Source organism: Chroicocephalus ridibundus, chromosome 1 (genome assembly GCF_963924245.1).
Source record: "Chroicocephalus ridibundus chromosome 1, bChrRid1.1, whole genome shotgun sequence".
Classification (NCBI taxonomy): domain Eukaryota; kingdom Metazoa; phylum Chordata; class Aves; order Charadriiformes; family Laridae; genus Chroicocephalus; species Chroicocephalus ridibundus.
The window spans coordinates 155,219,047-155,466,831 of NC_086284.1; the positions used below are offsets into that span (position 1 = coordinate 155,219,047).

The following is a 247,785-nucleotide window of genomic DNA, read 5'->3' on the forward strand; positions in this document are numbered from 1 at the left end:
TTATCTAAGCCAAATGCAAAGTAGCTCTTTTTATCTTCAGAGCACTCTATGCATATTAATTTGCTCCTGAAACTTCTTTGCAAAATGGGTACTGTTATCTCTCACCTACAGATAGACAAATCGAGACTGTGCAATGGGAAAACATCAATACTGAACAAAGTGAGCCAAGTTTCTCTACATGTAACCCTTCACCTCTCCACGTATGTCCACCCTGCACACACTGGAACACCAAAGTAGCCAGGCAGTCTCACCAAGGTGAGTTATTTAGTCCATGCGGTTCATACCCTGCTCCAGAACCTGCATTGCTCGAGTGCTTGAGTTGGTTCAGAGGCCATTCCCTATTTCTGCGGTGCTAATAGATCTTTGCTATAAATAGCAGAGGTTTAACATCCGCTTTCTGGTTTTAATTTCCTTAGACCTATGCCCTCCTTCTAACTGTCTGCCAGGCCTGTAAACCAAAAAGGCTATTTGACTCACTAGGCCCAAGATAAAAACACTGCCTAAACATGGGAAAACTTTTCTTCCCCAAACAATGTTACCTCAGTAAAATATAGATGTTCTTTTTTTGGTAGAGAACTTGGATTTCCTTTAAAGTGACTGCATCCTTTTAAAGACTGTGTTCAAAATTGTGAATATAAATCTGTGACAGAGCCAAAATTAAGATTCTGGAGTTTCTGAAGTTTCAGACTCCTCATCTATACAGTTATGCTTAGTGCTATTTATGTTTGAATATAAAAGCACGGCACATTTCAGTATGGTAAAGTTACAGCCATTTGCAGAGCATAAGGCCATGGATGTATACTGTAAATCTTGCTTGAAGTACTGAATTCTAAAATTAGACAATGTTACATCTCTGGAGGTAAAAATACACTTTAAAAATTATAAATATGAATGGAATGCTATTTTTGAGATTCAGGATCCAAGAAAGAGTTTAAGTAAGTGGAACGGGAGAAGCATTTATATCCTTTTCACAGCCTTTGCTCCAAATAATCACATTTCAGCCCCAAAAGATCCAAGGGAGTCTGTGGAATGCAGAACAGAATGAAGGCAAACAAGGGCGGATAAAGCTAACTGTCTGCAAATGCAGCAACAGCTTTGAAGTCTCTGTGTTTAAAGTCACTATAAATTATTGAGAAGCATGCTGAAACCCCTGTGCATGTACCATACGCCTCATTAGGAGAAATCTTAAGTACCTGACAGCTTGCTTTTTACAGTAAGGAAAAGAAACAAAGTTAAGGGAGTATTGCAATATTGAGACCAGTATATTCTCCTCCACAGAGCTGGAAGTAATAACTACATCTTTCTTCTCACAACATGTTTTATCAGCCAATTGCTCTGCAGGTGTTGATTTGTTAAGGAGAGAACCAAAACATTTTGCTTTACTGTTTAGGTAAGCATTCATAGAGAGACAATGGTTAATATTTAATGTATATATACAGCACTTAAGCAGTACGCAGCTCTTGAAACAAAGTACGATCCCATACATCATAGCACTGAAGAAGAGAGGTTGGCATTGGGAATAACTGCAAAGCAATGGCAAAAGATCACTTCAGTTCATGGTCACACATTTCCATGCAGACAGAGCCCCTTCTGCAGCCCTCCCTGGTGCTTGTGCACAGGGAGCACGCCAGAAGAACAGCTCATGGCAGCCACCAGCTCCTTCCACACAAGCTGTCATCTTTTCCCCAGGAGTCACCACCAACTGTCCCAGCACCTCACCGGGCGCAGGCCCGTCTGAGAAAATGGAGAAGCTGCAGGGCCCAGAAGAGCTGGTGGCTAGGAGCTGGCTGCTGCCACCATCAGCAGGTTAGCACAGACCACCTGCAGCTCCCCACCGACCCCTTGGAAAAGCCCACCGACGATCTTGCTGGCACATGTTTTCCTGTCAGACCACAAGGAACTCGTGGGCCATACCAGTAGCAGCTTTGCCTAATTTAAACAATTTTCAACAGTGAATTTAACTTGATCTGGCAAAAAGTTAGAGAGGCTATTGATTTTGGATGTTGGATGCACCTAAAAGAGTTGTCCCTCCTAAGATGTCTCAAATGGGGAGTTTAGACCATGGTTTTTTAACTTTTTTTCATAGTGGCTGTTGGCTGTCACTGCAGAAGGAAAGAAGGAACAGGAGGAGAATAGAACATTTTCTCAAGCGTAGCTTGCTTTCTGTCTCCTTTTTACTAGCATGACTTTATGGAAGTTTGTTTTCACCTGTAGTTAATCCAAATCAAAGCTAAAGCATTGTTGCTAATGGTATCTAAATGTCTGACAGAAATTGCATAGTGGGAAACATATTTCATTAATGTTTGATGGTGATAATGAAGAATAGTCTGACTTCTAAAAGCAATCAGTCTTTGTTAAATTAATGCCATTCTGCAAGACTTATCTAACAAAACTGATTAAATAGCAATTACTCCCTCTGAGCAGCAATCCTTCAGCAAAACTAAGGGATATGTGTGATAGCTTTATCTCCACATGATTTCCATAAATTCCTAGAATTTGCTTGCAATAGACAAAATGCTACTATGCAGCAAAGAAGGGACAAGACAAAATTAACATGGAGGTCGTACATAGCAGGAATGTTTCCTCCTTTGATTATCGTAGTGCTGTTCTTGCAGAGCTACATGTTAGCATTCACTGAGAGGGGATCTCATCAGTGCTTATAAATATCTAAAGGTTGGGTGTCAAGAGGATGGGGACAGAATCTTTTCAGCAGTGCCCAGTGACAGGACAACGGACAACGGGCACAAACTGGAACACAGGAAATTCCATCTCAACATGACGAAAAAATTCTTTACTTTGAGGGTGACAGAGCACTGGAATGGGCTGCCCAGATTGGTTCTGGAGTCTCCTTCTGGAGATATTCAAAACCTGCCTGGATGCATTCCTGTCCAACCTGCTCTAGGTGACCCTGCTTTGGCACAGGGGTTGGACCAGATGATCTCCGAAGGTCCCTTCTGACCCCTACCATTCTGTGATTCTGTGATCTGTGTGGTAGAGAAATAATCCCTGACTGTAGGTAGTATAAATAAGTCTTTATTACAGTGGCTGGAACTGGACAAAACCTGCTGCTTGGTAGCTCCCATAACTACTTTTGACAGGGCCCAAAATGACAACGGGGGAAACAGATCAAACGCAGCAATGTTCCCTCTTAGACAGTCAAGCAAAACGGAACGAAGATCTACATTAGAAGCATTTCCTGGGTGAAAAGAAACTGTCACGGATTTTCCTCCATGGGCCACCTACCTAAACTTTTTTTGTTCCAGCAGTTAATACCTAGGATTTGTCTAACCCCCCTGGACTGTTTGTCATGGGTTACTTCTGATGTTTGACTCATAATTCACACTGTTGGCCCTGCAGCTCCTTCTCATGGGGAAGTAAAGCCATTTCTAAGATACGGTCAATTGAAGGCTTCTCGATGGGGAGTAAGTAACAAAATAACTGGGTGCATTTTTTCATGTAAGCCAGCATAATGCTATAAATGCAGAGTCCACACCCTGTTCTGACACACGCACTGGGTGCTGCAGAAGGAACAAGCATCAGGCTTGAGTCCCTCTCATCTTTGTGAGCCACTCCCCAGGTTAAGAAGCCAGAGTCTGCAGCCTCGGGCTGAAAGTAACATTATGCCTTTGAACGCTGCCTTCTGTGTTTGCCTGCTGATTTAACCGAGGTTAAGTATCTGCCTCGCGTCTGGTTGCTTAGTCTGGGTATCTCTGTTGCACACACTGCAGTTGCTTTGTGCATTGTAACTGCTGCTGCCATTGGAAGAGACTTTTCATCTGGAATGTGCATGAGGGCCTGAGATAAGTGAGATTCTTCTCTAATTAGTATCCTACTCTATCGTTTGCTATATCAGTTCCTGTTCTTCATTATACTTCCCTACTGGCAGAACTGGTTTGTGGGTTATACAATATGCAGTTCACGGAAGATTCAAAATGTATGACGAGCTGTACCCTAACTTAGGCAGGACTTGGCTTGGTTAGCTATGGATTTAAGTATGGATTTTCTACCCTACAAACTGCATTTTAATTTTAGTTTTTATTTAGAGTTTTGTATCTAACAGAGAATGGCATTTTTCTGTCAGACCTCAGAGAAAGTACCGTCCAAAGTAGCTGTAAATAAGCTAATGTTTAGAAACATTATGCATGCATTTTTGTTAGGTGATGAGTTCGTGCATCTTCTCTCCAGGGTCCTGTATGCTCTAAAAATATGTCACTACACAGACTTCTGTGGGGTACAGCACAAGGTGGTACTCAAAGAAACCAAAGCTAAAGGCATAAACTGAATCCAGGAACAGATTTATTGTGTAACTGAGAAGAAAGTAAAGCTAAACTCCAGCAGAAATAAAGAAACTTGACCAGAGGCAACAACAGAAACAGTCTCACTCAAGGAGTTAGTTAAAAATGAATTTTCTGAAGGCTGTTTCCATTAGAAGAAGAAAAGGTTAATACAAAGAGGTTTACTGGGGGAACAATGGTTTACATAAAAAGTGAAGCATTTGTTTTCTCACAAACTAAACAAAGATTGCCTATAAAGTCCTGTTTCCCTGAATGCTTTGGGGCTCCAGCAGTATGAGATTAGTGCTTGCAAGCCTTTCACATGCCAGAAGCGCTCTTTCGACTTTTTCTTGAGGCTAAACCTTGCCAGCTGTCCTTGCCTTCCTTCTACACCTCTGTGTGCCTCCATAGTGTTCCTGTTGTTCCTCCCGCATGCAAATAGGTATCATTAAACCAAGTCTCCACCACTGCATTTCTCACCACCCCCACAGAAAGTTTTGGAGCCAGATGGCCCAGCAAGTGCCCACACTCGAATGGATTAGCTGTGGCTTACTGCTTGCCTCAGTTACCATACAACAGAGGGGTACGTAACTCTTCCCACGTCGCCTAGGGTGGGAGGTATGCTGCAAGGCTTTTATTCAAGTAGTGTCATTTTCTGACCTTCGTATATTTTAAGCAGAATTGGCAGCACTGTCTAAATTTAAGCTTATGCAGTATTTTCTGTTCTCGGATACCATCTCCAATTATTACACAAAATTTTTAATCATTTAGAGTGACGTTTTCCAAGATAATATCTATCTCAGATTGACTTTTGCACTTAAAAAAAAATGTTTTTCCTCTTGCTGATGTTGCCAAAAGACTCTCTGTCTTTCCCCAGAGATGGAGAACAAGAGAGATTGAGAGCCGTGTATAAAAAAAGGAGGAAGGGCATGCCAGAAGGGGCGGCTGGTTGTTACCCTGTTAAAGCAGGCAGAACGGACCCATTGCTGGCGTACGGCAGTTCAGAACCAGCTTGAACCAGCTGCTCCAGGTCTGTGCTGTAACTTACTGAAAAGAAAAGAGACAATAAACTGCTATGAGAAGCCTGTACTGCACTGCAGCCTACACATGCTCTGCCATGAATTTACTGCCTGCGTGAATTTCTTCTATCACAGGCTGCCACCTCACTGCTTTAAATAGATCAGTGTGCTTCAGGAGGATTTTCTCAAGAAAATGAGCTTTTGTTACTGCTTTCCTGAGGCCACAGAGTTGTCACGATTCTCTTTTCTGAGGTGACCTTTATTTTCCAGAGTGACATTGTAATAAGTTGCTGCTTACTGATAACATCGCAGAAAACAAAATTAACATAGTTGCTACTATTTGGTTGGGATTTATGGGGTGTGCGCCTTTGCCCTTGCTTCCTTAGCTGTTTTCCTTCCAGGAGCAGAGCTCTGTGTTTAAAGAAGCAAGTACAAAGTTCAATAATAAGTGATAATTATGCCTGGCTAAAGATTGGCCGTTGTGCAATCGGTTAATATTTGGGTTAATCTCAGTTCAGTTAGATAGAAACAGAGAAAGCTCAATCTTACTTTCTTTCAACCTTACTTTCATGCCCATAAGCTAACATTTGCATTTTACAACTGTATTGACATCTTGAACAACTTTGAACAAATCACCTCCCATAATACCTCATTTTCCTCCCCTGTCAAGAGAGGCTGATACTTCCTCCTTGGTGAAGTGCTGTGAGAATTATTAATGAGAGGTTCTCTTCCTCTCTTGCTCTCTCCTTGTTTAAATGAGTAATACTAAAGATTACCCAGTACCTGAATTGGTCTGAGTCCAGAGGAAGATTTAAATGCACAGCAGCGTTCCGGAATAAGATTTTTATCTCAATGAGTTAATGATTGATCCTTGTTACACATCCATGAACTGTACGTAGCTAAAGTTTACAAGAACCTCTAGCTCCTTGCAACAAAGTCAGCAGGTATTAGTGCTCTTCATAAGATAAGTATATTCATCTCCGTATGCCCAGCCCAGGTCAGGTGAATAAAGTCAGGAAATAAATCAGTCTTTTACCTCTGAGTCACTGCTTTTCTTGTATGTTTGCAAAAGTAAAAGCCAATGCTTGCAATTGCAAGCACGCAAATAAAATCCAGGAGGTGACCTGACTGCCACATTTTTAGTGGGAAATGAAAGGCGTGGCTGTAAGATATCAACTCTCTTCCAGAACAGTACGATTTCACAGAGAGACCAAAAGAGTGAGATCCCTGGCATGTGGTGGCAGATGTCCCAGCTACACCAGTTCCCCCTGTGCTTGTTGCTGACCTGCTGTCTAACATTGAAAGCAGAAGACCCACTCATTCAACTTCCGCCTCGTGGTGCTTTGCTGCTGCATGTGTGGTACGGGTAGCACCACCACGGCCTCTCTCTGCTGCCGTGCCTCCCGTGGGTCAGACATGCCTGGTGCCTCACACAGGTGCTCCCCTGACATCAGAAGAAAATGTGTTACCATCTGGTCCTGCATGCCAAGCCCGCTAGAAAGGACTCAGCAGAAGCCTCGCACTCTAGCACAGGGCTCTGGAGGAAGCTGAAGACCCCATCACGTGATTCCCCCGTGCAGATGTAGCCATGTTGCATGGGTGCTGTGGGTGCTGACAAAAGGTTTCCTCGTGCCTTGGGAGACAGGGAGTTGCAAAGTCAGCAGTTTGCCTGAGCAGTCCGTAAAGTCTTATTGCTGAAGATGTAAGACTGGCTGCATAGGTCAAATGAAAGGTTTCTCTTGCCCACTTCCCGGCTCTGACAGTGGCCAAAAGAAGATGTAAGAGCAGGGCAAGTGCAGAGAGGTACTTCCCCAGAATATTCTTCCAGGCTCCAGCAATTCATGGGCTTCCTGGCAACTAAAGGTTGTCTTGGACCATCACCAGAGAGAGAACATCCCTGGATTGCAGCTGTGAGCCCTCTCTTTTGTGAGGAAATAGTCCAAGTTTTGCTGATGGCAAATGAGGCAGCATTTATGAAACAGGAGGCCACCTTTTAAAGAAGCCCTAAAACCTGGTATTTCCAAACCCCAGGAAGTCCCCACATAGCAGAAGAACCACTTTGCAACTGGTTTACCTCTAACTGCACATCACGCTCCCTGACAGACTCAAGAGCTCTCACCCTGCGTACCACAGGCCGCTGCTACCCACCCTCATGGTGGCACAGGTGGAGATGTTCTGCCTCCAAACATCATGTCCCAGTTAAGCAGGTAAATAGCAGCTATAATAATGAACCTAATCCTAGGTCTCACAGCAGCATAGTCTTCTGGTTGCCTTTCTGAGTAAAATTGAGTAAAATTTAGGGAGGGAGGCAATTGCTTTGGCCCGAATGAACCATTTTAGCTGGAATTGTTATTGATGCAAGTATTGCAGCTCCATCCCTGGCATCAAACCTCACTTTTAAGTGCTAGGACTCAGATGTCTTTGACAATTTTTTTGTCGGAAAAGGAGGGACGGGGAACTGCATTATGGCCAACTTCTTTTACGTACACCAATAAACCTCACAGGAATATGGTCTCCCCCGCCAGGGAGGGCATTTCGGAGGTGAACGGTGGGAGAAGGCAGCACAGGAAGACGGTGGGGCTGGGCGTGAGGGGGGGCGCGGCGGGGTTAGCCACGGACCCCCCCGCAGGGCCAGGCCGGGGCCCGGCGAGGCTCAGCTCCGGCCGGCGGGAAGCAGAGCAGGTGCAGCGCCCGCGGCACCCACTTCCCTGCTCCGGCCGCGGGAGGAACTTGCGCGGCGGGACCCCGGCTCGGGGAAGTTACCGCTCAGCCCCGGGACGGGCGGCGGAGGGCTGGGGTTCGCCATGTCGGCGGGGGGTCGCGCCCGGGGCCTGCGGCCGCTGTGCAGGTAGCGCCGGGGCAGGGCGGCGGGAGGAGGCGCCCGGGCAGGTGCTGGCGGGGAAAGGGAAGGGGCGGGGAGCGGCGGGCAGGTGAGGGGCCGGCGCGGGGAGGGCGGGGAAGGAGGCGCTGCCCTCGGGGCTATGCCGGCTCCGTCTTCCCCGGGGCGGGAAGGGCGCTGAGGACCCCGCGGCTTTTCTCTCGCCCCCCCCCCCCCCGACCCTCACTCTGCTTCTCTCCGTGTCTCCCCCGCCCCGAGGATGAGCGCAGCCGAGGGCACGCACTTCAGGCGGACGGCCATCCGCAGGAAATCCAACCCCACCGCTGCCGCTAACGAAGCAGCGCCCACCTGCCCTGCCGGACCCCCGCCGCTGGCGGCCGCCCGCAGGACGCCCGCAGGTAACGGTCCTAACGGTTCCTTCAGCCCCGGCTTCCCCCCTGTCAGCGCCGGCACCGCAGCACGGAGGGGGCGTGCGGAACCCCACCGCTGCCGGGGCGGACGCGGGGGGGGGGCGTCCCGACACGGGGGGAGCGGGGGAGGCGGCGGCGCCGTCCTGCCCGGGTGGCTGCGCCGAGCGCGTTGGGCGTGTGGCGAGCCCCCGCGGGAGCCTGTGCGGCGGGCGGTTTGCGCACAGAACAGCTTGCGTTTCCTCGTCAAAGGCAGGGAGGAGGCTTTATTTTTATTTAAGTAAACTTTTCCCGGGCGTGCCGGTGCGGTGAAGGTAAGGCAAGAGCGGCCCGGCGGGGGCGGCGGCAGAGCCGCTCCTCGGGGAGGGAGCGGGGGGAGCCCGGCCGGTCCCTCGGAGCCGGCGGCTCGTACCCTCAGCCCCCGTCTCGGCACGAAACGTTCCGAAGTTGTGCTTTTAACAGCTCTTGGGCTGGCAGTAAGGCAGTCTCCCTCCTCTGACCGACCCACGCCTGCCCCTCCCCGGTGCCGCTTTCTTTGCCCCCTTCGGCAACAAACCTGCGTTAGACTTGTTCGACGCGTTATGCTTCGGGAGGCAGCTGCGACGGCATTAACGCAGAGCTATTAAAAGGGGAGGTCAGCTTGGGCTGGTTATCTGCCTTACCTTGGCCGTGTTGTAAAAATAAGCCACCATAAAATCCAAACTTCAGAAAGTTGTCGCTTGTGAGCAGGCTAACACGCGCACTCATTCATCTCTCTTAAACCCTGCGATTCGGTGATGTGACAGCAGGTGTGACACGCCGTGCTCATGCCTGCGGTGTCACAGCAGCATGGTTTTATGGATGTGGAAGGGCAAAGCTGATAAAATAAGCTTGAAACCTCTGACATGCGCTTGTTATACTCTTATACATGACAACATGTCAAATAGAAGGACGGGATGTTTTGCTCAGGGACTGTCTTTTCACAAATTCCCAGGCAAGAGGTCTGCTTAATTTGAGTACGTACAGGTAAGAATGGACTATTGTGATGCCGTTCGTAGTGTGCTTTATTTTAGCTTTAATGTGTAGTGACTTCGGATATGTGCCTGAACCCACAATTTTTTACTGGTGGTGGGATGTTTTTTCCCAAGGCTTTACTTGCATGTTTACATCAGGAAGGAGGAATTGGCAGCTGTATTTGTAGATTTAATGGATTTCACACTCCTCTAATAGAGGTATGCTTACAGCAGTGACCCATGTTTTCTGTCAGTTTCTACTTCAGTTTCATTAGGCTCCTGCACTTGCTCACTGTTACCTTAGGCTCCTGGGTAACAGTTTCACACTCATCTACAATCTTCTGTTGTTGCTTTTTTCATCTGTGCACACACCAGCTCCACTGGCTGTGGAGTAATATGTGGAGTAAACTTTTATTTACTATACGCATGTGCAATGTGTAGTTTTCCAGTGTGAGCATTCTTCTTGTGGCTTTTGGATGGTGGGAGGGTTGTGAGGGCCACGACAAGAGCAACATGCTGCTTATCATATGTCCCTGCTCTGGAATAACCAACTTAATACTACTTTCTTGCATCATGATTGCTAAATATGATTGCAATATTGAAAAAGTCACAAAATTTAGATAGGAGATGAAACCTGAAGATGTAGTAAATAAAAGGGAGACTCGGTGGTGATTTTTAGCATTTCTCACGTGGGTGCGTAAATCCTCCTTTTTTAATTTGTAATCCATTTCTCTGAGAAACTGAGGTGAAGAAACCTTGTGCATACAAACAATTTCTTTTCTCATAGTGGGACTTTGGCTCCCTTTCCGCTCCTCCTGTTGGCAGCAGCCACTGCGGCATGTCCTGCAGCTTCATAGCCTCCCTCTCTGCTCTTTGCAGTCAGGATGCTACTGCGCTTGCTTCTGTTGCTGATAAAAGGTGATCAGACTGCCTTGATTCTGCAAGTATAAACTTTAATCCCCAGGTGCAACATAAAGCTGTGTGTGTTCTTTTGCCTATCAAAAGAAAAAAATAAATGCAGATGTTTACACTTTTCTGCCTTGCAAAATGCTAACTGGATTTTAAAGTTTGGTGGGTTTTTTTTGTTTGGTTGGTTTTTTGTTTGGTTGTTTTTTTTTTTCATGCAGAAGTATGCCTTTGACCTGCTTGAAAACCTTAGGGGGAAGGAGGAGTTAGTGTAGCCCATACCTCTCCAATTCTCTGCCAAGTTTTGTGAAATACGCTAGTTAGTTACATTACTGCTTGGGGACAGGACCCTGGCAATTGGCTCAAATCTGTATCTGGAAAGCAACTGGAGAAACTAGATGTATTACCTGAGCCATATTTGCCTATAAATGCATTGAAGAAAAATCTGGAATATGTATATGGCAGGCATATCAGAACTCCTCTCACACTAGTAAATTATATGTTAATTAGTGAGAAGACTTAGTAAGACCTATTATAACTCCTGTACACTCAACAGTTTTCTCAGAGCCTTTGACATGGGCCTCATGAAGTATCACAGACTTTCTGTGCTGGGAGACAGAAGATCTGGAAGTATTTCCATTCTTAGTGGTGGTTGAAAAATTTCTAATGCTGAAGTGAGCTACCTTCCATTACAGCATCAGACTTGTGTTGCCCATTACAACCTAAGTGTCTGACTTCTAACAGAAAAATCTTTCTCCTCTTCAACATACTATTGTCAAAGTCATCCAGGTTCATTGTTATATGCAAAATAGCAGTTGACTTTTGTTAATATTTCAGTTCAAAAAAGCTTGGTGTGTTTACCTACCTACAGGACAAAGGAAAAATTACTTCCTATTAGAAGTTGACATTAATTTAAAGGTTTGGACAAAAGAGTACTTGATTCTTTGGGGATGCTTTGAAATGGCTGGAAAATGTCAAGGCTGGTATCTGGAGACAGTTTAGAGAAGAGCCTTCAGTGGAGTAGCATGATTAATAATCTGTTTTTGAAGGGAATAACTAATGTGGACTTGGTGTCTTTTTTTGTGCTAAATTAGAATTCAGAGTTGATACTAACTCAGATCTTTAGTTCAAATGCATGTTAACTCAAAGTCTGGCAAGAAGCAGGTGTAGGCTGGTGCTTGCTTGTTCAGCACCTTTCACAAGCCAAGAGCTCTGCAAAGTGTGAGCACGGCAAGTACTTTGATTCTGCATCGGATTAAGCTATCTGAGAATGCTGTATCTCCACTTAGTTGCCTTGATTTAGCCGTGTAGTGGAGACATAGCTCAGAACACAAGGACACAGTGGCTTGCTTTCATAGCAAGAAATAGCTTCTTCCAGCTATCAGTGCAGTCACCTCTGTCCTTGGCTGCACGTAGACTAGGTTAACTTTTTGTGCAGTTCAAATCTTGCACTGGTTCCTTGTCTTTGTTCGCGTAAGTGCAAATTTACACCCTTTCTGGACTGTTCTCTTCTGTTCCTTTTTTCCTAAATATATGTCGTCTGGCACGATACTGTATATTGGCGGTCTCGGATGTTGCAGTGTGCCTCTTAGGGAGCCAAGGTAATTTGCATTCAGGACAGCATTCACTGCAGCAAGGTGTCTGCAAACACTGACAGGAAAAAAATAGTTTCCTGCTGCTACTGTTCTATCTCTGCCTGTTAAATGGATGTGATTTTATGGGATTATGTTTGCAAAATTTCAGTAGTATTTTGGGTTTCCATCTTGCAGTGGGAGATAACTAAATGAGACTCTAATAGCACGCTGCTCTAGTGTATGAAAAATGTCTATATTGTTCAGGAGTTTAGTCTTCAAAAGCTTGAACAACTATGCCTTGCCCGATAGTTTTTCATTGTTGTTGGGTTTTGTTTTATTTTTGAAAATAAAATAATGAACTTTGGGCTATCGTTCTCCTTGCTCCTGGCTTTGTGTTACCCGCTGCATTTTGTTGACTGGTTTGCAGTGATTGAAAATCTGATTCCTATGCAGTGCATTCAGGGAAAACCTATACGATCATTAGGGCTAATCTAAGCAGCGATTGGAATCCATAGATGCATTAGAGACCACCATGAAAGAGAACTAGTTGCCTTGCATGATTTCCTGATAAATGCAGGGTTTTTGAAAATTTTCTGAAGTTGAGATTTACCAAGGAGTGCTGATACTTGAAAATACTGGGAGAGGAAGGTGAGCGTATAGGAAGTTGCTTCTAAATATTCCTCTCCCCTCAAAAATGAGGGAAAGTAAAGTATAAGAAATTGCTTTATGCAGAACTTGCATGGAAGTACATTTTCCTGTCTGTTATTAGAGAGCTTCCTCTTTCTGTGGGCCAAATTAATCCCATGTGCCTCCTACTGAAGCAAATGTGTTGTGTGAAAAGTGCCAGGAAATGGAACTTAGCTTCCTGAATATAATTTTACTGTTTTCTTATTCCTTTCCTCCCCTGCTTCTCCTCCAGATATTTAGGATCAAAATAAGCCCTTTAAAGCCAGTAAGTGTACTCTTTGCTTCATAGACTATCCAGGAAAGTCACTTATCTGTATATCTTGGGCTGGTTTGGCGAGGCCCTTCCCAAACAACGTCTGCTTTACCCAATAATTGTTGTTGGTTGTATAATACTGGCTTCCTGGTGGTCAGGATGGTGATTTCCTTAAATAGATTAGAATTTGTATTCACAACTGCTTGACTTGCCACTGACGATACCCAAAGGGTTTCAAAGAAGAGTTAGAATTTGATGTGAATTTGCTGAAAATAACGTAAGTCTGCTCTTTGCTGGAGAGACTTCTTTAGAATATACCGCGAGAGGGCAAAATTGTGGAGGTGCTGGTAAATGCCATTGCTGAAGTGCTTTTAGGCATTGTTGAAAGTAACAGCTTGCACACACAAAGCAAGTTAGTTTGTTGTGCAAAATCACAGGAGCAAGTTGCTTTTGCAGATTAATGATTAAATATGGTTGGGAGATTTTTTGATTGGAAAAGGAAAGCTTGCATGAGGAATGTGTTACTTTTGGGCGACCAGTAAAACACAAACATTGAGACTCTTCATAAAAAAAAAAAAAAAAAGTAATGATTTGCCCTTGGCTATTATTTTTTCCCTTGTCTGTCAATACCTGTGCTGCTTTAAATTGCAGTTGTCAGACTTTTCACCTGCTCCTTAAGTCATGGTGAGGGACTACCTCATCTCCCAGCATTTCAGTCAAAATCCCATTCATAGCTGGGCAGTATTTGTTTCTGTTTGCCAGTGTGTCTTGGGTACAGTGTGATCTGTGATAAAGCATTCCAACTGATGTATTTTGCACTGTTATGTCTTAAAGTAGCATTATGCATTTGCTTATAAGACAAATTATCTTCCCAGGGTGAAGGATTTGTCATCAGGAAAGGAAAAATACGAAGTAAGCAAATTTTAAAATAAGGTACCTGTGGGATTTTTCCTCCAGTTCTGTTGATGCTGGGTAGATTTTCTTCAAAACGTTATTGTCAATTCAATATTTTAATCAAATTACTGACTGCGAATCTTGTAGCTGAGGCTCCTTTTTCTACGAGGGAAAAAACGGCTTTCCAATATGGAATATTGTATGTAATATCTCTCCTGAACATAAGGCGATCCAGGATGAATAGTTACGCTTAGATGATCAGAATGATCCATTCCATTGTGTTAAATCTATAAATAAACTTTGCCTCCAGCTCTTGATGGTCAAAACACTTTAATCAAATGCGTAGCTGTGGACAGCTCGATATGTTCAGGCAAACTGTATCAACAGAGTCCTGTACTTCTGACAAGGGGAGAGAGAATTCTGTGTAGAAAGGGTATCCCCAGAACAGTAGTTTTGTCAATAACCCAAGCAAGTAAAAGGAAAAAATAAAAGAGAAAATTTTAATGATTTCTTGAACTCAGTGCCTTGGAAGAGGCATTTTAACAGAGAAGGCTTTAGCAGAAGAAACGACTTTTGATATTAATGTAGGAAGGGAAGGATGGGGCTTTGCTGAAATGTTGATGAACCAAGTAAAAATCAGAGATGTGGTCCCAGCACGCAAATACATAACAGTAAGGCAGTATCAGAAGATAAGGAGAAATGAGTAAAAGCAGAAGAGGAGAAAAACTAAACTGCTACACTAGTCTTCAAAGCCAGACATGTAAAGAAATGTATTTTTAACGAGTTTCAGAGTGATTTGACACCTCTGATTACATTGAAACTTGGCAAAATGGAGCATAAAATGGATTAAAATTGGAGGCAGAAGACACGGAGTTGAACATAGGGCAGAGCAATGAAATAGTGTTAGTTACTAAGTATTAACGCTAACCGTGTCACAGATGTTAATATAAAATATGTTAAATAGCCTGGAAAGAAGAAAGAGCGTGGTGGAACCGTAATGTGAGATGTGAAATCCTGCGATTTATTCCTGACTTCTGAACAAATGTTGTCTTGCAGGAGAGATGATAAAGCAGCTGATTTACAGGTCTTGCCTTGCCCTTGTGAGTAACTGCAGGCAGACGCCCTCCCTCTCAAATAGATGCTGGTGCGCCCAGATGTAGATGAGGAGTGGGGAGAGATGATGGTGACCAATGATTAAAAATAATCATGACTGATTTAGTGGCTGGATTTCTTCTGGCTGCCTCAAAGATTTGGCTTTTTATTAGTTGAACGTATGACGTTTCCATGCTAGGTTTTTGGTCCTGGCGGTCGCTGTTGTGACCTAGTCCTCACGATAAGGACTTCTAGCCTTGTAGCTGTATAATTATCTTGTATCTCTGTCCAGCTCCTGCATACTTGAAACCTGCGGGGTCAGAGTTGCCCCTGAGCACTAGTCCTGCGGTACCAGGGTTGCTGGTGGCCCCGCTGTGGGTGGCTGTCTTGGGCCCTGGTTTAGTGCCACATGCTTTCTCTGGACCGTCTGGATTCTTGATGGGGCTTCTGTGTGATATCTCTTTGGGCACCTCACAGGACTTGAAGGAGAAGTCAATAGAGAGGTTTCTAATGTCATCTTTGGACATATCTTCTATTTCTGTGAAGCACGAGAGGCCTCAATCTGGAAAACTTGAGAGCAGATCCTCCTGCACGTACCTGGTGGCTTTTGGAGGTAGAAGAGGAAGGGAGGGGAGGAGCTCCCTGCCGCTGCTCCTGGTTCTGGCTGAGGATCCTGATGCAACCGGTCTCTGTTCTTTGCAGAGACTGTTTAGTGTTTAAGCTCCAGCTAGTGTGCCAGGGTAGGGCAACTTTTTATTACTTTGCTTAAGGGTTATATTGGTAGCTTTTATCTTCCTAGTAGGCTGAGGCATTCAGTTGGTTAAGCTGCTTCAGAATCCTAGGTTCTCTTCTGCCATGAAACAGGTATTTTAAATCAAAAATCAAAGTTACGGTCTACAGCAGACTTAAAGAAAACCCCTGTAAAATACCCAAACTGTAAAATTTTTAAAGCAAATAATATTTGAAGATAAATTTCTTTTTAGTGTTTTGCCTTGTATCAGAAGGGCTTGATGACAACTTCTTGCAGTGAGTAATCAGAATGTTTTTCCTCTTTGCTGTCATATATCACCATTCACTGTCTTGGCTGTGACACTTCAGTTTCTTAATTGAATATTAATACATGCATTATTTTTATTAACATCAGTAATTGAATTAGGAAATGAAACTTACTGGCTAATTACATTTGTCTTCAGAACTGGTGATTTAAGAATCAAAAGGAAGTTACTGATAGAGAAAAAATAAATTAGTTTTCATAGAACTGAAACTTCTTTTCAGTTTTATGCCATTACACTGATAGCCTTTTCTTCAGTTGACTCTTGCCAAAATGTCCCTACCTTAATACAAGCATACTGCACGTTCCTGTTCACTCAGTCTGACATTAACTTCCATCATTAAGAAATTACATTTCACCTGGAAGGTAGAATCCTTTTGTACTTCAGCTATTCTCCTAAGGGCTATGAGTAGTATAGGATTCAAGAAAGTTATACAGGATTACAGGCACCTGGAGATGGTTTTCAAGAGTTCTTGGGGATCCTTTTTATTTGCCCTTTGAGTGCCTATTATTTCTTAATTCTTAAAAAAGAGAGAGGACTTTTATGTCTTTAAAACAAAAGCGTTCTTTGGTGAAAATGTGATTCTAGGGGAGGTTTTGCAAAACACTTGTTTTTTGTGATACATACAATAAAATGAGAGTTGCTCTCGGTCCTTAAAAGTATTTATCATTTGTGTTTTGGCTTATTTTAATTCTAAATACAGAACTGTGAGTTTTATTAAGATACATCTTAAATTTGAAAGCAAGTTGCATCTATTTCCTACTAAAAATAATTGTCTATTTTAGAAAATAGAGTTGTTAATGCCAAAGTTTGACTTGACTTTCATCAAGTTCTGGTAATCTGACCCAACTGTTGCTCTGTAATTACCGTCACACTCTCTTGAGTTATGGGCGATAATGCAGTAAACAGTGTTCTTTATAATTTATTAACCTATATCTGATACAGTGGACTCCGAATAGGCTCACCAGGCTTACAAATAAAGGGCATGCTAATGCCTGAGCTGGCTGTTAACATGTTGTTCAGGGACTGCCAAGCTAGCTCAGGTAGCAGAAAGTAATTGCCGTAGCGCTCTGTGGTGGCTTTTGTGGTTAGGTTGAATGGAAGGGTGTAAGCAAGTGAAAACACAACAACCCAAGCGGTTGGTTGTGCATGTAATCTGTTTCTAAACTTCCTTATATCCTTTCCCTGTCCTGTATCAAGCATAGAGGGTATTTTCAGAATAATGTTCCTGATATGCAGTCAAAGAGGGAGAAAAAAAAGTCCATCCCAACTGCTGCGTGTAGCCAGCAAGAGACCTGGCTACTGTTGGAGTGGGCTGCCCTTGGTGTTTGACTTCAGTGTGGAGAATTGCCCCTTTAAGTGTTTATCTTATTCTTTTTTCCTATATAAGGACTTCACTGCTTGTGCACAGGATATAGGAAAAGCCTTTTGCTCATAGAAATGAGAATAATATTAGCATTGTGTGTATTAATAAGGAATTTAACGGGACTTCAAAACCTAAATGAGTTACCTCTTCCAAGGGCTTTGAGAGAGCTTAAACAAACAAGTGTCTGTTCGTCCTGACTGTGGAGAATTATTACTTCCTGGTTTTAACAACTGTTAACTTTTAACAGTATAATCTCTGCTCTTCTTATGTGGCTGATAAAACAGTGTATTTAACTAGTTTTATATGGGTGTTTTTGGTAGTTTTCAGCAAACGCAGTTGAGCTGCAACAGAAAAGTAGGCTTGCCTTTTCACAATCTGAGTACTATTGGGATGTTGGAATGTGGTACATAACAGGTGAATCTTATCACTGTGAATATGGTGTCCTCTTTATTTCCTAAATGCCATTCAGCACTCATGTCAGACTGGATCCTGATTAAAACTAATCTTTATTGGGTTTTTGTGCCTCATGTAACTTACAGAAAATGTTGAGATAGAAAGGTGATATTTTCTAAATGTAAAAGGGAATAAAAAGGGATTAAGGAGTTTCACTGTGCATGTCTTATGGTTTTCTGATTTAAATATTTACATCACTTAGAAAACTGAGGAGTATTTCTAGGGATGTCTTGCCCATCTTGAATTGCTACATTACTTTTTTCCCCCCAGAGTTCAACAGAGATGTTTAAAGGTATTTGCCAAGCCTGTATTAATTGCATGTGTTCTGCTGAGGTCAAGGCGTACATGTTCAGCATTCATCTGAAATAGCACGAGATACTTAACAACTGTGAGCAGGACCATGATCCTCTTATTTGAGACATCAGAAAGCCTTCATGGTAGTCTTAAAATTTCTTTGATACAAATAATTCAGACTCTTATTCTCTAAAATTCATTACTTTCACTGTGGTTTTCTGAGAGAATATTAACATAGTCCTTTCAAAAAGGAAAGTGTTTTTAAAGCTGACAGAGAGAAAAGGCCAGTGTCAGGAAGACTGTGGTGGTAATGCTGCTGAAGTATCTCTGTGGGGCAGATCTGGGGCACAGCAGTTTAACATAACTCTTTTTCACTTAATGTGTCTAGGCATGATGTAATGAATACTCAAATTTGGTGAAGGTATTGAATCCAAACCCTCACTTGAGTTGCAGTGCTGTATAGTCACTTCTCTACAAGTTATGTTGTTCAGGTCCAGTAAGTGCCATAAATACCCCTTTGCAGCGCCAAGCTTTTCAATTGTTTGGTTTTGTTTGTTTTTGGTTTTTTTTGTTTGTTTGTTTGGTTGGTTGGTTTTTTTCCCAGAGGTGCTTGGGAGGTATTCTACAGATCCGGAAAAAAATTACAGAAATTTTCTATTAGAGTAACATTTTGGAGAAAGTTTCCTGCAGGAAAAAAAAAATCAGATTCCCTCTGCTGCCCTGTGGTGTAGAATGCCATTGCTCACACCAAATACTGGCTTAAAAAAAAAAAAAAGTACATCTTTCACCATTTGCTTCCTCTGGTCCCAGGGAAGGAGATTAACGACCTGAGGAGAAGTAGGTGACATGCTCTGTGAAGACCATGGGAGTGCATATATTTAGTAGTCTTCTATTTTCCACAGAGCTCTGCTGAGCTCTGTTTGCTAGTACAAAAGTACACATAAGAAGGAAAAAAAAGAACCACCACACTCCATCCCCCTGTGCTTCCCATATGTTCATTCAAAGGTAATACTTCGTGTCACTAATATTTGGGCTGCCTTTGTGTCTATGCACCACCCTGAATCTACAGCTTGGGATGGAAATGGAGGAATTTCTCCAAGTATTTTTCCGCCTTCAAGAAATCAAACAAAGCAGCTGTATGCTGTCAAATGTTAGCTTCAGTTTCAGGAAGGAAAAATGCTTTTTAAATATGAAAAGTGAGAATGTATCATCCTTGCTAAGACTGACAAGGACTGCATGCTTATTATAGTCAGTGAGATAATAAGGAACACTAACTGCGGATAAGGCTAGCAGCGCTGGAAACTGTAAATACACAGAGCTGAGGTATCTCAAGTACTACCATTGGATTTTTTTTTTTTTTTTTTGGGGGGGTACATGTGGAAGGGCAGGTTGTTTGAAGTTAAAATACAATGTTTACAGTGGCTCAGGGTGTAGAAGCAGGATCAGCTTTCTGATAAGGGTTTTTCCTAGGTACGGTACACAAGGTGTTAGAAAAGCAGAAGCTGTTTAGTAACTGGAAGTAAGGAGAGAGGACTGCAAGCTGACTGCATGGTGCTGAAAGGACTCTTTATCCTAAGGATTCTTCCGTTTTTATTTTATTGGTGTGGCTTACATTGAGAGAAGGCAGAAGATTTCTGATAGCTGGTAAGTAAGCGTGTTAAACTTTGAAAATTTCTGAAATGCTGAACAGCAGCTGCCAACAAGCCACACAATAAAACTAGGTAATCCTGTGCTAATGAAGAACTTCCATTTTTACCTTAAGGTCTTGAATGACGTATATTCAAGAAAATAGAAGCAAATCATCTATGTTTTTGTGTAGAATGTATACTGTTGTCTTCCCCTGTCTTTTTTTTCTATATGTGGATGTCATATCATTGAAAAATGTGCTGCTTAAATTATGATTATATAATTAATTATTTGGGGAGTGTGGTCCTTAGCTGTCGCATGGTTCCTGTTAATGTGGGCTGGTTGGTTGCTTTTTAATCCTGTTGTGGAAAACATGATTTTTTTTTTTTTTTAAAGTAAGGTGTGTTAAAATCTTTTAGCAAATCGGAAGTAAATTTGAGAGACTGTAACCTTGACCTTGCAGGTCAATTGAGAGACTTCAGTATTATGTAAAATAAATGGGTCTGATATCCATATTTTGGGGTGGTTGTTGTTTTTGTTCAAAAGGTTATAGGTGGCTTGCCACAGACAGAAACTACTGTAGGGGGAAAAAGAAAGGGATTTTTTTTAATTTTCTTTTTATTATTATTATTTTTACAAACAGCATTGGGTCAGTGTTTAACCATTTGGGACATAATGGCAATCTACACAAATATTACCTACAGGTTGCTGGAAAATTAGGAACACCTTCAAAAGCTAAAGTAGAAAATAATGAACTAAAAATTGTGATTAAGAAAATATAAAGGTCTCTGAGGAGAATGTGTCTAATGCTAGGTTTCTGCCAGCTCACAGTGCTTGTACTGCACAGGCTGCTTCAGCCAGCTGCGGTGCTGCAATTTTGTACCTAAGGGACTGATTTCTCAATGCATTGGCTTTGTCACAGGCATTGCAGTATAAGTAGTTCTTCCAAGATGCTTTTATTGGTAATCTAAAAATATTCCCTGCGTATAAAACAGCAGGGGGGCAATCTAATCCCTAATGTAATTTGGTAGACTGTACTGCACCTAAGCATTAGGATATGGTTGGACTTGGATACGGTTTGGATGTAAGCATTTGGGTATGCGTAATACCTTCAAGTATTAAACCTTCAATTGTATAATGCGATTTTTTTTTATTTTTTTTTTTTTTTTCACCCTGACATTAAGCCTGACGTACTGTTCTTCATTTTAGCAACTAAAGGTCGGGAGCAATGCCTCTTAGTCATATCTCATTTGGTTTTTTGTAACTCCAGTTCTTTCACAGGCTTTCGGTTAATGCTTTTTTGTCTTGTATGGGAAATAACCATGTCTGCCATATGCCTATGGAGTAACAGGGAAAAGGGCTACACAAACCGAGGTTGTTCTTCAGGATTATCTGCCCGCATACATATTTAAGTAAAGCTGTCTACCTGTCCTGTTAGCACAATGGCTACTGTAAGCACAAGGCCAAAGACGGTAGACTGACACAATCAAGTTACCAATTCTTAGTATTTGCTTTGGAATAAAATCATTATGGTTGGAAGAGACCTTTAGCATTATCAAGTCCAACCCTTAACCTAGCACTGCCAATTTACTACTAAACCATGTCCCTCAGCACTACATCTGCACATCTTCTAAATACCTCCAGGGATGGTGACACAACCACTTCCCTGGGCAGCCTATGCCAATGTTTGATAACCCTTTTGGTGAAGAATTTTTTCCTGATGTCCAGTCTAAACCTCCTCTAGCGCAACTTGAGGCTGTTTACTCTTGTCCTATCGCCTGTTACTTGGGAGAAGAGACCGACCCCCACCTCACTACAACCCCAGCTCCCTCAGCTGCTCCTCATAAGACTTGTGCTTTAGACCCTTCACCAGCTTTGTTGCCCTTCTCTGAATACGCATCAATTTTCTATTGATGACAAGGCTAGTTTTTTCTTTTAAATACCATACTGAATTTGTGTAGAAAATGTAAACTGAGTGAATTTTGTACGTTGAAGTTAGTAGTTAATGCACATCTGATATTGTAAGAGAACGTAATAGATTATAGACAAGTTTCTAGTAGTCAGAAATCTTCATTAAAATCTTTGTAATAACTCAGTAGTGACTTGCATTTGTCTATTACTGCAGCAGTCAAACCAGAAATATTTCAAGGCCTCAAATATTATCTAAAGTTGAAGTTTTCCCTTTTCAAATGGTCACTTCAGCCATGCTTTTATCAGTGGTGTGCAGCAGCAGCGTGCTCTCTGGCTGATTTTTCTGCAGGCGATCTGAAGGACAGTGTCTGCCACAATTGCTGCCTTCTGCAGGGTCTCGGGGCACCGACACGTGAAGCCAGCAGCTCACGTGGCATTGGGGCCATGTCCACCGAGGTTCTCCTGTTCCTGCATTCTTCCCAACCTCCTCAGCATGGTGTAGAAAGAAACAAACTCTTTCTGTTCTGAACAAATGGAATCAAAATACAGTAGTCACTTCTGCAGGATGATCATCTCTTATTTTGCTTATAGGTTATATAGCACGATGAGATCAAGATCCATCTGGGTACAATAACAAATTATCAAAGAATTTGCTACCAAGAATTTAATTTAGCACCAAACTGTATAGACTGCCTTTTTTTTTGATTCTGCTATTGTGGTTTCTACAATGATTATACTGTAAGAGAAATAACCTGAAGATCCTTTTTTCACAGCATATTGAATCAATGAGAGGTTTTTCTTGATGTGACCTTAGACTGATTGGTTTGTTCCTTCAACTGATTGCTCCCTGTGGTTACTTATCCTTAGCAAAAACACCCTAAGAAGAATAAAGCGAACTCTCTTACTGTTTTCTCCCTATTTACTTGAAATTTTGGGGGGGGGTTTGGTTGTGTTGTTTTGTTTTATTATTATCCTGTTCCCTAATTAGGACTTAGCAGAGACATCTAGGAATATACGGAAAAAATAACTTTCTGAAAAGATGCATAATGTTTGTTTCCTGATTAGTGGATTGTGGAGAAATGTCTGTATGTCCTCTCTGATTCGCTTATCTGATATTAAATACAAGGCAGGTTTGTACTTGTTCTGTTAATTCTAATTTAGGTGTTTGAATTTAAAAAAGAAATAAATACACACCTGTGTTTTTCATCTCCTCAGAGGCTAAAATGAAGGTAATTTTATATTCTAACCCTATACGTATGACAAGAATCTGATTTTTGAAATCTAAAACTGAATTTATTCAACTTCAATTAAGGTAATTTTAATATAATAGGGCTAATAAGGTAATTTATAGTTAAATAATTTTCTTCAACTTCAGTATCTTTCAAAACTTCCACCATTTTGGTTTACAGACAGAACTATGCCTTGCTGTGTTGAAAATGTGGAAATTCAATATTAGTACATGGTACCTATGGAAACTTAAAATATGAGCAGCTGCATATTGCTCGTAATTGAGAAATATCAATAAAACATTGTATGAGATCCAACAATATCTAGGAAATCTTGACAGATAAATATTTAACTCGGTGTCAGTACATAGGTAGGAGTCCTGCACAGGCAGGCACAGTCAACGCAGTATTTTCTTTGACTTCATATTTGAATTTAAAACAACCTTATTTCCCTGCTCCACACCACCTCACTGAATTCTTCACCAGCCTCTATTATAAAAAAAAAAAAAAAACAAAACAACAAAAAAACACCAACCTCCCTAAATCGCTTCCTTGCTGGAACCAGAATGCAAAGGCTGCAGCCTGGTTTATTCTCTCCAGTATGTTCAGCACAGCAGCTGTACACACGCAGCAATGGGGAAGGTGAGCTTTCCACGTCGGACTCTTGCATCTTTCCAACTCTTGCTGCAATTCTTTGGGCCGGAGCTAGTGGGGTGGCTGCCGTCACCGCCGCAGTAGTGCCGTGCTCCGACGGCAGGGGCTACTGCTGTATTTCTAGCTGGCTCTGATTCAGCGAAGTTGGTCTGGTTTTTCCTTCCTGCTAGCGATTATGGGCCTGGCCTGCAGGTTGTTTTTTGATTTAGCAGTTGCTAGGGGCATAATTTTAAAAGCCGGAGAAACTCCTTAGGGGTTCTGAGCTCTTCATATCCGGTGAAAAAGGTGAACTGGTAACAGTATTGGTTGTATATGGTGTGCTTGTGACTGTATGGAGGAATGTACTCCATGGATTACAACACGGCTATGGATTATAACAGGTCCATGTGTTTTCTGCGTAGCGTAATTGTCCCAGCTGTCTGTTATCAAACTGTTTTGCATTCTTCCCTCTATCTTCTTTAATATGTATGTTCAAATAAAGCTCCTCACTGGGCATAGTTTTTAATAAAACAGAAAACTGGCTGACATGGAAAAGAAGTGCGTTCAAGTTGAATGTTCATATGTTGAACTTCTTTGGACTCTTCAAAACACTTCAGTACTGACCTACAGCCAGTAACCAGGTTGCATTTCTCTAAGGTTTAGTTTAACTGTGGATCATTTGCAAATATTCTGTGCCTGGTAATACTGTGATTCAATAGAAATGGTTGTGCTGAGTAAATTGGCCATGTGATATAACAGGTAAGGGGATTTCTACCCTATCAACTCTGTATTTGTATCTAATCAGGCCTGGTCTTTTATATGGTCAAGGTGAAAGAAATATGACCAGGTAGGACATAAGATTGTTTCCCACAGACTTCATTCAAAAGATCTCTCTTTCACAGATTAATCTGTGATTAATCATAAAATGGTTACATTTAGCAGTAGCTTAGCATGTTGGTCTTCTATCGTTAGTTCAAAGTCTGGAATGAAATCAGAGCGATTTACCTGCATATTTCTTGCTTTGTGAGTGGCTGTCTTGGAGCTGGAGATCAGTAGCAAAAATTTGGAATTGAGGATAAACTGCCTGTGGAAAAGGATATAGATGATTATTGCTAGTGAAAGACCCTTAACCTTTACTGTTCAGAATTCTTTTTTGTATCTGGAATGCAGTTACTTATGCTGAATAGTGAAACCTTTCTAAAATTCAGTTTTGCCTTCTGCTTCCAATGGTAATAGATGCCCTTACAAAAAAGCAAGTGCAAATGCAACCTTCTCATTTTCCCAGGCTCTAAGTAACTTAGCACTTCACAGGTGCCTTCAGAGACTGCTCTGAAAGCTTAGTGAATCCTGCTCTGAATCCATCAGTGAATCTGCTGACGGTTGGCAAACAAAATTTGCCTCAGCAGCTTTCTCTCTGTCCCTCCTTCTTACGACTGAGCAGCATAACAAGGAATGATGTACAAGTTAATGGCTATATTTTTTTGGATGTAAGAAGCAGATGGATTTGTAAGTGCGCTTCCATCTAAATAAGAACAAATGATCCCTAGGACTGTTTTGTCAAATGATAGGCCAAAGCACTGGGTCCTATGCTATATACCATGTCCAAAATTAGTAAAAATATCTGACCCATGGTTTCGAATTAAGCGTTCTGCTATACTGAAGCCATGTAAGAATCATACTTCGTCTATCCTAAGTATATCTCGTTGCCCTCTTCAAGTCATTGACCTGACTGGGAAAGTCAGTCCTGGTTTTACTAAATTATCATGCTGAGCGATCAGTAGTAGCCCTCAGAACGGTGACCGTAATTCTCAAGGTGACATGGAGCAATCGGAGATTAATGGCACCATGGGCTGACCATTTCACAAGACTGAAATCTTCTATTTGTCTGCAGCTGGAGATTGTCTGACTGCTCGTAGATTTCTGGGATTTTAAGGGAGAACTGTGGGATGGTTTTCAAGTGAAATGAAAGCCCAGTATTTTTTTGTCTCATTAAAATAAAAGTCTTGATAGTCCATACAGAAAATTTTCCATGGCTTAATTTTTTAAAAAACAAAACAAACTATTGTAGCTATCCAAGATTTTGATCAGATACTGGGTCTGTGTTGGTAATATAATACCTAAATTTTGATTTTATTTTCAAGCAGCTCTGTATAGGAGGTAATACAGTTTTGAAAGGATTTAGGCTCTTTGCAAGTTATTTCTTCACAACCAGCATGCTTTCCTTGTAATGTTCCCATTTGTATTATGTATTTTTATCTCGGAAGCAAATCATCAGCCTTCAAAGGTTTTGCAAATATTTCCTTGGGTAAAGTATTTTTGGCCTATTTATTATCCTCTGTATGATGGGTATAGTTTCACCTCCAGAATTGTCTTTTAAGCAAAAGAAACCTTAAAGGATCAGTAGCCCTCTCTCTCCTTACAAAAAACAGGAGGCAGCTACTATGTTTTTATTGGATTGATCTCTCTATCTTATTGGACAAATAAGTATTAAAGCTTTATGTTGCTGTATAAACCACTTGAAAAGAGTATGGTGCACAAGGCTGAAGGTGATATTTTGATGTGTATTTTAGGGTGTGTTCACATCACAGGCTATGAAGTTAGAGAAACCAAAACTACATAGCTGGTTATCACTTTTGGACTGCTCTGCTGATACAGAGACTGCTTTGACAGCATCGTGGTGAAGAGACATCCTTCAAAACATTCACCTAGTATACAATCAATGCAAGATGTTTCAGCTGCAGGGCTATTCCAAAACTGTTTGATATGATCTCTTGAATACTTGTGAAACTGAGAGGAGATGACTGGAAGCTATGATCTCTTTTGTGTCCTGGATCTCCTAAGAAAATGACTTTTTTCTTCAGCCAAATAACTGGAGTAAGATGAAGCATATGTACAACAATCTCAGAAGTATTTTCAGTGTGGATGCCTTCTTTTAAAGATAAACTAGTAAGGAGCAGGTGTCTTTAAAAAGACATGGCCCTCAAGTGTGGGTGGTAAAAATCCCACTTGTTACGGAGGTAAACTCAGGCTTTCCTATAGAAACGATAAGCAACGCTCAGCAGGCAACGACATTGCTCTGTAAGGAATGGCGAAGTGCAGGCTAACAATATATTCTCCTGGTAGCTACAGTAGTGGGTTTTCCATTCATCCAGGCAGACTTTTAATGTTCACTTAAGTATCTGCTTTCTGGAGTATGTGTTGTGCATGTAGAGTGCAACAGTAAGAATGAAGGGGAGGTGTTCTGAGTTTGTGATGGGTCTTGCCATCTTCCTGTGCATCCCTAATAGGAGCAAATTAGTCTTAGAGGATATATCAGAAGGTAGGAGTAAAGCTGTCACTTTCAAAAACCAGCATATTCATAAAGTAGCTAAAAAGGGCAATATTCTGGGTGAACAAAAGCTCTCCCTCTCATTTTGGCCTTGAAAGCCACAAAAGGAAGTGAAAGACAGTGAGCCCTTCAGTGTGTAGGCTGTGCAGCCGCCTTGAGTGTTGGTGTTGAGGATGTGAGCAGAAAGTCAGCGTGGTGTAGACAGAAATGTCTTTTGACATACGTAGAAGAAACGAAGTCATAAATTCTTAACAAATGCACTTATATGTCTTCACCGGTAAGTTAATAAATTCCTGTGATTAGACAAAACTGCTTCAGAATAGCAAGGGTATGGTATGGGTTCCACCATTTTCTAGGGAGCTTTTTTTCTTAAGGCAGAAATTTAATGTAGTGGATATTTAATGGAAAAAGTAGTTGGGGATTTGTTTACCTAGGAATGTTAAAGGGCAAAAAGGAAAAAGAAATAACATTTAAACTGTATTCAATTCTGCTGACAATGTTATTCAGAATTAAAATAGCCTTTTAAATTCCAACCTGTAGTTAATTAGGATTGATTGTCTGTTTCTAAATCACACATAGGGAAAGCAGAAGTACTGCTCAGTGCGGTTAATCAGAGAGTTGCAAGAGCAAGGCTGAAAGCATTCCGTTCTACAGCCGGGATTTTCTGTACAAATGTAACAGATAAATAGCCTGTTTTTCTCAGGTACTGAGTTTGAGCTCTTCTGAAAAACAGTTCACTAATTTACAAGTCTAAATACTAGATTTGTATTTTCTAACTTTAGGCATGCAAACCAACAGATTCAAGTGCATAATTTCAAAGATTAGTACCAGTAAGTACATTCTTAGGTGTTGTGGCTATTTTTAGAAATCCGATAAATACATACCATATATTAAAAAAAGTTTTCCTGCCGCTTTTCTGAGTGTTAAATTATCAGTAAGTAAATCTAACCTCAGCAAATAGCATCTGCAGACAGCGGAGGTTTGTGCTGCCGTGAAAATGGCAGGTCTAGAATGCAGTAATTAGAGAGGGTAGTCAATACTTGTTAATGAAGGCAGTGCTTGTCATCTGTCTTTGAAGGGGGAGCAAAGCAGCGCTGCCCTTCCTGCAGCGCCTTATTGACCTGCTACAGCAACCGCTCTCTGCTTGCATGGCTAACCCATGGAATAATTGGCATGCTTTCTTTAAAAATAAATAACCTATTTTCCAAAAAATTCTGGAAGCAGTTCAAGAAAAATGGAAGACACTTAGGACTGCAAGGGGTACGTCTGGGTACATTATGTGTGTGGGCAATTACAAAGGTGTGTTTTTATTCTGGTGGGATTTACAAGCTCCAATAGCTGCCTTTTGAGAACAATTTTCACGTCTTTTTTCAATGTAACTTTGATTTTTGTTAAATAAATCAGTCTAGCAGGGTTTTACACCTCATATGTTGAAGGAGGGGCATTTAGTCTGTGAACTGCTTGCTGCTGTGGTAGGATAAATGAAATACGAGATGTTGGCAGACAAGCTTTTAGACATTCTTCTTTGAGTGATTTAAAAACCTCTTTGAGAAAGATTGCTGCAGTGTAATTCCATTAACTGTATGGGATGCCTATGCAGTAGCCAGGCATGTTACTGCCCTTGAATTTGCATTTTGTCCACTCCTTTATTTGTGCTGTTCCCATGAACGTTTTTTCTGCTTTTTTCCTGGGATGCCAACTTCTAGGAGGTGATCAGAATAGCCGGCTTGTGTCAGTAACCTCTTCTTTATTGTAGCTGTCAGAGCAAGTTTGCCAGGATCAAAGATGGAGAAAGAGTTTCTATTAGAAAATGAGTCTTTGCGTGGCATTTCTTTTAAGGCTATTCTAAATCTGGCTTCAGATGAAGAACATGGCACTAAGGTCTCTGTTACGCTATTTAGTTCCGCGATTACAGAAGAAAGTACCAAAGATGGAGAGCTGTTCATTTTCCCATGAAAGAGGAAAGCTGCTACTTTTCTCCTTTTAGAGCAAGGTAAATGAAAGAGAAAACTTTGCGGAATTCCTCTACGAAACATTATTAAATCATTTTAACCAGTTTTATTCAAGGTAGGTGCACTGCCATGAGCAAGAAAAACTAGTAAAAGAACCAAATTCTGCTTCTTCACATTATCCTGCTTGTTATGCTTATTAGTGTAATTTGGTAGTGACCAAGGCTGTTCTCAAGCTCTTAGAGCAGCCTATAAACATGCCAGGAAAGGTCATGATACAGTGCAGTACTCCCAGAGCAACCCCACATAAAGCAAAATGTCCCTTCCTTCTGCTGATTCCTGGGCTTCCCATGTTTGTGATTCCTGAGTCTATCGCTTGCAAGCCTACGTTGAAGTATATGGATTCACCTTTTTTTTAATTCTTCAAAAAAGGTTCAGATATTTAAAATATTTTCTTACTCAATTAATACTGAGAACTATGATAATTTAAAATCTTGCTAGTATTTTAATGGAAAAAACTTTTTGGAAATGACTTCTGTCAGGACTGCTCTAACTTGATAGTTGCAAGATGGTGCAGTTACAGACCGCTGGTGCTAATGGTGGGCTTTAGATGGCCAGCCTAAGCCTACAGATATTTAAAACTTATTTGCCGTGATGTTTACAAGATGCCCACGTAAACTTTAGTGGAGTTGACCTGCTGGTATGTTGATATGAGTTCTAAACCTGTATTTGTCAATGGCTTGCTTTGTAGATGGTTTGTGTTCTGATGTTCACAGTCCTTTACATTTTCTGCACTAAACTTAGTGTGTTGGTCTCTTGATCTTAATGTGGAGGCTACGCCAACAGAAGCGGTTGCTTCTGTGCTCATAGAGGGTTATGAATTCAGCCAGGCGGGGGCCCTAGGAGAGGTAGTGTCTTTTATACTGGTACAACTGGGGAGAGAAAAAAGGGTAGGAAGTCAAGCTTTTGAGTACACTGAACCTCACCAAAATTGAATGTTGCATTTCAGGCTTATTTTTCCCTCTTCTCTCTCTGGTAAATCTGCTCACAGTTGAAGTGCAGCTGGGGCCTTGTTTGGGAAAGCGTAACCTCAAAGCACAACTCTTGTATGACTAAAGAATGAGCTATATTGGGTCTATCTGTTTGTACTGTTTGACAGATGAAAGGCCTTATTTAGAATTAGATGCTTCCTCTCTGCTGCCTTGATGGAAGCATGAAATCCTTCTCGTTTGACCGGGCTGTGTGTGCTTTGAAGTCAGGAGGGAAGAAAATGATGCTTTAAACAAGGCATTTGAGTTCTTGTAAGAGTTCTGGGAACAACACGAAAAGAACGGATGTTCTGAGTATGAAATACCATTTTTCAAGGGAAAAATGTTTTCTTAAAAGAAAGTATATTAAAATTATATTGCTAATTCCAGTTCTGTAAATTTTACAGAAGCCAGGCATAGGGGGAGGAGAGGGAGTTCAGTTTTGTTTTTGTAAATACAAAGAACAAAGCATAGTTGACTGATAGACTTATTGTTTCTAGATGAAGTGTTTTCTGTCACCCATAAAAAAATCCTTTCCATCTTCATAAACTTCTGCTTGTGTGGCTAAACTAACCAGGACAAACCAAGCCACCTAAATTCAGAAAATTGTAAAAATGTCCACTTGTCTCAATCCTATACTCACTTCTTTTGTAAACTTTATCAACTGGGAACTTCAAAATTCTTAGTAATAAGCACGTATTTACCTCTGTATTAACTTTGAGAAAGAATACAAAAATACTCAATTTCAGCATTAGTCAGGTATATGACCCCAGGGCCTGCAATGGTCTCAGGTAAAACTGTAACCACCACAGTTGTTAACTGAAGTTTCCAGCCGTAATGTGCTTTAAGAAGGAAAAAGGGAGGGAAAGGGAAAATGCAAGCTCTTTCCAAACACAGAGTGCAGGCTTTAAGCAGGTTGTAAATTTAGGGTCCTATGTTGCATCAGGGGTGGTGCTATCTGCAATTTGCTAAACAAGGCCTTTGCATGAGGTTTAAGCATTGATTTTGCCATACTTCTTCCATGGGCTGCAGGCTGCGGAGCAAGAAGTGTGGGAGGTCACAGAGCAAGTGGCATATAATATCTATGTGTGTGTCCGTGTATGTGAAGGAGTTTGCTGGTACTCATACAGACATGCAGCAAGGGAAACGAGTGTGTTGAGGTAGAGCAGATTCATAGAATCATAAAATGTGTTGGGTTGGAAGGGACCTTTAAAGGTCATCTAGTCCAACCCTGCAGCAATAAGCAGGGACATCTTCAACTAGATCAGGCTGCTCAGAGCCTCATCAAGCCTGGCCTTGAATGTCTCCAGGGATGGGGCCTCCACCACCTCTCTGGGCAACCTGTGCCAGTGTCTGACCACCCTCATTGTAAAGAACTTCTTCCTAATGTCTAATCTAAACCTACCCTGCTCTAGTTTAAAACCATTGCCCTTGTCCTATCGCTACATACCCTTGCAAACAGCCCCTCCCCAGCTTTCTTCTAGACCCCTTCAGATTGGAACAACAGATAAGAGAACAGAAAAGGTCATGTGTGAGGAGGCAGGGTGAATGGAGTAGGTAAGAAGGTAGACAATCTATCAGTTGTCCTTTCTGTATAGGATGAGTTTTCTCCTTTGAAGTTTGGTTTGGAAGCGGACATATGTGTGTTCTGCTTTGAGTTCAGCAGCTAAGTGTGCTTGCACACTATTTATTACCAGAACCCAAATGAACCGTGTGGAGCTCTCGCATTCTTGTCTTTCTAGCTGATCTACGCACAATTGGAAGGAAATAGTCCAAGCTTGTTTGGTTTTCAAATGTACAGCTCAATAACGTACTTGGTATTTCAGTTTCCGTACTCAGCCTGAGCTACTGCTGAGCCCTTCCCCAGGCTGCTGTAGAAGGTGTGAAGGCAGCCACCCTGCTTCTTTTGTGCAACTGGTGGCACTCGATCCTACCAGTGGCATCCTTTCCAGAAAGGTCAGTCTACTAAGGTGGTTCTGTCACAAGCTCTTTATTTATTTTTTTTCTTTCCTTCTTATTTCTTTAATGATCTGGTTCAGGGCTTGCCAGACATTGCTTTGTGTAAGGCTGGCTTAAAAGTTACTGTTCTCTCCTGGCCTCCTAGACTACCAGAAGTCCTTTTGTCTGAGTTGTCTGCCATAGTTCAGGAAGTCCTAGCCCTGTACTCTTTTGCTTACTGTCATGTTATGTGATCTTCCTGTGAATTTTTGTCCTTGGCTTTAGGATCCTGACATTGCCTAGAAATAGCTCATAGCCGTTTTTTTGCATCAGGCTGTACTGTAACTATGAGACTTGTAGAGCAGAAAGACTGTGGTACGCAACACTAACTGCAATGCAAATCAGTTCTTATGAAGTACCGTCTTTATGTAGTGGAGGTTCCCAGTGATCACCTAGGTATCTCAGAGAACAGCTTGTTCCTTTCTGGAACTTGACTTGTGTCCAGTTTTAAAAAATAAAAAAAGTGTAACTGTTTCTCTATAATACTTGATCTTCCTGTAATAGTCACAGTGAAACTGGTGAGCCAATGTCAGTGTGTGAAATTAAGTTTATTTTTTAAAACTTCCTTCTTTGTCTTAAATATATTCCAGGTACGTATTATCATCATACCTATGAAGCTCCATACAGTGAGTGTCTGATAGATAACTCTAATCTTGTTAAATTTTCTTTGAACTTTTACTCCTCTTGACACTTGAACTTCTAAATACCATTGTTGTATAAGTATGTGTACCACAGGAAAGGATTGGCTAAGATACACATCTTTTGTTAAGAAGGTGTTTTTAAACTGACTTGTACAGTGTGAATGTTAATTTTTTTTTATTATTTATTTTTTAAAATTGCTCTTAAACGTAGTCAAGCCGCTTTGTACTTACGAGTTCCGTCTTCAGTTTTTCTCTCTCATTATGTGTCCCTAGATAAGATTCTTGAGGCTGAAGTAGGATTTTGAGGTTCCTGTTTTGTGGGCCAGTTTGTTCCGTAAATAGAAAAGTAAATGGCTGGCTGGCTGCTTTTTCAACAGGAAGTCTATACTGCCTTAGAGATTTGTCTGACCGTCACTGAAAGTAACAGCTATACTGATCGCTCTGAAGCAGCAGTGAAATACAATAACCATGATTGAACTGCTTCACCATGTGATTATGGTGGAGGAGAATGCTATAAAATAATGAACTGTTGGGTAGCAGTAGAATTCTGCCCTTTTTTTAGTATGTTTGTGGCTTCCAGTGGCTTCTACTTTTTGTCATGCTTGTTACCTAGATATTTAAGCCTTTACAACAACACGTGATGATAGCATCTAGTCTTCTGCCAAATAATCATCTTCAGTGTGGAGTAGCTCCCCACACACATTGGGTACTGGTCACCCTTGTAACTACAGAGGAACAAAATTATACCTGCCGGTTCCCTCAAAACTGGTAAATTTTATATCATTCAGTTGCTTCTGATTGAAGAGAATGGGTAGCAGAACTTCTGGCTAAAAGTTTATAGGCTGGAATAAATGTTTCCTGATTGTTTCGAGTGGCTAAAGTAAGTGTCAGCTGGTTCTGGGGGTGTTAAAGGACATGACAGTGTGCTTCTGGATCTAGGTTTCTTTCTGCACCTGTCTTTGACATGCTTTTTCCAGCTAATGCAGTATGTGATATATAACATCTGTACTTAGGTTTCAAATATAATGAATTGCTTTTTATGTTGGTTTGGGCACTTTTACATCTCTTCCTCCAACATCTGTTTGAGGGGGTTCCTGTTAAACTCTTAGAAATATCACATGGGCAATTTGATCATCCTTCGCATCGCTTTTGATGTCAATGCTATGCCATACAGACAGACTTTTCTGTTAAAAAAAAAAAAAAAAAAAACCTGAAAAAAATTCCTACTTTATAGCTTAGTTGCAAGCACACTCTTATGTGGGGAAAACCTTGATACTTTTTCTTGGGTTAGTTTTTACTAGATTTATCCCTTTTAAGTCCTAAAATACTTGGAAGTATGCTCATCTCCATGCTTCTCTAAAAAAATCTTGAGAGTGTTGCTGAGAGCCCTGTATATGAATAATCTTAAAATACTGAGAGAAATGTTATATCTGCTGTCTTCCCAGAAGCACCATGCATCACCGAGTAAAAATAGATTTGTGATGATATAGTAGTAGCAACATTCTCAGTCTAGAAGTTGTTCCCTTTGGAGTGGGATGTGCAGAACTGAATTCAGATGGGCACATGGGAGACTGGCAGCTCTGCGGGTAGGGATGTGAGCAGGAGAAAAGCCACACTGGTTGCATTTTTGGAATAGCTGTTTCGATGCTGCACCTGGGAAATCGTGAGCTGACTTCTAACCAAATCGCTGGTATCCTGGAAATTTGCTTTCTTCTCCATGGAATTTTTCCTTACAAGGTCAGTACTTAAATTCCCTAGTGGCATTTTTCAAATACACTTTTAGAACAGCTAACTCTTTAAAACTTGGCAGAGACAAGCAGCTGCAGCCCTAAAATGATCCTTGGCAATTGACTACTGCTTTCCCCAGCTGGCAAGTTTTCCTGTTGTTTTCCTCTTCCCTTTTGTGTCAGGCAGTTGATGATATTTATTTGTCCTGTAATGGGAAAGCAGTTTCCGCCATCCCATATTAGAACAAAGTCTGATTTTTATTTTGATTCCTGGGTGCTTTTTTTATATTCCTCTTTCATGTAGCTACTTAAAAACACCATGGGTGCCATCCAGGACAGTGTCTTTGTTTTACTTGTTTTATAAATATCTGCACAGCCTCAAGTAATTAATGATTGTTTCCTCCTTGTACATTCATAGTCAGTGGGATTATTAATGCTGTGGTTACCTGCAGAGAAGACTGCATGGAGAATTAAGGAATACGTTGAGGGCAACAAAATTCGTTATAGAGCCAGAGAATTTGAATTTATATTTCTTAAAGTAAGTCAGTAGTTTACCATCAGATTTGTTCTCTCTTGTCATGGAATTTTTGACATTTTAAATTATCTGTGTAGGATATAATGTAGTAATTCCTTCATTGATTCCTGTTTGGATTAGTGTTTCCCAGGTTTTATCATGGATAGCTTTCTGTTGTGTTGGTTCAAAGCATCTCTAAGACAAATGCAGATTTTTGTAAACTGTGTATTTGAATGTGAAGAGGGGACAGTGGTGTGGTGAGCTTCGTGCTTTGAAAAGGGTTAAGGTGCCCTGTGCTCCATTCTAGTTTTTAATGGAGCTCATTTATCTGGGAAGGTGAAGCCACTTTTCTGAACTGAAGGGTTTATTAAACTAATTCTTACATGTTTTCTATGGTATGGTCTTGATAATCTATTCTCTCTTTCTAATCTTAATCTCTCTATTGTCCCAGAGTATTCCTGTAAATTATTCCTCTCTACCCTAAATAAACTATTTAGGAATTAATAGTTAGACATAAGTAAAACGGAGTCATGAGTGAAAAAGAGTCCAAATTAGGGTTTTTTTCTGAGGTATGAACTCCATTGCTCTATGGGATATTTTAGCAGCTGTGAGTATTGTTAGTTTCCAAATTGATGACACATGTGGTGTTCCAGGGAATTTGCTTATGACTTAGCTAAGGGTCCAAGGTGGTGATGTGCTTCATCCATGGAAATTGTCTGCAAACCTATTTTCTGTGAATAATGATAAATTGATATTGTTATTAATTCTGCTTTCCTGCTTCTTCCTAATCCCAACCCCTCAATTTGAATAAAAGCCAAAGAACCCAAACCTAACATGTTACTCTGACATTTAGTATGTCCATTTATTTTTATACAAATAGTTGTGCCATGCCTTCATACACCAAAATGTAAAAATTCTTTCCCTTCTACGGAGTTACTGAACTCTTCAAAGGACCTTTTAGGAAAGAAACCCACCAAAACAGTTTTACAAAGTTCTTCTTGGCTCTTTCTTGTTTATGTTGTCTTTCTGTCACGTACGCAAACAGTTCAGGGCAGGGCAAAACTTAAAGCACTTGAAATTTAGCAGATGAATAAAGATAATGACTAACAGTTACTGATGACGTTCTTGTGGTACTTTAAATTATTCTCAGAGCAAAGCAATCCACACAGCGTTAAATTGTTGTATTTGAGCTTGGAGGAGGAGCCACCTCATCCTGTTGTACTTACATTTTTGGAATGCTGCCCTTTTGGTAGGGACAAGATGGTCAGACAGTGATTCTGGGGATGGCTCTGGCTCCCAAAGCAATTTTGGTAGTCCTCTGAAGGACACTGGTCAATTGATATGTCAGCCAAATAGTAGTTATTGCCTGAAAGACAGGGAAAGAAGAGGAATTCCTTTTTCCTGGGTTAATACCAGGGTTGATACTGTTCCATATTGTCATTAAGTACATGGACTATGGAAAGAAGGGCATTTTCAGCCATTTTGTGGCTGATGCTAAACAGGGTGGGAAGCGGTTGATAGGGGTAGGTTGGGGATGCTTTTCAGAGGGACTTTATCAGGGTGGAAAAATGGATTGAGAGAAACCTCATGTAGTTCATCATGGGCAACTGAAAGTTTTAGTATCTGGGCTGGAAAATCTCTATGCAATAGTATAAGCTGGAGGTTGGAGAGCAGCGCTACAGAAAAGGACATGAAAAGCTGATGAAGAAGCGGAATGTGAGTCGGCAGTGTGCCCTTGTGGTGAAACAGGACCAACTGCAGCAGGTCAAGAAAGCAAGTCTTTCAGTGACAGTTCTGCAGCTGCCAAACCACGTCTGGAGTATTGTGTCCAGTGCTGGGCTCCCTGGAAGGAAGATGCTGATGAACCGGAGCAAGTCCAGTTGACTAAGGTGATTGGGGCTGACGCATATGACATAAGAGCCTGATGGTACAGGGTTTGTCCAGAAGAGACATCTACGGAGTAACTTACTACTATTTTCTGTCACCTATTGGTGGGGACAGGGAATGGAGATGACAGACTCTCTGCAGAGAACCACAATGTCAGCACAAGAGGCAACAGATGCAACTGCAACAAAGGAAATTCCGTCAGGGGAAGAAAAATTTGGCATCAGGGTAGTCAAACAGTTGGAGAGGTGCCCAGAGGGCCTATGGGATCTCCACCCTCGGAGGCACTTGCAGCTCAAATGCCAAGGTCTAGACCACCTTGATCTCAGCTGGCCCTACTCTGAGCAGGGCACTGGACCAGGTGACCTTAGAGGCTCCTTCAAAAATAGGTTACTGTCTGAACGGAGGTAGGGAGGAGAGTGACTTAAACCAGTTGGGGTCTGACAACATATGTTGGATCAGCTGTTGTGACCTGCAGATGTTCCTGTAAGAGTGTAGATGCTCGAATGCTTAACTGGAAATACAAATGTCCCAAAGCATACAGAAGTTTTCCTTCTCTTTTCCTTACTTTATTCAATAATATGCACTAACACTTAGGAGAGTGACGTCTTACAGCTGTAAGACAATAAGAATATGTATTATGGGAGGGGCTGCACTGAAGAAGCCCTTACTGAGATAGTCTTTGTCATTGTCTGCTGTTTTATCTAAGACGGGTGAAGTAGTTGTGTTTGCCTCCTACAGAAAAGAACGCAGCACAGACTTCTGGATCTTGGATAGCAAAAGAAACCATGCAGAGCATGGTCATGGTTTGTGCTCTCTCTAGTCCAGCACCATAGCTGCAAGAACTCTTCTCTTGTGGAAGATTTTATTCCCTCTCCTCTGCTTTCCACATCTTCATTTTTTTAAGGAAGTTATTCAATTATGTACTCACTGAATATATCATGTAATATACAATATTATATCTTGAGACATCTTCCTTGGTCTTTTAGTTACTGTGATCATCAGTCCTGAAGGAACAATAGACTTAATTTTTTTCTTGTACAGTCATTTTTCCTTCTAGGTGTCCAGGTACATAATAGAATGCCAGATAAGATGATAATACACGCTATGATCCAGATCTTGCAAAAGCGGATTCCTCAAATGGGAGCAGCAAATTCAAGCCTGTTCTGACTGGGTATTTAGTGGCTTGTTTTTTGAATTGATTGCCTAACTTCAGGCATCTGCTTTGAAAGTCTTTTATGAGAATTTCATCCATCATACAGACAAATAGTTTCAGTTCTGGAAGAGGTAAAAAGTAATAATTTCCACCCCCCAACCTCCAGTCAGTCATGGTGGTTGATGGAAATGCTCAACAATCTCTTCTGACAGATGCCTCAGACATACTGCAGTACCATAGATATGTTTGAGTCCTGTACAGTAAAGATCAAAGGAATCCTTGGAAAAGGCAAAGCTGACCTGTTTTGGGTTGTTTTTTTTTTTTTTTGATGTTTGTAAAGGCTTTTTTTTATTATTTTTTAAAGGTGTGAGTGTAGAACATGGAGCTCTTCTGGCTGCAGTATGTCTTTCCATGTGCAACTGATTTCAAAGTCATGATGAAGATGTCCTAAACCATAAAAAGATTAGGAAGCAGCTAAAAGAATAAGTAGCAATGTTTGCACTGTGAAATGGTGAGTCAGAGTCATGGGTGTATGTGGCCATGGACTTGGCAAAATGCAGGGCAGCTGTTCAGAATCTGCAGTAAAGGGAGAGGGAACCAAATGAAAGTAGTTGTTCCTTTTTTTAAAAAAAAAAACCCAAAACTTAAGGGCATTGATCATCTAAACATTTCTGTATTTAAAAACAAATTTAAAAAAAATTTTCCAGTGTGTATTTGCTGAATAGTAATGTAGTTATCATGAAGGTTTTGGCATGAAGTAAGCTTAGAGTAAAGAGCTTTTGTGTTTGTTTAGCTCTGTGAGCTATTTCCAGTTTACTTGGCTCTTGCTGCATGAAAAAGCCTGCCACTGCTGATGAATATAATTTACCACTTTAATTCAGGGGGACATGTATTGAACGTACAAGTGTAAGGACAATCAGATGTTGGCAACCTGATGTGATCTGAACATGATTAATAATAGCTCTGCAGGGCCTGGCTTGTTTATAGTCCAAACAAACAAACACCACCACCCCCTTCTCTGAAATGGAAGCAAACTTCTGTGCTTATGTGCATGTCAGCGTTCTTGAGCAGCTCCTCTTTTCCTTTAGCTTTCTTGCTTGCAAACTTGTGAGCCAAGTGATGGACTGGATGAGTTTCAGGTTTTGTTATAAACAATTTTCTGTTTCAAGAAGTTTGCCTTTTTTTTTCCTTCTTATTGGCTATTCTACTGAAATTGGATGTTGAGTGGGTGAGTCTAAAATTGTACAAAGCCACTGTTTCAGAATACCTGAGGCTTTGTCCCTTGGTCGTGACATAGTGTATGAGCAACAAAATCTAAGAAGGGAGTACTTGTTTATCTTGGTTGTCTATAAAAAGAAAAAAGCTAACTGAATATAACCAGAGCTATGGTTTTGTTAGTCCGCTGGAAATGGAGTAGACTGTGGTGTGAACATGGAAAAATTCCTCTGAACACGCATAACATTTTTGCTTATTTTGGGTTAGAGGTTGGTAATCTTAATATGGGTCCTTGGCAGACTTTGGTTTTTCAATATTCAGTGAAGGTATATGTTGTCAAAGGAGGAAGGGAAAATAGCAAGAACATTTGCTGTCATGTAGTGTACTTATGTAGGCTTCCTGTGTATCCCAAGGGAACTTCTCAGATCTTTCTGCTCTCAAACCTAAACAACATAATCTCTCAAATCTCCAGAGAGATTGTTGAGGAAGACAGTAAGGCTTCTTGTGGTTTACAGTGTCCTCATAGTCTAAATAACTGTGACTGGAGTCTCTTTCAGCTATTTCTTCAGTGTTTCCTGAGCTCTTGGTGAAAACAAAATGGTTGAATTTTCCTTTTTGAAATAAAATGTTGAGCAGTCTCTGCCGGCATTCAATAAGCAACATAGGTGTTTCTAGCTGCCAGCTGCTGCTTTAGAGGGAGGTGGTAAATCTACAGGATGTATATTGTGTTCAGAGGAATACACTGTGGTCAGTTTGGCAGTCTTCCACTGCTGGTGTGTTGTATTGAGTCAGCTGAAGTATTTCTATCCATTTTTAGCATTGCTTTTGATAAATCACAAATGTCGATGCCTTTGGTTTGACAAGTGAGTGTCTTAAATTTGGACGTGCTAACTTCTCAGAGTTAAGGAGTAGTTGAGCATTTTGGAGATTATTTGTTTTGGATCATGTAGGACTGAGTTAAAAATCTCTTCCGGGGTGCTCTGTCTCCATTCTGTAGCTTCCAGGTATGAATGTCACAAGTTATTAAAATCTCTACTTGTTATGGAATAGAGTGACTCGTTAGTAGCTGACTCTGAAACCTGTTAGAATACAGATTTTGCTATATTGTGTCCCACCATAATATGGGACTACCTTAAAATTAGATTGCAATATACCAAAGCAATAGAAATAGATTATTTGAAGAGACAGAAGAAAAAAAAATCACTGTCTTACAGTGCAGCCTTAGCTATTTGTCATAAAAGGCTTGATGTTAGTTTAAATAAAAGGCAGTGTAATACATGATACAGTGGTACGGTATTCTAGGTAATTGTAGTCCAGATGACTAAGTGCTCTTTGTAGACTGTCGGATGCAGGTGTCTTCCTGTTGATGACAGCAATCACTCCTAATGGTTATAGTGCCGAAATCAAATGTAACTCTGCAAAATGAAAAGCAGAATTTTTGTTTCATTAATTTCTATTCAGCTATCACTTCCTCCTATAACCTGACATTGCAGGAAGAACGAGTGTGAAAATTAAGTGTGTCTGCTGTTAAAGTTGCTGGAGGTTGGTAGAAGTAACATGACCAAAAGATCATTATAATTCATACTGAGAGCTTTCAAATACTACCTTCATGGCTTGAAGGAAAGGGTGAGGAGGGTTTCTGGGTGAGATAGTGGACAGCGTTAGAGATGATGATGTTTAAACTCCATTTTCTCTGAGAATACTGAGGATCTCAGTGCAGCTAATAGGAGAAAATGAGAGTTCTTGACTTATGCTAGTAGCATCACATGGGTTTCTGGTGAAGAACCATTAAAATCCAATTCATAAATTCATCAGCTGAACTGCCTGACTGCACTGTATTTTTCTTTCTCTTCTATTAGGCTGAAGTAGGTGTAGTGCATGCATTTGATGATGTATTCTTCTCGCAGCCATCTTCGCAGGACGGACTAGGCATACCAATTATGCCTCACGGCTCAGCATTGGACTACACAGTCTCCTTAATATTTCTTCCATTCATGTATTTCTAGAACTGTCTTATTGATCACTAAATGACAGTTACCTAAAATAAAAATTTTCATACTTGATTAAGCAATAGTGCAGTAGATACATACTCCACACTTTGTTTTAGCTCACAGCGCCTCCTGTTTTTAAAAACAAATCAGTTTGAGGAAGGGGTACTCCAGTGGGTGTCACTGGAGTCTTGCTAGCGTAGCTGTTTACGAAAGGCCCTGTTTTGCATGTATGGGGCAATTCATCTTGACTTTGCAAGCATTTATCCATTTGTTTTTCTGCTTTGCATTGTGATTGTATCTTACTATCATGGAAGTCAATAAAGTCTTCAATTGTTTCTCAAACTAAAAGAACACCAAAAAAACCCAAACCCCCAAAAGATTTTGTCTTTTTATTTGCTTAATTTTGTCACTTCTTTTATGATTTCAAACTTTTCCCAATATGAGGGCTGCGAAATGCTTTCATGTGGCACCTCAGATTTGCTATAATTATTCTTCTGTTGCCAGCAGTTGGGACTTCTAATACATTGAGAGATAATGATACTACCTGTTTTTTCAAGTAATCCTTTTCTACAGCTGATGCCTAAAAGTTCTGTTTATAAAGGGATACACACATTACAACTTCAAAGGAAAAAGAGTGTCTGAAAGAGGCAGTTAGTTACACACAGTGGTTTGTATGACATAGCTTACACCTCATGTCTTTGGAAATCTGTTGAAATAGGCACTTCCTCCCCCCCCCCGGCCCCGCATGTAATGTACCTAAAATGAGCAATGGAGTATTTAATGAACTTTTAAAGAAGCTGCGTGGAGGGGGTGGTGTGTCAGATGAGTATCTGGCTGTCTAAAAAACTTTCTAAAAAAAGCTGCTGGCATTATGTCTGCCTGACGCCACAGGATTTTGTCATAAGGGCTCATTATTGTGGTGTGCCGGAAAATGTAAAGTCTTTTATTCTGCCTGAAAATTCTCTAATACCCCTTCAGTAATGTAATAGTCAATGCAGTAAAGAGTCAGAAGGTTTTGGCAGTCACTGCTTACATCCTTCTTATGCTGAATTTTGTATGGCTCAAACATGTAGCAGTAGAAGGACTGGAGGCCTTCTGCTGAAGTTGGGTTTAAAGACCACAAAGATGAGAAGAAAAATGGAAGAGCATCAAACGCAAATTATAAGATTGTTATGTTTATGAGTTTCCTAGTACTAGAAGTTAACAAATAACTCACTACTAGACAGTTAATACTATGAAAAGAGTAGTGAGACTGCAAGTGGAAGCAACTTACACAAATCCTTTCTCTGAATTTATTCGTATGTTTCTAGTTCTTCACAAAATAAAACGCAGAACTGCTTTTCTACATTGAGTGACAGTCATTCTGCATTGCCAGAGCTGCCCATTATTATCTTAAGAAGTGAGGGTTCTCAAAAGGTCTTAAAGATGTGACTGGAATATAGCTTATATAATGTGGAATAGAACATAGCTATAGAGTTCTCCTTATTGATGGCACTGAGTCAAGTGAATCTTGACCTGTAAGGATTTTTTTTCTTTTTAAAGAAACGTTTTCTTTGACTTAAGTACCCACTCGCACAATCTGTTGTTAGTATGTGTTGAAATATTTCTTGTTGCTTATTTCCTGAGCTATGTCAGTTAGTGATGAAATTCAGAACTTCCTTTTTCATATAATGAGTTCTTAATGTTAATTCTATCCCCAGTTTAAGGAGGACTGTCTCCTAGATGGGTACAGTTACTTGCACAAAACCATTGGAATGTAAGGATTTCTGCTCGCGGTAATGACATTCCTATATACGGCATGGGTAGCTGTAAGTAGACTTTTTTTTTTTGCCTATTTTTTTAACAGTTCACTGTTTTTGAAGTAAATTTATTACCTGTGGGAGAGTCTCAGAAATATTTGAAAATAAAGATATACGTAGTTTTCTCATCCTGGCCTGTAGCTGATAGATCTCTTTTAAAGAATGAGAAGACAGTGGGAGTCAAGTTAGTTCTCTAGTAGCCTGTGATCAAACTTGTCTATGCAGACTTCTAGATCTATTTTTTTTCTGCTAATATCAACAAGAAAACATCTTTCTTGCTGTTGTTGAGGAAAGGAGAAGTCATCTGTCAGTGTCCAAGGGCAATTGCACTGAACTGAATTCTCATTGCTTGGATGAGCAGCAGCAGCAGAACAGAGTGTGTTGATCCAAGGCAGCTATCCCTGCAATGAGAAGTTGAATCTTGTGACCTTCCTCGCAGCACACGATGGATTTGTGTTCAAATTTGAACTTATTTTCTGACACTTTCCTAACCTTTCCTTCCTATTTTTCTGTCACATGCATTCTGAGAATAGTGATGATCTTTGAGACTATGGATGGGAGGGAAGTGGTACGTGTCACTATAGCCCACCCACATTATTAGCTATCAGTGCATCGCCAAATCTATTTTCTTGAAAGTGAAGTTTAGATAATACTTACATCTACTAGCGTGCCTATTGTTCTAGCCATTTAAAATGTAGGTACAGGCAGACTGGTTGGAGAGTATTTCCCTGTAGTGTATATATACACTATATATACACATTTGCACTATACTGTATTACTTGAGGGACGCAGAAATGCTGTTAAATATTCATCCCTGTTTGTACTGTTTAGTGTTGACTCAATGAGCTCACCAGTGCTATAGCAAAGACAATCACAACTTCAAAAGCATTTCCAAAATTTTTTTTTGGTGAGTGAGGTCAGTTTATTAGTTCCACTTTGTATGTTCATATGTCAGTCATTACTCATTTCTCAGACTGTGTAGGAGTCTTTCTTTGTAGGTACGTATTGATTTATGCTGTTTATTTTTTTCTTTTTCCTTATGTGTGGTAAGCACTTCTGCAATTAAAGGCAAAATATGAAAAGTCTCGATCATTCAAGGTATTGAAGTGACCCACGTGGTAATATCCTTCCCTGGCCCCTTGTAGAAAAGAATAAAGTCCTTGAAAGATATGGCTCCTCCTTTGTTGTATTGTATGTTAATAATAATAATACAAGCCTCCATGATATTCTTACTGCAAGCAAAATGCTGTACAGTAATAGGTTATACTGGGCCTGTTACTTATATTGAAAATACTCTGAAAAAGTGATAACCTGTGATTTTGTACTGTATGCCATTAATGCCATGTATCTGTCATGGGTCCACCTGGAAGCCCTAACTGTGACCAAGACCCCCAGTACTCATCAGATTTTTCTAAATTGTCTCTGCCAAAACCTTCATTATGGTTTTTTTTTTTTTTTGCAGTTGCCCATCCTTGTGGGAGGAGGTAGACTGCAGAGAGAACTTTGAGACATTGAAATACATACAAAATAAAAACATTTTGGGTGACTCCAGTGGAACACATAGTTACTGTTGGCCTAAGTGGTACTGTAAATTTGGGTTGTAAAAAAAGTGAGCTCACTTCTGTGAGCTGGCACGGGAGGTAGATGGAATTCGTAACTTTTGTTGGTGTGGCTTTGGCAGCTCCTAGTAAATCCTGCGATACTGCTTTTCCTTCCGCTTGGCAGTGGAGCTGTCAGCTATGGGCATGGATGGGGCATGCTCCACAACTGCCCGATCAAGTACCTGAGCCTGGTTTCTTTAGGCGGCTTACTGCTGGCTGATCCATCAACCTGCTGAAGGAGCTTCAGGCTAGGGCAAAGCAAGGTGTTTTGTAAAATCAATCTGTTGCTTCATCAGAAAACTGTTACAGACTGCTCAGAAAAGTATTTGTGTTGGATCTAACGCAGGTGTTTCTAGATCTTAGAAATCTGTGGCAAAGCGGTGCCTGCCGAGTTTGGAGAGGAATTTAAATCAAATCAATGTGAATTATGTGAATGTGTCTGCTAAATGCATTTTGAGACTCACTCTGGATTCTTTGCCACTAATATGTTAGCCACCTGCAGTGGGCTAAAGCACAAGGATGCTGATGTAATATTTACAGTTCAAATACCACTGTTCCTTCTGTACCTCAGATTACCCCTATGAAGCATAAATTACAGCTCTGGAGTTGTAACAACTCTTTTTTATTCCCAAGTTTAATTGATGAAGTATGAGAACTTCCCATATCTGCATGGAGGAGACTAGCACACTGAATACCCATAACGTCTTGAATTATTTTATGGTAGCATGGTTTCTCTACATTTCCTTACTTTCCTACTGTGCGTGGTTTTTACTGAAGGATACTTTATAGAAGAGGGAATGCACAGGCTATTCTTCCAGAGACACCATTTCTGTCTTTGTTTACAAGTTCTGGTAGGAGTCGTCTAAGCCAGAGTAGAAGAGCCGTCCTGCGGTTCCCATCCAGACTTCTCAGAAACTCTTTACTAAAGCCTAAAGAGAAAGGAAAGCCCCATGGCCACAGATCCCACCCATGTGCCACCCTGATGTCTATTCTGCTTTCATTGGGATCTAAACTGGCAAATAAAGAGCAGAGGGTAGAGCCCCTGGGGTTAGGCTCTCCCCCAGAACTGGATTTACTATTGCGTTGCTCAGAACCACATCCAAAGAGCTGTCTGTGATCTCTCTTTGAGCCTTGCGTGTCTGAGCTTTGGCTGGCTCCGCTGTCAGACGCTGAATGTCAAACCTAGGAGGCTGCTGCTTTTCCATGGAAACGCTCTGTGCGATTGCAGAAATAATCAGGCATGAGACATGTCTGGTGGTTGCTGTGCCCTACTGTTGGATGCTTCCAGACACTGAACTGAAATGTGCTACCTTGACAAACTGAGTTTTCAGCTAAAATCCTTCTTGCCTTTTTTTTTTTTTTTGAATGCGGGTGGATTGAAAAGCATTAGTGTCACTGCTTGTTCTGCTGTTGTTGGAATGTAAATGGATGTTAGCTCTCTCTTTCTCTCTGTTCACACACATATTGCAAAAGCAGCTCCAAACCTCTTGCTTCTGGGTAGGTACCACCAATATGAGCTGTCTCATGCCTTGTATGTGCAAGGCCTGGGCTGCAGTATCCTCTTCAGGGGCAATGTACTATCGTACATTCACCTTAACAGCTCTTCCGGGCACTATGTTTTACTATTGACATAAAAATAATTCAATGTTTACAATAAATCCTGTTAACTAACTGTTTCTTTGTGATCAGCAATTTCCACGAGGATTTTCTTTACTAGAGAAAGGAGTTCTAATCTAGGGCCTTTGGATTGATGGTTTGTTTCAAAACTTAGATTTTACATAATTTACTTTCTATAATACTTTAAAATTATGTTAACCAATGTGTCTGAGTAACTCTAGATATGCTTTGGCGTTGACTTTAAAGAAAAACAATGTGCTCTTCTACAGGTGTTACTAACTTGGAGACACTACTGATACAGCTTCGTGAGAAAGGTGCTGTAAAGTATTTGGAAACCAGAGTCATTCCAGTTTATGGAATAAGCGTTTCAGTGTATTGGGCTGGTGCTCTTCCTGATTTGAATATAACTATCTTTGGAGACATGAAAGTAGAAGTCTTGTTTTTTCTACTTCTGTAAGGAATTTAATTTCATAACTTGAAAGTTTTTCTGGAGGGTTGCCTATGAAGGAAGGATGGATAACTTTCAGACGTGTACACCAAATAGGTCACTAAGATGGTCTAGTTTGAGCTCTGTCCATGTTTCTTTGTTGTCCTTTAATGATAATAGCCAAAAATAAACATCCACAGAAACAGCTGTTGTAACACTGGAAGAATGATTGCTGCAGTGGATGGAGACAGTCCATGTCATTGAACTGGTGAGAAGGAGATAGCTCGTCTTCCTGCTGCGAATCCCGCTTTTGTAAGCAGTAACAGTTTGGAAGGGAAAGGTTTATCACTCAAAACATGGGCATCACTTAATCAAACAGCGGCCGTAAGAACAAGAGCAAAACAGTTGCTGCGCCTTTTCCCACGCCTGGCACGCACGTGCCCCCAGCCTATGGGGCACCTTGTGAAAGAAGAAGAAACTCCATAGTCTTGTTTCTTGTGACATTGAGGAAGCATGTGCTGATGCAAAACCGTGGGGCCTGAAAACACTTGGGAAATAAGGGGAGTGCAACTCACCCAGGCGTGAGGTCCCCATTTGTTTTATATCTGCGGAGGTGCTGCTGAGGAAGCTCTTGCTGTTTGCAGGGTTTTAATTCATTGCTTTCCCTGTGCAAAGTACAGTGTTTTTTAATGTAGGAAGACAGCCAATTGAGATAAGACTGGAAGAGCATCTCTGTCATACAGATGGATCTTAAAGGACCAGTATGGAAGCCTTATTCCTTCTGTACTTATCAAAAAAATGTTAAATCTTGAATTCTGGACAAGTAAGAGGAAATTTTACAAGTTTCAGCCCTTACAACTGCTTATAGAATATTTTTAATACTCTTAAAAATTTAGACATCCTGTTTCCCTTGAAGTAAACTTCCTCAATGCCAGATGGTATCAAGTTGAAATACATACATACATATTATATTGAAGCTGCTTTTCTTGTTAGAAACAAAGGTGATACTATAATAGAGCAGATCAATGGCCTATTGTATTGCTTTATCTTTGGCAGTAAGGTACAGTTGGTACAACTGTCAGGAATTACAAGGTTGTTTTAGTAGAAGTCTAAAAGCCAGTATGAGAAATGGGCAAAAGTTCAAAACCATGCATGTGTGAGGCCCGGTGTCAGTGACTTAGGTGCTGTGGTTGACTTTATTTATAAAGCTTTCAAACTTTACGTGGAGAATTGAGAGTAACTTATTTTGAGAGTGACTTATTTTAAACTCACATAACTTGTTTTGGGTGAACAGATTTTAAGTGGTCATGGTCCGTCCCCCCCCCCCCCACCAAAAAAAAACCCATCAAGTTTGAAAAAGACACACTTCTAAAGTCCAGTTTGACTCCCCATCAATTTGTGTAAAATACCAAAGTCTTGGTTTATCAGATAGCAGCTGGGACTGGAAAAAGCTGAAGTCCATGATGTCATTGTTGTAAAAGACAATCTCTTCAATGGAATCAATTCAGGAGTCAGGATGTCAATATGTTGTTTATTTTTCATTAATATCTTCCAGCTAAAACCAATTTAGTCCTAAACTCCTATCTGGCTCAAGCTGGGCCAAAGAATAAGGGGAGCTTGCTAAGTGTTCTTTCTCTTCTCCAGCCCGCTTCAAAAGCATTTTGGATGTGTTGCTTTCCTCTCTCCTTTTCATGTAGTTTGAATAAAACGTTTGTCACATATACAGAGGATATTTGTTTAGTGTTGCTCCATGTAACTTACCTATTGCTTCTGCCAAAATTTGTAGTGCATCCCATTGCCCCTTTGTGTGATGGCTGCTCCATGTAGTTTATTCAAATTTTTGCATTGTATCTGTGTAAAATCAGACTTAAGAATTAAAGAAATTTCAAGTCAGAAGCTGAAATTGATTCCGACTGCTGTTGCCCTTTATTTTGCTAGCAATCCTCCTATAATGAGTACAGCTAGTACTTGTTCAAAAACAGACAGTCTAAGAATTTTTGTCACTGTCTGGAACAGGTTTTCTAATGCCAAAATTGCTTATAATATATCAGTAAACAACATACTTATTTTTTTTATACAAAGTTAGAATTAACATAAATCTAGAAGATGACTTTATAGGAGGCCTTTTTTATGAACAGAAAAAAAAAAGACTGAAACTGAACTTGAATCCCTGTAATTTTGAAGTCAGTCTGTTTGCCAAGAATTGTAGTTGCTACAGTTTTTTCCAGGAGTGCATAAATACATAAAATCTGTTGGTATATTAAAACTAATTTCTGAGTCATGTTCTTTATTTTTAAGATGCAAAATAAGAAATGCTATCGGCGTGTTTCATAATGCTTAAACACTGAAAAGTTTTCATTATTAACAATTGGCAAGTTAAATAGGAAATTGGCTTCCTTCCTTACATTATTTTACCCTTGTTGCTGGTGGATGATTAGGTTTGGTGTCCGTGGTTGCTTAAGAAATTTTTTGTGATGTAAAGACTGCTTATTTAGAGGAAGAAAGCGGGTTGAAATTAGTGGCATGACTCAGAATGATCTACTAGCCCCGCAGGGGAAGTTGGCAGACCTGGGTTTGGTCCAGTGCCTGTCACTGGTACCCACAGCGCCCCTGTGAGCTGGGCACGTCCCCTCCAAAGTCTGGGCCCTCTCCAGCTGCCACGCTTTTCACGGTGGGGACTCTTCTACAGCTTGTGGGTACTCAAACCCTGTCAGCAGCGATCTGAGGGGCTTCCAGTGTTAATGCACTAGCAGTTTAATAGTGGTGTCTCTTACCAATGTAAGAAAAGCTTGACTGTGCTTGATGTGAAAGAAAACTAACTTCCTTATGCAGTGAGGATGAGGGAAACTGAAAATTTGGTGGGGGAAGAAAAATACTGAGCTCTATACCTCGATCACATAGAGGAAAAAATGAACGTTTTTGTGATGATGGGTTCCAGCACAGGGATTTTCAGTCTTTTACAGGAGCAAACGCTGCCCTGCAGGACCAGCTACAGGATCAAAGGTGCCACTAAGGGAGAAAGGAAACCATTTTCCCTTCCTCAAAAGAATAATTCAGCAGACCTAAGTTAGCATGTAGGAACTTGAAGTCCAAATTTGGCTCAGCTTTAAGTAAAAATTACCCATGGTTTTTTGATGCGCTGTTAGTCATAAGTGCTGCATGGTTTTGAGAGTGAGGGAGAGAAAGTTTGAATGCGTCAACAGAGTCAGTCCATGGGCTACTGTGCTGCGCGCTTTTTCGCATCCGGTGGTTCGAACCTTAAATATTTTGAGACCACGGTGCTGTGCAACTCAACAGTACTTAAAGCCTTAATAAAGGAGCTTTCAAAGCTCTTTTTATTTGCAGGCAAGATTGTTATTGGTTGGTCTTGAAAAGTTACTTCCTCTTTCCCCTCCAGATAGCGTCAGTGGGAATTCTCACTGAGCTGGTGCACGCCATCGGTGTAGGTGCGTGGCTGCGCGGCTTCTGGCTCTGGTGAGAGCAGTGGTTTCAGGCACAGCTTTGATGCAAGGAAAAAAAAAAAGAAAGAGGCTTTTCCAGACACGCCTCCACGGTCATGCAGGAGAGAGGCACAGTGGTTTTGCCTGCTGCTGAATCAGCGTTGGGCTCGGCAGATGCGGAGCAGATAAGCCTGGCAGAGAAGCCGTGAGACCAAAAGCAAGGGTCTGCGGAGTTCTTATTGACTAAAACCCCAGGTTGGGAGATTATAGTGTTCTTGGGGGGAGCGATTTCAAGGTGCGGGAGATAGAGATCATGCGGCAAAGGTTCCCATCACATTGAAATCAAACCCATTCAGAGGAAATAAGCCTGCCTTCAGAAAATCATTTTGTCAGGGGGAAAACCAGTCCTCAGCTAATTTCTCCAAATCCTCTGTTTTCGTAGTAAATGAAAGCTCTCAGTAGCTTCACCTCCATCTTAGCCTGTGTTTTACCCTTCTTCCCCCCCCACCCCACCCCAGGCGAGGCGGGAATTGGCAGCGTCAAGGTTAAACCTGGCTGCAAGCTTTTGTTAAGGTGTTGTGCCTGCTTGCGAAGGCAAGGCACCTGCTAGGCATGCCCAGTGCGCGCTGGGAGCCGGCTCTGCCTTCACCGCGGCTTTGCGAGGCTGAAGCACAAAGAGCGCTTGTTGCCCAGTCCCCGGGAGTCTCCCAGTGCTACCACTAGCTGGGGAGGACTGGTTACCATGGAGGCTGCCATCTGTTCGCTCCCCGCTGGAATGTGATTATCCTTGCTGGGTTGGGAACCAGCGAAAGCAGGGGAGCGTGTGCTGTCGGCAATTATCTGCAATGGAGTGCGTTAATGGAAGGCTGGAATTAGCTAGCTGGAGGAGAACATAAAAGATTTTTACCAAAACTATTAATGATTTCCAGCCAAGAGGAGTAAGCTTTTTGCAAGGTCAGTACTAAATTCATTGTGGATGTTGGTAATTTTTAATTGGTGCAGTGGCTTTATGATTTAAGCATGGTAGCACCATGGAAATAATGCTTATTGTTAAGAGGCTGCGTGGGGGAAATGTATTTTAAAGATCTTTGTCTATTTCAGTTCAAGCAGTTTAATTTGGGGCCGTTAAAGTAGTAAGTCAGAACAATAACTGGCCAAACTGACACAAATGGAGCAATTCATATCTCTTGTCTTTATGAAATGCTGTTCGCTGCCAAATCTATTTGATTTACATGCCTTTTCACGCTGATTGCTTTTTGTCTGAGTGATTTTTTTTTTTTTTTTTTGGATGTGATACGTGTTTGGTTTTCGTACTGGTGTGAAGGGTGAGACGAGGGGGGAAATGTTCAAACAGAGCTGGCGATACAATGGATATTTGGGTTGTTTTATGCAGTTTGCTCAGAGGAAGCAGCATAAGGGAGGCAGAACGCAGGAGCAGGTTTCCCCTCTTCGTTCCACCCTCTGCCCCTCTTTCCAACTCACCAACTGACCAAATATTTTGGACTCTTTCTCTTACAGAGCTTAATTGTACAGAGACTTGACACAAGTTTTCAGGATACTCTGCAAATATCGTGACTGTTTTGATGGCAGGATTTGATTTAAAGGGGAAAATAAAATCAGTAATACATGCTTATAAGGCTTTGATGTCCTACAAAAGACATTTTTTGTTGTGCTGTAGGAACTAGGAGTTTTAAATTTTTTCATAAAAAATGCATGATGAACGTTTGTGTGCTCTTCAAACTACCGACTTAAACGAGGGGCATTAAAATTAATTTCTTAAAGCGCTATTGTACCCCAAATAGACAACATGTTACTTCAGCAGATATTTTTAGTCACGTATGGGCTTTCCCTTTTCAAATAAAGCTCTTACGCTGCATCCCTCTTGCCAGGACTGCCATTTTTATTTGGTACAGGGGAGAACACCACTAGAGGTTTTTAATTAAAATTGTGTCAGTCCTAATTCTACTGATCTGCCCTCTGCTTTCCTGCGCTTAAAATGTGGGTGCATTGGAGTTTGGGAGGAAAGTTACCAATGGGGTTAATAAGTCACAATTGCAACATATTTGACTAGGATAAATTTTTAACCTACCAGATGCTTTCCAAGTCTTGGTGTTTCACAAAGTGTGTGTGGGAGGTTGAGGGGGTTTTTGTTTCTTTGAGTACTTTAACTGTTTGTGCTATGTGAGGTTTTTCTTGTGCTTGTGGGAGCCTGGTATACGTGCCTGAAGTCCTTTCAGATGTCATGTCACACTTGCATGTTGGTGGAAATGGGTGAGCGCTCTTAAATGAAGCTGCATCATCTTGTAATTAAAAAGACTTTTTTTTTTTTTTAACCCCTTCCATCTCCAGAATTTAAGTATTGCCTTGCCATTGAAGTGGGTGGTTTATGCAAAACTTGCTTTTTATGGGCTGCAGTAGACTTGTTCGCACGTGCAAGTTGTAGGTCTGTAATTGCGTTGTTTAAAAGAGCGCAGGAGGCAGATTGGCTTTTGTGCTTGAAAAGGGATTAGACTTTCACCCTTCAGATGCTACGCTGAACCTAGCTGGAGGGAAGGGCAACCACCCCAAGGTTATTCTGTAGCTGGTATGGGATGTGTTTCTGTTCACTGGTCTGTTTCTAGTAAGGTAGCTGCTGGCTCCAGGATTCGCTGTCGCTGTGGATGTGAATTACTGTCTCATTGGCATATCTTCACAGACAGCAACAATCATATTGACGTAAAGGTAATGGCTTGTATACCCTTTCCGGAGGTGATTTCTCCTGGTTGCTAGCTGGTGGTGTGCTGAGAAGCTTGCTTTTCCACTGCCTTTGCTAAACCTGTTTCAAGGATAAATAGGGGACTTTACATTTGGCATTCTCCAGTTCTTATTATATTCTCTGATGAGTACGGTGTAAGTGTCCACATAGTCTTGAGCAAATATTTTTTTTTATTTCCTTCTTGAATGGTCTATATATGGCTGTTGAATACTTTTTTTTTTCCATATTAAATTTTGCTTTAGGTCACTAGGTCAGCGTTGATTTGTGGATGTGGGATTTAAAGGCTAGACACTCTTTAATCCATTTGAGCATCTGGCCTTTTGTAGTAGACATCCCATTTCCATGTAACAGAGGAACTGTTAAATGTCTGTTTGAAATTAACGAATTTTTTTTAAGATTTTTTTTTTTTTAAATCTTTGGTAGATTATTACAAGCAGCTGTGATGTTTATGCTTAATGAAAACAAATGAGGGTCAATGTAATCTGCTACGTGATCTCTTGAAGGAGACTTATTCTAAAATACAGGCTTTGGGGGGCAGCAGAGGTGATGGATCGTACTGAGTAGTGGCTTTTTCTAAGAGGGTAAGGTCAATTTAGGTGCATCATCTCACAAAAAAAGACACTTTGAATGAACTCTCAACTAAATAGTGTCCAGAAATACAACCAAGTATACAGTGGGCTCAACATAATCTTGTTTATAATGTCTCTACATACTATGCTTTCAGGACACTTGTCATTAAATGGTAAAATCCTGAGTCAATATATAGGAAGCTGGGTTGCATATAAACGATCACAATTGTTTTCTTCAAACAGACAAGTCTTTCTGCTTTTTGCTTGACACATGACTGTGGAATGCTGTTTGACATGACTTGGATTTATTTATGCATTGTGTTCGGGCTGCTACTTGGCAGAGCTTTAAAACATGCTTAGTTCTCAATGCACTTTTTTCTTGCCATTTACTCATGTATTCTGAACATTAAAACAAACAAAAAAGCCCAGGCTCTGTTTCCTCTCCTTATAGCAGCATGGCTATTTCAAGGTTAAAGCCTGCAGCTCCCTCTGAAGGCCCAACTGTTTTGGAAAGTCCTTTTGTCTGTTTACAAACTGTTCTCTGTGCAGCTCCCATGCAATAATGGAGTCCTCGGGATGCTGGATGTGGGAGGATAAACCCGCTGACACAGGCACTGCTGCTGTTGGTCTGTTCGCCGGGCCTTAGTCATGTAAAATGGCTTGCGTCTTTTATGCTTTGTAAGGGTGGGGACAAAACACAGGCATTAACACTTTTTTCACGATGCTAGAAATTGCTGTAGCAGATTTTAGAAAACATCAGATTTGTTGAATTTGTTCTAAAGCAGATGATCGTACTAAACTGGTGCAGAGAGGCTATGAGTAACTAAATGTGAGAGACTGGCAACGTGCAGATTAATGACATATCCGTGAATTGTGGCAGAGTTTTTTAGTCTTTTCCAGAGGGGCTTGCATTTAGTACAAAAGTACTTTCGTCCTTCCTTGTTGAGATGTCTAGTTGAAGAACCTGAAGACTCAGAGGTGTTCTGCAAATGATTGCAGAAAGCATTCCTCCCAGGTAATCCTTGTTCACAGTTGAGAGAAGAACAGGGCGAGGATGAATTACTGCATGCCAGTAATAAATGTCTTAAAGTGGGATTATTTCTACGGGGTTTTTTCAGTTCATCAGTTTGCCCTTACTGTATGCAATAATTAGCTGTTCATTTTAAGTATAAAAATACTACTTGGACTGATGGAGACATGGGAATTGTTTACTTTTTGATGGATATCTGAGCAAAGTGAGTATTTGAGTACATTTGGGAATGTGGAGCTCAGGACCGGAAAGAGCCATTTGGTCACTGAGGGGGGTTTTGTGTGGGGTTTCCCCCAGCCCCCCTCAGTCACAGGCAGCCATATAACTTACCTCTCATTTAGATGTTCAGTAGACTTTTCTTATGGCACGCTGAGAATCAGAAGCTGTTAGTGGCTGTGGGAAACAAACTCTAAACAAAACTTTGGCTCTTGGTCATTTAGTACGGTTTAACGTTACACTATACTTGAGAAACTAAGCAAGAAAGATTGAAGTCATTGCCAATGTTATGAGACTCCTATTAGCAGAAAACTTAAGCAGGCACTTGAGTAATGAACTCTACTAGCAGCATGATGTTTACCTGGACTCAATAGCCACAGCCAGTCTTCAGGGCTTCAGAGGAAAGGGAACCCAAAGCAGACAAATTTTGAACCAGAGGGAAGAACAGTCTTCTAGTCCTGACAGATGGCTAGTAGAAGTGTTTTTCCAAATAGAAGTGCTTTTTGAACTGATGATCTTTGGAGGATCCTTCATTGCAGCTTTTTTTATGCTTTTTCTTGACTATCTCCAGACATCTGTTGGCTTGTGTATCCTTTGGACTGTACCTTGATGCTGTGGTTTTCCCGTCACCATAGAAGCACTTTACCTTCATGAGGATCGTATAGATGCAGCTAACCCTGGTATTAAACAATTGTCTGTTCCGCTTATACTTGTAGTAACATTCATTGAAAAAAAAATATAAATATTTAAAGTCCATGTTCAGCTGTCCAATTAAGTAGTATTGTTGTTATAGTTCTGAGTATCTCGTTTAGATTTGATAGCTAAGATTGACATGAAGTACCATGCAAGCCTTTTTAGCAAAGGCTCATGAACTAGGGATTGAGGCTTCAGAAGACCTGAATTCCAGTCTCTTCTACAGTTAATGGTTTTGTTTTGCAGGCATTGAGTAGTGCCATGGGTGGTGTGGTGTATTCCCTGGAGTAGTGTTGAACATAGCTGCTGTTTGAATAGTAGAGGGAAAATTAGCTCAACTTGAAAGAACAAGTTGATTCTGTAATGAGTTATTCCTGCAGGGCACAACCTGAACTTCTCGCTTGGAGTTTTCTTCCTAGTACCTCCTTCTCAGTCCCAGCATCTCTTTTGTGTTCCTAAAGCCCTTTACCATTTCCTATGTGAGTTAATATTTATTTTTTTTTCCTCTTCCCTTTCTTAAGGAGGTCATTGATTCTCAGGAACATGAGTGAAAACATGAAGTGTCTTTTCTGTAATTAAAAATAGTTTGATGTCTTCCTATATCATGCTTGCAGCAGTTACATTGAGACTGAGATCTGTGACCTAGAATAAATAATTGGATGCTATTTTTACTTGCAGTTGACATGGTTGAGTATTGTATACCTGTTGTTAAGCTCCCCGAAATATCGAAAGGGTTCATACGCTATATAAGATTATCTGTTGCCTTTCTTTAAAAGATCCTGTGTCACTTTTCTTTAGAGCTGTAGTACTTCTCTGGCAGCTCTGTGTGCCAAGGCACTTTCCATGACTAATTTTGATGTCTGTTTTCTTCAGTAGCTCTTGTTCGTGCCATTGCTTGGAGCCCTGTGTTGCTGTTATTACTTGGCCACCCACTGTAATGCAACTGGCAAGTGGTTTTGTCCCTTGGCTTGTCAAGATTTTTGTGTGTAAGTCAGTTTTAACTGAGGAAGCTGCTACAAACAAACTGTTAAAAATAACTGCTATAAGCCAAAATAAAATGAAAGTCTTGGTGGTGAAATTAGAGCTTTACTCAAGAATTGAAACACAACAGTTAAAATCTGATACGATGAAACTTTCACGGTTAGCAGTGTGAGCCCTGTTTGCCCTTAGTAAAGTCGGCAACACTGCACCCCTCTGTTGTCTGTTAGCATTCTGTTATTTCGGGTAAATGCTCTTTCTAAAATCTTAGTCTAGAACACTGTAGTTAAAGCATCTTGCTGTCGCATTTTTCCCCATTGTATCACTTGTTCTGCAAGCTGTGGCCTGGTTTCTACTATAACAGGATAATTACTGCGTTCGATTTTTTTAGTTTTGTGTGTACGTGTTTATAAAGCTGACTTTATTGATTGTAAAATACAGTCTTTCTAAACAATTGACTTAACTTTTGCAGACTTGTCTTAACGTTGATGTTACTTATTGCTGATGTTTCTCTGGTTTGATTGAGAATATTCCAAAATTTTCCTTCTGTTGAAAAACTCTGAAAGCTGTAGAATGCTTTTTTGCTTACAGGAGTAAAACTTCAGTTGGTAGCTGAGGGTGTTTTGTGTGTGTGTGTGTGTTCAATGGAACGTCCTCAACTTGTGTGAGTGATTCATGAAGCTAAAAGGTGTGGTATTCCTGCAATCTGATACTAGACATTTTCAGTGCAAAACAATGCACAGGACACAGTCAGGATGAGAGTGAAAAGCCGCTCGATCCAACGTGATCTACTTGCGGTCCTTTGATACTGCAGTCTATTTGTTATGTTTTGATGGATTAAGATTTTCTTTGTACATCACTGAAACGGCTGTAATCCCATTTATTGCAAAATCAGGTGGCATTTTAGAATATCTTTCCATAAGAAAGACAACAATGAAACTTGACCATGTCTGTTTTATAGCTGGCGTCTGCTCTGATTCTGTGTTTTTAGAGTTCATAGATAGCAGTGAAAGAACTGTGGGGAAAAGCTTATTGATTGCTTTGGTGTTAAAATAAATGATGAAAAGCTATTACTGTCTGGTTGATGAGGTCTGGGGTGTGCATAGCAATCATTTAAAGGAAATTATAGTTTCATTAGTGCTGATGTGGTCTCTGTGAAGGCTGTGTTTAACTATCAGCACAACTTCACTATATAAAATGGAGTCACAACTGTCTCTGATCTTGGACCTTTATTGCGCCAAAAGCTAAAATACACTTCTACGTTCTCTTATTTGTCACCACTGTCTGTATTGTTACCTTCCTTTTTTTGAAAGGAATTGATTTGAGGAATTCCTTTTGGTCACTTTAGATGCTTGAGATACGCAAGGCTGGATGTACTAGGAAAAAGCAGTACTACGTCTCAGTGGTAGGGGAGAAAAAGCTCTGTAAAGAAGGTCCCGATTTGCTGAGTATCGTGTAAGTACTAGATTAAATTGGCCCTAACAGGGCAAAGTGGGGAGACTAAAGCTGTTTATATAAAAGGGAAATAGTTTATTTAAAAGCAAATAGTTTATATAAAAGGAAACAGTCATGAACAGATAGTAGAATTTTTTTGTCCGCAGACCTGAAAGATACTGTTGCCCATGACAGGGGGGCTGGACTTCACGCTCATTAAGGTCCCTTCCCACCCAAACCATTCTGTGGTTCTATGATTTTTAGGAACTGATGTGTTCTGGAGAAAGTTAGTCTGATGCTTTCTGTAAAGTGACAGGGAGGACAAAGAAAAGCTGGAAGGGGAAGGGCAAATGTGTTGTGCCATCAAGTTTCTCCTCCCCAGAAAGCATGGAGTCAGGTAAAATAGGTTGAAAATGCCTATACTGTCACATATTCTGTGCAAGAAATATAAATGGGATTCAGGAAAAGGTTAAACAAATTCATGGTGAATATGTCTTCCAGTAGCTGGTGAAATACAGTTGCACAAATGCATCTGCTGACATGGGTGATCCCTAAACAACCGATGCTGGAAGCCATGGGGATTGAGGAAAGATCATTGTGTGTTTGCTGCCTTCTGCTGTAGGTTACCCAAACATTTGCTACTGCTTCTTTTCAGACACAGAATATTTGACTGAATTATTTTTTTTATTTTTTTTTCCTGACCACAATTTGCATGCTCTTATCTACTCCAGAAATGTACTGATTTATTGCACTCTAGTGCTTACTGTGAATTTTCCATGCTGTTTTTTATTAACTCGAACCAAAAATAATTTGTGCTTTATTTTTAGTATCTGTCACTGCCCAAACTTTTTTTTTTTTTTTTTAATATGGAAGCAAAATCACTGTCACTGCATTCTGACCTGTTTCACTTACAAGTCTTTGTACTATTTGAATTTCTAATATGGCAGGGATAATTTTGAAGTTGTGGATTCAGCCTTTCATTGTACTGATGAATCGAGGGAAAATCCTGCGTGGTGGTCTTCCTGGCTTGGTGGTTTGGGTTTTTTTTGAGGGGAACGTGTGTGCATTTTGTGTGTGTGTAACCAAAAGCTAAATTAAGTGGAAAATGGGAGTCTGTGCTCTTGAGCTGTTTTGCAAAGAGGTTAAAAGAGTGTTATGTTTAATCTGTGAAGATGAATAAAGACAGGTGGCACAACACCACTAGGGTAGGTCACAAGCTTTTTCCTCTTCCCTTTTTTCCACCCTTCCTTAAAGAAGGGTATGGGTTTCTGTGGTAACAGCTACGACATGGTCCCCAACTGATGGGGCACCAGAGCTGCCCTCCTGGCCTAGCGCCACCCAGCTCTGCTGGTCTAGCTGCACGGCTTGGCTGGCAGGAGAGCGCAGTGGTAAGCAGGAACATCACCCTCGGAGGTATTACTGTCGCTGGGGAAGAGGCAGCAGCTGCGGTGGAGGCAGGAGGCCTGAAGAAGCAGCCTTCTCAAGGGGGAAGGCATGGGAAGGAGTAAGCAATGCAGATGACATGAGACAAGGCAGAGCTACAGGGCCAAAGGGGGGGGTCTTGTCTTTGAATTTATTTGCTAACTGTATATTAGTGTAATAGAACAGATAGCACTATAAATAGTCATTTCCTTTTCCCTAAATCTTGACATGAAGCTTTCTCTCAATTTTGTAATATATATGTGTATATATATATATAAAGGAGGTATAAGAAATAGTGAACTGTTAAGCCATTTTCTTTTTTGAACAGGAAAATTGGCAAATAAAACCCAATTGATAAAGACAAAGCCTTTGACCACTTCCCACATCTAAAACCAAAAACCCTTTAACAATTGCTGATCTTTCTTTGCTAGAGAAGATTAGGCGAAAAATGAATCATGGATTCCTGGATTATTCTTTCTTTTTTTTTTTTTTTTTTAAGTATGGGAAATACTTTACGCTACGGAAGAACAGCTTTATATGGTTAGTGTAAAACATACAGTTGCCATAGTAAAAGCATTCCTTTTGTAAATGCTAATAGAATAGGTGTCAGTGATGTGGTGCGCAACTTTTTTTTAATATAGTTCTTTGATTTTGTAGAACTACAACCGTTTAATTATTTGTTTGGAGAGTTTTGTAGTTGCTTGTATTACTTCTATGCGTGGACTAAATTGCAGAGACCAAGGTGCTACGATGACAAATGCTGTACAAACGTAGGACAAAAAAGGCAGGCTTTTCCCTTAAGAACTCTTACCGCGTGTCCTTTGGGTTTTTGTACAGCCACAGGCTTCCCCTTTGGGGCATATGATACAGCTGAGCTGGAAAAAACTTAAAGATGGAAAAAAACTTGTTATTTACTTTCTAATTATGGCATGGTAGTTGTTCATCACACCTGCCTTGGAATTGCTTGTCTTAAATCCAAATCCTTGCATGTGAACACAGAGATGAGGGGAGGGGGTGATGGAAGGGTTTTTGATTTCAGAACTGGGAGGGAAAGTGTCCTTACAACAAACTTGTTTCTGTTTTGCTGCAGATCCAGAGTGTACCGTATTGTTTCTCACCTTGTTGGGGGCTAGTTACCCATCTTTTTAAGGTGCTGTTGTTACTTTTCCATGTTGCAGCAATCATGAATACCCATTCCTAAACTCCGTCCCTGCCCAGCCCGCTTCTGTCTGGACTTTCTGCCTCCCTCCTTTTCCTGGTGGTCACTTGTTTCTGTAGGTCATTTCCTTAATCTAGAAATCTTTCTCCATCTTTTTATTCAAATCTTGAGTTGTCATGCAGCTGTTTCTTCTTTCCTCGTATGCCTGTGTGGCAAAGCTTGAAGGATGCAGCTTAACAAGACAGCAAATAATCAGTTCTGCTTCCTGGATGGATTTTGTTCTTCTCTCCCACTTTCTCCTTCTGTTGACACAGATGCTCGTCTGACCCCATGGGCCACCTCAGCCTGCTAAGCTAACAGAACAATCCAAAAGAAAATGAATATGTTTCTGGCAGAACAGTGAGCTGAACTGGCTTGCTGCAGTGCCAGACAAGACCCTATGCAAGGAGAGGAAGAGCAGGATGTTCCTCTGCCAGCAACCAGTCCCTGGCTTGGCATAAGGGAGCTCTTGGGCTGCACATGGACTGTCTTGCCTTGTCTCCTCTGAGGATATCGGGCAACCATGCATGAATGTCATCCTTTGTGTACCCATTCAAGGGTCCTTGTCAATGCTTCACAGCTACTGCATTCAGTCATCATTAGCCTCTGCAGTCCGTGGGCTGACCGATGTTGCTGTCCCTGGATGAGATGTCGGAGATGAGTTAATGTGACAGCCTGGTGTTGGGAAGGACCATCATGTCCCATCCCTCTGCACTGTGATCACCACACACCTCCTGGAGCTTGTCACGTTGTACAAAACACTGATTTCAACTTGCTCACCTGGAACAAAAGTTTGCTTTGCCTGCTCGGTTGCTTTGGCTTGTCACGGGCTGGACATTTTTGTAAGGGAGGAATGTGATAGAGCCACAAGGGGGAATGATGGGAGTGGGATATGTGCATCTTTGTGGTAGAAACATTAAACTGAAATACAAATCTAACATTAACCAGATCCTTGTGAGCTTCATCTCTTCCTTGGCAGAGAGGGGAGGCTCCTGAACATCCATGTGGTGGCTTCTCTTACTTGTAGCTCTTGAGAGTTGGCTGTTTGACTTTTTAAGCCATTTACTTTGGTGCCACGCTTAGGCTCTGCAGTTTTACTATCCGCCCTTGGTGATTAGAGGCAGGAAGTCCCCATCGTGGCCCCTGTTACAATAAAAAGAAACCACAAAGCACCAGTGGTAGGCCTTGCTTGAGCTCTTGCACAGTGCTCAGAAATAAAGTAGGGGGTAGTCATTGCTTCAGTACAGCAAGAAGGCGCAGGTAAGAGTGGCAGATGGTCACCTTCTGTTTAGCATGCCTGGGGCATTGCATCTCTCTCCCAGATTTTGACCTAGGCCAGTGTACGCTTCTGCATATCTGCAGTTCCAAAGGTGTCCTTGGTTTTCTGTGCCTACACCGTAAGTAGTTTTCAGACTTTTTTTTTTTTTTGCCTTGCTATAGAAGTGTCTGTTCAAAACTATGGTAAATAGTAGTTAGCAAGTTGTGTGCTTTGGATTTGGTTGGTTTGTTTGTTTGTTTTAAGGTATGGTTTATATCCAGCCACCTTCATAAAATCACTTGTTACTGATTTTAGACTATCCCAAGGATCATGAGAAGGGCAGCATATGGAAGGTCTGACAGAAGTGGAGGTCAGTTTGGGACAAGGGTGTGTGGTGTCTCGGTTGCTAATTCCATTGCCCTAAGAATAGCTGGGAGCCAAGTTGAACCCCTTTTCAGACTGCTGGGCTTTTGAGAGAGGCTTTTAACAGCACCTCAGAAATTATTTTGAGGTAAGGAAAAAGCAAGCTTTAATTTTTGCCTGGGACCAAACTGCTATGCTTTTGAAGTACTGGGGTGTACAAGAGAAGGGAGAGGGGTAGACAACAATATGAGTCAACCACACCTACTTTATGGGAGCCCTGTGAAAGGTGCTTTTTTAGTTGTTGTTGTTTTACATCTCTCTCGGACTCATTGAGATGTCTAAAGATCTCTCGGGGGGGGAAAAAAGCTGGGGGTTGCTTTCAGTGCAGGGCACTGATACATTGAAATTCAGAAGTGCTCATGCTGCATTCTGTGCTAGGGCAACATGTGGGTTACTAATCCTTTGGATGGGACAAAAATCACTCTGTCTCCATCAATGCCTTGCAGAAACTTCGTGTCATGTCCTGATGCAGCAACTGCAGCAAACCTCTTCAAACGCGTTGTGCCCGAAGTGAGTCTGCAGTAATGAGGAGCCTGCTGAAGGCAACCATACTGAATGCTGGGCTGTGATTCACTGTCACATGAGCTAATTTGTTTTTGGGGGTGTGTGGCATGCTGCCCGTGTAGCTCTGTAATACTTAGTTCAGCTTTTCAGGTTGCCTAACAGGACTCGTACTCACGTGACTTCCTTCTCAACTCCAGCTTTGTCACATTAAGAATATTCAAATGAGTCAGGTATGTAGGGTCCCCTTATGTGCAAAGTAAGGAAAGTAGCGAGCGAAAGCTTGTGATGCTTAGTTTGAAAAGTGGACAGCAGTGGAGAACAAAGTAAGTGCCATATACTTATTGCAAGACATTTATAAAAACTTTTAATTACTGGAGTGACAAAGTTATATGATAAGCCAATAATTCTGATTTGAGATAACTTTTTCATAAAGCTTAACTAGTCTGCTGTGCAAGTCTCTAGACTAAGAACATGCTGGTTTTAGTTTGAATAGCTATCTTATTCATACTAAATGACAGCAACTACTCGTCTTAGTACGATTTTAATTACCCACTAATAAGAATGTTTTTTTTAACCGGTTGTTCTCCATGCCCCTTCACCTGCTTTTTAGATAAATTTAATAGAACTAACTTTATTTTTTAGTTAACTTTTCCTTAAATTTCACAGGCACATTGTGGTGACAGGTAAGACATAGCTGTACCTCTTGTTGAATTTTCAACTAATACTTGCCAGTATAGCTTTATCGTGCAGTTTGTACTTTGCACACTTCTGCTCTTAGAGTAAGCAAAGATAGGTGTAAAACTCACGTGAAACCAGGTTAATGAGATGTCCCCATTTTATCACTTTTAATCTCTCCCAAATCCCCTTGTCTGCTAGCTAATCAAATAGAGAGAAAACAATTAATCTTCTACCTTTTCTTAAAAAAGGAGGAGTTAAGCGTGTTTTGAGGTTGGGCTTTGAAGATGTCTTTATACTAGTTTTAATGTTGCACCTTCTGGAAATGAAATAATATAAAATCCACAGTTTCCTTCAGGTTTCTAAGATTCCTTCTCTCTCCTTGAGCGGTAGCAGAGCTGAGGTTACTCTCCCTGGGCTGTTGTGAGCCAGCGGGTTTCCTGTGTGGCCCAAGGTGGACCTTTTGGGGCTGGTCAGAGCTCTGACCTCTTGCCTGTTCTCTGCCTTGTCCCCTGGGGCAGGGATGGACGGAGAGCTCAAAGTTCATCCCTCCCACAGGCATCACATTACAGTTATTATATACTTTTCCCCAAAAAGGAGACTTGATTTCCCATCTGACCCCTACTTTTCCTTGTGTGACTCCTCCTCTTTGCTTATGGTGGTCAGTAACTAGCACTTATATAGCTGCTTATCTGAACCAATTGTTTCTTGTATTATTTTGTAGCCATTTGTCTTACAGCTTTCCAGCCTACTATTTTGCTTGAGTGAAAATTGAAAACTTTATTGCTGATCCCATCTGAATTTGAAATTTGTCACATACTTGTATGACAGGCATTATCAGTATTTTTTTCTGGGTTAGGAAGAGTGCATCAGGCTGAAGAAAGGCTGACAATGCCTTACTGGCAGGTGGACCAACCAGGCTAGCGGGGAAAGTGGTTTGTTTCAAATATGGGAAACTGAGCAGAAAATTTATCTTCTCTGGAAAGGCTTTTCTGGAGAGAGAAGGTGTTCTGTTGTAGATGTTTTTCATGTGGAAGCCCAAGCAAGGGGGCAAGCTTTAAACTCATGGAGGTGAACTTCAAAATAGAAATGTAACCTATGCATTGGAGTTCTCTTAGTCTGGTTATGAAACTCAGTTACTGTAACTTTTTGTTTTAATGATGTGTTGATGACCTGGATGAATAAAATTTGTATGTGTCTTTAAGGAGCCTGGGATTACTTGCTAGGAGTATCAAGGATGGGGAATTGCAACTTCCTAACACAACAGTTTAAAAATAAATGCTCAAAACAGAACCAACACATGCAAATCTTGGTCAAAGCACTAAAAGTGGGTTCCATTTACATTTCACATCCGTATGCGTGGAACTTGCATCTGCCTACCTCAAGAAGAAAAATACACCAAAGTTTTGAAAAAAAAATGGAGGAAGATAGCCGTTTTTACTGTTGGTTGGTTGTTTTGGGTTTTTTTGGCAAAACACCCTCTGTTCAACATCTGTAATAGAAAGGAAATAATTAGCTGCCCTATTCCAGAGAGCTGTCTCCTCAGTGACAAACAGATGTTCATAACAATGGATTGTTTTGCAAGTGTCTACCCCGTAACCCTTGGTACTTGTCCTTCAGAGCAGCTCTGCCGTGGCGTGCTTGTACGTACCCTTGAATGTGAGGACTACGCGTGGCCGGTGGCGGAAGGGGCTGTAGGGAGCTGTGGTTTGGACCAACACAGCGGTTGGAGATGACCTCAGCTGCCGTGAATGACAGGCTGGCTGCTATATTCTGATTCATATTATCCGAACTGACAGGGCTGGATTTTAAATCCCAGTTTCTTTCTCCTGCTGGGATGAAAGTGTGCCAGCTGGGGGTCACATGGTGTGAGAGCTGTGAACAATAAAAGAAAGTTACTTGCAGGAACTTCTCTTTTCAGTTAATGCTTTTGCTTTTTAAAAATGTGCATTTTCACAGTTCAGAATTTACTCTAATATCTTAGTATTCTACCCTGGAACACAATATCTAGTTTATACCATTTGAAACCTGATTTTAAATTATTGGAGTGACTTTCATTCTGTGCCAAATAAGGTAATGTTTTCGTGACAATAATTAGACTTTTTTGGTCACTGCTCTGGTATCCTGCATGTTGTATTTACTTCATTCTAGGCATAAATTTAAATACAGATCACGCAATGAAAAAGTTTATTAGAAATGAGCATCATGCGGTATAAAGGGAGAACAAAGTACCAACCAGAGAAATGTACTAACTTGTCCTTTAACCTCGATACTGCTTTAATTACAAAGAGCAATGCAATTAAGAGTGACAAAACTTCCATCGTAGCTGAGGCATTAGGGAAAAGAACTTACAGTAGTCCCTCCTCCTCCTGCTTTCTCCAGCAGTTCATAGGTTACATAAGCTGATTTCTTTGTTTTTCCTCTTTAATAGTGAACAGACCTCACTCTCTTCTCTAAGCGGACTGGTCTGCATGCTTACGTTTTTCCTCTCAAAACAGGCTTGCCTTCAAAGAGGAGGAGCATAGTGTAATTGAAAGACCCAGCATGTAAACTGTCGGCATATAGTGAACATCTGGTGGGAAGTCCTTTCTGGCAGCTTATAGGCCTTGTAAATAGGATATATGTGAGCCTGTCATAGGGTTATTACCGTTGCGAAATCAATTCCTCGTGCGGTGTTACTGGATTGTATTTATAAACAATGTCCTCTGAACCAGGTAAGACTGATCGGGATGCTTCTGTTAAACTTTCGTCTCTTCAAGACTTGGGGCGTGTTTGTGTCCAGAGACGCTTAAGAGTTAAACTTTCTAGTTTGAAGCAAACAAACCGGTGAACATCCAGCTGCCTTGTGATGCAATACAGCTGGAATGCTCCGGTGGCTTTTTCCTCCTCTTCTCAGTAAATGAGCTTGCAATCTCTTAGACCGCTTGCCTGATACATCTGCCACACCAAGAACTCCGCTACTTTTGGCTCGTTTTGCTGCTGCTTTCGGCAGCTTGAGACTTTCTTAAAAGCATATCAGTTTTTGTGATATTTATAAGTGGTTCCTGGCTCATTTGCTCTGTTCATAGCTGCAGTGTTTCTATAGGACACTTCTATAAGTCAGTATTGGCTTTAAGAATTATATCTCTGATTGTTTTAGGAAGTAGGTGTACACTTCTGACTTGTGCTCAGCTTTTCATGTGTAATGTTGCAATAATCCCTTTAACTGATGCTTGAACGTACAGAATTGGCATCCAGAATTAAAAGAATGTTTTCTTTTATTGCACCATACAGCAAAAGGTTTGGATTTTTTCCATTTCAAATATGCCTGTAACTTAATTTTTAAGAATACTATTGAAAATACTGTTTTACTTGGGAGCGAGTGCATTTTTCAATTCTCAGAAAAGTTTGACTTGAGGTAAGTTAAATTAAAAGACTTACCCAACCGTAACAGCTTAATATAAGGCAGTAAATATTCTGAATTGAGTTTTCCACAGAGAGATAGGTGATAAATGTCTGGGGAAGCTTTGGGTTCAAAACGCTGGTCCTCTGAGACTAAGTAGAGGGAAGGGAGTCACTGGCTGAGTGAATCCGAGATATGCTGGAGAAGCTTGGCGTAGATGCATGCAAACAGCTCTACCCCAGCTCTCCTGATTTCAGTACTTGTGGGCATCTGATTTTTCTTTGGCACAAAGAATACTTTTTTTTTTAAAGTAGTTGTGTTGGCTCCTTATCTGTTTTATGATTTAAGTTTGAAATTGCCCTTCTCCCTCTAGATTTTGATAATCAACCAACAGAATGGGAATCACACCTTTCCTCCCTCTATTTATGTATGATTTTTCTACATCCTCAGAAGAATCCACACGTGGATGTAGGAAATTTGTTTTCCCCCACTGCTCTAGCTCTTAAGAGCTGTTTTATGGGGTCTGTAATGCATATGCTTTTCCTGTAAATGTGGCATAAACCCTCATGGATTTTCAGGAAGCTCAATGTCATGTCATAACTACTATTTTTGGTATTACAGCTCATCTTCCCTCTTACCCTTTGGCTTACTTTGGATTATTTCGGTTTGCAGAGGCCTTCAGTATGCTTACATATAACAGTGGCAGTGTGAACGTCAAATATATTGGTGATGCTGTGATCTTTGTTTTTTTTTTTTTTAATTTGTTTTGAGAGATCAAATATATGAAGTACGAATATATTTGTATGTGCTTTAAAGTGACACAGGTTATACTGTCATGCTATTATGATATTATCCAGGCAGTGTATTTGCCCAGACTCCGGTTAGAAGTCACATGAAAGCAGTTAATGCAGGAGTAGACTACGGTTCAAATACCTGGCTTGAAAGGCAAGGAGGGGTGAGCTTCTACCAACCGGTGGAATAGCATATAGATTCCTCCTAACGTCACCTTCTCAGAATGGTGTCAGGAGACCTAAGGATGTAGACAGTACGCATAGAAAAGGTGACAGCAAGTAGTTCCAGTCTGTGTGGGTTTGAAATTGGGTGGACAAATATCCCTTGAAGCTCCTAACCAGCATCTGAGAGAAGCAGTGACTGACTGCTTTCTTGGTCACTTGCTGGAGCACCCCCAATCTGAAATAGAAAGAAATCCTTCCAGTTCTGAATGCTGGACTACGTGAGAAGAGAAAGCACACCTGAAGTAACAGTGCCTATAGGAAGGTATAATTTCACATGGAGTTTGTTCATTGCTGTTGCAACACGCAATTGAGAGTGTGTCCAGGTGCCTGCGCAAAGCAGTTTTTCCAAGTACAAAAGGCCCATAACAAATATGGAAAATGTATAGAATGTACCTTTTTGTGAAGCTTTGATGTTTTTGAAGACTGGAACTCTGTAGATATTTTTCTTTTTTAGTAGTAGTATTCACTATAGGGTGAAAACATCACTGAAAAACTGATTTCAGCAATGCCATTTTGAAAGGCTCAATGATACTGAGACCCAGAAGTCAACAAAGAATTAAGTGTTTTTCATTAGTACCATCACTATGCTTTGCTTTGTGACTGCAGCACCCAAGCCTTGTGTTAGTCTTTTATGTGGTAGGTGCTATAGAAAAAAAAGAGACAGACAGTCTAACGGTTTACGTCAGTGCTTGTAAACCCAGTGAATTTGTTGAGTTTTTACTAAAAATTCAAAATAGTTATGGAATGTTCCTCCTCTTCTCTCTGCCCCCTCCCTGCCCTGTGTTTATGATTATTCTAAAACAAAAGGATTAAATTCTTTTAACATTAAGGGTTTGGAAATTTAGTGCCTGAGTGTTCCTTACAGTTTGATAGGCAATGCCTGACCTTGAGAAGGGTAGGTAGTTAGGAAACACAATCTTTCCTTTAGATTGCCATAAAATATTTAACACCAGGGGCAACAAGTGGGTTAGGTCATGTAAGGTCAAGAGGGATTGGAGTATGGCCAAACCTTGTGTTATAAAATAAATTAAATGTTTAACCTTAAACAAATGTTATGTTTTAAGAGTAATTTCATAGATTTTTACTTGCTCTTTGTTTTGGAAATTTTTCTTCCCCAACATGTAAGCCATCAGCTTTTTTAAAATGAATATTTTGATACTCTTTCTTCTGATGCCAAAAACTGAGGCTCTAAGGAAAACAGTAAATACTGCATAGGAGTCAGCAACATTTTGTTGGGCTACAGTTCTGTGAACAGCTCAAGTGATCCAGCGGGCAGCTGCTGCCAAGAGGCTGCCCAGTCCCTCCCTGTGACTTTCCCAGACTTTTGGTTTCATCCACGAGCCAATTCAGCTCATTCACACAGCACCAAACTCCTGTGATAAAACCAGAGACCACTTGCTGGCTGCAGGGCTTATGCTGGCCTAGAGGGAAACCCAAGGAGTCTCGGAGCTGGTAAGAAGCGAGCAGTGGGAGCTACGGGGATGCGGAGGGGGACGGAGGAGATAAAACTTTCTCTTCTTGGTGGGGGACTGTCTCACTCTCTCTGGGGTAGCTGCAGTTGGGCTTTGAGCAGCCTTTTTTGGTCTGTCCTGGGGCCTTCAAATGTTTTCATTTTCAAAGTGTTTGCAAAGCGAACGGTTGCACATCCTTCAGATGGGTTGGACAAAACTCGAGCTATTACAAAATGATTTCTCTTCCTGAAATGTTGTTGGGTCTAACGTGTTTTTACAGTGCATGACTTCTATTTAAAGCATTTTCCTATCCATTTGCACACTCAAAGATAAATATTCATATGACTATAAAAGCTTTTTGGAACAGTATGGTAAATACTCATCCAACTCTGCATCAGCAAATTATTTTAATTCTACAACATATAAGTTTTATGAAATGACATTTTTAAGTTGTCATACAGTTATCATCTTTTCTTTCTTTTTCTTTCAAAAAAAAAATGTATATTTTAAATGAGGGTCCGGAAGAGAGAGGACTAAAAAATTGAATTGTTCTGAATTGTTATCTCTTGGCCAGTTCATAGCATAAAATGTGCAGCTGTTTCAATCTGTATAATGTTCAAGAGACAACTTTACTGGTGTGCGGGTCTGCTAATATTGAGTGAATTCTGTGGACAGCACAAACAGTGGTCATCTCTGGCAATTTAGGACCAGTGGTCATCTCTGGCAATTTAGGGCTAAAGGATTTTTTTTCCCCCATTTGGATTCCAGGCAGCTTACATTTGACTTACTTCCATAAGGATGTTTATGAACCGATGAGTTAGTGTGAAGTGGTCATCTCTGTCTCTCTTGTTCCACATGGACAAGAGACCACGTAAAAGCTGGCATAATTATGGTAGGCGTTAAAAAGCCTGGACAAGGAAGGTCCTTCTTGAATGATTTCACAGGAAGGCCCTAAATGTACTTAAACCAGGCTTTTTGTGGCTTTTCTTCCTTTTTTATTTTTTTCCAACCAGGTCAAAAGCAGGAAGCACTTGAATTCTTGTGAATTGTCCAGCTTTGGGTTCTTTATATTTCTGTTTTGGTGCAGCGAGCATTCCCAGGGAGCTGCTTGTTTTTCTGTATTTCGTAGATGATGGTGGTTAATTACTTGGCAGGGAGACTTGAAGTGCTTGGGGAGCCTGACAGCGGGCTGCTTGCCCCTGGCTTGCGGGGGAGGAAAGGCATTTGCCACCAAGCAGCCGGAGTGCTGCACAGCTGCACCGCTCCTGCTGCTGCAAGGGGAGAGCAACTGCATGTTCCTCTCCACCCGTGCTTTGTTCTTTATCAAGTTCATAATTGTGTATTTCCATGTAATCTCTCAAATGACAGGGAGTAGTGCCTGGTAGCCTGTTGTGATGCTATTGTGCCGTTAATACCCTGCAGCTTGTTCCTTAATTAGGGCATATTACTTTAAATCTCAAGCCACGCACTTTTAGAGAATAGTTTTTTGATTACTTTTTTTTCCTCCCTTTCCTACTGTTTGCTCCAGCCCTGTTGAGATGTGATTCAACAGAATTAATTTTATCTAGTGGCTACTTGCTTCTAGAAAGGGAATCGGGTCTTCCTTTCCCCATCGCTAAATTTGCATCTTTGCCCAAGCTCCAGTGCATCTAAGGTGAATGAATGCGTGAAGCTGGCTGCTCTTTGTCTTTTTTTCTTTTTCTTTTTTTTTTTTGGCAGGGGTTACATTTCTGATGGCTTAACTTTCCCGGCCTGCATCCTGGAGCTAAATGCACGCCAGCACTGATGCACAGAAAGCGGTGGGAGTGGGCAGCCAGGAGGAGGGAGGGGAGTGGGTGGAACAACTTGTGTCCGTGACAGCTGGCTGCTGGATGGCCTTTGGGTTGTCAGATGCTGGCCGGACACACAGGCTGCCTCAGCAGTTGGATGTGGGAAGCAGTTTCCATCTATCGGGGATAATTTTATTGGCTTGTATTGAATAATTGACTCCTGTTTGGATCTTTGGCTGTTTGGCATTTTGGGGAGACTGTGTTATATACCTATATCTTTAAGTTACTTAACTCCTATCAGTGTGTATATTTATACAGCTTCTCCTCCGATCTGAAATAATAGATCAGTTACAGTTTCAGGCTTCTGTAATTAGATTATTCCCCCGCCCTCCCCCCCGCTCTCACTTTGGGTTTGTGGGTTTTTTTTGGCTTGGGTTTTGTTGGGTTTTTTAGCATCCTGTTTCTAAAAATGCTTTCTCTTAGCAGTCATTTTATCAACAAAAGTAGCTGATTTCATGTCTCAAAGCATAGGGATATTTTCTAAAATAGCTCTAAGTTGAGATGAATATGAAATAAGTGCACAGATAATTGTCCAAAGTGGAAGATTAAAATCTCAGTGACTGACTTGTTAGGGAAGTCTTCTGGAGCCATGTATACTGAGCAAAATGGTGACATCTCTAGTTAGATCAAATTTATCAATTTTTTTTTTTTGAAAGCCTGTTAGTATTTGTGTAAAAATCTACACACACACTGTTGTTTCATAATGGATTATCAGTTACAGAAGGGGAGGAGGACTTTTTGTCGTTCCCTGACTTATCACCCGCACTTGCATAGTAAGTATATGTTAATGTACTATCTTGAATCGTTCCAATGGTTTGTATGAGCTCCAATCCACTGCATTTTTTCCTCAGATGATGCCAGTAGTGCAGGTACACTCCTTAATGTGAGATGTTAGACTGTCCTGCCCAGCATGGTGTCATGCTGGTTATCTTATATATGATAACAGGAACAAAATAAATCATCTTAAGCCTTAACAAATAAAGCAAAAGAAACACAGAGGGCTCAGTGCCACAGCCCTTGCTCAGGCAAGTGATTCTTCTGTGATCAGTGAGTCTGCTTATACAAATGAGATGTGTTATTTATTAAACAGGAGCTCAGGGCATTTAGGAAATGATGATTGCTACCTGTGCAAAATATGCTGATGTCAATTGAAAACTCAGTGGAAAAAAATTCAGTGTTAAGTAACGTAGTAGTTGAGGGGACATTGCTCACCTCACACAGCTCTACACAGAAAACTAAAAGGAAAAAGTAGTTTGGGGAAAACTCAGGGGAGGTGCATCCTGTTCATCTTTTCTCATGCTAGGGTCCATAATGAAAATGGCTATTAATGCAGTGGAAACTCAAGAAAGCCACACAAACCTTACTGAACCCCTTCCTTTGTCAAACACGTAGGAAGCTGTGAAGAGCTGACAGGGTTGGGTGGGGAGGAAATGACCCTTGGATACAGGACTCACCGATGTTCCCATGATCGCAACGGGGGAAGAGGTTGACACGTGTAGTCATGATGCTCTTGTGACTTTGTGAAATACTGCCATGTCTGAAGCAGTTCTTGAGCTGAAAGTTGCCGTCGTGCGTTATGGCACTAGCAAAAGGCTGTGCTGACAAGGAGGGAGGTATTACCTGAAGTTACCTGGTGTAGAAATGAAACAGTAACAGCAGGGTAGCTGATTTGGTTACAGGATCAATTTATCCTGCCTTATCATGGAGTGATGAAGCTGCTGCTACTTACTGTACCCGTTTTCTTTTTCAGTGGTTTTTTTTGTGTGGTAACCGTGTGGTCTTAACTACATGAAGCCCATGGTACATGGCTTGTAGGGTCAGGAGCTGTGGTCACCCTTAAGTCTTGTAGATGGGCTTAATAAAAAGAAGGAAAAAATACTGTCCAAAACTGCTGAAAGAGATATTAACATTTTATGAAAAACAAGCCATGAAAAGTCTCTACAAGTAAAAGAACACTGTTGTGTATTTTCTCCTTAGATTTTGTGCTTGATAAGACCAAAGTGAAAAGAAGGGTTTGAGGGAATGTTTTGTAATACAGGAACCAAGTATGTGAAAGAGCAGTTCTTGTCCCTGTAAACGAAACTCCTCATACTTGTAGCTCTCCCTTTGATCACATGTCTTTCTGGAGACGTGGCTTGAGTTTTGCTTGTCTCTGTTCATGTAGGAAACCTCCATTATTCATTAAATAGTTGACGAATGACCATCATCAGCAAAGCTATTGTCCCAGTGTGTACGAGTGTAGGTGACTCATAAGAACCTCAGTGTAAGAGATGCTGTGTTTTTGGCAGAGGACCTCAATCATAAGCTACTACTTTCAAACCGCAAGCTGCGCATTGGCAGCCTATTCTAAATCAGTGGTTTCCAGTCAAGGGAGATGCCAGCGTGCTTCAGGCACTGAGCTGGGTAGTTCTGCCTGCCTTTTCCAATGCCTTTGCTGCCCTGTGAAGGGGGGAACAGCAGTGGCAGGTTTCTGGGGATCCTGCCAGCTGGAGCAGCTGCAAGGCCCAAAGTCCTGCTGCCTCCCCTCCCTGCGATGGGGGAAGAGGTAGGAGTAGACAACCACAGCAGCAATGGCCAGGAGTAAGGTTGTCATACGTTATCTCCCTGACTTGCAGCCTCCACAACCTGTCTTGTGAGCAGTGCTTTGTCATTCCATCCCTGCAGTCATCAGTAACCCACCGGCTCCTCTGTCCCTAAAGTGCCTCAACATTGATTTTGCCACTGTAGCCTCCAAAAACTGGGTGGTTAGAGAGCAGTGGCACTGCCAGACTGTATATCACAGTATGAAAGCAGGGGTCCAGCAGGGAAAAGGTGTAGAAGATAGTGACTGCAGGGGGGCTTGTTCTCAGGAGGCTCAAAACTGTGCCTTTTTATTACAGTTTTAAAAAGCTGTTCACTTTCTCTTTTTCCGTTTTATTTTACACGACATTTATAGTGTATACCACTTGGACTTCTATCAAATTAACTTTGATTTTAAAGACTCCATGTGTCGAAGGTGTTTTTTGACTTGCTTTGCATTGCTTTCCCTCACGTTGCATCTCCATATTCCAGATTGTGCCCTCTCTGATGAAAAATGCACTGTAATGAGTGCATGTTACATGGAGAAACCATAATTACTTCTAAGGAAATAGTTTTATGGGCTCAGTCTGCGCAAAAGCCATTTGAAGTCCTGTACGGTGCCTTTTCTTTTATTGGAGCAGCACCAGCAGTGCATGTTATATTATTGTGCTAATGCAAAATTTAGACGAATGTTGAAAGATAATCCTATTAATTGCTGATTTACTCATTTTGCGAAGACTCACAGCAGATGCGCAGGCCTGTCTGCATGGAAATGACTATTAGATCGGAGCTAAAAGAACAAAGATCACAGCCAGACAGGAGAGCAGACTAAGGCACACCGAGTCTTCCTGCTGTAGCCAGTGTTGGCAGGACATTTGTAGGGAATGTGAAATTCACCATTAGGTCCTTTACTTTGCATGATATACAGCATACTGAGAATGAGATCAGAAGATTATTGAAGTTAATTTTTTTTTTTAATATTTTAGTGCTTCCTTTTAAAGCTTGGACTTTATAATCTTCAAGCAGATAACCTATTTAAATATGATGGCATCTGTAGTTGGTAACTTGGCAAACTGTATCTCTTCAGTAGCAGTTACTATAAGCTCTATTTTAGTCTAAAAATGAAAGTTACTAATGGAAAGATGCATGGTTTCTTCCAACCAGAACAACTATAAAACTTGACAAAACACAGGGAAGGCAACATTGAATGCTTGAGTCTTGTGAATACCCACAAACCAAACCAATTCAGTAATGTCTCATCTTAAACCAAGCAGATATGGGTATGTATCTACTTTGAATTGGATTCCATCACTGGTGCATAACCCACCTTTGTTTATTAGAAATGAAATTATTTTGAAAGTCAAAGTTGTTTCTCCTCTTAGAATATCTCTTGTGTGTTGCGTACAGTTGAACTTGCTGAAGTTTGTTTCGGTTATCCTTCTCTATTACTGCTTTGTGTATTGTTGCAAGTGGTTCACACACTCGGTGTTATGCATACCAGAATTTGGAAACCTCTGCTCTGTGCTACTGTGTAAGGTAGCATATCTACCAAGAAGTTAAATATTTTCTAATTTTTAGCAAGTATTGTGTACCAAGTGTTTGGCCTGACAGTTTTAAGGTCAATATTATTTCATCTGACTTCACCATCGGATGTTGTGAGTACATTCATAGGGGTCATTGAACAAAAAGAGCAGTATCAATACACTTTTTGCTATCTACAATTTATACCTACCATATTTACTTGAAGATTTATTTACTCTGTGTGATAAATGCCATGAAAGGGAGGGTAATATTTGTTTGGTAACCTTAGGAATGTTCCCATGCAGGGATAAATAATAGACTCATATGCTTTACATCTTCATTATTCCCAGAACATGGTCTACCTTCTTCTGTTGAACTTAAAATATTTTTTTGCCTGTGTCTGGAAAATAACTTTGCGAGAAAAAAACCCTACATTTTTGCATTTTGCTAGCGTATGTATTTGAACTAATCCTTTAATAGAACCTGATCTGCGTCCTATGCTTTGCCAAGATTCCACTCTTCAAAGATAATTCTAAACCTTCTGATATTTGCCTTTATTTTTTTGGCCAGCACCTTCTTGCAGAGAGAAAACTAATTTCTTCAGTGGGACAGCCCTCCTGACTTCAGCAAGAGCTATTTTTTCACTTTTTGACAGCACAGGGTTATCAACTGTTTGCACTATTTCAGCAGTGGCTCACCACAGTAAAGGCTGGCCTGATGTTTAACCTTTAGAGCTCATCTGCACAGAGCAGAAGCTCGGTATGCAGTTTTTGTAGTATTCTGCAGCTGCAAAGCCTTCACAACTCTAATCACCACTGTGATGGGAGAGGTGAAAAGATACCAAAACACCACTGTGTAATTAACTTGAGAGGATAGCATTTACTAGAATTTGGAGGAAGTTGGTTGTTGCTTTTTTTCCTCATGAGAAGAACTCGGACCTCCAGACTTCCTACTCTCCTCCTCCATACTGCTAATTTTCAGATACTTTTGGCTTAATCCAGACAATTATTCTTAAAATGTGTTTGGGTGTGCAACAGTAGTATAAGCCTCTCGGTAACATGTCAGTTCCTCTTACAAACAGGACAAACCTGTGAAGGGTGAGTACCAAGTTACTAGAAACTTAGTTTTCAGGGCAGGTTTGGACACAATTGTGGGCAAAACACATGACCCGTTTTACTAGATTTCTTGCTTAAGCTTCAACAAATCTGTTGTTGTAACTGCCTGGGCAAGAGGCTGCTTTCTGCCCTCTAGTTTGCGCTCGTGAAGCTGCTTACTCTTGTCCTGACCTTGCTACAGCTCCTGTAGTGTTTGGTGAGTGAGTGAGTGAGTTGATTTAGTTTCCTGTTGTGTCAGTGCTACTTAACACTCTTCTGAACTGGCGAGGAGATCATATGGCTAGGTTACTGTGGCTAAACCAATGCTTTTGGTAGATAGACTATTAGCTGAACCTCGACGTGTGTCCAGGGATGAGTAGGAAGGGTGAAGCTTTGCATTGATCTTGCATGAAAAGATCTAGCAGTAGAATGTCAAGACCACAACCATTATGGCAGGTGTTCTTGGGACTTAACACGCTAAGTATGCATAGCTATATAATTTTAAGAGCAGTAATTTTGAGACTTAAATTTTGCCTTCTGGAAGTCACAAGAGAGTAACCCTTTTCCCATAGACTTTGTTTACATCCAGAAAAGCTGCATTTCTCTCATTCAGAATGTACAATCAAGAGTTGGGATCACAATGGCAGTAAAAATTAGACAGTGCTGGAACAGTTTAGATGCATTATGTGCTGTAAGTGGGACTGAAAATAAATATAACAGAAGACCTAACAGTGTTGAGATTGTCTTCCTGAAGTTTATGGAACTACTGATGGAGGACCTATCCAGTACTAAAACATTAGTTTAACCTTTTATGATTATAAATAAGCCATGTCTTTTCATGTTACAGGTATTTCAAGCTGGCTGATTATGTTTGTCTAAACGTTCATGGCTCCAAATTATTTCTAATTAGAACACTCTGAGGAAACAGATAATGCATTGCCTAGCTTCAGACATTCTTGCAGATGCAAGCATGTTTGCAAGCATTCTAGCTTCTCATTTCCTTGCAGATAAGCAAAATAATTAAGTGCTTATGAAATTTACAGTGTTTATTTCTCTTTTCTCTTAGTTAGTGACTACCTCCTCTTTTCTCACTTACATTCTTGCCTGCCTCCATTTTATTTTATTTTTTTAAATCTTTCCCCACCTTTCTCTCCTCTTCGCTGTATTTAATCATCTCCTATTATAAGAGCTGGTATTAATCATGTACTAGTGAACACAGTAATTGGCTGGTAGTATTTTGTTGCTCATTGCATTTCTAACTTCAAGTAAAATTTCTCAGTTATTATAATGCATAGGAATAGCGGTAATATGCAAATGTTTCTTTAATCAGGTCAGAAATAATCACAATGGGAATCTACTTCAGCTCAGTAAAAGCTGCAGGTTTTTGCAGCGTGTCTGACTTTTTGCATACATAATAGGATTTTAAGTTGTACTTACAGGGCAAGGACTGTATTTCTAAAAGCTAGTCTGTGTTACCACTTACGTAAATGAACAGAATTGAGCAGCCCTACTGAAATGCGTGCTGCTGGTTGTTAAGCAAGTATTTGGTATTTCTGTAATGTGCTGGAAATTATGTGGGCTTTTGTTATAATACACTTGCATACAATACACTACTTACAAGTCTGTGGTGAAAACTCCTATATTTCTCCCACAATTTTCTTGTCTACATCACCTGGAAGGTAATATCGTTCACTGGCTAGAAACCAAGGCTTGGATTTCCAGGGATGTTAAAGGATGCTTTTTATCCAGAGAATTTGAGTACTCAATTTTGTATAGAAGTGTGGTGTGGCTAGACTTCCATTGCCTTTTTCCATCCCAGCTTTACATGTGAAGAAAGTGGTTCATCCTGATGTGGCTATATTGTTCTTCAAAACACGTGGCTTGAGGATGTGACATGATTAACAGAACTACTAGTTTGAAATATAGGTTAAATGTCTGTAGCGTGTCCATCTCTAGCAAATATGGCTTCCAGGCAGGATGAATAATTTGTGTAATGGCTTGTAACAATATCGAATTTGAAGGCGGTCTGTTTCTCTGCATCCCCCTTGTGAAGCCAGAGCACGTCTTGGGGCTGAGTGCCTCTTGGAGCTTTTGTTTTTCTTCGGCAGTTGCAAAAGATCCTGCTACAGAGGAGCAATCTTTTCTGTTGCTTGTAGCCAGAAGCAGAAGCTGGAGCAGATGGTGACGAGGAGGGAGGAGGAGTGGCAGACCACAGAGCTGCCCTGTTCTCAGCAGCAGCTCTGCATCTGCCTCGGCTTAAGATTATCATGAGTGATAACCTTAAACAGGAGTATGTGCCTTGATAAAGTTGTGTGTGTAAAATAAGTTCCTATTCTGACTCCAGCAGTGCCTTTTTTCCTTTTAGTAAATAATAAGGTACCATTGTGATGGAGGTTTCCGGCCTCGGCCTGAACAGTTGGCAGCAGCAGTGCCCCTTACTGAGCTGCAGGTGGGGAGCTGGAGATCTTGAAGTGCATTAGCTGTCAAATCTGCAGTCAAACTAGTTTCCAGAAAGCTCTAAGACTTCACACTTTAAACATAATTGCAAAGTTATAAGAGTGATCTGAATGTAGATACATAAATTACGTGCAGTTGCGTACCTGACTTGTGCATGGTACTAATCCTGCAGGAATTCCTCTTTCTTAAATTTGTTTCCGAATTGAGGGTCCTCCAATTGGAGTGTAAACTGCTACAGTATGATTCTGTAGGAGAGGGAAATTCAGCCTGTTGGCCCTTTGGTGGAGACAAGGGAGGCTTGTTGGTATTATCCCCTGTACCATCACTTTGGTCTGTCTAAAAGCTTTCAGTACTCCCACCTCCATAGGAGAGACAGAAATGGCACTTAAGGTACCTCCTTAGGCATTGAGGAACGGTGTGGGACAGAGCTCCCACTGCTGTAGTACAACTTTTTGTGTGTGGAGCCAATACCCAAGGAAACAGCTGAGGAATTTCTGCCTAAGATCACAAATGTCTGAGAAGCTTCTGTACATGGTGGGCCTCATTAGATTATCCGCATCATTGTGGGAGCAGCCACCTTTATGTTCTTGGGAGATCCCTCGCCAATTGAATGACATGGAAGAGGGAAAGATGCCATGTTGCAGCCACAGGTGTCTTGCATGTGTTGTGATCTGAGTACTGGCACTTTGGTAAGGTGGGTTGTTGATCTCGCCATGGACCTCTGGAAGTCTCCATGTTTGTAGAGGCAGGTTCTTGGTGTAGGGCTACTTCAGTGTTTAAGAGGAAAAATAAGCTTCTAAGAAATAAAGCATAAATACTTGAAAATATTGTTGGAACCCACAAAACATTGAGGAATCTTTCAGCAGCGTTGAGCGATAGCTATGGCGTCTCTTTCCACTGCTGTTCTAAGAGCAGGCTTGGCTGTTGCTAGAAATGGCTTGACGTTATGGATTTTGCCATGGGAGAGGGAGATAGATTAGATCAGAGGGTCCAGATTCTGCAGACCAGTTGTTCAGAATACATCAGAGGATCACCTTATGAAACGGTTGAATGGGTTTTGGATTTGCCTTTTTTTTTTTTTTTTGGAAATGCACAAAAACCCCACTCATGCTTCCGTTTCTACTAATACAAGCAAGCAAAGGTAAAATGATGGCAAATAATAACAATAAATTAAACGGTCCAGACTCTACACTAATCAGTTTGTTAAAAACGATAATAATTATTGCAACACTGCAATAAATGATAAATGGGTCTTCCTCCTCTCCTTTGCTTCTCCCCATAAACATGTTGTGGATTTTTTTGATTCAGAGATGAAGGAATATTGACCTACGTGAAATACCAAGGTCCTTCATATTATTTCAAGTTTTTGATTGTGTTTACAGAACCAATTACTTTCGCACCCCAAACCAAAAGTGCATGGTTTAGGCTTGCGTAATCGTGTTCTAACAAATGCTTTTATTACGACTTCCTTTTTTTTTTTATTACTTACAAAAGGAGCCCTTTCCTAAAAAAAAAAAAAGTTGCAATACATTTAGCTAATTTTTGGATACTACCTTCCATAATAAAATAAACTTTTTGAATGTATAGCATTTTGTGAACACTTTGAATATAGAAATAGAATGGCTGAACAAAAATGCTGGTTTTTGTGTAGTTCTTTTGTTGAACAAGCACATTGACAATTCAGGTAGGAAAAAGTCTGTTACAGATTCTAATCTTTCTGTAGAAGAGCTTAGGCTAGTCATGGTGGAAGTCTTTTTTTTTATATCCAGATCCTCCCAGTTTAAACACAATAAATTTCAGCAAAAGGAAAAGCGTGTTTTAGGATGAGACACTCTTAAACGCAGACAAGTATTCTAATTTTCTCTGTAGAGAAGTGCTAGCACTTAGTGAATGTGTATATAGTCATTCTACCTTACATTTAATCCTGTTTCTAACTCTTGGGTTTTTTGTATGTATTTGTTTTTCAGGCAGCAGCATCTGTCCAAAGTCCTTAATATTGTCTAGATCTTGTACAGCGAGTGCCGCAACCAGGCTTGTTGAGCAGAATGTACACAATGAAGCGGCTCAGGGAATAAATGGAAGTGTGCCAGTCAAACAATCCCCGCGTTCAGCTTCAAGTCCAAAGCCACAAGGTAAGTAGACTCAAACGTTTTTGTTAGGGAAGTTGTTCTTCATCTCAGATTTTAAGAGAAATAGAACACCTTGAAAGAACTGTATTTGTCAGAAAGAAAATAGTGGGGTAAAAACTTGCTACTGAACTACAAATGTTCCGTAAATGCTTTATGAATCTGTAATTTCTGATAATATTTTGCTGAAAAAGGTTCTCAGAAGGAAAGTTGGACTTACTAATATGTTACAAGCATGTAGGTCTAGCTACGCTTTTTATCTCAAATGTCTAGTAATTCGCCGTGTGCTTACTGTCAGGCAGCAAGCGTTAAATTCATTCCCTGCCCAAGAAGTGGCTAGTAGGTAGAGATGGGAGAATGCCCTGTGTTTGTATTAAACTATAGCCAGGGGTTATTTTTCAAAAGGATTACTGTATTTGAGCTCGAAGGTTTTGATACTAGTTTTGAATGGGAGTGTTTGGCAGGCTGCCTTCAAGGTGGGGGTAGTGGGGAAAGATATTCAGCGCCTTTGGGGTTGTAGTGGAGCTTGAGAGGAGCCCTCCTGTGGGAGTATGTGGAAAGATGGGAACTTTGTGCAGTAAAAGCTGACCGATAGTGTCTGCAGAGTAGAAGTAGATTTCTCTTCTTCCTGTCCATAAATAGTATCTTCACTTTTAGAAGTTAAATAGGTCAACCTGCATGTTGACTTTATGGATCTAAACCTCAAAGCATGTTTTTATGTGGTCTTCTCAGTAATAATAATGATTCTGCTGAGGTTGATCACAACAAGGAGGTAATATGTTCTGGAAATCTTGGATTCAAAGGGAATCTGGACTGGTGTCTTTTAGGAGTGACAAGCAATAGGAACTTCTTTCATCTCAAAAGTTAAAAAGAGTGAGTTTAGAAGACTGATACCATGATCCTGCTCAGTGAATTGGATTCTGAGACACAGTGCTGATATGACAGAAACTAGAATTACTTATAGAAAACTATATCACATCTAAATCATGTATAGAAACTAGGCTCACATAGTCCTCATGTAGTGGATTCACCAATCTGCGTATCAATTAATGGAAAATGCATCTGCAAAAAAAAAAGAATTTTGTATCGGTCCTGAGTTCATGTTAGAGTTAAGGGGAAAGAAATTTATTGGGGTGTCAAGAAAGTTTTGTTTACTCAGAATGAGAGCAAAATAAAGCTTTTTTTGGTTATTGTTTGTTTTTATAGAACTTTTGCCAGTATTGTTCACTAAACTAAGATGGTTTTATCAGTCATATGTAAACATTACTTATCTGAGTAGTCTTTCTGCACCAGTTCCTAGGTCTGAAACACATTCCCTGAAGCTAAGTTAACAAGAGAACACGTGTTCTTCCTAAGAATAATATTTTAGAAATCTGTTGTAATGGATAAACAAAAATGGGCAATCAATAAAAAGTAATTTTAAGCCTTTCAAAAACAAAGCCAGCCCACTTATTAGAAAGATTAGGAGTTGGATATTATTGAACCCTATTCATTCAAGTAGTTATGCAGCTGTTGTTGCTCTTCCCTAGCCATGACTTCCGTGTTTGTCAAAATTGCTTGCTCCAAAATGTGGCATAGTCAGGAATAGCGTTGTAGTGTAAGAAATGCAGCTGTGTAGATTATATTCAATAGTAGTGTTGTAAATAGTATTTTGTGCCTGCTTTGTTCATGGGCCTGTGTCTTTCTCCATTTGTTTCTATTAAATGTGTGCACCATATCAAACTTAATAGCATATCTTTTTGTCCTTTTTTTTAATTGAAGCAAAACAAAATAAAATGAATGAGATAAGCCTTTCAGAGTCCAAATGATCCAAGCAAACTAAATTGCTCTAGTTTATTGGTTTAAATGTCATTGCTAATTGTTTTTTTTGTTTTTTTTTTTTTTTTTTTTTTTGGAACAGCTTTTCATGTGCAGGTACAGAAACATTTTTAGTTTATAGTAGCAGCAAATGTTTTTCCAAATTGTTGTTCTAGTCATGCAAATACTATGCATCCTTTCATAGTGAAAGGAAACAAGATGACAGACCTGAATTGTAATGTTTGGTTGTTGATGAACTAACTGCAAAATTACCTTCATCTAACCTACCAAAATGTATATAATTAAAATGAGAGATATAAAGTTGTCTTTGAGGTTGTGTTACAAGTGAGGTACAGCTATTTTTCAGAACACTTACCTTTAATAGAGGAAATGGAGCTTTAATATAGAGGAAAAATGTCCAAAATCCTGCACTTGAACCCTGGACTCTGAACCTATTTTGTCTGCACTTGGTCTCTGAGAAGTAGTTCAAATATTTGGAAACAGATCACTCAGGGTAGCTAGATCAAGTGAATAAATTTCTGCACTGAATCCAGTATAAAATTCTTTCTTTTCATTTTCATCTTTTCCCCTGGCATTTCAAGGAGAAAACAAACTAACTGTCTCATACGCTGACAGTAAAAAAGCAATTTTTGTTCCCCAATAATTCCTTCCATCAACAATTGAGCAATTTGTATGTCAGATTTCTGTGTTGAGTACAGTTTTATTCATGAAAGTCTTGGCAAATTTGGAACAAAGCCTGAAACTGACTGAAGGCCGATGAGGGAGCTGAGCAAAGAAATCAGGACTGTGGAGAAAAGCAGCCGCGGTCTGTAGCAGCTGTGAAACACCATGTTTTGCCTTTGCATCAATGCGGTGCATTCTCTGATAAAGTGGACTAATCCAGACTGCAGGGTAGTCACTGGAAATAGCAAAATATGCTACTGAGTTCCAAGGCAAATATGATGCACAAGAGATGAAGCAAACTGTTAGATAAAATGAAATTTGCCCGTACCTACAAATGTTTGGGCAGTAATCTGAATTTAGTGATAGAAGAGTGCATGTAGAGTGGCGTGTGCAAATTAACCAGCTTTTTTCTAATTTCTTCTATTCCCTGCTTTTTGAACCTGTTGCATGAGTTTTGTAATGCCCAATTACTAAATACTGGGCACTGAAACTGTTGTTTGTACCAGGCGGTATTATTGTAGGACGGAAAATATGTTGAAACATCAACACTTCTTCAAAGCAGTGAAGTGTCTTGTCAGATCAAGACTGTGCATCAGTTGCTCATTTAAATTTTTCTAATGAGTGCTTAGGAGTATTTGTGAATCTCCTGCTGAGGCTGAAGAAGCATTTTTGTTTGGGTTGGAGGTGATTTTCCAGTCCAGAAGATGGCCAGGTTTGTGGTACTACGAAATGGTACGGCCACAAAGTGTTCAACACATAGACTTTAGCAGTCAGTTTTAGTTGATGGTCTGCTGTGTAGCATCAATCCTGTCCTCCTTTCTTAGTGAATTGTAGTATAGTCGGTGGTTTTAAAGGTATTCAGTAGCCTGGGCACAGAAAAGCTGAAAAACCTCTTAAAGCTCTGGAATGTAGACTGTACTTCTCTGGCAAATGAAACTTCTACAATTAAAGGTGAATTGACCTAAAGCTGAGAGCTGTTTCTAGCTAGACTTCTCCGGTCTTGGTGGTGCTTTAGGAGCCTGTAGCGATGTCTCTTTTATCAACAAAACATAAATCCCAAACATTATCTCCAGGAAGAAGATAAATGAGAGAACGAAGCACACTTCGTTATTATTGTTCTTATTTCTTAATATAATATTGGAAGATACTTGTTCTGATGTGATATAAAAATGTGGAAATGTACATCCTAAAGAGGAGATGAATTTTTCTCTCCTCCTGCTGACTCTAGGTTACTAGTTGTTTTGTGCGCTTCTTGTGAGTGTAAATCTTTGGTATCTATCCAGCTGCGCTCATTCGATCTTCCTGAAGGTGATGGAGCATGCAAGGAGGTGATGAAGGATGACTCAGCCAAGAGAGATGTAGTTGCTTAACACAGGAACTTTTAACTGTGTATTTTAATTGAATAAAATTGTAGCTGCCTTTTTAATCATCAGGAATTAGACACATAGAGGGAGATTGGACACATTATACTACCCAAGAAATAAACAATCTTTGCTAATATGTTTTGGAGTCAGCAAAGGTGGTTGCACCTTTTGAGCCATTTGTAGCATTATGTATGTATACTATGCATATGTACAAAGTTGAATGCACAACTGGGCACTGCAGCTTAAATCTTGATGAGGTATTTTGGCTAGCGTTATACAGTAGCAGCTACCTGAGTATACTGAGGGTTTTTCCTTGGGCAGAATGTCCATATCTCCTAATAAGCTCAAAATTCTACAGTATAGAGACAAGAGTATTTATAGACTCAAAGAGAGCTCTGTATTATGCAGGGTATTACAATGAGTCAGTCTTTTCTCTTTTTTTTTTTTTCTTTCTTTAAGATCTTTCTGTGTGCACATTGAAAAATAATCTGATTAAAACAAAACACTTCAAAAGTACATTGAGGGGAGAATTAATGGAATTTGTTTTCCTTAATCCCTGTTAACAAGGCTGACCTTACAGGAAGGATTGCAGTTTTTTTTCACGCTACTGATTCTTTTCTTTTTATTGATCTTGCGACTGTCCTTTTGCTGTTGCTCTATTCCTAAAACTTACAATAGCTGCAGCAGCAGCTGATTAGGGGAGATGCTGTCTGTTAGATGGTAATAGGGAGTAAAGAAGAAAATATCTTGCATGATTGAATTGGCGTGGCTCTTTGGTTTGTGGTTCTCCTCTGAAGACATTTACAGGTATTTCCAATATACTGGGATTGTGCAGTTTGACCGGAGGTTCTTCGTGCTTGCCTTACTGAAATGCTGCTAAGCTAGGGTTTTTTTTTTTTTCAGTAATAGCCGCAAAAGTGTGCGACACCTCCACAGAATGTCCTAGAATTTTATTTTTGTCCCAGTGGATCCAGTATAAAAATAGCTTCCAACTAATTCCTCCTGCTTTATCAGTAGACGTTAATTCCCTCAAGTTTAGTAGCTTTAATATATCCTTGTGAGGATATTAACGTTTTATGAGATGTACAAAAGAATTGATGTATGAGTCCCTTAAATAAGAGAATTCACAGGACCTATCCATAATGGCTATACAAAATCTGTTGCAAGAGCAAGAAGTCTTCCTACAAACTAGTGTGGTGCTGGGCATTAAATCCATCCAGTGTCCCTTTTCCTTCCATCTCTTCCCCGAGGCAGTGGCGGTGCCCACACTCAATTATGTGTCCTGCTTTTTCCCAGCCCGCTTGTCTCGCCTTTTTCAGCTGTCCCACCGCCTTTGTCAGCGCAGCAAGCTATTCAGCGCTTGGACAATTATCTGATGCTCGTTGGCCTAGTTCTGCCAGACCTTCTCCAAACTCCCTGAGAAGAGGGAATATAGGGAGAGCTGCTCCACCGCACTGCAGCTGCAGCTGAGCAAATGTATGCAGCTTCTCAGGAGAGGCTTCAGTTACTACAGATACTCAGGCAGTTACACAATTTAATATTCTGCCTGTTTCAGGATTGCATTGTAACTGTTTGAAAATTGCAGAATTAAAACACTTTCTGCACTGCATCCCTCCCCAAACTTGCTTTTTCGCTTGTCTTAATAACATAAAGCTTGAAAGGAACAAAGATAAATATATACACAGTAAAAGCATCTGATCTACAGTAATTTCTTCTCCACATTCATTTCTTTAATTTTGGACTGCAGCTATCACTACCATCCCTCCTAAGTGCAATTAGGTTATTGGAAGCACAGGTAAATATTACGTTCTATACATTTAATGTAAGGTAGAGATGGAAAGTCATCCTAAATCAAGTGTTCTTTCAAGTTTGTCATAATCTGTGATAGTATATTTGCAAGAATTTTTTCAGCAATGCTTTCAAACGTCGGTTGATAGGATTTAAGCTAATTCCCGCGGTGCACAGGTTTTGCAGGGTAAGTCAGTAAGCTAGTCTAGAGTCAGTGATGCGAGGAACAGGGCTTTTTCACGTCCAACCATAGCGCATCCGATACTAGTGCTTATTTTTTCTACCATGAGAGTTGCACGTGATTCCTTATGCCAGTTCCTGTCCTCATTCCCTTCGTGTTTGCTCCCTGGCAGGTCTGTGTAGTTCCAGGAGGACCAGTGCCCGTGGCACACCGGAGCATGGTGCCTGTGGAGCAGTGGCCGAGCCCCTGGAGCCACCGGTTCCACTGGCAGGGCATTGCCTACTCCTGCCAATTTATGCCTGCCTTTTATTAGAGGGCAGATATAGTCTTTATTTTTGACTTTTGTATCAAATGCTTTTGCTTCCCCCCACGATATGTTTTGGGAGTGTTTGTGGGAATGAACAGAGTTGTGTTCTTTGGGGAATTAAGGACCTTTTCCTTAAGTCTCGCCTTTTAATGGAGCCAGAGGTGCATAGCTTTGATAATGGAACAGATTCGGGCCCTGTCGGAAATGCTTTTGCTGCTTACAAACACTGTACAGTAGTCACTTAAAGAGAAAAATGTTAATTTAAAGATCTCCAGCACTTCTGACTTTAGTTGCTCTATATGTCACCTCGTCTGCTGCATTAAACAATGGCTGATCATTAGCAACCTAATTAGAAGGAATGGGGAAAAAGCAAGAAGAGTAAAACATTTTCAGGGGGCCAGGTTTACTGTAGTATAAATAGATAAAGGTTCAGTGAGTAAAGGAAGCTCAAAGCTGAAGGCAAATACCTTTTCTAATGACTATTATTATTGGAGTCACAAGGGAGAAGGTAAGGAATGAGAGCACCAGCATTTTGGGGTAGCAATTTAAGTCTTTCTCTTGAGCACTACAGCACAGCTACATCCTCCAATTATGCTTAATTCTTTTTTACGACAAAAGCTGGCTTTATGGAGGCCACATAGGTGTTTACTACAGCACACTGTAAAAAGCAAACAAACAAGAACCCCCCCCCTAATTTTCTAGATTGTTAAAGTAGCACGTGATTCAGCTTTTATTCAAGAAATATAATGCAGTAAAAGATTATATGAAGTCCCTGTATTAATAACGCAACTTTAAGTAAAGCCAAGAGCATCTCTTCTTCATTACTTATGAAAAAATCTCATACATGTTCTGTCAGTTCAAAGAAAGAGTTCATGAGTGATTGGTTGTTATTGTTGTTGTTATTTGCAGTGCCTCCAAAGCCAATTCATCTGCAGAAGGTGTCACCTGTTACATACCAAATCCCTAGGCATAAAGCTTTATCAGATCAGAAACCAAGAATGGAGGAAGAGACACCCACCCCTGCTTCTAGTGTCGCAAAGGAAAAGTCCAGTAAAGTGTCTGATCTCATCAGTCGTTTTGAGGGAGGCAGGTATGTAGTAGAATTTGAATTGGTTTGTAATTCTGTTGTGTGTGGATTGTTGGAACTTGAACCTGTGAGGAAGAACGTCGGTACCACGGTAGTGCTCAAACCCAACCCTGCCAGAGGAGTTGATGGCAAAACTGCACGTTTTGAAATGGTGCAAACCAATTGTATATTTGGCCTGTACGAGGTGTGCTTTTTCATAAGGTGCTTGTGTTAACTTTTCTTTAAAAAAAAAAAAAAAAAGAAACCAACAAATTTGTAGCACTTTTAAAACATCCTGAAAAATGTCAGCAATTTGAAATCAGTGCTGATCTTAGAGTGAAACATCGGAGCTAATCTTAAATTCTTTTGTTCTTGCAGAAAAAAAATATATTTATTTTTATAAGCAAATAAAAAAACCTGCAAACCTGATTTTCCTTTTATACTGTCTTAACCTCTTTGGATCATTCACGTGAAGAGGGTGAACTATACAAGTTATTTCTATTGACATGGCATACAGAGCAAATAGTTTAGAAAGTGTAGTACCTGGTGATTTGGGTGGAATAGCTTGGTGTTCTTGAGTTTTGATACTGCCTTTTACAGGAAACATTTGGAACTCTGAGAAACATAAGCCACAGTGAACTCTGCTTTCACAGAATAGTGTTTCTTGTGTGTCTTTAATTAGATGTACGTGACAAGCATTATAAGCTCTGAAACAGAAGTTCTGAATATATCTGCTCTGTATAAAGAGAGGGACCTTCCAAAAAGCCCATGACAGAGAAACAGCTCAAGAAACAATCCAGGGACAGTTGAGCGTTGCGAGTTTTGGACATGGCTTTCTTGTGTTTCCTCGGGATACTGATGTTCTGAAGGGATGCCCCCTACGGGAATGAATGAATGCATGATGTACAACAGAGCATGTCCTTCTGAGGAGCCAGAGTATTAAGACTTTCATGGAAAGAATTCCCTCTCAAGACAGGGGAAACTTAATCCTTTATACAGAAGCAGATGAGCATTGCAAAAGTACGTTTGTCTAGTGGAATAGAAATAATTTCAGACTTTCATCTGCAAGAAATTTCTGTCATTAGGTGGAGACTTAATTGCATTGCTGTCGTGACAGCTACTGAAGGATGGGGAAAAAGAAATTACTGTAGCACTGGTGGTCCTGTGAATTCTTCTAGCTCAGGTGTCCAGTCCTGTTATCACTTTGTTCCCCAGTCTTCCTCCAAAGCATCATTCAAGTCTTTTAAAAAAGTGTAGTATCCTTAGAAAAACAATTTTATCCTTTCTGAAAGGAAACTCTTCAGGTTCATTGTGCCCAACACCAATGAGCCCTAATTTCTTCCACCTATACATGCCTACTGTCTTGTACAGAAACTCTTTCGATATTATGCAATTAAAGGAAACTATAAAGAGAACAACAAAAACTTTCTTATTTTGTAGACTATTAAGAATTGAGATGATTTGTTTTGGGAACTAGGGGAAGCCGAGTTGCTTTTTGGCTAACATAATTCATTAAGTACACCCAATAATATCTGTCCAGTGATTAAATTATCCTTAACTGTATGATCTCTGCTTATGAGAAACTTTCATAATTAGCATGTGAGTTCTGGAATATCCTGCTGTGGCTGTGGAAGCAACTCCTGTTTTTCAAATGAGCTCAATGTGTCTTCCGTGAAGGTGAACTTCACTTGTAATTATTGGTCTTCAAATGACTGGGTAGCATGTTCATGAACTGCAAACTGTGATTGTCAATTATGATAACATATTTTCATTAACCTGTACAGCCCACAAACATGTAGGCATGGCAAAAAAGTTAATTAAATCTCTTTGCTGTGTGCATGCAGTTGAAAAATGTAAATTAATTCTATCTTGTAGTTCAGTTTATATTTTAAAAAAGGCATAATCTTTACACAAATAAAAGAAAACTGATTTAAATTTTTTTGTTATATGATGGGAGAAGATGAAACTATTGTGAGATATTTTTTGAGCTCTGTGTACAAAAGTGCAGAATATGTTTACAATATTTCTAAACTGTCCTTTAAATAAGGAGCAAACATATAGTTTAAAAGCAGTCTTCATCTTTCCAGAAGATTAATGGTCCATACTAGGAACGATATCTTAGAGGACAGTCATGGTATCATTTTGCAGGTTGAATATGGCTTGTTGAATATACTTCAGACAAAAATGTATAGGTTTTATTTTGGTTCCAATGATTTTTTTTTTTTTTAAATATGATGAAGCCAAGCGCTTTTACAGAGTAGGCTAACATTTATATTAGCCTAAAATTCAAAATCTCAAAAATAAAACAGAGGAAGAGACAGTGAAAGGTATGAACAAGGGATAACATATGTTTAAAGCGGAGATAAAATATGAAGGGGAAAAAACCTTCAGCAAAGATGCAGCATGACCAAAGGACGTGCTAAAATAAGGAAACTGGGGGAAGAAATGGGATAAGAATTTAAAGCTCCTCCTGCAATATGCTGAACCAAGGAAAGGGATGCTAAATATTCTTGGATGTTTTTCATGCATTTTGTGTAATTAAAGGGCGATTAGGGTACAGGCTGCGTGTTAGTTTAAGCATTGGACTGGGACTTGGGAAACCATGAGTCTTTCTCCATTTCTGCTAATAATCTTCTGGGACACTCTGGGCAAGTTGCTTCATGTATCAGTGCCTCAGTTCCCTTATCTGTTACCGTAGCTGATTGTGCTGCCTTCCATTTTACAAATGAGATTCAAGAGAGATGGGGATGTAATGAATCAATCTGGATGGCACCCCGGGTTTCCAGTAACAGATGCATGTTTATGTGTGTTTCAATGGAATAATGCAGTTCAAGTCTCCATGGCCTGAACTCCCTAATATTAACACAGGAAAAAATGGTTTTGAAGGAACTGGTTATGTGGTGCAACTTTCCTACTCCCCATACCAGGGATTTTCTATAACACCATGTTTTAAGTTTTCTCTCATCTATGTTTTGTTTGTTTGGTGTTTTTAGCTCGTTAAATCCTAGTGATTTGAAGAAAGATTCCTCTGTTCTCCACATTTCTAAATCTCAAGGAAGATATGGGTCAACACCATCACCTCAGCCAAAACTCCCCTCCCAACACCCACTACAAAAACAGGGAAACAGTAATACCGACAAAACTCAGGTTGCACAGCTACACACAGCCAACGGAGTAGTAGCACAAGACCAGACAGAAGATGAGGACAGGGGATTACCTGATTGTGGCTCCACTACGTCCACCCCGGTTCCAGATAATGCCATCAACAGCAGCTTGATAAACGGCGAAAGAGAAAGTACTTCCAGAGAGTCACTGGAAAGTGTGACAGCTTGTGAAGGACAGATGCTTAACAGCTGCTACAGGACTCCAAGCAGTGATACACTGCTCCCATCTGAAAATGAAACTCTAGCAATTAATACTAACGTGAAGGAAGAACCACCCGAGGAAATCAGTAAGCAAGATCTACCTGTAGAAATGAAGGTAAAAAAAGAAGTTGTTTCTTTCTTGCTATATTACTACTTTGTGTATTTTCTCTAGAATTTTATTTATAAAGATAAGCTTCGTAGAGCAGCTCAGAAAGTTGGAGATCTTTGCTATTTTTCCTCTGAAACTGAAAATGTGTTATCACTTCCTCTACTGTAAAAAAGGTTATTTAAAAAAATGAAATCAGCAAGAGAGGTAAAAGTTTGACTATCCAGTGGCAATTCAGTAACCTGCTTCTGAAACAAGCAAGAGAAGAAAAAAATTTAAAAAAATAAAAATTGCTTTGGCAAATTTTGTTTGGAATTGGTAATTCTATACTGTTAGCCTGGAAAATGACACAAATTCTAGAGCAGGGGGTGTGCCACCAAAAGGATACTGATGTTTCAAATGTATTCTCATACTTCAGAAGAAAAAGAAAACAAAAAAGGACAAAAAGTTTTGTTCTTATCTTTCCTTTTCTTTTTATCTTCCCCCATTAGGTATCTGAGAGTTTAAAAAAAAAAAAGTGAAACTGAAATACATGTACATTTTTATCACTGTGCCTCAGCTGTGCCAGACTCCAAGGGACATGTGTTAGTGGTGTATATGAAATAAAATTCCATGTGTAGTAAACTGCAGCGACAGGGCTTCAGGCAGAACTGTTGTGTGAATCCTTAACTTGGATGTAGTTGTCAAGTCAAGACTGGAAAGGCAGCGGCAGTCTGGTAGCTATCAGATGGATGCAAGGTTCAGAGCATACTAAATATATGCCTTGTTAGCAAGAAGAACTTATATCATGTTGAGTTTGAGCTTCCTCGTAAGGAATGTTTTAAATAATTAAGGGAAATAAGTGGGTGGAAGAAAACCTGTCTTGTGAAATTAATTGCTGAAAAATTGTTCATATTTCGGCTTCTAAAAGTTTGATTGTACAGTTTGCCTTCTCGTACTGAAGCACTGGTGGCCAGTGACCGCTATTAGCAGTTCTGGTCCAGCCGTGCGAGGTGTGAGCCACGGCAGAGGGGGCTGGCCTGGACCCTCCCAGGCTTCCCCTTCAGCGCAGAGCCAAACAGCTGGGTGCTGACAAAGCCCTTTGCTGCTTGTCGAAGGGATGCTTGTCACCTGCATCACTTAACTACAGACCTCTCCAAGCCCTCGAGTTCAGTTAGCTACTATGGGGCCTGTGTTGTGTGTATACATCCGAGAGTAAATTCTGTATGTGGGAAAGGTGGGTCTCAAATTCTCCTGTGTTACAAGATCAAATATCCTAGATAATGACAAGAAGGTGCTGGGATGTGGGGGTTTTCTTGTTTGTTTTGGGGGTTGTTTTTGCCAGTAATGAATGAACGTTATGATTCCCATCTAAAGATAAAGGTGCCTGGTCACAGTCCAAGGCACCTTTAACCTACCACACCTCTCATTATGGTTCTATCTCCTGTTCGGTAATGCCTGTTTCCCCTCTCTGTGCCAATAAAGTGCTGAATGTTCTGTGGGCAACGACGTTAAGCTTGAATCCAAGTCACACAGTAAGGTGCTGGCAGCATTTTCAGGAAAAAGCACAAATGGGAGGCAGTCCTGTTGTAAAGTCCAGGAAGGAACCGGGCAAATGCTAATGGCAGCAATCTCATCAAAATCAGTCTTTGAGCTGCTGGGTGACCCGCGTGTGTGACCTGTTCGATATTGAGCAAGAATCAAACTGTGAGGTGTAATGTGACTGTTACTAGGTGTATTGTTTGCTAGTGCTAGAAGGGTTAAAAAAACCCAAACAAACTAAAACAAGGCCATGCAAGATGACTCTTAAGCCAGCATCAGTGGAGAACTGAATCTGTAAAACTGAACAGGGTGACAGCAGCGCTTCCTGAGATACCAGCTCCCTTGCGATACAAGGACGTCCCCTGTAGTCTAGTGAGATTAAGAAGCGTGTTGACCGCGGACTGGTCTAAGGGCCACATGTTACAAAATCAAACACGGATTTAGTTTGCATTAATGCAGCCTGTAGCTCAAAATCAGCCCTGTGGAGGTTAAGTAGCTGCTGCTGTGCTCTCTTGAAACCGGGGGGAGGGTGCTGAGGAATGGGAGAAGTCTGGTAGAGCTTTAAGCTGGTTTTGCATCCAAGCAAGCATTGGGAAGAAGCAAAAACATTTAGACAGACTGTGATTTTGCTAAGCACCCACTTAGTCAGTAAAGAAATCTTAAAACTGGGATGCAGTCCAGTTGAAGTTGCAGCGCACTGACTAACAGCCCTCTTCTGCCCTTTTTAATTAAGCAAGTCTAGGTACAGCTGAGTAAAAGCAATAGGAGCAGATGCATGTGAGTCACAGACGAACTTTAAATTCTGCATCTGATATATATATATATTTTGATACTGATGCGAAGTACCTTCTTTGTCTCCCTCACACCATATTTCCTAATTCAGGGAAGAGAAGAAAGCGGTGCTATTGCATTGTAAATGCATAGATGTACAGCAGAAATGAACTGAGTCCACCACTGGAAAGGGTGAATTAAATTGGGGAATGGTGCAAAGCCAGAGAAAAAAAATTGCTTTTTAAACTTAGAAAAGAAAGCTCATTTTGAAATAATGTTGCTTTTACAATATTGTTTTATTTTTGTTCCTCATCGCTGTAGATCTGACTAAAGTCAGATTCTTGCAGGTTCTGGTAAAGCTTCAACAAAACTTAGTAAATTTTGCAGTGTTCTGAAACATTTTCCCCAATGACCAGAGTAGAGTATACTTCATTTCTCTTATTTACTGTATTAGTTTGAAAGTCACAAACCACAGATATCACAAGCAAAAGAGACAATTTAAAGTGAAAAGTTTCCTGCCTTGCAGCCGAAGCACCTTCTGTCATAAAATTTGGTTTTCCTAAAACACGGAGGCTGAATGGTACAAGAACATCCCAATCAATTAACTTCCTGACTAACATCTTGTGAGAAATCTGCTGTGAGAGCTAACTGAAGACAAGAAGACAAATGCTTCAGTATTTGTTGTGAGACTGGTAGGAAATAGGGATATAGACTGCATGCATGCCACAGATGGAGAAGAATCCATTGCACGTCTTTATTAAAGTCCTTACTTAATGTCACCTTTTAATGGTGGTGTTGGGGGCTCTGGTGCAAAACGTGCTGGAGATCATACATTTCTAAATATAAGGTGAAGTTTTGTTTTAAATAGGGTGAAACTTCCTTGCGAAGTTAACTTTCTGCCAAGAAATGTTTACTGATGCAACCTTGAGGAAGAGAGGTTCCACCAGCAGCTTCTTGGTTCTACAATTTTATGTTCATCTTTAGCAACAGTAAACATGATGATAGCTGTGTCTTCAGCACCCAATATAAACACGTATATTCTTCTCTGAAGAAGAATCGCATCTTTAGGGATACCGGGATCTTTTCCGCTTTTCACAAAGCGTTTTAACTATGGGCGCAAGAAACTCACACGTTGTTTGTGCAGTGAAACGTTGCATAGTGTTAGTATGCCTGAAGGTGACAGTAGCATTCAGGATTTTCATTGCAGGTCTTGCAAAATTTAGCGCAGTCCTTGATTTCAGAAACTGAGGACTCAAGTGATTAAAGGATATCTTAAATTCTCATGGAAATTCATATTTATATTCCCATTACTTCGGGAAGAAAGCTTTGGATGATGAAGCAGCTATGACATGAATGGGCTTAGAAAAGGAAGCCCCGCTCTGTTACAAACAAGCATTACAAACAAACACCACACAGATTGCATGGTATTTGTTCATATTCTACATCTCTTACCCTATTTGTGTTGCTTAATATATTTACTGCAAAGCCCTTGGGGCACAGTCCACCCCTAAATAGGATTGAATCACTACGGTCCTGTTGGTAGGTATAATTTTCATGATTGGGGATGGCTCCGGTTTGGTTTGGGTAATAAATTATGGCTATATTGTGATTTAGTTTAATCTAAAGTCTGCTTTAAATTGGTGTAATTTCTGCAAGTTTAGGACAATGGGAAACAATGTTAGGAAATATGAACACAGACGGAAGAGTTCATACCCTCAGCAGCATTTTTCATACCTCATCTTAACTTCAGAGTTCAAGAACAATTTAGGTAAAAATTACTTAATTTCTTAGCATCCATAGTGACGTAATGATTCTAAGGGTGTGCAACTTTGTACTAAAGAATACATAGCTAAGCTCAGGTGAAATATTTACTGTAAGCATCCTATATAGAGATAGAAGTTTGCAGTCCTGCTTGATAAACTTTGCCAAATTTTTGGATAGAATGGAACGTATGGTCTGGTCAAGATTATTGATTTTTAAATACCTCAGCTAATAAATGATTCAACAAAAAAAAAAAAAAAATCTGGTTTGAGTCAGTAGAGATGGTGGTAACGACTGACCTAAGTATTTTCATATCTTGTCTTTTTTTAAGCAATCGATTTGTTTCTTGTTTATATACCCATGTTTAGCATATGAACTATTTCATGGAGAGAAATAAAAAGTTACAATATTTGGAATAGTTAGGCACCTTGTCAAATTTTATATGCTTGTAGCTTAAAGGTATGAAACTAAAAACTGTCTAAAATTGGAGTTTTCAAAGGTTACTTTGTGTAAGGCAATTAGAACCGAGAATTCATTTCAGCTGCAGCCGTAGAATGAATAGTAATTTTTTATTCAACATTCACCTTTTATTTGGAAAAGAGTAGAGGTTCATTCTTTTAAATTGCTTAAGAGCTTAAAAAAGCTGCCTAAACATTTTTAATGTGGTTGCATTTTGCTTTGAAGTAGACATCAGGAACATAATGTTACCTCACACTTCTGATATTCTCATCATCAATGGAAATCCTGCACCTCTAATGGGAACATTCTCTATGTATCACAGTAACCATTCCTGATTGGCTCTATATGTTGATTTTCCATGTGTTACGAATTGTCACAGAAGTTTGAAAAGTTCCCTGAAATCATTGAGAAGTTGTGCTTAAAGCAATAGAGTATGTGTCCAGGTATACCTTGTAGTAAATTTTTGTCTTGGTATTTTTCATTAACGGCAAGGAACCAATATAAATACTTGTGTACTAAAAGCATAAAGGAATCATAGGAGGGTAATATAAAACTTTCCCAGAAAAAAAAGTATCCATATCTTTAATTTCTGTTATCTTACTGTCATACTTGTGAAAAGAGATGTGTGTGTTTATGCCGTGAAAATGAAGCTTAACTTGTAATTTAAAAGAGAATTAAAATTTCCTTTTACTGTTAATGATTAGATTTGATACAGTAGTTCTCTACAGCTTTGATACAGTGGTTCTTTAGGGAAGCATTGAAGTTCTCAGACGTTGAATGCTAACTTCATGTTTTCCATGGTTTTTAAAGTTTTTTCTTTTAAGAATTTTCATTATCTCTGTGAGTTTTTTCAAGGCTGTTTTGTTGAACAGCTGTAGTAACGAATGGCTCTGTGTCATTCTTGCTGTCAAAAAACATTATTCAGGGTTTATTTCCAAATTATGTTGTAGGAGTTGATTCCTGATAATTGAAATAGCCAAATTCCCGCCTGCAGAAGCCAAGCCCCGTCTTGGGGTCTGCCTGCCCTGCGCCTGTAGCTTGTCTGCCGCTGCCTGCCTGCTTCAAGGAGGGGTGGGCGGGCAGCTGGAGGTAAAGTTGCCACGCAGCATGGTGTGGCCACGGCGGAGCTGGGATGGCTGCGAATGAATTCCCTGAAAGCAGAAAATAAATATGTATACACAGATACACCAGCTGCAGCACTGACTTCATGCAATGGTGAGTCTTGCCACCAAATGTGCCTCGCCGTGTAGCATGGTGCTGCTAGGAGCCAGGTGTCCACCCACGCATCTGGTCCCAGTTCAGCCCATGTGCTCAGGACAAGCGGCTGCCACTTCCATCCAGAAAAACTCCTTGGGAGACAGATGCCGTGACTAGCGAAATAGCCTGTGACCTGTTGTTTGCAACAGGAAGGAAGCCGGAGTGACCTTGTGGAAACCGGGTGTTTTTCTTTGGATGGGATGCTAGATAAGACGCTGCAGTGGGAGAATGAGTAGTGATGAGGATGGAGCAAGAAGTAGAAAACACAGCTGGGGGTTCATGTAACATGTGGGGAAATATTGAGATGGGGAGGTGGGAAACTGAGGCCTTCCCTAAAAGAAAACTAGCAATACAGTTTTGTGTTATTCTTGCACTGTTCTAACCCTGTAGGTGGGTGTTTTTCTGCTGGAATAAGAACGTGCCATTGTGATTAGAAGATAACTGATGTGCGGTGTGTATATTTTTCCCACGTAGAAGATTCCCGAGTCAGGTAGTGTCGTTGGTGTAGAAAGGAGACTGAGGTTCAAGAATTAGGAAGATGTGTAAGGTTGGTACTGAGAGGATGGGGAAAGCCAGGGTCAGAGTATAGTGGGAGAATAAGAGGGGTTTGCCCTGACTCAGGACTGAGGATTAAATGCTTTTTCTGAATTGTTCCTTTTGTGTGATATTTTTGAGTTCGCTATGCGTGACTTTACTTGAACTAAGTAAGAGAGGGACATCTTCTGAAAAGTGCGGATTGGTTTTATAGCAGTGCTTTGGGGAGAAAGTGGGGTTTTGGGGAGAGAAAAAGCAAGAAATAAAATTGCTGAGGAACCAGTAGCTTCCATGGTTTTGTGCCTGAAGTCCACATGTGAGATTCCTTGTAAATGGCTGCACTAAATGGCATGCTGCAGCAGTAATAGCTAATCCTCCAGCTCCCTGCAATGTCTCTTGACAGCGTTTAAAATGCTGTTCTGTAGGTTACTGTGGTTGCTATGCTGATTTAAACAGATTTAATGAACAGCTTTGAAGTCACTATTGAAAGCCTGTATTTAGAGAGGAGGCTTGCCGTGTAGCAGTGTGACTGTTAACACTGCAGATTAGAAACGAAACGTGTTCAAATTTGGAATACTGAATACTGAAAAGGGAAAAAAGAGCCACTGAAATCCTTTAAGCAAAAAGACGGTACTTTAGCATTCAGCATTCTGCAAACCATCTTTATAAATGTACTTGCAAATGTTTATTGTACTGTTGTGGAAAGCAGTGTGCTTGAAATCAGAAATAACTCTTTCAGGCTCTCCTTTTTTATTTATTTTTTTTTTATGAAGGCTTTCTATTGTTTGTCTAGAAAATTACCGCTTTCCCATAAGCGCTGTGACAAGACTGCCATTTACTTGGGCAAGACTAGGATATTGTTAGATATGAACACTTTTCAGCGCTAGCACTAAATCTGGGAGAAAAATCTTGTAATGGAAGTGTCATTTTGTTGAATCTGACAGTTAGGAGCATGAGGCATTTCCCTAATGTTTTAGTATTTCAGAAGGCTGTGCTTTCATTGTTTGCTTTGAAGTAACTTCTCATAGCAACTCATAATTTTATATTCTAATGTATTTAGTTTAATATTGACATTTGAATGAATGTGTTAAGTTTCCATTCAGCAGAAGAATCAAGATTATGTATTACGGAATGAAAAACTTTAAAGTGAAAACTTCCCTTAAAATGCAAAAGTGACTTCCATAAAGGAGTCCTCTAATTGCAGGCAACAATTAATCAGCGATGAGTGTGTTGATGAACATAAAACGTTTTGTACGGTATTTTTCAATAATTCTGTTGTGCAAAGAACAGGCAGTTCAGATAACTCTTGAAACGGGGGCGGGGGCGAGCACCAACTAATCCCATCTGTTCCTTCTTACTCTGCAAATCAGTTCTTCCAGCTCCGAAAGGTCAGTTGTACTCGATTACCAGGATGTGAGCTGATCTGTTAAGTAGGGAGTTGGTGCTCTGGCAGAGATCCCTGTACAAACGGAGAAATACTAAATGTTTTAGGCTTTGAGTTTTACTCAGCAGTTTGATTTTTATCCTCCTCTAACTTTTGTATTTGTTGATTAAACTGCTGGAAAGTTTGTATTTTTCAAAATGGGGTGTCTATAACTAAATGCGAAGCTTAGATTTCAGTTGCTTTTGGGACTGTAAGGTAATCGCATGTTTTTTCAACTTTTTTTTATTTTTTTTAGTATTAAATTATGTTTCCTCCAGTATCCTAAGATCTCTTCTTATTTTCCTCCAGGAGACAGATGAACAGAAACGTCACAAAATTGCCAGTGAACTTCTGCAAACAGAAAAAGCCTACGTTAGCCGACTTGACCTCCTAGATGGGGTACATTTTTCTTGAATTGGTTTTTATTGTCTTGCCTTGAATTCTCTTGAATGGCTATGCATAAGTGTGTATATGAGTTACATAAGAAGTGGTATGTTTTTTACATTTTGATGACTTTTCCAGTCGGTCGTTTGCTCTTGCCACATAATTTTGCCTATGTTTCGATTTTTAAGAATGCTACATTTTTAAAAGTATTAGAATTTTGTGGATATTAATGCAATAAATTCCGTGTGTGATGTGACTGTAAGCAATAGTAGTACAAACCTCATCCTAGTAGCCCTTCCAACAAAGGGGATGGATAATCTTATGCTCACTCATTTCTTGGCTTCTGGTGATGTGGACGAGGTGGGTATCAGTTTATGATACTGAAATTGCCTGCCCGCTAGAAAATTACTAAATCTTTCAAATTTGAGCCACCTGAAAAGCATTTTTCTTTAGTGCCAGAGAGCCTAGGAATATGCCCATTCTAAACTGTTATGCCCTATTTTCCTGCTATACATTTGGACTAAGACCTATTGAAGCGAACAGAAATGACTCTTGCAAGGAAAGGGTTCAATTCTGTAGAATCAAACTGATATTTCTAAAATGTGGAAGTCTGTAGCTCTTGCGTATTTTCCTTTTTAAACCTCGTTCACTTTCTCACATAACACCTATGCCCATTTTACCTGGATACCTATAGCTATGCATTGCTTTACTCCATGTTTAAATTTCTCAGGTCTAATGCATAAGTCTTGTAAAAACAGTTGATGAAAAGTAGTAAGTCTCAACTGATACAATAATTGTTCAGGCTGATGGGGATCTAAATAATTGTCCCCATGAAAGTGGATTTACATAGCAAACCCATATTGGGATGGATGTGTGTTGTATTTTAAAAGACAAAGTAGTGCAGAAAAAAGAGCTTTGATTTAGGGAAGTTTAAAAATAAAAAGGGAAAATGTTTACTTCATAAGTTTTTCTGATGGGTAATGTACAATTATTTTCCTTGATGCAATCATAAGTGCATTACTTCTATGCCTGTTTTCCAAATATTAACTGGACAGAGTTCTGAAAATGAGTTTCAAGCACAGCTGCTCAACTGCTGCTAATGAGAGGAAAGCAGAAGACTGGGAAGGGACTGTTAGGTTTCTAAAATCGCTACAGAATTATGTAACCTTTATAGTCTTCAAAGTAACTTGTCAAAATTAACTAACTGTCCTCTTGGAGACGCAGCAAAATGAGCATGTTTTGAAGTACATACGAAAGCGTATGGCTTTTTTTCTTTCAAGACACTTTTGCTGTCTCAGTTGGGATTAACAAAGTTTCTGTCTTCAGACTCTTTTCCCAAGCCCTTACCCAAACTTCTGAAGCCCTTTTTAGGCAGATGCAATCCGTTCAAGCATGGGAGAGGGAGGTAGAGGAACCATAGCTCCCCGTGAGCACTGTTTTCTGTGATGTGCACGTATCTCTAGCCATTTTGTGGCTGCATCTAGTCAGGTAGAGCCCACTGATAGGGAAAGAATACATATTTTCTTAAAGAGACTATAGTAGTGTCCAATTAGAACTGGGGCACTTTTGTGTTTTAAATAGTATGTGGCAACCTTTCATAGCCTGCCAGCTACTTTGATTTCAAAAGGATAAGGGGATACAGCATGCAAGGAGAGTGGTTGGGCTAATGGTGATCAGACATCATGCTAATTGAAAAGAAAGCAAGAGTGGAAAATACGACTGGAAGACTGGGAAAGCTGAGATGATCTAGCTGTTAAAACAGACAGGATGCCTGGAGTCGATCCAAAATGGCACGTCTTCAGTTTGGCTTCCCTTATGTCTGCTCTGCCTGCAGCGTTTTCCTGGCTTACTAGAAAAAAATGGGGCGTAAGGGGAGGAGAAGCTTTTAACTTCTAGTGAGGGGAAGAAAGACAATAAATGAGTCTGTCGTTACCTGTCCATATTATTGAAACATTAATCTTGCCTCAGTTGCAGAAGAAGGGGTGGGTAGATCTTCATCCACCAATTAAAGATAATAGGCTGATAAGTTTGGGGTTCTTTTTCTGTATTGCAGGTTTTCTATTCCAGACTCCTTGAGGAAGCCAATAGAGGTTCATTTCCGGCTGAAGTGATTAACAAGATCTTTTCTAATATTTCATCAATAAATGCCTTCCACAGTAAATTCTTACTTCCAGAACTAGAGAAAAGAATGCAAGAATGGTAAGAGGCGATTCACTGATTAATATACCACTAAAACTGTATCTGTAGAAACTCTGTCACAGGGTTGAGGTAGGGAAGGTGCCTTCATAATTAAATGCTGCAGGCCCAGGAAGTACTGTGGGTAGGAGAACATCTGCTGTTCCACTCTTCATCAGGATCTGACTCAGTAGAGGACTTGCGTCGTTTGCTCAAAATAAAGGACATGTATCTCGCTGAAGCTAATGAAATTACTCATGATTAAATGCCTCGCTGAATTAGGGGTTCAGACTGAAATTAGGTGCTACCTGGTGAATTCATTGCACAGAATACAAAATTGAGATAACTAACATATATGTGTGTTGTGCTACCCTTGTAGCACAGTAACCTTTGTCTTTATTGCTTTCTGTAATAAGGTGGGATACGTTTTTCTATTTCTGTGTTATGGTTTTCTGTTTGAAATAAAAATGCACGTCAGGTGTATTTTGGGGCCATTTTCCCCCAACTTTTCTTGACCTCTGCAGCAAGCAAGAATAGCTGAGGTGTAAATATGCTCTGTAATGATCGTGTGAAGATGTTGTAGTATCTTTATCCTGCATGGTCTATGGAATTCTGGAGTTATTAAAATATAGCCATGTATTTTTGGTCTCTTTAATATAATTGTCCAAAAAAAAAAAAAAAGTCCCAAACCATTGCTGCTTCCCTACCTTATTTGGGAAAAGGGATCACCTCATTAAAAAAAAAAAAAAAAAAAAAATTACAAATACTGTTTCATCCAGTAGTTTCACCCAGTTGTTTCACCTCGGCACCTCTTTGGCTCCTGTATTCCATGTTATCTAGGGTTTATTCTGAGGAACTCAAGTGTTTGTCTATATATCATGTCCAGTTACACTTTCATAGAACTCCTTAATTGTCAAAAAATCACAGTAAAAAATTGAGAAATAATGTATTTTTCTGACATACATGAAAATCTCAGATCACTCAGTGGTGCTTTACACAACAGCCATATGTCTCCTGACTCTGTACGATGATTCCGCTTTAAAATTATAATTCTTTAAAATGGAGTAGTTAACATGCATAAACATATGGTAGCCCTGTATAGTCGGTCTGTAATGCAAGAAAGTAAGTAAAATGTAAGCATCGGGAAATACAGGAAAGCTTACACTTTAACTTATGTTCCTTGCAGAATGACCGTCTAAGGTAAACCTTCCCTTTTCTTCTAATCAATTGAAAAAAACCTGATAGGAAATACAAATGCCTGGATTAAAACAGAGTGCATATTCATGAGGAGCGTAGTTTAACTTACTGTGATGGTGTTTAAAAAGCAGCTTGCACTACATCATGACAGTGCTGTATATATTTGAGACGAAATTTGTGACAGACTCTTAAAACGTTGCTCTAGACACTTTATAGAGCACAGAAGATGGGTTGCACTACCTTATGCATTTCCAAAATGCTAAATCACTCACTCATATTGCATGTATAATTATATAGCTTCAAAGGTTGAAAAGTGTTTTGCACATGACTTTTGACTATTAGTGCAAAACTAATAAATTGCATCGTAAGGATATTATTTTTCCCACATTGCTTGGAAACGGCCTCTGTGCTCAGACAGCCTGTTTAATGTCCTTCAAACTTTATGTTTTGGGGAGGAGTTAGAAGAAAGTTGCAGTTGAAGAGAACAGTTTCTCATCATGGCTGAGAGAAAAATCTGTGATAATTTTCTCTCCCCATCACCAGTCTCTGAAACAACAGCTTGTGCCAGATAGAGTTCATTTTCCTCAGTAGTTCCCTTAATTGGACAGCGAAAATACTTAAATGTGTTCTGTTGGTAGGTTTATACACTATTTCTATTATTCTTTAGCTTTCAATAAAAATAGCTGGATAAAAATTTCTGACACTTTCCCTGAGTTATGGTTTGTTTTGAAGACTTAAGGTAAAAATATATTTTTTTTTTTAAATTGCGAAAACAGATCAGAAATAGATTCTTCTTAGAAGAAAGGGCAGTGTGAACGTAAGCTTATAAAGTCGAAATGAAATTGTCTGGTAGCTGCATTTTGAATGAGTTGAGCAACAGCCGGAGCTGAATATCTCTTTTACAACATATGGCTTGAAGACACTGGCAACAGCCTTGTTGCAATATATTTCCCATGAAAAGAGCATAACAGTGATCCCACATCAAATATAATAGCCATCTGTCTCTGCCTTTTGTACCCAAGGATGACCAATAGCAGATACTGGGGGAAGAATTTAAGAACAGCGTGTGATAGCCTCGGGAGTGTGTGTGTGTGGAGAAATTATTTCACTCTTTCAACGCAAAGTGTTGGAATCTGTGGCAATTACAGAGTTGACCTACTCATACGATTTGTTTTGCTTTGAAACTGCAACTTTCCGTTTTGTTGGATGCCTGTTTGAGTATTGGAAGAGAAAGCAATTGCTCCGTAGTCACTTTTACTGTGCTGTGATTTTACAGACCTTTGCTTGGCTTTCTTGCAGCCATGACAGTTTTAAAGGCGATGCTACAAATCATGATTAGTAAGTCAGCTATTTCACGTTTGAGTTTTTAGAATGCAAATGTGAATACCCTTGTGGTCTGATAGCACAGAAGCATGAGGTGTTTCTGTACCTACTTTACAATGTGAAGTCCTATTTCTTGACCCATATAATGATGCTGTCAGAGTTGTCTGGCGGTACTGCAGTGCTGATTTAGGTTCCATGGTAATAGTTCTCTTTCTGATCTGTGTATCCAAGAGAACAATAACTGTCCTAGAACGTGATGGCATTTAGTAGAATTTAATATTTTGGCTCATGGTGTGTAGTGTTTGAATATGAGATGAACTAGTCCGTCAAGGGAGGGTGCTGCTCTCAGAAGCTGCAACTTCTCTGTCCTTCCTCTTCTTCCAGAACTCTTTATGTGATGTGTACCTTGTCCTTCTTACCTGACATGATGATGAATTCGTGTTTTTACAGCCTCGTAGTCTTTGGACGTATAGGAGCCTTGCATGAAAAGTAGTTATGAAATTTGTGAATCTTCAGAGAGAGTGAAATTGCAGTCCTCTGTGTAAATGAGCTGCTGTAGGTATCCAAGGAGCCGGCACAGCAAACTGTTCCTACTTCTCGGCTTATAAGAGTTTTAATATTTTCTTTTAATGTCTGTCTAGTATAGTTGTGAAGCAGTTAAGTAGAAATATTCTTTTTTTGTGCTAGTTTCTTTAGATACAAAGGATTGCCATAGTCTTTTATGCTTTAAGGGTTTTTTTAATTGCAAAATTTTATAATTACTTATCTGTTAAATTTATCAGGAAACTTTAATGCCTGTGGGGCTTTTCCTGGTGACCTTTAGAAATGTATTCACATTTTCTTCAGTTCTGTTGGAATCAGCATGATGTGTGTTTTATTTTCAGTTAAAAAATATGCTGCATTGCAGTAAAACGACAACCCGGGGAAAGAACATTCGGTGAATCAAAGGAGAGGGGGTTTTGTTTTAAATTGCTAGCTTGCCTTTGAAAGTGCACGTGTCTGCTTGTGTGTAGCATGCTTGAACAAATACATGAAGCTAATTAAGGGTGGAGAGCCTCGGTGATTTCAGAGACCAACTTCCCACCCTATCTCGTCCCCTTCTCCTGTTGCCAGGCCCAGCAGCAGCTCAGAGCTCTGCCAGGTCTTACACAGGTGCCTTCTGCCCCCCGGAGGCAGCTGGAGCTGGACCAGCCTTTGCCGGTCCTGGCAATATTCACTGTTCAAATAACTTTTCCCTTCTGCACAGCTTTTCTCATGGAGAAATGGCGTGCTGGAGTAGGCTGCTGAAGTACTTGCAATAGATTGCTTCACTTTAGACCGCTGCCACAACACTGATTTCAGACTTTCAAAAATCCAGAGATAAAGAGTTTCTGAGTCTGTCCTTCAAAATGAAATGAAATGTGAAATGTGTTTTCTGTTCTAGTTCTCGGAGATGCATGTGTGCCATTCCGCTTTCTTTGCGGTGCGTCGAGAGTGCGGCTTCTCTCTGCTTCTCCATCAGCTTCTTTGCTGTTCTGGTTTATTTGAAAATGCTGTCAGTAACTGGGAAAGATGTAGGAAAGTTCTCACAGAAGACTGGAATCCAAGGGATTCTCTCTACCTCAGAGGTTTCCTTAGATAAATAAGGATTTTTAAAAGTTGTAAATAAATGTATTTATATAAGGCACAGAAGGGAAGCTGTACAGTAGGGATTTTATCCTCAAACAAAATCACGTGTTAGATATTTAGAGGGTAAAGTATGGTAAAAAGAAGGTAACGGTAGTTTTAAGGAAAGGAACTGTAAATAAGATAAACGAGGCCACATTTTGTAAATGAAACCTTTCAAGTTTTTCCTTACAGCTAGCTTTTCTTTCTGTAGTGCTCTGCATGACCTATAATGCTTATACGTCATTAAAGAAGATGCAAACACTCCTTCTATGTTAATTCTGGTCGGTTTTAATGGTTATGTCGGAACTCAGTATGAGGTGATCCCCAACAGAAGGTTTCTCTGTTAAACACTTGAAACTGTTTTGTGACCTTGTGTGACTTTTTTTCTTTCCTGTTTGCTCTGAGATTCCGCCCTCTTACTTTGCAGGACTACCACCCCCAGAATTGGAGATATTCTGCAAAAGTTAGCTCCTTTCCTCAAGATGTATGGAGAGTATGTGAAGAATTTTGATAACGCAATGGAATTGGTGAAAACGTGGACTGAACGGTCACCTCAATTCAAATTCATTATTCAAGACATTCAGGTAACGGGGAGAAAGATGTAGATCTCTGAGTAATACAAGCATATATAAAAATATGTAGGTTTGTGGGTGAAAAAAGGATTAAAGAGAAAAATTAAATACCAAATCCCTTAGAATTAAGGGTTGTTGCTCTTGTCTGCTTCACACCACATTCTGTTTCTTCTTCTTCCCTCATATGTGCGCAAATGTACACATTTCCTGTATATTTCCACACAAATCCTGACTTTCCGCTGCAAAATACCAAAGTATAAAGGTTGAAACCTGAGGAGACTAAAAATATATTACATTTTGTTGTAGATACTAGAAGTAAATACTCTTTTAGGATGAAGTGACCTATCAGTGCAACTATAGATCCTTGCACTGAATCCATAAGTATTGTGTTGGTTCGCACCAGTGCTGTTATGCAGAGCACTAGACTTTGGAAGTCAATATGTAATCCTAAATGCTGAGCCACAAAAGGTGAAGAAAGCTTCACAGTTAAGCAGTGCATCAGTCTTTTCAAAAGTGCATTTTGTGCCTTTTAGTGCTCCCTGTAGGTTTCTCTGTGAATTGGCAGGTACGTGTCTTCCAACTGCAGACTGAGCAGCTAGAAATAGGACAAGGTGGTTCTACTTAAATTTTACTGCTCTATAGGGTCTTGTGATTCTAAGCCAAGGAAGACAGTTATGTGTATTTTAATGTAATCTTTTAATTGCATCTAAGATCATGGAAAAGAGTATACATCTTAAAACACTGCTAAGGGGCTTTATATTATAAATGAAACTGAAAGAAAGCATTCCCTACTCAGATAAATAAAATATACCTTTGTAGCCCATTTAAGTGACTTTTTCTAACATGTGGTCACAAACTGTTCTTATTAATTCAGTAGTAATTCTCTTGTCTGAGGTATTACAAACCTAATTTAAAATACACTGGAGTTTGGGAGATTTTTTGGTAGGGCTTTTATTTATGAATTGGATACTTACTGCTGAATACTTAGGAAAGTTTTTAAAATTATTTTTAGGAAAGAATTTCTAATTATTTGATTTGGTAAAGTAGTTCTTTCTTGCAGAAGGTCTATCATGCACGTTTCAAAATACATTATTTATGTTTCATCAAGCATATCTTTTATTTTACAATATCGTAATAACATTTTTGCCTGGTACATTGAAATATGTTTACAATTTTTTAGAAGGAAAAAGTGTGTGGAAATTTGACATTGCAACATCACATGCTAGAACCAGTACAACGCATTCCACGCTACGAGATGCTTCTAAAGGACTACCTAAGGAAATTGCCTCAGGATTCCTTAGACTGGAAAGATGCTGAAAGTAAATATCTTCTAGTCATTGAAATAGCTGAAATAAGATAGTTGTAAGAGGATACTGTAAATAAAAGATCTTTCAGGAAAAACAAAGTGAAGAAGTAAAGTTCCTCTGAAAAGAATAATAGAATGTCTTCAGTGGAGTTGTAGGATTCTTTGGAAAAAAAAAATCTGTTTGAATAGTAGATGAAGTTAATATAACAACTCTAAAGCCTTTAGTATTCTGCTCCTGGAGCACATAAGTTTTACTTTAGTTTTGGAGTAGTGCACAGGTTTTGATTTGTTTGCTTTGTGAATGATCAGGAGTTGTGGTGGTTTTTCTTTGGGTTTTTTTTGGTTGTTGTTGTTGGGGTTTTTTTTGTTTGTTTTTGTCAGCATTTTGGTTTGCTTTATGCACATTTGGAATGTAGGTCTCTTATTTGTAAAAAAAAAAAAAAAAAAAAAAAAAAAAGTGGAGTTAGACTCATTATTGTATTTCTAAGCTCCTGTAGTGAAAAAGAACAGCCCATTTTTAAACTTTCCTCTCTGTATTTACACAAGAACAGTTCAAGATATTTCCACGGATTGTTCAAAATTACTCGCCAGATAATTTTTCAAAATGCTTCATTTTTTCAATGTAATATATAAATATGTAAAAATGCAGCTTTTGGGTTTTACTTTTTTCTTTTTCTTCTGTCTAGAATCCCTGGAAATTATATCCACTGCAGCAAGTCACTCCAATAGCGCAATAAGAAAAATGGTAAATGATCCTCGTTTTCCTGTTCTTTTTTTAATATATTGAGTATTTGGTGAAGCTAGGAGTGTGAATTGAAAATCTTCCCTAAAATGGCAAAAATGGATTTCCTGGGTCCAAGAGCTTTATACAGCTCCTGGGAATGATAGACAAAATTTGGCACTGTACCTAATTCTCTCTAACGGAAAATGGGACGGACTGGGCTCAAATAGCTGACACTACCCTGGCCTCTTAACTTTGTTCCATCTGTTTCTGATAGCGGAAAAATAATGTTTGTAAGGAGTTAGTTACATATTGGGCTGGCATGATAGGTACTTAATTAAGTATGTGAGATATTTTGGACAACAAATAAGGCTGTACGTATAACTGCATTTTGAAAATTACCTTGGAGATAACATTTCTAAAAGTACTTGTTACTGTATAAACTAAGTTAATCAGTCTGTATGGCTGAGCATATGTACTGGGTATAATATATATGTTTTGCAAAGCTAACATTCTCCAGACTTACACAAGCTCCCATCATTTCACTTAAACATGCTTAAAGATCTGTGGTTTTAATTAATAAGTTTTATTGCTGTATTTTCACTGTGAAGGAGAATCTAAAGAAATTGTTAGAGATATATGAGATGCTGGGAGAAGAGGAAGACATTGTGAACCCTTCAAATGAACTGATAAAAGAAGGACAGATCCTTAAACTCGCTGCTCGCAATACATCTGCTCAAGAACGGTATCTTTTCCTAGTAAGTGTGGTGGCCTTGTGTTTGCAGGAGTGGCTGTGCACCTTTCTAGACTTGACCTACCAAAGAGAGAGGAGAATCCTCTTCTAGTTGATGTCAGTGCCTTTCCACTAGTGATACTAAAGCGTAAGAAAACACCATTTAGAACAGAATACGTGGCTTTAAATAAATGGAATCAATGTCCAACAACTCTGTTTTAAATAAGTGGCTGCTGATTATAAATGCAGGTCCTGGAGCATGAGTACTTTGACATTCTTATGAAACTGAAATGCTAAAGCTTAGGGTTTTAGTCCTGATCGATTGTGTGTGTTGGGGTCCCAGTAAGTCTCACGGTCCTGTGGGAGCTTGTTAATGGTGGCAGGTCATCCTCTTGTCAGGTGCCTGTGTCCTGTCTCGGAACTAACAAACTATAGCCACGCTCCCTTACAGCTTCCTTGGAAAAGGTTTGATGTAGTTCATGGCCCCCCATTCATTAAAAATTGCTAGTACATTTTTGCTTATGGGCCTCTGGCATTGCATGTCTTCTGGTTAATAAAGATAAGTAACAGGTTTTTGAGGCACAACTCCTGCTAATCTGTGCTTCAAACAAAAGGAGAAATCATTGAATAGTAAGACCTCAAATGGGGCTAGACAGCTGATGAAAATGATGTGCACTTCATGTGAGAAGGGACAAGTTCAAACGTGCTGTATCTGTGATACAGACTTGGCAATAGGCTCGACAGGATTTCTATGAAACAGGATTTAACTGAAGTGAGTTTCTCTTTTAAATAATTAATTTTGAGAAAAAAAGTGCGGGGGAAAAAATGTGAGAAAATTAAACACTATAGATCTGATTTAGAAATTGTGCTTCTAGGCTGGAGCTTTAGATATTTAAACGTTATTTAAAGTTCTAATCTTTAATAAAGGAATATATCTTTGTCCTGCTCGTGTATTATTTTTCCTGTGATATTGAGGGTTTCAGTGAATAAAAACTGTAAGAAATGTTCTTCTGTCTTGCAGAAAAGACAAATAACGTCCTCAAATAATATTAGTTAGAGCTTCTACAAAACCGAGTGGGTTTGGTACAGGGTAAATATAATTATTTATATTATCTATCTTCAGTGTATTCACTGAAGAAAAGAGTTCTTCTGCAGTTTAGAGTAGGTTTTGCAGAATTGGGGCATAAGAATGGGTTTTTCTAACAATATCCAGTCTGAGTATATTTGATGATAAATGCTATGAAGGCTGCTGCACATACAGAGCAATGATTCTTATATCCACTGAAGCTGTCCTTTAATCTTATCCCTAAACAAGTAAGAAAAATAAGTTGTCTTGCATTAGAGCTTTGGTCTTCTCGTATATCAACTAATCTGCTTTCTCACCCACTAAGTCTAACTTTGCGATACTGTTCAGCTCTCAGTAGAAACTGTGGCTGTATCTGTGTTTTTGTTAATGCAAAGCCACGTGTTTATTTTTTTCCCCAGTTTAACAATATGTTGCTCTACTGCGTCCCCAAATTCAGCCTGGTTGGATCAAAGTTCTCAGTTCGAACCAGAGTCGGCATAGATGGTATGAAGATTATAGAAACTCACAACGAAGAATATCCGCACACTTTTCAAGTGTCTGGAAAAGAGCGAACACTGGAGTTGCAGGCCAGGTAAGCGGTCTTTTTATCTAGCTTTTGGACGATTAAGTATATACACACAAAAGAGTGGACTAATAGATTTGGAGAAAGATGCAGTGGGCTTCGTCTTAATATCAGTGTTTTAGAATAGCCTAGGCTGCCAAAAATAATAAACTGTCAGTCCAAGAATCTCTTGGAGTAGAAGATGTATCCACAATGTATAGTGTATTGCCTTACTTTCCAGAAATACCTAAGATAGCTGTGAATGGGCTGGCTGGAAAACTGAAAGCAGTGTACCTAGCTGCTGCAAAGGCAATCTGTCCAAATGAAGTGTTTTGGGACGCTGAGCATTGTTAACTATGGGCAATGCTGGTGCCCTCCAGTACCTGAGCCACCTTGGCACAAATGAGTCTGTTCACCTCAGGGCATGTCCACACAACAAAACTCTCCAACCCTGGTGGGTTTACGTCCACAGAACGTAGTTTTCTACAGTGGTAGATGGGCACCTGCTTGCCTCCATTCCTCAGGCCTGTTTCCAGTCTATTTGTTTTCCTCCGGTCCCAGGTATCAACCTCACCCTGACCCTGGAAGGCAAGTTCTCCTTTTAGTTCTTGGGTCCTTTTCCTCCAATTGCACTCTTCTGACTGGTACTTTTCTGCTTTCCTTTATTAGTCCTTGTATCCTCCTCTTGCTGGGTTACCTTCTCATTGCTGCTTTTTGCATTGCCTAAACTAAACCTTCCCTGTCTAGACTGCCCCACTACAGACAAAGTCGTGTGCTCCACCTCTCCTTTTGGACCTGTTTAAAGATCTTATTCTTAGCAGTCAGGTTTCATTGCAGAGAGGCGAGGATTAAATAAGCAGGAGGATGTCTTTGGTGGATATAGTTCTGTGTTGACTCCATGTATTTGGGGACAAACCATAGCTTGCTAGCAAATGAGCTTGCAAGCTACTTTCCTTTATGTTAAATAAAAAAAAAAGAGTTACAGCAGTGAATACAAAAAGATAACAGCATATAGAAATTTATCTACACTATCGTTTAATTTGAAATTAAATATATACTTTGAAAAATGAGAGGAAAAAGCTTTCCACTAAGGTCTGCGAGACTTCTGGGGCACATTTTTGACTATCAGTCACATCTACTATAAATTGCTGTATGATTTCTTGCTAAGTATTTGCCAAGTTGTTATGCCATATACCCATTTCAGTAGTGAAAGATGGCATCTGGCTGTATCATTTGTAAAGTATGCTTTAGTTGGAAGAAAAATGATACAGCAAAGTAAGTTTATTTTGTTAACTTTCCTGTATTACCAATAATTGCAAGTTTGTTGCATTAGTTTATTTTAGGTGTGAGAAGAACACGTTTTTATGTTTTGTTTTGTTTTATGAACATTTTTAGAATGCATTCAGTCTGTACAAAATTGTGAAGGAATAAGTACCAAATGAGATCTTACTCAGTTATATTACAACAATTTCAATTAATGCATGGGTATTGTGTGTGCTCTACACCTTAATGTCCTTAATTCGTGAGCTTGTATTAACAGTGTTGTAATGATTAGTTTACCCTTGAGGTTTTCTTTACTAGGAGGCTTCTGCTTATTTTTCAGAATACTATTTGAGTGTGTTTTCAATCACTGTTTTCAAACAGCTGGTAGATTATTTTTTTAGAGGTTGCTGGTGTGGCATGACATTTAACAGCTCAGCTTTCGCTTTTTAATGTAAGAAGGTAGGGGGAATTGTTTTGGCTGTTCACACAGGTTTCTCCTGCCTTGTATGTAGATGATACGTGGGAAGGAGAAACACTTGTTTAGGATTCTGCTTGCCTAAAAGTTTTACTAATATTGCAAAACAACATGTGAGGAGCCATTTTTATTGGGATGCTGTAAAAGCTCTCTTTCACATCCTTCGGAGCAATGCATAGAAAAATAAAATTTTGCATGGCTGATAGTGCATGGCTACACAAGGGTTTTTTTCCATATCATTATCCAAGGAGGAGGCCACTTTTGAAGAGCCAGATATACTGTGGTTTCTGACATAAAGTTTGCAGATAAACTGTTCATTACTGACACTAGCCAGTAGTTTCTAATAGTACTATTACTTGTGATATACGATGCTTTTCCCAAAGATTTGAGTGTCAAAGTCCTGCTGATATATTTTAAGGGCAAAGCTGTTGTACAAGATCAGAGTTGAATATGATTCCTCTCTCATCTCTGTCTAGTCTGTATATCTCATCTGTGCTTACTTTTAAGTCATCTGTATCTGCTGTAATACATAAAAGGGAAATTTCTGCTGTTTGGTTTATAATATGAAAACGCATTTTCCCTTCTGTTTAATTGGATACTCTTCTTGTCACCGTAGACAAGTTTAAACAGCAACAACAAAAAAGCGTTAAGGAAATTACTTTTGTTGGGGAAGGAGGAAGGTTTAAGAGATACACAGGAAAAATGTGCGCTATGTTAATGTATGTGAACTTAGTGCATGAAATGAGAGAAGAAAAACCCACCTACACCTGTCCTCAAAAAAAAAAAAAGAAAAAAGAAAAAGGTCTAACAATGCAAATACAACCATCACTTTTAAACGCATTTACATTTGTCTTTCAACTTGAAATCACTGCTTAGGGGTTGCAAACTTGTGAAACCTGAAGTTATGCTTTTGTTTTCTGTTTTGCTTTGTTTTTCTTTTAAGTTGGACAGTTGACAATTAGTGTTGTTTAAATTTAAATTCATGAGAGTTACTTCAGAAGCTTGGCTTTTGCAAGAAGTTGTTGATAGTAACATAATGTTTCCTGATCTAGTTTTGGACTAATGTGTCAAATATTTCTTTTAGTTCTGAACAAGATAAGGAAGAATGGATAAAGGTAAATTCATCTACATTCTTTATTTTCTAAATACTTTTTCACTGAAGCAATCAAAAAAGTTATATCCATGTTTTCTGGCTGTAGCTTCCCTCTGCTAATCAATAACTGGTCAGAATGCAGAGAGTCTGTTTTAAATGTAAGATGTTTAAGGAATTTCTCCACTGTTTCCTTAGGCGCTTCAGAATACTATAGAAGCTTTTCAGCAGAGAAATGAAACTTTCAGAAACGCTATTGCTAAAGAATATGAAGATGCACCTGTTGAGGTTTCTGTAAGTTGCTGTTATTCCTTTGTAACCTCCTTAGTAGCCATTTTGTTCTTCAATAACGGGAAAAAGTTTGGCAGAAACTTTGTTTTCAAGCTCATCGTTCTTGTAGCAGAGGAATTACAAAGTAGTCATCTTGATGGTAATTGTTTTTCTTCATAATGCCAAATCTTATAAACAAGACTCTTTTTTTTTCTTGAAGTACATGACAGAGTACCCTTTCAGTGATGCATAATGATTTTTGACTGCGTTCTTTGTTATTTCTTGTCTAGATTTCAAAATGCATCTTGAGCTGTGTTTTGCCATTTCCTTTCCAGAGGAAGCGAATAATTATTTTCTCTATTTAAAGTACTGCACAACTTTTTATACTGCCTTTTTTTATTCTCCCATCCTCCTTCTGTCCCCCCTTCAGAACGCTGAGCTTGGGAAGAGAGCACCCAGGTGGATACGAGACAACGAAGTAACCATGTGCATGAAATGCAAGGAACCCTTCAATGCACTGACAAGGAGAAGGCACCACTGCCGAGCGTGTGGACATGTAAGTGCAAACCCCTCGCTGCTGTAGCTGGTGAGCAGGCTTGGCAACAGGTCTAAGCACCTACTTGACTGCTGATGGCTGCTTGTTACGCTGCAGAGTTTGTTGCTGTGCTTGTGGCTGAAAGGAGAGGCTGTGTGTAGCATACCACAAAGGATCCTCTGTCTGCTTTAGCTGGCATGGTAAATTTGGAAGTAATTTGGAGCAGTGGAAGATGCGTGTTTGTGTAAAATGTCCCAAGCCCCTGGCCATGCTATACTGTTACTTCTGAGTGGCCTCCACTGATCTCAACAGTTGAAAGACCATATTAAACTGGCATAAGCCAACATTATCCCTGGCAGCACTGGCTGCCTCCTCTTCCCATTCCGCTGCCTCCTCTCCCCTCTTCACTAGAAGGTCACAAAGCCCTGCAGGTTTTCATTGCGTTAAGGTGGAGCTGTTCCCAGCTGGGTTCGGTGTGTAACTGTGTGGACATGTGCGAAGCCTTCCAGTACCTAAAGGGGGCCTACAGGAAAGATGGCAAGGGACTCTTTATCAGGGAGTGGAGCGATAGGATGAGGGGTAATGATTTTAAACTGAAAGAGGGGAGATTTAGATTAGATATCAGGAAGAAATTATTTACTGTGAGGCACTGGAACAGGTTGCCCAGGGGAGTTGTGGATGCCTCATCCCTGGAAGCGTTCAAGGCCAGGCTGGATTGGGCTGTGAGCAGCCTGGTCTAGGGGGAGGTGTCCCTGCCCATGGCAGCGGGGTTGGAACTAGATGATCCTTAAGGTCCCTTCCAACCCAAACCATTCTATGAAGCATCAGGGAAGGAGAGAAGGTTAGGACAGGGAGAGAGTATTGCTGCTTTCCATTATGATGGTACAGTACCGTATGCCACTCTAACGCAACCATGAAGTAGTGGTATGACTTGAGAGTTTTCAGAAGTTAACAAAAGAAGAGCAATCATACTTTCTGTGCTTTTTTTGTGTGCGTGCAATACAGCAGCTATGTCTTTCTCCAGCAGGTGGTAGTGCAAGCTCAGGTTTAATATTTATCTTACAGGTTATCTTGCATGATTTCTTTCTAATGTTTTTATGTGGTTTGAAGGCTTACTGCATTCACAACGCTGCTTCTGTGCTTTGCAGAATACTAGATGCTTTTTCAGAAGCTGTGAATTATTGATTATACAGTCGTCATCTGGGTTTTTTTCCAAAGCATTCTGTCTTAAAACTCCTCCATTAATCTTAAGATCACACCCTTCCTTTTTTTTCTCCGCTTTTGTTTAGACTCCTAGCTACTTCCCTCTACTGTAGTTCTATCACACCTCCTTCCACTTGAATTTTAAAACATTTTTCATGGGAATTAATTATGGTCCGTGATAGTTTCTTTCCTGCAGTGACTAATACTTAACTAGTATTCTCTAGAGATACTAGTTGAAGGTAGTGATCTAGATTAGTAATGCAGAGCCTGGTCCACAGTAAAATTTTGTTCAGTCGTTTGAGTGGTTCAAGTCCACTTGTCTACCTGTCTTTCTTGAAATAACTACACTCACACTTTCTGTGCAGGGCATTTCTTTCCCCTGAAATAACATTTCTGTAGAAAAATATTTCTAATGAAAGAACTTCTCTCAGATCTTCTTGCATTTCAGTTTTCTCTATATATTTTGTGAAAAGACAAAAGAAAGTCTGACATTGGCTTATGTATTCTGTGTACTCATTAACAGATTCTGAAACTGTAAATTTAATATTTCTTAGGTTAAAAAAGTAACCATTTCTGATTTTATTAATTTTTTTAATCATTTAAAGTGCATCTCGGTTGTACATTTCTGAGGCTATGTAGAAAACAAAATGATAAGTGTAACTTTTCAGGTTAGCATCTCAAGAAACTGGAAGATTTTTATGCTGCAGCACAGTCTGTGCTATATTCCAATTTTATTCCTAACTTTAACCTATAGATATAATTGAAAGCCTAGAGTGATTTTATACAATGTATAAAGTTCCCACCAGGTAAACAGTACAAAGCACTTCTAGTTAAGAAGCAGTGGCACAAATTTGGAAAAATCATTATTTTCAATTAAGTTACTGTTGAGTAACATCATAAAGCAATTATCTTCTATATAATTAAACAAAATATTCCTAATTAGATATAACATTAATTTGAAATTAAAATCTGTTTCCATAAATTTTTATAAATACTTAAATTTTATGTTTTCTTATGTTTTTTGTTTCTAAGGTGGTTTGCTGGAAATGTTCTGATTATAAGGCACATCTCGAATATGATGGCAATAAATTGAACAAAGTCTGTAAGGACTGCTATCACGTTATAATTGGTTGTACAGACAGTGAAGAAAAGAAGAAGAAAGGCATCTTGGAGGTACGTCACTTAAAAATACTATATGTGCATAGTTGCAAACAGTGTTTGGCTCATCAGTAGGTGAAAAATGGTAGTATTCTTGCAGGGCTGTCTTCTGTTTGAGAAATAAAAAGTATGTGGGCTAAATTCATCCCATCCGATAGATTTTGGTTTTCACCATTCATCTTTTACAGTACTGCTTTGTTTCTTACAACCCTTTTTAAAGGGGGAACTAGGAACCTTAGCTTGTTTGCTTCTTTCCAGTTACATCAGCTAATGTGACAAAACATTACCTTTCCTTATAAATGTTCAGTTTTCTTCTTCTCCACTTAAGCTGTCGTAGCAACAAAACCCACTTATTACTACAATGGTTCTTGAAAACATATACCCAAACTGAAAGAACTGGGGATGGAGGAGAGGGGAATGGGGGAGAATTTTGCTATCCAGAGTCTGAATAGTTAGATACCGTTTTGATCAGCGTATACAATGTACCTTTAAGTCATCGAGTTGCTCGCAGATTTTGACATCTAGAAGTTCAAGGTCTCAATCAGACAACAAGGACTTACGTTTTTTTTATGATCATGGGAAGAATTAGGCATCTTACAGTTGCAATTAACCTTCGCATTTCTTAAATCCGTCATTATAGGCCCTTTTAAAATACCTAACGTATGTTAGAGAAATATCATCTGAACTTTGTCAAGACGTATATTTGTTGTCAGATGTAGTACAGAAGGATTGACCCTCGAGCTAAATACCAACAGAAAAAGAAGGCAAAAATAAGATACAGATTGTAATTCCATATATATATATATAGTTCCTAATCCACGTTGGCTTGACTACGCCTGACTCCGCACTCTCTTACATGAGAAAGAGTAAGGAGCACAGGACTCCACTAGTTTACCTTATAGTCAAAAGAGTACTGTTTCATGGCATGATGGCTTTTTTAAGGTAGCTGAAGGAGCTATAGAGTGTCTTAGAAATGTCCGTCTACATGCTGGATCTCATGACAATGGAGTTGTTGGTACCATGTCGCAGCATCCAGACAGCATCACTGCTGGGGGAGGAAAAAAAAAATGGATGCAAGGAAATATTAACACATAAAATCATTTTGTGTTCTTTCTGTTCTTCTCAGGATCACTATTTAAGACAAGTAGCGTGTCACTCTGTCTTCAGATTTTAAGGAATTCACCTAATCTTTTCTCTAGGATTAGTGCTTGCATTCTTATGTTATTCTTAGAAATATGTTTGCATCTGGTCCTGTCATAATATTTTGTCTGCCAAAATAGAGTAGTTGTCATATTGGATAGTTAGTAGCACTTGCATGCCTAACATGATGTTATCTTAGAAATAAGACATTATTGTAGATACTAAGTTACAGAGAAAGGCTAGTCGTGGTGGCAAAATGAGATTTAGAGGGATGTAGTAGTGTATAATCCAAAATTACTGATGAAAGAAGAAACAGATTACACATGTGATGAGGGAGTAGTACACATTGTGATTGTATGTATGCATTACATAAATATTCTCCATAAATCCAGTCCTTAACTAACTTGGGTATTTACTCAAGCTGTTTTGCAGATGATACCTAAGATTTTATATGGATGGTGATATATTTCATCTTTTCTGTTCTGTGTGTTTTTAGTCTTTATTTAAGAAAGTTTATTTTCCTTTTTATGCTTTATACTGTCTCCTAGATTGAATCTGCAGAAGTCTCTGGAAATAGTGTCATATGTAGCTTTCTTCAGTACATGGAAAAATCAAAGCCTTGGCAGAAAGCGTGGTGTGTTATACCGAAACAGGAAGCTCTTGTGCTGTACATGTATGGTGCTCCCCAGGTATGTACACAGAACCTGGAAAAGATTTTAGGAATTATTGTCACTGACATCTGAGGAAGAGAGGTCAAAATAGCTCAGGAATGGAGGAAAGACCCAAGTGTTTTTACCAACCTGTATAGTAAACAAGAGGTAGTGTATAGTAAACGAGAGGTAGTGGGCAGATTAGTTGTCCGTTTTTAATCAAGAACAACTTCTCCTTCTTAGGATGTTAAAGCTCTGGCTACAATTCCACTTCTGGGCTATGCAGTAGATGACACTCCAAGAAGTGCTGACCTCCCGCACAGCTTCAAACTGACCCAGTCCAAGTCTGTGCACAGCTTTGCTGCGGACAATGAGGAACTAAAACAGAAATGGCTAAAAGTTATCCATTTAGCTGTCAAAGGTGAGACGCCAGAATGTGAAAATGAACTGCAAGTGAATTCAGAAGAGCAACCTGAATCTTCTAAAACATCTGAATGCTGAAGCTCAAGAATATGTGGTATTTTTAAAAGATTTCAGTTGAGTTTGTGGTTAACCTTTGTGTTAGCCTTCCTTTGCTCAATCAATTAAAAAAAAAAAAGAAAGAAAAAAAGAAAGAAACTTCTTACTACCATACACATCTTAGCACTTTATGTTTGGGAAAAATTCTGGTCTTTTTAGGGATCTTTTTCTTATATTTATGTTCTGTCAATAAAAGTGATGTACAGGTCCATTTCAGAGACTTTTTAAAAAATGTGAATGCTATTAAAAATACTTACTAACTTTACTGTACTACTACTTTGTTGTGATGCAAATTTTTTTGAAAATCCAGTTGCTCTTTGGTTAATGTTTGCTACTTTCATTATGAATGCAAATATTGAAGCTTCCTACTTACATGTTAGGATTTGCAGCAGGATAAAAGATATACCTCCACATTGCCAAAATAGATCTGTAGTTAAATATGCAGGGACAGTTTGGTTTAATGTATGTAGTTTATAGATTGAATTCCACAGATCTGTATATATGTTGTATTCACTTGTCTCTTTTTAATTAATGCAAATTGCTTTCACAGGTATATTGGCTTTTAAAGTTTCAGTATATCAAGGAAACAATCTAATGATTTTTCAATCTAGAAATGAATACCTAAAATACGAGAAAACAATATATAATATATGTACATATTAAAAATGTACAATACTTGATTTTTGCTTTGGTTTCATGATACTGGGTTCCTATTAGTGAATAATTTATTTAAAGAGCATGTTTTCTATTTGAAATTAAACACAGTCCTAAATTAACAAATACTGTTCAGTGATTTGTTTTAATAGCTGACATTTAATGATCTTGATATTTTTATGCATTAAAAAATAGCAGTAATGTAAGTGGCATGCAATGGACAAATAAGTTCCAGTTGTGTTTAAAAGAGCAGTCGCTTTTATTCAGTGTCCTACCACTGTCATCTAAGAGTGCAGTAGTTCGTTACTAAAATGCAGTATGTGGTTTGGAAAAGCAACAGATTCTAGTAACCTTCGGGGAACACGTATTTTTGCTATTATGATTATTGGAACAAAGGAGCATTTTGAACTTAAGTCTTTCAATTTTTGCAGAAGATGAGATAACTGTAATACTTATTTATGACAACAGTCTTCAAGGATTATTGCTGTAAAGTGGAGCCTGCTTTATACAAATTTAGCATGAGGTCTGAGCCTGCAAATCTCAAGTTGCATTAACTGCCATTATTTGCATTCTGCTTGTAGGAATAAGGACGCGTTGGCTTTACAACAAGTATTAAGTCCCTTACGAACTTTTATATTCCTATTAGGGTTTTTATACATAGAGGCAAATGACCTCCCTAAAATTTTTACTGTAACATGCTTGGATGAAATACAACAAATTCAGGTAGTGATTGACTATCAAGTAGACAATTAAAATCATTGCCATCTTTCCTTTTCTGACCCCTCAAACGAAGGAAAGTATGTAACTTCTACAATGAACTTGTCATAGGAACAGTCGGGAGTCTTACTTCTCAGTGTAACTGCACTCTGTATTTTAAACCACATCAAGCTGAAGAGCTGAGGTTCAAGTCCAGTTTTGTTACTAACAGGGGGGCAGATCTAAATTCTCGCTTTTTTATAATGAGATTTCCAGACAAAGTATTCACTGAACTCCCACTTTGCTCTTTTTTGCAACACTGTAGGGAAAAAAAATAGTTATTTAGCATTTAACAAAGGATTGTTAAAGTAACCTCTGTTTTTAATGTCAAGTGTGCATTGAGTACACAGTGTCTAGCATTCTTTGGTCATGCAGCTTAATGTTAGTGGGCTGGATTTTGCTCTTACCTGCACAAATCCAAAATTTACCATGGCCTTTAGACCTCAAAGCTTTAATCTAGTGCTAGGAATTATCAGGACATGGCATTGTAGAGTACTAACTCTATAACTGACTTTGTGCCTGTCAGTTCTGAATTATTCCTTGGGTGCTCCACGTGTCCAGATTATTCAGCATGTAACCCCAGTATTACTTTTATCTGATGTGCAAGCTCTTCTGTAATTCTTTAAGAGTTTTTTAAGTTATTTCTACTGTCAGCTGTATTTATCTTTATTTATGGGCAGCATAAGCCCATTTTGATTCATGTTGGTGAGCGCTATCAAATCTTCTCCTGGGTCTCCCTAGCTAGCACGTGCCGTCTTGTGTATATCTTGGCGAGGGATGGGGGAACATTCAGGTAAGCAAGAAGAACTCTCCATGGCTAACTTTCTTTGGTCATCTCCTGAAAGTGGGTATCTTCTAAAAGAGTCTCAAGTGCAACTGCGGCATCTGGAGGGTTGTCTTACCACATCCTCGTGTGTAAAAAACATTGTTTCCCATGTTTAAGTTGTTGAGTGTAAGGGGAGAAGTTGCCTTAAGGGCGTCCCCAGATAAGATGGAGTAAGCTATTCTGAAAGTAATATGATGGTATGACTGTAATCATGTAGGATATTCTGTTTTCTAAGCTCCTGCAAACTTACTTCTGAGCCAAGTAGGAAGACCTATTCGAGCTAAATGATTAAGGAAATGATTAGAAGCAGTAATTTCTGTGCTGCCTTATTGTTATAGTGGTATTGAGCATCTGACGCTGCTTGAATGATTTCAGCATCTCCCAGAGGAAGCCCTGCATTTGGGCACAAACAATTTGAAATGAAGTTAGCATTGGGAGTTATTTATATGGATGTTAACCTCGCGTTTGCTCTCAGCCATTAAAGTTTATATAGTGCAGGATATTTCGTTTACCCTAGTGAAACCTATTTCATGTTCTCATTATCAATTGCTTGGTTGGAATTGTTCTTTTTCTGAGTCAGAATGCCTCGGCACTCAAATGTATGGTTCTGTGTGTATTTTGTAGGAGAAGTATGTACCACTAATATTAAAGGCGATCAGAAGATGGAGAAGTTTCTGCTAGATTTAACCGCCCTGTTTTACTCTATTCTCTACAGGCAAGCCCCCCTTACAACATCCAGAACTTTAAATTATAAATTACGACCACAGAGGAACAAATTCAAAGTAGTAACTGCTGCGGCTTAAGTACCATGACAAAAGCAGCCAAATTAAAACTATCATTCTAACAAGGTATAGGCTGTTCCCATTCCAGCTGTTGGATTCTTTTAAAAAAAAAAAAAAAAAAAAAGGCATGACAAATATTAGCATAAAGCTGTGTGTGTAAGGAATAAACTATAACTGAGCGTTCATTCATAATACATGAATGTATGTGAATGGCTCTGCTCAATTATTTAAGCTTTGCGATTCTTGTGTTCAAGAAATGCTTCTTTCTCACTTTAAAAGTGATCAGTCTTCTGTGCAGTTTAAAGCAGATCAAATGTTATTTTGTGCGGTTTTATCTGTGTTCAACCAGAACAAGGGCTTAATTTTATCTTTAATATGTTTGGAACATATTAATATATTTTTCAAAACGACTTAATATTTTTCCCCTATCATGGAAAAATAGTGTATCGTGACATCTGCGTGTCTGCACTGTTCTTCCAGATCCACTAAAAATTGTTTTCTGGTCTCGGGTACTCCTGCTTGGTTGAAGAGCTGCTGTAAAACCTATAGCATCTAGTACTTTCAGATCCCTTTACACTGAGTAGGTTTGTTTATTTCAAAATGTATATAATTTTTATGTGCAAAATAGATATAGAGAATACAAAACATTCTCTTCTATTTGGAGTAGAATATTAAGCCACTTTAAATGCATGTAATATATAGTGGCACCTCTTTATGCAAAACCATCTCAAAGTGCTTTATAAATCTCCTCAAAGGTTCTAAATCCTTTTCATAGAAAAAAGGATTTTTATTCTTCATATTTTTAAACTATGGATGAAGCCAAGGCACTGATTAAATGTAGAATAAATACACTACCACCTAAGAAAATTTTAGATGAGGTTATAGAAGTATGCTCTAAAGAGTTCCAAGTAGAGTCACGAGGAAAGAAAAAAGTATATATAAAAATAAGTAGGAAAGATGGGGAAACACTTGACAGGTTCTTTGGGTTTTGTTGTTGTTTTTTTCAAAATACATCACCACAGAGCTAGTATAAAAACTGGTCAGCTTTTAATTTCAAGACAAGATTAAATAAAATGAACAGAGGATAGCGGTTCCTTATACTGAAGGAAAGGCTTTCAGGAAAGAAATAAACATTCCATGTAGAAATAATTCTAAGCAATAAAAAAGGAGGTTTCTCCACGTAAACATATTTAGCGATCTTTAGCTGGTATAGACTAGCAGAGACCTGCTTGAGCTATTATGCCTTCAGTGATTTAAATTCATGTAAAATCTGCCTTACATTATATAAAAACACTTGTGGAAAATCAAGATTTCACCAGTTTGAGAGCTGCTGCCTTACTGTGTCCCATGTGGAATCACAGCGCTCAGTTGAACTGCAGGTGGGTTTCAGTTGGAGGTAACTGATGTAGGGGTGGATGTAAACAGCTGGAAATACATATCCAAAAATAAATTATTGGAGAAGAGAAATAATTTTGTGGCAGAAGTGACTCTCCTTAAGATAAATCCATCGGTGAAAGGGGCATTGTTCTTAGTCTGTGGTGTACTGTTATTTGAAATCTGAAATGAAATATATGGAGTTATGGGTTTTTTTCTTCAGTCTGTGGCCCTGCTGGTATCAGGAATTTATCTAGCTGGTTCGGACCCAGGGGACTGTAGCGAAGTGTGTTTCTTGGATAGGAGTTTTAATCTGCTAGTCAAGATTGTTTCCTAAATCCTTTTCCTTTAACAGAACAGAACATTAATTTAATGATTGTATATGTGTGTATGTATACACATATGCATATGTATGTGTGAATATATGTATATATGTGTATTTATATATTTGAGACTTATTCAGATGACCTGTTTTCGAGCAGTATTTTACAATCAAAAAATACACTGTGCTGCATTCAAACTATAATGTATATTGACTGTGTTGAGCACGCTTTTCAGAAGAAAAAATCGAGAGAAGTAGATCTAATTTTGTGGCATGTTTACTATTTCAGCCTAATTTTAAAATAAAATAAAATCAAACACACTAAATTCAGTAAGACATTCAATCTGCTTCCTTTAAAACCTCATGATTAAATTTCTTCCTAGACTCAACAATGGCATTTTGCTTTCACCCCTTCCTCTTCTTAGCACAATTGAATGTTGAAGGTGATTTTTTTTTTTAATTTTTTTTTTTTTTCTTTACTAAAATCTTCAAGCAGATTTCTTTGAATAAAACATGCTTTCAGCCATGGCATAATACCAACCTGCTTCAGTTTATAGTTCATCCTTGTAGATGCATTAACTATTTATGGTGAAAACATTCAGAAAAGAGGGAACTGTCGAAGCATTTTTGCGCGTATGTGCCCTAGTATTTTTACCCACAGGGAACCTTTTGCAATAGAACTATTGGGTTTTTTTTCTACTAGCATGTTCTCTGTTCTTCAGCTCTCAAGGCAGATTAGTACGTTAATTTTAGTGGAGCCTGGATCGGCTGTAGAGTTTGACAACATAATTATAGGCCGTTCACTGCAATTCCCCTTCATTATGAAAACATTTCTGGTTTTAATTGAGAAAACGCCTTTTTTTTTTTTTTTTTTTTTTGTAAAAATACTGATATTTGGAAGAGGTGTAAATTTGTTCTGGTTTTGCAATAAAGTGAAAAATATTAAAAAGGTGAAATATAAATGCCATTATAAGTTGTGCAAATGTAAGTGGTCATTTTTACGGTCAAGAAATATATGAATGTAAAAAATCTGCAGATATTGTATATATGTCCTGTAATATATGTATATTTGGTCATAAGGTGGGTGGAGAATTGTAAAAATTAAGCACTTTAATTCCTGTTGAGTACTTAAAAGAAATTTGTATCCTGTAAAATAAAAGCATCGTTAAATAAGCATTGCTGGTTGACTTCTTTGTTTTTGGTCTGCCTACTGTTTACTTTCTCTGCTGATGAAATCTTTAAACTGCATTTCCAGTTGTGCAAGTAACTGTAAGGACCCATCTGTTGCTGAAGTGCCAGCTACTCAGAAGTACTGCTAAGTCAGTGGATGATATATATGCTGAATATGTAAGGGGCTGTATATAATGCTATGACATCTTGGATTGGGAAGAGAAAAGATGCAATTTTTCACCGTTCAGATCCGTATTTCTGTAAACGGGAATAATAATGTTCTCTCATGTGACCAGGACATTATGAGAGTACTTTATGGGCTTCTACATTGCCACCCCCAGAGAAAAGTGCAGAAAGAAAGGAACGTGTTCAGGTGTAGCCCCGCATCTTTCTTACTATTACTCAAGCACTGCTCTGAACAAAAGGACAAATCAAAACATTGAGCAGCTGCTCAGTGTGATCTCTTGTGCGCTGAATTAAAGCGGTGCTGTGAAGCAAAAATGATCAGGTAATTAGCTGGATCATGATCCTAAGCATAGGCAACTTTAAGTAATGTGCGAGCTAAGCACACATTCAGTTTATGAAAGTGCCACTTAAACTGCAGCTACTCCTTTTCTAAGTATCCTTTAACAGACAGAACCATCTGCAGTTGCCTCCAATTTCCATCATCTGTACACACTAAACATGTTTTGATTGTGTCTGATTTATTCTTCGTATTCTTCTGCAGGTGTGGGATGATGTTGCAGAAAATATTGCCCCCCCAATTATAGAGAAGAAAATGTACTGTATTACATGTTAGTTCCTGTCTGGAAGGAGTTGTGTAGAAGTATTTTGTTTAGTTTCTACTTTTTCTTCTCTCTCTAAACACAGTAAACAAATTAGTGTTTGAAATAAGTACTGGTGAACCACGGAAAGTAATGCTTCCCTCTCCATTTACTTAATTTTTTCCCACTAATTTTTCCGATTATTTTTTTCCTCTGTGATTAACTCTTTTCCAGAACCATTATTTTCCTCATTAAACACAATGGAATGCCTTCTACGTGGAGACAAAAATAACAGCGTTTACCCTAAAAGGTGGTTTAATAAGAAAACATAATTACAAAATTCAAACCACAGGAAACCCGTAATCACAGCCTTTACTTAATTCCTTTATTATCGGCAGGTTTAATTAAGCGCTGATACTTCTGCTTGGTCGAAAATTGTCCGGGAGCCCATCAAGTACAGGGTTGGTAAGTAAGTGGTAGGTGGTGTCTCCTCTGGCTCTCCCTCAGAGCCTGACTAATGACTGCCTCAACCACCACGCAACTGTTCTTGGCGTTGCATGGGCTTCCTGACATGAGAGAAATGGCAGGCCTGCCTTTGGTAACACAAGACTTGGAGCTTGTTTGCTGTAAAGAAATTGCTCTGGAGGGTCCTGTTGGTGTCTCTAATGAACAAGAGGAGGGATCCTTAACGATTGTGATCTTTTTGGCTTGGAGCCGCTCACCCTCTGCCTCCTTGACCCTATGCATTAGGCAGCTATGACAATATTAAGCCTCATCAGACCCAGTTTTGTGGGAAATCAGGATAGACCCGGCTGAGTTTATTCGCTTGAGGTCTCCCCCATGTCTGCATTGCTAGTTTCTGTTTTGGGCTCAAGAACATAATGCTCTGGTGTCATGAGCAGGATGCGCTACCTGCTCTCTCTTTCAAACTGGTACGTTTCTTTGTGTTACAGCATATTTTTCAAGTGACTTTCCCTAGTTTAAAGTCTTAAGTTATCAAGAATGTGTCACATACCCTGGGAAGTTTATCAGTTGTTAGCTTCACTCTCTGCAGGGGTTTCTTTCTTTTTTAAAAAATTTATTTATTTTTAAATTATTCTTATCACTAGTCAGAACTCACGTAGCCTTCAACCATCAGGATCTTATCAAAAGAATTCATCAGGAATTTCAACTAACAAATCCGTGCTCTCTTTTGAGCATGTTTTGACATAGTACGCCCAACTCATTCTTTCAAACTCTAGGTGAGGGACCCTGCTTCAGGGAAATGGGTTTTGGACTCTGATTGGTACTGAATGGAGGAGACTTCCCACAGCATGAAATTAAATGAATGACCCTGTGATGGAAGAAGATAAGATTTCAAGCATGACTCTGTTTAGACCTATTGCTTAGCTATGTAGAAGTACCTGCTTGGCCTCTTTTGCCTTACTCACATTTTTCTTGGCTTGCAAAAGGGAATCCAAATCTTTCAGCTCAAGGCTTCAGGACGCAGCATTTACAAAAGACCTACCTTACCTATGTTGTATTTTGGAATTCAATTTCAGATTATCACTAAGTGGGTCCTATTAAACAAATGTTCTTTAGCGGCTGAAGTGCACCTTGCAGTTCTATTTCACATGAAAAGACTCGCATCCATGTGCTCCGAGACAACTCCATGATGCTAAGCAAACCATGGCAGGTAAGACATCAAGTGTCCACGCCAGAACTGCAACCCTGACCTAAACTAAAAAGCTTCAGAGAGACATACTAGAAGTATCCATTAATCTTTTATGCAGGCTGTGATGTTGTAAATCACATATGCTCAATTGTCGTATTTTCCAATTTAAACTTAAAATTGTGCCAATCATAATATGAAAAGCAGCATGCACAAGAAAACATGCATTATCAAAATGAAAAATGCTCCTATTAGCATATTATTTTATGTTAAAAAGGCCACAGGAGACAGCCTTATTTAAAATATTATATCCAGAAGTAGAAGATACAAGCTGAATTCTACTGTATGTCAGCAAGTTTGCTATTTGCTACTTCCTCCTTCCTTGGTTGGGGTAAGGTTTTTCTTTTCCTTTCTAGTTATATTGCCTCAGCTGAATACTAACTAAGCGTGCATTTTGTTTTCCAATAAAAAGTTACTTTCTTGATATCAGACAGGAAATTATTGCCTTTATTCCCAAAACCTTGGTCCTTTAAAGTCCTTTAAGTCCTTTAAGGCTTTCACCTTAAAATTGGACTGCAAACCATTCCTTATGCAAGCAGCAATTATTTCATATTTTCTTTCAAATTTATTGTTTTCGATGGGCATTGCTTTAAGAATACACCTGGCAGACGCCATGAGAAATTTCCCCAGTGGATGTTTCCACATTTAAAACCAAGCTCTGATAGGCAACATGTGATCCATGAGATTGCTTGACTTAAGTCAAGAAAAATTGTAGGGAAGAAATCCTTGGGTTTCACACTGACACCTGTTGATTCCTCTGTTTGTTCAGCAGCACATGATTTACAAATGGAAAAGGCTTCTATCAAAAAGATATCATTAAAGCATCTACGATGATGTGGGGAAATACCAAGTGAAAATACCAAGTGAAAATTTCCAAATTTTCTCCACTAGACTGTATAATGAGAGTGAGAAACAGCTTATTTATAATATCCATCCTTTGATTAATGAAGTCCTGTAACAGATGATGAGGTTGATTGTTGGTGAGTCCATCAAAATGCATGAGGAAAGCAGAAATCTGCTGTTTAGAAGTTAAGTGGTTACCGACTTGGTACTATGCACTTGCGCTTGGCATCACCAATTAATGCTCAGCAGACAAATTTAGTAACGCACCTGCACCAGAGAGGAAATGAACTGCTCAGCTGGGATACATCCAACTGTCCCGTTGCCACTGGAGGGGTGAAAATCATTCACTGAAGTAACTGTGACTATCGTGTTTGGTATCCCAAGAAGTCTGACCACCCCAGCTTGGGGGAGGAGAGGGGAGCACTGTTGTACAGCAATCCAGAGTGATACAGAGGTTATTTTCATCTCCAGCCAAAGCTTTTACCTCTATTGGCCTTGTCAGAAATGCTGACGTCTTACAAACACTTACCGGAGTCTTGGGCTTTGTTACTGATTGATGAACTTTGCTGCGTTTGCCTTGTGGCTCTTACCCTCTGTGCCCTGCCCCTTCCTTAACTCGAAACCTGCTTTCAGTTCTGCAAGCATGTTTTATGAGAGGTTGTGTGACACTCCAAATATTACACCAATTTAGTTAAATAACTTCTCTGTGAATACGGTGAGAGAATATAAGGAACTCTCAGTTGTTTAGTTCATCATATTGTCCAGCAAAGTTGCATCTCTGCCCTGGGATTATTTTGTTTTCTCAGAGACGGGGTGCCAGCACAGGTAACATGTAACTCGGGGATTCCTACCAGCATGGCGATCTTCTTACAGCCAGCTGAAACGTATAGGAGAGATCACTGCCAATTCAGCAGAACCCCTGGACTATGGATTTGAAACCTCTGCTTTCTGTCTCTTCTGGTAAAAGCCCAAGGTTTAGAATCCGCCAGTTTGGAAAAATCTGTGTAGAACGTCCAAACAAAGTGTCATTCTGTCAAGGGATTTCAAGAATTTATTTATCTCAGCTTCTAATGATGTTTGCTGTGCAGATGTCTGGTATAAGTGCTATGAGAAAATGTTAAAGTTACATCTGTGGTGAGGTTGCTCTGGAGAATAGAAAAACACCATTCAGTTTGGCTTCACGTAAAAATCAGGCTCTGACAGACCCCTATAATCATTGTATTGCATGGTTCCAAAAGGTGACATTACCAAGCAATAGTTTATAAAGGTATTTTCTTAATAGTGTTTGTGCAATACAAAGCAGTAGGACTATGTATGCAGCGCAAATGTTATATCACATACTTGACACATTTTGGTCTGGCAGTCAAATATTTCTTTCTCTAGACAAATACAATGGCAAGGAAATATGCTTTAGTGAGGTGCTAGTAGGTGGTCTGCTTTTTTGGCATAAATTAATGAAGTGGCAAATGACTTGTCCACTACTGTCAGTATGTCAATATAAAGAGACTCCAGCTGTCTGAGCAAAAATGGAAGCGGATGATGATGCAAAACTGTAAAGAAATTCATATAATGGAGAAGAAAGGCTGGAAATTTTTGTTCTCCTGACTTCAAATGTAAAACCAAGGAGGCTTATAATGAAATTAGAAGATGACAAATTTAAAACTGACACCAAATTGATTTTTTGCACTGTGCATAATTAGATCATGAAATCTACTGTCACAGGATGTCACTGGAGCCAAGAATTTAGTGTGATGGGACAAAAATACCTATTATATGGTAAATAAAGCAATCTAGTTTCCAGTAACTTAAACTGGAAGAAATATTGAACTGTCTACTTCAGATATTATAGCAATATCAAAATTATTTAATATGTAGCTTTGAGATCAGAAGATCTTATTACTGCATTTTTAAATTTTCCCCAGAGCCCTGGCGCTGGATAGTCTTAGAGATGAGATTCTGAGGTAGACTGATATCAGGTCAGATTCAACATGGCAGTTCCCGTTTCCTCACGTCAATTAACTTTTAGTAAATAACCAGTCTGACTACTACTGCCTTTTATGAGATCTTCGAGTTTCTTGCTCAGTACAATACAAGTCTGCCATGTAAAGTTAGAGTTAAAGCTACATATGACCACTGCTTGTTAAAGTGTTCATTGCTTTGGCACAGTCCTCAACTGGGCTGAGGTAAGTGCTGGATTTCCTAAGTCGGTGCAGGACATGACACTTCATAGCAGAGGCATTTCCGGCTCCCACTTCTTAGCCAGAAATGTACGATGTCTTAAACTTTGCATTCTGATGTTTCCTAGCCTTATATCTTCTTTAGTCCTTTCTTCTTGCTTTCCTTCATTAATTCATTTCCTCCATCTGAGCTCCTCCTGCACTTCTCCCCTTGGTAGGCCTTTCAACATCTCTGCTGGGCAGGCTAGGTTATCTCAACTCTGTTCAGCAACTGATATTTTCTCTGTGTGCTTCTTGATAAAATTCTAAGAATAGCCATACTGGGACAGACCAAAGGGCAAGCACACACAGTGCGTCTGCATGACACTCTCCCAGATTTCAACCGTTGTCAGGTCAGAAACATCCAGAGCTAGATTTGATTCCTACATAGCTACTTATTTACATGCAATACACTTCTCTCTCTTAAATATGGCTAAATACCATCTGAATCCATTTAAAGTTTTACTGTCTACAACATCCTTTGGCAAGGAGCTCAATAGGTCAACAACCCAGCCATGAAGGGCTACTAACTTTGTTTTGTTCTGACTTCGCTCCTAGTTTCATTAGATGCTCCCCAAACACTTGTATTGGAAGGGAGAATAAATAAAACTGATGCTTTTCCACCCACTCCAGGCTACTAAGGATTACTCAGGCCTTTAATCCTTCCTTACCCCTTGCCATTTCTTTTGTAGAGTGAAGACTCCAACTTCACTTAGTTGGTCTTGATATTAAAGCTGTTCCACATCTTTCATCATCCTTGTTGTCCTTCTCTGACCCCTTCCCAGTTCTACATTCTTTCCAAGATTTCCCACTTCTGGCCTAAATTAAAACAGGTTGCACTTGCTCTATTTCACAGCTGGTGTCCATGAAGTCCTAAGGCAAAATGAAAGTGGCAGGAGAAAAGAGATCCACACAGAGAAATAAGCTGGTGTTATCTATCTACTTTAGGTGCCAGGAACTTCTATGTTCTAAACCGGAATGTTTTTTTGTCTTCTGTCTTTCCTTTGTGTTCCAGGGACTCGAGGAAGGAGAGGAGGCAAGGCTCTGTGCTAGACAGGGAACAGCAAACCTGTTAGAAAAAGTATTTGCTGTGTCAGATGTACAACGCAGGGAACATTTGCTACTATCCTGGAAGCTGGAGAGGCAGATGCCAAATGGCATCGGGGTACTAATGATCTCTGAGAGTAATTGACTCCAGCACGCTGAAAGTTAATGGGTGAAGCTGCTGGATAATCATGCCTGTATGGCTATGACAAGAACCCCCTCACCAACAGGTCATTCAGTACCTTCGTCACAAAATTTTACCTGTGTTAACTGTTTCTGTCTGTGCTGAATACGCTAATTTTTGAGTGTTTCAATTTGCTTAGCCATCTTTATGCTTTTATCACAAAATACTAGTCCTCTGACAAAGCAGTGTGGAATTTCCTGGGTAAGAATGAGAGACTTTGTTGTAAAGATATATAGATAAGAACCTATTTTCTTTGTATGTTCTTTCCTTCAACATTTGAGGGTTTCAAGGCATGAAGACTGGAAAAGACTAATTTGTACAGAATAAGAACAGAAATTCTAATGCCATCCAGAACTTGAAATTTTCAGAAGCGTTTTTACTCTGTTGGCTTACAAGAACGGACAAAGCCAGAATTCAACTCAGTGCTAGCATATTCATAATTCATCTTTGAGAACAGGCACTCAAGGGAAACACGTTTAAAGATCAGACAGCTTATTTGTTGTGATCTCACATCACAAGTCTGGTTTCCCCAGATCTTTTTGTACAATGTAGCTGAGTATTAGATCTCACACAGTTTCCCACTTCCCAAGCCCTGCCAGTAACTTCAGCCACCCCTACTATGATGCATCTGAGTTACAAAATTTCAGATGCAGAGATTAGCTGACAGACTTGCAGCGAAAACAAAAATATCCACAAAAAAGCAAAGAGAATAAATATGGCTGTTTTGAATGTGTCCATCGTAATTCTCAATATGTGAACGGTAATGGGGAGCATATTCTTTTTGATGCACAATTTGTAGGACCAGATCTTCTCCAGTTCTCTTCTCCCCCTGAAGAGATTTCCGTAATGCTTCCTCCCCACCCCGAGCAGTTTTATTTTCCTGCTCTGTTGGGCTTTGTGAGACCAGATGCTGGCAAGGCCCAGCCATGTGCCACTCAGCGCCTTTCCTTGCTTGTTACTCAGGCAGCAGCACCGCCACACCTGGTGAAACAGTGGGGAGGGCTGTGGGGGCACACGTTTGGTTACTTCCTGCTTTCCAAGGGTTTTCAAAACACTGTGCCTTGAATAAACTTGGCCACGCCATGCTGCTTGCCAAAAGGTGCAAGCACCTTTTGGGAGGTACGGGGTTACCCGCGGGCCTGCCCAGCAGTGCTGGGTTATGTGCTACGTTGCTGCCCATGCGCTGTCCTTCGCCACTTCTAGGAAATAAGATATTTTTACCATCTTCATTTATTTTTCTTTTTTTTTGTCTGTCCTACCACACTCCCCCCCATCCGGGGAAGGTCCTGTTGGGCATTTCCCATAGCAGCGTTCCATTATCTGAAGGGGGCCTACAGGAAAGCTGTGGAGGGACTTCTTACGAGTGCATGTAGAGCTAGGATGAGGGGTAATGGCTTCAAACTGGAAGAGGGTAGATGTAGATTACATATCAGGAAGTAATTTTTCATTCTGAGGGTGGTGAGGCACTGGAACAGGTTGCCCAGGGAAGTTGTGGATGCCCCATCTCTGGAAGTGTTCAAGGCCAGGCTGGATGGGGCTGTGAGCAGCCTGGTCTAGTGGGAGATGTCCCTGCCCATGGCAGGGGGGTTGGAAATAGATGATCTTTAGAGGTCCCTAGCAGCCCAAACCATTCTATGATTCTATGAAAAGCTACGCCCCGGGCGGGGATGAGGCCTGCCTGCTCGACATGGGCCGCTTGTGGCCCTTCAACTTGTGGGCCGTGCTGCTACTGATGATCCCCAGAGGCGATCAGCTTTATCGTACGAAAAAATAGAATAAAACCTGGGAATGGCTTCTAATAGAAGACGGCGGCGGCGTCTTGTATTAGAAGCCTCGAAATGCCTCCATGGCCACAAGGAGAAACTCTGCCTTCCCCATCTGGACTACAACTCCCATGATGCCTGGCGGCGGCGTTGCGCCCGGGCGGGGCCGCGCACAGCCTGCTGGGTGCCGCGCCGTGCGCGGGGGCTGGCGCCAATGGCGGCAGGCGGAGGGGGTGGTTGAGGGGAGCCCTTGTCCGTTGCGCCCGTTCGCCGCCGCCGCTTTCAACGGCCCTCACTGTCTTCCCCCCCGCCCCCTCCGCTCCCCGGCAGCCATGGAGGCGTTGATCCCGGTGATTAACAAGCTGCAGGATGTCTTCAACACGGTGGGGGCCGACATCATCCAGCTGCCGCAGATCGTGGTGGTGGGCACGCAGGTGAGGCGGGGCGGGGCGGGGTGGGGTAGGCCCAGCCGGGGTTTGGAGGGGGGGGGCGGGAAGCGGGCGGCGCGGGCCTTCAACCACCTTGAGGGCAAAGTCGAGGCGCCCATCGCAGCCTCCGGTGCTGCTGACCCGCCGTCGACTCCGCCAAGGGCACGGGGGGACGCGGGCGGCCGGGGCGGGCGTCCGCCCGCCCGCCCCGGCCGCCCTAGGCTGCCCGCGTCCCCCCCATCCCCCGCTATTCCCTCCTCTGGCTCCCCACCATTTGCAATGGGAGTGCCTCTTCCACCGCCCCGCACACCCGGGGATGTGTAGGTGGCACCGCCCGCCAAGGGGGGCCCGTCGCCGGCCATCGCTAGTGGGTGGCTTCCCTTCTCTGACAGCCGGCGTGAAGTGTATGGGGGGGTGGGAGGGTGAGTAAAAGGGATGTGGTAACGGAACGGCGTCTTGCAGGCGTGGATCATTTTCCCTTTCTGCCTGTTCTCCGTGCCGTTTGGACCTCTTTGTCTTAGCTTATGAAGGTGTGCGGCGAAGCCAGCCTTTGTTGGCTGTCACAGTTACAAACGTGTGCGTCTCGGCTTGATAATGCAGCTGCTGGGCTCGAAGATAGCTCAAACCTTTTCACATCTATGCAAATGGGATGCTCCTCTCCAGCAAAACTTTTGGCAGCGGAACGCGTGTGACCAGAACTGTAGCAGTCATAAAGGAATTGAAAATGAAATGTTAAGCACAACTAAAACTTGAAGTTAACGGACCTCTCTTTTTATTTCTGTGAAATTAACAGTGTGTACTGAATTTGTGATGTTACTTGACAGTAGCCTGCCTACCTAAGACAGTAATACCAACAACTCTCTAGTTAGGGTTTCATTATATGACTTAAAACACAAGCTGTATGTTTGAAGCTTGCATGTTGCTGAAGCATGGAATAGATTTGCTCAAAGACAACTGCAGTGTCGAACTGGCTGTGAGGTAGCCAGCTGTCGTTCTGTTTTACCAATACAAATCAGATAGATTCATTGACTTTATATCAGACACTTCATAAAATAGATCTAAAATACTTGAATTGGGTGGGAGAGACTTTGCACTGGTAAGCTATATTAGGTACTTGCTATTTTTGTAGCTGACAGGAGTCCATCACTTTAGGAAGACATTTAATCTCCTTCACATTAAAAATCATACAGGCAAGCTGGGTTTTTGTTTGGGTTTTTTGTTCTTCTTTTAGTTTAGTTCTGCAACAGAAAGTGCAAGGCAGAGGTGTGGCATTTTTCTATGTAAAAATAATAAAGTATTTTTTTTCTCTTTCACTTTATGAAATGCTTTGAAGTGGCTTTTTAAAAAAAATTATCCTTTTAAACAGTTTTGTCCTAGTTAACTTTTCTTAAGTACAGTAGATAGTGAGAGTTAAGCCAGTGTTGATATGCATTTGATTTAAATGGTCTACCTATCAGTATTAATATCCATTTGGTGCTGTATTCAGTATATTCATAAAAAACCTTGAGTCAGTGTGATACTTCTTAGCATGCCAAAACAAAGTCCTTTATATAGACTCCAGGAAAATATATAGCAAAATGTCGAGCAAGCTGTATCTTGTTTTTTTTGTTTTGTTTTTAATCAGGGTTGTTGGAAGAAATAATTGTCTTTATTGACATGGTAATTCTGTGGATGGTTATTTTATGCAATTAGCCTTAAAATAATTTAAATAAAATTTTATTATTTTATTCATTGAACTTAGTTTATTGTAGACCAGTATTCTGGAGATGTCTCAAATACGGCCTCAGAGCTGATGGTTTTGCTGCTGGTAGCTTGCTTCTATGTTTTTTGGTTTTTTTTTAAATGTGCCTTGAAACAATCTTTTTTCTTGAGATATTTTTGTTTAAGCCTATGTGGCCTTTGAGTTTGTTCACACAGTTGTTTTGTTTGTAGCCTACTGGCATATGCAGTCTTTACTTTTTCTTCTTTGAATAATATTCAAATACTATTTTGAATTTTGCATCTCCGTTTTTATTTGTAGGAAATAAAAGCTACCAGTTAAGATTTCTGTAACTCTCTGTTAATTGATTTATGCTTTTTTTTTTCCTTCCAGTTTGCCTGTTGCTTTCCTTAGATGATCTTTTTACATATTTAGCAAGGAGAAGAAAAATGCTTTTTTAAAGTAGTTTTTGCTGTTTATTTTTCTCACCTGTCTTCTCTATCTCTTCTTTACTCTTTTATTGTTTTGTGCTTGGGCCTTTCTTCAGTTCTCATTTATTTCTACTTCTGTGGATCAAGTTAATTCTTTCTTTTCTGGAGTATGTAGAACTAGAAACTGCTTATAATCCTTAATTTAACTTTGAATGTTTTATATTTCCCATGTTCCCTTTGCCCCTCCTATGTTGTTTTGGGATTCATTTCCTATCATCCTTGTGTTCTGAGCAATTGAAGTATCTTAATTTTTTCCTCTTTCTAGGTGGGTTTTGGTACTAATTAGAAAATATTTCTGAGTAATTTTTACACATTTATATGGCCTCTCGCACTTCTTCTAGTGGTGTTCCTGTGACTCAGTCTTATGAGAATTCCTCCTCATTCTCCACATAAATAGCATGTTAGTTATTTCTGTATTCTAGTACAGAGTCTATTAGGAAAATTGAAGACTGTTTGCTGCTGGCAGAATTCAGAGGACATACTCAGACTGCCAGCTTTTCATCACTATTTCAGGGAGGTTTTGCCATTCCCAGATAGGTGTTCTATTTTTTTTCCCCGAATTCAGTATTTTAGTTCCATTTTTAGAACTGTATTACTGAAGTGCAAAAAAAAATATCCAGGCTGGGAATACTATATAAGCAATATATAATAACACCCAACGTCCTTGTGTGTTTTATACAAATGGTTTGTGATCTGTACTTGTAAGGCATAACAAGGTGTTATTGAAGTATCTCAAGAAAACACATTAAAGCTATAATAAAAGGAGGCAAGGGGAAGGAGGGGAGCTTGGTTAGTTATGGCTTTTTGTATATTAAGGGCACATAGATGCTAGCATAAAAAATGAAATGCCTGGGCTACAAAAGTGGGCATGAGTTTTAGATTAAATTTAAAAAAAACCCCAAACAACCAAACAACAAAATCTCTGCCTAGAGATGTGTAAAAATGAATTGCCTTTATTTTTTTCAGGTCATTAATTCTTGGAATCTGTTTTGGGTTTCCAGAAGTCATCGACTAGTTATATACAAACTTTAGTTCAGTTTTTTAGTGAATTTTTCCAATGCTAACATTATAAAAATAAGTTGTGGGTTTTATTTGCACTTGGTGATGTTGATTCTAGAAGAGACGTTGTGGTGGAATTGATCTAGCAACTAATGAAATTCATAATGAGATTTTTAAATGAACTTTCAGGTGTATGTTTAGGTAGTCCTTTTGCTCAGTCTTCAGTCAATGCTATTTTGGGACTTTAAATGGTGAGATGTAGTTTACAATATTTAATATGGACTGTTCTGTTGGATGTTTCCATCTGTAAGAGCTGTTTTGTGAGCCTCAGTGATTGGCTCACAGATGAGTGTTACATTTATTTATTTTTTTGCTGTTTGGAATAAGTACCATGTTTGATATTTCAACGCTAAACCAATTTTTATTGCCACAGAGGAAGGTTTCTTGATCTCAGATAACAGATAGCCTGAGCATTTGAATACGTATAACTGCCTATTCTGTTAGGCTAAACAGTTAGGATGGTAATTTGCCTGTTAAGAAGTTGCTGGCAATGGGAAACTAATGTATGGTCCTGGTTACTGGGGTGACGAGAAGAATCCAGTGGATGTTGTATCGAAGCATCCAATTTGAGAGTGACTGGCATTGTGGTCTTAAACTTCAGGTGCTCTACAGAGCTTCTGTGACCCTGTCAGGGAAGGTCAGGGTAACAGAAATTTAAGCCACTTTGGCTTTTTCAGTTTCAATGTATCCTACATTGTGTTGGCAAAAAGCCAGTTTTAGGTAAAGGAAACTCCACCTTGTACCAAGCAACCAGGAAATCCCCATGCCAAGCTCAACTCGGGAATGTCTTCCTCCCTCCTCTTCTGGTTGTTTTTTTGTTGTTTTTTTTTTGTGTGTGTGTGTGTTTGTTTCTCCAGGGATCTTTCCTGTGATTTCAAGCAGATGAAAAAAGGCATCTGTATCTGCATTTGTAAAAGGGGCTGTAACTAGAACATAGCTTCGGTGCTGGCTGTGGTGGCTATGTTGGCTGGGGAGAGCTTGTTGGTTTTTTTTTTTTTTTCCAAATGTTTTGCAAGCTTCCTGTTTTGTTTTTTTGTTTGTTTTGATATCTGACATTCACTGTATCTGGCTTTGGGCATAACTGGTTTCCTTTTTGCCATCTCTTCCTCCTGCCAAATCATGCCCTGACTGTTCTGGTGTCTGTTTCAGAGAAGCAGCAAAGTGAGGTGGATATTAATTAGCTGTTTACCTTTACCAGACATAATACAAATTTTGCTGCTAAAGTTATATAGTGCAAAAAACATTTGTCATTGTGCAGTTTCTTTTCTCTGATGGGCCCTCTCAGTTTCTGAACAGCTGTACTTTTTAGGTCCTGAAGGCTTCTGTGATTGGAACGGTGGCATTTTTACTGTGTTTATGTGCAGACTTTATATGAATTAAAATAAAATTATACATCTAGTGGCTGTGATCCCACCTTTAGTCTCTACAGATTTTTAATATGAAAGCAATATTAAGCATCTTAAATTAAGGCACTGGTTCTATTGTTTGCAAATGCCCAGTTATTTTGGAAGAGTGGAGAGAATATACAGTTATAGAAGGATGTGAATGAAATAGGTTTTATTGTTTTGGTTTTGGGATTTTTTTCCCCCCACTAGTTTTGTATGCTTGCTGCTGTGCATTGTGTTCACTTGTGATTGGCAATTGTTTTTCTTGGAAAACCTGTATTTGAATTAGAATGGAGGTGGATCTTTTATCTTGTCCACAGGGGACAGTGAAAGGAAACACATTTTCAGGAAAATTAAGGGGAAGAGTATTTAAACAGAATTTGAAGAGCAAATGGCTGTATAGTTCTTGGGAAAGATTTGTTCATATAGTAGCGAGAAGGTTGAGTGGCTTTCTCTCTATAAAAAAACCACAAACCACCCCAAAACTCTGTTGTTTAGAATGTTTTTTTAAATTGAAGATACAAATTGGCTTTGTTTTGATTCATTTTACTGCCACAATAATGAACATAATAGTATAAGTAATGTTATGTAAGGTCAGTCTATATGGCTTTGAAATGTGCATCTTCAAATACCACAGTTCCATGATGTAACTTAGAGAAGTTCTGTACTTGTTGTTTCAAATGACGTGAGGTATTTTTTCTTAAGTGAATTATTGGAGGACTTTGGGAATTGATGTATTGAGAAAGAATACATTTGCAAATCTTTTATCTATTTGCTGTTGTTTGATATGTATCTACATTTAAATATGGTGTAAATACAGGATTCCTGAAGAATTTTGACTGAGCTGTGCAAATTCTGGCTTTCCTTACTACTGGTATATAAGCTGTCTTCTGTGGGGGGAGTTCCTGTGGATTCCAGTTTCTTCCTGACTTATTCAGGAAAGCTCTCTATTCAAGTGAATGGGGAATGGCCTGCAGGAACAACAGTCTTGTAATCCAGACAAGATCTTTCGCAGAGAAAATGTACTTTTGCAGCAGCCAGCAGTGCATTATGCTGGTTTCACTGCTTTCTCAAATTTGGATCAGCCTGTTGGCTCTTCTTTGTCTTTCTAGAAGTATAATTTTGTTTCAAAGAATGCCTTACAATAATTCATTGGGCCTGCTTATAACTTCAAAATTCTCTTCTGATTAGTAAATACATTTTTAAATTTGTTGGCTGTTTAGAACCAGCCTAGCTTGGGATGTCCTTAGTTCACATAGGAAAATTTTGCCACAATAGTTATTCCAATCAAAGCAGTTCTTTTGTGGAACTACTCTGGAATTGCATGTGTGCTGACATTATTTCAGAATAATTCATGTTTGCAAAACAAGGAAAGAAAAAAAAAGTATCTTGCTGCTCTTTAGTTATAGCATGCTGAACTCTTCCGGGATAACTACTGCAGAGAACTTCTTTTCAAAGCATCTGTCTGAGTAATATTACTGTGGATGAGATCCCAGAAAAAATGCATTAGCTTATATTTCCCAATTTTAGAATTAAAACTTAGTAAAAAGTGTATGTATGTATTGCTAAGAGCATGATTTAGCCAGCGGGACTTTTGTGATTCTTGCATGAGAGAAACTGCAAAATTGCTACCATTCTGCCTCAGGTGTCAAAGTAGATGCATTGCTTTTCTTAAGAGAATTCTTCAGGAATTGTTATGTCTTGCTGAGAAATCTTTCTACTTACTTACTGTCATTCTCAAATGTCTCCTATTGTTGTGCCACTGAAAAGGTCATAGGGAATACTGATACCACAGCCTCTTTATTTTCTTGTGCTGTCCTGCAGTAAATCTGTATTGTGTTACAGGAGTTCTTCACAGTTTTCTTGTCTTTGATCAGATAATAAAAAAATTATCAGTTTGTCCTATCAAAAGCCATTAAGAAAATATACACTTCTTTCAACCTATTTTTTTGCTGGAGGTTCCCCAGTAGTTTATTGGATGTATTTCCTTATAAAGGTTTTTTCCACAGGTAATTTATTTTACATTGGCTCCACAAAGCGATTATGAAGTCTAAAGATAGACAGAAGGAAGGCAGCAGATTCTTATAAGATGACTTGAAATTTGTTGCAACTGATGCAAGTCCCTTGTCATTTTAATGCTTGAAATATGCAACAGTCTGAGCAAATGACTGTAAAATAAATCTCATGGTTCTTGTGCATCAGGGAACCTCCAAGTGTGTTGTGCCTTCTTGCTGCATGGGCTTCACAAGAGTAACAGCAGACTTTGGCTTATTTATGGAGCTAATTGGTGGGATCCAGTGAGCTACAGGACAAGAGACCTGGCATGCCTTTAAGGAACCTCATTGGAGCACAAAAGAGTAGTCCGTACAAATGCTCATCAAAATGAGCAGAGATGTAAGGAAAGCAGCGTGGAGGGAACTCATGACGGAGCCTCAATGCAGAAGACTCAGGCAGGAGGTAGAAGTGAGGACAAGCTCGCTCAAGCATATTAAAAATACTGCCTGCATATGCAGAGATGGTATTAAGAAAGCCAATGTTCCACTAGAGTTGAAGCTGGTAAGGGACATCAAAGGCAACAAGAAGAACTTCCAGAACTGCATCAGCAGTTAAAGACAAAAAAAAAAAAAAAAAAAAAAAAAGAGAGAAATGAGGGAAATACAGCTTGCTGCTGACTGTGACTGGTCATGTAGAGACGGTGACTATTATCAAGGCTGAGGCACTTTGCGCTTTCTTTGCCTTGGTCTTCACCAGCAGGTCTTTTAGGCCTTTGTACCTATAGATGGGGCTCAAAGTGGAGGGTAACTGTCGATAGTGGAAGAGGATTGGGTCAGGGTTTTCTTTTGGATATGGAGAAGGCATCTTTGCACGCTGTTGAGTGTAGGGCGCAAGTCTTCTAAAATTGGGAATGCTAATGAGAACTCAGAAAAAGAATAAGAATGCCAGTGAAGTAAATGTTTGTGATGAATGTGAACGGTTGTTCATAGTGTTACTTCAAAATTTTCAATACAGTCTTTTCTATTTGGCTTGTCAACAACCCTGCAGTGTTTTTGAAGGTAACATCTCTTGCTGTTAATGAAGCTGGACTATTATAAAGTCATGCAATGCTGTCTGCTGCTTCTGAATTCCTGAAAAATGTGGTTAGTAATACAGCAGGTTGCAAACCAAATGTTCTCATAAGAATTAGCGTAATGGATGGGAGTAAATGCCGTTTGATACTTAAGAAGTGCACACAGTTGAAATATGCAGGACAAGTGAAGAAATGAAGGATAGGGAGGCAGAAGCAAGATCATTAGGACTGTTAAACAGTAGAGATGCTGGCTTTTTGGAATGGATCATAGTTCTTGCAGATTTCAGCTTTTAATTTTTGACAGTAAGTACATAATCGTTTTCCTGTTATTCTGCTCTTCATCCTTGATTGTTTTATTTAGATTAACCTGAAGATGATGTTGACGATGATGAAAATAGAACTGTTAAGGAAGCAGTGAGAAAGCTGATAAGATTTACATCATATATACTGTCAGTGTGTATTGAAATAAAATATTTAAGTCCCTGTGTGCATCATCTCTTCTTATCTTAGTACTTCTGGGAAAAATGGTTTTACCATCCATCAGACTCGGGCATTTATCTGTGAGACTGATGATGTTTAACAAAGCAGAGTGCTAAACACTCAGCAATGGAAGTTTGACACAACGGTTAAAAAAGCAACCGACAGCAAGATGTTCTTGTATTTACCCTTTTTTTGTTTTCTGAGCAATCTATGTAAAGTTCCTCGAGATACCACAGCTTACAGATATTTCAAATTGGTGTCAGGTATTAGGGTCCAGAGGAAAACCTGACTGATCTGCCACAAAAGGTTAGAATTTGTTAATTCTTTTCTGAACCTGTCATGAAATGAGTTTATGGATTTCAGTTTGTGTTTAAAGTCGTGACGAGCATTCCAGTGAGATGACAAAAAAAGCGTGATGCTGCTGTAGACTTATTTTTAAAAATTCTGTCGTACCTTTGGTCATCAGTATTAGTCTCTGTCTACATCTGTTGTATGAAGGACTGGCTGAACTGAATTTGTATTCTGAAGAGGCCCATATCCCTCACTTCCCCTCGCGGGCAAAAAAAGGTCAGCTTTGTGTTTACTACTTTCCTTACCATCTTCCCAGACAGTTCTTGGTAATGGATGTGTATGGGGCCCAGATTAAGGAGTGCGTCATTAGATACTGTATTATGTTCCAAGAACAGATTGCTTTAATAAGGGAACGTAATGCAATTTGAAACAAATTTCCTGATGTGTGGAGTACTGTAGAGTCTCGTCTAATGTATGACTTCACATTTGCAAAGGATCCAGATTGTTCCTTCTACATCCACAGATAACTGTGGGAGTGGTGTAAGACATAGTGTTTTAGTTCCATACATAGCTCGGTGTGTGCCCATTCCAGCTTCCTGCAATACCACTCTTTTGGAAAGACCAAACAATGAGCAGTAGTTCGGAGCAACTTCTTGCATGGACTTTGGTTTCCTGTCTTGATGAAGTTCTTGGTAAGGACTTCATCTACTTATTCCTTTTTCACTTGGGTTATATGTTCAGGAGAAGCCACTTCATGTAAGTCTCACCTCCAGCCCTTTGAGACTGAGTGATCATTCTAGCCACATGTAAGAAATCTTGCTCAAGAGATGTTCAAAAGATTTTAAATAAATGAAGCCCTGGTGGTTTTGTTGTGTTTTTCCCAGTGCAGCTGATGAACCTTTATCATGTCTCATCTTTTTGAGGAGGCATTCCACTTATTTTAAGTTATGAAGTTTGTTAAGAAGTAGTTTACTGTTTGTCACTCTGATATTTATGTTTTTTCACATTCTGTAGTATCAGTAATTCTTCAGAAGTGTGGTACAATGGGAGCTCTCTCAGGGAGGTTTCCAGACCTACTTTGAGCTTTGGCCTGTAACTTTGGCTTCAGTTACTCTTGGTATGATTTCAGTGCCAGTGTCTTGTCATAAGCTCCTTGCATGGAAGGAGCACAAAGTTGATTGGAGCAGGTCAGTTGAAGAAGAAAATTACTAGGTGCTTTCTCGACGTGTATTTTGAAGCAAAAAAATCTTAATAAAGCTATTTTTTGATTTCCTGTGACCATGTCTTACCCCCTGTTTTTTCTAGACAGTTGACATTACTGCTGTCAAATTTGACTTAGGTTTACTTTGAAAAATATACACAATCTGCATTGGTTTGTTATTCAGCTATTGAGACAAATTACATTGTTGATAAAACAACATTTTTTTCTGTGCCATAAAGCATAATTATACAGTAAAGTGTTAGAAGAAAAGAAGGCTTTCATTTGTTGTCGTTCAAGCTTTCTAGGGGTTTGTCCTTGTGTTTTAATATTTATTTTGTGCTTTTGCATACAATATTTTAATAGGTTCTAATGCTTTCATATAATTTGTTCCTGTCTTGTCTTACTGTACTAGGAGAAATGTGCTGATAGTGCTGTGTTGCTTGATCTCTGCTGATCAATTTTTCACTTTTAGAAAAGCTACCTAGATCATTTAGATGTCACTAAATGTGTATTTAAAAGATATTCAACACTGCTTTTATTTCATGTTATGCTAGGTTATGTACTTGTTTTATGATGTACTTGAAATCTTGAATCTGTTCTTTCAGAACTGGCAAGCTGAATTGAGGTTGTGTAGCAGTAATGCATATTCTAGCTGTCAGAGCCATCTGTTGTGTGTTGTTTTTTTTTTTTAAGAGAATTGTTTGACAGTAGCATTAACATAGAAACATTTCCTAGCTGACAGCAGTGATTGTCAGAGCATGTTTTCTCGTGCCATGCCCATGTTGACTTTCTGGCTACAGAAAACTGGAAGAGTTTAATACAGTTCTATTAAAAAGACAAAATCTTATTGGTTAGACTTTCAAAATATATGTTGACATCTCTGGGACTATTGATTATTGTTAGTTTTAACATGGTAGTAGTCTTGAATCACTCTTAAAACCCATGTGTTCACAGATACTTATTGGGCCACATAGCCTGATTCTGCGTTTTATCCAGAAGTGCTACAGGAGAACATTTTTAAATGTAAACTCTAAAGCGAATTTGTAATTTCACAGTCTTTAAGTATTTCACAACTTCTTACAGTTTGTTATTACATAGACAGGCATTTGCAGTCAATTCAGTTGTAAATACTTACAAATATATAGATAATTACACACAGAGTGTGAGAGACAGTATAAAACAATGTTTATATATTTAGATTATAAAACAATGTTTGCACTTAAGAAGCTGGCATGATACATTATACAAAAAAACCCAACAAACCAACCAACCAAAAAAAAAAACAAAACAAAAACAAAACAAAACAAAAGGAATGTAAGATTGTAATAGCTTAATGTACTCAGCTGTATGTTAACATGGCCAGGCCATGTTAATACTAACAGCCCATGTTAATACTAACTTAGTCTACAGAGTGAAGTGTTACTGCAAGATGTTAGAAAATGACATAGTAGAAGACATAGAATTTCCTTCTGAGTACTGTAAAGAAAAATGATTTTTTCATTTCCAAAAATGTTTCTGGAAAGATTAATATTTGGAGTAGAAAATGTTAAATAGAATATTATTTTTTCTGAAACATATTACATGTTTAATTTAGCCTTAAGAGATAGAAAATATATCTATGTGCCTTTTAAGTGTCCCAAGCAGGTTTAGACAGTGAGTGGTTTAAAGCAGATTTGAGTCTTTTAGTGTCTATGCAGCGTGATACCACTGTGTTAGATGCAGTGAGTCTATCAGATGCTCCTTTGGGCACTGTATAGCACAGTAGAGAATAGAGTACTGTTTGCAGGAGTGATGAAAGCAAGCTAAAACTAAAATACGACAGCATTTTGATGTTTAAGAAAATCATGCAGCTCTATTCCAATTTTCAGAGCAGTGGAAAGAGTTCTGTGTTGGAAAGTCTTGTGGGGAGGGATCTGCTCCCACGAGGTACTGGAGTTGTCACCCGGAGACCCCTTATTCTGCAGCTGGTGCATGTTTCCCCAGAGGATGGTCGGAAAACAGCTGGAGATGAAAATGGTAAGTGTGATCCAAGAGTGTGTTTGCCTAGTAGGAGATAAACTTACAATCTTTCTTGTTCATTTGACTGAAAAATCGGTTGTTGTAATCTTAAAACTCAAGTGTGCTTTTTAAAATTTTCTTGGAAGAAAACACAGCTGTTGTCACATATGTTCTGTCCTTTTAACAAATGTCATGAAGTCAAGATCTTTTGGATAGTCAAAGTATCTTTAATGTTTTAAGCTCTCCTGTTTGTTTTTAGGAAATGCTTTTGAGATAAGCAGGCCAAAGAAAGCATTTCAGTTACGGTGATGATTGTCTAGAGTATAGAGAACATGATTTTCTTGTGTGTGTTTTTCTTCTCCTCTTTTGCTGTATAAATAAGGTTTTTCCTTGAGAGGATGAGTATATGACTTTTTAGAAGGAACTTAGGAAATAGATAAATTCTGAATAGAGCAGAAGAAAAAGAAATGAAAACAAATTTGTAGTAGACACAAACAGAATTTAACAGGCATGTTCTGTAGCTCACAGATGCTACTTTATTGGCCTGCACTGAGGTCAAGAACAACACTTCAAATATTCTGAAGCTGTCTAGTTTGAAGCTAGTGTCTTCTGTAGTGTTTCTATGTTTATCCTTCAGCAGATGAAGAAAGTAATTGCAGTTATCCCTTGGGAATTTAATCGCTTATTCTATACTAACTAGTGCTCTTGATCTTGTGGAAGAGCAGTAGGCATATCCACCTTCTGAGCGTAAGATAAATTTTAGCTTTTTGATGTAGAAAGTAAAAAGTACACAGGCTTTTGATGGCTTGATAAACTTGGGACTATAATTATTAATTCTCATTGTGTTCAAACTTTTTGGAATCTATTTCTAGCAATAGTAAGTCAAGGCATCAGAAGTTGTTTATAGTATTTGTTTTATGTAGTATTTATAGCCTTTGGTTCCTGAAGAACAGTTACTACTATTGTGCAGTTTAAAAGGTTTAAGCTCCAATTTTCATTATTGATGTAAGCAGAGAGCATGGTTTGGGTACATAACAATTAAGATCTTTTAGTGTGCAATCCGGGGTGTGCTGGGTTGTGAGGGTGTTGTCCCATCAAGATGTCCCGTCTTGTCCCATCAAGAGATTGTAGGACAATTCAGGTTGGAAATGATCTCAGGAGGTCTCTAGTCCAGTCTCCTCCTCAAAAAAGGGCCAACTCTGAACTCAAGACGAGGTTGCTCAGGGCTTTATCCAGTTTGGTCTTGAAGATCTCCAAGGCTGAAGAATTCAGAGAGTCTCTGGGCAACCTTTCAGAAATGGCACGTTTGATCTCTTTAAATATGGTTTTATATTACATGAATTGTGCAGTGTGTAGTTTGTAGTACTTTTCAGAACGCTTTGATTCTGAGACATAGGATAAAATACAATTTTGTTCTGCTCTGCAACTTCACAGGTATAAAAGATGGTTTTGTGGTTGCACTATTCTGAGTCAATGCAGAGCCTCTCTGCTGTAGGTTGCATTTGATCTGGGGATCCATATTTTAAATTTAAAATGGGATAATGATGATATTATAAGGATGTTGGACTAAATTAATATTTATAAGGCCCATTTAGATCTTTGCCGGGGGAGCGGGGGCGAATATCAGTGCGTAAGATGTACATGTTATAATCTCTTTGAGAGAGATGTGGGCTTGTTTGGTAAGAACAGACAAACCTTTATGACTTAACAGCTGCATTTGAAATGTCTCTTTTCTCCCTCCAAAATTCATGCAAATCATGGTCTAAATGGCTTTGTCACTGGTCTGGTTTAGTATATGTACAGATTGTGGTGTTATATCTGTGAAGATGGAAACAAGTAGCTTGGAAAGAAAAAAGTTGGCAATCTCTTATTCTGGCTATGCTGTCTGACATTGTAATAAGTCACTGCACTATTACAGGTCATAGTTTTGGTTGTTAGGAGGTGGGTGTTGAGGTAGGGTTGAATATGTGTTTGGGATTCCCTAGAGGGAAGTCTATCCATAGTCTTGCAGAGAGGGATTTTCTCCAGATGAGGGGTTTCTTCTTTACAAATTGAATATTGGACAAGAGAATATCAGTCTTGCAGTGCTGCTTTCTGAATGTGCTGGTAATGAACTCTCTGCGTGCACAATACTTTTGTGAAACCGCCTCTTTGTTTTGTGACTTCTGTTTTGTAATTTGTCACCTTTTTCCATCCTAATGCTTGTTGCAGATAATGTACTAGAATTACATATAAATGCATCCATTTAAAAGTAGTACTAGTCTGTGGTTCTCACAAGCTTAAATTTCACCTCTGAGTGTTTGCATCCAGAAAGCTTCCCTGTTTTTAACACAAAGCAGTTTAGATTCCTGTGGTATTTGTTTAAGCATGGACAATTCCCTCGTCTTTATGACTATGAAGGAAAGAATTGTGTCTCTTCAATAGCTTAATCTTGACATCTTCTGATGCATGTGAGCTGCCAAAAAATAGCAGTTCATAATAATTTTGGGTTTTTGTTTGTTGATTTGGGTTTTTTTGGTTTTGTTTTTTGGATTTTTAAAAAAAATTTTTATTTGATTCTTAGGAGCACATTGGGAAAGATCATTGAGAAAGAACTGTAGCTAGACATTTGAACTTTTGATTTTCTAATGTGCAACATTAAAGATCATCTCTGCTGTTCCCCAAAGTCAATTTGCACTGTGTGATACCCTTGTACGATAGTTGCTGCAATAAATCAAGATAGTCAGAAAATAGCAGAGATACGAATTTTCCATGAAACATGAAGAAGTGCTTGTGTTTTCACAACATTTCAGACCAATACATATATTGTACAGACGTGTGTGATTTGGTGTGAAGGAAATGTTCTCATTATGCGTTTGCTGTTTATTGTTAGCCTCTAGTGACTCAGCACATGGGGTGTGTTTGAGGTGGTGATACCACATTGTGGTGTTCTCTTATCAAATTGCAAGTGAAGCAGTGGGTCTGATGTCCTGAATTATTAAATTGGTCTTGTAGCTAAAACCTATTCTGGTAGCTTATCGATTTGTTAGGAAATGGAAAAGAGGAGGGAACATACGAATGGGCAATTAGTAAATATTTATAGGTTCTTTTTTTTGTCCAAGATAGGAAGCCGAACATTGTTCAAATTCGGAACAGGTAGAATTGATACGAAATGCAGGAATAATTAATGCAGATATGTTGCTTGCTAAATCTTGCTGTTTTGTCAGCTTTTTGCTCTCTACTTCAAACAGGAATCCCTTATCCCTAGCTCCCAAACAGCAGGGACTGCTTCATTCTACTTAACTTTTCATTCGTAGAAGCGAAAGAGAAAAAGGGCTTTCATTCAAAAGTGCTTGCCATCTTGTTAGTGTCAGGGATGGAAAAAATGGTGCAACATACAGAAGGTGTTGGAAGATGCGCACATGTTTTTTTCACAAGTTGAATTTTTTTTTTTTTAAATTAGAGAAAGAGCGCTAGGAAAGGATAAGGTGATGGGGCGGGTGGGGCGCGGTGGAGAGAGTTCAGATGATAGTCTGCTGGGTCCAAGACTGTGAAGGTATGGGAACTAGAAAACTAGGAAAACAGTTAAGATTTTCCATGCTTTGCTGATATTTTGTCCTTTTTAGTATTTGGGAAGTTCTCGTTGCCATGCTGCAAGAAATCCTGTATGGTGGTGGCCTTTTATGACTCTGAACAGCTTCTTTGGGCTTCCACTGTGTATGAAGAACATTTCTACTGCTTTATGAAGGGAAAAGAGATACATGAATAAATGAAGTCAGTTAGCATTGTACTGTGTTTGAGCTTCTTAAAGGAGCATTGCAGTACAGGAGATAACAACAATTTAGCGGAAGGCAGTCCTGAGAAAAATACCATAATCATGTCTAGTTTTCCAGTATATTAATTAAAGTTTTCAGTCTCACTCCAAGATATGAAAAGCCAGAAAAGCAAACAGACTGTTGCTTTATTCAGGAGATACTGTTTTGAAAGGCAGAATCTGTTTGTTATTGATAGCTTCTGTTTAAATAATTTCTTATAATCTGTAATACTTAATGATAGAATGTAATTTCTGCATGCTTTTATCTAGCATTGAATCTTGAATGTAATCGGGTGATAATTCACCTGGAAGTTTTGCCTGAAAAACTTCCAGGAAGTAATATAACTGAGAGAAGACTGATTTACCAGTGAAACTAGTGATAAAAAAACCCCGAACTTCTACATTTAAGCCAGAACATCGGGCTGCTTAATGTAGGCTGATGAAAATATTTTCTCCGTACCTTGAACATCCTTGCATTTTGAGTTATACATATCTTTTCTCCTTTCCTAAAACCTCCTTTGCATTAAATTAGAGCTATTGGGAAGTTTTTCTCAAATGTTAAAAGGGTGTCAGTATAGACTTCCTCAGAAGAGCAGGGCAAGAGTTTCCCTGCTGTATAAAATGAAACTTCAAAAAGATTATACTTGGACCAGATGAGATTTTCCATAAACCTCAGGAGACTGCATTTCTATCTCTTTTTTTTTTTTTTTTTTTCTTCTTTTATGTGCCCCAAGACTGAGGTTAGGACTAAGCCATTTATCATGGCTTCAATCTTCTCTTGTGTTATAGATAGCAAGGAAACTTGCAGCTTGTTAAAGCTTAAAAAATTTTCATTCTCTTTTGATCTATAGATGTTAAGAAGTTAAAATGCAATGCCTCTGACTAGCATGCATCTTTTTTTTTTACATATATTTTAAAAAGTTAATAGATTATACTAAGCCAAAACATTTATTTATACATAGAATTAAGCCGAGTGCCTAGCTGCAAATTCCTATGCCACCACAAAACCAGTAATTTAAGACTAAACCAGCGTGTCCTAGGAGGACATCATCTCCCCAGGAGGAAAATAACAGAAGAGGGTTTGGTCCATGTCTTTCAAATGTAATCTTGCTATATCTTGCTATATCTCTTTCTTCCTGGCTTTACGCCTGTCTTTGCTTTCTTAGATTCAATTTTTAAGAGGAGATGAGCAACACAATCTTGAAGATACATACTTCCTGTATGTGCATTTTCCTTTATTTCTTCTGAACTGTAAATAAACTAAACCTGTTTAATAACCTGGAATTAATGAGCCCTTTCATTTTGCACTTATTTTGGAGACTGGTGTGTAATTTTGCCTATTTATCAACTGAGACAAACAAAAATTGCCTCCTAACAATGGTTTCTTCATAGCTCATGTGCCTGCAGAACAGTAAGGATAAAAGCAGTTTGGTTTTTAAATTTTTTTCCTTAATGGGTCCAGTCCATCTAAATCAGCATAGTTCCATTGATGATAAACCTTTGACTTGCCCAGCTCAGCAAGACATTAAAATAACTTCCCAGATGTACTAGGCTTTCCAAACTGATGAATTGATTGTTGCTGTGCTTCTTGTATTTTGTGCCAAACAGGCATGTGCAAAAAATGTCTTCACCAGTGTGTTTTGATTCTTGCACTTCCACGGTGCTCTACTGGCATCACATAAAAATACAGAGTGTAAACTCATCAACCCTTCAATAAAAAGTTCTTTTTTTTTTGTAATGGGATTTCCATAAATATTTAGAGAAAATTAAAGGTCGAGAGGGGTGATAACTAATGTTGTCTCTTCTTAAATCTGTCTCAGAACTGCTGTAATTGGTTTTTTAATTGAGCTTTGAAAGATTGATGCAAACCTCAGATTTCTTTCCCATACAGTAATATTATTTCTAGTGACATTAAAAATGTTTCCTTACTTTTTCTTGCCATGAGTAAATGATGAGAAACATTTTGACAAAGAAGTTCAGCTTTGCGGAACCTAATGTTTTTCTGTGCTGAAATAAAAATACTGTGAGCTGTTGGAATTAGATGAACAGCAATAATAAAGTCATCATCGAGTAAACTTTGTTGTGTAGAATATCTGATTAATATGCATCATTTGTCAGTGTTTAGTTAAGATCTTCTGTGTGTATTGTTAATATGTTACACATTCTCATCAATAGTAGAACAGCATGCACATCTGTCTGCATGCATTTGTGATCTTTGTAATATAATCTGGTACAGAAAGTTAATAAAATGCTATACTAAATATGGTTAAAAATTTTAAACATCATTCAATGCTGTTTCTCTTTAACTGCAGACCCTGCTACATGGAAAAATCCAAGACACCTTTCTAAAGGTTGCCTTTATCCACTTGCTTTTTCTCCCTAAAGTGCATGCTTATATACACTAACCACATACATTTCATGCAGCTTTATTGTTGATTACACTTTTACTTTTACACTTTGGCTATCGTGTTGATTGATTATTTTGCCGAGTCTTGTGATCTGGTTGATTTTTAGTTTTCCAACCTTGTTGCGTTAGAATGAGATGATTTTTTGTTTTTCTTCTGTACCGTTGCTGCTTCATAGAATTTCCTGCACTTTTAATTCCCAAATCCTTTAAAAAATGTCTATTGATCAATATCTTGAAATTCAACTTGAGTGGAAAAAATGTTTTGAAAGATGGCTTGATTGTAGGTAAGCTAAGTGTTTGCCGAATGGCCAGATTTCTTGCAGACTATTCTTCTAGAGCAGATTGCTATATCGGGGAGCAGAGGGGAAATGACTACAAAACAAAAATTTGAAGTGGAATTTATCACTAGTGCTTGGAAACCTCGTTGTGGAAGTGTGAGTAACTTGCAGTGTGACTCAAACTGCTGCCTGCACTACAAAGAAGCAGGAATTGACAGAACCTCCTTTGCTGTTTCTGGGACTGCTCTTGAATAGCCCCCAAGTAATTCCAGACATCAGTGGTGACTGACAAAAGAGTTAAGATGTTTGATCCTCGACAGATTTGGGAAGAGACATGTTCTCCTAAGACTTCATTGTGACACAGTATTCTTACCTGTTTTCTGTTTGCTTGGTTTTGGTTCTACAGGTTTTCCTAACTTTTTCTTTCAGCTGTAATTTGATCTCACTTGCATGGTAAATGAAAAGATGCTAAAAGCTGGTATATTTTCAGATTTTTTTAAGCTCTTGCTAATAATTCTTTTGTTTTCTGTTGCAAGCTGATATTTAATGGACTAGACCATTTCTGAAAAATGGTAGGATAGCTGATTGTCTTAGTCACAATTAATAACGTGGACCTTGTGGAAGGGAGACAAATTATAAATTTGTCTCTTAAAAATTCTCTTAAATAAGGAGAATCATAAACAGAATCATAATTTGTACTGAGCTATTTAACATGTAGCAGTAGAAAGACTAATTTTCCTCTTGCTGCTTGGTAAAAAGAAAATAATGTTGTAGTTTTCAGCAAACAGGTTCTTGGATAAATGTCTTTGAAACATCTGCTCCTTCTTCCTCATGTATCAATTCTTTGTTTTCAGAGATAGATGCTGAAGAGTGGGGTAAATTTCTTCACACCAAAAATAAGGTATGCTTACTTTAATTAATGATGGAGCAGTAGTGTCATAAATATGTGATCATATACGTATTTAATTCTATATCTCTTCCCTTGACTTTCCCAAAAAGATTATTCTACCTCCTGTGCCAGAGTATTGAGGATTTTCCGTTTCGCTTTTTATGAGTAGAAAAGCTCATAAAAAGCTTCTGGAAACATTCTTTCAAACTCAAGACAGAAAGTTTATCAATGGTTGTCTGTTATGTGGGTCATTGATTCTGCAGAGTATCTTGATCCTTTTTGTTCTTTTGTTGATTTTTTGGGGTTTTTTTGTGCATTGGCAAAATTAGAATGGTAGTTGCAAAGACAAGGAAGTGTATAATCACAAGTCATTTCAGGCCACTGAAGAATTGGCTACTTCAGAGATTTATTAGAAAGCTATGAAGAGGACAGAAGAGCCTAATGCTCGTCCAGGAGGAGAAGCAGAAACTGAGATGACCTAGGACTTCAATAAGAGTCAAAGCTTAATTCTTTGCTGGAAAACAGTCATCTTTTTGTTGTCAGACAAATTATTTAAGTGTATAAACTTATTTCCTCATCTTCTAAGCAGTGCTAGAAATTGAAAGAAACCTAGAGAGGAAAGCAGAAGGAACCCATGCAAGGGTAGCTCTGTGCTAAGTTATTTTGGATTGGTGGAAGGAGTATAGATTTGACAAGAGTGGAAAAATTTTGAAATGAAACTCTGTCCTTGTTCTTTGTCATCTTTGAGATGAGAAGGGGTTCTGACTGCATGTTGTTTATTAACCTCTAAGAATTGCAACTATATTAGAAATGGAATTAAGTGTTTGAAATTGACATTAGGTGAATGCGGTTTTACACCTTGTCTGACACTGATGGGGTAGTAAGTGTTAATAACAGCAATTTCGCAGTATTAATCAACAAATTACGTACCAAGATTCCAATTTCTGTAATTCTTAGCACTGCTGATTGCTGTTAGCATTCTCTGAACGGCTAGTAGTCATTCTTCCTTTTTCCTCACCTTCTGTATACTTAGTTACAGAGTTCTTTGCTGTCTCTTGAAGAAGAGAGCATTATTTTGCAATTATCTAAGTGTATGCTGCCTTTGGTTTTTAAAAAATTTTTTTCTTCCCTACTTCAGATCTATACAGATTTTGATGAAATTCGTCAGGAAATAGAAAATGAGACGGAGAGGATTTCTGGAAATAATAAGGTAAATGTCGCACTGTCTGTCTTTATCTTTCCATAGATTCTCTTGCTGCTGAAACGTTCCTTAAACAGTTTTGGCAGCTAGAAGCAAAAAGCTTCATTGAACTATTCTAATGAAGAATACACTAGTGCTGCTTGCTGTCTTGAGATTTTTTTACTGGGTTTGCGAGACAACAGCTAAAAAAAAATGCAGAGAATTGCTGTTTACTTCAAAGCTTCTATAATAATAGTGAAAAAAATGAACATAGAGTTAAACTTGTTTCCATTTTTCCAAATACATGCCTTTATGTGTAATTATAAAATCAAGTATAATTACTGAAATATAAAAGCTTTTATGCATTATACTGAGAGGGGGAAGCAGCGCTGCTTCCAAAGACAAAGGAGTTGGTTGACAGGTGTGGCTGCCTTTTTTTCCTCACCAAGTAGTTGTAAGGTGTATGGTGGAAGAAAGTTTTTCTAGTATGAAACTACAGCTTTTGGCTTTCTAAAGGGTACGTTTAAGTAATCCAGTACAGTGATTAATTTTTATTATTAATATATTTTTAGGGGATCAGTCCTGAACCTATTCATCTTAAGATTTTTTCATCTAATGTTGTAAATCTGACTCTTGTGGATTTACCTGGAATGACAAAGGTAAGATGCAGATGCTTCTCTTCTGACTCATTGTGAATGGTGTCTTTTGAAACAAGGAGTCTATGTTCACTCTTTGGCATTATTCTGCATTGTTAGATAAACAGCTTTCCTCAGGTTAAGTAGCTGGTTATATAAATTTGAGATGTCACCATCTTCTGGTGTAAGATTTGGGTTTCTGGTGCTTTTCACTGTTGTAAGAGGTAGGTCTACTTAAGTTCTTCCTCTTTCTATATACAGCCAAGGCATTGGAAGCATTGTGCGGGCTGCATGTTCTTTTTAATAGAAGAGGTAGCCCTTGCAGTTTCAAAGTTGTACCTGCAGATAGATGGGTAGTTGACAAATTTGAAAAAGTTTTCCCCATTGCTTCTCAAGAAGTTGCTATATGTGTTTTGTGTAAGAAGTTGTATAAAGTAAGGATACACTAGAAGAATTGTTCAGGTCCTGTTTCTTGAGGTTTTGTACTAAATAATTTTCTGTGGCATGAAGATGACAAGGTGACTTCTTTTCCTGCCTGTGCACACATACATACTTCACTCTGCTAGTTGTGCAGGTGGTTCTTCAATACCAAGTCTCCTTGACAACAGTATCCAATAATTTGAATTGATTCTTATTTCTCTAAGAATGTTTTTAAATTTTATACTTTTCAAGATCTTCCTTATCTTTCATGTCTGTTTGTGAAAGGGGAAGGAAAGGGCTGGAAAACTTTATCTTATACCATGGTATAGGGTATGAACTTTCAATGAGTGGTCTCATACAGGTGTGAATATACCGTTTTGAACAGTTCTGTGTTGTTTTTTCAATAGGTCCCTGTTGGTGATCAGCCTAAGGACATTGAACTTCAAATAAGAGAGCTAATCCTTCAATTCATCAGCAATCCAAATTCAATTATTCTGGCAGTCACAGCTGCTAACACAGACATGGCCACTTCAGAAGCACTTAAAATTGCACGGGAGGTGGATCCAGATGGTAAGCAGCCAGAAAAATTGGATCCTGTAATTCAACTTCTTTTTTTAAATTAATTCCTAAAATAAAACTTAACTCATTTGGACAAAAAGTAGTAAGAAAAGCAAATGTTACTGACTTTCCTAGAAAATACAATTGTTATATTTGCTTTAAGGCTTCCTGCTGCAGTCTCTGCAACTCAGAGAAAGCTGTGAAGAATTAATATCCATGGATTTCTGGATTACGAACAGACAGACAACTATTTTGGTAGTCATAGGAGCTACTTCTGTTTACAGAACAGCAAAATGGCATTACACAATGTTGGGGGGTTTGAGATTTTTAGTAGTTTACAGCGGTCTTTTAGGATTGCTTTATGCTTTATTGTCCAATGGTGTTTATTTTAGTAGAGAAAATATGCCATCCTGCAGCTAGTGACTGACTGTCTAGCTAGTTTAGTGACTTTTAGTAAGAATAAAATTAATAGATAATGGCAGTATCCATTTTGCTGCCCTGCATTTATGTGACAGAACTGACTGATTTGATATAATCTAAAAAGAGGATTTTCATTTTATATTTTCCTAATGACTTTGAAACAGATCCAAAACTACTAGGTACCTGCTTCTTGTGTGTAGAAAGTGCTCTCAGTACCATTGATTAATAAATGTCACTGTGTTATTTGAAAGAATATGGAAAAGTATGCTCTAAACATAGGTATGCTGAAATTAGACTAAAAATTGGTGTTGCTGTGCTTTGCCCTCAATTTTTTCTTCCCACAGAGTGTAACATTTCTTGCTTGTTTTCAAACTGTCACGTCTGCTTTGGCCTGTCTGCCTAAGCCTTTATGGGTTCCACAGCCACGTAACCTTGAGGGAGAACCTCCTCATGGCAGTCTTCTCAGCCAGATAGTCCTGGTTCGAGGCTGCAGACCCTTTTCTTTTAGTTTACTTTACCCCTGTAAAAATGATCAGCTGTGATTTTTGGATCAATTATTTCCAAAATTCTAAATCTTAAAGCTTGAGTTGCAGCTTATGTTGCAAGTCCTGTAGGAATAATGGTATGTAATGAGAACTTGATGTACTAAAGTATATGTAGACTCTCACTTGCATTCATCTGAAAGTTTCAGAAGCTAAGAACCTACTGATTTTGCTGAGTTATTGGTTTATTTTTAGACTTGAAAAGTGTGTTATATTTTAAAGAAAAAGTTCTTGCCATGTTTATTTCAGACCCAAGAGCCTGGGAAATATTAAGGTCCCAGACAAATCCTGTGCATGCTAGCCTACCTGTTTAGATGTGCAATATTTAATGAATTTATGTCGCTTTTTCCTCCACAGTGTCCAATATGAAGTTTAGTTTTAATTTGAAAAACTTTGTCACAAATTCAATAAAAAACTGCTTCGTTAGTAAAATTAAATCCCCTAATTCTTGTTCAATGGGTAGATTCCAAGCTATTCAGTCTCCCTGGCGCTTTCAGCTATGTATTTGATGCACTGTGCTGGAAGTGGGCTTGTTGCCTCCTTTAGCAGCTTCTTCAGTGGGTAGTGGTATTTCAAATATAGTTCCAAACAGATTGCCATTATGCCTGGTCCTACATATATGCTGGAAATATGTTCAGTTCACTCACACTTGCAGCTCCCTTGCTTGCCTTACTTAGTCTTCTCCACAAGTGCTTAGTAATGCCTCTAACCTTATGTAGTATGCAAAAATGTTTGTTGTAATCAGTAATGATTATGATTTCAAACTGCATGGTGCCTAAACCTTTTTTCTTTAACCGGATCTGTGTGGGGAGCAGTACATGCCAAATACTTTCTTATAGTCCTGTTAGTAAAGGGCTCCAGATAGACTAACACTATGTGTTCTTGTGCTAGTCTTTGCTAATTTGCAGTATTAAACTTCATGCAGATGTATGAGGATCTCTTTAAATTATGAGGTTTTGCTACCCTGATCAAGACAAAACATCCCTGTGAGTGAGTTTTCCTTTTGGTAGGTCGAAGGACCCTTGCTGTTATCACAAAGCTGGATCTCATGGATGCTGGCACTGACGCTATGGATGTGCTCATGGGAAGAGTGATTCCAGTTAAACTTGGCATCATTGGAGTAGTGAACAGGTCTGTCTGGGCACATTGATGATATTCTTAAAACTGTGTTAATAATATGGAGTAAGGCTTTTGGCTTTTTAACCATGAATATGACTTGAAGAGTAAGGTAACTTGAAATAAACTTTTGAATAAGCAAATGAGAAGCTTGTTGCTCACTTCTCAAAAGTTTTGTCTGTTCTTCTTCCACTCAGCCAACTACTAACTTTGAAAACAGTAGGGACATTCCTTCTAAAAGACCTGTAGTGTCACTTCTTCTTTCTGCTATTGTTTTTTAGCTTGAGGGATGCTTCTGTTCAGCTGTTCACATTAGCACTGATCCGGTACAGATCTTGTATGTTAGTACTAATCTACTGCTAACTACATACGGCTATAGTACTGTTCACTTTATTTTTTGCATATTAGCTAGGTCAAATCTCATGCAGTTTTGATAAAAGCTTTGCTTAATCTATGTACAGCAGCTACCCATACTAATTTGTTGACTGTGCTGTGTGGAACAAGAAATAAAATCCTTTATTGTGTAAAGAAGATTAGTTATGCGTGTAAAGCAAAAATCAGCTGTTCCGATGTCCTGTCCAGAAAATCAGAAGGTAAATTATTTTTACTTTTCATCTATTAACTAGCGTGTAACTCCGCCTTTTAACTTCAGGAGTCAGTTGGATATTAACAATAAGAAGAGCGTAGCTGATTCCATTCGTGATGAGTATGGTTTTCTTCAAAAGAAGTATCCTTCCCTAGCCAATCGAAATGGAACCAAGTATCTTGCTAGAACACTGAACAGGTACTACATATTATGTAAAATAAAGTAAATATGTGCTTTTAAGGATACTTTAAGATATAAAGTGGTGTATTAGAAATATGTATAAACATTTATTTTTACCTTTTCTTTCTCTTTTGGTGCTGTATAGTGATGCATTGAGGAAGGCTCTGGTTACGAATTCAGTTTCTGAGTTTACTGTAATTTTCCTGAGTAAATGTTTACCTTTGGTGATTGGTTTCTGTCTCTTCTCTGTTTTGATGGAGATGATAAAGTTGAAACTTCTTCTCCCTTCTAATGAGGGACTGTTTTCTATTTTTAGACTACTGATGCATCATATCAGAGATTGCTTGCCAGAACTGAAAACCAGAATCAATGTTTTAGCTGCTCAGTACCAGTCTCTATTAAACAGCTATGGGGAACCTGTTGAGGACAAAAGCGCCACTTTATTGCAGCTTATTACCAAATTTGCCACAGAATATTGTAACACTATTGAAGGAACAGCAAAATACATAGAGACTTCGGAGCTGTAAGTACCAAATGGTTTTCTAGAATATTGTCTGAGCAGTTAGATCAACCCAGTGGCTCTTGCTGGCTTTCGTTAGCAATAGCATAACATATTCAAAAATGTTTGAATCTGTAAGTAACTGTAAAAAATGTTTGCAGTGAAAGCTTTTTTCTTGTTTGCTACTTAAGTTGTTATTTTATTCTTTCAGATGCGGTGGAGCCAGAATCTGTTACATTTTTCATGAGACCTTTGGAAGAACTTTAGAATCTGTTGACCCATTGGGTGGCCTTAACACAATTGATATCCTGACTGCCATTAGAAATGCTACTGTGAGTGTTCTGTATTTCTAAGTGTTGTTACTATATATCAAATTTGAAGATCAGGTTTCAACAAATTTGTACTCCTTCAGTCCTGTGAATTAATAATCTCAGCTGGATGAGTTAATATGGAGAGGCTGAATCCTGCTTTTTTGGTATTTTACGTGAAAAAAATACAATATCCAAATTTACAGCCATTATCTGATAAGGAATGAGTTTAAGGTGAATGCTTATATCTCATTACTGTTATTTACAGTGTGAAGTAAAGCTCAGGCCCAACTTTGGCAACTCTATGCTGAAGCTATTCTATATTACAGAAATGGTGATGGAAGACTGCCTCTGCATTTATTTTGCATTAAGCACTTCTGTTAGTCGTGAAGACTCAGTCTGAGATGTATGGGCTAGGACGCATTCAGATATTTTAATTCTGCATAAGGGACACAACTCTTCAGTGGTTCAGTGTTTATGTGACAGATTTGGTTTCTTGTGGCTATGGGAATCTGCTAATAATTAGCAGAGTAAGTTCACTTATAAATTTTGCAGTAGATAGAATGTTCACTCCTTAGAGCTTAACTTTGGATGTCAAACACGTAAGTCTGCTTTTGTACTGTGTTCTGTTGGGTATGGACAGTCAGGTTTCTGTATGGTCAATAATTACTCAAATTTGGAGTGCATTAGGTAGTCTGCAGCAGATCTGTATGTGTGCTCTTATGCTTCTGTAAATGTAAAATGTAAAACAGCATTTAGTATTGGAGAGATGTCTTGTTTTTATGTGACATATGACATCTTTGTGTTTCTAAAGCTCATTTAATTAAAAATAAAAGGAAATTTCAGGTAAAAAATGTTTTCTGTATGGTCATAAATGAAATTATCCCAAACACTGTAAATCAGTGACACTGTATTGTGATTTTACTTAACAGAAAACCCACCTATCTTGCAGTAAGAATTGCATGCCTAGGACTGTCAAATAAATAATGGTTACTTTTCTCTCTGAAGTTCAGAAGAAAATGTGTTTGCCTTTATAGTAAATTTCATTTAAACTCATATCCACAAATGTAAAAAGAACTGTTCATCGTTGTAAGCGTAGAGTGATATTAGTAGGTAGAAATCTTCAAGTTTCTATAAGGATGCTGGTTACTCATTATTTAACAGACTTTGTCTTAAAGGTAATAACATTATATTTTATAGCTTTTATATTGAAATATTCCTGGAACATATTTTACTCTTAAGACCTGTTCTGAGTGTTCTTTTGGGTGCAAGCACTGTGACTTGATTTATTCTGGGCTTCATCAGATACTGCTTCTTAGAAACGTGTATTGTTTTAATACACGATTTAGCAGCTTTTTCCCTCCTTTTGAACTAGGGTCCCCGTCCTGCCTTGTTTGTTCCTGAAGTTTCATTTGAATTGCTGGTAAAAAGGCAAATCAAACGTTTAGAAGAACCTAGCCTGCGCTGTGTGGAGCTGGTTCATGAAGAAATGCAGAGGATTATCCAGCACTGTAGTAATTACAGTACACAGGTAAAAATGCATGCTTTAGAATTATGTTTGTAATTATTGGGCTTTTTTTCTTTCCTCCCCCCTTCCCTAAAAAAAATCTGGAAGTCTCATCAGTAAATTTTTGTTTTATTTTTAGGAATTATTGAGGTTTCCTAAATTGCACGATGCCATAGTTGAAGTAGTAACCTGTCTTCTGCGTAGAAGACTTCCTGTCACAAATGAAATGGTAAGTTTCCATCTACTATGATTTTGTTAGAAAAAGTGTGTTTTTTCTGGAGTCTTTCTTGGTACTTCTGTTTGCTCTGTAATGTCAGGAACACAAAATATTAAAGGAATCTTAACTTTCATTTGTTAAATAGCTAGTTATTTAATATCTACATAGTTTGAAACTTTTTCTATAGTAGAAGATAAATACATAAAACTCAAAGGGGGTAATGGGGGTAACCATCTTCAGCTTATTGTCCCCTATGTTTCGAATTCCCAAGAAGAATTTTACTAAAACTTTTATTTAACATCTCCTAGTCTTCCTGGTATAGGTATATTTCCTTCCCTTGAAACAGAAGCTGTGCGTTTACTGTAGAGTTAGGGATGCAATGATGAAAATTAAATTGTAGTCCTTATTCTGTGTGTTTCAGAGATAAAATCAACACAAAATGTTGGTCTTGCTTGTAATACCCTTTAGCTAGCAAGAACTAAATATTCAGCTTCTAGATTTGGGTAAATATATTTTAATAGAAAAGTCTGCTTTGGTCTGCTTATTGAGGAGGAAACTGTTTCGGTTACTGACTGTATGTGTATGACTGATGTGAAAAGGAAAAATTCTTCTGTATGCTCACTATCCCCTGTACTGAGACATCTCTCATTGATTCAAATGTTGTATGTGGCTTGTGGCTGAAGGGTGACTATATAGCTCACTTCATTACTATATATATATTACAATCATTTATTACTAAGTTTTGCTTGTTTATTGCTAGAGAGGGGTTAGCTTGATGAAGCTAACAAATTAAACTGATGTAACATCCAAAATGTCTGAAGGTCTGAATGTGTTGCAATGAATGAATGAATTCCCTTCTTCCCTTCTGGATCAGAACGTTAATGTCTTTGGGGCAGTAAGAATGGTCTTTTGCTTTCTAGCTTTGTAGGTCATTGCTCTTCACTAGTGTTAGAGTTACTCACTGAATTTTTCAACTGCGAATGGCATTGCGTTACAGGTTCATAATCTAGTGGCCATTGAGTTAGCTTATATCAATACCAAACATCCAGACTTTGCCGATGCCTGTGGTTTAATGAATAACAACATAGAGGTAAGAAAATACGTTCTCTTTAAAAGTCTTTTGACTCCTTTGAGAGCCTAAATAATTGGTAAAAGAATGCTTCAGTTTCTTTCACTGAAGCACGGTTCTACGTTTTGAAGTATAAAAATGTGATACATTACAAATATGGTGTATACTCTTATCTTGAGATCTGTTGATTTGTTAGGTTTATATTGCATATTACATTCAGGAACAGTGGTTGATATTTCACTGAAAATAATTCTGCCTGTATTTCTGTCTGGAAAATAAGATGAGCACCTAATTGACTATTGGCTATTAAATGAAATTTGTGGAAGAGAAACTTTAAATAGATAGTTGTGAAATACTTTCTAATGTTGGAGTAATTGCATTTTGTCTCTGTCAGTGTATTGATAGCTATAACGTTACTTTCATTCATGAAAGGATAATACAAGTATTGTTTCCTCTATTCAGGTCCTAATTTCTGCTTCCTTTCGGCATTGTTCTTGAATCTCTGTATTACCGCACTTCAGTCTCCCTAAGACAATTTTCTCCATTAATCTCCCATAAGCCTTTTACAATTTCAGTAGCCTTTCTGTTTTTCAAGTCCAGCTTTGATTGGTAATACTTGTTGTTATCATCCTATAGAAGCAGTTGTTCTACAACTGGCCTGATCAAGTCTGTCTTGCAGTCTGATTTTGTTGCAGTGCTTCATTCATCTGGCTAAGAGCTCACTAATATTCTTGTGTTACCTTGCTTATCCAACACATTGTATCATAGTAGTGTTCTTTTTTTAAATGCTTATGTTATAATTTCTGCTCCTTAGTTCTAAACTTTTACTTTCTTTTATACTGAAATTTTTTATTGACTGGCTGTGCAATTGGGTTTGCCTTGGTGCAGACTGCTCTTGAATCTAGTTCAGAAACAATGTCTGTGCAAACTGCCATGGGTACAAAAATTAGGACTTGGTGAAGTTGAATACAGGAGATTATTGTATTATTGTGTGTTACTTAAATTAGTCTTTCCCAACATTTTCCTGAACAGGACATTGACATTTTTGAAGAAGCAAAGCACGTAAAACATCTTACCCTTATTCAGTGGATAATCAATTTTTAATTTCAAGAAAAATCAGATTTTTGTTTGTCCTGATTGCTTCAGACTGTTTTGCTATAGAGTGAATGCTGCCGCCTCCTTCTTCCTTTTGGGCTAATCATAGTTAACCCTGCTGGCCTTTTAGATTACTTTGAAGATTTAAAGCTTAATGAGGGATGTAGGGTATATATGCTGAGCCAAACCGTGTAGCTTTGATCTTGTTTTTCAAAGGCTCTAGCTTTGATTATAGAGTGTGTTACAAAAGTTTTTATATTGAGAATTTCCTATTGACCAGGTAATCAGAGTAGTTTTATCCAAATAATTGAGGTTTTGATAAGATCATAGTATGACTGCATGACACTGGATGAGATGAAATTGCTGGTGTTTGTCTCTAAAATGTAAGTAATCTGTAAAATATAAATCTTGCATATGCGTTGATACGGAGTAATACATAATTGAGGTCTTACTGGATTGTTTTTAAAGGAACAAAGGCGTAACAGGTTAGCCCGGGAATTGCCTTCTGCTGTGCCACGAGACAAGGTAAAGTAAATGTTAACTTTTTCTTTATTTATTCATTTAAAGTTTAATGCATTCTCCTTTGATCCAATCTAAGATTGGAAATGTTGATCTGCTACCCTAGTAACAGTGTTGAGAGTTTCCAGGTATTGACTTTTCTTTCAATTTCATAAGATAGAAGTGGAATGTTATTTTCATCTTCCAAAGATGCACTTTTTGTCAGGTTTTAAATCTGGTGTTTCCGAGGACTTGCGTATAAATTTACATTAATATTTCACTTAGTACCTGAGTATCATCTGAGGTAAGGCTTAAAATGCCTGCAGATATCAAGAGATTGACTCAGAACTTTTGTGTTTAAATTTATGGCTGAGACAGACTGATTTCAAAAGATAAGTGATTTAAAGTATTCAGTGTGCCAACATAGTGACTTGGTTGTTTGGGTTGTTTTTTTTTTTAAAGTCACTCTTAAAACTGCAATTTATTGCAGTCTTTTTGTGGGAGAAGATGGTGGAGACGACATTTTCATTTGATTATCATAATCCAGTTATGTATTCTGTCTCTGGAGCTCACTTAGTTTTACCAGATTTTGGGTTTAATTCAATGACAAGTGAGTACATGGGTGAAAGAACCAAGTGTCATGAAAAACATTCCCTGGCTGTAGAAATGAATGGTCTGACAGTCCGCTGGAGTTTGACAGTTATATATTTAATATTACGTGAAGTATTTGGAATCCAAATGTACAGAATACAGTTTAAACTCATCAGAGGTTGTAACAGGAGTTACTACAGCTGATAGAAATCAGTTCATTAAGTTAGGTTAAAAAAGTGAGACAAAGTCCCAGAATGGATTTATATTACTGCCTTTAATCAGTAGAAGACAACTGATGGATGAACTGGGAATTTAAAGTGGCTACCTAGAGATTGCTTTCAGTGCTGTTTGATCCTTCTTTCTATTGATCGTATATATATCATCAGTGTAGGAGCTGAATGAAATTGAAGGCCAGATAAGCCAAAAGTCTCGTAATCATCTTGGAGATGCCGTTTTTCTTCTTTTCTGCTTACATAACTGTGTTGCTTGCAAATTGAAAATATTTTCTTTTCTGGATTTTTTTTAAAGATGCTAGTAGGTAAAAGTGTATGAAATTTGCTAGGTAGATTTGGTGGTCTTCAGTTGAATTTTTTTTTTTCCCCCCCTCCCTGCATTTTTTACCTTCCTTAGTCTACTAAAGCTCCAGGTGCATTGACACCTGCTTCCCAGGAGACTGTTACTGCTGCTTCTGCTGAGGCTGATGGCAAGGTCTGTCTTGATTTTTCCTATAAGCACTGCATGCACATTTCCGTTGTGGTGCACCGCAGGTAGTACGGAAAGCAGTTTGTATTTAGTGCTCTGTCACTGACACCGTACGCCCTACAGAGTATAGACTACTCGGCATTACTGATGGTAGTATGTGCAGTGGCAGGTAAAGATGTGCCATTAGGTGGCAAAGTCACTGCTTTCTGTTTGAACTCTTGGTTGCAATATATTGTGGCACAAGTATGTGGCATAATTTGCCTCAAACTGTAGTCAATAGATTGGTGCAACAGTATTGTAATGAAAAGTGTTCAGCATGGTTGTTAAATTGCATGTTTTTAATGTGTTGACAGTTAAAGAAGGAGGACAGAAGATAAGCTAAAAATGTGAGTTTCCTGCTTCCTGCAGGGAATCTTTATAGGCTTTGTTCAAACTGACCCTCCTTTTGTTGTTTCACATAATCGTTCAATTCCTGGTTTACTTATATTTGTGTAATGTGTTCTGCAGTGTTGTTTTAGACTTTAGGTGTGCTGTCTCTCATGTTAAAATAACAGCTTGTTACTGTAAAGACTTTTTTGGTAATTGCTTTCACTTGGAGTCAGGAAAGATGAGTAGTCACAAGTTTGTGTATAAGGAGTACCAAGAGGACTCAGGCTTTCTGCTTCTTTGTATATGCACATTCAGCTTCTAGTGCAAAGCTGCCATTTCTGTCCTGAACAAAGTAGTCAAAGTCAAAATCTAGTCAGTAGTAGAATTTTAACTATGACTTTCATCAGAGTTTTAGAGGTTCTGATAACCTGCAAACATCTACAAAGAAATCAAGAGCTACTGTGAGGATACTGCTGTGTCTTAAGAAGTTGCAGGAAGCTGCCAAATTTGGTTTGTGTTTCCCACAAAACCTGTACTTTATTAGGTGGTGCATATTCAACACTCTCTCTTGTGAAAAATGTAGCTTCATTTCTGAAACTACTTTGGAGATAGAGCAGGCTCCACAGTAATACTAAATGAGAGTGGCATAAGGATTTTTGCCATTTTTAATAGCTGTTCTGCTATCAGAAATAATGTAATGGAGCTTTCCTCATCAATGGCTCTCTTATTAGTAGAGGTAGATTTGAATTCTTACAGCGTATTTTTTTTTTTTACAGCGCCTCTGAGCAGTTGTGCAATTTTAATAAAATTTATGATGTGCACAGTTTATCTGTGTTTCTTCCCTGGTATGCAGCTGTGGGTATTCTATCTGCCATGCTTTATTTCTCACTCTTTAATTTTTTTTTAGACTCAAGATCAGCCTGTGGTGGTTTAATTGTAAATGAAATAGATAAATTTAACTTATTTCTTCCTATATGTGAAACAGGACATAAGTAGTAGTAGTAGTTAGAGCCTCGAATGACCTCGAATGTTTTTTAAACAGCAATAGATTTTAAAGCACAGTAGTAAATAGAGCGGATACCAGGTTTATGGAAAGGTACAAAATAAAAATTACCACTGTTCCACATCAAAATGAACTGTCTTTTTTAAAATACTATTTTAATATGTAGTGGATACCATTTACTAATACTTCTTTTGTCCAATGATTCCTACTGTTTAAGAGTTGGGTGTTATGTCCTTTTCTCAGGAGATCAGTGAGTCATTCTTTGTCTGGAACTTCCCAGAAACTCTGATCTTCACTTCCAGAGGATGGAGATTTTTGTTTCGTTTTGATTTGGTACCAAAAAAGCCTTCTATAAATTGAGGTCTGGCAGCACAAATACATTAGGAGCTTTGGTACCCGGAAGTAACAAATGTGCATACTTTCTAGCTACTATTGTAAGAAACTTCAGTTTATAGTAAATAAAATACCAAAGAATTTAAGTTTGAGTCTTCCAAGAGCTGTGGTGATCTTTAAAACATACTTGCATAATGATCCTGATGGTATAGGTTGTATTGCTCCAAGGATGTATGGTAAAAATGGTAAAAGCTAAATGATTTAGGAAGACCATTCCATATTTCAGAAGTGATTTGTAGACCCTTAAAAAGCTGGGGAGCCTCTTTGTGAGGCATTTTCATACCATTATTAGGAATAATATGAGTTTTAAAAGCTTTCATTTACTGGTATTGTGTGTCAGCTGTAAGCAGCAAAGGAAGAAGAAAGGTGGGGAACGTGAAGAATAGAATGAAGGGGATACACACATGAGAATCATTTTTAGTGAGTCTTACCTATAGCTCAGTAATAGTAGATTTGATCAGATGCTGCTTTGCAGTGCCCAGGTTCTAACTCTCCAATGTCTCTTCATTGTGCTGTTTGTGCAGGCTGCTCCTGGAGCTGGAGATACGTCTCAGGAGCCTGGAACAGGCAACTGGAGAGGAATGCTGAAAACCTCAAAAGCAGAAGAGGTATCAGCAGAGGAAAAATCCAAGCCAGCTGCAGCCCTACCTGCTAGTCCTCAAAAAGGACATGCTGTAAACCTATTAGATGTGGTGAGTCATGAAAAACAACTATCTCCTCTTCATAGTTCAGGCTCAGGAAAGAAAACATCTGAATTACAGATCTTGTAACTTTGCTATTAATATATGATATCTTTCTAAATATTTACCACAATAGGGACAATATACCACAATATTTACCCCCTTCCAGTTCAAGCCTTTGATTTGGGATAACTGGCTTCCTTTCACAAATTCCTGCGCAAGTGAACTCTTTGTCTAGATCGCTCTTCCTACAGAAACAAATCCCAGGTGATGTCTGAAGTCAAATGCCTATTCTTTTTTTGCTGAAGTTAGCATTTTTATATTAGAGGAAAAGAAACATTAAAAACAAAACCCACAAGTTAAAAATAGATGGAGATCCCCTAAGTGTTTGGAGAGCTTAGTTCCTTTATTGTCTTTTAAAAAAAAATTAGTGGTGCCGTCTGACCTTTGTTTCACAGATCTGGATTTTTGACATGCCTCTAATTTTACTTCTGAAGAATTAGAGGTTTGTTGCAAGGCAGGCTGCATCTATCAGATTAAAAGAGCAATTAGACTCCACAGTTTGAGTAAACTGAGGCTTTTATTTTTTTACATAGCCTGTACCTGTTGCACGCAAACTTTCTGCCCGTGAGCAACGAGATTGCGAAGTGATTGAACGACTTATTAAATCTTACTTCCTTATTGTCAGGAAGAACATTCAGGACAGGTAAAACCAAACTTCCTAGAAATGTTTAAGCCATACAAATGTTGTGATTATCTCATGAGTCATGTATATAATCTTGTTATTTTATCATGTTCTTATGTTTGTAAACAGAGAGAAAACATGATTATTTTCTTTTAGAAGGGGGAGCAGCAGTAAAACTTGAACCTTCACAGAATTAAGAAGCCTGAAGAAGCACTTGTTTTCTCTAATGGTTCGAGTTCTGTATTATATTAAGTAAAAGGTTTAATTAATTATTTAGGAGATACCTGCTTTTCTGGAGGATAATGCAATTCAGATGGATGATGTGCAGCAAATAACTGGCATGAACTCTAGGTGCTGTGTAGTCCTGACAGAATTTACGTTTGCCATCCTATTATTTCAGATGGGAAGGTCGAATAGGAACTGCTGCGGCTAAGTTTTCTAGTACTTAGCCATAAGGATGGAAATAGCATAAAAGTGATGTTTCTGCTGCATGCAACTATGGAAAATGTCTTTAAAGTTTTGCTTTAAAATTGTCATACTTTTTTTTTTTTTGATAATGAAGAACCATGTAAAACTTTGCTTTGCTTAAGTCTTTGTGGAAATACCTAAATAAGAGCAATAATTTGCTCTTATTTAACTCGTGTGTGTGTGCGCATATATATCTATATATGAGAAATTTTGCAGGAAATACGGGAATCTAGAAACCAGATTTTAGAGTGGATTAGTGAGGTCATAGCAGTTTTATTATATCCAGTAAACTAATACTGTCCTGCAGTGTTTGTACTAGTAGTGTTACCTCCTTGCGTACTCAAACCTTCACATTCTTTGCAGTAAATGTGCATATGTAAAAAAAAAAATTAAAATGCTATCTCAAGCATTATAGATTTGATATATTAGGACATCCTCACCTAATTCAGAAATATTTGTAGGAAATACCTCTCAAAGACGGTACGCATGTCCATCCCATATCATAGTTGTAGAACCAATTCAGGCTCTTACTTGGATGGTTTGGATGGTGTCGGTACCCACACAGCTTTGAACCTGAGTTTGAGGTTGCTTTTACTCTTAGCCAGGTGACTTCCAAAATATTCTAGGCTTCTTAAGCTCTTCTTCTAGTAGAACTTGCAATATATTTGCTTGAAAGGAGGATGCAAACTGAATTAATTGATTACTAATACATCTATATGGTCTCATCATGATTTCCCAGAAGTCTTCCTACAACTGGCTAGTGAAGAACCATAAGGCAGCAGAAGAATGTAATGGGAAAATTCCTAGCCACACTTGGGAGTATGATCTCAAATGCTCAGATGTGTTGATGGATCTTGGTTGATCTTGGGTCTGGCTGTTTAGACTTGCATGGTCCTTGTCAAGTTACATCTGTGATGACAATTGCAGCGCACTCAGAATGAACAAAAACTCACAATCAGCCCATGAAAATTATTTTGATATAGATTTAGGGCTATGGGCACATGAGAGGAGTGATGCGGTCACTACTTAATGAGTCAGTACAGATCATACATCAACTCCCAGTCCGCTCTAATTGCAAAATACTGCTGCTAAGAATTACACCAAGGTCGTCTAAACTAACATTTCTCAGTTGGGAACAACCATCAGTATTTTTATGGTCACTTACTGTCACTGATGAAATAACCTGAGTTGCACTAATTCAATTTTTGATCCTGTGTTTATATTCCCCAGATTTTGATTCTGCGTTAGTGTGATGATTTGATTTTGTCAGTACTCACATAAATATTTCCCACCACTTTTTCAGGAGAGTACTGACGCACTACACATATCCTGAGGCCCAAAGAAAATCAGGTTCAGATAGATCCAATACGTGGAATTTTTTTCAGGAAGCTTAGTGGCTTGGAAATTGGAGCTGAGACAGTGGTTTCTTTCAGGTGTTTTAGCCTGATGCAGAACTGAAAAATGTTGCTTTACAGATTTTGTAGTGTCTTCTGATGGATTGTTCTTGAATCTTACTGGTTGCTGCCTGCCTCTATGCCGGACAAATACATTTTTCAAACTTACTGTGGCTTAACCCCAGCTGGCAACCAAACATGCAGTCGCTTGCTCACTCCCCTTCCCACTGTGGGATGGGGGAGAGAATTGAAAGAGTAAAAGTGAGAAAACTCGTGGGTTGAGGTAAAGACAGTTAATTAAGTAAGGGAAAAGCCGTGCACACAAGCAAAGCAAAACAAGGAAATCATTCACCACTACCCACAGGCAGGCAGGTGTTCAGCCATCTCCAGGAAAGCAGGGCTCCATCATGCGTAATGGCTACTTGGGAAGACAAAACGCCATCACTCCAAATGTTCCCGCTGTTTCTTTTTTTCCCCCCAGCTTTATATACTGAGCATGACGTCACATGGTATGGAATATCCGTTTGGTCAGATGGGGTCAGCTGTCCTAGCTGTTTTGCCGCCCAACTCTTTACGCACCCCCGGCCTACTTGCTGGTGGGGTGGGTGAGGAGCAGAAAAGGCCTCGACTGCTTAGCAACAACTGAAAACTAGTGTGCTACCAACAGTATTCCCATCCCAAACCCAAAACATAGGACTATCCCAGGTGCTAGCAAGAAAGTCAACTCCATCCCAGCCAAAACCATGACAACGCTTTGCAACTCCATTTGCAGTTTTAAATTGCCCTCACATTACGCTGTCTGGTATCCTGAGATAATGTAGCCCAGTTTTTGAACAGTCATCCTGTTTTCATTTCATCTGCTAAGTAAGATCAGATACATGAATTCTTTCTTTGCCTCTTTCTTTCTCATTCACACATTAAGATTGATTCTAGGGTTGAAATACTTAGCTTTTTGTTATGCCTACAGTGGAAACTCAGGTTGGTCTCTAGTGAGTAAAGTAATTTACTCTTTTATTTCTTACACTATATATGTTCATGTTCTTTAGAATGCAGCTGTCCTATTTGGAGGAAATTCAACAGCTCTTAAATTGCACAAGATAAGATAACTGCATTTACTTAAGAGAGTTTTTATTTATGGTAGTGGTAGATTCCTGGTGGTTTGAGCCAAGGTTGTGTGTAGCTGCTTGCTCACACTGTGCATTCTTCAATCTAGAGCAGGCCTGGTTTTGAATACTTCTTTCTGAAGAAATACTGTTTCTGTGCTTGCAGTGTGCCAAAGGCAGTGATGCATTTTCTGGTGAACCACGTGAAGGACACTCTTCAGAGTGAGCTGGTAGGCCAGCTGTACAAATCCTTGTTGTTGGATGACCTTCTGACGGAATCCGAGGACATGGCACAGCGCAGAAAAGAGGCAGCTGACATGCTAAAGGTATTAAAAAGATCAGGAGCTCATTAAATTGAAAGCATGAATTAAATTGAAAGATGTGAGATTTCTTGGAAGACTTGCTTTCCTTTTTTCTTTGCTGCTTTTTTAAGAGTATGTCAGCATGTTATTTCTCTCTGCTTGAGGAATTAGAAGAAATATGCGACCAGAAAGTATTATGTAGATTGAGTACTTGAGGTGACTTAAACTGTATTTTGGGCATAAATCAGAAGCCCTAATCTAGTGTTATTTTCACTTACACATTTGGTTTTAATAATTTGCTCTTACTTAACTTCATAGTGTTCAACAGTTCTCCTTTGGGGGATTAAGCTTACAGTGTTTTAAGTGCTGTTCACGCATATGCTTCACACAGAACCTACCGGCCAGTGTCTGGTGTACTTAGTACCCCATAATATGAACAGCGGGAACGCTGGGACTCACTTATGATGACTCCTGTGTACATCTGTGTGACCGTGCCTTTGTGACACATCCGTGTTACAGAACTCTTAATTTCTTCTTTGTTCAATTATGTGGTGTATCAGAGTCTGATAACACCCGCAGCAGAAATCTGCTGCTTTGCACAGAAAGAGCCCCTCTGCCAGTTCAGCTCACGGAAGGAGGAGTGAGAGCTGCTTCTCTCTCATATGCAGCGTGGTCAGACAGCGCGTGTTTGAGAGACTGGATACCCTGAGACGCGGCTTGTCCAAGACCACCTGCAGCACGTTTAATCTGTGCTATTATATGATCAACGCTTGAGTGAGGGGAACCGTCTGTTAACAGTCTCTTAAACTGTAAACTCTGTAAGGCCAAACTCATAGCTCAGATTTCTCCAACTGGAGTAATACTTAAAATAACGTTAGCATTAGTTGGTATTCTGAGCTTCTAAATTTGCGAAGTTTAGCAGGCTAGACTGTAATGAATGCATCAGAATGCTAAAAGTGATATAAAATAGATGCGGCTTCCGTTTTATTTTAAGGAAGCTTTAAACTGTTACAGCTGCATGTGGTGAAAAAGTCTGCCCTTCTTGAGAAGTTATTTATAAATAGAAAATGTTAAGACAAACATAGGTGTTATTGTGAGCACTAAGTACGTAAAAGTTGCTCAAAATGACAATAAGCTCCTTTTGCTTCTGACTGAAGTTCAGTTTTCAATTAAATTTTAACTCCTTTCTCTAGAGGAATGATTTAATGACACCTATGCTGTTTTACCATTACCTTTTGCTTTGTAGTATTTCCGCTTGCATCATCTTTTGCAGATGGAAGGCTGCAGAGTTGTTAATCAGTCTTGTTGTGGGTTGTTTCCACTCATTTCATAATGAAGCAGATTGCCTTTAATTTTTTTTAACATCACGCTTACTAGACTGTTGCTGTTATTTCTCTGAGAAACCTCTCAGAAAAACTATATAACTTTGGCTTTTCTGTCTTTCTGTGCGCAGGCCCTGCAGCGAGCCAGTCAGATCATTGCAGAGATTCGTGAGACACATCTTTGGTGAAGACTGTATCAGCCACACTATTTATATGCATTGGAGGTTACGTTGACTTGAAAATTGCTAGGCATGGTATACGGAGTAGAATTTTTATTTATGAACTCTTATCTGTGTACTGCAACTGTGTAAATCTGCTCATGTAAAGACAGTTGGTTTGATTTGCAGACAAAAAAATATGCTGTATTTTGCAAAATAAGTCATATTTAATCCACATAATAAATGGCTCTAAATGTTTCCTTACCAGCTTTCTGGTGCAAATTAAAGCAGACCAAGTCTACTGTCTCCGTGACAGTCTCATTTGAACTTGGGGAAAAAACATTAAAGTTCCAGTGCCTGACTTGCTAAACAGGTTGCCTGTTGTTAAGATGGACGGTGTAGTCTTGTGGCATAGTTTTAAGCTGCTTTTACAATAGAAGTTTAAATACTGTGAAGAGAAGAGAGCACCGAGTATTTTCTTTCATGAATATATTGCATGCACTATGACAGATGGAGGTATATCAGTTTTATAGCACACTAGAGATGTCTACCGTATTACTATGTATGTGTGTCCCCATTTTTCTCCCCAAATGTTAAAACTGCAGACAAAACTTTGAACTTCATTTAATGGAGTATCGTGTAGGAAGAATTAGCCTGGAGCTTGCGAACAAGAACGGCCTACTAAAAAGTGGGTGCAGAGTTTTTCATGTGCACTGGAGCTTGTGTATGAATGTTGGGGATTATAACCAGGTACAAGAACACCTTCCCCTTCCTCCCCCTTGGGACCAAGCCCCTGGACCATCCGGTAGTACATTTGTTCTGGCAGAATTGAAAAATAAAAATGGATTTCAAAACTGTTACCGGGATAGTAAGTGTTTCTTTTAAAAACAGATTAAGTTGGCCAGGGAAAAGGGGATCCCCACAACTTCTTCCAGATTTTGGAATGTATGACAGTATGAAAGAAAGTCTGTGAGATGGGAATATTTATACCAGAGATTACAGTTACTTTGAGGAAATTTTATTGTGCTGTAAGTAGTGCTGCCTTTTTTTTTTTTTTTTTTTTTTTGAGGACAATCCTAAAGTTAGGGAATTTTAGGTTGAAAGTTACGTTGATGAGTTATTTTCTTCTGATTATAATTCATACATATAAATATCGATCACACTAGCCTTTAAGAAGTAAACATTTTAATTTTTATGAATAAAAATTTATTTAAACTCCAGCCAGCACACTTGCATGTACTTTTCAAGCAGATTCACTCTTTTGTATAAAGTAAAAATGTCTACTATGGTGTTGCTGATATTTTAACACAACTTGCATGAAAAATAGGACACTGCTGTTTGTTAACATCCATGGCTTGCTTTTACAATATTGGGCCAACATAGTGAGGTTTTTAGTACCATATTCAGTTCCTTCCCCATTTCATCAGTTAACAGAAATGAAACTCCTTTTGTAAGCTGCTAAAGATTGAAAATTTAAAAACTGTTGAGACCTCAGTTTACAAGAATGTCTGTTTAAAAATGTTATTTTACTCATGGTAATCTTCAGTTTGGCACCAATACAAGCACAAGGAAGTTAAGTCTGATCGATGCAACTTTTGGATACTTTATGCATGATCTGAAATAATTCATGCAGAACACAGAAATATATTCTGTATTTTTAAACAGCTATTATGTATGCATAACATGTAACGAATACAAAAGAAGTCATTTTAACTTCTTGCATTGTGTCCAGGGATGGTAGTTCTCAGATTTAAGAAATGTGACTGTAGTGAAGTTGTTAAGTGCAAGCCGCTTTTCAAATCAGCTTTGGTGAACAGTGAAAGCTTCTAATACTTTTGTCAAAAGCATTACATTTCTGTTTGAATTCACCTGACACCTCTCTCCCTTTTACTGTCGACATCCAAGAAGTATGTTTTTAACAAGGTAGAGCCGTCCATAAGTGAACTGCTGCCTAAGCTTTCACTCCCACAGTTCAGTCAACAGTCTCTTGTGATGAAATATTCTGACTTGTAAAGTTTTGAAATGCTGCAGAAAGCAAATGAATTCCATTAATTTAAGAAATTTCTGCAAGTGATAACTGGCTCTGTAATGTCACGTGAAATTTCCAGTGTGTTGATTTGTTTTTTGAAATGTTATGACCTTTTTTTGTTGAAGTCTCACAAAAATTTTCAATTTGGTAATGTTTGAGTGCCAAGAAATGAACTTGATTTGTAAACCTTAATGCAAGTCTTTAAAAATCCATGCTGTAACAATCCTGTTGTTAAATAAACAAATAATACACAAAAGTCATTATCCCAGAAATTAAGTTTTGAACTGACTAGTACTTCAGGTGGCAGGACTTCCATGCTTACAAGTTAGTGGCATAGCTACCTCTATTTCTACAGCCTTACGTATGTTTGCATTTGCCCTCATGCAGTTCTGCGTTGTTAGTTCTTGTCTAGTTGCATAAGTAATAGCGTAGACAGGCTGCTAGTGGCTATTAATGGTTTTCAAGCAATCTGTTGTCTGGAATTGAACTAAACCACTTAATGCTACTGTTACTGCCCCCATTAAAAGAAATTATGGGGAAACTGTGGAAAAAACCTAATGATACCTAATGAAAGCCAACTGAAAAATTCCCAGGTTAGACTGGTGGTTTACAAATGCATTCTAGTTCACCTTATTTAATGTAAGCTAGACATACTTGTCTTCAATGCACAAATTTCAGCTAACTTAAAATAACTTGCTATCCAGTGAAACACACAATCATGGGGGAGAACAAGCACTGTAGCTAAGTTTAGATTAGTAAACATTTGACATTAATACTTGACCTATGTGTGGTACTACTGTAAATAAAACATAGTATCCCTATGTGAACAGAATTTGTCAATAAATTACTTGGGTTTTTGAGGAGTCAGTTTCAAATTTCACTTGGTGGAATAGATGGGTGAGGGGGGTGTGTCTGTGTGCTTCAAGCTGTGTTCTGAAGTAAACATAACAAGCTTACATAAAACTTGCCTTTACTCTATGCTTTATGGAGGCCTGACTCTGAAAGATGCCAGATTGGATACTGCAAACTCAGGTCCCTGCTTTAGGGAATACAGCAGGGGAAACAGCTTGCCAGTCTGTTGTACCCCTGTTGGTAACTTGAATTAAATTATCTTATAAGGTGGTGGCTTTTTTTTTTTTTCAGTTAAATCGTTTAGCTATGAGAGTGATGGCTAACTAGTGTTTCTTTAGATACTGAAGATCTCAACTGCACCTGCTTTTCACTTGTTGCTAGTTAAACACTGTGCTTTGAGGTGAGGGCTAGATGATTAATACTTCAAAGTTTAAGAGAAAAAACAGAGTAGACCACCTGAATATGGTTTTATACACAGTGACACTGTTGAAACTAGTGAAGGTGTTTCCATGCTCTGATAGCTTGCTTTAAATCTACTTGCTGTACACCCTTTCACCCTTTACCTCTTCATTGCTAGCTGCTGCAATGGTGTTAAAATCGAGTCCTCCAGTGTTTGCTGTCCCTAGATGCTGTACAAATGGTTTTGTTGGTGTTGTGGTGGTTTTTTTTTGGTTTTTTGGTTTTGGTGTTTTTTTGTGTTTTTTTTTTTTACTTCTTGCACTTCTCAAATCACACATTTGTGGACATGTTAAATACTTTAATATTAGTTACTGCATGTTTACATTTGAACAAACTGTCTCTGATTACCTGAACATACCTGTTTCGGGGTACATGAGAAACAAGAGCAGGCTAAGAAAGAATACTCGATTTTTCAGTCATCCTTGATTCTCGGCCTAAGTGTTCAAATGCTCAGTTGTGATAACTCTGTGCAGTCATGAAAAGTAGTGGTTGTGCCCAGCTGTTTCTTTGGAAAGAGTCTGGATTTCTAGGAACTGGTCAAAAGGAAGCACCAACTATATTTCTTAAGAGTTTATGGCTCTTATTAAAAACCTTGTATGCAAAGAATTTTAATTCCCTTTTTTATTTTGTATTTGTAAAAATAAATAAAATCATTTTAATACTTGATCAAAGTGGGTACTAATGCTTTTTAAAAAAAGCTGAAATTTGTGGATATGCGTGTATTTACACCATTTGGAGATGAAGGAAAAAAGGCAGGAGAGAGATAAGATACGAAACATGACTTACTATACTCCTAGTTTATTTCCTGCAACCAGAAAGTAACTGTCAAATCTGATGTGTTTCTCTAGAGGCGAACAAACATGGGTGTGAACTGGCATGTTTTGTTCCCAGGTGCACGTTCATTGCTATAATGCTTCTGCTGTTTAAGGAACAACACAGTGATATTAAGTGGATGAACTTAACTTTCCTTTCCCTGCCCTTCTTCTACCCTTTCCACATCAAAGTTGTGATTTTTTCCTCCGTATGCTTTCTGTAGGATAGCGCTCATCACTACTGCAGCTTAAGACAAAGTAACAAGCAACATAAACTGATCCCGAGAGCCAACAGGCTGGGTAGAGCCTTTTTTTAAGGTAGGAATGACTCAACTTTTTTTATTTTTCTCTATGTAACAGAGATTAGCATAGAGAAATCTCATTGTTGGGCAGGTAAGTGGGGTCTAGAAATTAAGATTAATACTTGTAACTCCACGTGGTGAGCTACTGAAAGTACTGCTATTACAGTTTAAAAATCTGAAGAAACTGCGATGTATAAGCAGCAAGCCACTAAAATTTAGTACTATTGAAATCTTGATTGACAGCGCCAGTAAAGGCAACATGAAGTTGATCACATCAAGTTAAAAAAACAAAAAACCAAAACCAACCCGTCTAAACAAACCAACAGAAACTCCCCACCCAACTATAGAATATCTGGATTCTTGAGACTTACTAACGTTTCTTATCATTTCCCCTTTCTTCTTATAGGCTGGGTGGTTTTAAACCACATGAAATACCATGACTTATTCTAACAACATAAGAGATGGTGATGAGTTACCACATGCACGTAGCTAAGATTAAGGCCTCTCCCCTTGTGACTGCAAAAATGTATTGTCTAGGAGTTTCATGGACTAGGAAAGGATCCTCCTAAGAGTGAGGATTACCCTAAACCTCAAAAACAACACTGCAGCCAAGGCCCAAACCAATCAATCATCTCATAAATCAGACTGAGGGTTTCAGATGTGTGTACAGTGGGGCAAGGAGGGCTTAATAATATTTTCTGAGTCAGCCAGCTACATTACTGTATTCTAAGTCAATTGAACGGTTCTAAGTAATTCAAATATGGGCTTGTATTACAAATAATCTTGGTAACCACATGTGGGTTTTGTTGTTGTTCAGGTGACCTGGCTGTTAAGTACTGTGGCACCTATATTGTGTAAGCAACCCAATCCCAAACCGCACCATGGGAAGGGAATTTAGCAAGGCAGTGTACTAAAATTAAAAAAGCTTTCACATACGTACATGCTTCAAATCTTCCAGTATAATATACTATCTTGCAACTGACGGTATGTCCTGGCACTAGTTCTGTGGGCTTTACATTCGACGAAGATTCTAGATAGCCACAGAAGCATCCTGGTAATTCACAGGACTGGAGAAGAGGAATTAGTGTCACCCACACTGTAAGTCACACAGAAGGCATAAAAGGGATTCATCAGGTTGATTTAAGCTTTGAAAGGCTCTATACTCTTTCATTTCAAAAACTGAATTTGCTCCGTATTGTCACATTAAGGCTGAAAAGCTTTTATGCAATGTGCCCCCACACATAACCAATAAGAAGCTTACATATTAGGGCTTAATCATTCTATTCATTTATTGTGAATCTTCTGCGGCTTCCTTCAAAGCAAACCTGTTCAGAAAAAAAACACTGATTGTAGGCTGGTTGTCCTTACCCACTTACACAGGTTTCTCTGTTAGGAAGAAGTCAAACTGGACAGCAGCATCCATCCTCTGTAAAAAGTACTGTTCTTCAGTATGCTTTTGCTCATCTTGCTGTGGATTACGCTGTAGAGTACCTGGCCATTGCTGTCCTCCTACAACACAGAAGGTTGTTAAAGGAGGCGAAGACCATCTCCGTATCTTTGGACTTTGAAATTAATCTTTTCATCTTCTTGTGCATATTCTCTTATGAATGGTGCTTTGAATAAGGCGGAGTATCTAAGTCTCTTCAGTGGTATAACTTAGCTGCCTTTATTTGAACTCTGTTGGTGTACTTTGAAAATGAAACTATGGTATTGGGTAGTTTGTGAGCTGAGTAGTTATAATGCACAGTATAGAAACATCTTCAAGTACATCTTCAAGCAGCAGAGTCAAAATGATGTGTTGCTTTAAGCAGATATTCTGTTGTCACAACTGCAGCCATTTTATAATGTAGTAATTTTTCTTTCCAACCCTAAGCAATGATACTCCGTTCTTCAGAATATGCTGTCCGAGAATAAGAACGGTCTCAGGATCAGTCACTCGAATCCCATTTATTGAAACTCCACCATCTGTAATTTTCTGGTACCTTAAAAACAAACAAAAAAACCAACCCAACTGGTAATTGCAAGAGGAAGCTATTTATTGCTGTTAAGTATTGAAAGTTCACAGTTAAGAGTTTTTTTGGTTGGATCCATAATCAAATAAATTCTAATCTTCTTGCACTTTACTTTCAGTCCAGGTCAAGGGTGACTGAAATTAACCTTAGCCTCTACCACTCCCATTCTTTCTGAGAGGTATAAGGAAACTTGGACTGTTGCCTTAGGCTGTCCCTTCATCAGGTGTAGATTTTACAGCTAAGGTACTTGAGACTCAATTATCCTACACTTTTACTTCCAAATGGAATGAAGCCACCTCCTCCCCTCTTCTTTAATGCTGGTATGTGGACCACTAGCCTGTTTCTACTTGATTTGGCCGTCACGATCTTTTGCTTAACTTCTGAAATCATACCACTACTACCAGTTTAAGTGAGGTACTACTGAAAATGACAGGTGATAACATACCCACTAGGTCCATCCAGAATGGCATTTGCTTTGCGACACAAATCAAGAACGTTCATTCCAGGTTCAAGCATCAATTCAGCTGAAGGAGCTTGTCTAAAAAGTTCCTGTAATTCTTGGTCAGACATAGCTTCCAATGCCTCCACGCTGCTGTAATAAAGGGCCTTAGTGCACCTGTGAGAACAAAGATCATTCAAAATACAATGCTGGTCTCATCTTCACAAAGTGCTGCTCGGATTCCCCTCCCCAGCTGCTTCTTACTCCACACAGTAACAGAAGTACTTTATTTTTTTCTATCGTAACCCACTGCACTGCAATTTTTAAAAATATCGTTAATGTATTTTTAAGTCTACATAATTACTGAATTTTTCCTCTTCTAACAGCTGAGCAACAACTAACTAAATTAAAATAGTCCCGGAAAAGCTATGAATAATTATCATTGAATAAATCTGAAAAAGAGAACTGGATGACAAATCAAACTTCACCTCTTAGCAGATTCTAGCCCCTCTCTACCATGAACAAGCTTGGTTACTTCTGCAGCAAGTCGTTTCTGAGGGCCCCATTTTTCAGGTTCTTTAGCATGCATTTCCATAATGTGGTCAATCTCCTCAAGAGGAAGGAAGGTGAAGAGTTTCAGGTATCTACAAGCAGGGAAAAAAATATTTCATCTGTATAGCCATGATTACCAATTTCCTGCCTTTGTCATTCAAAATTTCATTAACTGCATTAAAATGATTTAGATAATTTAAGAAATCCGTATTACGGATATTCAGTTCTTTCAAACATCTCTGCTTTTGCCCACATGCTTCAGCTTACCAGGATAACTCACATTTTATTTAATATTCTGCCTATGGTAATGTCTTCAGATGTATGATAGTGTCAAATGCTTTTATGAAGCTCGCACCGCAGTCAACAACTTGGTTTTCTCTTGAAACACTTACAGGATTTATTGCAATTTTGTGTCAACTAACAAGGTTTTCTATTCTATCTTTAGTAGTTGCACAATACACTAATGCAAAATACCACTGCAAGTCTGTGGTGATCGTAGCACAGAAGTATGCTATGTATTGACAACTATCTTAGCAGGAAGATTATTTAGGATAATCAAGAATTTTAAGGTGCGTATCTAAGCATACTCTTTACAATCAAGTCCATTTTAATGGGCTTAGAGTAACACGAAATGCAGTGTATTGAAAAAAAGTACCTTTACTGTTACAAAGTCTGAACGCGTGAAATATTTTAAATACCCGCATATCCTTCTCTTCAGTCTGAAAAGTGTTGTGGATGCAGAACCTAAATTTGAAATATCAGGGAATAAACCTTTGGGAGATGTAACCAAGTTATGAGACAGGTCACAATATGAAAGGGAAGTACCTGTCTGAGGTTTATGAAAACTCAGATTTGACAGTGATACTGAAGTTTAAAGAAAAGTAGATTTAAAAGAGAATATACAGCAACTTATTCAAATTAACATAATGCCTTGAATAAAGCTATTGGCTATTTATTTTCAGCCATGTCACTGGCACACCAGCACGGAGGCTAGCCATCAATGAAGGTAAACCTGTCCAATGGTATTTGTCATATTTTCACTACCCTTTTGTGTTATCATTGTATGATTTTACTATTTTTTTTTACACTGGTCAGTGAGAATATGAGTTACATGTGGTTGACCTGGATTCAGAGACAGCACAATGAATCCAAGACCACGTTTTGCTCACTGGAATTCCTCTACTCTAAGTTACGGTAATGCAGAATTTTGCCTTTGTATGTGCTACAGCTTTAAGTAGTAGTTGGATATCCTTCCAGGTTTTGGTGCATTACAGTCCCATCTACTTTACAGATCAATCCACTTGCCATTATAACTGTAAGCAGAAATGTTTGCTTCCGCATTCCAAGATGAGAAAGGTGAATAGTTAACTTCAATGAAATAGAGTCAGAATGGTGCAAATTATTCCTATCTGCAATTTTCAAAAAGATCCGCTAAAATTTCCACGCAAGGTATGTGAAAAGAACATCAAACAGCCTTAAGGTTTCACCATATTAGTACTATTGGTCATTTATGTAACAAGCACTCCTCCCATCATCTAAACATTTTTAATTAATGCTTAATTGTGTGAGTTATTGTACACGGACAGAAACAGATGGTATGTTTGCCCAGAGGTGGGAAAAATTACATGAGACATTTTTACCACAGTTACACTACTAAACTATAGCCTAAAGTGCTGACTACTACTACCTTTGACAAGATACAGGCAACTAGTAATTTGACCAGGTATGTCAATTTTGTTCATTCTGGTTTTCTTCTCTGCCATAGATTTTACTTTCAACAATGACCTAAAACTGATCCCTGAAAACCTCTACCTTGTAAATTTATTGTATACTACCTGCCATGACCTTAAACTGGTATAATTTTCTCCCCTTTTTAACAACACTACTACCACAACATAACTCTCCGAGGCACATTTTTATTTAGACCAGTGGTCTCCAAAGTGGGGTGCCAAGAGGGTATGCAAGATGATCCATTGGGAAGCAGGAGGAAAATATTAGAACTTTAGTAGTACACTTATATAATCTATATATAAATAAATATACATGTATTGGGAGTGAATGCTCACAATTTTTTTACTGATAGGGGCACGTGATCAAAAAAGTTTGGAGACCACTAATCTAGACAGTTAATACAAATATAAAGATGAACTTCTTGGCTTTTTCTTAACAAGGCGCTATTTTAATTTGCTTAGGGATATGCAGTTTTTAATGTGATGCAGTTCTAGAAGCTGAACTGTATTTATTTGTTTATACCCAGTTAAAGTAGCTTCCTGCAATCAGAATGTGGTATTTCTGGATACCTCATACTAAGTAAAAACTTGTAATAGTAATATTACTATCCATTTACTATCCAATACTATCCAGTAGTATTGGATAGTAATTACATCCATTACATACATTGGATAGTATTACATCCATTACTATCCAATAGTAATTACTATCCATTAAGCTGCAGTTGCTTATCGATGTGCAGGAGAGTTTTCATTTGATACTGCGATGTTACAGTACTGAAACTAACATACCTCCTAAGATAAAGTCACCCCACTGGCAGAACAAAGCGCGCTAAGCTTTACTTGTTTGTTCATCCACATTCTAATTTTATGATGCATATGCCAGAATATGGAGACAAGTCCCACTATCCTCTATACAAAGGAACCGGTCATGCCTGTTTATGTAATGAATGTAGTTGTAATTAACACGTACTTCTACAGGGAGTTTGTGTTGCGCATATCCAAATGAAACAGTTAGAGAAAACAGTTAGGATGAGGTTTTATAAACAATGACAAAAAGCAAGATGAAGAAAAACTACTCACTTTTCAACTACATTATCTTGTTGTCTAACAAAAAACTGATACAGCTCAAATGGAGAAGTCTTATCTCTGTTTAGCCAAACTGCATTGCCAGCAGTCTTTCCCAGTTTATCTCCAGTAGTACTGGTAATAAGAGGTACGGTAATTCCAAACACATCTGTTCCTGTCATCCTGAGAAAGGGAAAAGTCGCTGCACGTTAAAAAATAATCACATCTTGGTAAAGCTGACTAAAATCCAAGCATTCCCTAAGATTCTATCTTTGATACAAAGCAGTTCAATAAGACAGGGAGATGAGGGGCAAAAGATGCCAGAACGCTGTTTTGTGAATAGTGCTTTAGGGAAAAAAACAACCTGGAACTTAAAAATGTAATTTCTTTTGTGTGTAATGAAGAAGTTTAGATACTTTAAATATGTACTTTCATGAGCAACAGCACTAGCAAATTTGTATGTCCTGTACCTTTCATCTTCTGCTGTGAGCACTAATTGAAGCTGCTCATGTGGCTGGGACACTTGTAAGGCTCTCTGTCTTGTAATAGTCAAGCATGAACTGCAGTAGAAGAACTGCCACACACTCACTGATTGGCTTGTATACTTCTGCGAATTTTCTAAGACTCACAGCAAATTTGGTGAATAAGCTAAAGCTCATTATCATCATGTCTCATTTTATTTCTAAGAAGAAATGCAACTATCTTTGTCAATATACCACAACTGCCTCCACTTTGATGGGATTACACTAGAAATGTGTTTGCCAGCACAAAGCTTGTCTTGATTTGTGCCATGTTTCAGGATATTTGATTTTGGTTCTTGGATTCACAAATACAAGAACCCACCCTGTTTGTTAAAAATTCATTAATATTTCATGGAAAAGGCTTAAAACCATGCACAAATTGTACATATGTGCCAAGCTTACGGTCAGGACGATTAACTATTCTTCTCAAATCCCATAGTTTTCATAGAATCATAAACTGTCTAGGTTGGAAGTGATCTTTCTAATCATCAAGTCCAACCATCAACCTAACTCTGACAAAACCATCACTAAACCATGTCCCTCAGCACCACATCTACCCGTCTTTTAAACACCTTTTGGGATGGTAATTCCACCACTTCCCTGGGCAGCGTGTTCCAGTGTTTCATAACCCTTTTGGTGTAAAATTTTTTCCCACTATGCAATCTAAACGTCCCCTGGTGCAACTTGAGGCCATTTTTGTGTAATGCCAACTTTCTGAGGTGACTTGTACTGCTTTAGGGGCTGCCAACATGAAGTTACACAGAGCCAGGACACCCAACACCCTGACCCCGAGCATCACCGCCGGACCCCGCGCTGCCCGCCCTCCCGGCACGGGTTTCCCCCCCGTACTTGGTGACGAGCTCGTAGCCGGACATGATGTTGCCCATCTGGTCGGCTCCCCCCAGCTGGACTCGGCAGCCGTGGTGGCGGTAGAGGTGGAGGAAGTCGTAGGCCTGCAGCGCCGGGTAGAGGAACTCGGCCAGGCTCATGCCCTCGGGGCTGCGCAGCCGCGCCTGGCAGCTCTGCCGGCTCAGCAGCGTCCCCATGCGGAGCCGGCCGCCCGCTCCGCCGAGGAAGTCGAGCAGCGGCTGCCGGCCCAGCCACCAGTCGTTATCCAGCAGCTCCGCCTGCCCCAGCCGCCCGCCGCCCGCCCCCCAGAACAGCTCCCGGTGGTTGCCGAAGAGCCGCTCCAGCCCGGCCCGCAGACCCCGCGCCTGCTCCCGCACCCGCTCGGCCGACGGCGCCTCCCGCGCCCGCTCCCGGCCGCTGGGGTCCCCCAGCCGCGCCGTGGCGCCTCCCACCACGGCGATAACGTTGTGGCCGGCCCGCTGGAAGTGGAGGAGCCCCATGACGGGCAGCAGGTGCCCGACGTGCAACGAGTCGGCGGTGGGGTCGAAGCCGCAGTAGGCGGTGAGGGGAGGGCGGCCTGGCTCCAGCAGCCCCGGCAGCTGCTCCTCCGCGCTCTGCGCCGGGAACACCTCCTGGAAGAGGCCGCGCTCGCACTGCGCCGCCAGCAGACCTCCGGTGCCCCGGGCCCGCCGCGGCTGCTGTTGCTGGTGGTGGGCTCGCCGCCGGAGAGGGAGCAGCGGCGGCGGGGCCCGGAGCGGGCCGCCCAACAACCCCGCCACCCGGCCGCAACGCCGCCTCAGTGCCGGTGCCGCCATCTTGCCGCGGGGGAGGCTGGGAGCGGGGCGGGGCTCCCCGAGCCGCCGTTTAACGGGCAGAGAGCCAAAGGCGGTTGTTAAAAGGAGGTGCACGGAGAAGCGGGATGCGTTGGGTCCTCTTTCGTTCCCCCCGCAACCCAACCCGAAATACGGGCATTTCAGACTGCTTTCGGGCTCAAATACACACATTGGAAATGCGGCCTTCAGCTTTGAGTAGGGCGTCGGGCAGAAGGGACGCCAGATTAATGCTTCAATTAGTAACATTGCGGCGTTAGGGCGGTCGGGGTTTGGGCTGTGATGGGGCTGAGCTGGTGCGGTGCTGTCTGCGTGGGGCAGGGGCGCTGCTGGGAGCGCTCCGGCGGTTTGAGTTGTTTCTCAGCAGTCGAGGCCTTTCCTGCTCCTCTCACCGACGAGGAGTGAACAGCTCTGGAGAACGCTAGAAAGATCACGCCACAAACATCGTTTTTTTTGGGCTGGCAGTTCCTTGAAGCATCAGGTGACTGGTGGAAGCCTTTCTCTCCATGCTGCCGTGACAGCAGAAGTGACTGACTTCAACTAACAATACAGCTGAGAGGAACGAGGAAGTTCACGGGCAAGTAAAAGACATCTGAAGACACTGAAAACAACTTTCTATTAAATCCCCCCAAGACAGTGTTCAAAACAGGCTCAGACTTTTAAAGTTTATAAATTCTGGAGTTTGTAAGTTCTTGTCATGGTTTTACCCCAGCCAGCAAGTAGGCTGGAGGTGCACAAAGATTTGGGAGGGGACACAGCTGGGACAGCTGACCCCAACTGACCAAAGGAGTATTCCATGCTCAGTATATAAAGTTGGAGGAAGAAGAAGAAAGGGAGGGATGTTTGGAGTGATGGCTTCCCAAGTGGCCCTTACACATGATGGAGTCCTGCTTTCCTGGAGATGGCTGAACACCCATATGCTGATGGGATGCGGTGAATGAATTCCTTGTTTTGCTTTGCTGTGTGCACAGCTTTCGCTCTGCTTGTTAAACTGTCATTATCTCAACCTCGGAGGTTTTTTTCTCACTTTTACTCTTCAAATTCTCTTCCCCACCCCAAATGGGGGGAGTGAGCAAGCAGCTGTGTGGTCCCAGTTCCTGACTGGGTTTTCTATACTCAGTCATGCTGTTCACACCTTTTTCTTTTCTTTTTTTTTTGTAGACTACTACTGACTTCCTCCTACTACTGTGCTTTAGGGAAGCATGAAAGTGTACCAAGCATATGGGTTTTCCAAAGTTTTTTGCAGTATCACAGAATGGTTCAGGTTGGAAGGGACCTTAAAGATCATCCAGTTCCAACCCCCCTGCCATGGGCAGGGACACCTCCCACTAGACCAGGCTGCACAAAGCCCCATCCAGCCTGGCCTTGAACACTTCCAGGGATGGGGCATTGACAACTTCCCTGTGAAACCTGTTCCAGTGCTTCACCATACTTACAGTAAAGAATTTCTTCCTGATATCCAATGTAAATTTCCCCTCTTTCAGTTTGAGGCCATTATGCCGTGTCCTATCACTACACTCCCTGATAAAGAGTCCCTCCCCATCCTTCCTGTAGGCCACCTTTAGGTACTGGAAGGCAGCTATAAGGTCTCCTTGGAGCCTTCTGCAGGCTGAACAGCCCCAACTCTCTCAGCCTGTCCTCATAGCATAAGTGCTCCAGCCCTCTGATCATCTTCGTGGCCCTCTGCTGGACCCATTCCAACAGGTCCATGTCCTTCTTGTGGTGAGGACTCCAGAGCTGGAGTCGATGCTCCAGGTGGGGTCTCACCAGAGCAGAGTAGAGGGGCAGAATCACCTCCCTCGACCTGCTGGCCACACTTCTTTGATGTGGCCCAGGATGTGGTTGGCTTTCTGGGCTGCAAGTGTGTGTTGCCTGCTCATGTTGAGCTTCTTGTCCACCAGCACCCCCAAGTCCTTCTCCTCAGGGCTGCTCTCAAACCGTTCTCCGCCCAGCCTGTATTTGGGCCTGGGATTGCCATCAGGTGCAGGACCTTGCACTTAGCCTGGTTGAACTTCATGAGGTTCGCACAGGCCCACCTCCCAAGCCTGTCAAGGTCCCTCTGGATGGCATCCCTTCCCTCTAGTGTGTCGATCGTGCCACACAGCTTGGTGGCATCAGCAAACTTGCTGAGGGTGCACTCAATCTCACTGTCCATGTCACCAACAAAGATGTTAAACAGCACTGGTCCCAGTACAGACCCCTGAGGAATGCCACTCGTCACTGGTTTCCATGTGGACATTGAGCCATTGACTGCAACCCTTTGAGTGTGGCCATCTAGCCAGTTCCTTGTCCCCCGAGTGGTCCATCCATTAAATCCATGCTTTTCCAATTTAGAGACCAGGATGTCTTGTGGGACAGTGTCAACTGCTTTGCATAAGTCCATGTAGATGATGTCAGTTGCTCTCCCCTTACCTACCAATGCTGTGGCAACATCATAGAAGGCCACCAAATTTGTCAGGCATGATTTGCCTTTGGTGAAACCATGTCGGCTATCACGAATCACCTCCTTATTTCCCACGTGCCTTAGCAGAGTTTCCAGGAGGATCTGCTCCATGATCTTGCCAGGTACAGAGGTGAGACTGACCAGTCTGTAGTTCCCTGGGTCATCCTTTTTTCCGTTTTTGAAAATGGGGGTTACGTTTCCCCTTTTCCAATCAGCAGGAACTTCACCAGACTGCCACGACTTTTCAAATATAATGGAAAGTGGCTTGACAACTTCATCTGCCAGCTCCCTCAGGACCCGTGGATGGATTTCATCTGGTCCCATGAACTTATGCACTTTCAGGTTCCTCAGATGGTCCTGAACCTGATCTTCTCCTACAGTGGGTGGTTCTTCTTACTAAATTGCAGTAGACTTCTTGTTTTGTTAAACCAAAGCAGGAAGTCAGTCAAAAAGAGTGAACAGTTCTTGAAAATGCTAGAAAAACAGCACCACAAACGTTGTTTTTCTTGGACTGCCAGTTCCTTGAAGCATCAGGTGACTGGTGCAGGCCTTTCACTCCATGCTGCCATGACAGCAGAAGTGACTGACTTCAACTAACTATACAGCTGAGAGGAACGAGGAAGTTCATAGGCAAGTAAAAGACATCTGAAAACACTGAGTAGAGAAAATAATAAAGAGAAATGACATCAGTTTTGTAACAAGCCCTTCCAATCTTGTGTAGTCCTGCTTTGTATATTGATTACCTAGGTAACTGTGGACAGACTATATTCCAGAGGGGAATATACATCATAACATCGGAGGTATTTAGACTGTCCAGTTTCTCACGAGTTCACCCAGCCTGGAGTAGATGTTTTATTAGAGATTTGGACATTGCTAAATAATGATACCAGTACAAATCTATCTTTTAATTAATCACTTTAAGTTGGGCGGAGGGCATTTTTTACATGTCTGTAGCGGTTATAGGTCAATGGGTGGTTGTCAACTTCTCTAATTCATCAAACCAATCTCCTTATGGCATACAAATATTGACAGGGTGGATCCAAGATAATGTCAAAGGTGAAACAGAGTGTACACGACTGTGACTCACAGGACAGAAGGAAAATATAAAAGCATTAGTCTTGCCACTTGAAAGCTATTATCATTGAGGGCTTCTTGATAATCGACCTGCAGGTAAGTGAAGTACAGAATCTTTCTATCACATTGGGGATAAGCATGATGGAAGAAAATCAGGTTTTGGTGGAAAATAATGAAATAAGGAAAAAAAAAGTCCATTAAGCATCAGTGAGCTAATCCTAAAATGATGAGGTATCTGTCAATGGGAAATAATTAATGCTTGTGCTAATGGTGTTTTAAAAGAAAAGGTACCGTGAAGTACTTTGTCATTGAACTGGTAGTTGCATACTTAACAGGGATGGTACAAATTGTTTTTGTTTTTCTGAAAATTTATTGTGCTGGCAAAAAGAAAGGGGATCGACAATACAAGATACCAGATTTTCCTTTACGTTTTGTTTGCATTTATGTGGGAAGAGGGATATTTATTATTTTTAAAACATGAATAAACATCAGCAAGTTACATGTTCATATATATATATACACATGTACATGTATATTGTTTTTACTACAGTGCTTTGCTTCAAAAGTGAGTTGAAGGAAGACTTTTCATTGGAAGAGGAGACCTTCTGGAGCTGAGGACATGGAGGATGGTTTATATCTCTTTGCTCTGATTAATTATCTCAGTACAGTCAACTGAAACAGGCACATCTCTTTAGCTTCAGGAAATAATACAAAAGCAAGACTTTACAACTGAAATTTGCCTACTTCTTTGTAAATAGAATGAGCAGCAGGAGTTTAACCACAGCCCAGAGCTTTTCTTTGAGTATTAGTTTCTGTAGGGTTTGTTAGATTTGTTATTTGCATGATGATATTGCTTTATGGCTGTTAACCAGCTCAGTGTTGCTTAGTAATAAATGGTGTGCTCCTTAGGCAACACTAGCACAAACTTCTCTCTGTCTCACTTGGGTTTTCTGACAGTTAATCTGTATGTGCAGTATATTAAAAAAAAATAATATATATTTCTATATTTACCCAAATACTCTGCCTTCATTACCCATATTACCAAAAGTACAGCAATCAACAGTGTCTTTTCTGTAGCATGAACCTATTTGAAATTGTCTACTAATTATGACCTCTTTATTTGGACCTGTTCAGAAAGTCATCCATGCATACGCTTGGAGAAGAAAGATTTGTATATGTTTCTAGCTCGTCATTTGGAGGAGTCTCCAGAGTGTCATGCCCCATCTGACCAGGTATACAACAAGTTATCGTTGCTAGGAAATGTTTTGCGGCTTATGTTACTGAGAATTATCCGTTAAAATATCTAATGATATCCATCAAACAAAACATTTATAAACCTCTATTGTACGATTGCGTGCATTTGTGGGGTAGTGAATCTGATGAGTTAGTCATGCTGAGTCCATTCTAGTCTTGTGTTCTAAAAGTTACTGGTAATAATTGATGCTGTTAAATTTTTCACTGTCATCTGATAAAGTCACATAAAGATACTGGATTTCTAAGTATGGTTTAATGCCAATTTTTTAATTTCCCATCACTATGTCATATCGCTGAGGCATGCCAACATGCCCTATTTCTTAATGAACCCTGTAATGGAAGGGGAGGAGATTGTCCTGGAAAAGTTGCGCTGTCTTGTGTTTGCTTTCCCTACTTGAATGTTGGAGATAAAATGATGTTCACTTGTCTACGTGTAGGGATATTGTGAAGGTTGTTTTGTTTTTACCTGTGATTTACAATAGTGGATCATTTTGTAAGACAGTTGTGGCCTCTGTCCTGGTTTGAGCAACACAGGCTTAATTTCTCTTTCAGTAATTTTACTTTTGGGTAAGGTCTCTTCTAATGCTAGGGAAAACTGCCTTTTTTTTGAAGACTCTAGCATCTGAATTTGTGAAAATATTTCCTTTATAGCTAGCTGTGGTATGCAGGTTTCAAGGTCTCAGTGTTTTCGAGCTCACAAGGTGCAGGGACAAGGAGGAGTGAAACCTGGGCACTTGACCCAAGCTGGCCAACAGGATTATTTCATACCATGAATGTCACGTTCAATATAAATTAGAAATTTTGCGGAGGAGTTTTCCTCTTTTATGATGGCTGCGAACGTTTTGCCCTGATGCCAGACTCCTGAGCCCTTCCTTTCCTCCCGAAGCCATAGCGCTCTCAGTGTCCAACATTTTCTGTCCACTGCTGGGACTGCACAGCTTCTTACAGAAGCCAAGCTTCAGTCTTTCTTCTAGATTTTTTTGTTTTTTTTTTTTAAACCTCCAAAGTTCCTTCCCTAGATTCTCCAGTGTGCTTGCATTTTTCTTAGAGTAGGATGAAAACCTGATGTGACACTCTTTCAGATTGAGTAACTACAGCTGTGCAATTCCTGTAAACATCTGTTATATGTGGAGGCTGATAGTAACGTTGTGTTGTTGGTCTGTTGAATTGTAGTTTGCAATAATCTCCTGACTCTTGTGGCTAGCAGATGTTTGTATATTATATTTGCTTGTTCAGTTTCTGTTTCTAAAGCAGGATCTTTCTTTGCTTGGTTTTGGTTTCATCTTGTTTTGTGCAGCTTTTTCTGTATTCTTGTTTTCTCTCCTTTCCTGTTGTGTAATATAACCATGCCTCCTTCAATTTTCTTCCTATGATTTTATATATACCCTTTTATTTTTGCCTTTTATATCCCTTGCTAGTGAGAAGCGTCTGTATTTTTCAAGTAATTTAGTCTTTCTAGTTGTATCTGTACGTCCTATACTATTCCTTTGTGCGCATTCTTCACATTTCTTTTACTTCGTTTCATTTTTTCTGATTCTGGTTTTGATTTTCAGACTAATAAAGGTCTGTTGATACAACCAAAGAGTTACTGGCTTTTCCTTAACATTAGGATATTTCACTCATGTTTCTCTTCTACTAAGTCAGACTCTTATGGTCCTTGGATTATTTTTCCAAGACAATTCCTAACAGTTCCTTAAATTTGCTGATCTATGTCTTTCTGAAATCGTTATAATCATTCTGTTCTTATAACGTCCTTTCCTATGTATCACATCATCACAATTTTTATTAGAATTAGTTTCCATTTTCAAACTTATGGCCATTTCTTCTGTGTTAGGGTCAAATGTAAAACATCTGTTTTCTCATTCGTTGCTGTAATGAAAATTGTCTACGGCATGTTTCCAGAGCTGCAGGTTTATCCTGAATCTATTACTTTTCTAGCTGCTATTTCCAATATTTTGTCTACCATTATCAACAGCATCAGATGATGGTTGTTTAAAGGAGTGGCAGGCAGAGTGCACCTGCGTTCAGTGAGACATTCCCTGTAGGAATTACTAAACTTCGGAACAATTGAATCTGTAGATGATCACCTAGAACAGATTATTCCAACAGCTTCTGTGACAGAGAAGACAAAAACAGTTATCTAAGTAAGAACTGAATTATCTGATCTAATTTTGAAGTTGGCCCTGCTTTGGGCAGGGAGGTGCATTAGTTGACCTCCAGATTTCCATTTAAAATCTAGTTACTCTGTGATTCTGATTTGTTACCGTGTAGTTCATCTACTGGCCTTGTAGGGGAGCTGTATCCAGCGACAGTATAATTTACTTTTTGCGCTGTTGTAGCCACAGTGGGCATTAGAGTACCTGTCATTACGTGAATGTAGAATACCTGGCATTGTGTGAGTGTACAGATGATTTAAAGAACCTGGACACTCATTATTAACTTTAATACCATTGTCTTCTTTTTTTTTTTTCCCCCTAACGCAGCTAATATAGTATTTAAAAAGAACTCAGCTGTATATACATATGCGTGTGTATATACATATGCGTGTGTATATACAGTATATATATATATTCGTGGAAAAATTTGGCTTAAAGAAACAAATATTTCTGAGAGTGTTTTAGAAATCTATAGTTTAATCTTTCTGATTGATTCCAATTTTGGTTTCATGTGTCTCTTAATTGGCGCAAAACTGGATTTGTTGAGAACTAATGCACAGAAAAAACATTAATTAATACTAAATTTACATTAACTTTTCATAAAGAGAATTTGTGATCTAAAGATTGTAGGACTAAAGAGTAGTTAATACAGTGTGGCAAAACCTATAGTGTATGTTTAATTTGTATAAAGTGTGCATGCTTGTAAAGTCAAATCTGCTGTGAAAAATAAGCTTGCTTTTTTTTCCTCTTCAGTTCAATAAGACTGGGATTGTAATATGTGAATCAGGCAAAGTACACAAAATAGTAGCTATGAGTTTCTCCAAACCTGGGTTGCATGCTGTACAACAAATCATTCGGTGTCTTCCCACTTCTTTGCGTGACTGCACTGTGTATTTGTCCAGGAAACCATGCACAACTTGTACCACATTCCTCATTCAAGGTATATAATACAGTTTTAATCAGCCTCATTCAAGGTATATAATACGTTTTTAATCAATCTGTGTTAACTGCAGTTCTACCTGAATAACTGCATAAATTACCCCGTGTCTAGAAAAATGTGTTACGTGGCTCGGTCCAATAAATCCCTCCTTAGTCAAGTAATCCCTTTTTGTGCAGGTAGTCTCTTAGAAATAAGTGTGACTGCTTGCTTAGGAAAGGATTGGCAAACTGTGGGAGGTCATTTATGAAAGTGAAGTACCAGTTGTTGCTGTAGTTCTATATTCAATATTCAATGTAGTTCTATATTCAATTCAGATCCCATTGCAATGGGGTAACTATATAGGTAACTATATAGTGTAACTGTGGGTAACTATATAGGCTTTGGACACTAGTGTGTACACAGAATTGCAATGTAATAGAAAATTGGCCCACTGTTTCAAACAAAAACCACGTGAATTGAATGTCCCACCCAACTGCATGACACTTTAAGTGACTTTCAGTGTTTGTCTCTAGGTTCAGTTTCTTCAATCTATTACTGGCCAATGGCTCCTGAAAAAACGGGGGATGATTCAGTGGTTAAGGAAGATATTGAACAAGCTGACCGTCTGTTGCTTAGAAGTCATATAAGTAGCAGTGTGCTCTTACCCATGACAAGCTTTGAAACCGTGAAAAAGATTGCAAAAAAAATACGATGCCAAGGACAGCTGAACAGCAGTTTTGAGTTGTTCGATGATCAAACTGAAGACTTCAAAAAATATTGTTCGTTGTTTAACATAGATAGCTGCAAAGATCTGTGTGTCAAACGGATGGAAAATGCTTTTCATTGCTATAAGTTTTTACTGGAGTGTTTCCAACTTGAGAAAAAAGAACGGGAGGAAACTGTTCATCAACATGCGTTGCAGCTTTGTTATTTTTTAGCAGCAAGATCTGGTAAGTTATGATGAGAGTATATAAAGAATAGTGGCTAAATATAAGGAGTGGATTACTGTTTATTTATTTTTTCTAATTGCTGTTGATTCATTGAGCTAGTGCAAAGAGTAAATATTTCACAACGTATGTGGGTATCAGAGAAATTGGGACACTTTCCTAACAACTACTAAAATATTTTTCATTAATGTATTTGTTACGCTAATGTTTAATGTTATTTTTTATAATGTTGCAAGGAAGGAGGAAACATATTACAGAAACATAGAAAATAGCATTTTATCACTTAATCCATTTTGGAGGGGGAAAACAATATTATAAATACATATATACATTTAAATATACTTAGTATAATGTTAATGTACCTAGTTGAACTTGTAATGAATTCCATCAATGGTAGAAATGTTAGAATCATAGAATCATTTAGGTTGGAAAAGACCTTTAAGATCATTGAGCCCAACTGTTAACATAACACTGCCAAGTCCACCACTAAACCATGTCCCTCAGCACCACGTCTACATGTCTTTTAAATACCTCCAGAGATGGTGACGCAGACACTTCCCTGGGCAGCCTGTTCCAATGCTTGACAACCCTTTTGGTGAAGAAATTTTTCCTAATATCCAAACTAAACTTCCCCAGGCGTAACTTGAGGCCATTTCCTCTTGTCCTCTCACTTCTTCCTTGAGAGAAGAGACCGACCCCCACCTCTCTACAACCTCCTTTCAGGTAGTTGTAGAGAGCGATAAGGTCTCCCCTCAGACTCCTTTTCTCTGAGCTGAACAACCCCAGTTCCTGCGGCCACTCCTCATAAGACTTGTGCTCCAGACCCTTCACCAGCTTTGTTGCCCTTCTCTGGACACGCTCCAGCACCTCAATGTCTTTCTTGCAGTGAGGGGCCCAAAACTGGACACCGTATTCGAGGTGTGGCCTCACCAGTGCCGAGTACAGGAGGATGGTCACTTCCCTAGTTCTTCTGGCCACTACAAGCCAGGATGCTATTGGCCTTCTTGGGCACCTAGGCATGCTGCTGGCTAATATTCAGCCGGCTGTTGACCAACAGCCCCACCGGGCAGGTTTCCAGCCGCTCTTCCCCAAGCCTGTAGCCCTGCATGGGGTTGTCCTGACCCAAGTGCAGGAAATGGCACTTGGCCTCGTTCAACCTCATACCATTGGCCTCAGCCCATCAATCCCGCCTGTCCAGATCCCTCTGTAAGAGCCATCCTACCCTCAAGCAGGTCAACACTCCTGCCCAACTTGGTGTCATTTGCAAACTTACTGAGGGTGCACTCAATCCCCTCATCCAGATTGTTGATAAAGACGTTAAAGAGAACCGTCCCCAGTACTGAGCCCTGGGGAACACCACTTATGACCGGCCGCCAGCTGGATTTAACTCCATTCACCACTACTCTTTGGGCCCAGCCATCCAGACAGTTTTTCACCAAGCAAAGGGTACGTCCATCCAGGCCATGAGCAGCCAGTTTCTCCAGGAGAATGCTGTGGGAAACGGTGTAGGAGGCTTTGCTAAAGTCTAGGTAGACTGTTACTGGGATTTTGTATCAAGTTAATACTCTGCAATTACTAATCAAAGGTACTAAGTGTGCCTTGGATCAGGTTTTTAAGTTATGTTCTTCTGAAATCTGACATTTGTTGTACTTGATAGTGGTTATGCCCTCATTGTGTTACTGTGTATGGGTATCTGTCTAGAATTGGATAATGTATATGCATGGGGGGATTCTTTCAACATAAAAACAGTCACTTATGCCTCCCATTCCTGTGTCATTAAAGCACTACATGTTAATCTGTAAAATATGTTTTTAAGTATAAAAAAGTATGGGTTTAAGTGACATGAAAATCTTTCTCTCTTCTAAAAGATGATCCAGACCGAGGTGTGGGGTGTACACTCTACAGTCAGGATGGATATTTTGTAAGTAGATTGAATTAGCCAACACTTGTAAAATTTCTATTCAGTGCTCCAAAGGGTTTATTTGACCTAATGTAGACATTTGCAGTATAGATGACTACACCTGAGCTATTGGCCCTAGCTCCCCTTTATAGTCAGTGGAAATCTAGAGTGTCGTTCATCCCAGTCCAGAATCTGGAATAGGCCAGGTAGACCTGGTTTTCTCCCTTGAATGTCAAGGGAGTCTAGGGTGAACAGGTATAGACATGTAAACAAGTTAAGGGAAATTAATTTCCCTCATGAACACATACTCTCATAATAAATATGCCAATAGCAATGGTACTATTTTATCATTTAACTTTAAAAAAAATATCCCTGCAGCCCACTACAAAGGAGGATCCTAAGTTTCTTGCAAAAGTAGAGAGACAAGGTGATGGTGATAAAATTGATGGAGAACAGTGACCACTGGATACAAAAGCAAAACTAGCTCTTGACTGTGTTAAAGCGATAATGTGATGGTATGGTAAGATATTCATGGCAAACTGTTAAAGCTGATTAAAAATCTGATATGAATAGCTATAAAAACTCAGAAGTTGTACGTATCTAGAAATAGGTAAACAGCGTATATTTAGATTTTGAAGCTGTATTAGAATATGGTTAAAATGTCGCTGATATTTGGAAGAGTCTTAGATTTTGATTATTATATTTCATTTATTTTTTTGGCAGTTTGGGGCAGGTTATAATGGATACCCTATTGGCATATTATATGCAAACTTGCCCTCTATTGGGAGAAGAAACCGAAGGAATGGACTTGCGAAAAGGGGAGTTGTTCTTCATGCTGAAACAAACGTTCTCCTATACAGGTTATTGTTACAAATCTACTAATGGAGTGACTTCTCAGACATTCTTTATGACAATAGATATGAATAGTGTGCAGTGTGAATAAGTCAGTGACTAACCATGGATTTTCTCTTTGACCTTTCCATCTGTTCTTCACCTGTTAATCCACTTTCAAAGACTTAATGTTTTACAACTCTGAGCTTACAATCAACATGTTAATGTGTGCGTTTCCTCTCCTTCACCCCCAGAAAGGTGTGGTACCACCTTGTATTCCTACTCTGCCAAAATAATCACCCAGTCTTGTTGTGATGAAGCTCTAAACAGTTTTTGAAAGACACAGTCTGCAGCAGCTTGGCAGTCTTTTTTGGTGATCCTTAGGCTAGCAAGAATAGTGTCAAGTCAGCCAGATCCCTTAAGACTCTAGCTGTGAATAGCTGGAGAATTGTTAGTCTGTAAAACCATATGGCCCATAAAGGTAGCACAGAAGTAAAGGAAGCAAAATGATCAGGTATTTGAAGGGAAAATCAACATCAAATAGATGATTCACCAATCGTCATGCATCAATCTCCTCCTTCGAGGAGGAGGAGATAGAGCGTAATCTAATTAGAAAGAAATGGAAACATTATGTGTAGTTTTAGCTTTGGAGAAAATGAATTAATTGTGCAAATACATATGTTTTTCAGATCAAAGTCAAAAATAGAAGAGAGCGATGTTCTTTACTGCACTAAACCTCCCTGTCATGACTGTCAGAACCTTTTGAAGGAAGTGAAAATCAAGACAATTCATTGTGTAAAAGAATCGTCCAAACAAAGTGAAGAAGTATGCTTATGTATATGCTTATATGCTTAAGTATTATTTATTTATTGTCATAATGTAATTATATGTCTGGGGGCAGGGAGTCCAGTTTGTTTATAGTTAACTTACAGACAAACACTTCCATTCTTACCCTTCTATATAGGAGAGGAACTGTAGCAAATAATCACCTACAAGATGCTCCATTCTTTTTACTTGTATACAACTGGAATTTTACGGCTTGCTTCCTGCCTTGGAAATCTTTACATTCAGATACTTCTACTGTCAGGAAAGGAACAAGTTACATCTGGCACGGGGAAAGTCCAGCCTCCTATTTAGCGATATCTATATGGCAGAGCTCTGGGGTGCTCCCTGATTTTGCATCTGAATGCTTATTTTGACTGTGCCTGAACTTTCATGATAGTAAGACCTGGATATGTGTCTTGATTGCTATATGGAGGAAACCTGGGCATAGATGCTGAGGGGAGCTGTGGCATGCTTCATTACAACCTCCAATATAAGGGAGTATCTCTGTCCTGCATTGCACACACTTTACTTTTAATCCCTGAGGGTACATGCAACAGTCTTCTTTCTAAGTCTCACATTCTCATATTTGAAGTGTCTGATGAGTTTGGCTTCACTGTTTACACGTCTGTGTCAAACAAGGTATTTTTGGCTCCATCATAAGATGTAGCCCTCCCTTTAGTGGAAAGAACGGGTATTTTCAGAGTTTGAAAAGGAGTATTATTCCTTTCAGGGAAGTCCCTTAATTACTTAATGGGATTTACATGGGTGTCATTTAAATCAAATGATTTATGTATGGCTTTGGAAAAATCTTTCTGAAGGAAAAGGGCTCAGTCTTGGTTCAGGCTCAAGTATCTGGTTAATGTCCATGTTCTAGATTAAATTCAACTCCTATAAAGACAAACATGGCCAAGGTGTTCAAAGTCGTCTTTGCCTTGGTTTTTACTGCCAAGATTTGCTCTCAGGAATCCCACGTCCCTGAGACCAGTGGGAAGACGTGGAGCAACGAAGACTTACCCCCAGTAGAGCAGAATCTGGTTATGGAATATTTAAAGGAGTTGAATGTACACAAGACCATGGGACCTGTCAGGAAGGTGACTAGGACTAGTTAGCATGGATTTATGAAGGGGAAAACATGCCTTGCGACGAGCGAGGGAAACAAGCAGTCGACTCAATATGAGTGATAAAGCAAGCTTCAGCTTTATTAGAGCATCATCAGACTTTTATACTCTTATACTTAGATATGCCTGTTTGTCTTACAACTATTGGCTGTGCACTAAAGATTACATTATTCATACTCCTCCTACATGCGGTTTCTTGGGTCCAGGTTTGTTCCTGTTCTCTCACAGTCTCTACTTTCTCAAAGTTGTTTATCTGAGTTAAGCAAAGTCAGCACGACCTTCAGCATCTTCCTTATCAGCGTAACTCGGAATTTCCCATGCAGGCAGGCATAGCTTACTTCTGACAATCCTGCATGGCGCCGTGCCCGTTCTCATATAGCCATTCCTCAACAATGCCTGACTAACTTGACGTCCTTTTATGATGAGATGACCAGCTAGTTTGATGAGTAGAGCGCAGTGGATGTTCTTCATCTTGACTTTAACAAGACTTGCAACACTATCTCCCACAGCATCCTCATAGACAAACTGATGAAGTATAGACTAGATAAGTGGACGGTGAGGTGGATTGACAACTACTGGAACTGCCAAACTCATAGAGTTGTGATCAGCAGCACAAAGTTCAGCTGGAGGCCAGTCCCTAGTGGTATACCCCTGAGGTGCATAGTGGGACCAAAACTGTTTAATGTTGTCATTAATGTCCTGGATGATGAGTCAGAGTGCCCCCTCAGAAAGTATGTAGATGATCCAAAACTGAGAGGAGTGGTTGGTTCACCAGATGGTTGATTCAGAGGGACCTTGGCAGTTGAAGAAATGGCAAAGCAGGAATTTAATGAAGTTCAACAAAGGGAAGTGTAAAGCCTGTGCACCTGGGCAGGAATAACCCCATGCCCTATTACCAGCTGGGGCTGACCAACTGGAAAGCAGCTTTGCAGAAAAGGAACTGGAGGCTCTGGTGGGTAAGTTTACTAGGATGCAGCAATGTGCCCTTGGGGCAAAGGCCAACTGCTTCCTGGGCTGTGTTAGGCAGGGCATTGCCAGCAGCTTGAGAGAGGTGATCCTTCTGCTCAGCACTGGTGAGGCCATGGTTGGAACATTATGTCCAGTTCTGGTCTCACCAGTACAAAAGAGAGAAGGACATATGAGAGCAAGTCCTGCTAAAGGCCATGAAGATGATTAAGCGATGGGAGCATTTCTTATATGAGGAGAGGCTGAAAGAGCTGGGACTGATCAGCTTGGAGAACAGAAAGCTCAGGTGGGATCTTATCCATGTGTATAAATACCTGATGGGAGGGTGTAAAGAACACACTACTAGACTCTTCTCAGTGGTGCCCAGTGATGGGACAAGAGGCAATGGGCACAATTTGAAATACAGGAAATTCCACTAAAACATAACAAAAAGCCTTTTTGCAGGGAGGGTGACAAGACTGGAACACATTGCCCAGAGAGGTTGTGGAGCCCCATCCTTGGAGACACTAAAAATCTGAGCGGACACAGCCCCAAGAGATCTGCTTTAGTTCACTCTGCCTGAGCAGGGGGGCTGGAGTAGAGACCTCCAGAGGTGGCTCCCAACCTCAGTGATTCTGCGAGTGCCTGGTTTATTTGTTTGCTTTTAAGTTTCTTTTTTTTTCTTTCAGAAGAATCTAGATGATTTAAAGAAAAACTTTGACTATCATGAGGTAAGTTTGCATATTGAAGACTAGAGTCAGGATTGTATTAGTAAAAAGTATTTTTGAACATTTATTTAATAAAAGTGTAGAATATGTTGTTTTGATATGTGTCATCCTTCTGGTTTGCCTTGTTTATTTAGGATTTTTTTCCTGTTGTTTTTAAGAAGTAAGTTTTCATCATTTCATGGTGGAAAGTTCATTAAAATACATTGAGTGTTTGTGAACCATTTGATGATATGTAAATATGTATTTATCTGAATATACACATCAGAGCTTTTCAGTCGTAATTTTGAACTCCATCAGTAGTTTTAGGAGCCAGTCATTCCCAGATGTCATAAAAAATAATTCAGCAAGTAGAAGGCATGTCAGAAGTGGAAGCAGAAGATGTAGAAAAGCATTGCTTCGCTTTTCGAGATCCATCAGATGTATCTGATGGAGGTGAAGCCGTCTGAGTTGGGAAAAGAGGGAACTGGGACACACAAGACTACTGATGATCTGGATAAATACTTAGAGGAGAGTAGGCTATGTAATTGACTTTTATCTTCCTCTATAGAACAAGAGCTTTAGAACTTAAATAGATAAGAATGACTTTAAAGACCCATGTTTGGTCAGTGGTCCGAGAAATCCTCATGGTAGATTGATTAGTAGCTGTTAGATATAATGGCAGATTTGAACAGATAGATTGTGGAAAATGCTAAATAAATGTTCACTTATGCTTTAAATAAATTTATTGAGATTTTGGTTGATTGTTTCTTTTTCCAGTGGAAACAGTGCAGCACTCAACATACAGCAGGTATGGTTAAGATTAATTCCCTTGTCCTTTGGTACTGTTCTGTTTGGTTTCTTTTGGTATTACTTGGTGTTTAAACTTAGAAGCACAGTATGTTACTAAGTATTTTTCTTTAAAGCCCTTTTTACAGCATGTAATAAATACAACAAACTCTGTTTATAAATTGCATCTAATTACTATAAGTTTAATTGAGTCCCCTAAATTAGTTCTGCTCATTCCAACCTTCCTTTGGAGTTATACATTATCTGTACCCTGTAGATTCCACTTCTGCCATAATACTTCTGAATATGCAGAAGACAGAATTATACAGAAATGTTGCCTTTGAGGTTTTTAAGTGGGCAGACCCTGTAACTGGTTACAGTTGAAAAGACAGAGGAATAATATAGCAAGTTTCTCGGGTTAATGGTTTCTGCTCTCTCTCTTTGTCATTAATTTTTCATTTTGCCCAAGTGACTAATCAGCATCCTTCACGACAGTTTTCTTATTTCAAGCCTTATCTGTTAATTTCTTCTAGCCTTAAATGCATATATCCAAATCCTTGGAAGTACTGGGCTTGAGTCTTCTCCCCATGTCACTGGCTTTATGCTGTTGTGAGTTACACCAGTTAGGGAATCAAGTCTCCTATCACAGGATAATGTCATTAATACTGAAATTTTCTTAAATAATTTTTGAGTAACTTTTCTTTCCATCATTTCTTTCTAGGTGCTCCTATTCCTTACCTGAAGAAAGAGGAGTTGTGCATCTTCTTAGCACTACATATGGAAAATTCCCCAAGTGAATCACAGAACGACGTGAGTTAAATCAACTCAAGCATATTCATTGTTATCAAGGTTAAAAAAGCCATAGTGTCCAATAGGATCTTGATTTATAAATTACAGAATTGTTATTATGGGTAAAATGATCTTAATTTGGGGAATTTTTACTTAATTCAATTTATTGCCATTAGATACAAACTTCTGTTTGCTGCATTGTATATAGAGGGAAAAAAAAGAGAACATAAGGAGTTAAACATCCTCCATCCATTTTTTCCAGTTCAACTTAAGCCAAATACCTACCCACCCACCTTCCTCGTCTCAGCCTCCCTTGTTTTCACTGTAGGTTACTCTCAGTCGGTCCCAATTCCTTCAGTGAGGTGATGGGCAGTGCAGGAGGCTGGGGCTGTGTGTGTGATGGTTTGTCTGCAGCTCCTCTGTGCTTTTTCCCACTTTTCCTCTGCTCTTCCATGCTTCCTACTGGCCCTGTCCTGGCATGAGTTGTCTGCTGGCTGTGGTCCCTCGGGAGTGTCCCTGCCCCAGTGAGGGTCACTTGTGGACCACAGTCCTGCAGTTAGGATTTTAATCTATTGTATGCTTAGATTCTAATTTGATAAATCAAAGCTGTTTGCGTGTTTGAAGCTACATAGATGTTTGGTGGTTCCTACTGTGAATATCCTCAGAATAGTGTTGTAATTTGTTTGAAACTACACTTGTCACTCCTTTCTCCTGTTTTGGTAGTCTGCGAGACCAGCTATTGAGATATTAATCTCCCTACTTTTTCCATGATTTTACAGATTTACAGACTTTCCAAAGGTACCCCTTTCAGGACTCCAGCCAAAGTGTTTGTGCTTTTAATCTAGAATACAGCAATTGAGTTATGTGCTATAGACACAGCAGAACTGACTGAAAATCCACAGGAATCAGCAAGTTTCTAGACTTCTTGATCCCTACCCTTTTGCAACAAATGCCATTCTTTTTCTGGGGGATCCTTTGGTTGCTATTACTTTACATAATCTGGATGGACTCTCATTCACTGAATGGTTATACATTCATTTGTATTTGTGTACATTTATTTGTGTATGCATCTAGGATTGCAAAACCGGAATTGTCATCTGTGAAGCGAGCAAGCCAAAAAGGATGATTGCCCTGGGCTGCTCAACGAAGGAACTTCATGCTGTGCCAAAAGTGCTGTTAAGGTTTCCTAATGCGCTGAAAGGCTGTGAAGTTTACATGTCTCGGATGCCTTGCAATTATTGTGCAAAATTGCTAGTTCAAGGTCAGCATCAGAACTGAAATATCTCCTAGGCTAAGATTGCACATGTGGCATACTCACAGGCTGGTAAACTAGTCATGCCAGTCATTTCTCTTCCTCTTTACTTTCTTCCTTTTTGCTCTCTGCGTTTTGCCTCAGTTGGTTCTGTATGAATCATTCAGATCACTGTCAGAAGCTGATATAGCTAAATATCTTATACAGTAGATAGCTGTGATTATTAGAGAATATTAAGATGTGATCCATAATGTCATTGTACAAATTGTTGGTATTTACTAACACATAGATCACGAAGAGTGCAAGTCATTAAATGAAAAACGAGCCGCCAGAGCTTGTAGAGATGGTTGTTAAATGAAGAAAAAAAAAAAAAAGTAGTAGTCCCAAGGAATGTGGAAGTCCTGAAAAAATAACACATAGATAATCACCCCGATAAAATAAATGAGAAGAAAGCAGCCATTTAAGTAATTTATCAGATGAGAAATGTACCTCAGGTATCCATATTCAGGATAACAAAGTAGGTAGATTTTTTGCAGATAAATTAATCTGTAGTACTTCACAAATGTTAACACACTACCTATATGTTGAGTTTTCTGTTTTTTTTAGATATAGATTTAGATAAAATTGCTATACATATTTTTCCTCTGCAGTAACTTCAATGACTTCCTGTATCTTTTTAAAACAATATCCTTGTTCCGGAAATTTTTACCATTTGGTAAATAAAAGTAGAGACAAAAGTTTAATCACCCGGGAAAAAAAAAAGTCATGAATTGTGTATAAAGTTTCCCTTTTGACCATGAAGATAACGTGTCAATAAAAAAATATTTTAATATTATTTTACAAACATGGAGAAAAGCTGCAGCTTGCTTAAGTATATTCCATATCACTTTATGTTTATAAATGGAAAAAATGACCACAAGTATGTTTCATACTTATTTTTAATCTTGCATATATATTTTCTTTATTCAGCACAAGTCTCACAAGTCTATTACTGGCCAAATTTTGAAAGTGAAATGGCGGAAAACAAGCAAAGGGATGTTCTGGCAAAACATGTTAGTACCATCTTTACAGAAAGCGATATTGTTGCAGCGGTATATGTACCAACAATAGACAACCAAAGAAAGATGCAAATACTTAATTCAAATAGAAGAGCATCTGATGATGATGATCTGATCCCAGTTGCATCTGTATTTGATGGGAATGTTGATGGGAATGTTGATGGGAATGTTTTAAAGTGCTTTAACTTGGAACACCTGAAAGAAGAAAAACTGAAAAAATATAAAGAAAATCTTACTACAGCAAAGGAGTGTTTCAAAATTCTGGCAAGTTGCAAAGATGAAAAAATAATAATCTCGGAGGAGAAATCACCTGTAAATAATAATCCTAAATACACCCATGCGTTACAGCTTTGTGATTTATTAGCATCCAGAAGTGGTAAGTAAGTTAATATTACTAAATTTGGCTCTGTAATTCACAGTGTAGAAAAATCCTACATAATTTTTAGTCATATTCCTGGAGATGTACTGAAAAAATCTTTAATTGATTACATTGCATTCTGTTACGTAATTCATGAAACTCTGCGTATCTAGCCAACTTTAGTATCACGGTGGTATTTCCTGCATTATAAAATTAATTCATGTTGCATCATTGTCTTACAAAACATATTCAGGTTATCTGAAGAAGGCTGGTAGTGCAAATTGGGCAAAAATCACCCTAAGAAAAAACAGAGTGTATCGTTACTACCAAATGGAGGTTTCTTTGCTTAATGAAGAGTTCCTCCAGCACAAGCCCGGGAATAAGTAAGACCCAAAGAAACATAGTTCAGAGGTATTTAGTTGGGGTCTTTCTTTTCTAGCCAAACTGGAGGAAGAGGAGGAATGTGCTTCTCCTGTCTTCCTCACCAGGTGGGGATTTCTGACTCCTTAGGCTGATTGCAAGAGAGTCTGGTTGGGGCCAGTTTCTCCATGGTATCAAATGGCAGGTGGTCAGTTTGGACATTGATTTTTGGCAAGCTTTCCTATTTTTGCGTTAAAAACTTGCAAAACTGAAGAAGCACTGCTATGATAGGTAAAAAGAAAATAAAACTGGACGTAATTATCTGTTACTTTCTCATGTTGTCCGTTAGTCTGGCTGGTTGTGGTTGGTTACACTGGAAGTATTAGGCTGGTTTTTGTTCAGTCCCACCTGTGCAGGTTGAGAATAGGGTTCACTCAGCAGTGTGGCAGATGTTTCCCACTTTATTCCCGAACCCTATTACTGTTTCCCAGTGCTGCTTCTACTGTTAGCTAAATGCACTTGGCTGTTTTCTGGAAGAGAAAGCATTGCAGGTTTTGACTGATTTTAATCATTGTAATAGTTGCTCATAGGTGTCGAAGTGGAGTCTTGTCACAGAATGGTAGGGGTTGGAAGGGACCTTCGGAGATCATCTAGTCCAACCCCCCTGCCAAAGCAGGTTCACCTAGAGTAGGCTGGACAGGAATGCATGCAGGTGGGTTTTGAATGTCTCCAGAGAAGGAGACTCCAGCACCTCTCTGGGCAGCCTGTTCCACTGCTCTGACACCCTCAAAGTAAAGAAGTTTTTCCTCATGTTTAGGTGGAATTTCCTGTGTTCCAGCTTGTGCCTGTCACCCCTTGTCCTGTCCCTGGGCACCACTGAAAAGAGCCTGGCCCCGTCTTCTTGACACCCAGCCTTTAGATATTTATAAGCATTGATGAGATCCCTGCTCAGTCTTCTTTTCTCCAGGCTAAACAGACCCAGGTCTCTCAGCCTTTCCTCATAAGAGAGGTGCTCCATTCCCTTGATCATCTTTGCAGCCCTCCACTGGACTTTCTCCAGTAGTTCCCTGCCCTTCTTGAACTGGGGAGCCCAGAACTGGACACAGTACTCCAGATGCAGCCTCACCAGAGGGCAGAGTAGAGGGGGAGGACAACCTTCCTCGACCTGCTGGCTGTGCTCTTTTTAATGCACCCCAGGAGACCATTGGCCTTCTTGCTGCCTCATGGTCATCTTATGGCTCCCAGCCATATCTCGGGCAGTTCCTGTCAGCATCACAAACACACACACCAGCTCCCCTAGGTCACCAGAGAGTGGAAAGTTTCTAATTTTTCCTTTCCCACAAAAGACAATTTTCATTTGTTGTTTGGGGTGTTGAGGGAAGAGGGAAGGAGAGATCCTGGGCAGTTGATGTCATTGCATGTGCCTGTGCCTTGAGGGAGGACTAACAGAACTTGCCGTTCAGTCAGAGAAAGTAGTTTTTAAATTCTTTCTGAGCTGCAATGATAGAAAGCATCCTAGTCTGGACCAGCAGGCATGAGTAATAACCTTTTGACCAGCATATTTGTTGTAATATCATAGTGTTATATGAATTTATAACTCTGATGTGTGACACTCTATCCTCAGACAATAATAATGGAGTGGGGACGGTGATTTACAAGGAAGACGACATCGTAAGTAAAGGTTTATGAGGTCTAAGAAATTGTGCTCTTCTTATAAAAATATCTAATCATGATCTGTTGTCATATGAAAGTAATGCTTGTAAGATTGCTATGTGATAAGTTATCAGGCATGGAAATGTTTAAAAAAGATCATTTCTGCCATAAGAAAGACACTTAAAGTTTTCTAGGTTTGTGTTTATGCATGTAAATGAGGAAGTTAACTTGCATCTTATGGACTCTCAAAAAATAAGTTAGTGGAGTTGCAGTAATATAAAACAACTTTTTGTGGTAAAAAAAAAAAGTTTAACTCTGTCCCAGAATATTAAGATGATAGATTATTTAATATATAGTCAGCAGTTAGAAGAGATGAAGTACCATGTTTGCTAAACTTTAAAGTAGCGAGCTGATGTCCCTTATGACATTGTTACTATTATCATATTGAAATTTTATGCTTATTTTTATTTTATATGTTTCCGAAATGGACACAGCTAAGAAAATGTAGCTAACATTTTCCAAATCTTTTTGATGACTTTGTGTTTAGCAGCCTCTTTAATTAATTTTTTCTTCCTAATCAACTTTTCCTGTGATGATTGTTTATAAGCATCGTATTTCATATTAATAGGAAAATGTATTTCTGGAAAAAAAGACAAATTATTCCTTTGGGGGAAAAAAATTTCACGTTTGTTTTCTGAAACTTCACATATCATACAATTATATGATTACGATTCAATCGGTCATTTTGAAATGGAGATCTGCCTAAACATTATCAAACAGCATCACATGAGGACTCTCACTGAAGTTGTTCACAGCTTTTAGGAGTTGGATTAGGCTGCAAGTAACTAAAGGTCCCAAAACAACATTACCTTTTGTTTCCTTCTGTGTTGTTTCTTTCTAGGTTGCCCTGGGCTACAGTGGATATCAAAAAGGGGCATTGAATAGCTTATTTTACGAGAAGAAAGATGATGATTTTGACAAGCATGCAATTGTGTGTGCAGAAGCTAATGCAATTATTATGAGGTAGGAACTCACTCATATTTTGAAGGAATTAGACAAAAAAAGTCTTGGTGTTGGGTGCTTCATTAATGAGGAAATAGCACTCTCACTAATCTACCATGGAAATTTCCAAAGCATAGAAAGGGGAAGTAATGGTACATAGCATGGAAAGGAATTTAGTCTTACAAGGTACTGAATACAATTATTTTTTACAGAGATCTAGGTCCATGTGATCTTAAATTCTACTATACCCAGCAAACTTAATGTGACAGTCTCAGAGGTTCCTCCTTGTCCCCTCTCTCAGACCTCATGTAAGTGCAGTTCCCGTGGGCAGTCATGGGCAGGGGTTCTTCACATGCGTTGGAGACAGGAGGAGCCAGTAGCAGAGCTATTGCTTCTGTGTAGGCTCTGATATTACTTAGCAGTTGGAAATGTAGGGCATTACAGGTGGATGGTCAACTCAGACTGCCTCCTTTGACACACGCAAACTGAGTTTCATGAAGTTTCCTGCCTGTGGGAAATTTCTCTGCAAACTGACAGAGCAAATGTCTGTGCTCGTGTCCCTGGCTGATGGTCCCTTTTCTGACAGTGTCGTAGTGGGCAATGTGTTGACTGAATGCTCTGCGGTCACCTGCTCCTATATTCAGGTGATTACGGTTTGGTGGTGAAATGATTCCTGATATAAACCAGGAATATCATAAACCAGGGTATCTGTCTTTACAGTGCTGTGAGTACACAAAAAGTAGGTAGATCCATTTCCTGAGTTGGCAAGCTCATAGTACATACTGCGAGTATTTGCTTGTCATAAGCTTTACTTGCCTCCCTTGGCCAGTGATGGAAGAGAAAAAAAGAGAAGAACCCACTCTAGGTTCTTCTCTAGAAGAGAAGAGAAATAATGAGAAATAATTCCTCCTGCAAACACACCATGTTTGTAATTGTGACAATATTGTATTTTTTCAGTTCTGAGGGAGACCTGCGTAATGCTGAACTCATCACTACACGTGAACCTTGCTGTGGTTGTCTGAAACTGATCCAATCAAAGAATATATCAAAAGTCATTTGGCCTCTGCGAGACAGAAATGTAGGTGATATTAGAGATGGTTAAAAGCTGTGTGTCATGGTTCAAGACTTGCCATTCCTTTGTCCCCTGCCTGAGGACATCTTCCTAAAAACCTCGTACTTTCCCTTTGTTAGGGGGGGAAATTGCACACTCTTCACTCTTTCAGGCTGAGCCCTCTTCTGCATTGCCAGTTTCCAGCTTGTTTGCACCGCTGGAGGTAGGATGAGTGCCAAGGGAAGGACGGATACTTCTCATGGGGGTACAGGTGGTAGAGATGGTTGCTCTCACTCTGAAAGGGAAGGGGACAATGATGAAAGGTCGTGCTTATAAGCTATCCCTTGTCTCCTTCAGCAAGCGGGGAAGGTCCTGCCTATCAAGGCACAGAGCCTTTAGATGGACCTTCATGGGGCCCACCCTGCCCTCCTGCCTCCCAAAATAGACTCTGCTCTCCTGTCCACTGACACAGAGACAACGTTGGCTGGGGCAGTTCCTTGCCCTTTATGAAGCCATGTGCTTTTCTGAACAGCTCATGCTCTGCTAAAGGCATGTGTATGGCTCCCTAGAAATCCAGGTCTACATGCTTGCCTGTCTTACAGTCTAAATATCCTAGCAGGGACAGCTCTTACCTTCAAGACAGTGACAAGGACTTTATAAACATTGTTAAAATCTTTGTCATTCTGTTTTAGAAGTAATGTGTAGAGATGATAATACAATGGGGAGAACAATAAGAGAAAATACTGTACAGAATGAGAAAAGTTTAGATTATTCACTCTCCAAATAATACTGACAAGAAGAGAATATCTAGTTGTTGCACATTAGTGTTGCGGTTTAACCCCAGCCAGCAATCAAGCACCACACAGCTGCTGGTTTACTTCCCTCATTTGGGGTGGGGGAAAGAATTGGAAGAGTAAAAGTGGGAAAACTCATGCGTTGAGATAAAGGCAATTTAATAGGTAGAGTAAAATTCAAAAACGCAAGCAAAGCAAACAAGGAACTCATTCGCGGCTTCCCATGGGCAGGCAGGTGTTCAGCCATCTCCAGGAAAGCAGGACTCCATCACATGTAATGGTTGGGAAGACAAAGGCCATCACTCTGAACACCCCCCCCTTTCTTCATCTTCCCCCAGCTTTGTGTACTGAGCATGACATCGTATGGCATGGAATATTTCTTTGGTCAGTTGGGATCAGCTGTTCCAGCTGTGTCCCCTCCCAAATCTTTGTGCACCCCCAGCCTACTCGGTGGTGGGGTGGGGTGAGGAGCAGAAAAGGCCTTGGCTGCTTGGCAACAACCAAAAACATTAGTGTGCTACCAACGCTGTTCTCATTCCAAATCCAAAGCATAGCACTACACCAGCTGCTAGCAAGAAAGTCAGCTCCATCCCAGATGAAACCATGAGAATTGAAAACAAAACAAAAAAAAATAGCTAATACTGTTAGTAAAAGCAATGACTATGGAAAGTTCTTATTTGCTGTACAGTCAGATGGATGGTTAGAGCCCTTTGTGCTAGTAGGGGTCACTGACTTCAGATCATCCTTGCTCGCTCTTCTCTTTGTTCATACTGTCTCTTCCTGAATCAACTTATAAATTCACTCCAGTTTGGAACAGTACTAAAAACATGGGATGATTCATAGGCGATTACAAGTCTTTTCCTGATTCATCACCAAATCTAAGCTAAGAAAAACATTTTTTTGACGAGTTAAGACATTTTTAATACTTTTCTTGAGACTAGCTAGATCAGAACAGGATTGGATGTAAAATACTCAGCATGACATGTATGCCGTTGCAAAGTAAGAAGCCTCTTAGGTGCATCGGCCCAAGAACGGTGATGTCAAACAAGTATTGCAAGGCAGCCAGTGTCACAGCTTGCATTTCTCTGAATCCATAATTTCCTAAAGCTGCAAAATTCTCGCTAGCAACACAGAATGCATGGTGGTCCACAAGGCAAAAAGCATGAAAACTTCTCCACAAAGTAGCATTCAATGTTAAAACATGGAAATGTATTGCACTCAAGAACTTTATTTTCCAATAAGAAAGCGATATTCTGTTTTGAGCAGTCAAATAGAGTTGCTGCAGGAAATCTGAGGTTGAATTTTTTATATATCACCAGCTACAAATTGTGTCACAAGTTTGATTCTACGTCAACACAGCTGTATTTAATAGATAGAGTGCAATAGGAGTACTACTGGTTTTCATTCTTGCAAAGAATTATCTCAGTGGATATATGCTTGCAGATCTCTGGAAAATTGAGGCCATACCGTTTTGTTGATAGGAGATACAGTTAGTGAAATAGAGTTATTTTTTCCTTTATCAAAATATAGCTCACTAACACAAATGATTTTTAATGGACTTGATTTTTTAGAGGCTTTTTAGCATGATTAATATGCTAGATAAGTTAGATGGGTTTTGATTTCTTTTTGAAGCTTGTCAGATAATATAAAAATAGAAATATGAAATCAGGATATTGTTTTAAAAGATCTTTCATACTGTTTAATGGTGTATGTTACACGTTTGTCACTCACTGTGCTGTTTTCCTTTCTTATCAGCAATCCAGAGGATTAACTGAAGATCCTTCAGGTAATGATGTCCAAATAAGGTAACAGCAAATATGAAAAGGACAAGTCATATTAATTTTTAGCTACAATTACAACTGGCTCTGAAATATGACCGTGTCAGAGGAGGAGTGGAAGAAACTAAACTGAGTAAGGTCATGACATGCTAAACATGAGACCAAGACATGACCATTATGATTATGTAGGCGGTGGGGAATGGTCTGTAAGAACAGGGACAGCTCACACCAGCTTGGAAGCGGAATAGATACAACAATTGCATCAAATTGTTTCTCTGAAATCTCTAAGCTGCTGCATCTTGTTAGCATCCCTCCCTTCACAATGAACTAGTTAATTCAGTTAGAGAACTAATTTTTGCCAATTGCTCTTTATTCATGTCTCCTGTACTTCTGATTTCATTTCAGAGGGACAGTCTGCGGCTACGGCTGGTGGTGAACCAGCATAAAGCTCTACAATGTCAACATGAGCTTTAGGATCCAATGCCCCCAGGCCCCCCAGTATATCCACTGGTGTTGGGATAATCGCCTTGCCATGGCAGCCGCTCTGATTGTGCCCACTCCCTTCCAGAAGCACACCTCATGCCGATCCCCCTGCCACCTCTTTTCTTATTATTGCCTCTGCTGTGCTCTACAGGGATTTGCTTCTGTCTGTAGCTTGAGGGTGGAAAAGCATTTGCTTTCAATGTACCTCTAAGAGGTAGTCATGCTTAACTGTGCAGTGTCTATAGCCATGGAGGCAGTGGTCATCTTCTGCAGTCCTCATTCCCTCTGCAGCTTTTCTTCTGTTGGATTAGTCAGAGCATTTGAATGAGGATTTCTCCTTTTCCTTTATTGTGGTTTCTCACCCTCCTTCACATTTATTTTATTTCATTCGATCGTCTTCTTTTTCAATATAGCTGTATTTTTTTTTATCTTGTCATCTTTTTAGCTGAAAAACAACTAGTTCTCTGTTTCCTTGTCTTTCTCTGCCCAGGGGTATTTGGCTCTTGTGTGCCCTTTCCCCTTCCTTCTTCCCTTTTTCTCTGGTGTAATACGTAGTTTAATTTTGTTTCATATTCATGGGCCTCTTTATATGTCCTCTAATAGGTATATGCCTGTTTTTAATTGGTCTTTGTGCCCTGTTGATCGTGTTTTAGACTTAAATTTGATTTCCGTCCTTGAAACCCAATTAATGTGGAATATGCTTTAATATTTTTCCAGGCTAAGTCATTTTGCTCTAAATGAACCAGGGTTTTGCAGGCTCTGTGCTGAGAGGCTCTGTGCTTTTGTCCTTGCTTTTAGATTCCCTCAACTGCAGCTTCTGTAGCGGTGTTTTCTAGGATGACCCCAAACCCAGAATCAACTATGAAAACCCTCTTGATTTTTAAAATATCATTGTGAGAATGCTATTATTTCTCATTTGTTAGCTTTCAGCAATAATTCCTTTTATGCAGCTGCTTTAGAGTGAGATCATCAAAATATTTTGCATGGGATTAAATTGAAAGTTATGGCACTTTTAAAAAAAATAAATTTTTTTGCACTTTTCAACGTGTGTCCTCTGACTGTATTCCCTTTGGAGGTGGCAAGAGCACACCATCACAAACCAAATAGCAAGGCGCCCGTGCCATGATAGTACTTGGCACTCATGTTGGAGTGGATGTTGCTATGACTGGGCATGTATTTGTTTCCCTCACACAAGGTACACCCAAGTCTTGGACAAACCTCTGTTCTCCATTTCTTTGTTCTCCATTTGTTATCTGGTATGAAAGTACGTGTGGACTCTGCTTAGTGTGGAAACTGAGAAGGCAGCAGCAGAAAGGGGATTTTGATAGAGGGCAGCACAGTAGTGTGTGTCTCTGTGTGTGTGTGTGAAGAGTGGCTGTAATTTCCATTATGCCATGTAGGTATGACAAAGCCATGCTATGGGCATCCTGTACAAGGACCTTTACAGAGCTAGATGCTATACCTAAAAATAACATGATAGTATAAGTCCAAAATCTCTCAGTTTTCCACAAGCAGGCTTAGTTTTCAAATAAGATGAAGTCTTGGGAAGAAAGTTGTGCATCTCCCGTTTTAACTGCAGCAACTTTCCCTGGGTCATGCAGAAACTCATGAAGCCATCAGAAATGTAATCCCCATTGTAATCGCATCCCCGTCTGATGTTTTAAGTGCATGCCCATCACTCCTGGCAAAGATGGAGCAAGAACTTGTGTAGGAGAAGTTTGCAAAGAATGCTGGACTGCTGAGAGGACTAATCTTCTTCCAGCCGATGTTATCAGACTGCATCTAACTTGCTGCGTAATACTAGAACTTACCTATCAGAGACTATGTTTGTACATGTCAGATGCTGGCCTCCTTCAATCACTGAATTATGTATATTTTTATGTGTATGGATATAAAGTAGAATTTAAAAAAGGTATCACGCTATGTTAATGACACTGAAATTTAAATAATCACACAATGTCTGTAGGCATATCATAATTTTTTTTCCCTGAAGCTTAGAGGTTGGTATCACTTGCTAACAAATAAATTTGCTTGTGGCATTACTAAGAAAATTTTCATGACTATTTCACCACCCTGCCATACTGTAACTGTCAAATTATTTGTTCTAAGAACTGTGTACTTAAAAGAGTGAGACAAAGCCTAGGGTGATCTCTCTTGGCTGTATTATGGGATACCAGTCATGTAACCAGGGAAAGTAGGAAGTGTTCAGGACTTAATCCTATTAGAAGACAGGCTAAGCCTAAGCAGAAGAAATGTGGATACAGTTAGATGGAGATGATTAAGGTGCTTAGTCTTTTTATTATAAATCAGCAAGCTTTGTGTGTGATCGTCTTCCTATAAATCATAAAGCAATTTATCTTAGCCTTGTAAGCAAATGATTTTTGCAGACATTTTGCAAGCATTTGCACAAAAAAATGCAGAACTGATAGTAAAGGCTTAGCCTTCCTTGTGATAAATAGCATAACCACAAAAGGGTAATTATTTTCAAGACAATGTACTTGGATAAACAACATACATTAGAACAAGAACTAACAAGAGCCAATAACGAAAATTAGAATGTTATTTTTTTCCAACTGAGTTATTCAAGGACGAGTCCTTTATTCTGGCCATCTGCTTTTGGATTCTGGATGGTGCTGACACTGAAGGGAAGGAGAAAACCGTTCTGCTTTCAGACTATGAAAATGTATGCGAAAGCTGAAACTCCCTCTGCTTGTCAGTGCAGGTATATAAGCATCTTGGTGGTTTGAAGGAAATTACTTGGAAAGTCCGGGGAAGTGCTATGTGAAATTAAAGTAAATATGGAAGTCTACTATGAAAGGCCTCTGCGGAGACTGCTGAGCGCCCGCACAGTCCTCTGATCAGTAATTGATGTCGCTGGCAGTGGTAGGCACACCTCCACCTGTGTTTTCCTCCTTGTTCTTCACTGGGTTCACGGATCCCTTGCCTTTCCTTATTCTCAAATAGATGGGGACATAATCAAATTCAACCACTACAGTATTGTGGGATCTAATTCTCAAAAGAAGGTAGCATTTGCTGTAAACCACAATTGTCAATTGAATTTCAAATCACCCAGAGGCCTGGGAAAGTATAACAAGAATTTCCTAGAAGTATTACTTAATTGGATTAATTTTTAAGTTACTTACTAGTGGCAACATTGTCTTTTGTGTCCCACCAGCATGAGTGCCAGGCTGAGTGAGGACCACACAACTGACACCACAACCGGGCTCATTACTTGAGTCTTCATGCTTAAGTTTTCGCCTAGTATTTGATTCATATTCTTCTTGCAGAGAAGAGTCTCATTCCATTGCGAAGTATCATTATTAAATGTAGCTAAATTTAAAATTCTGCTTTGATTTATGCCAGCATTTGTTAGCTTGGTACACAGTTCAAGGAATTCCTTCTCTCCTCTCCTCCCAGCGAAGTGCCGTTATACGGGCATTAGCCACGAGGTGGCAATACAAGAGCTGGAGATGCTGAATTTCCCTGGTCTTCGTAGCATTGGGGCGGGTTAGGCTTTGCGGTATTAGCTAAGTAACTAGATTTGCGGTGTTAGAGCTTGACTCTGTTTGCCAGCGTGTAATACGTGCTCCGCATCTGCATAATTGACTTCATGCAAAAGCCAAGGAAGATTAAGCTGATTTTCTGGATCAATAATTTGTGCCTTTTATGTTGCTAATAATTGATATCTGTATTTAAGTGGCTCAGTAGTCAGCGAAAGATGTTATGCTCGGAACTCAGCTGCTGTTAAAAGCAAAATATCTTAGGAGAGGGGATGCACTGGCAACATCGCTCTCTACAACTACCTGAAAGGAGGCTGTAGTGAGGTGGGGGACAGTCTCTTCTGCCAAGTATCAGGCGATATGGCAAGAGGAAATGGCCTCAAGTTGCGCCAGGGGAGGTTTAGACTGGATATCAGGGAACATTTTTACACTGAAAGGATTATTAAGCATTGGAACAGGCTGCCCAGGGAAGTGGTTGAGGCACCATCCCTGGAGGTATTTAAAAGACGGATAGACGTAGGGCTTAGACATATGGTTTAGTGATGGTTTTTGTCAGAGTTAGGTTGATGGTGGGACTAAATGATCTGAAAGGTCCCTTCCAACCCAGGCGATTCTATACAGCTGTCCCACTATGTGTCCTCTCCTGCCTTTAACTCCTAACCTTCCTGAGATCCAAAGGGGCCTGGACACCTCACATGTGTGGATTTCCCAGGGAGCTGATTGCTTCACTCCCTTAAAGTCTGCTTCTGTCATCTAGGTTTTTGATTCCCCTTTCAGCATGGCTGATGCTTGTTATCCTGCATTATAAGGGCATTCAACACTGAATCAAAAGTGGTGTCAGGTGGAAATAGTTACTTTCCAGCCTTTTTCATCCTTTCTTGTAATTAAAAGTATTTGTGTCATTTGTAGGCACAGGGAAAGTAGTGATATCTCTGTTTTCCACCCACTATAATGGAGAAAGTATTTTAAGACGTTTTCTATTTTGGGTTTACTTCTTTCAGGAGAAATCAAAGCTACAGCTTTTCAGAAGGTGGGGGTTTTTTTGTTTGTTTTGTTTTTCTTATCCAAATAAGATAGCCCTAAAACTTGTAGCATAAGAAATGGATTGTGGACTTGGCAGATGACTCATGTCAGTATATTCACAACAGTATTTATTTAGATGTGGCAAGTTATTATGGATATGCATTTTATTATTTTGCACAAAAGTGATAACAGCCTGCTGCTATCTTCTCTTGACATGGTACCAGTTTTCTTCTGAGCCCTTTCTAGGAAATCTTATTTTCAGTCAGACAATACATTGTGAAGTTGGTGTGTTAGCAAATGCATCTTTCATATATGCGCAAGTTTGTGATTTAGTAAATAACTAGCAATGTAAAGGAGAGGAACACAGTAGGAAGCTTTGAAAAAGTAAATAACTTTTGAGATGTGAACTTCTATGAGAAGGATTTGAGATGAAATTCTGCCTGCGAGCTGGGCGTTCAGGCTGTCGGATCTGCTGTGGGCACGCGTGCTGAGACTGTCGTGTCCTTCAGATAACATATATCTATTTCTGCAAGCCCATCGATGGCCCATGTTGGTTCAAATACCTTGCTGGGCCAGGGACACTGGCACACACGTACCCGTGTCCTCTCCGAAATCAAGATTTACGGTTTCTAAGGCTTGAAGGAAACAGTTGCCTGATCTGTCCTCTACACCATGCTGACCACAGGATTTAACATTTAATGCAAATGGAGACCTGTATATGTTCGAAGGACACTTGGGCTGTGGTGTATCTCTAACCCTATCTGTTAACATCAAGATGCCAGCTTAGATAGTTGATAAACAAACTCTGTCTTCGAAGCTGATAATGGCAGATTTCTTCTGGTAAAATGTGCCTGAAGCCTCTTCTGTTTCTGGAGATTGCGTGCACATACCAGCTTTCTTGTTTACATGCTGCACAGCCTGCAGCCACACAAACCTCAGGCTGTGCTCCCAGCAGGTTACATAAAATAACTTTAAAAGGCCAGCTGGTGTTGGAAGAAGTGAAAGTGAGCTTTGGGACACGATGTTTGAGGAACTGGGTGCTTTTCTCTTACAGCTTTTTCCTACTGCATTTGCCAGCTTGTGGGTGAGGTGTTAGGTACGAGGCCCGATGGGAGCCATTTCTCAGAGATCACACGTAATTGGCTGTACAAGCACAAGGCTAACGCAACTCAGTGGCGATTGTAATTGAGAAGATGGTATTTCTATCCACCTAAGTTTTTCTATAGTGCCAACTGAAGAAAAAAATTTCCCACTTTTCTTAATACATGGTTTTTGGAAATTACCCTGACACCTGTGACTGTACAGAACAGCATGTATGCCTGGGAACGGAGAATTAAAAAGGGAAGACAGGAGCAGTATGTGACCCCTAGCCTGAAAGTACAGTGCTAGGGAGAGAGACTACACATGGTATACTTTTCTTCCAAAAAAATAAAAGCCATTCTCGCAAATGCCCGATGTTCTGTATTGTAAATTCTCCTCTGTGAATGAGCATTTTTAGCGTACTGCTTCCTGTAGCATCCACTTTTTTCTTCCCTAAATTTTGGTGCTCACCATGGGTAGGATATGAAAAAGGCAGAGAAGAAAGGAAAGGATCTAAGCATTCAGAAGCAGTCACACAAAGCTTTACTGAAATATTTCTGCTTATCTTGCTAGGAACAACCCAGAAAATCTTTCTGGAATCTCTAAAATCTTCCTGGGCTGTACCAAGGTGTTTCAGTGGGGCTTGGGGCAGTGTCAGTGAAGTGCTTTACAGGCTCTATTCAGAGCAGCAATTTTAATTCTACCTGTGTTCCTCCAGTATTCTGTCCAGCTGTTCTGCATTTTTTGAGCTGGGAATCAGCTTTCAATGAAGTCAGTAGACAGGTTTTAATTGACTTTAAGTAGCAAAGTAAAAAAAAAAAATCCTGCTAAAACCTAGCTTGTGTTTATCTGATATCAGAAGATGTCGTGCTGCTTTGACGTGACACATTAAAATATTCAGTGAGCTGGGGTGAGAATGTCTTATTTAAGATAGTATAGATGATAAAATATTCCTTACTCCCTCCAACTTCCTTTTCCCTTCCTCACTTTCACATAGGATCATAGAATCACAGAATGGTTAGAGTTGGAAAGTACTTTAAAGACCATCTATTTCCAACCCCCCTGCCACCTTCCACTAGACCGGGTTGCTCAAAACCCCACCCAACCTGGCCTTGAGCACTTCCAGGGATGGGGCTTCCACAACTTCCCTGGGCAACCTGTTCCACTGCCTCACCGCTCTCACAGTAAAGAAATTCTTGCTAATACCTCATCTTAGTCTCCCCTCTTTCAGTTCAAAACTGTTACCCCTTGTCCTGTCTCTACATTCCCTGATAAAAAGTCCCTCCCCATCTTTCCTGGAGGCCTCCTTTAGGTGCTTGAAGGCTGCTATAAGTTCTCCCCGGAGCCTTCTCTTCTCAACTCACTCAGTCTGCCTTTATAGGAGAGGTGCTCCAGCCTCCGATCATCTTCATGGCCCTCCTCTGGACTTGCTCCAACAGCTCCATGTTCTTCTTATGCTGGGGGCCCCAAAGCTGGATGCAGTATGCCAGGTGTGGTCTGCCTTATGAGAGCAGAGTAGAGGGGCAGAACCACATCCCTCGACCTCCTGGCCATACTTATTTTGATGCAGTCCAGGATATGGTTGGCTTTCTGGGCTGCAAGCACACATTGCCAGCTCATGTTGAGCCTCTCATCAATCAGCCCCAAGTCCTCCTCCTGTGAGGGCTGCTCTCAATCCATTCTCCACCCAGCCTGTGTTTGTGCATGGGATTGCTGTGACTGAGGTACAGAACCTTGCACTTGGCCTGGTTGAACTTCATGAGGTTTGCACGGACCCACCTTTCAAGCCTGTCCACGTTCCTCTGGATGGCATCCCTTCCCTCCAGCGTGTTGACCGCACCACACAGCTTGATGTCATCGGCAAACTTGCTGACAATAAATATCTCAATAAGCGGTTTTCAAACTCTAAGCAAACTAGAGTTTTCAAACATAGTGAACTTAACTATCAATACCATGTCTCCATCTTTCCATGAGATTCATGGAACGTTTTGCAGCACTTGGCATTTGTATGTAACGTGATGATGCTGTGTTTGGTTTTCTTGTGTGTATCTTGACATGGATACTGAACACTTGTTGTATTGCACATTTCTGTTTCTGATTTGAGGTATTTAGTATATATTTAAACCAAAGAGCAGGAACCTGGTGACCACTTAAGCAAGTTGATGAAACAAGACGTTCCCTGATGTAGAGAACAGTGTCAGCTTTCATGCCAGGTTGGTGGTTATTTTTGTTGTACTGCATCACGTATATAAATAGCTGTCTTTGATGTTCACAGATGATTAATTTGGTGGGTTTGTGGTCTGAAACCTAATAATTTACATTCCTGCTCCACTCCTGGAAGGGAGATGCTTGCTCTTTCTTCCCAGGAATTGCTGGTCAATGCACTTTGTTCAGGCTATTCTTACTCTGTGTATTGTTATGGGATAAGGGGAAATGATAGAGTGGAATTTTACCTGAAATCTTTCAGGCCTGCAGGAGTTCCCCCCAACATGTCACAGACTTCTCCACATACATGATAAGGCAAACTGAAAATGCTGATAAAGGATAGAGAAAAATGTTAATTTTCGCAATGAAGGTGAATTACCAACTGGAATCCCTTACAGATCTGCATTAAGCTCAGTGCTGTTTGAAATACCTATAAACAATGTGGAAAAGTAGGTGCTTAGTGAATGGTTGATGATGATGAGATGATATCAGCTCCCAAAGACATTTCAGGAGGCTCTAATCTAATCACGTTTAGAGATTTGCTGTGTATTGAGGTGCTATTGTATCTAATCTGACTTGTCAGACATCACGGAGATAGCAGAATGAGGGCTGAATGGAATTCAGGAGGAGAAGAAACCTTAAAATTAATGTTTCTGCTAGGTTTGTGGTAAAAAATCTTTGTTTCAAAAGCAGGATCCACTAAGAGGAAGGGCGCTTGTTCTTTCTATTACCAGGATTGCTTTGTTACAAGGCCCAGTTACAAACAGGGAAAATAAAGGTGGCCTGTACCGAAATGCATTTATAGTTTCAATACAAAGTGAAGCAGTAGTTGCTACAGACAGACACAGAATATGAAGAAACAATGGGAAATGATGGACAGACATAGTCTAATTTACAGCATGATAGTAAATACATTTAGGCTAATGAATATTAAGTGTATCTTTACAGTTTTATTTTTATTTGGAGAGACGTGTCAGTGCTTTCGCAATAATAGCCCAAGAAGTAGATGAGGGTTTTGCGCAATGCAGGAGTTTTTTTGGGTACAGATGCAATGTCTGACTGCCCTTATCATCTGGGGCTTAAGAAATGCTTTAAATTCCTGTTGCACATCTGCGTGTTTATGTCAGAGAGCTCAAGCATGGGAAAACTGATACCAGTGAAATTTTTTGTCTATCTTCCCAGTAAAATGAAGTCCTGTGTAATGAACAGGCTTTCAGTAGTGCATACTTCTCCACCAGAAAAAAACTGTCAGAAGGTATGAACCGGGGACGTCTTAAACCCCATCCTTGAGGGATTTATGTACCATGTGGGAGGAAGGTGTATCTATCACCAGATGGAACAGATAGGTCTGTTCTCTCCTGGAGATCAGCCCTTGAACTGTGTCTTTAAGCGCAAGTGTCAGAGTCACCAGATGTCTCCCTTTTACTTAAAAAACCACTAGCTACAGCTCTCACCTAGGATGTGGACATGAGTCTCAAGTCGCTCAGATGAGAGATGAAACAGATTTGATTTGAAGAGTTTGGTAACACTGGGCTTGTGGATGATCCCAGGGGGTGTGTGGCCATTGTGTTGTGCTCTGCTGGTATGACGGGTGGAGGGTTGCCTCGCCTTTCCCTCCTGGGTTAGGCACTGTGCCATTTAGTCTTGTCATGGTTTTTGATATTTCTGGATCTGTCAGGGAAGATCTTCACGTGTTGAGAAGTTTCACTGGTAGAAGGCAGGCTGGATGGGGCTTTGAGCAACCTGGTCTAGTGAGAGGTGTCCCTGCCCACGGCAGGGGGTTTGGAACTAGATGGTTTTTAAGGTCCCTTCCAACCCGAACCGTTCTGTGATTCTATGATAAGAGCATTGTGCAGTCGGAGGACTTTGGTATTTCCAGGGCGGGCAGCAACTGAGCAGTGGATTTGCAGAAATAAGATTGAGACCCGTGTAGGTAGGTGACACTCAGGAGCTAAGGCCTCGCAGCAGGTAATTCTGTGTGTATCTCCTGCTTTGAGGAGCCCCTCTGGCCTCTGAGGGCGCTGCCAGCCCTCACTGCCCTGCCCGGCATCCCCTGGGGCCTCCCCATCCTGACCGGGGCCTGGGACCCCGCTTCAGCTCAGCCCTGGGCACCTGACTGCGTTACAGGGACGCCTCTGCCCATCCCTGTCTCCGGTCCCTGGTCTTTTTTTTCCCTGATGGGTACCCGAGGTCCTGGATTGACCCTCGATGGACCCTGTGGGGAGGGGAGCTGCCCTCAGCCCCCTGTTTGTCCCCCCTCCTGGGGCAGCCACAAAGCTCTGGGCAGTCTGAATGTGGTATTACGGGGCACGTGTAGGAAAGGCAGGTCCATCAGTGAAATGCAGGATGTCTAGGCATGCCGCGTGTCTCAGAAGGGTGCATTTTATTTTCTTGGGTTGTCTGAAAAGTGTCTACCTTCTTCTTCTGCAGCTGTTGGCGCAAGCCCGTTCCTAAATCTCACTCCTAGCCTTTAAGCTGCAGCCATTTCCCGCCTGCCTGAAGCTAACCACAAGGTCAGCTTCATTGCACTGGAGTTATCAACGCTGCAAGGACACGTCGGCACTGCTATGTGGTACTGGTGAAAACTGATAGCTCAGAACCACGGTATTTTTAAGAGGCAGTGGGTTTTGCTGGCTGTGAGCTGCAGTTAAGTGTTTGGGTGAAACGTCTGTCAGCCCAGAAGCCTTGTTTTAGCTGGGGACTTAAGATTTTGGCCAGACCAAGCCAGCAGAAACTGAAGAGCAGCCAGAAATGCCAGCTTCTCCATGGTGATTCAATCCAAGCCATAATGCCTCCCGTCAACGCTAGGAGAAAAATCCTGGAGGTGACGGCTGCTAAAGTGTGTTAGATCCTCCTCATTCTTGCTCTCATTATCAGCTGAAAGTATGGCGTGGTCCCACATGTCCCCAGAGCTGTAAAGTGGTGGGGTTTGGCCCATTATTTGCCTTCCCTTTGCTGATCCAGCACTACGCAGCAGCTGCAGGCTGGGAGACATCCATGGAAACTGAAGCTCCTTAGTCGTGATTTGTGTAACGGAGACTTAAAGGTTTCCTTAACCTGTTGAAACAGATCGTGGCAATGGGCAATGCTCTGTATTTCTGTGTGACTCCAGTGACGTGAAAACCAGGCCCTGTCTGCAATTGCTTAATTGTCCTTGCGAGTAAGGAGAGTGGCAGTTCCTCAGTACAATGCGTATCTTAGCATTATGGCCTACTACAGGCTATTGTTAGCCGTTTACATTGCTTAAATTTAATGTTAAACAAGACGAGCTGTTTCAGTGCCCAGGATAACTCCTGACTGCCAAAGCGGAGGGAAGAAGTCCAGGAGCAGCTGTGTAAGCACTTTAATTTTTTTTTTGTATGTATGAACCCCAAATAACCCTGAGGAACTCATTATTCAGTCTTTATCATGAGCACATAAACAAACGTGTTTTCTATAAATAGCAATTTCATTAACAGTGGTAGGTAAGGGAGCCTCTTGCATGTGTGGCTTTGATATTGTGGTTATGCACAACCAGTGGATCATTTTTAACATCTATTAGCGATAACCACAATTACTGTATAACCTTTTAGGTTATATCTGTACGCATATATATGGAAGTTATTTTTTTAAAAAGTGTGTATAAAAATATACATACATACATATACACAAATACAACCCTGTAGCCCTTTTAAAATACACCAAAGCTCATGTGAGGAAGGAAGAGCAAAGCATGGGGAGATTAACCCCGCTGTTGGAGACTTTCCCAGCTGGCTAAAACCAATGCAGCTGCCTCTTTGCTATCTGTCTTCCCAAGAACTGGATTATGGCCTGCTGACATTTGTTTGGTCAAATGCATTTGAGTAGAGAGAAAAAGCACAGGTAACTTCAGAAGGAGACTTTAAAAAAAAAAAAAAATCCCAGAAGGGTGGTACCTGCACCCAGCACAGGCAGCTTTGGCAGCTGCTACAATGGTCCCTCAAGTGCTACAGAAAGCTCGGTAATCCAGAGCAACTCTTAGTTATCTCCAAAATATGTTGAGATTTTTACTAGGGACTCACAAATGTTGCAAGTTCACCTTTTTGCTTACTGCGACTAGTTGCTTTTGGTTCTTTGGGGCTCTCCACTCCATCTCCAGATGGAGGTGCTCAGAGCTGTGCGCCCTCCATAAAACATTGTTTCAGCTTCAACTGATGACAAGTCTTGGGAACAAACAAGGTCAGAGCTGGGGAACGGGAAGACTGCAGAAGAGTCAAGCCAGGTGGGGGAAAAACAGCTGGGAAAAAGATACTTCAGAGAAACCTTCTTCACCTGAGGAATTTAAGAAAGGTGGTCTTTGTCCGACCAGGATCTCTTCAGCCTTTAGTCACAATTGTATTTCCTTTGTGTGGCTGCTGTCCTTTGGTAAAAAAACATTGAAAACCAAAAGGAGACCTTTCTGTTCACTGCAGTCCCTTGACTGGCTGCTAGGTAAGGTAACGTGTGTCTCATAGCAAATAATGGTCCCCCCTGCTTTTTTCTGGAAGCCAAATTTCAGTGTTGATGTGAATGACAGATAGCAGAGCAGACTCAAAGAATACATTGATAAATGATCAGGATAAAAAAGAACTAAAATGCAGCCATTGAAAGGTAAGTGGTAAATCCATTGAATACAATCAGAATTATTGTATTATAAATCTGTTACAAAAGCTTCAGTGACACACCAGCTCAAGACACGGTGCAGCAGCTACTGGGACAAAGAAAGGCAGGCAGTCATTAGCCAAGAATTGTGCCTGTTTCTCGTGTGCTACATGATATAGAGTTTTTATCATAGTGACATTTCTACTTCATTTATTTTATTTGAAGCAGATAAGTCACTGTATTTCACAGGCAGAGCTTTTTTTTCATAAGACTGCACTTTAACAGTTGAAAGCCTTTTGCTTTTTGCGCATTTGCATTCCACTCCCTCTTTCCATTTTACAAAGAGCCTTCCATGTCAGCATCTTCGCTTTAGATTATTTATTATTATTGTTTGCTGCCTGGTACACAGTAGCATGGTCCTTGTGTCTTTTAGTGCTTACCTAAAGGATCATGGCAATTATATGGGGGGGAAAAAAAAGGTGTCTTGCCAGTCAGCAGTACTTTGGGATGGAAAAAGACTTAAGGTGTGGAGGGTTTTGCTGGAGAAATGAAGACATTTTTTCACCTGTCTAGTCATAACATGTGAAAAGAGGCAGCAGTACAGATCCAGGACCCCTGGAGAGCCCCCACGCTGCTTGCGGACACTCAGGGGATGATTGTAGCCAAGCAGTTGCCACTGGTTCAGCTGAGACCACTCGGGGCTTGCTGGAGGCTTCTGCAGCCAAGTGGATGCTCAGTGGTGTTGGGATATGGCCACCCTAATCCTCCTCCCCATGGAGTCCCCCTGCCCCTGCTGAGAAGGTGGGTGGTGGGCTCCATCCTGCCCTTGCCATCCATCTGTCCTGTTGATCCTGCCATCCCAGACGTGCAGCTGGGAGGCAAGAAGGGTGCTGCTCCAGGGCTGCAGTCATGGAAGGCTGGGTGGCCCTCTCTGGCTGAGGCGGAGCTTTCAGCCTGTCTTCAGGAATACCAGGCACTGCAGGAACAGGGGCCCGAGTGCATTTTTTATGTTTTTGCCTTTTCCCCCACTTCTTAATAGTGGAGTTATACCAGGAATTAATTTAGCTTTGGCACGTTTGATTTCCACTGTGTTTATAATGGGTTTCTTTTGTGCTGAGCAGCTTGATTTTTGCTTGGTTGTTTAATATTACCTGATCTGTTGCACTGTGATGGATGATTAATCTTTACCAGTTGTGTTATTAAGCAGTTCCTACAAAGTATGAATTCAAAAGTCTGCACTTCCCGTTCTCCCTCGATGTGATGCCTGGGCACAAGTTGCGTTTCGTTTCTAATTACATACATTAGGATGAATTATGTGCTATTACTCAAAATAAATTGCTCTTTGATGTAAGTTCAGGATATGAATGGCCGGTTATACCAAGCTGAAAGAGAATTTAGTACTATTGTGCCCAGTCCAAAATAAGTCTGTGTGTTTTATAATAGAATCAAATCAGCAATTTTCCATTGTTTCTCAGTTCAATGTGGCCACTGTGAAGGAATATTGTCCTTTGTAGATTTGAGCTAAAAACTCAAGAAGTATACGAATGGCACTGACAGAGACAGAGGAAAGGTGATCCTTTCTGGTTTGCCGTCTCCGATTTCCATATCCCTTCAAAGGCAGCAGCTGCTGGGTGACTCACTGCACTGTCACTTCAGTTCATTTCGCTTTTGTGAACGTGCCGAGTTCCCAATATACGTGCTGGTATTTATCATAGGAAGACACCGCTCCAGTGTCTCTGCTGCTCTGTGGAGTAACATAAAACAGATTTGTATACAATTTGGAGTAAAGGGAGAAAGGGAGGACACACACTCCGTTTTCAGTCACTTAAAGATCCCGTGGATGTTCCTGGGGTTGTTTTGGTGATAAATACCGGTCGTCTGCCACGCTGGAATGCACAGACAGTGCTCTGCTGGAGCAAATCAAGCATCTGCTTTTAACGCAAACATAGGACTTTTTAAATGAGAGGACTAAACACATTCCTGGTGTCAGACCTTAACTTCAAGGGGTTTGGTTATTTTGGTTAATCTGTAGCTAGCACACATATTGCGCTGGATGGAATTTGTTATCAGCCGTAGTTACAGGCAGCTCCAAGGCTGTATGGAGCCGTGAGGCTCTTCAGCGTTTGCAGTTCTGCTGTTGGGCTGCCTGTTTTACAAGAGCATGTGTGTGTTTGCTCCATTTTGGTTTTAATTATTGGTGGTAAATACGCTTCAGGAGTGAAATATGTTTTGTCAGGAGAAATCTGGAAGTGCTTTCTCAGGAGAAAATTAATTAGAAAGGTTAATGCAATCCACTCTGTAAAAGACTTTAAACTCATTTGCTTGGAGATGTGAAGCAGATGCTTTGTTCACAAAACTATATTAAATTAGCCCTAGGGGGGTCCCATTACTGTTTCTCAAGTACAGCAAAAATGGCAAATTAAATATATATCAATTTTAAATATTGAAGATAAAGTCTGCTTTCAAATGTGTACGGTGCCCCGTGCAAACCACAGTCATTTTACTGTGTGCTTTCTTTCACATAAACCTTAAGAGAGTGAAAATCGGGATTGCAGCTTTTCTGTATTAAAACGATAGATCTCCTTGGACAAGCTGTGTAGGAACGTGATTTTCACAGCGTGGCACAATCAATACTGAAAACCCTGAACTGCAAGTCAGTTCCTTGCAACAAATGGAGACCGACTTTGGGAACAATTTCTTATTGAGGCAAACAGACAGAGCCGATGGGTTGCCCCTGGCCGGGAAGGGCTTGCTCATTTTTTTGTAGAGAGGTTTTTCAGGACAGGTTGTATGTGCATACAGAATTGTAAAGGGCCTCATGCTGCTCTTTTTGGGCTTTTGAACTACCTGTGCTGGGCCACGAGACGCTGAAGTGTGCTGGGAGTCTGGCCCAGCAGCAATCTCTCTCTTGTTCGATATCGGCAGGGCAGTACACCAGCTTCTATCAAGTTTGCCCTGGCACAGTTGATAGTAACACTCACCTGACACAACTGACATCCGTGACTCTCACTCAGCGCCTGCTTGTGCCTATCTGGCTAAAATTTTGGCTGCAGTTCCAACACGCCGACTTCCTTGCAGGACGTTATAAACCAGATGTTTGAACCAGAAGAGGCAGAGGCTAGCCCTTCGTGGAAAACACTAACCAAGAGAACACTTTCGAATTAAATATTTCAAAGCTAGATAGATCTGCTGTTGGGCTGCATACAAAACCAGTCTTAATCTCCCATCAGTTTTAGAAACACTGGTTGTGCAGATCATGTTTCTTCCTGTAATCCAGGGAGGAAAGCGATTTTATAGCACAAAAAACCTTGTTCAGATATTGGTGCAAGCCTGCCTCGAACCTGTTGTGACCCCACTGTCGGTGCTAATGTCAGATGAATTGCTAGAGTGAGAAATGCACAAAAATGATTAAAATGGGAAGTTTTGAGTTCTGTGAATTTCCTCCCTTTGAGGTTAGCAGTTCCATCTGTCATTTCAGTTACAATAAGTTTGTTATCTCTGCAAATAATTTTTCACTACAGAAAGCATAGCCATCCCTCTGCTGGGATTAAGGCAGAAATTTGCAAGGAACGGAGGTAACTTTGGGGCTAAGATAAGAGAAGCTGTTTCTCAAGAAAGCACCTGAGAGGAATTAATGCTGCTCAATGTGTTTTCTTGATTGTTGCTTGAGCCAAGATCTCATATGTTTTTTCAGGCTGACGGGACAGCAATATAAAACTTCTGCATTTTATTCCCTTGTTCTGTATGCTCAAATTTATTACTTCCCCTTTGTCTGGCTAAACCCAAAGATATATGATATAGGAAAAGCTACTTGGCATAAATACAGAAATGCAGTTCAGTCTGAGGCACACAGAAAACAACGGCAGAGGCAGATTTCTTAAAGGAATGTAAGGTTTTTGTTTTATCACTTCATTTGTTCCCAGGTCATCTGTCTGGGTGACCTCCATGAGTGATATACTTTAAGCACAATAAATGCATTCCACTCAGGTGTGCTGGTGAAGGGCCCAGCCTCAAGCTCTCCTCTCACAATTGAGAAGGGTCAATAAGGCAGCTGCCCAGTAGCCTTCCGTTGTTTCCTGCTTGCATTTTATTTTACAGCATTCCTGGCATCTGAAATGTGATTTATTTATCTCTTGTCTCTACCCAGCTAAAGACATTACAGCACTTGTGCTGGGTAGTGATGCCCTTCCCAGTACTTCTCTGCTTGGCTAAGCCCCTTTCCATGGCTTGAGCCCAAGCAAAATTGCCTCAATTTAGGAAAGAGGAAAGCCCACCTCTCCGGCCTCAGTCCTCTTCTCTCCCCCAAGCTCTTCCCCATGGGAAATGGGAATCCTCCTCTATAAAGTCAATGTAGGGTACCCAGCCATGGTCTGCCAAAAGGCTTGGGCCTTTTGCCCAAGTTGCTGGCTGTGGTTATTTCTTTCCTTTGACATTTTACCCTCAGCAGAATTAAAGTTTGCATACCCCACGTTAACCAAAATACCCCAAATTTCTGTGTGTCTGAAAGGAAAGGGGACCTGGGCCGTTCATTTGTTATCTCCTCACTTAACAAGAAGTGCTGGGGAAGGGAGTCTTGCCTTAAAGAGTTGCTATCTTTCTAGAGTTCATCAAGAAGTTTCAGAAGCCAGTTTCTTGCCTTCCAGGATGTTTGTCACCTGGCTTGGTACCAGCAGCCTGAGCCTACATTTGGGAATGTAATGAAGTCCAGCTCAGCCTGTCCACATTCAGTTATTTACAAAAATACATGAAAAACAGAGGCAACAACAGGCTCGAACCGTCCTGCTGAATTTGAAATTACAATGTCAAGATGTTTTCCAGGCACCCGGCATAAGAGAAAAAAAGCCAACCAAACAAACGGAAGCAAAACAAAACAAAAGGACACCCCCCCAAAAAAAAAAACCCCAAAAACCTAGAAAAAAGCAAAAGAAAAAACAATGTCAATAGTGTTCATACCACTGAAGTGCTCTGGCTAGGGCACCTCCATAGGCTGTGTGTGGCCATAACCTACTGTTCATCTGGGGAGTTACTGAGGAGTTCAGGGCTTACAGACCAGTGGGTCTTCTCCTGGGTCTTCAGGCTCCCACAACGCAATCAGGTTGTCTTCACTTGAGCTAAAAGGCACCCTCCAGCAAAGAGGCCCACGTTGGCTTCAGCTAACTCACCTACGGTGTATGAACCTGGTTTGCCATCTTCTTGGTCCCGTACTGCTCCTCAACATCCTGCTTTTATTTTCCTATCTCTCCGATCCCACTCTCTCTTTTTTACCCCATATTAGTTTCCCTGCCCAAAGTGACTCTTAGAGAACTGCTACAAGGCACTGAAATCATGCCTTTAAAAGCCGAGTTGCTGGTACGCGGGAGGGAGTTTGTAGTTAAACTGCTTTTACTTCCTCAGCAGTAATATTGCAAGTTGAATAGAGCGCCAGGGTCAAAAGTGTCTTTTTCTGTCTTAATTTCTTCCTCTGCTCATTTGTATGGGCTTGTTTTGTAGGAAATAAATAGGAACACATTCCAACAGCAGCAGCTGTGGCCCCAACAATTTTTTCTCATTCCCCACAAAGTCTCAAGTGAAAGGACTTGAGATTTCAGGCCAAAATACCATCTGAAAGGACTGTCAAACTGTCACAGAGGAGTTTCACCTATCAAAGGTGTTGTATAACGAAAAGGAATAGAAGTATTTGGTTAAAAGTGTGTTTACGCTATTAGGCTGAATGCATTTTTTCCTTTTTCTTTTTTTTTAATGGTAGTTGGAATAGAGGCACTTGCACACAGAACTGCAAACAATAGTTCTTAACTTTTGATCGGTAAACATTGATTTTATTGTCATAATTCCTCTTGTTTTACTTGGATGCCTTCTTATCAGAATCGGAGGCCCTATGAGATCCCAGAACAATACTCTCTTTTCTGGCAGCCTCTCGGATTTTATTTCCTAAAAATGTTTCAAGTTATGTCCACACCCTAAATGCCTTTAATAGTTTGATTCTGTTAATGTCAAGGCTACTAATTTTGATGTCAAAATGCTCTTGGGTCCAGCTCATATGCACTAAAACTGCCCTATGTGGCTACATGTCCTCTTGCAAAATTCCTGGAAAAGTGATAAATATGATGGCAATAAGGAGATCACACATGAGTCCACCCTACTGAAGAAACCAGGACTTGGTTCAAGGAAGGGGTGGGATACTGGTACTTCATTAACTGAAGGATTTCACGAGAAGCAAGCTGTTACCTCTGGAAATTTCCTCTTCAGCAGCACAGGAATTCTGATTAATTGCTCCTGGCAAATTGCTCCCGGCAGTGTTGTGTTACACCTTCACGAGAAGGGCTCACTGGGGCAGGAGCTGGACTGCTCGGTCCCTCCTGCTGGCGCTCTGGAAGCATTTTGTCCTCTTTTGTTTTGTTTTGTTACCTTGGGCCTAAATATTTATAGCACCATCTGTGCAAGAGAGATTGGGTGGTCCTATCTCGCTGCATCGTGGTGGGACAGGCTGGGTACGTGACCTGCAGAGGTTTAACTGCAGCTCTCCCACCCCTGGGGTGCGTTACCTCTGAGGTCACTGAAGACTTTTGTGCATTTCTGGCCCTTTTTACTTTTTTAGTGTGCTCCACTTCCCTTTGCTTTTGGTAATACAAAAAAAAAGAAAAAAGCTAAGAAGTCAGAAAATATTTTGTTCAGTCCAAAATATAACTTTTTTTTTTTCCACAAAATGAGATGGTTTTTCTTTTCTCGTAAATCTTAATTGAAACCTTTTTCAAGGTTTCTGAAATGATGGTTTCTTACTTGATGCTATCGAGATTTGTGTTGTAAGAGAAATCACCACGCTTCCCCTTCCAAGGTAAATGGGTTAATATTACTGAGGATCTGCTCTGGGAGTGCACGCCTGCCAAGCAGGGAGAATGATGCAGGCTTGAGGGGAGTCGGGGGTACGGAACCGCTTGTGCTAAAACCGGCGTACAGGAGCCTAGGGACCCCGCTCTGCCCACGCCGCCTGGCGTGCTGGGGAGGGGGTGCCTCTGTGTCCCCCTCCCTCGAGCGCCCATCACGTGCGGTGGCCGGTTTGTGGGTGATCCTGTGTCTCGGGAGGGCAGAGCAGCCCCTGGGGCTGCGCCTCCTCGGCAACGTGACTCCTGGGGAGACAGGGCACAGCAGAGCAGGAGGTCCTGCTGTGGTCCTCTTTCCTCCCCTTGGCCAGCGCAACCGGCTGTGCTGCGGCCATGCTGTTGTTGCTGCTGTCGCCATGACAGGGAAGGCAGCAAGAGGCGCAATGTCCCCAGCGGCGAGGCCGGATCTTTTCACCAATGACTCTGCTGCAAATTATTGTCCCCTCCTGATAAGCCCTCCAGGCGTGGCAGCGGAGGCAATGCCAGGTGAGTCACCGCTCACTCCCTGGTGGCGCTTCCCAGGCGGAGCGAGGCCAAAGCCTTCTCCTCGCTGCTCCGCTGGGCTTTGCTTCCAGCAAACCCGGTGGGTTGGTCCCAGCAGCAATGCAGGGCTGTGCCAGGCATGGGCCGGGGCTGGCAGGAGGAGGTGGTGCTCTGCTCCTGCTGCGGGGGACGTCCTTTACAGCTGTGAATGCACAGGCATGTGTTGATTTCTCATACATAAGCTGCGGCTGCAGCAAAAATTACATGTGAAAAACCAGAGTAATCCCATTTAAACTGGAGCTGAGGATGGGTGTGGCTTTCCGGTCTAGAGTTCAGCTGGCCAGCTGTAAATGAAACAGCTCCAACAGTAATCAGATATCGGTCGTCAAGTGCAGACGCACTGTGGTTCGCAGTGCTAAACCCCAGCTACAGACAAAGGACCCAGGGGAGTGAAACCGTGTCAGGCAATTCCTGGTGCCTATGGCACAGAGCTGACGTGTAAATATGACCCCACCCTGAGCTTTTAACTCCTCTGCGCTCAGGCGGCCGTGGAGCAAGGAGAGGACCTTCCTGACCATTGGCACTTGGAGACCTGCACCCTCTATTCCCATTCCGCATCTGGAATGGCTGAAACCTGCACAGCTGGGGCAGGCTCCCCTTGGGTGGTTTTTTCTGTTTTCTTCCTCTAAAGTTTGTTCAAGAAAACTGAGGAGGCACCAGGGAAGTGTGGTGGCACTAATTAGTGGTATTTTGGGTACCAGAATTGCAGCTTTTGTCCTGATGGGCAGCTACAGATGAGGGGAAAACACACAACCTGATACACAACCCTTTCTTTTAATAAAGGTCCAAATGTTGGTTCCTGTTTCTACACAGAAATTATCCTAGTAAGTCCTGGCAGTAGCTAGTAGGTCCCTCCTTGACAAGGTCAGCTTCTGACTTGGGCACTTCCACTTTGCTCAAGCCTCACAATACTCAAGTTACCTCCTTCCCTAAATCGTCTTGGTTCTTGTGGGATGACTGCTCTGACTAGGGACTACCAGTGCATGGCCCACCTGTGGCTGAGGTGCTGTACCATCTTGGAGGTCTGATGCTGCAACTTTCCATCTTGGTTCAGAACCAAGGCTTTAAGTTACCAGGTAATACTCAAAACAGCTGAGGTTTGAGAGTTGCACGTAATACATGTTACTGCAGCTCTTCCAAGATTAATGAAATAATGGCCTATGATATATATCTTTATGGCTTGTTTAGTGGTTGTGTTTCTGACTCAGTGGGAACTAAGAGAATGCTTCCTGAAATTAATTACTTTTGGGGCAATTAACATCATCCATGATCGTGAAACAATGCAAGCAACAAGGCTTCTGGTTTTTCTCATTTCCCTAGGGAGGAAGTACAGGTCTGGGACCTGAGTCAAATAGCTTCAAGCAAGAGGAGACTTGAAAAGGATGACTCTTCTTGTCCTCTGAAGGAAAGAGGAAGGGAGAAGCTCTTTCCAGACTCTGACATACAAGGTTATGACCTGCTTTCCTGGCTCACTGCATGAACGGAGCATGATGGTGTGGTATGGCAGGCATGCATGCAAACATTGAGATACTCTTTTCCTGGAGTGCTTCTCTTCTGATTAGCTAACACTGGGTTTCATGGGACCTGGCTCACTCTGTCGTTCCTTGAAAGCCCTGACCTGCAGGTGTGCCACCACAAACTGGCCAGCCGAGAGACTGGCTGGAGACCTGTGAACAGGACTCAGGGACCTTACTGAAAGGCACATATAAATCAATTGCATGAAATAATAGCAAGAAATAGGATAGCTATGTGACCCAGTTACTGTCATAGTGGTCTTGATTTCTCCTGAGGACTGCAGCAAGAGCCTTCCTCCTCTGGTGAGTAAGGTGCCCCTCAGGTCATGCATGTCAGAGCCGTAGCCAAGGCTGGTGATGTGGCAGATTGAACCGTGTCAGAGCGTCTGCAGGCAGAGCCTCAGCCTGCCCCTGGCCATGCCTTCCTGCCCTGGCCTGATGCCACACATGCCTGACACCCTGGCAAGCTGTATGGAGAGCTACACAGGCTCAAAGGAGCCCCAGCAAAGAAGGTGAAAAGCAGAGAAAAGGAGGTGTCGAATAAATGCCAGAACTCATGCAAAAGAAAGCAAAGGGAAGGTATAGTCATGAAGGAGGAAACAGCAACCATTTAAGTTGGTTTAAACTATTGCAAAACCACACTCTGAGCCAGCAATGATCTCCAGATTGAAACTGCTCCCTGTCCTGTATGATGCTGTTGTGGCTCCCTGTCTTTACTTTGTTGTCCACAGTAAACATACTTCAATGCAAGCTTCGGGCTTCTAAGGGCTCCATAAAACTGCTGAATGATCATGTGTTGAATAACCTCACTAAGGAAGCATTGTGAATACTTGCAATTTACAACTAGTTGAAAACTAGTCAGCAACCGGATCAGACTGGAGAGGAGTTCTCTACAAAGAGTCAAAGCACAATTAACTGATGGCTCATAATTCCTTGAGGCAAGCTCTCTTAGGTTTCATCCACTTGTTCTTTCTTTTTCAGTTCAATTCAAAGTCAATTAAATCTCACCTTAAAGCACAGGACATCTTTTCACTTGATGTCAGTCTTCTCTTGTTGACCTTGTGTGAAGATACAGTCGTGATGGCAAACCAGGAGGGTCTACTCGCTTATTATTGCTCCGGTTTAATTTCAACGGGAGACGCATTTTTCAAATTTGGGTGACAGAAGCCGTTGTGAGATCACCTAGTAAATCCTTAGCGGGCAGTGTATTAGGCACTTTCAGTCTCTGTCCTTACTTATTGTTGGAATGGAGCTTCATATACCGTACCAGAGATTAGACTGGTGTGACCAGTCTATAAATTCCTGGCCTGCCTTTTACCCTCTTTAACAATAAGCATTATGCTTACCATCCTCTGCTCCTTTAGAGCTTTGCCACTTGTGCTGGAGATAATTTGTGATCTTCAGAGATTATTTCAGTTTAAGTATTCCAGTATACATTTTACTACACACTAACAACCACAACGTGTATTTTATTAGGTTGGTGATTAACTTGTTTTTCATCCAGTCTGTCTTGTTTCATCTATCTCCTTCACCTTAGCAAGATTTTGCATGTAGCTCAAGGGTCCTCTTAGAGCACTGCCTGGTCTACATGGAAAGTTGAAAATGAGCTTAAGCGTTTGATTTGGCCAATTCTGATACTGTACTGAAGCTAACAAGAAAGCAGTTAGGCCACTGAAATTAATACAGCTCCAACTTCTTAGATGGCTACATAGTTGGGTATGCTACAGGCCTTGCTGGAACAATTTTCTTGATTTGCCTCTTCAGTTTAGAGCTGGAAAAGAATATCTAGCACTGGTGAAATAAAAGTGTGAAGAATGATTTTATTAGCATAAACACCAAAGTGAGCGTTCCCTGCGGAAGGGAACATGTTATCCTAAGAAGAAACCTGAGCAGATCTCAGCTTCTGCAAAATAATTTCTGCAGAGGTAAAACTATAGAGCTAAAATACAAAATTTTATGCTGTGTCTGAAAATCTGGTCGATTTTAATTAAGCAGTCTTCTTCCATTCTGGCCAAGCGAGAAATGTAGTTTTCTGGAACGCTCAGGAGAGGTTTTTAGTATTGTCATTAAAAGAGCTATGTTTGCATAAAGCCTGAAATGCTCTGAGGAGGAACTGGGAGCAGTTTGCAGTCAGGATCTCCACATAGTTCTTAAAAAAACAACAGTTGGGTCCTGTCCCCCCCTGTCAGGGAGACCTGCCCGGCGGTGTGTCCCCAGGGGAGAGCAGCACGGTGGTCGTGAAAATGCCACACCGATATTTCCGTGGCAGCCCCGGGTGCACGTGTCTGTACTGAGGCTGCCAATACACACAGCGTTGCTCTTAGGCAACCTCCCCGCCAAACACCACACGCGTAGGCGTGTGCGCACACACGTACACACACACACACACACGCGTGCGCGCGAGCGCCTTGTGGGAAAACTGTTGTCGGCTGCCTGGAGAGCCAGAGGGTTGCGCTGACACATCTCCGGTGCAGCCAATGTAACGTTTTTTTTTTTTTTTTCTGGCTGGAAATGTTCAAAACTGGCCTAGATGAGCAGTATCTTCTTCAACATTTCACATGTTAAAAGAATACATTTTCTTGTACAGTTTTTCTGATTCTGGCCCAAATATGTTTCGGATAGCTATGCTTTCATGTATGATTATTATTATCATTATGAGAAAGGTATCCTGAAATACAAAGGGCTTGTTTCTAAGAAGGGGTTCCTTGCCCAAACCGGGCTAGAAAAACCAGCTGTTCTAGTTTTCCTGAGCTGTTTACCCTTCTAATTCCCCTTGCGATGTGACTGAGAAACAAGGTGGTTTTGTTGTTTTCATATATTTGTATTTTTTGAGGTGCCAGGTGAATTTGCAGAGCTGGTAGGTCGAGAAGTCACTGCTGCTCTTGTCCATGCAGAGCGCATTTAAAAGTAATATTGTAAATATGCCACGTTCTCACTTTTCTACAGTTAACTTTTGGCATGGGGCTTCACTTTGTGGCCGTAAATTCACTGTAGAGATGTTTTAATGGCAACGTTTAAAATGTAGCAGAAGTTTAAATCTAAACTTGGCACCTACACGCCTCCTTCCAGGATTGTGGGGATGGGTTGCCAAAGTAAGTTCTCTTCAGCTTTTATCTGTGCATCTGGCCCTCTCTTGGCATAGGATGTGCCTGTGCAGTGTGAAATGAAGTTACAACTTCAGCATAATGTTGAAATGTAATAAATTAAAGCCTCTAGCCAAATGAAACTTGTAATTGGTATGTCACTTTCAAGTGAGAGAGTGGCTCAGGCAGGTTCAGTGTTCTGCCTGAGTTGCAGAACTGCCGCAATTATCCTGTGTGGTTTTTAAAACTGCTGAGAAAAAGAAAGGGCAATAACTTTTTTTGAACTACAGTCTGATGCCAATATGCAGCTGGCATCTAAGCGTTTCAACCAGGTGGAGTGTTTGTGAGCAGCAAGGCAGGGTCAAAAATTGGCTACTGCCAACGCAGGCTGAGTTACCTGTAAAGTACTTTGAATTCTTGTGGACACAGGCATTAGGCTGTTGTTAAGATTGTAATTTAATTTCAAGATTAAACTTTTCCTCTCTGTTCCAATGCAGAGCATATGCTGGAAACATAAGAGGACAGACTAAAAAATGTAATTTTACCACTGGTCCTTCCTATGCTTGACTTTTTTCCCTCATTCCTGAGGACATTCTTCTTATAAACAATGTAAATAGATTTGTTTAACCACACACAAACACACACACACCCATAGAGAGAAAGACGTTGGAATTTGGTGTGCCTGAATAGATTTCACACCTTTCTAGAAACAGCCTAGGTGACATGAAAGCTCTCTTGGTAAAAGGATGCCCTTGAGCTAGCACATTGCATGAGGAAGTTCCTACAATGAGTATGTGTGGGAGTTGCTGAATATATTTAATTTACATTTGTCTGTCAGAAATAATAAACCTCAAAAAAAAAAAAAAAGTTGATAGTTATTTGACCTTGAAGGTGGTGTAACACGCAGCCAACTCCCGAACCTGCTGTGCTTATAGCAGTTTGAATGTTCATGAACGCAGGTAGTGCTGCTTGGAGCACTGATGCTCTTTGATATCAAACTTTTTTAATAGCTATCTAGAGTAATTTCTCAGGAAAGAACAAAAGAAAGCACTTTATCTGAAGCAGGTACTTTCATTTCATGTCAATATATGTATAATCAGTGTTTCCAAAAAATAAACCGGACTAGTGCGTGGTGCATCAGCCAATTGCCGGCTTTGAAAGGCAGCACAGCACTTCTAACCTTCACCTTCTTGCAAGTGTCTTCAAGTATTCAGTGGCCAAAGTCAGATCAGGGAGATAGAAATCATTGAAATTACAGTCCATCTGAACTGTAAAAAAGTGGCGTTAAATCACAGATTTCTCCTTTTAGCCTTTCTGGTCGCTTGAATAATTTCTCCAAGTTTTTGGTCACATGGCTGAGATGCAATTGTGTAATTTTCCTGATCTTAGTCTGAGGTTAAGTCTGGACTGCAGGACTGTCTGCGTCCAGCTGGTTTATACAGCTGAGTTCAGGCATGTTGAGCTGTAGCCTGAATGGATTACTTATACATTTGGAAAATTATGATTATTTTTTTTAATAGTGAGAACAAACTATATATTATGATAAAAAAAACCCCACTAAACCAATACATTTCTGTCTTCGCTATGTATAGCTAAGCCATACACGTCTGCCTGCCTGTTCTATAACCATAAGTTATGCAGACCTTCCCTTTCTTATTTCTTTCAGCAAGGATGGGAAGGTGATGTATGGCCTCACATCCATGTGTGCTTTATGCTCAGGAGGGCTCCACAGTGTCCATTGCTCCTACAGGACGTCAGTAAAGAGCAGCTCCCTTCCGAAGCGATGCATCTACTGAAACCAGAGAGGACTATTGGAAAAAAAAAAAAAGGTATCATATTTTCAAGTAAGTTAGTATACAGTCATGTAACTGTGCACTTTTTAATGAAAAGATTTGATTGATATCGCTATTACCGCCTCCAGCTCCACATGGATAACTGAGTATTGCCAGAAATGGTGATTGTTTTATTTCTAAACTGTTGCACTGCTCTGAAACACTGAGTTTCTATGGATATTCCCATTGCCCTAAAGAACAGCTTTGGTAGTATCTTTGACCTTTTTTTTTTTTTTTTTTTTTTGTGTGTGTGGCATACAGCCCTGTACATTTGTTTCACATACATGTGTGCTTCTAGCAGATACTGAGAAAATTCCACTTGGTGCAACAATAGTCCTTTCAATAAGCTTTTTCAAAGCATTAAAAAGCAACATCAACAACAACAAACTACCACATCAGTACTTTGCTGAGGAAGTGGCATGGATTGTCACTGGAAAGTAACATGAGGTGGATATTTTAGGGTAGAATGGAGCTATGTCCCTGTATATTTGAGATGGCAACGGTGAGGTTAATTCACCCACTGCTCTCCTAGACAATGCTAGAGACGACTTGTTTTGAAGGGCACCTAGTTCATAACAGATTTTACTGATGCCAAGACCCTTTCATTGATCTGACAGGCGAACAATAATAAATAGATTACCTTTGGGTGCAGGAATCCAGTAAAGTCTTCAAGAACAGGTAAAACTTGTTGGTCTTTTCCTGCAGTATGTTCTGAACCATAGCATACATACAGAGAATGAAGTTTGAGCACAGTGTTCAGGTTGTTATTTCCTCTGTGCTTTTGTATGTGCAGGGGCTTAGATATGCGACACTGAAGAGCAGTTCTGTTCCCAAGTGGTGTTATATGATTTTTTTCTTAAAGTGCCTACATGCTTTAGAAATAAAATTTCCAATTTTTATATGTGTCTTGTGAAGGCAACTAGGCTTCTTAAGGCCTCAAATGTCTTGAAAGGAAGACTCCAGGGTAAAATTTCCCTATATGATGAGGTCTTTGGTGGTTCCTAAACCACTTCCCTCCACTTACTCAATTACCCTGTATGCAGACTCTGTGCTTGGGCTCTGCAGGGGAGCATGCATCTCAGTTTTGTAAGGACAGGACAAACTCCTCTATTAGTAATTACTGCTGACTAGTTCATATATTTTCACAGAACTATAACTGAGGCTGGTCAATACAGCATAATTGCTGAGACATGGGGCTTTTAGCAGATACTCCTTAAATTTTACATCAACTAAGAAAGAAACACAGGATTTATCTTGTGAACAAACTATCTCCAACTTCATTAGTGCTGCTAAAATAGCAGATTACATTCTGCCTTGGAGGCATAACAAGTAAATTATTTCAGCATTAAGTTCTTTCATATGATTTTGGGCTGTTCCTTCCTGAGCTGTGATATCTGTTCCTTCCTTTGGCTTTGTCCAGCATTTACTAAGTGACAGATGTAGTACAAACTTTACTCATTTATTAACTGCTACTTATAGGCCCAGGTCTTTTCCCACTCCCATTACCTAAGTCATAGAATCATAGAATCATTTAGGTTGGAAAAGACCCTTGGGATCGTCGAGTCCAACCATCAACTCCACTCTACAAAGTTCTCCCTTACACCATATCCCTTAACACCACATCTAAACGACTCTTAAACACCTTCAGGGATGGTGACTCCACCACTTCCCTGGGCAGCCTATTCCAGTGTCTGACCACTCTTTCTGTGAAGAATTTTTTCCTAATGTCCAGCCTAAACCTACCCTGTTGCAGCTGGAAGCCATTCCCTCTTGTTCTATTGCTAATGACCTGTGAGAAGAGACCAGCACCAACCTCTCTACAATGTCCATTCAAGTAGTTGTAGAGAGCGATGAGGTCTCCCCTCAGCCTCCTCTTCCTCAAACTAAACAGTCCCAGATCCTTCAATCGCTCCTCATAAGGTTTATTCTCCAGGCCCTTCATCAGCTTCGTTGCCCTCCTCTGCACTCGCTCCAGCATCTCGATATCTCTCTCATATTGAGGTGCCCCAGAACTGGACACAAGTAGTAGGTTTCTAAAAACGTTTAAAAATATAGGCTCAATCTCCATGGGTGCTTCTTTAACCCATTTATACCTAGGTTCCCAGGTGAGCTAGCATGTCTGACTCACAGCTGTTGAAAAAAAAAAAAAGAAGTAGAATAAAACTGATCCCTAAGTTACCATAATAATTACAAAAGAAACTCCAAAATTACAGATGAAGATGACTTCTACAGTACATTATAATCCTTCTCCCTTTTCCTCACTGATTTTAAACTCTGTCTTTAAGGGAAAAAAAAAAAAAAAGAAGAATGAAAAGAATGAAGGCCCATAAAACAAAATGAATCTCTACATCCAAGTCCTAGTGCTTTAGCTAATAATAACCTCTAGTATTTTTACCTACTGAACATGGTAATTAACATTAACATGGTAACAGTAATGAGAAAAACAAGTGCCACATTATGCAAACATTTGCACTGAGGGCCCAAGATTTGAACCCGTCTGGAAGCCGTCTATTGATTATAGCTGGTGAAAACAGCTAACGAACAAGGTTAGGTTTCCTCCTTATCCGAGCCCTTTTTCACAATTGACTGCGTTCCTCATTCATCAGCTAGGCAAGACTCACAGTCCTTTAAGGGATCAGGCTGCTTCTTGATGTGGGGCTCACATATAAGCTCCTGATTAGTGAGTTGATTAAAGGAATTTCCAAAGCTGGCCCTGTCTGACTGATGGTGAACTATTACAGCTGTAATGTGAGAATTATACTGAAAGGAGAGGACAAAAGGATAAAAGGACAGCAAAGGAAGCTGTCAGTGTTGAGAAAAATCAAAGCTCAAGAAAAAGTACAGTAGATTCTGAAATTAGATGTGGGGAAGTACTTTTGTAGTGATGATTTTAAGACCCGCTTCAGAAAAGTCTACAAGTTAGTGTTGTTTTTTTTCTCTACATGTATTTTTTCTTTCAGGTAAGGGTTGTATGAAATTTCATGGAGGCAGAGCTGTTGGCTCAATGAGAACAACAACACAGAAGTACAAAAACATTCAAAAAACGTGAAAAAAATCTGCTTTGCTGTGAAGCTAAGCTTTGTGCTAGAGAATAAGAAAGGGATTTTCTATATGCTACTAGAAGGTCAAAACCTCTTGTTCTAGTGTCATTGGCCAAACCAAGTTAATGCTAATATTAGTCGGAACGAATGTTGCTCTGGTCTGCTTCTTCTAGCTAGGCAGGGCCACGTGGAGTTTGAATTCCCAAGTAGTGGATGAGATTGCCTTCAACTGGAAAATATTTCCTAGTCAGCTAAAGTTATCTCAAAGAATTTCTCTTTCTATCCCTATGAACCTAAACTGGTTTGTTACGCTTTCACCTTGTGCCAAGTGGCTTTTAAAAACCTGTAGAAATTATATGGTACTAAAAGGGAGCAAACACAGAAGCATCATTAAGATGTCATCTGCTGTCAGCAATTGTCTTGGTTGCACTGGAGATCTCACCATTTGCCCTGTGCACAGGATAGGAAATACCGAGTTACCATGCTGTTTTTTTCTAGCCAAGTCTTCAAAAGTTGGAGAGTCTCTGACCTCTCTAGGTAGCCATTTCTAGCGTGGCATCACTATCCTGGTAAGAAATTTTTTCCTAACGCCCAACCGGAATCTGCCAAACCCCAGCATGATGCTGTTGCCCTGTTGCCCCTTGCTTTACCACCTGTCACTACTGTGACAAGTTTGGTTCTGTCATCTCTATGGCTGATTTTCAAGTACTTGTAGGTTGCTTTACATCCCCACTCTCCCTCCTCTTTGCCAGGCCAAACAAGTCCATGTCCTTCGATGTCTTCTTACAGCTTATGTGCTCTAGGTTTCTCACTGATTTGGTAGCTCTCTGCTGGATCCTCTCTAGCGTCTTGGCATCCCTCTTCTTGAACCAGGAGGGTTCAAGTCACAGCACTCCAGTGCAGTGCTACTCCCGGCCAAACAGGAGTAACAACTTCCCTTGGTCTGCTGGCCATGCTTCTCCTAACATAGCCCATTATGCCATTTCCCTCATTCACAGTGTGAGCGAGCTGTTGGTTCAAGTTTCACTTGGTTTCCACTGTAAGTCCCAGGCCCTTTTCAGCAGGTCACCCGCTCAGCTGGTCAGTCCCAGCTGGCACTCATGTCTGGGCTTATTCCACCCCCGGTGCAGAGATTTGCACTCTTGAACACTGAGATCTCTGTTGGCCCAGTGCTTGAGTCTGTGTGTCAAGATGAGGGTGTACCTGTTGTAGATCCTAACACAGCGTGGTCACCTCTAATGATACAGGCACAATGTATAATGTACCTGATAACAGGGGTGGATGCTGTACCCAAATAGACCTGTCTGTGGGACACCAATGAAAAAACAGGATGGCAAAGCTCCTGAGCCCCTAAAACTTGTTGTGTTTAAGGCCAAGCATTTAAAACTACAGGCCAATGAACACGAAGAATTTTTAAACAGTCTAAATTGTGCGCTGCTTTATTGCTGGGGGGAAAAAAAAAGGAAGATATAGCTTCAGTTACAGAAAGCTTTTAAAAGAACTTGAAAATCCAAGGTGTGGTGATTTAATATTTTTTTTTCACAACCTGAGGTTTTACCACACTGCTGTTTATATCAAACTACAAGCTCGGCTTTCACAGAACTACCTCTCCTGCACCTCCAAAAACCCTTAGAGTAGAGCTGCTTATGGGGATGGGTGTCTCATATAAGGAGCCTTTAAAAAAAGACTCCAAACAGACTTTATCCTAGAAATCTCTATAGCGGATGCAGTTATCGGTCAGGTACAAAGAACTAGGTACTGCACAGCACGGGTATGAGAAAGCTGTTTTATCTCTTTACCTGCAAATTACAAGGGTCAGAGCTAGGCAGGGAAGGGTGCACAGGTTTGAAAAACTCATTGTGGGAAGAAGAAAATGGCAAGTGATGCAGTATGGGGATGGCCTGCTAAATTCAGCCGTGGGTGAAAGCCAGTGACAGTTAAGTAACCTGGCATCAGGAGGGAATATGAGCATGCAGGGCTTTCCAATACCACTTTACACAGAAAAGCCGGAGAGCTGGGGTATTGCCACAAACCACCATCTCAGACACTGCGGTTTGGTTTCTGAGAAGTATGTTCGGGGAAATATGGGACTTCAACAACCAGAAAAATATTACTGAAGATGCTTCTCATCAGAGCTCTTCAGGGAGTAATAAATAGGCATAAGATGTTTGTCGTGGCTCTCTTGTCCCTTCAGAAATTACCTTGCATGCGAGCAAGGTTTCAGTGAGCTAAGCTGCTTCTCCTGATGTGTCCCCGTCCGGTGAAATGGCAGGTTGGAAAGCAATCCTGAGAGCCTCTGAAACCTCTTACCACCCACACTGAGCTATCCCTTATTTTAGGGGAATCTTTTACAGGGCCCATGTTCTTATATTCCCTCTCACCCTCCTGGAGGATTCAGTTCTTCATATATGGAGGTACTGCCAAACACCAGTGTGTGCGTGTTCACGCATGGGGCTTTCCTGCCCTGTTATAGCCTTAACCCTCCCCACCCGGGGGGCACTTGTAGACCCGTGAGCAACCATTGTACTAGCACAACTACTGCTGTAATGAAGAAAGAGCCAAACAGATGTATCTCGATTTGTTTTGGCAAGAAAATCCTCAAGCCACATTCGCAACATTCTTTGTTTTGGGAACGAACCTCCCTTCCCTCCACCCTGTCCTGACTATTCTGTGTCTATTCTGCGGGTTATAAGGAGGTAAGCAATATGTTACCCTGACTTCACTCCTAAATTTACAGGAGGTGGAACTGACTTTGATGTGGGAGCAGAGATGGGACTGCTGGATTATTTCTGATCTCAACTTTGTCAGCGAGATGTCGACTTCAGGGATTGTCCGCTAAGCCAAAGCAAAAGTGATTTGTACTTTATAGCATGTTTGCAGTTTTCAGTGAGACTTTTGTACAAAGAGGTTCCCAAAAAAACATTGACTGATTTATCTTGGAAGGGGGGTGGGGGAAGAATAATATTTTGCTTAGTTTGGGAGGAGAGTTATTGTGATGGCCCAGAAAGAGAAAAAATGTTGGAAAGATCTTTGCAGAAATCCTCCTTTTCCTCCTCGCTTTTGTCTTCTCACCCTGAAGAAGCTACTGTTAAATGGCATGAATGTAAAAATTAACCCGTTCCCCTCCAATAAAGAAGACTCTGCCTAATGGACAACAGCACAAGTCAGTGTAAACTGAGTTATTTGCTGTCCCTTTGGTGAAGACAGCAGGTCATGCTGGGGCCTTGCTTGCAGCCAGAGATAAACATCCTGGGGACTGCCTGGGGTGACGGAAAGGAAACCTTGCCAGTGACGCTGCTAGCAGCCAGGAGCGTGTCTTCTTGCCCAAAGCACAGGATCGTGAGCGTTTAACAAGAACTTCATGTTTAACAAGAATTTTGTTAAAAGATTTCTCTGGCTTGAGATGTTACACTGATTCTTAAATTTTTATTTTAGCTGCTTGTCTGCGGAGAAGAGAAATCCTAGCCAAGGGCCTACAAACAGACTGCGTGAGTGGCAACAGTGGCAGAGCAAAATATACACCTGCCGCGGGTGGTTGGTATAAACTCATGAGAGATCAGGGACCATTGTCCAGGGCTGCACCTTTTTCACCTTTGTTTTCTTTCCTGGCTGGGAATCAACTAACTGCTGTTTGCTGACTTTAATGGAGAACCTGAGAGCAGGCATGCGCTTTCCAAGGGTTTTGCTAGCTGCAGGTAACACGACTGTTTGATCGGCGCTGCTAAATGCCTTTTTTCCCAAGGAGTGAGCGCCCACAGGATGGGTGGAAAGCAGCTGGTCACCTCTGTGCTGCTCAAGGCCTTCCCAGGCTGCCATGTTGTGCCCACACCAAATTTGTTCAAACAATCCTTGCCAAAGCACCTGTCCCACAGGCCACGTGTCTGCTCCATAAAGCCCTCCCGTGGGCGTCCCCACTGTGTGGTGTCCTGCCCTGGACTCTTATGGAGGGTGCTGGAGGGGAGCCAGCCCAACGTGGCTACCTGAGAGCGTCGCTTCTGCTGCGGCAGGGGTGGGGGGAAAAAAAAAAAGGGTGTGATTCACAACTGTACGCTGATGGGTAGAGCCTTGCAGGGCTCAGGGATGGGCCAGGGGTGGTTGCCAGGAGGCAAGCTGTGCTCTGGCCCTGCGGGGAAGATGGGCTTACGCAGGGACAGAGCAGATGACATGTGCCTGCCATTTTGTTGTTGAAGTCACGTGGCAAAACTTGCATGTGGACCAGCTACTGTTCCGCCAAAGCTGCTGCAGTGGAGCTGCTCTGTGGTGGGCTTTTTTTTTTTTCTCTCTCAGAGTAGAACAGTAGGGTTTGAAAGCACTTTTCTATGGAAAAATACACAAAAGGACAACAGTGGGGTCCAATTTTTAAGTCTGCATATTAACACCTTCTTAGATCAGGCCACCTCAGGTTCTTATTACTTTTTCTTTTTCTTTTTTTTAATGCCAATGTAACAAATCTACACCTGTAGCCACTGCAGTAGATGTGAAGAACACGAGGTTGCCTGTAAAACACAGGTCCATGTCTTTCAGGCATACCAAATACTCTTCCTTTACAGGTGAGCCTATTACAGGCTACAGAATTCATTGTGCCCTATTCACTATCTATAATTACCCCCAGAATCACTTAATTACAACCCTAAGCCCAGGTAACAGTGAATCTGTCCGTCTTGTTCCGTAACAGTAGAAAATAACTGATCTAATTAGGAAAAAATTCCTTGGTGGATGGGTAATCCGTGCTGTGCATTCAGAAGGCACAGCACTGTTCAGGCTGCCAGCCCACAGATGTGGCTGTACAAGAGGCAAGTGCCAAACCAGTGCTGGCTTCCCCCAGCTTAGCGTGCAGGACTTCAGAAACCTGCAAAAAAAAAGCCCATCGTGACACCCAGCTTTTAAACCTTGGCAATATCCACTCCAGCTTCTCGTTCGCTCCACATACAAGCTGGGAAGGGAGTTGTGTGCCACCCTGTGTTTGCAGTGAGGGTCTCCTGACATAAGTTCTCCTTGCTGGAGGCACTGGAGGGGCCTCTGACCCTGCATCCAGATGGCCTTGCCTTCTGCCAAGTGAATTTCAGACCTTCTGAAATTTCTCCTTTCTTTTCCACATTGTTTGCTTGGCCTTTCTCACTTTCACAGTTTACCCACCTCATACATTTTTGCCAAGGTAGCATCTGCTGCCTGACCCTGTCCGGTAACAGTTCTCACTGGAGATTTGGCATGCCTCCCCTCTGACCAGAGAGAAGCCAGCTCCCTTCCCTCCTCCCCACGCTCTGACTTTCCTGCCCATTCCTCCATGAACTGCTCTGGCACTCACACCTCTTTCAAACGCCTCTGCTTCAGTCTTTCACACCAGAAGACAATTTTTCTTCCATCTCTTTGCGTCATTTAAGCTGTGCCAAAACTTTTGCAGTAAAACCTGCGGGAACATTACAGCTATCCAAAGCAGCAGTTATTGACTCCCGGGTTTTAAGTATTTTCAGGTGGAGTAGTAGCATCCTTAAAAAGAAAAAGACTAAAACAATGCTGCTTGCAAATATTAGTTTGTAGATTCTCCTTTTCATCAGTCTGTATATCATCAGGCCTTCCTTTATTTTAAAAACTCCAATCTTTGTCCATATGCTTTTACAACAATTATTATGATCCTATTAATAAAATATTATTGCAAGGCTTTATGTATCATATATTTAGAGTAGCTTTTTTCCTAGCATCAGGAAACTTCTTAAGGATCCTTATTTTAATTTTCAAGAAGACAGACTAAAATTCCTGTAATCCCAGCTCTCGTTTTAAACACAAAGCGGGAGCTGGGTAACACACCTAATCCGACAGGCTGGCGAACAGAGAGCGCCGACAGCCCGCATGGCCGCCCTGTCCCTCCTGGGGGATAAAGGTTGTCGTTGAAAGCCTCCATTGTTCTCTGTGCAGCATCCTGCCTGTTACCCTGGTGTAACTGCAATGCAAATGCAAGGCAAATGCAAAGGTAACCGCAGCACAGACGCACCGTACAGCCGGCCCCAACTACGTTGACGAGCAACATTTTTATTACAAAGGGGAAGTTTTATGATGAAAAAGCTTATTTCATCTTTACACTGTTCCCTCGCTTTTCATTAACAGCCTTTATTCTACGAGGTCTGTTTTAATCTCACAGATCTTTCATCCTGCATGCCGCATCCAAGGTTATCCAGCCTTAAAAAGTTGCACGGGGTTTAAGCTCATGCAGTTTTTAATTGGGCTACGCCCAGTGTCCAGTGTTTTGTGTTAAACTCAAGCGTGCTCACGTATCCTGAGGTGCAGTGTGCTTTCCAGGCAGAGTTCAACACTGATACTACAACATCGCTAATTTATTTTGTTGTTGTTCCAAGCCAAACACGGCTATTTTGGCTGGGGCCCATTATCTTACGACCTTCATGGGCTTCAGAAAGTTTGTGAACTTTCTGAAAGATATTACTCTCTTAGGCAGCAGCTGAAAAAGCCCCTTTCCCTCTTCATCATTTTCCTGTGTTCACCCAGTGACTCAGGCTTGGCTATTTCAGTTCCTGGTGAATACACAGTAAGACATATTTTTAAGGGTCAAACCTTAGCTCTTTCTAGACCTGAGGGTGACCTGGAATCTCTTATTTAAGTTACAGGGGCTCCCAGATGTCTAAATACACTCAAGGCAGTAACGGTGTCCTTCTCAAGCCCAGAAAACAAGACCACGCTGAGGACTTTTGAGGCCAACACCTTTCAAGGCGTGAGTGATGGCAGCTCAGCTCATAGTCCTACAGCTGACCACAGTTCAGAGATCGCAAAACGCAGGCATAGGTGAGAGAGGGCCTTGCACAATTCCGGAGGAAATATGTGGTCAGCATGGAAAAAGAGAGCCTAACGATGAGCACTGTATTTGCAGCTGGTGTCCCTGTTCCCTTTC

The 247,785-nt window shown here is 40.1% G+C and overlaps 4 protein-coding genes across 15 annotated transcripts; 3 read left to right on the forward strand and 1 right to left on the reverse strand.

Moving 5' to 3' along the window:
• The first annotated feature begins 8,227 nt into the window (after positions 1–8,227).
• On the forward strand, positions 8,228–121,962 carry FGD4 (FYVE, RhoGEF and PH domain containing 4). Of its 8 annotated transcripts, none has more exons than XM_063319410.1 (17): positions 8,228–8,530; positions 80,245–80,409; positions 87,434–87,614; positions 90,584–91,070; positions 99,097–99,186; positions 101,225–101,370; positions 105,941–106,097; positions 107,266–107,404; positions 108,078–108,136; positions 108,724–108,870; positions 110,331–110,503; positions 113,296–113,326; positions 113,500–113,595; positions 114,002–114,127; positions 116,342–116,482; positions 118,156–118,296; positions 118,501–121,962. In XM_063319410.1, the coding sequence occupies exons 1-17, from the start codon at positions 8,392–8,394 to the stop codon at positions 118,756–118,758; spliced, it is 2,676 nt and encodes an 891-aa protein (XP_063175480.1). In that variant the 5' UTR covers positions 8,228–8,391; the 3' UTR covers positions 118,759–121,962. The 8 variants fall into 8 exon arrangements, with proteins under 8 accessions (XP_063175480.1, XP_063175527.1, XP_063175537.1 ...); XM_063319457.1 differs by lacking the exon at positions 8,228–8,530 and adding an exon at positions 9,282–9,544; XM_063319467.1 differs by lacking the exon at positions 8,228–8,530 and adding an exon at positions 19,729–19,746.
• An 11,408-nt stretch (positions 121,963–133,370) lies between these two features.
• DNM1L (dynamin 1 like) lies at positions 133,371–173,511 on the forward strand. 4 transcript variants are annotated; one of them, XM_063319487.1, is made up of 20 exons: positions 133,371–133,619; positions 145,155–145,302; positions 151,390–151,428; positions 152,617–152,663; positions 153,790–153,861; positions 154,404–154,490; positions 155,294–155,456; positions 157,417–157,537; positions 158,175–158,306; positions 158,605–158,811; positions 158,999–159,119; positions 160,471–160,626; positions 160,742–160,831; positions 161,817–161,909; positions 163,452–163,508; positions 164,703–164,780; positions 167,064–167,231; positions 167,816–167,925; positions 171,036–171,195; positions 172,625–173,511. In XM_063319487.1, the coding sequence occupies exons 1-20, from the start codon at positions 133,518–133,520 to the stop codon at positions 172,679–172,681; spliced, it is 2,208 nt and encodes a 735-aa protein (XP_063175557.1). In that variant the 5' UTR covers positions 133,371–133,517; the 3' UTR covers positions 172,682–173,511. The 4 variants fall into 4 exon arrangements, with proteins under 4 accessions (XP_063175557.1, XP_063175574.1, XP_063175564.1 ...); XM_063319504.1 differs by lacking the exon at positions 164,703–164,780; XM_063319494.1 differs by lacking the exon at positions 151,390–151,428.
• A 3,046-nt stretch (positions 173,512–176,557) lies between these two features.
• Positions 176,558–185,297, reverse strand: YARS2 (tyrosyl-tRNA synthetase 2). Of its 2 annotated transcripts, XR_010069015.1 has the most exons (6): positions 184,277–185,297; positions 182,922–183,089; positions 180,045–180,200; positions 179,563–179,733; positions 178,474–179,087; positions 176,558–178,201 (listed from the first exon to the last, which is right to left on the reverse strand). XR_010069015.1 is itself a non-coding variant. In XM_063319525.1 (5 exons), the coding sequence occupies exons 1-5, from the start codon at positions 185,278–185,280 to the stop codon at positions 178,928–178,930; spliced, it is 1,659 nt and encodes a 552-aa protein (XP_063175595.1). In that variant the 5' UTR covers positions 185,281–185,297; the 3' UTR covers positions 178,370–178,927. The 2 variants fall into 2 exon arrangements, 1 of the variants encoding a protein (XP_063175595.1); XM_063319525.1 differs by lacking the exon at positions 176,558–178,201 and having other exon boundaries at positions 178,370–179,087.
• Positions 185,298–188,366: 3,069 nt separating this feature from the next.
• Positions 188,367–212,588, forward strand: LOC134510924 (cytidine and dCMP deaminase domain-containing protein 1-like). The gene is made up of 18 exons (XM_063324166.1): positions 188,367–188,719; positions 189,174–189,252; positions 189,758–189,855; positions 192,787–192,973; positions 193,486–193,902; positions 195,768–195,820; positions 196,523–196,659; positions 197,320–197,465; positions 200,218–200,249; positions 201,003–201,033; positions 201,733–201,821; positions 202,875–203,061; positions 204,022–204,486; positions 206,453–206,499; positions 207,383–207,504; positions 208,441–208,561; positions 211,084–211,114; positions 211,512–212,588. Exons 2-18 carry the CDS (start codon positions 189,243–189,245, stop codon positions 211,550–211,552), a joined length of 2,214 nt encoding a protein of 737 aa, XP_063180236.1. The 5' UTR covers positions 188,367–188,719; positions 189,174–189,242; the 3' UTR covers positions 211,553–212,588.
• Positions 212,589–247,785: the final 35,197 nt, after the last annotated feature.

What these genes read in the sequence shown, in the direction of transcription:
- FGD4 (XM_063319410.1), top strand. Translation starts at nt 8,392, where the DNA reads ATGAGCGCAGCCGAGGGCACGCACTTCAGGCGGACGGCCATCCGCAGG. An exon ending in TTCAAGTCCAAAGCCACAAG is followed by an intron (nt 80,410 to 87,433) that starts GTAAGTAGACTC and finishes TGTTATTTGCAG; the next exon opens with TGCCTCCAAAGCCAATTCAT. An exon ending in TCATTATTCAAGACATTCAG is followed by an intron (nt 106,098 to 107,265) that starts GTAACGGGGAGA and finishes ACAATTTTTTAG; the next exon opens with AAGGAAAAAGTGTGTGGAAA.
- DNM1L (XM_063319487.1), top strand. Translation starts at nt 133,518, where the DNA reads ATGGAGGCGTTGATCCCGGTGATTAACAAGCTGCAGGATGTCTTCAAC. An exon ending in TCCAAGACACCTTTCTAAAG is followed by an intron (nt 151,429 to 152,616) that starts GTTGCCTTTATC and finishes CTTTGTTTTCAG; the next exon opens with AGATAGATGCTGAAGAGTGG. An exon ending in CTGTAAACCTATTAGATGTG is followed by an intron (nt 167,232 to 167,815) that starts GTGAGTCATGAA and finishes TTTTTTACATAG; the next exon opens with CCTGTACCTGTTGCACGCAA.
- YARS2 (XM_063319525.1), bottom strand. Translation starts at nt 185,280, where the DNA reads ATGTGTGTATTTGAGCCCGAAAGCAGTCTGAAATGCCCGTATTTCGGG. An exon ending in CAAGATAATGTAGTTGAAAA is followed by an intron (nt 180,201 to 182,921) that starts GTGAGTAGTTTT and finishes CCCTGCTTGTAG; the next exon opens with ATACCTGAAACTCTTCACCT. An exon ending in GGGCTAGAATCTGCTAAGAG is followed by an intron (nt 179,734 to 180,044) that starts GTGAAGTTTGAT and finishes TTGTTCTCACAG; the next exon opens with GTGCACTAAGGCCCTTTATT.
- LOC134510924 (XM_063324166.1), top strand. An exon ending in ACAAACGTTCTCCTATACAG is followed by an intron (nt 196,660 to 197,319) that starts GTTATTGTTACA and finishes TATGTTTTTCAG; the next exon opens with ATCAAAGTCAAAAATAGAAG. An exon ending in AAAACTTTGACTATCATGAG is followed by an intron (nt 200,250 to 201,002) that starts GTAAGTTTGCAT and finishes TTCTTTTTCCAG; the next exon opens with TGGAAACAGTGCAGCACTCA.